The sequence below is a fragment of the Drosophila biarmipes genome, chromosome 2R, assembly GCF_025231255.1.
Source record: "Drosophila biarmipes strain raj3 chromosome 2R, RU_DBia_V1.1, whole genome shotgun sequence".
Lineage (NCBI taxonomy): Eukaryota > Metazoa > Arthropoda > Insecta > Diptera > Drosophilidae > Drosophila > Drosophila biarmipes.
The window spans coordinates 2539414-2776965 of NC_066615.1; the positions used below are offsets into that span (position 1 = coordinate 2539414).

At 37.4% G+C, this 237552-nt stretch overlaps 8 protein-coding genes, 5 long non-coding RNA genes and 16 other non-coding genes across 46 annotated transcripts; 16 read left to right on the plus strand and 13 right to left on the minus strand.

The window, feature by feature from the left end:
- Positions 1–10052: 10052 nt before the first annotated feature.
- On the minus strand, positions 10053–11200 carry LOC127011038 (uncharacterized). Its single transcript, XR_007764055.1, has 3 exons — positions 10855–11200; positions 10329–10488; positions 10053–10246 (listed from the first exon to the last, which is right to left on the minus strand). It is a non-coding gene; the product is annotated as an uncharacterized LOC127011038 (long non-coding RNA).
- Positions 11201–44324: 33124 nt separating this feature from the next.
- Positions 44325–46276, minus strand: LOC108035500 (WD repeat-containing protein 74). Its single transcript, XM_017111158.3, has 3 exons — positions 46089–46276; positions 44987–46037; positions 44325–44923 (listed from the first exon to the last, which is right to left on the minus strand). Exons 1-3 carry the CDS (start codon positions 46174–46176, stop codon positions 44800–44802), a joined length of 1263 nt encoding a protein of 420 aa, XP_016966647.1. The 5' UTR covers positions 46177–46276; the 3' UTR covers positions 44325–44799.
- Positions 46277–48950: 2674 nt separating this feature from the next.
- Positions 48951–51628, plus strand: LOC108035517 (pseudouridylate synthase TRUB2, mitochondrial). Of its 2 annotated transcripts, XM_050887924.1 has the most exons (4): positions 48951–49090; positions 49157–49244; positions 50553–50765; positions 50815–51628. In XM_050887924.1, the coding sequence occupies exons 2-4, from the start codon at positions 49226–49228 to the stop codon at positions 51423–51425; spliced, it is 843 nt and encodes a 280-aa protein (XP_050743881.1). In that variant the 5' UTR covers positions 48951–49090; positions 49157–49225; the 3' UTR covers positions 51426–51628. The 2 variants fall into 2 exon arrangements, with proteins under 2 accessions (XP_050743881.1, XP_016966672.1); XM_017111183.3 differs by lacking the exons at positions 48951–49090; positions 49157–49244 and adding an exon at positions 50341–50488.
- On the minus strand, positions 49056–50310 carry LOC127011034 (E3 SUMO-protein ligase ZBED1-like). Its single transcript, XM_050887927.1, has 4 exons — positions 50213–50310; positions 50086–50150; positions 49348–50025; positions 49056–49292 (listed from the first exon to the last, which is right to left on the minus strand). The coding sequence occupies exons 3-4, from the start codon at positions 49699–49701 to the stop codon at positions 49101–49103; spliced, it is 546 nt and encodes a 181-aa protein (XP_050743884.1). The 5' UTR covers positions 49702–50025; positions 50086–50150; positions 50213–50310; the 3' UTR covers positions 49056–49100.
- Positions 51629–51916: 288 nt separating the features above from the next.
- Positions 51917–52535, plus strand: LOC122818017 (uncharacterized). Of its 2 annotated transcripts, XR_006367539.1 has the most exons (3): positions 52029–52051; positions 52138–52204; positions 52290–52535. It is a non-coding gene; the product is annotated as an uncharacterized LOC122818017 (long non-coding RNA). The 2 variants fall into 2 exon arrangements; XR_006367538.2 differs by having other exon boundaries at positions 51917–52204.
- On the minus strand, positions 52505–55314 carry LOC108035507 (SET domain-containing protein SmydA-8). 2 transcript variants are annotated; one of them, XR_007764049.1, is made up of 3 exons: positions 54795–55314; positions 52747–54740; positions 52505–52667 (listed from the first exon to the last, which is right to left on the minus strand). XR_007764049.1 is itself a non-coding variant. In XM_017111171.3 (2 exons), the coding sequence occupies exons 1-2, from the start codon at positions 55127–55129 to the stop codon at positions 53444–53446; spliced, it is 1632 nt and encodes a 543-aa protein (XP_016966660.1). In that variant the 5' UTR covers positions 55130–55314; the 3' UTR covers positions 52505–53443. The 2 variants fall into 2 exon arrangements, 1 of the variants encoding a protein (XP_016966660.1); XM_017111171.3 differs by having other exon boundaries at positions 52505–54740.
- An 81-nt stretch (positions 55315–55395) lies between these two features.
- On the minus strand, positions 55396–60238 carry LOC108035418 (serrate RNA effector molecule homolog). Of its 6 annotated transcripts, none has more exons than XM_017111093.3 (8): positions 60149–60231; positions 59683–59835; positions 59441–59616; positions 59107–59380; positions 58531–58597; positions 56507–58470; positions 56337–56441; positions 55396–55620 (listed from the first exon to the last, which is right to left on the minus strand). In XM_017111093.3, the coding sequence occupies exons 2-8, from the start codon at positions 59823–59825 to the stop codon at positions 55551–55553; spliced, it is 2799 nt and encodes a 932-aa protein (XP_016966582.1). In that variant the 5' UTR covers positions 59826–59835; positions 60149–60231; the 3' UTR covers positions 55396–55550. The 6 variants fall into 6 exon arrangements, with proteins under 6 accessions (XP_016966582.1, XP_016966575.1, XP_043947399.1 ...); XM_017111086.3 differs by having other exon boundaries at positions 59441–59628; XM_044091464.2 differs by lacking the exon at positions 55396–55620 and adding an exon at positions 55696–56029.
- An 8893-nt stretch (positions 60239–69131) lies between these two features.
- On the plus strand, positions 69132–70595 carry LOC122818177 (uncharacterized). Of its 2 annotated transcripts, none has more exons than XR_006367675.2 (3): positions 69132–69429; positions 70344–70432; positions 70492–70595. It is a non-coding gene; the product is annotated as an uncharacterized LOC122818177 (long non-coding RNA). The 2 variants fall into 2 exon arrangements; XR_006367676.2 differs by lacking the exon at positions 69132–69429 and adding an exon at positions 69766–70262.
- Positions 70596–78445: 7850 nt separating this feature from the next.
- LOC127011039 (uncharacterized) lies at positions 78446–79871 on the plus strand. 4 transcript variants are annotated; one of them, XR_007764056.1, is made up of 3 exons: positions 78446–78705; positions 79620–79708; positions 79768–79871. It is a non-coding gene; the product is annotated as an uncharacterized LOC127011039 (long non-coding RNA). The 4 variants fall into 4 exon arrangements; XR_007764059.1 differs by lacking the exon at positions 78446–78705 and adding an exon at positions 78753–78773; XR_007764058.1 differs by lacking the exon at positions 78446–78705 and adding an exon at positions 78785–78982.
- Positions 79872–87966: 8095 nt separating this feature from the next.
- Positions 87967–89183, plus strand: LOC127011040 (uncharacterized). 4 transcript variants are annotated; one of them, XR_007764060.1, is made up of 3 exons: positions 87967–88020; positions 88932–89020; positions 89080–89183. It is a non-coding gene; the product is annotated as an uncharacterized LOC127011040 (long non-coding RNA). The 4 variants fall into 4 exon arrangements; XR_007764063.1 differs by lacking the exon at positions 87967–88020 and adding an exon at positions 88070–88088; XR_007764062.1 differs by lacking the exon at positions 87967–88020 and adding an exon at positions 88107–88297.
- Positions 89184–110160: 20977 nt separating this feature from the next.
- On the minus strand, positions 110161–198574 carry LOC108029515 (ecdysone receptor). Of its 3 annotated transcripts, XM_017101813.3 has the most exons (8): positions 198305–198574; positions 197603–197826; positions 190582–191074; positions 190351–190517; positions 113381–113892; positions 113102–113245; positions 112885–113037; positions 110161–112820 (listed from the first exon to the last, which is right to left on the minus strand). In XM_017101813.3, exons 3-8 carry the CDS (start codon positions 191019–191021, stop codon positions 111645–111647), a joined length of 2592 nt encoding a protein of 863 aa, XP_016957302.1. In that variant the 5' UTR covers positions 191022–191074; positions 197603–197826; positions 198305–198574; the 3' UTR covers positions 110161–111644. The 3 variants fall into 3 exon arrangements, with proteins under 3 accessions (XP_016957302.1, XP_016957301.1, XP_016957303.1); XM_017101812.3 differs by lacking the exons at positions 190351–190517; positions 190582–191074; positions 197603–197826; positions 198305–198574 and adding exons at positions 145559–146510; positions 153617–154425; XM_017101814.3 differs by lacking the exons at positions 190351–190517; positions 190582–191074; positions 197603–197826; positions 198305–198574 and adding an exon at positions 153617–154421.
- On the plus strand, positions 165135–167179 carry LOC108029517 (uncharacterized). The gene is given in 5 exon segments (XM_050887947.1): positions 165135–165231; positions 165297–166172; positions 166389–166526; positions 166528–166672; positions 166724–167179. Coding segments are annotated over 4 exon segments (666 nt in total). The 5' UTR covers positions 165135–165231; positions 165297–165815; the 3' UTR covers positions 166750–167179.
- Positions 176783–176855, plus strand: Trnar-acg (transfer RNA arginine (anticodon ACG)). Its single transcript has one exon. It is a non-coding gene; the product is annotated as a tRNA-Arg (tRNA).
- On the minus strand, positions 177346–177418 carry Trnak-cuu (transfer RNA lysine (anticodon CUU)). Its single transcript has one exon. It is a non-coding gene; the product is annotated as a tRNA-Lys (tRNA).
- Positions 191118–191191, minus strand: Trnan-guu (transfer RNA asparagine (anticodon GUU)). Its single transcript has one exon. It is a non-coding gene; the product is annotated as a tRNA-Asn (tRNA).
- On the plus strand, positions 191556–191629 carry Trnan-guu (transfer RNA asparagine (anticodon GUU)). The gene has a single exon. It is a non-coding gene; the product is annotated as a tRNA-Asn (tRNA).
- On the minus strand, positions 191904–191977 carry Trnan-guu (transfer RNA asparagine (anticodon GUU)). Its single transcript has one exon. It is a non-coding gene; the product is annotated as a tRNA-Asn (tRNA).
- A 5669-nt stretch (positions 198575–204243) lies between the features above and the next one.
- Trnar-acg (transfer RNA arginine (anticodon ACG)) lies at positions 204244–204316 on the plus strand. Its single transcript has one exon. It is a non-coding gene; the product is annotated as a tRNA-Arg (tRNA).
- Positions 204317–204400: 84 nt separating this feature from the next.
- Trnan-guu (transfer RNA asparagine (anticodon GUU)) lies at positions 204401–204474 on the minus strand. The gene has a single exon. It is a non-coding gene; the product is annotated as a tRNA-Asn (tRNA).
- Positions 204475–206160: 1686 nt separating this feature from the next.
- On the plus strand, positions 206161–206233 carry Trnar-acg (transfer RNA arginine (anticodon ACG)). Its single transcript has one exon. It is a non-coding gene; the product is annotated as a tRNA-Arg (tRNA).
- Positions 206234–206317: 84 nt separating this feature from the next.
- On the minus strand, positions 206318–206391 carry Trnan-guu (transfer RNA asparagine (anticodon GUU)). Its single transcript has one exon. It is a non-coding gene; the product is annotated as a tRNA-Asn (tRNA).
- Positions 206392–206491: 100 nt separating this feature from the next.
- Positions 206492–206565, plus strand: Trnan-guu (transfer RNA asparagine (anticodon GUU)). The gene has a single exon. It is a non-coding gene; the product is annotated as a tRNA-Asn (tRNA).
- Positions 206566–209755: 3190 nt separating this feature from the next.
- On the plus strand, positions 209756–209829 carry Trnan-guu (transfer RNA asparagine (anticodon GUU)). Its single transcript has one exon. It is a non-coding gene; the product is annotated as a tRNA-Asn (tRNA).
- Positions 209830–212043: 2214 nt separating this feature from the next.
- On the plus strand, positions 212044–212116 carry Trnak-cuu (transfer RNA lysine (anticodon CUU)). The gene has a single exon. It is a non-coding gene; the product is annotated as a tRNA-Lys (tRNA).
- Positions 212117–215069: 2953 nt separating this feature from the next.
- On the minus strand, positions 215070–215143 carry Trnai-aau (transfer RNA isoleucine (anticodon AAU)). Its single transcript has one exon. It is a non-coding gene; the product is annotated as a tRNA-Ile (tRNA).
- A 2727-nt stretch (positions 215144–217870) lies between these two features.
- Positions 217871–217943, plus strand: Trnar-acg (transfer RNA arginine (anticodon ACG)). Its single transcript has one exon. It is a non-coding gene; the product is annotated as a tRNA-Arg (tRNA).
- A 488-nt stretch (positions 217944–218431) lies between these two features.
- Trnak-cuu (transfer RNA lysine (anticodon CUU)) lies at positions 218432–218504 on the minus strand. Its single transcript has one exon. It is a non-coding gene; the product is annotated as a tRNA-Lys (tRNA).
- A 99-nt stretch (positions 218505–218603) lies between these two features.
- Positions 218604–218676, plus strand: Trnar-acg (transfer RNA arginine (anticodon ACG)). Its single transcript has one exon. It is a non-coding gene; the product is annotated as a tRNA-Arg (tRNA).
- Positions 218677–220424: 1748 nt separating this feature from the next.
- On the plus strand, positions 220425–222254 carry LOC108029758 (probable cytochrome P450 6w1). The gene is made up of 2 exons (XM_017102258.3): positions 220425–220912; positions 221096–222254. Exons 1-2 carry the CDS (start codon positions 220451–220453, stop codon positions 222161–222163), a joined length of 1530 nt encoding a protein of 509 aa, XP_016957747.1. The 5' UTR covers positions 220425–220450; the 3' UTR covers positions 222164–222254.
- The last annotated feature ends 15298 nt before the right edge of the window (positions 222255–237552 follow it).

A 237552-nucleotide genomic window follows, 5' to 3' on the forward strand; every position in this document is an offset into this window, starting at 1 on the left:
ACCCAAAAAAAGTTTCAGGAAAATCAAAAAGTTATCCAAAAATAAGGGTATTTATTTGTAAAGTAACAAGATAACACTATAGTTGACGGCCTGGACTATCAGATACCCCCTACTCAACCTATCGTCTGTTTATGAGATTTTGTTAATCTGGGTGTATTCCATTATAGTGCATCCAGAGGCAAGCCCAAAGGGAAATTCGGAAACGTATTAAAAACTCGAAACGAAGTTACTTCGGCAAGCCGAAGTTTTTATACCCTTGAGTTATAGGAAATAATCGACTATAGTAGCAGCATGTAAAATATGTAATGATTGTTACTGACTTCAGCGATATTAAAAAAAAATTGTTTCATTATTTTTTTTAGACCATTTTTTTTCAATCTATATGTTAGAATAGTCGGATAGTCTCGCAAGGGCAAATGTGCTTGCTGGGTGCTCTCTTTCGGGTGCCATTTGGTGTATTTCAATACATCCAGGTGTATTTCACTGGGAATGTAAGAAAGCAAAGCATGCAACGGGTGCATTCTTTTGTGTCCCGCACCCGCATCACTTCCGGAAGACCTTCTTTATGCAAAAATAAAAAACCTTAAAGCCAAATGTACATAAGGGAGCAGTAAAAATTACATTATATATATGTATGTATGATTTTACTTATGTACAAATTAATAAAGTTAAATAATAATTAATTTTATGTATATTCTAATTGTGTCAAAAGAAAAATTCGTAATCAATACATGTATATCAATATGTAATATTCATTTTGCTTTATATCTTTCATATTTCATCTTGATCAAAGAACGAATGCTGGAATGCTGTTACTTACGACAGGGTTGGAAAAAAGACGGACGGAAGGACGGACGGATGGACGGGCGGGCAGACGGACATGGCTACATCGACTCGGCTAGTGATCCTGACCAAGAATATATATACTTTATGGGGTCGGAAACGCTTCCTTCTACCAGTTACATACTTTCCGATATGTTAAAAAACACCGAATATATAATTTTTTTATATTATTTTACCACTAATTCTCCGATTGTTTCTATGGCAGCTATATGATATAGTCGTCGGACTTTGATAAAATGTAATTCGAAATTTAAAACCAATTAAAAAATGATATTTCCAAGCGTAGGAGGTATATAATTTTTATACCCTTGCAGAGGGTATAATGTTTTCAGTCAGAAGTTCAGTCAACGCAGTGAAGGAGAGGTTTCCAACCCCATGAAGTATATATATTTTTTATCAGCGTCACTAGACGAGTCGATCTAGCCATGTCCGTCTGTCCTATATAAGTCGAAACCACCCGGATTGGACAACTATTTTAGCTCTCATAGGAATAAACAGAAAAAAATTGGTTTCCTACATAAAAACATATTTTAATTAGTTCTGAATTTCGAATTTAATTTTATAAAAATTAAATTTTATCAAAATCCGTCGACTATATCATATAGCTGTTATAGAAACAATCGGAAAATAGGTCAGAAATTATGAAAATATTGTATCTTCGGTGTTTTTTAACATATAACCTTCTAAGCTTGGAAGTAATATTTTTTAATTAGTTCTGAATTTTGAATTAAATATTATCAAAATCGGACGACTATATCATATAGCTGTCATAGTAGCGATCGGAAAATTAGTGGTAAAATAATATGGTAATATAATATGAAGTTTGCAACTCAGTAAAGGAGACGTTTCCGACCCCATAAAGTATATATATTCTTGATCAGCCTCACTAGACGAGTCGATCTAGCCATATCCGTCTGACCGTCTTTTAATACCGGGATAGAAGTTGAAATGCAAATTAAATTATAAAGTTTAATATAGTTATTATATAGAGCGCAAGGGCTCGTGCAGACAAAAATTTGATGTACAACGTGGCAAATTTAGAGCATAATAATTTCGTGTTAGTCTAACAGGAATATTGAATGTTAGGCGATTTAAAAGATTTGCTGAATCAATGTCACCTCTTATAAGATTTTGTATAAAAATAGTAGCAATTTTGTTCTACGATTTACAAGTGTATGTAAATTAAGCAATTGTAATCTATTCCGGTAGGAAGGTAGCCTTAAGTTTTGATCCCAGATCAAACTGCGCAGGGCAAATGAGAGAAATTTTTTTGTACCGACTCAATACGGTCGATGTGCGGACGATGTGTGGACTCCAAACCAACGAACAATATTCCAAAATAGGTCGGACAAGGGAGGTAAATTATAATTTGGTCGTATAAGAGTCATCAAATTATTTTGTCCAACGCTTTATAAATCCAAAACACCCATGGCTTTGGCAGTCAAATTTAAGTTTAGTGTCCAGAAGAGCACCTAAATCGTTAACTAAATATATATGGTCAAGTGGCGTATTTTTAAGAAAGTAACTGATAAATGTAGGAGTACCCCTATAAAAAGTCATAACGTTGCATTTAAGGCAGTTCAAATTTAAAAGGTTGTACCCCCGCCGTCCATAAAAACAATCAATATCTGACTGTAAGTTAAATCCCGACGCTATATCATTAAATGATAAACAAAACTTATCATCAGCATAGCAGCATTAGTACACGAGAATGTGTTATGATTGAGGGAAGATCGTTAATAAACAAAGTAAACTGCAATTCCTACCATTCAAGTAACATGAAATCCAAGATAATAGATTACCAGGAAACCAAAGCTGGTCAAAGGCCTTACTAAAATCTGTATATACAATGTCAGTCTGCATTTTTTTCTTAAACCCATTTATTTCAATAGATGTCAATTCAAGAAGGTTGGTGGTGGTCGATCTTCGCTTAACAAAACCATGCTGACACGGTGATATAAGCGAGGAACATAAATGTTGCAAATGAGAAGTGATAATACGTTCAAATGCTTTAGGAATCGCCGACAATTTAGAAATACTTCTATATAAAATTTGCTTTGTGAACCTTTAGTTTTCAGCATTTATTTGGAACAGAGATAAGGCAGGAAAGTTATTGCTGGCTTTGCAGGTCGTTGCGTTGCAGACGGGATCGGCTGGAAACCCAAGTTAAGCCTCTTGCGAGGAGAAAGTTTTTCATCGCACGACGCTTTTTGTTTGTCTATTTCATCTTTTACGGTAAGAATGCCTAGGTCCATGTGGATGTGTTGGTTGCGATTAAACCAGGGTGTCCCAGTGTTGGTTCGCAGTATTTTCGTTTAAACGCTTTGTATAATGTCTACGTTGCTGCTGCTGACGTTCCCCCATAGCTGAGAGCCATATGTCCTGATATGCTTCAGAGTGGAGTTGTACAGCAAAAACTTGTAGACCAGACGCAGATGCGAACGAGCGTTAAGAATCCAGTGGAAGCTGCTGGCTTTTAGAATTAGATGTACTTTCTTGCGTTCGATGTGTCTTCTTCGAGTTAGTCGTCTGTCAAGGTGGACGCCGAGATACGTTACGTCGTTGACTTGGGGATCCTGCGTATTATTCAATGAACGTTATGAGTTTACATTTTTGTTCACTTATTTTAATACGCCAGTCAGGTAGACACCACCAGCTGTGTTGTGGCTCGGCCTGGGCCTTCGAGCGACTTAAAATTGTGGTGCCGTCAGCGAACGTAGATGTTGTTGTTCGGGGGAATATTCGGTGTGTATGGAGGAACAGAGTAGGCCTTAGCGTGCAACCTTGCGGAACTCCAGCTTTGATAATGTAGTCGTCGGATGTCGTTGCGTTGCACCTTACTCCGAAGGTTCTGTTTTATAGATACAACAAAAGAAGCTTGTGAGGCCATGTAGCCATACTCGATCGAAGGCTTGAGATACATTGATGAATATTGCGCTGCAGAATTCCCGATGCTCAAGGCCGTGCGAGTTTCTGATGTCATTTTGTTACCTTGTTCGATTGTTCCATGGGTTTGACGATATTATGCGAGTTAGAAGGCATTTTTTTAACAACTTAGACAGACACGATAATAAGCTTCGGTATCATAATGATAATAGATTTTTTCGAATCGTGGCCAAAAGTTTGATCCCATTACCAATAACCTCAATGGCAGAGTTTGGAAGTTCAATTAACATTTTTGGCGTTATTTGGTCACCGCCAGGAACCTTTACCGGTTTCAGTTGCCCAACGAATTTCGCGATCTCCTTTGGCTGAAACAATGGTGATAGGGAAATATATTCAGATTTGATTTGTGATAGAACACTCTCTATCTTCGTCCCTGCGGACCCAGCTGCCAGATGAATTTCTTATTGGAGTGACTGTTTCTATGGGAGAGCTGAGATTTGGGTGAGCCCTCCACAGAGGATATTTGGTACTGGTTGGCGAAAGGTTTCAATTTACCGCAGCGGTGCATTTTCTGTTTCTTGCTTTAGAGTTCGATTAAGTGTGCGACTGGCTTCCTTAAGACGTTGTATTTCTGTTGGTTCTGTCCGCCGTCAGCCTGAGGGGTCTATAGTTTGTGTGCTTTGCAGAAGAGTTATTAGCACTGGCGCTTATTATATTGCGTGAAATGTTTTTCGTCACCGCAAAGTCTATTAGGTCGGGAACTTTCCTGGGGTCTGTTGGCCAGTATGTGGGGTTGCCAGGGGAGATATAGTCAAACTTGTTGTTCGGCTTTATGATTGCATTGTATAATTGTTGTCTGACTGCACTTTGATAGACGTGGCTTGCAAAAAATTATTTGCAAACCTTTGGTGACTTTACCATCTAAATGATTGCGGTAGAAAGTGTAGCCTCTTATTCGTTATGTTTGTATAATAATTAAATAATAATTCAATATAAACATTAGAGGTTTCATCGCAGTGAGCGTCTTTTGACGTTTTTCTAGATTTTTGAACCACTTTTAATAATTTTTTAGATACTTTTTTTCGGAGCACAATTATTGCACGTCTGCATGCGATGAAAGTTGATTGCATATAACTATAAAATAAAAAAAAAAAATTAGTTTGGAAGGAAGCGCGGTGATAGTGCAAAAGTAAAAATTTTTAAAACAGAATCTGTTGGGGCCGGTGCGGATAAATACCCCTGGCTATTAACCTAATTGTAATTTCACGTAAAATACGCGTTGAACGCTATGAAACAAGATTTTGGATGTGTTAAAATGTGAAATATGAAAATACCCTTGCAGGGGGTATAATGATTTTAATCAGAAGTTTGCAACGCAGTGAGGGAGACGTTTCCGTCATGTTCATGTCCGTCCGTTTCTAAGCAAACTAGTCTCTCTTATATCTTTGGTGTTTTTAACATATGTTTTTAGACTCATGATAATTTTGTAATTTGCTTTTTTATTAGCACACAAGTTGGAGGACCAAAGGCATAACCTCCCAACTATATTCCCATCTGGAGTTGAGGTGTTTGCTTAGCATTAGATTAACAACGTCCTTGTACCCAAACCAACATATACATCACCCCGTCGGCCTAATAGTATGTCAACCTGAAGACAATCAAATCAACCCGACCGATGAGCTCGGGTATGTTTGTTTATTTGGACAGCACTTGGTCACGTATTTTTGCATCTCCTTGCCCGGGTTGTCAGCCGTAAAAACGAGCTGCGCATTTATTTGCATACACATCGAATAGTGAAAGCCACCACGAGCCTTATTACGATTGGAACACAGTGAAATGTGTCCATAATCGTAAAAAAGCCAAGCAATTTACTGCTTCTGTTTCTGGCAGTGGCAGAAGATTCTCCGGGTACTGAGCAAAGATTTGTATCATTGGCCAGAAACTTCCGGTCCTCCTCCTCAAATGCTCCGCGAAGGAGACTGGAGTAGTTAGCATATTGGATGCCATTATCCAATACTGCTTTAAACCCTGATGTTAGGGGACTTTTTCTTACCACTTCACAGAGCAGGGATGGGTACGAATAACGACAATTTAAATGCACGCCCCTTTATAAATTGCCAGCAACAAATATTTTCGGATGTGGTCCAACATTGCAAGTTTGCAGTCAATTTAGCCGAATGTAGCCAGCACAAAATGTGTGGTATTAAGTGCTTACCCGTAAGGGAAACTGGATTTTGTTGTACTTTCTGAGAGGTCAGAAATTTATGTGAGTAGCACATGTGTTTTAGCAAGTTAGACTGTCTGCCACTTTGCATTTCTGCCCCAAATGACTTTTAATGGCCTTATGGTCCTGCAAACCAGCTGAAACAACAAACAGCTTTTCGAAAGTTTAAAAAAAGGTAAAAAGGGTTGTAAAATATCGAAATGACTTCTTGGGTGAGATAAAAACGAAATCCTCTCATTCAACCGCCCACTGTTTTGGGCTTTTCCCGGTCAAGGGCCTTTTAACCTAACAGTTGCTTTGAATGCGTGAAGTCTACTTAAAAATCGTACTTTAAGACTTTTGTGCCAAACAAGCAAAGGCTTAGTGTAGAAGAGACACGATTTGACAATTACTCTTCATATGACTTTTGAGGAAGAAAGACACATGTAATTATGGCACAGTTTTGTTAAGATGCTTTACACTATTCATTTGTTTTTGATCAACTTTTTTTGTTTTATTAGAAACTCTTTGGTCAATTTTAACAAGGCTCAAATAATAAAACTTCCGACTTAGCTCATTTAAAAATGACCCAATAAAATTTTTGTATAACTGTACAGTGGTTATACAAAAAAAATATAAAATATAAAAATAAATAAAACAAATTTATAAGTAAAATACAAATTGAGCCTAGTCCAGCAAGGATGAAAGTAGGTTAAAGACTTTCAGAATACACCAAAATATATTTTGAAAATGATCCAAAAAGAAAAATGGTTGTTCCTTGTAGAATTGGATACCTACACCACAAACCAAAAGAAACATCCTTTTGTCTCGGAATTATGTGTTTTTATACCCTTGGGGAGGGTATAATGATTTCAGTCAGAAGTTTGCAACGCTGTGAAAGAGAGGTTATCGACCCCATAAAGTAAATATGTATAATTTCTTGATTAACACACTACACCCTAAAAGAAATCGACTTTAATTGAAGAAAATCGCCATTAAATCATCAAAATCGCCTATGACTTTCACCCAACGGCGACTCGCCTTTACCTTAAGTAAATAATTTTCTTGAATTTATGGTTTACCATTTCTAAAAATAATGACAAGTTTTTCTTAAATGTACAGTAAAAATAAAGGAACATTTTATGAAAATAAGAAAAAAAATGATTTATAATGCAACATTTTTTGTGATTTGAGGAATTTGGTTGGCTTTGTATACCAATTTAGGCTTGTAAATGGATAAAACCGTTTCCAATTTTAATGACAATAATTACATGGGAATATAGTCTATAAATTTGTATAATCAATAAAAGAATTTATTAAAGACTTTTTTTATATAAATACTTTTTATAAACATATCAGAAACATAAAGAAAAATTCTTACCTCAGACAACTCCGGCTTGAATCGAACCCGCAATTGTTCCCACCACAGCCAGACGTCATAACCTTTCGGCCTTGCGTGCTTCTTGTCATGCTATGATTAAAAAGGGATATGGTGTTTTTGATCCAGCTATATGCATACCAATATTGGGTATTCTTATATAAACCATTTTAAGAACGTTTAAAAAATTTGGTAAATAGAAAAGTAAGTCTAATAAGAATACAAATTTAATAAATAAAAAACAAGAAAGGTAGTTAACTTCGGCAAGCCGAAGTCTGTATACCCTTGCAGTTATAAGAAATAATCAACTTTAGTAACACCATGTGAAATTTTTAAGAATTGTTGCTGACTTCAGTGATTCATTATTTTTTTCAGACCATTTTTTGACATCTATATGTTAGAGTAGTCCGATTTTTATTAAATTGAATTCGAAATTCTTAAAAATATAAAAAATTATATTCCTAATACAATAAGATAATATGTCAAAGAGGCCCAAAGCTTTAAATTGTTTCATATTATTTTACCACCATCGAAACATGAAACAATTTATAGCTTTGGTGCTATTTTTCATATAACCTTCAAAACTTGGAAATACAATTTTTAATTAGTTATGATTTAAATTTTATCAAAATCAGACGACTATATCATATAGCTGTCATAGGAACGATTAGAAAACTGGTGGGAAAGTAATATGAAACAAATTATAGCTTTAGTGCTTATTGACACATAACCTTCTAAATTTTATCAAAATCGGACGACTATATCATATAGCTATCATAGGAACGCTCGGAAAATTGGTGGGAAAATATTATGAAAAAATTATAGCTTTGGTGCCTTTTGTCATATATAAATTTCTAAGCTTGGAAAAAACATTTTTTGATTAGTTCTGAATTTTGAATTAAATTTTATCAAAATCGGACGACTATATTAAATAACTGTCATAGGAACGGTCGAAAAATTGGTGGGAAACAAATTATAGCTTTGGGTCTTTTTGACATAATACCTTATAATATTGGGAATATAATTTTTTATAGTTTTAGAAATTTCAAATTCAATTTTATAAAAGTCGGACTACTCTAACATATTGGTTAAAAAAAATAGTCTAAACAATAGATTGAAATTATTTTTTTTTTAATTCCTTAAAAATTTTACAACGTGTTATTAAAGTTGATTATTTTTTATAACTGCAAGGGTATACAAACTTCGGCTTGCCAAAGTAAACTTCCTTTCTTGTTGACAAATTATCTTATAATATTGGGAATATAATTTGTTATTTTTTTAAGAATTTCGAAATCAATTTAATAGAAATCGGATTACTCTACCATATATGTAGATGTCAAAAAAAGAGTAATCCGATTTTAAACTAGATTCGTCGGAAAGTATGTCATAGGTAGAAGGAAGCGTTTCCGAACCCATAAAGTATATATATCTTGATCAGGATCACTAGCCTAGTCGATCTACCCATGTCCATCCGTCCGTATGAACGCTGAGATCTTGGAAACTACATAATTATCTCATCAATACCTATAGACTGAACAAGAAATCTAACGCCCACAAAAAGATTAAACGCTTAAATATGCCTGCAGCCCACATAACATGGTTTAACATGGTTTAACGGTTTAAGAGCCTAAATCTGTCTGCCGCCCACATAACATCTACTGAAATAGCCGATAGGCAGCGCTCTAAAATATCGTTTTATTGCTTTTATCTTATATCTCCATGTCAATTTTGCTCCCTTAAGCTAAGTAAAGCGTATCTGATGCACTCGACTATAGCGTTCTTCCTTGTTTCATATTGTTTTCCTACCAATTTTCCGATCGTTTGCATGAGGGCTATAGTCGTCCGATTTTAAAAAAATTAAATTCCAAATTCATAACTAATTAAAAAATGTTATTTCCAAGCGTAAGAGGTTATTTTTAAGATATAATTTTTTTTTACAATTTTTTCCCTGATAGTAATAAGATTTTTGGGAAAGTTTCATTCCAATAGCTTTATTACCGAAAAACTAGTTTGCGTAGAAACGGACGGACAGACGGACGGAATATGTATACTTTATGGGGTCGGAAACGTCTCCTCTACTGCGTTGCAAACTTCTGACTGTAATTATTATATCCGCTACAAAGTTATAAAAATCAGGAAAAAATCGCAATTGTTTTAAGAAAAAATTGCGGTTATTCCTCTTCAAGAAAATATTTTTTAATTTAATAGCCTCTTAAAATCACGTGCGATTTTCTATACATTTTTTTAATGTACACTGATAAAAAAAACGTTGTAAGTCCAAATTTTTCATATTCAACCCAAATATTTTTCGCTTCGATTTTCATCCATTGCAGTTTTTATTAACTTTAAATATGCGCATATTAACTTTTTTTTCATATTAAATTTAAATATTTTCGGAATAGATTTCAGTACTTTAAATATTTAAGTTAAATATAAAACATATTTAAATTAAATACAATGCATATTTCTATTCAATACAATGACTATTTGATTTCAAATTTAAAAATTTAAAATAAATAGTGCACGTGTTCAATATAAACAGAAACCATATTAAATTCTAACATTTTAATAGTGAAATGAATAAACGAAATGTTAAAGTTCAATATAAGTCATATTAAAATTTAATACTACCCATATTTAATTTTAATATGCCAATTTTAATATTAAATATGATAAGTATTCAAAAATTATTGGTACACCAAAAAAAATTAGTGCACAAATTTTATTTTTATTTTTTGATTTTATTTAAACATTTATTTTTCATAATGGTTTGCTGGAAGATACATATAATACAATTACACTTATAATTATTTTACAGATTTCTGTATACGAGTAGAAAATATTTTTTGTCCTAGTCCTTGATGTTTTTGATGAAACTCAGGTATTCGATGGTAGCACCGACGGTAACAGAATAGTGAAAATAAAATCTGACGAATCTGTGATATAAATAATAAGATAAAAAGGAAAATTAGATATTTCATTTTAAAGAGCAAAAATTCAAGCAAAATATAAAATTACCAATATTCTCCGCTTTGGTTGAAGTTTTAAGCAGTTCCCTGCAGCTAGGGCTATGAATATTTGATTCATAGTAAAAAGATATTTTTTCCTTAAAATTTTCCCATTTACCGGACAATGCGTCCTCTCTACCGGGGAACAAAAGTTTAAAATCTATTTGAATCTGGAAGAAATCAAAAGAGCACATAAAATTAATAAAAATCGGAATGTAGTCTGACTAAAATTATAAATTAGCAAATCCGGCGCCCGCTATTCAGCATATTTTGGCCATGCTTTTAAAAACTCAGCTCTATCCATAGTTTTTACATCCTTACGCCCAGGAAGATGGGTTTTATTCAATTTTTCGCCTCTAAGTTAAAGCTTTTTAGCAAAGTTTCTAACTTTACTTCGACGCTCAACTTTGTTGGCGACCAAGCAACGGTAAACGCACGCTGTGATATATTTATGTATAAGTGTGTAGATGCTCTTCAATGTTTCTAAGAACCGAAAACTTGAAGTCACTTAATAATTAATACAAACTACACTTTACTTAGATTTCCTTTTATCCACTATGTGCATATGTATGGGTGTGACGACGCGCGCTAATTTGTTAAATTCTTCGAAATCTACGTAATAACTTTAGTTTAATAATTTTAATTTAACGTTGTATGTATATTTTTATGTTTAGGCTGTTTTCACTATACTTTTTCTGCAATTATGATATCGCAAGCGATTTATTTAAAGACACTTCACATCGATTTTTCTAGCGCTATCAATTGTCCTTTTTGGCTTTGATAGTTGCTGCCCACACATTGAATATTATATTTTTATGCCGACTTCGCCTTATTAAAGGCCCAACACGTCCAACTTCTTCGCCTGCAACTTTTCAATGGCACGCGTCGTGAAGTGGTTAAGAAGAAGAAGAGTCATTGATCAAAGCAAACACGAAAGAATGAATGTGTGTTGCATAGAACAGAATAAAACTGCCAAAACATATCAAAGCGCCTACGTTTGTTTTCTGTCCATTTACATTCTTATTTACATATGTATGTCAGATTACTTTAATGTATATTAATTTGATTTTGAAAATGTATAATGAGTATATAGTTTATGAGAAAAATATTTTTATAAAAGAAGTCAGCTTAAAATTACAATATTTATTTTAAATATTACCCAACTTTAAAACGGACAGGGCAGAAACTTATATTTAAATATAAAACATATTAAAAAGTGATGATAAAAATAAAATACATTTTAATTAATAAATTTGTATATAAATATAAAAGATATTTTCTTTGAGATGTTTTTATTTGATATAAACATTGAAAAGCACTGACAAATTGACACATTTCATATTATTATTACAAACATATTTATTTTAAATATAAAACAATTCTAAAATAAAATAATTTGAATACTTAAAACTAAAAGAAAACACTTTTAATTTAAATACGTATTTTTTAAATTCTGAAAATATTAACGATAAATACAATATTTTTTATGATAAATATACCCATATTTAAATTTAAAATGCTCTTCATTGATTTTTATATTTTTATAATATTAAACTAAGCAATTTAATATGTTTCGTATTTAATACAATGCTTTTTGTATTCAATTTAAATATGAAATATGAAATTTTGGCTTCAATAGGTGGATATTTAAATTTACTATTCCATTTTTTAACAGTGTACCAGTTCGATCTAGCCATGTCAATGTTATCAAAATCGGACGACTATATCATATAGCTCATAGAAACGATAAAAAAATTATAGATTCGGTGTTTTTAAGTCTTGTAATCTTATACTATTGGGAATATCATTTTTAATATTTGAAAGAATTTCGAATTCAATTTTATAAAAATTGGACGACTCTAACAAAGAAACGGTCAGAGAAATAATAAAATAATTTTTCACGTTTTAAATTATTGTCTGTTTGTATTCATTTTTTTTTTTTAGTTTTTTTTTATTTATTTAGATGCAAGGTCTTTATTGACACTTCTTTTTCAGAATTTTTTTCAATTTAGTATTCTTCTTTCCTGTTTGCTCTGAAATCGAAAAACATAAAAGACTTTAAGAAAATCCCAGAAAAATCTTTGCCTGTGTTCGTGCAGCAGCCGCAGCGAACCAAAATTTAACTAGGAAGAACGCTATAGTCGAGTGCCTCGACTATCAGAAACCCGTTACTCAGTTTAAGGGAGAAAAAGGATAATGTAGATATCTACCGGCTTTTTCAGTAGATGTTATGTGGGCGGCAGACAGATTTAACGTTTTGGCCATTTGTGGGCGTTAGAGTGGGCGCGGCCTTTTTTTTGGGGGGTCGATAGGTATTGATGAGAAAAACACATTTCTGTTAAAATTTTGCTTCTATCATTAAAACTGTAGGCGCTACAGATTTTCACGGATTGTGGGCGTTAGAGCGGGCTTGCCTCTCATAGTTTCCGAGATCTCAGCGTTAATGCGGACGGACGGACAGACGGAAATGGCTAGATCGAATCGGCTAGTGATCCTGATCAAGAATATATATTTATGGGGTCGGATACGTTTCCTTTAACCTGTTACTTACTTTCTGATGAATCTAGTATACCCATTTACTCTATGTGTAACGGGTATGAATATTTCTTGAACCTTCCATTTCTTTTTATTTCTTTGAGGACATGGGACATGTAGGCATATTGGGAATGAGAACTGCACTGACAAGATAAAATTCAATTTTTGTCCCATTTGTCGATTCTTGAATTATGTTGCCCAAAGAAATCGACCTAAAAGGCACTTTGCGCAAATCATTTCAAAAAGGGCTGTGGCGCATTGCGTTAGTTGGTGGGTCGTGGATAATGTGATCGAGGTTCGAGTCCACTCTGAGGCGGAGCAGTATTTTTTTAGCTGTATTTTATTATTTTTTTTAGTTATTTAATTTTTTTTTATTTAATTTTCTAGCTGTATTTTTGTGTTTGTTTTTTAAATTTTGTTGCAGTTTTTTGTTTGTTTTTTTATTTTGTTGTAGTTTTATTGTTTCTTTTAAATTTATTTTTTGTATTTAATTTGTTTGAGTTTTAATTTTTTTTACTTTTATTGTTTGTTTTTTAATTTTTTTTTAGTTGTTTTGTTTGCTTTTGTTTTTTTTAGTTTTTAAAATTTTCTATTTGGTTTTTAATTTTTTTTAGTTGCTTTGTTTGTCTTCTAAATTTTTTTAGTTGTTTCGTATGATTTTTAAATTTTTTTGTAGTTTTTTTGTTTGTTTTTTAATTTTTGTATATTTTTTTTTTTATTTTTATTTATGACTGAGCATATTTAGCTAAGCTACCAATAAGCTTTACATTTATCTGGAGAGTCTTCCCACTTGCAATATTTATACAGCAAAACTCTTATCAATTTATCTAACATGTTTATTTTATGTAAAAAGCACTCATCATGTTCATCAAACCACGATGAAAATTCGTTCTCTCGAGTACACGTTACGCATTGCTTCTCTATACATTTTTTTATATTTTCTTGTTTTTTATTGTACATGTAGTTTACACACATTAAAAAATATATCTGCCGGAGCAATTAAGTTTTCGGAGTCCGAATCGTTGGAAAAAGTTTTTTCTGCAATAAATATTTCGGAAGGTAAACTAAACACTTCTTGCTGTTTTAAAATAATTGAATCACATTTTTTGAAGTTTGATCCCTTAGCAATATATCCTACAAAATAACAGCTTGAATTCAATGGGTATATTCGTGCAAAGAAAATCATCCGCGGAGCTATCGAAGAAGTCATACTTTTCCTTTACGATTTCCGAATATGAAACAGTGCCTTCGTCATTGCTTACAACCTTACTTTCATTGGACTCGTAAATTATCGAGTCCAGCTTGACAGGAAGTATTATATATTATAACTGATGGGTTTCTGCAGTTCCCTACCTTTGCGCGAACGCAAGCAAACAAATTTTCTACTGGATCTTGATTTAATCGGCTTGTACTTCAGAATAAAATCTTCTATATAGCTTTGGCTATTGGTATTGCACTTTTATTTGGAATTGGTATTGCTACAAGGTATTTTGTTAAGTCGCAGATTAAAGTAAGTTCAGACTTAGGCAGTGGACCGATCGTTATTATCCTGTCGAAAGCTGTTTGTGGTGTTTCAGTAGTGGCTAATGGTGTCTTTGTATGCGTTGTTATTTTCGCTTTCTGGCATTTTAGACATTTTTGTCTTTTGACCTTGGCCAAGGTAATGCCAGAATGACCTCCTTGGTTCATCATGGTATGTAGACATAATAGCTTATTTTTCTTTTTCAGAATTTATTAGGGTCACCGGGTTGAGTAGCGCCACTCTCGATGATTTTAATGTTTTATCGCCCATTTTCATGAAATTATCTATTGAAACGTGTTCAAAGATATTGATTTTATGTATACCGGCTTGCGTCTCAAGCCAAGACCTAAGTCAAGGGCTCCATTGGTATATAAATAACTAACATCATATCTTGCAATATTTTTTTGTCCATGTTTAAATAAACATATCATATGTTTTACGTACAAGGGGACTACTTTGCGTACATCATCATCCTCAACAATTCCGAAAACTGCTTCAGTGGTTTGCACCAATCCGTCAATACAATATATTTTATTGCCTTGCGTTTTGACATATGATAAATATATTTGCATTTCCTTCAAATGATTCCAAACCAAATTATTCATTTGTAGAGCACACTTGAATGGGTTTTTATCATACAAAACGCCGCTATAAAGGCAATCAAAATAGTCATTTGTCGAATTGTCTACTTCTAAAGAGCAACTGTCCGTTTTGATAGCACGATCTTATAGCAGCAGCGACCGTGTGACTAAACGTTTGAGTGGCTAAGCAAACTCTCATCTGCTCGAACCGGGATGGGTAAACGTAAGATCTAGTTAGCTTAGTCATTCTTGTGACTGATCCTTTTTCCAAGTCGTAAAGCTCTCGAGTAACATCAAAGTCGACAATGCCATCTAGCTTAGACTTTAAAAGACTATTCCTAACCGACTTAAAGATGTGTGGAATATCAAACAACACGTAATACTTTTTTTCCCTCAAATGGAAGAAAGGGCTTTCATTAGTTACCTCAAGAAGGGAACAGCATTTCCTATTATTTCCTCCTTGATCAAATACTAATCCCCTTACGGAAAACCCGATTTCTTCAGAAACGTCAATATTTTTAAAAATAAGAGATTTGAGGTCATCGCCCTTTATATTTGTACCGGGAACAAAAAAATGTAAAACAAACTTCCAATTTGAAAATATACTTTTTAAAATAATTACGCAAATATGTGTTCCCAAGTTATTCGTGCTCTCTAGTAAATGCTCTAGACCGTCGATTATGTCGAAAGACGAATTATACGTCAACTTTTTTCTTATTGATACTTTGTCACATGCGATTATACACTCTTCTCAGCTTTAGTCATCGTTACAATTGCATCTTTTATAGCTTTATATAAGCATTCATTGTCGCCTGGTTGCAGTTATTTAATGGAGCTCCATTTATGCAACGACGAAGGACTGGAAAGATTAAGCTTGAGACAATTTCGCAAAAATATGTAGGTTGATGACGACCTAAAAAAAATGGATTGCGCAAATAATTTTTCTTTTGTATTCCACCTTACGTTTTTTCCTTTTTTCTCTTTTATGAGCATTTTTACTAAAATGTTTTCATTTTCACTCAAGGCCATGGAATCTATCTCCGCAATAAAATGCTGGCTTGCTTTTTGTTTAAGCCGCTCTACTCGTCTTTTAAGATTGACATTTTCTTTTTCCAGCAATTCTATTCTCTTTTTTCTATATTGTAAATCTTTTTCATTGGAAAAAATCTGTTTTTGAAATGTCTTTAAAGTTTTTACGTGTTTATGGCATTGACGACAAGATTCCGTTGAAGACTCAGATCCAATTCTTTTCCTCTGAGAAGATTGAAGAAGGTTTAACTCAATGTTATTTTTTGTATTGGCAATCTCTTTCATTGGTCTGGACAGATTCAGAAGTGGAATGGACCCTTTTTTTAAATATTTTTGACCGATGTTATCAGGTAAAAAGTGGTCTTCACATAAAAAAACGTTCCGGAGTTCGCCTAAAAATCCTTCGTAAAGCCACATTGCTTTGCACATTCTTTGAAGAGAAATTCATCATTACTGGGAATTTTATGCCCGGAAAGTCCCGCCTGATTTTATACAATGTGCCAGGGAGCATTTATTTCCATTTAAGAGGCGTCTTCCCTTTTCTCGACTGGTATTCATTGCTGAAAGGATGTGCTGAGGAGCTGAGAGATGTGCACTCGTCGACAACCAAATGAAGAATGTGACTTTTATACATCGGTGCATTATAAATGACATAATCGATATCGATTTACCAGAAACTATCGAAATTCGACACAAACAATTGACTGAAAAATTTATTAAGCATTAAATAAATATCGAATAATTGTTGAAGAATTCAATATCGAATATATCGAATAATTGTTGAACAAATCAATAAATTTACTGTTTGTGCCGAATATCAATAATTAATCCTGAAATCAAAATAATTACTGAACACTTACGAAATTATTTCGATAAATGTTTTAAACGTAGTATATATGATCAGCAAAAAAAGTTGAACCAAATTGGTAAAACAAAGTAAAGTTCTAAAAGCAGAAGCATTTTGAGCAAATCTTTTAAATTCATTACTTTTGAATAAAAAGTTAAAAAAAAAAATAACAAAAATTTTATTTTTTAAAACAAAATAGCAACCACACTATCCCTAGAAACAAATAATTTGCATCGAAATCATTTCATCCATTAATGGTCTTAAGCTTTAAAAATTTATATTGAATAAACAATGTTACAAAAAAAAAAGTTGTTTTCAGTCGGAGTTGAACTCGGCCCGGCAAGATGCACAGTTGAGCGACCACACCCCTATCCCACAGCGCCTCGTTACGGAGCGTCAGACAGAAGCGACATCCCTGCAAGCAAAAGTGCGACAATTCTATAGCCTATCGTCCAGAAGTCACTTTTAAGTCACTTCTGGTAGATAGAAAGACGATAGTACACTTTTTACAAAAACAAAATATACATATATCGCGTTGAAGTAACTTCTAAGTCACTTCTGAGCGATAGAAAGGCGATAGCACACATTTCGATCGCAAAGAAGTAACTTCTGAGACACTTCTGGACGATAGTTAGACGATAGCACACATTTTACAAAAACAAAAAGGGTCGCGATCTCGAAGAAGTATCTTCTGCGACACTTCTGGACGATAGATAGATGATACAACAACAAAGTTACTGGGAAAAGGATGACACGATAATTGCCGTTACCCTTTATTTCTGAAAATTCCTCTCACTTTTTACCTACGCTGTTGTTTTTCGACCGAGCGTCAGTTTATTTCGCACTTTGCTTGTGATCAGTCCAGTTTTGTATAAAACTTGTGCGTTGCTTTGTTTTTCGGAATTTTTAAATTGTATAACACATTAAAATGTCCAACTCAACAAAGATTCTCCACATAACTATAAAAGGTAATTCCTCCAAATTTATTTTTATTTTATTTATAAAAAAAATTTTGCTTTTGTTTATTTTAGAAATGGTTATTATTAAATTTCTCATGTGAACGGAGCTGGGCATAGATAATATTATTAAGCAGCATTTCCGATATGCCAAGGACCGTGTCTACAAGTTCATTTTGCATTTATTGCAAAATATTGCCTAACATGTAAAAACAAGTTTTTTTATTCATGATTTCCAATGGGGAAAGGGCCTCCTGGTATCTTCTACAAGCGTCTGTTAAGTCACTTCTAGGTAACTTCCAGAAGTATCGCCGAAGTCACTCCTGGAAGTGTCGCCGAAGACACTTCAAGAAGAGTCGCCGAAGACACTTCAAGAAGAGTCGCCGAAGTGACTTCCTGAAGTGTCGCCGAAGTGACTCCGAAAAGTGCCGCCGAAGTGCACATTTCTTCCCGACGGAAGTGACTTCCGCGATGATTTGAAATCTTTGGTCACACTATAAAGAATACATTTTTTCGACCAGAGAAACATCCAGTTGATCAGAGTACTAAGATTTATACCAAATTCACAACAATATTGGTTTTTAGTTTTCAATCCTTTTAAACACTGATAATAGTTCCTCGTAGAGTTGGACGTATAAGACAACATTTCAAGTAAAATTTTCTTGATACCTCAATTTTTTGGATAATGTTCGGAGTTGAGCCTCACTAATTCAAGTGATTTTTTAATTTAGAATCCACCTTTAATTTTGCCGAATAGTTGAATAGGCAACGTTGAGTATGTTGTAAGTTACAACATTTACTTACAGACAAACAACAAAGAAAAGTTTGCTAATAAACTTAACCCAGGAGGATAGTTCCTATGGCAGCTATATGATATAGTCGTACGGTTTTGATACAATTTAAATCAATATTCAAAACCAATTAAAAAATGTTATTTCCAAGCGTAGGAGGTTATATGTTAAAAAACACCGAATATATAATTTTTTTATATTATTTTACCACTAATTTTCCGATTGTTCCCATAGCAGCTATATGATAAAGTCGTCCGATTTTGATAAAATTTAATTCGAAAATCAAAACCAAAACCAAAAAAATTATATTTAGAAACGTAGGAGGTATATATTTTTTTTAATTTTTTCCCCGATTGTTCCTATGGAAGCTATAAAATATAGTTGTCCGATCCGGATGGTTCCGACTTATATACTACCTGCAATGAAAAGAAGATTTTTGGGAAAGTTTCAGCTTTAAATCTGAGAGATTAGTTTGCGTAGAAACGGACGGACAGACGGGCATGGCTAGATCAACTCGTCTAGTGACGCTGATCAAGAATATATATCTGCAAGGGTATAAAAATGAAATCGAAAGACACTCTTAAAGTGTGCTTTGTTACAAAGTATCTGGCGGAGACACTAAGAATTTCTGTTTCCTCTATTTAGTTTTTTTTTAATATTAAAAGAGTGCTAATTGTTCTGGTAAAAAAAATTGTAACGCTTTGAGGTTTATCACTGTGGACGGACAAAGCGCAACAGGAGAATGTGCGAAGGCGACTTCTATATATATACTGTTGTGTTCCGATTGAAAGGAGACGACAGATCGGGTTGTCCAACTGACTTTCTTCGGTTCTGTATAGCTGTGGTATTTTTGATATGTACATAAAACCAGAAAATATCGGCAAACGGCAAATGGCCAAGATTTCGTGATTAAGATACATCACATCTATCCCCTAAATTTACACTTTGTTAGTAGTTTTACACTTTCTGAAATCTGGGGTTGGAAACGGTTGACTTCTTGGCGCGAACATGTACTGCTGCGGATGGGGATACCAGATCGATGGATGGCTGCTGCTCTTCACGTCTTGGGCTTGGCAAAGTTGTGGGTGGATTTAAAGTGTCGGGCATCCACCAAAACGGAGTGCTGTGATCTTTGGAGCTGCTACAAAGGTCATCGTGATCAGATCTCGGCTTAATCTTATTTATATGATGCTTAATATTCTGCAGAACTTTTCCCTTCTGAGTTCTGGGTGAAACGATACGAACTAACTGTTTTTACTGTAAAACCGTCCTTTATGCTTTTACCGACAGAAGTTTTAAAAGGGTGGCTAATTCCATGTTGTAGGCAAAATTCCTTAAAGGTTTCTGCAGTGAATTGCGGTCCATTATCAGTGCACTGACAATTTTGTCAATTGCAAATATAGCTGTGAGCGCTAATAAAGTATTTTCAGTTGTAGTCGACGACATTTGGGTTTTGAACGGGAACTGAGAATAGGACAAATAAATAAAATAGGAACAAATATAGGACCCGCAAAGTCTATTGGTATCCTTTCCCAGGCACTTGAAGCTTTTGGCCAGCTTTGGAACTCGGGGCTGTCTTGCAAACGCTACAACTCTTAGTTAGTTGCGCTATGTCGTCGTCGATAGCTGGTCATCAAAAATGCTGACGTGCTAGTTGTTTTATGCGAACTATTCCCCAGTGACCGTCGTGAAGAAGTATCAGAATTTTACTTCGAAGCTTGCGAGGAATAATAATTCTGTTGACATCAGAATAGAGACATAGCAGCTTGTTGTTGATCGTCAAGGCAAATCTGCGGCTGAAGTAAGGTTGAATTTCAGAATCATCCCGTTGTTCTGGCCAACCAGTTGATACGAACTTGTGTATTCTCTGTAAATTTTTATCGCTTTTCAGACTTTCATTGATGATATCGGCATTTATTGGACAAGATATATTGACGATGTTATAGCATTCCTCTTCCTTATCGAAAAGGGAATCTGAGCTTATAGGAAGACGTGAGAGCAAGTTTTAATATCAAAATTGTAAGCCATCAATATTATAGCCCAACGCTGAAGTCTGCTTGAAATCATTGTTGACAAATGCTTGCTAGGATTAAAGATTGTGACCAACGTCTTGTGATCAGATATGTGAATAAATTTCCTGCCATATAAATTCTAATGAAATTTCTTTACCCCAAATATGATTGAGAGGGCTTCCTTCTCAATTTGGTGAACGTCAAGGGTTTTTGATGCTAAGGCTATTGGCTTTTCCTTGCCATCTGGATGTATGTGTGACAACACAACACCAATGCCGAAGCGGAAGATTCTCGTTGAAATGTGCTAGCTCAGGAGCGTCGAGAATATGTTCACAAAGCTGAAAAAGCTTTCTGTTGCTCCGATCCAAGCTTGAAGGGTATGTTCTTTCTACGCAGTTGATTTAGGGGTGGAGCTAACTTGGAGTAATTTGGAATGAAATTGCAGTTTTAGTTCACTTCTCCGATAAACGCATCTAGCTGTTGTAGATTAGAGGGCGGCTTTAATTTCTTAACGGCTTCTAGTCCTGACGAATCCGGAAGGATGCCCTTTACACTGACCCTTCTCCCAAAGTACTCAATTCCATCCCTTAAAAAAAACATTTTTCTTTCTTACATTTTATACCATTCGCCTGTAAAATGCATAAAATTTGTTTAAGTCTGGCAAGGTGCTCAACCACTTAACATAGGTGTTGAAATAATTCTGTCGTCGAGATAATTTCCACAACCTTCTATTTCACTTAGAAGTTGCTCAAGGTGATGCTGCTAGGCGGAGCGCTAGAATTCCACACGGCAAACGTTGGTACTGAAAAAGACCCAACGGCGTGTTGCCAACCGTAATCTCTTTCGCTGCATCGTCTATCTTCATTTGTAAGTGAGCATATTTGAGGTCAATTTTGGAAAAATGCGTGCCGTGACGAGTTTTGTGTAACAAAGACTCACGTGTCGACAATGGATATTGCTCGACGTTCAATTGGGAATTGACGCCTTGGTTGAAAGCCGCAGATTCGTAGTGCTCCACCTGTCTTCGGTGCTAGTTCTATTGGCGATGCCCAGTAGTTAAACTTTATGTGTTTCCAAATACCTGCTTCTATGAGACGCTGCGCTTCCTCCTTAAACTTATCCAATTGGGCAAACGGTGCACTCAGTACACGAATCTGTTGTTGGCCAAATGCGTGCAAGATTCGGTCGAATTTTTGCAGTCTCGGGCTGTTTAGCTTTTTGTATGTATTGACAGTCATTACTGACACCGTTGCACCAGAGTCCAATATGAAGGATACGATTGTATTGAATAGCTCCAATACAATCACAGATTTGTTTCCTTCAAACTTGACCAAGCTGGAAACATTGTAAATTGTTTGAAGTGATTCTGCGTTTTTGTTCCAGGTTTTTATACCCTTGCAGAGGGTATAATAATTTCAGTCAGAAGTTTGCAACGCAGTGAAGGAGACGTTTCCGACCCCATAAAGTATATATATTCTATATATTCTATATATAGAAATGTCCGTCTGTCCGTCCCTCTGTCCGTCCGTCTGTCAGTCCGTTTCTACGCAGACTAGTCTCTCAGTTTTAAAGCTATCGACCTGAAACTTTCCCAAAAGTCTTCTTTCTATTGCAGGCAGTATATAAGTCGGAACCAGCCGGATCGGACGACTATATCTTATAGCTCCCATAGGAACTATCGAGGAAAAAATTTTAAAAAAATGATGTCTTTGGTGTTTTTTAACATATACCTTTCTAAGCTTGGATATAACATTTTTGAATCTTTATATCTTCGGTGTGTTTTAACATATAACCTCCTACGCTTGGAAATAACATTTTTTATTGGGTTTTGAATTTCGTATAGTTGCCATAGGAACGATTGGAAAATTAGTCGGAAAACATGAAATGAAAATGATATCTTTGGTGTTTTTTAACATATAACTTTATTAGCTTAAAAATAACATTTTATAATTAGTTTTGAATTTCGAATTCAGTTTTGTTAAAATCGGACGACTATATCATATAGCTGTCATAGGAACGATCAGATAATTGATGGGAAATAATATGAAACAAATTATAGCTTTGGGGCTTTTTGACATATTATCATATAATATTGGGAATTTAAATTTTTATATTTTTAAGAATTTCGAATTCAATTTTATAAAATTATTGATTATTTTTTACAACTGCAAAGGTATATAAACTTCGGCTTGCCGAAGTTAACTTCCTTTCTTGTTAGTTGATCATTTTGATGATGATTTTTTGTCTCTGCACTCCGTCAGAAAAATTAGCTTTTTTGCTGGTTTGCTTTTTTAGTGTATGCTGCGTTTCTATCAAGAGCTCTCTTTTCACTCTCCTTGATTACTGCCACTGTCTTTGTTGTTGCCTCGTAAGTTTTGGCAATTGAGAGAACGTCCTCGAGCGACGGATGCAACTTCTGGATGATGAATGGAGTGGGAAAAATTATTTGATCGCGTATCATTTCATTAACGTAATTAAATGAACACCCATCGGATTGGCAAACAAATTGACACTCTCTAGTAATGCCACGTAGATCGGCGACGCACTCCTTATGTCAGTGTGTCCCGCATCTGAAGTTTAATGAATTCGTACCGCGCAGCAACAACATGACGCTTCTGCTTGAAATGTTCTGTTAGTTTCTTCGTTATTTGTTGATATGGTCCAAGTTTTCGCTACCAATTAGATTTTTTACAACCTCGATAGAAAATACGTTTTTTCCTATCTGCTGGTTGCACCGAGTAGCAGGTACGTTTCCCAATTTAGATTTTCTTTATTAAAGTTTAGAAACGGCGTGCACACGGCTAATGCTGCCGATCTGGCTATGTTCACACCACTGCTTTGAGAAAGTACGGATTCCATCCTTCTTTGTTGTTATTGCATCAACTTCTGCGCAAATGAAAGTACGCGGCACGTTTATTTATTTTTTCACTCGTCGCCAGAAAATATTGTGTTCCGATTGAAAGGAGAGGACAGATAGGGTTAGAGTGTACATAATAACAGAGAATATCTACAAAGTAAAAGGCAAATGGACAAGATTTCGTGATTAAGATACATATCATATACCAACATGATAGTCTGCTGTAATGGTCCGATCGTACCGAGTGGTACACATATCGAAACGTATTGCAAGCTCTAAGAAGATTGCAAACCAACCCTTTGAAATGAGTAAATTTTAGAAAGTGTTTTTATTTGTTCAAATGTAAAATTATTTATCGTCACAAATTGTAATATGTTACGTTCGCATATTAGAGCCCGAGTCCCTCAAATGACTTAGGCCGAGAGTGAGGCGTCCGATGTTCTGGCACCATTTTTGCCGGCATACGCTACATCGTATTCGGTTCGCGGAATTTTGGTAAGCCTCTCTCCTCTCCAACATGAATAACTATTTAAATGTCGACGCGTCGGATTGCTTATAATTATATTTTATTTATATATATATATACATACGTGCACCAAAAAGACTGCTGCTCCTAAGAATACCAATTCACTTAATTCACAAATTCACAAAAAATATATATGCATATGCCTGAGGCATGCGTCGTTCCTAACGGCTGGTAAAAAGACTCGTCTTCTCTAATTGTTCATCAGGATTCGCATTATCGATTCACTTGATTTAATTGTTTTGTAATGCCTTTTTGAATGCTTCCAATGTTTTGGATCTGCACTTTAGCTTAGATTGATTCTATGGTAACATTTACATTGCACCACGAATGTAGTATGTAGTAGTTTGAAGATAATGATAGATGTATGGTCACTAGAACTTTGATCGGATGACTCATACAGCTAAACAATCTTCAGGAGCATGATCACGAGTACTGTGGCCACAAATATCTCACATACGATGTCGTCCTTATGGTTTATCCTCCCCTCCTTCATTAGTTTAATGGCGGCGGTGGGTTTATTTCGAGCTATTTGTGTTTTACGCAAGGGCTTTGGATATTGTGGGTGATCCTGGTGGCATAGAACTCCGTGGACAAGACACCAGAATGGGTTCTCCTCTCGTTTCTAATTGTTTTAGGTCTTTTATACCCTAGTAGAGCTTTTACTTGGCTGCCAGTATGCCTCGGATAAACTAGGTGTTCCCACCTAGGATTACTATTTCTCGGCTATCTTGGCAGTCAACGACAGACTGTTGCACTTTGCCAGCTACCAGGGTATGGTTACCAGTAGGTCGATCGTGGCAGTTGATCTGGCCAAGCGAGTTGCCAAATTGTCAACAAGTCCGACTCAAGATTCATCGTTGTTTCCATATGCGAATCTTTCTATGTGGAGGCGTACGTAACAAATATCAGAACTTTTGTATGTTAATGGTTGGTGTTTAGTGTTTAAAGAGCGTACTTAGTATTCCGAAAAAACCTTTCTAACGACGTAAAGCACAAGCCTGTAGCTTCAGTATTTCACAAGTTATGGGTATACAAAATTTAGCTAGCTAAATTTAAATAAAAGCTGTTTTTTTTTTAGTTTTTACTAGTTTTTTCAAAAGTGATGTAACTTATGGTTCTTATATTGAGCTGTTTAAGATCGTCTAGAATTTTAAGGACTCTTAAATAACGTTTTGGGATAAACTGACAAACGGACAAAATGACAAGCAAAATAAAAGTTTCATTTTGAGAGGACCCCGAAAATCTTGTTTTGCGTATTTCTTTCGAACTGAGCATCCCCACCGGCCCCAACAGATCAAATTTTCCAAATTTTAACTTTTGCACTTTCACCACTTTTTTGCCCACACCATATGATTTTTTTTAAAGTCTTGGTATGCAATTCTTTTAGTTTTTGCAAAACCTTTCGATTAATGTGTCACTCAAAACAATCGGAAGATTACAGTAGATTTTCATTTCTTTAAGTACATATAGTAGTGCGCTTCGTCACTACATGAACTGCCGTCCACAGCGATTATTTATTTATTTTGATTTTAACTCTTCCTAGCGCTAGTACAAGAATACTTATAAATTCAATTTACTTACTTACTGAATTCAATTTACTTCATGAACATAAGAAAAACTTCTTAACTATATGGTTATAATACAAGACATTGACATATGAATCATTGAATTCTAAGTTTTGTTTTAAATTATATACTGTTTTGAAGATGTGTGTGTAAAATCGCTTTGAATTGTGTTGCAAATATAATTGTTTTTAAAGAATGCGGGTCTTTATTCCAACAAATGACAAATTAGATTGTATGTTCCGTTGGAGGCGCTGAATTCATGTTTGCGAAAAATATAATTCGGCTCCTAAGTTGTTGTTACATTGTGCAACAAAACTAGTCTTTTGTAATCGATCCAGACTTTTACCGGCATTTCAATAATTTTGAAAGTTGCATCAGAGATTATATGTGAGCCCTTCTGTTTTTCCGAAAAAAAATTTTTCCGATAAAATATTGTGTGCATCTAAAAAACTCACAATTAGCAATTAACCGCTCGAGAACTTTTGACAAAAAAGGCAGAATGGCTGTAGATCGATATTCTATACCTAATTTGGGAACTGGTACAATTTGTACTATTTTCCAGGTTTTGGGACACGTAGAGGTGGTGATGCAGTTTAAAATGTGTGTTAATTCAGAAAAAAATTTGGGAAATGTGTAAAAAAAAGGTTTTAAAATTTTTTAATTTATCTAATTTAAACCCGTTGCGTTGGATTTAATGCTTAAAATTGATTTAAAGACCTCGCACAGGCTGACACAGTTTAAACTAATAATAATATCACAGTTATTTTTAAGACAAGGTTCAAGCGATGTCAGATAGGTGTCATGAGTGATTTCAGTTGGTTTAGATTTGCCGATCCCCAATTCCTTTAAAATTGACCATGTCTTTTTATTGTTTTTTTAGTGTCGGAATTCATGTATGTAGTAATTTCGTTTCGCATCTGCAATGGTTTTACTAAACAAATTTCTATTTGATTTAAAATCGTTGGAATAATTCTCTGTCTTTTTTATATCATAACTAAACCACGATTTGGCCCTCTGCTTACACATTTTACGCTTCAAAGGAACCGTTCTGTCCTAGAGGACTTTCACTTTCCGTTGTAAAATTTGTACTTCAGTGTTAACCTCAGTGCAATAACACCGTGAACGGAAGTACACGTAGTGGCAAAGCCCGCAAGAGAGCGTGCAAAGACAACTACTAGCCGCAGAATTGAAAATCAAAAATATCAAAAAACCTAGCCTTGCATACCAAGACTTTAGAAATATCAGTTTGTTTGGGAGGAAAGGCGGTGAAAGTGCCAAAGTGAAAATTTAGAAAATTGTATCTTATGGATATTTGCCCCCGGCTTTTAACCTAATTAATTTTAATTCAGTATTAGCTATAATACATAAATCGAATTTACAATATAATAACTAATTTAGAGGAAGGAGTAACTAGCTACTATGGCCATCGACTCGACAATTGATAACAATTTGTTTACATTTGTATTTGAGATTTAACATTTGAAGAAATGGATATTAGATAATTAAAAGGGGAGTTTAAATTAGGTGTGTAATTTTAAAATTCCGTAGGAAAGATAATAATAGTTTGGAGTTGGCAGCTGTGAGGTCAGATAATAGATTTGATGGCGGGGTGAAACCGAATAGGTTTGTTCTTCTGTTTTGGTAGTGTCCACGGGTATACAGTAGATGTTTTACTGATAGTTCTTCTCCGCAACTAGGGCAGTTTAGCCTTTCCCCATTAAGGATGTGCTTATGCGTGAGATTTGTGTGTCCGGTTTTTAATCGTGTGAGAATGGCGCATTCCCTTCCGTTGAGTGAAGTAGGGAACTTTATGTCTTTCTTGTCAGGATAAATTGTTTATACCAATGGTTAAACGACGACCAGTCTTCCAGTATGATGTCTCGCAAAATGTTTTTGATATTTTTCCAGATGTCCTGATGTACTCCAGGTATGATTGTTTGGCACAGAGCCCGACCGGCTAATTTTGCAGCATTGTCGGCCATCTCGTTCCCAAATATTTCTATATGGGCCGGGACCCATAACAGTTTAATTTTGCTACTTTTTTTGATACAGAGGTGACGAATTTCGGATAACAGGTTATTGTTATTGTAGAAGTTTTGTACTCCTTGCAGGGTGGACAGACTATCACTGCAGATAATATAACTTCCTTTAAGTTCGAGAGCAAATTTAATTGCCCTTATTACAGCTACTGCTTCCGCAGCAAAAACTGAGAAGTGGTGAGGTAGTCGAGAAACAATGGAATGTGAGAAACAATTAATCTGTGTTGGTCAACCACTGCAAAGGTGGTTGTGGCATCGGACTTTGAACCATCGCACTATGGTCCAAAAGCCCAAATTTTTGGCATAAATGATTTTTTTTTTGTGAAATAATTTATTTTTGTTTAATTTTTTGGTTTCTATAATACTGAAATGATATAAAAAAATTTTGGAAAGATTTTTTCGGAATGTCAGCTGTTCAGTGTCGTTATGTTTTGGCTAAAAAACGCGGGAAAATTTTCATAACTTGCAGCTAGTGAATCAATTAAAGCGAACATTCAAAGCTAAAAGTGTCTTAATGGAAAATAAAGGTCAAAGTATGTAAATTTATAATTTCTAAACTTTTTACTATATTTATACATGTTTGTGTTGTTTTGTCCAATGTGTTGCAAGTGTGTTGTTCTAGGTTATTCTAACAAAAGTGCCTCCAAGTGCCTTGAAGGTAATATATTAATGTTTTTAACAAATTACTATAAAATCAATTTTAAGTAATGGTTTTTGCACGTTATTGCCCCTTTTCGAAAAAACAATACATGTTGCAGGTGTTTATGAGTTTTCTCATGCAGCGCTTCTCGAAGTTTGGGAGGAGAGCAACCGGAAAAACGACGCTGTTAGAGGTTTTGTTATAAAACGAATAACAGAAAGCGACAGGATTGACCTTTCTAAAGAGCATATGGGGGAAATACCAAATAAAGTTAAGTATTTCATTAACTATGTTAAGAGAAACTTACCGAAATGCAATCGTATGTTAGGGCGTTTTAAATCAGTTCACTCACGATGGCTTGGTTCAAAAATATTTATACGCATTGACAAGCAACCAGTCACTTTGAAAACTGGGAGAAAAAAGTCGAATTATGAAGATGCAGGACCTCGTCTTAAAATAAAATTAGCATCTGAGCTGGCTTCAGAAGAAACTCATTCAACTTCTCTCCTTTTACACGCTGCCTCAGTTTCAGCAAAAAATTATTAAAGAAAGCTAAAAGCAGTGAAGACATAAATGATTTAAAAAAAAAAAAAACTTAATATGAATGAGCCGATTCCAATAAGTCCTGATAGTGCACTGGCATTTTTTATTAAAAATGGATTTACAAAGAAGCAATATTTGAATATAAGAGCACTAAATAAGCAACAAGGATGTGATATTTTCCCTTCATATAATCAAATCGCCGAATCCAAATTGAAATGCAGACCACTGGAAATTAAAATCTGTGAAACGAAAGCGGAAGTCTCATTCCAAAATTTGCTAGATCATACAGCTCACCGCATACTTGAAATGCAACAGGAAGTTTTTGATATTTGGCCAGATGCAACAGAATGCACTTTAATTGTGAGCTATGGGTTCGATGGGTCTACTGGACACAGCACATATAAGCAAAGATTTCAATTGAATGAATCTGTTGGCTTAGATCATTCGCTTTTTGTCACCACTGTTATACCGTTAAAGCTAATAGATCAGCATCATCGGGTTATTTGGATTAATAGGACTCCACAGTCAGTGAGATTTTGTCGACCTTTGAGAATTGAGTTCGTGAAGGAAAGTACTGCACTGATTTTAAAAGAGAAAAAAAATCTGGACGTGGAAATAGAAAACCTAAACGTATTATCTTATAGCTACAAAAGCAAAATAATAACTGTAAAATACCAAACTCATATGACTTTAATCGATGGTAAGGTCTTAAACATTGTAACCGGAACCAATTCGTGCCAATCATGTCCGTTATGTGGAGCAAAGCCAATTGCTTAAAACAACTGATTTTAACTCGCCGATTTTTAATGTGAAATCAGAAAATTTAAAATATGGAGTGAGTCCGCTACATGCATGGATACGGTTTATGGAGTTTGCTCTGCGAATTTCCTATAGAATTGAAGTAAAGATATGGCACGTCAAAGGAGATGAAAAGCTTAAAGTATCCTTGCGTAAAAAAAGTATTCAAGAGAAGTTGTGAATTGAGCTTGGCCTTAATGTAGATACACCAAAACAAAATGGAAGCGGTAATAGCAATGACGGAAATACCGCAAGGCGGGCATTCTCAAATAGTCTAAAATTTTCGGCTATCTTGGATTTGGATTATAAACTCATCTATAATTTTTATATTATTTTAATAGCTATTTCTTCTGAGCATATTATTGACTCCGAAAAATTTAAATATTTGTGTAACAATACTTTTAATTTATATATGAAACTGTATTCTTGGTATCCATAATACATAAAATATTGGTACATGGACACCAAATTATAACCCATTTTATTGTTCCAGTTGGTGTGCTTGGAGAAAATGCATCTGAAGCGCGAAACAAATTATACAAGAGCGATCGAAAGTCTCATGCCAGAAAATGCAGCCGATTAGCAAATATTGAAGACGTCTTTCATCGAGCACTAGACTCTTCCGATCCATTTCTCTCTACAATTTGTTTGAAAGAAAGGGAAAAAAAAAATCCAAAAAGGTCCTTCCCAAAGAAGTCATTGATATACTCGATGTTCCTGATCCGGAGCTATTTATGACCGGAAAGTCGGATGGAGAAACAGTAGAAGAAGATTTTTTTTGTTTAGATAATATTATTTTGGATTCAGAAATTGAAAATGATTATTAGTTTAATAATATAATGATAAAAATATATTTTATAAATGTATTAGCGTTTTCATTTGTGTTGATTTTGGGGTTGTATATAAGACGACTTTACTATTTATACCAATAAATACGACATATGTGTAATTTTGTTTATATCGGTTGTATGGGGGCGGGGGGAAGGCGTGGTCAGAATAACACAACATTTTTTTCGAAATTCTATTTTATCCTCCCTGATATTCGTTCAAATTTTCAGAATCTTACGATCATTTTTAGAGTTTATGACAAAAATTTGGCCCTTTGGACCATAGTGCTTCGGTGAAAAGCCATTTCCTATCGCAGTATTTATGGGTAACTGCTTCGAATAGCTGCTTAAACGTTGTGATTGGGGTCCTTGATTTTTGAAAATCATGAAGTGTAGTGTCAATGGCGGTGGAGCGTATTTTCCACGGAGGGGATGGAATGACTTTGTTCCAACGATAAGGCGATCCTATGTTGTGTCTCTTGGTAAAGGTTATACATCTTCGGTTATAAATCGTAGATTGGACTTTGAATTTCCTACGGTGCTTTAAGGCAACTTCATAGTCCTTTTGGTATTAATTTAAAGGTAGTTTGCGTGACTCTGGTTATAATGTCCGGCAATCCTGCTTCGGCTAGGATGCATTTAGTTGGGGTCGTTGGAAATGCGTTAATGCTACGCCTGATGGCCGCATGGAGGTAAGATTTTTCGATGGCGCGCACCAGCCGTTGATGGGGAGTCCATAATCAATAATGGACAACAATAGAGCTCTTGTCGCTTGTATAAGTGTGGTCCGGTGGATGAGAGATCGCTTGGATGTTAAGAATTTTATAATGTTTAGTCTCTTAATAAGTTTAATCCTAAGTTCGCTACAGTGTTGTTTAAATGTGGGTCGTTTATCAAATGTCTGGCCAAGTAATTTAAGAAAAGAAACGCGTTTTACATCTACGTCATTGTGCGATAATGGTGGGTATGTACAGCGCTGTTACCCCAGATTTGGATTTCATAAAGGACTTCTTTAAACTTATTATTTAGTGCAGTAGTATTCTTACATTTGCTAAAAATTATGGCATCGTCTGCATAAATTGCCAGTTTAATTTGCTTATGTCTTAATATTATGTTGTTTAAGGACTGGAAGGCGATCATGAACAGTACTTATGGTGGAGATGCAGGAGGGAATCAATAGTGCCATGTTGTTGCTTAAAGGCCGTTTGGTGGGGGCTGATAAGTTTATGTTTCGTAATGAACCACATTAACCTTTTGGCTAGCATAGGTCTAAATGATGTTATTTCATGTGTCATGTTCATCTCTAATAGGCGGTATTTGGCCTCGGACAGCAACTGTTTCAGCATTGGGTATGAAATTCGGTCTATACCGGGTGTTTTCCCTTTCGCATGCTGAAGTGCATACTCAAGCTCACTAAGGAAAAAGCTCACTAAGGTCTGTAGAGGGGGTCGACAATTTGGTTGGTGTGTATTTCTGAGAAAGAATTACTTCTTTACGTGTCTTGTATTGGTGGGAGAAATTGCCGTCTTTAGATCTTTAGAGCAGCGGTGCTTTGAGTTTGATTGTATGCGTGCCAAAGAAATTGCTTTTGTTGCCTTAAATCCTGCAGGAACATTTCTCTGATGTAGAGAGGGTTTGGTTTGAGGGATTGCTAAATTGGCTGATGCTTTGATTCCTTTTATTATTTTGGCGGCAAACAGATTTAAGTCGTGTGTTGCAGGGCAATTAAAGTTATCTCTGCATTTGGCACGATACAGATCCCAATTGGCTTTATTTATTTTAGATTTAGGGGATGGCGGTATGTTTAGGGAATTAGTTCGAAATTAAAACTTTCTCTTTAAGGGATAGTGATCGCTTCCGTAAAGAAAGTCTTGTACGGACCACTTACAGAAAGGGAACAACGATGCGGAGGTTAATGTTAGATTAATAGCCGTGAAAGAGTTGTGAGTGGAATGATGGGTAGCGGAGCAGTCATTGAGGAGAGTTAAGGTTGATTTGTTTATGACTTCTTCTATTTGTAACCCTCTAGAGTTATGCGAAGATGATCCCCACAATGGACTCCAGGCATTAAAATCTCCCACATATAAGATTGACTTGATAGAAAGTTCTACTGTTTTAAGAATTTCGTTGGCTGCTACAAATTGAGATAGAGGTATATATGTATTAAAAATACATATTTTGGGATGGGCTAGGTGTTCAATACCTAGAGAACAAGTATTACTGTTAATTGGTATGGGCTTGTGGGGAATGCCTTTACGTACAAGTATGCTAACACCTTGTTTGGCATAGGTATTAGAGCTAAAGTTATGGAAATATCCAATTGCTTGGGGTAAGATATGTTCGTTAGGTTGGTATTAATACTCGTATGTGTTTCCTGAAGGCAAATAACATCAGGGTTGCTATCGTTTATCAAAAGTTGTAGCTCGTGGCAATTGTTAAAGTAACCATTCATGTTCCATTGTACTAGTGTAATGGACATAAGTGGGAAGAGAGAGGGTGTTATTTGGTTTGGATTGATGAAGCTAGTATGAATCACTCATAGCATCGTCAGATTCGTGGGCATTTTAATTAATATTGTGTGTAGTTGGTTTATTTTGATTTGAAGATGTTGCTCGGCTGCTACATTCGTAATCAGCGTGAATTTCTTGTAAGTATGCATGTGATGCAGGAGATAAGTTATACTTGTTATGAGCAAGTGAAGTGGATTGCTTTGGCTGATAAGGGGTTGTGCGGATAGGGGACTGGGGAATCGGGGAGTGGGAAGAGGAGGGGTTTATTTTCGGGGCTACTTCGGTGGAAGCAATTTTAATTTTGTCATTTTTGTTTTGGTTTGCGTTTTCGCTACGTCGATTTGGTGTTTTGGCTACTGAAGAGTATGAAGCGGTATTAACCGAGTTATGTGATGCTGTTTTAAATATTGTTTTGACCTCACGCATAGTGCACTTTCTAACTGTTTTTATTTCGAGTATTTTTCCTTGTTCTTGGTACTTAGGGCATTGTCTGGAAGAGGCCGAATGTTCGCCAGAGCAATTGGCACAACAGATTTTGGTGCATTTACTTGGGGAATGTGGTGGTAGGGCACATTCGGAGCAGAGTGGATGGGTGTTAACGCATTTTTTGGTTGTGTGGCCGAGGAGTTGGCAAGACTTGCATCTCATGGGGTTTGGAATGTATTCGCGGACTTTAACAGAGTGCCAAGAAATATCAATTTTATATGGGAGGATATAGAGCTCGAAGGTTATTAGGATAACTCCGCTGGGCTTGGAAACACCATCGTAGGATTTCATAAATTTATAAACTTTCGTAACCTTTTGTGTTTTAAGTTCATCGACGATTTATTTTTCGGGAATGTCGCTGAGGTACGGGGCATAGACTGTCCCTTTCACAAAATTGAGTGCCTGGTGGATCTTACACTTTACTTTGCATATACCGGTGAGCTCGGTAGTATTAATAAACTTATCAGCGTCGGCTTGAGAGTAAACTAGCATAAGTAGATTTCCGTATCTGAGGTTCGAAATGGTAACTATGTTTCTGGAGATCATTTTAAGGGCGCGGTGGACGGCGAAGCATGAGAATTGAGAAATGGTCTTTTCTGTATTGATTGAGGCGATTGTTATATATCTTGGATTATCAACTGAGGTAGTTGTCTTCTTTTTTTTGATGGTGGGCTGATGGCAAGCGGCGCAAACCGATTGTCGCCCAGGTTTGGTGGCCCTGGGCCCATGATGGGGCTTATTGGTACTTATACGTTAGTTGTTTATTGTAAAGAATGGAATAAATACTATTTAGAAAGCACGATAAAAAGTAAGAAAGATAAGAACCACGTGGGTCCCAAAAAGAACAGTGACCGGTCGAAAAGCTCTGTTTGGAGATAAGAGACGTCCGCTCGCAATGAGAGGTAGTCGAAGACTGTGGCTTTTAACCTAGTTTTATTTATTTATTTCTACACTTTTACCAAAAGTTTAAACTTAAGGATCAGGGGGGAATCGGCCATAGTTGCTAAGACTTCCGGCCGGACTAAATGCTTGTTTTATTATTACTGAGTATATGCGTCGAACGACACCTCATTTGTTGAAATCTGTTGTCCCGTTCAAGAGTAATTCCAAAAACAAGATTTTCTTCTTCTTCCCAAAATAAAAATGTTTGTCCCCTTGTTTGTGGGTTTGTATGCATCCCATCTTACTTTTAGGGTTTTGCAAACCATATGGGTGTATAAAGTACATCGAGATAGAAAACTTTTTTTCTACAACTTTTGCGAAAACCCGCTAGTTTAGCGAAAAATAAAATAAGAAGAGAAGTTAACTTTGGCAAGCCGATGTTTGTATACCCTTGCAGTTATAAGAAATAATCAACTTTAGTAACACCATGTGAAATTTTTTAGGATTGTTGCTGACTTCAGTGATATTAAAAAAAAAGTATTTTACTCCTTTTTTAGACTATTTTTTGACATCTTTAAGTTAGAGTAGTCCGATTTTTATTAAATTAAATTCGAAATTCTTAAAAATATAAAAAATTATATTCCCAATATTATAAGATAATATGTCAAAAAGCCCCAAAGCTATAATTTGCTTCATATTATTTTCCCACCAATTTTCCGATCGTTCCTATGACAGCTATATGATATAGTCGTTCGATATTAATAAAATTGAATTTAAGATTCAGAACTACTGAAAAAATTTGATTTCCAAGCTTAGAAGGTTATATGTCAAAAAGAACCAAAGCTATAATTTTTATACATATTCAGTCGGAAGTTTGCAACGCAGGGAAGGAGACGTTTCCGACCCCATAAAGTATATATATTCTTTCCGATCGTTCCTATGGCAGCTATATGATATAGTAGTCCGATTTTGATAAAATTTAATTCAAAATTCATATCTTATTAAAAAATTTTATTTCAAAGCTAAGAAGGTTATATGTTAAATAACACCGAAGATATAATTTTTTTAGACTTTTTTCCCCGATGGTTCCTATGGGACCTATAAGACATTGGTGTTCAATACGGCTGGTTCCGACTTATATACTACCTGCAATAGTAAACTTTTGGGTAAGTTTCAGCCAGATAGCTTTTAAACTGAGAGACTAGTTTGCGTAGAAACGGCCGTCAGACGGACGGACAGACGGGCATGGCCAGATCGACTCGTCTAGTGACGCTGATCAAGAAATTATTATAACCTCTGCAAGGGTATAAAAAAAAACTAAAATTAAAATGCACATAATTTCTAAACAACTAATGCTACCGAGACGTGCTATAATTTTCTGAAAAGAATTTAATTTTTTGAATACTGTTGTTATATTGTCTAATTAAAACAGATTGAATAGAACGATTTCTTTTGAGATTGCTTAACTTTTGATATATAACACTTTTTGTCATACAATTACGCCTTGAAATATATTAAGCGATAAGAAGGGCAACAGCAAAATGGGATCCCATTTTATAATAGATTTTGAAGAAAAGGAAGGAAACTATCTTCAGCCAGCCAACGTTTCTATATCCTTGCAGGTCGTTTCCGTGAAAGCATGGTCGGTCGAAGGCTTTCCGATTTTTAGAAAACTAACTACAGAAATAGTAAGATTCCGTCTCATTTTAATTTACAATAATTTGCAGAAAACGAAAATTAACGGTATTTTTATTATTTTGACATTATCCGATCCTTCATATTGCAGCTGAACAATATAGTCGTCTGATTTTTTTAAATCTTTTATTTAAAGTTCTGAAATAATAAAATACTGATATTGCTAAAAGAAGAATTTAATATTTAAAACACACCAACATCATAATTTTTTTTTTATTAAAAAAAATATATTCTGGTCGTTCCCAGGTGTGATCGTTCCGACTTATCATATACTACCTGTAATTTAAATACGACTTTGTGGAAGATTCCATCCTGAAAGCTTCAAAACTGAGAAACTAGTTAGCTGAGAAGGTGTATTTATTTAGTCGAATAAACAAGAATTATTCGTTACAAAAGTTGATATAAAATCTTTTCACGTTGATGGTTACCTCGTTAAGAGGTGTTTTGTTTGATAAGGAATTCCAGTCGCAAAAGTCTTAATCAGCACTAAGTAAGGCATAGTCAATGTTGATGAACCAAGTAATTCCATATCGTTGGACAGATGCATTTCAATTAATATTTTACTGTTGAAATCGCCTGCAAGAATTACATCGGAGTATTTCAACTAGAGGGTGGATGACAAATAAATCACCTCAGTTGTCTTTTGTTGAAGATACTTAAACATATATATTCAATCACACTCGTCTCTGGTTGAACACATACTTTCTTAGCGTTAAGTTTCTTGCTCGACCACTACGATTGGAGCGAAAAGGATTAAAACTTTAACACATAATTGACATATTACTAACAGAGGAGACAAACCACGTCTCAGATAGACTACATCAATATAAGAGTTTATAAATAAAAATGTAATTCCTTAATCTTTTTAGATAAGCTTTGTGCGTTCAAGTGTATTATTTTTAAGCCTCACGAAGTTCAAAGTTAAGTACACACACAATTAATTTTGTAAAGAATAGCAATACTAGGAAAGATAAAAAGACAAAAATCTGAGCATAATTTATGTCGAAACGAACTAGACACAGACAGCTGTTCTGGAGACAATTCGAACTGCAGCTGACAAAAAAACAAAACCACGACAGAAAAAAACCACTAATAGGAGCTTTTGTTTTTTACTTTCATTGCATCTTTAAAAATATTATAGTTTTCCGTTGTTAATTGTTCGCTTAAATAAATTGCCGTATTCGAATTTAACCCAAGAGCTCCAAAACCATCGGTTTCTTGTGAGTTGGCCAGTATTCGGCCGCGTGCCGCAACATAGTTATTTTGTCCCTCTAGTTCGAGCGAATTTCAGTTTTATTATTGGTCAATAAAAGTGCTCGTCGCGTTGCCTGTTTTGAACCTAAAAATCTCAAAGAAAATCTCCTCTTTTGGTGCCGGTGTATAGTGTATTAAACAAAGTTATTAGTGATTCGCCCTCTTTGTAGGGTACACCGTGCAATTTGACTTCTCAGCATTTTCCTGAGTCGATATTTTTGCGGATAGCTCACCCACCTGCTTCTCCAAACTTCGCATATGTTCAATTTCGAACTCCAGATGTTGTATGTCTTGACCACGCTAGTGCATCTTCTCTACTTTGGCCTCCAACTTGTCGAAGTTCATATTTAGAGCCTGCCACTCTTTCAATCATCCTTCAGTTGTGTTACCCGACCTGAGAGTTGAACCTCTTGGTCGCATACGTCACGCAGCTTCATTTCCAGTGAAGGAACGCTTTACAGACGTTAGTTTTTCGGTCTGCTGCTCCGCATGGACCTTCAATTTGTCCCCAATAAGCCTATCGAGAAGCTAGATAAGGTGTAGTGAAGGGGCATCTGAGTCCCGACCAGGCTCCAGATCTGTGGTCGTGGCTTCTCGTGGAGGCAGGCATGGCTGACTGTTTTGTTCGTCTGCTTTAACTCATTGTAATTCCATAATTTGTTTGAACCGACGTTATGCCACCTACATATGTCTTAAAATTCTTGTTCGATTTCATATACATATACTATACTAATATACATATACTATTTTAATAAAAGTGTGGAAATAACCAGAAAAATCACTAAAGGATGGTTCGATTCCGAACTCTTTTCAGAAAATGTGGAGCGAGACAAGTTTTCATGTTAGGTTAAGTTAGAGAAGTCAAGTTTGATTAAGTTAGAGAAGTCCGATTTTTATTAAATTAAATTCGAAATTCTTTAAAATATAAAAAATTATATTCCCAATATTATAAGATAATATGTCAAAGAGCATTAAAACTTATAATTAATTAAATAATTTAAACTATAACTTGTTTCATATTATTATCCCACCAATTTTCCGACCGTTCGTATGGCATAATCGTCCGACTTTCTCAAAATTAAAATCGAAATTCAGAACTAATTAAAAATGCTATTTCCAAAAATTGAAGGTTATATGTAAAAAAAAACACCAAAGCTATAATTTGTTTCATATTATTTTTTTTACCAATTTTTTGTCGTCCGATTTTGATCAAATTTAATTTGAAATTAGATCAAGAATATATATACTTTATGGGTTCGGAAACGTCTCCTTCACTGCGTTGCAAACTTCTGACTGATATCATTATACCCTCTGCAAGGGTTCAAACTTCGACTTGCCTCATCAATACCTCAAAAAATCATCAATACTTAAAAAATGTTGTTTTGCGTGCAGAAAACATATTCAAGCTTCAATCCCCGTACTTACATCGACGAAACCGCAAGTTAGCCATAGCAATACGCTAGAGGCAATTACGGGGCTAACGCTTTTCGTCGGGTCTGTTTTTCGGGGCAAAACTCAGGTGGGCTAACGAAATACCAGAAAAATACCATATTTAATATATTTCGATGTAGGCCGTTAGCCGCGGCCCAATGAATAAGAAATTTGATCATTGGCTGTGTTCGTGAAGAAGTCGCCTAAAATCAAAAATTAAAAAATGGAAAGAATAACGCAAAAACCACCGGAAAGACGGCTTTAGGAGTTTGGTTCAGATTGAAAATTACGCTCTGATGTTGCCTTTTATTGTGGGACTTGACCAACAAAAAGCAATACGAAAGCGCGAATATGCATCCACTGAGAAGGAGCATGACTAGTGGCCCTTCTTTTTCTAAATGAATATCCTTGCGTATCCACGCAAAGAAAGTAAATTCTGATCAAAAGAATTTCGTTACGTGCCAATATAAGTATATTTTTAGCGAAACCACTATTAATACGATGCCCGATAAGTTTTTCATTGAAAGGCCACTGGACTCCACCACAACCACATACTTGACACTTAATGCGGAACTAAAGGACGCGCTGGATTCTATAGGGAGTAAGAGGCCGGCCGCTAGGATACGGCTTGAGGAGGCATTAAACATTACCAGGATGCTGGCCGCCCTCCTAAAGTATTAGCAGTAAACCAAGATCTCATCCACTCTCCAACTCCCTTCATGGTCCATGTTGGCATATTGGGAAGCATCCGCGAATCTAGAAGGAAGCCTTAAACTCTGTAGCAAAAATAATAAAAATCCACCAGCACATTCGCTTATTTCAAATTTCTCTAACATTTCGCGTCTTGTCAGTAAGACCACGTTTTATGCATTGCGAGCGAACTTTAAAAATCTTCGTCACACTACAAGGAGTAGCCGCGGAAACCATAGGAGCTACTCTTTAACTCAAATAGTTTCCGAGATATCTGCGTTCATATGGACGATATTTTGAATGTTTTTGTGTGCGTTATAGGCGTGGCCATTTTTTGTCTGTGGGTATTGACTTACTAAAACAAATCAGTTTGTTTTTTAGCGCAACAGCGCTCATATAGACGATTATGTACTGTCAATCCATTTTGACGATTTTTTTGACTTATTGGGCAATATTATTTTTGAGTGAATTTATAACAATGGTTATCGTTAGGAAAAAAACCTTAAATCCCTATCAATCCTGTGACTTTAAGTAGTTCCAAGTAAACAACACCATCTGCCACCATGCTGGCTTTTGCAGGTGGGCTAAAGCCTGTTAATGTTTTTACAAATTTGATACCTCATTGGGTTCACTGTCACTTCTGTTTAGCTAGTTTGTCTACATACATTTTGGTTCGAGACTGAGGTCACGCGCCCTCTTCGCTGGCTCGTCAGCTCTGTATTTTATCTTTACGTGGGCGGGACATCCTCTGGTGTGTTCACGTTAGTTTTTCATTAAATATTCACGACACCCACGTGACCTGGGTTGTCATGTTCCGTGGCTTGCTGTTTTTCCATCCAGAAGAAAACTAAAAGGACGAACCTGCGAACCTGTGCGATATGTACAGCTCAGCCTTTATCTATTTATGCTCGGATCTGGATCATTTTCTTGATTTAAAGGGGAAACTTTATACAAATATATATTTATATTAAAAATGTATTTACTTAAGTAAAGCTAACTAAAGATTATAAGCTGTGCGCGAACTTGTGGGGTTTGAGCACTAGCAACTATGACCTGTCGCTCGTGTAGGTTTAAATGACTTAATACAGTCGTTGTTTTCATTTAAAATTATATTCTGAGAAAAGTATATATTAGGGATAAAGAAGCATTTCCGACTCTATTAAGCAACCATTTTTGATTTGATCCATCCTAGTCCCGCTGTAGCAAACACTTACTTATTTTGTACTTCGCTTGTCGATAGCTATGTACCTGCACGCCGAAAATTGCTAAAATCGAACCATTAATTAAAAGGCACCGTAAATGATATTTTTGAAAATCTTTTTTTAGCTCGGTAAGGAAAAGAAAATAGCCAACGCATAATTGTTGGCATAGTCAAGTCTAGAGTAGATCCCAAAACACAATCGCGATGGGAAGAACAACAGTTACGTTTCCATTCCGTTATGTAAAGATTGCTCATTAGCAAAATCCTGACCTGCCAAAGAACCCAAATTTAAAGGTCACTTCTGCAAGCCATATGAACAGTACAGTAGAAACTCGTTCCAAACTCATCAATTGTCTACGCAGAGGGCATGGAGTCTCAATATGTCAATAACCTCTTTGTCAAGATTTTACAAAACCTCATCATAGTGTTCTACATCGCAAGTATCGTTAAGAAATCTATTGACGCCTTCTGACAATTAAGAACCCCAACAGTCACTGAATGCCTCGCTTAGTCAATCTTTACCTCAAAGGATCGATCACGTCTTACTCGCAACGGCCTTTGTAGAGGTTCGAAGACAGGAGATAAACTGTGCTCTAGAATTTTGTTAGTCTTGGCGTGACAGGTTAATTTTAATAGGGAGAAGTTAGAAAATAATTTGCAATTGAAGAGATACCGACAAGATGGGAAATTTTGAGCTATTGAACTTTGCTAACTTTGCAATCCAGACGACTCTCTCTCTCTCTCAACTGAATTTCTTTGAGGAGGTGTAATTAGTTAGCAGGCCCTAACTTTTTATACCCGTTACTCGCAGAGTAAAACGGTATACTAGATTCGTGGGAAAGTATGTAACAGGTAGAAGGAAGCGTTTTCGACCCCATAAAGTATATATATTCTTGATCAGGATCGCTAGCTGAGCCGATCTATCCATGTCCGTCAGTCCATCTGTCTGTCTGTCTGTCTGTCCGTATGAACGATGAGATCTCGGAAACTTTAAAAGAACATTCAGACTTGAAATGCAGATTTCTGGGCTGCCTGTGCAGCGAAAGTTTGTTTCAGCGGGGTGCCACGCCCACTCTAACGCCCACAATCCGCCAATATCTGTAGCGCCTATAGTTTTTATGATGGAAACAAAATTTTAACTGAAATGTGTTTGTCTCATCACTACCTATCGACTGACCTTAAAAAATGTGAGACGCCCGCTCTAACGCCCACAAACAGTTTAAGCGCTTAAATCTGTCTGCCGCCCACATAGCATCTACTGAAATAGCCGGTAGGTGGCGCCCTAAAATATTGCTTTGCTGCTTATATAGCTTTATTTCCTTTTTTATTTCCTTTTGCTCCTTAAGCTGACTAACGGGTATCCGATAATCGGGGCACTCGACTATAGTGTTCTTCCTTGTTTAATCATAAAACCGTTGACATGCTGGTCGGCGCTGACTTGTTTTTCGACTTGCTCAGGGAAGGACAAATACGTCACAAACACTGAGGTCCAACAGTAAAAAATACTTAAGATGGTTTGCGTTCGATTTGAATCAGACGATAATAAAGCTTAGGAAAATCGATACCTTACCTCAATTAACGAAATAACAATTGAGTACCCCTAACCAAATGTTGAGTGAGAAATCATTTGCAGATAACGTTTCATGGCGTCTCGAAGGCGAGCATTAAAACGGCGCATGAACGTAAAGTCACCAAATAACCCTCAGTTCTGCAAGAAGCTCGCCGTGACATGTCAGACGGCAAAAACTGTAGGCGACAGCGGCCGTTAGCAGAGAAGCTGGAGCATCTTAAAGGAGTGCCGAAAAAAGCGGTCGAGCAACAAGGAGAAGCAGATCTTCGAAGATTCCTCCCTTTCTGTGTCTTATCTGCTGTCCGCGGCTTTTATAGAGACAACCTTCGGTCGGTCCTTTTTTTGCGTTTCTCCGTTATGTTCAGAAAAAAACAAAAAAGAAGACCTGGTGCAGGAAACTAATACTCATTTGTTGTATGGCCTGTCACCTGGAAGCGGAACATCCCAAGTATAATCACTTCGGAGACTATGCATTTTTCCAACTTATGAAATCCCTTGCAAGTGAAACGTTCCAAGTAAAATTACTTCGGAAATTCTGAATTGTTTCATGGAGTTTTCACTTATGAAATCTCCTTCATCCCATGTGAAATTACTGCAGAAGTCGGAATTCAGAATAAATTTATTTATATTTACATTTTACTTTATTTTAAAAATGTTGTGTTATTTATGTTTTCTGTTGAATAGCAATTATTGTTAGCCTAGTTTTTTTGTTAATTTGTTTTTTCTTTCGTCATCGCTTTTCTTTAATTTGTCACAAACCCTTTGCGGTATTTTTATTGGCACAAAACATTTCATCACGCCACCTTTGGGTAACGGAACCAGACTTTTCTAGTTTATGTTGTAAAACCTATAAAAAATCTCGAAAGAGATACTTTAAAGGTATGTGCACACTGGGGAGGTGCGGCGCGGCTCCACGCTGTTATAACCGTGTAGACAAGTTTGCAAGTTTGTAATTATATATGTAAAGGCCTGACACTAGAGCGGCGCGTCTCGGCCCGACGCAAGGCAATACCGCAAGAATGCTCAAAGAAGCTTGTATCTTATATCCTGTATTCTCGGAATCTTCTGGCTGTTATCGACAATTGTCGGGGCACCAGTGTTGGTCTGAAAACAAATAGAATGGAATAGACAATTTACAATTAATGAATTCCAAGAAAAAAGCAAAAAAAAAAGAAGTCGAATGAAATCGAATTCATCGATTACGGTACATTCGCCCCGACGACCTTAAACGCACAACATCTTGCACTTAAGGAAGCACTTATCTTTTTTAAAAAAAATATAACTTTTATTAATAAATCAAAATGTGTCGAAGCGCACAATTTAAACAGTCTTTTGATTCTCTTTTCATAACTCAAACAGAATACACCAGGTTTTCTTTGTCTTTTGGTTTCCTTCTGAACATAACTGAGAGACGCAAAAAAAGGAAACAAGGATCGTCCGAAGGTTGTCGCTCCAAGCGCCGGGGGTAGGCAAATTATAAGACACCGAAATCTCCATACATCTGCCTCTCTAGTATTAAGGCATTTATTAAGGTACTTCATTAATCAAATACTTTATCATAAAACACTTAAAACTAAAACAAACCAAAATTATTGACTTATGATTGTTCTTGGGGTAAGATTAGCCATTTCCTCAATATTTCGCTGGATTTTCTTATTTTTTAAATTTTAGGAGGCTCATTTTGCAAATTTGATGAATTCTGTATTTTCCAGTGTGACCAAACGCCTCGAAATAAAATATAAATTATTTAGGAGTAACAAATTAAATGTTTGCAAAGTAATTGCTCGAAATAAGCTGTTACATTAAATAAGTCAATACTTTACGTTTGTTTTAGTTTTAAGTTTTATCTAATGAAGTGTCTTATTAAATGCCTTAATACTACCTAACATAACTTAATTTAAATATTTTTTTTATATTTTACGATGAATAGAATTTCCCGTTTATCTTTGTATTTCGCAAACCGGCTCATTTGAACTTTTGAAGCCTCATATCTAACTCGTTCTCAGCAGATTTGTTAGACTAAGTGGCCCGCTTAAACAGCTTTATTGCGCAGCCCCCCTGCTGTATCTCCTCATTCCGACGACGATTTTCAACACCTTAAACTTATTCAGCAATAAAACAAAGATTCTGAAGAGATTGGTCTTGTCACTATATCAAAGAACTGCATTAAAGGTTCAAATGAAAAAACCTTGCAAAACCTTCAACGGATACAAGCCATCTTGCAATTTTATAGATTTATTGAAGGTCTGCAGCGCTTCTACCCAGGGAATGTTTGGTTATTTCATTACATATGTATTAATTCTATGTTCGTTGTGATCCGTGACTACCGAAAGCTGTGATAAAGGGCACATCAGAACTCACATTGCTAATAACTTACCCCCAGCAAATTTACTACAATATACTAGATTCTAACAATACTAGGTTCTATAAAATACTAGATTAAGAAAACTCGAACTAATTATGTACTATATTGGAGAAGATCATAAGAATGATAGTTGGTAACATTGTTGGATTGAAAAGCTCTTGGAATAACGCTGAAATTTACAAAGATTCACTTTAACAAATTTAGTGGGTTTGCGAAGTTACATATTCCCTCCTGCTCGGTGACCAAACCATCAGCTCAACTGGACCCATTTTAAATAAAGACGTTAAAATAACCTCAACACGTTATTAATTCTTTTAAAATTAAGTTTTTCAAGTTTGAACATCTTTTCTTTTTTTTGTCCTTTGTGACTGGAAGACGGACTTCCGTTTCAGCTTGTCCTTTGATTGTTTGGTAGGTGCTATTTCTGCTCCTTCCAAGTCATCATCGCTGTCGCTACAGTTGAACATGTGAGATTTTAGTTTATATATGTAATTCAAGGTAAATAGAATAACTTACCCAACAGTGGGCATCTGATTGAACATGGCCTCGTATTCATTGTCTACTGGTGTTGCGCTAATGATCTTCTTTTGCCTCTCGTTAATAACGATATCTAGATCTGAATCAGCATTAGACTGTTCATGAATCTTTCGCTCACTTTCCAGCTGACGAATAACAATTTTGGTGGCCTTCGATTTGACGTAACATTGGTAGAGAAGCACTGTAGATTCGGCGTCATGGATGCGAACATATCGGTCAAGGCTGGCAGAGCTTAGGTACCGCCCGGTGGTATCTAGATGAAGATCACTGATCCCACCAGTGAATCCCTTATAAGTGTGCACATGTGTTTTCATGCGTCGAGTATCGAAGGCTTTTAAAACGCCCATTGTGGTGCCAGTGTAAATAAAATATCCCCGGGCCACTAAAGTTGAAAAACTCATTCCGTGTTCCTCGCTAGCAAAATATGCGACTGGACGACGCTGCTTGCGCGTATCGTAAAGGCGAACGTAGCCGGTTCGCGAGCAGGTAGCCAGCACACTGGGCCCATCCACAAAGCCGATGTCGCTGTCCCAGACGGGTACCTCCAACTGGAGAAAATCGTTGGGCAGGTTTTTGGAGCTGAAGATCTGCTTGCCGTCGGAGCTCAGATCGTACACCTTTAAATTGTTTTGACGCTCCTTTCCGCCAGTGGCAACAATGCTCCTGACCTGCACGCACTGGCGCAGGTGATCCATATGGTTGCCTGTAGCAATAACAACGGCCTCGGACTTCTCCTCCGCCTGCATCTTAAGGATCTGTATCTGTCCATTGCCAATGCCGGCAATTAATTTGTCATTGTACCGTGCCAGTCCAACGATCGGAGCGTCGTTAAAGACAACTGTTTGCCTGGAGTCCCTACCATCGAGAAAATGGTGAAGCTCCACTTCGGTCTTAGCTCGCCCAAGAAGGATTTCCGTCTGGGCTTCGTTGCCAAAGGCCAGTGATGTGACCCGAGAGTCCTTGCCAAGGGTGCCAAGATCGCCCAAATTTCTCTGACCATGTGGCGACTTTTCAGAAGCAGGCACCAGATCTAAAAATGTTAGAACGATTACTGTTATGCTATTCGTCGCGAACAACTTACATTTAAAGGAGCCAGTGTGTGTTCCCACAAACAGTTCGTGCTTTTCAGTGTAGTTTGCGTGCTTGATATTGGCGGTAGTCCACTTCATTGTAACTGAATGCTCTATCCCGAATTTTAGTTTTTAATCAAGTGTGCGAAGCGAATATACAGTGTTAGAAAAAAAACAATTATACACTACACGTGCAGCACGGAGAGTGTGACCAAGTTGACCACTAAAATATTTAAAAAGAGTAATAGTTACTCGATACGGTAAGCAAGCTTATACGCTCTGCACACAGCCACTTAAAATCGCTAATTAGGAACTATTCTAGACTCGGTTGTTTTACTTTATATGTCTTTTAAAATAATTTTGGAAAGCATTAATATGGCTTTTTACATCTAGCCTAGAAGGTGGTTGGTTAATTCTTAAAAACATCCCATTTTATTTTTAAGATTAGATCAACTGTTGGACTCGGTGCCGTTGGGAGGCTTTTCGGTGCTGCACCAGCAACAATTTCTATTTTCAGACCTATTTCAGTTCAAATGCGTTTCCTTCTCAAAACAATAATGCAAAGACAGGTACCAAATTCACCTAAATTAGTAAAAAAACATAATAAAACACAGAAATACTGAATGAATATCGTAGTGACATTTCCGATATCTTTTCCACACATGTATTTTTTTCCCTAAGGCAAGTACTTAACCTAAGAAAAACTGAACGAAACAAAAATATACCATTTCCAGACCATTTTTTCTTGAGGGTCCAGAGTTGATAAATGCGGTAATAAGTGAAAAAATCGAAACCGATTGCGGATTTATAAATTTAGTTTTCCTCAAAATAAATTATGTGACAATAAAATGGACGCAAAACAAAAAAAAAATTTTTAACTGCCTGTGGTTTATTCACTGCTACTAGCTAATGGGCCAGGAATGTTCCGTTCAGTAAAAATGGAAAAGAAACACAATTTTAATTAACTTTTGTTTTCTAGCATAAAAAATTAAAGCGCTACAGTTTTTAGCGAATAATGGGCGTTAATGTAGACGTGACACCCTGCTGACAACAAACTTGCTCTGCGCAGGAAGCGCAGGAATCTTCATGCCAAGTCCCACTTGGTCGGAAACGCTTCATTCAGCTTGTTACATACTTTCCGACGAACCTAGTCTGTCCTTATACTCTACGAGTAACCGGTATAAAAATCTTTGTGCTATGGACAGAAATTACTCAAGGGCCAGTTTTCACTATAGACTCGTAGAGTTCGCACATATGTATATACAGTTTACAGGTTCTTTTTTCTTAGAATTAATTTTTTATATTGCTTTTTCAGAATTGTCAAACATCAATTGGCTTTCACTCATTTCTTAATTGGATAGCATCGTATTTGGATGACCGACGTTATCGAGTTGAAGTAGGTGGTGCATTATACCCTCCGCATAAAGCGACATCTGGACTACCTCAGAGTAGCTCACTTGGCCCTCTACTTTTTATTATTTTTATAAATGACATTTGTACCTGTAGGGAATTTTCTAACTTTCTTATTTTTGCGGAAGATCTAAAGATGTATAAGACTGTCAGTACCGCAAATGATTTGATATTGCGTCAGTCTGACCTAGATAGTATCGGGAGGTGGTGTTCCAAGAATAATCGTACGCTATGCGCAACGTACTATAACCATTCCAACCTCTAATCACATCAATAACCACGTTTTGAATGAAATTGTTGATCTGGGGTATCATTTGATGGAAAATTTGTATATAACGAACAGCTTAATTTCATATTATCAAAAGCAAATGCTATGTTGGGCTTTGTTAAGCGAAACACGTTCTTACTAAAAGATCCGTATTTAAGACTGCGTGATTACTCTGCGTTCTAAGGTTGAATATGCTTCCTTTATTGGATATCCCTTGGGAAGTGTCTAGATCAATAGGATGGAGAGGTTGCAGAAAATGTTTTTAAAGTTTGCTTTGTGATCCTAACATTTTAACGAACCGGCCCCGTCCTATGCTAGTGAGGGTCCCCTTTTTCATACATGTTTCTTGAATGAATTACAATTGCTTGTATTTCCTTCCTGAATGATCTGCTTGTTGGAAATATTGGTTGTCCTTGCCTGCTGGGATTTGAATGTTCCTGCCAGGAATCTCCGTACATTGGTTCTCTCCTGAACCGTGCTGTTAGGGCAAACTATGCACGCAATGAGCCATTAAGAAGGGCTCTGAGAATACTTATTACTTAATTTCCTGCCTTCAACCATATGATTCAGTTTAGGGGACAAGAAAGATACCTTAAGACAAACCCTTAAGAAATATTTTTAACCATTTTGAATAATAGATTGAATCTGATTAGTTGTACCCATATATTTATCCATTCCATTCTACTGTGCAAGCTCTGCATTTGAAAAATGTCCAGCTCTTCAGACGACGAAGTAGATTTTAGCTGTTCTTTGTTATAAAGATTCCGCACCGCCTCACCTTAACTCACCGTTTATCACGTACAAACGGAGAGGAATTTCTACTTTCGGTTTACAGGGCAGCAAAGTCCTTTCGGTATTTTTCAACACCGTTACCAAGCACCTATAAACAAGAATACCAAAAACAGCTGACAAAAGCTATTTTACTTAATATTAATATCTTCACAGCAAATAAAAACATTTTCGATATTAACTGATTTTTTGATTTCAAGGGGAAACTGGATTTTTTAGGGGAAATATCGACTGATTGAGATTTTTTAGGGGGAAAGCAAAATATTCATCTGGCAACACTGTATCTTTTCACTGTGGCAGTTAGAGATGGAGAAACATCGATGTTCGCAAACATCGATGTTTTCGATGTTTTCAAAAAGAACATCGAGTGAAACATCGATGTTTTGAAAAAAAAAAATGTTTTTTTGTTTCTTATTAGTAGAGAATATAGCGCAAATGAAAGGCTAATATTTTTCAAATTATAACAAAGAAACAAAGGCTTTATTCGCAATTAAATAAAAACAAAAGATTATCCGAATTCTAAGAGATCATCATATTCACATTTTGGTACGATTAATTAAGAAAAAATATCTTGATTTTTGTTAATAAACATTATATTGTCCACTACACCAGGCTTGAGCCTTGTGCGCCGATCCGACACTTTCTGTCCAGCTTTGCTGAAGCACCTTTCGGACTCACACGATGTTCCTGGTACACAAAGGTATTTAAGTGCAACCTGTTGCAGCGATTCGTATATATCTGCTCTTGTCTATAACAAAAAAGAATACTTTAAAATTTGTGATACTAACTTCATCAAAAATCACCTTCCAATATTTTAGTGGGTCGCATGTTTCAGGCTCGTTTTGGGTTTCGAGATGTTGTCTTAGTAGGATCACAGCGTCGGCTCGCGGTGAATTTATCTTCGCTTTTAATTTAGAATCAAGGAATGAAAATTCCTTGGAGGGGCCGTGTTCAACTGGTGGTGTAGGCTCCATCGGCGGTGTGGATTTTTCCATTGGAGATTTCTTGATTATACTGTGGTGTTCCCGCTCCAAAGCTTTAGCCGCTTGCTCAGCATTGTAGGGTGATTCAAACCCGTCTTTTTTGAAGCGAGGATCAATAATTATGGCAATGCGGGGCACTGTTCGCGTTTCATAATGTCCGAATCGAGTTCTCATGTTGGCGTTTAAAGTGTTAAAAGCGATTGTGGCTTCAACGGAAACGAGTTCGTTTTTTGGGTCAGTATTCTGACGCTTTCACTACAAATGTATCCAATCGCGTCGGCTGTGAATCTTTTTGGACTACACCAATGTTTTTGTGGATCCTTCTTAAATGGTCCAACAAATTTGTTATGTTGCCACCCGTCCTTAAGATTTTATCGCAATACATGCATATCGCTTTGTTTGTGTCAGCAGTTTTATTAAAATGGTTCCACACATTGGAACATCCACGCTTTCTCTTCGATGGCGGAGACGAGGATTCGCAGTTTTCCTTAGTTGTTCCTGGAATTAGCAAAAGGTATTAGTAGTCAAAAATATGTGTGTTAGTTTATAAATCCTTACGGTTTAGGAAGTTCTACATGGTTTATATCCACCGCCGTTTTCCTCCTACACCACCAGTTGAATATCTAAAAAAATATGTCAATATAGTAGATAATTAAAGTTATAAACACATTTTTCGCTTATATACCTTCCGCACGTTTCTCAAAAATTTGTTATGTGACAAAAACATCGATTGTGGCAAAAAAAACATCGATGTTTTCATCGATGTTTCTCCACCTCTAGTGGCAGTGTTGTTTCAATAAAAAGATAACTGTAAAGTAATTCGAAGCATAAATGGCTCTTATAAAGGTATATGATGCTGCCACAGTCTTTAAGCACTTGGGCGGCATTCTTAATGTGTACAAGCCCGCAGGCATGAAGGTGAAGCACGTGCGCAATGCTATTCTGAACAACATTTGCAAGGGTATTACCAATAAGACGAAAACTAACACTAAATAATAATGAAACTAAATATGGCTCTGTTACAGGACTCAACGAAATGGAGCAGCGGGAGCCACGTAAATCGCGGGAAGACAGACCCCTCCTGGGCACAAGAACAGCCGCTGATCCCGTGCTGCACAATGTTGCTTGCAGGACGGATCTCTCAGATCACGTTCTTTCCGCTGGACCTCGATACCTTCCTAAAGACCTGAGCTGCTCCACAGTGTCCAGCCTGGGGGATTACACCAGCGGAGTCCTTCGTAAGTTAAGTTAAGCCGACCAGAATCAGGAATAACGACCTTTTTGCAGTTTTTGGGATCAATAAGGGAACAGGCCAGTCTAGCAGAATACGGAAAAACAGGCCTGTACGAGTCTACCATATAACCGGCCGCCTTGGCTGCGCTACAGAGAACCACTTACCAGACTCACGGGTCACTATGCGAGCAAACCATCGGCACGTGTCTGCGGACAGGATCAGCGGTCTGGCCGCCTCCATGCAGGCCTCGCACCAGCGCAAAATGTTTGAGCTCTGCGGCGTCGATTTGCAAACACAGGAGGCATACGAAATGGCCTGTAGGGGGCTCCTCCGTCCAGCGAACGAAAACCAGCCCATTGTTTACGGCATAAAGCTAATCCACTTTGACAGGCCTCACTTTACCTTAGAACTGCATTCTATCAATGAGACGCAGGACTATCTAACCGCCCTAGTGCACGACTTAGCCTTGGAACTACGCACTGCCGCGCATTGCTCCCAGCTACGATGCGTCCGGCACGCTCACTTCGATGTTAGGGATAGTTTGCTCAGAAACTCTTGGCACTTGCCAGGCATTATAAAGAACTTACGCCATCAGGGAGACATCCTACGCGCGCACCCACAACTTCTACGACAGCACCGAGTCGTGCTAAAAGCTACGTACTAATTAGATAACAAATAAAATACAAATTTGTAATTGAGAGTTAAGAATTTCCAGTAGAGTTTTGGTGCACAGGGGTTGACAGGAAGGGTATAAGCGTGAGGTTGGTCATTTTATTAGGGAAACAGCAACGGCCGCGTTGTTTTAGTCTAGTGCTGAAATGTCAATTTACATCTTTTCGAATAAATGAATACTACGTTAAGCACAATGTGAACTACAACACCTTAAACTTTTGACAATGTTGAAAGACGCACATTACTTTAAGATTTTAAGCGTCATAACTTTGCATTGTTAAAATTTAAGTATTGACCAACGTAAGGAGGATTAGTAATTCCCCTATACATTTTCCCACAGGGATCCGTCCACCTGGTGGTGGTCCGTGGGGTTTTGCCGTTTTGAAGATTTCCCAGTTAGTTCCCAATCAAAATTTGATAAGTTTTTATGCGATAGTTTGCTGGTGATTTTTGGGTGCAACTCTGAGATCTTCTATTTAACAGTGAAAATTAAAGAATTCACAAACAAAACCTCAACAATGAATTGCGTTTTTATCGGTATAATCGATATTTCCTAAGCATCGATGTTTCTTTGGCCACTATCGTTAGTTTTGAACGTATCTACATTGAAGAAAACGTGTAAGAACAATTGGGCTTTGTATCTCATTTTCATTTATTTTATTAAGTCCTTGATCACATGAAAAAAATTTCAATAATTTAAAAAGGAACGGTGGACTTGGATGTAGGCGTAAATAGCGCTGGGCAAACAAGTGAAAATGTATACACACATGCGTATGTTTTGATTAAAAAAATATTAAGTTTTCGCGAATTAATACAAGTACTCATAACATTTTTGTTGTTTGTTTTACTATTTTAGTAACATCGACTGACGATATGGAGAAAGAAATGGAGATTGAAGTACAGCATACGACAAAACGCAAAAGGAAAACATCGCTGGTTTGGAAGGTCTTAAATAAATGTAAAGAGAGCAATATGTCGATATGCAATCAGATTGCATCCGAAAGAAGATGCGAATCAAAATCAAATTTCTTTGATAAGCTCTTGTTCTTTAAGAAGAATCAAACACATGTCTAAAAAATAAACTTGTTTATTGTTGGTTTTATATTTTAATTGAAAACTTCCCTGTTTCATCAAACATCGATTGTTTATCAGCTCTAATTATTAATTATTATTAATTTTACAGTCGATAATGCGAAGATTTTAAAGTTCACACGCAATGCATGCGTGGTCCTACCTTTAAGAATTGAAAAATTGAATCAATTAAAAGACGAATCTGCTGGTGCGTGAAGAAAAAAAAAATAATCAAACCAAACCTGTAGCTTTTGCGCCTCCCATTTTCAAAAGTAAAACTCTGATTGCCACAGAGCACTTCCACCGTCAGCGTCTTCCGAATTCTAGTACTGAGAACTAGGCTTACGTCTGAGAAGTTCTGGTATAAGCGCATTACTTATTTTATTTTCATAACGCTCGTGACATATGTACCTACACGTAAGTATTCTCAGAAAGGGTTACATAATCTTAGTTTGGAGTTCGTGCGTAATCGAAAAAAAATTGTCTGCCAAAGCGACTTTCTTGAAAACCCACTTTGATCACTGATGGATTTCTTCCATAGTTCTGCTGAACGCATACAATTTCTAATCATGATGTAACAATTCATGCATCATGATCAGTAAAAAATGAACATTTAAATAGCCACTTTTTTGTGATAAATGATACATAGCTGTTTTCGTGTATCGATAAGAATTGATATATTTATAATTAAAAATCACGAAGTATCGTTTTTGCAAACGACATTTTAGCAAAAAAAAAAATTGTTTATAATGTTATTGTCAAAAACAAACGCTGTGACCAATTTAAATGACATTTTAATGCATTGTGGAGTTCTCCCGGGAAAATGTTTTATTTTCGTGAGCGTTCAGCAGAACAAACTTGATCACTAAGTACTGACCCATAAGTAATCAATTATCATGTTGTTGTGCTAAAACTGCTCTAAAAAATGCGATAGTCTCGCTATTGCTTATATGTATTGCTCAGAATTTGTTTTTCACACTGAAAGATTTCGTTTTGAAGCTTGGCGTTAAGCTTCTTGCCTGCCACCGATTCTCGTTCCTTCTCCATGACCACCTGCGCTTCTTTAAGACGTGCCTGCGCCAGTTCAAGAAGAGAGTTTCCCTCTGATGGTGCCCTTCGAGCCTGCTCCTCCAGAGTATGGGCCATCTCAATCAAGATGACTGTCACATATATAGCGAGTTTAATGCTGCAAGGATCCAGACGTTGGCAAACGCTGTATAACTGATGGCAGAGGCTCAGTTTTCGCTCCAGCTGCACGGCGGTAAGCTCACACAATTGCAAGCCAGATTCGTTGCCGTAAAGCTGGATCAATGTGTGCTTAAGGTTGAACGTAAGAAAGTGGTTTGGGTGCAATATTTGAGACAGGCGGGAGAGAAGGAACTCAACCTGATTCGCGGAAGGACATCCGCTCATAAGGCCCTCTACCTGCTCGGTCATGTGTGTCTGCAGTTCAGCCACGTAAGCGGCGTCTACGGTCACTGGGCAGGAATCGCACTTCCACTGTGCCTTCTCGTCAAGAGGATCCTCAGGCAGTTGGGTACCAGTGCACGTTTGGTTTACATCGCCCAGACACACCAGTGCACTGATATAGGTGCCGTATTCCGTTGGATCCAGGCAGCGACTGCACCGGCAGCTGAAATGCTTTGTTAGTCGCAGATGATGCTGGCGTAGTTGTGTGTCCCACAAAATATTAGTATAGCTGATCCGTAGGTGTTCGCCCTTTTGCAGGTCACAGCCAGCTCGGACAGCAATCTGCTTGTTTATGGGGTCGAACACAAAGTCGCAATTCGGCTGACAGGCGTGCTCCATCATGCAGGCCTGACGAAACAGCCCGCTAAGCTCCACACCAGTCGGTTGCTCGATGACCATACAATTTGTTTCGATGATGCCGCACAGTCGATGCAGTAACTCCGGACCGCAATCGTCCAACACTCTTGGCTTTAGTCGGTTTAAAAACCGCTGCTGCAGGTAGCTGACTACACGATTATCTGCCTCCTCGTAAAGCTCGGTACCCCTGCGCTCCTTCTCGTGGGACTGCATCTCTAGCAGGGCAGCCCACTTTGCCGGATTTTGTCGCTGCAGAAGGAGACATTTGAGCACTAGTAGTGCATCTCCCCTAAAGTGGTCGTTCAAAAAACGGGAATCCGAATGAGGTGGGAGCCTTGGCCCCAGGCCAAGCACACTGCATTCCAGAGGTTCGTGCTCACAGCCAGCGCTGCAGACTGGCCATTGGCATCTTAAAAATGAATAGTTCGAAAGGATGCTCTTTATAAGAAAAACGGGCCTTTACCTGCGACATTGGTGCTTGCCTAGACGGCTCGGCATAAAGCAGGCCACACATGTTACGATGGAAGCCTCCTTCTCTGAGTCGGGGAGGTACCATTTGGGACCCACCACCAGCGGCTCCTCGACAAAGACTGTTTGACCGGCTGCGATGTCCTGGGTAACCAGTAGATACCTACCCAGTTGGGCATCCTGCTCTTCCTTGAATGGTCTGCAGCTGCGCTTATGCTGCGGCCAGTGCTGCTTCTGGTGGTCTCGGTTGCAGTACCGCACCATCTTGCACCTTGTGCAAGCCTGCGAAGCAGCCACTTTGCAAACAGGACAGTTTGTGCTCGGTCCCATTTTTGCTCGCGAGTTTTCACTAGCAAACTGCTCTTCAGTGTTACGTTGGCAAAGACAAATTTCATTTTAGCTGGGCTATTTCAGCATGCCGGCGACAGAGGGCTTATTTTTAGCACGCTTTTCCAAATGTATGTATGTCTCTTGGGCCTAGCCAAAAAATAGTGCATGTACATACATACCGCTCATAGTAGTCCTCGCACTGCTCCCCGACTACGATGGGGAAAATAAGATACAACATCTCTGCAAACACCTTAATACCTCTTAAATTAGCTTTTCACTTGCACTTTATTTTCCTTTTAATTCTTGTAATACAAAAGTATACCTTACAAAACAGGCGTCAATTGAGATAACTGAATTTGACTGTAAGCAATTATTGTGATAAATACGATTGATTTAGTTCATGATCTACGCACTAATAGTTCTAGTATGGTTCTTGCGGCGCGTCCAAGTCCCGGTAGTGTGATCTGGGGCGATAATCAAAACCACCGGGTCTGTAAGCAACGGAAATGGATATATTTATTTAAATTATTCACGCTAAGCTAGAGGCAGGGCAGAAACACAAAATATTACAGTGTTTTTTGTTTTAGGCTATGGATTCGCATTTATTTCGGGAAATGAAAGTTTTCAACGCTGTTTGAAATATTCTTGATACAGTTGGCATTATATTGTACAGGAGAACGGATATCAGTAGTCGTATATAAACCATCTTTATATGCAGTAGATACCGTTTTTAGCATTGCTTGAACTGCTTTTAAAACATGAGCACGCCAAACAATAAAAGCAGCATAGAGATGGCCTGTTAGTATTGTGCTAATTATTTAGTCAAACATATCGGAATTGGCAGGCGCATCCAAATCATGGTAACCGATTAGCCGGCGCTGGTGTTCCAAAGGCAATTCTCTGCAAAAAATTTGCGACACAAGAAAGTTGTGACAAATTTTGATTTAAACCAACAAAAAAGGTAACAAAATAAAATATGGGGAGAGAATGGAACGACTAAATGCTATCAGCTTGCGAGAACTAATGTCTGCAGTTTACTAAGAAAAATGTGGAGTGCGGAGATTCTTTATACGACTCTTGGGAAAAAGAAATGGAGCAAGCAAGTTTATCGGATCGATCCATTAATCGCACCTAAGAAATACTTCTATGAATCCTATTGTTGATAGCGCTCCAATATTATAAGTAAAACTTTTGGTGATATACTAACCTGCGAACAGGAGGAAAGTTGCGTCCTCCACGACCTCCACCCATCATGGGTGGCCCAAAGCCGTAGGGCATTGCCGAAAATGGTGGGTACATTGGCGGGCGGTAGCTAAAAGTATTGAAATAAATAAATAAATACTCTCCTATATAAGGGGAGCAAGCTGCTTCACTCACCCGCCCCCTCGTATAGACTCGGATTCCGGGCGCTTAGAGCTGCCTGGGTGCTCGGGCAGCTGAGGACGCTTGGGATCGCGCAGGTAGTTGTTAAAGTACTGCACTTCTTTTCGCACCTCGTCTACTTTTTCCTCGTGCTTGTTGAAGATGTGTTTGCGAATAAACTCCGGCCCTTTAAACTTCTTTCCAGACAGCGGGCATAACCACTTGTCCTTGGCCAGCTCCTGCGTGTTTGCCTGCACAAACTTTTCCACCTCGGTCTCGGCATCCTTGGCGCCAAGGTCCTTAATCTCTTCGTCGCTGAGTAGCACTATCTTGGTGAGAAACTGTTGAAGCTTGCTCTCGTATGTCTTGATATACTCTTGCACGTCGTTGCTGGTCACCCGAGCAGGTGGTGGACCGCGGGCATGAATGATACCGCACCGATTGGGCATCTCGTCCTCGTATGGATACTCGCAGTGATTGTAATAATCTACAGAGTGCACGATGCGCAAATAAAGTATTAGGCGGTCCAGAACGGCTATTAACTGCTCGTCACGGTCAATAGGTTCTCCATCACTGTCCTTGCTTTCGCCAGTTAGGCCCAAAAGCTCTTCCTCCTCAGCGGACGCCTCTTCAATAAGGTAATCGGTAATGTTTTGCAACACCGGATTTTTCGAATTAAAGCCATACGTGGAGGAACTACCATTCGCTGGAAATTCGCTCACACTCTTGGCATTTGCTTCATCTGCTGTCTCAGTCCACAGCTTAAACCTTTCGTCCAGATTTAACGCGATCTTGGCGCACAGTTTTATGTCTGATCGCACCACCTGCTTATGGGCAGTAATACCATTGGCAGGGCGAACCCGCCGACTTAAATCTCGATTGACAATCGCTCCCATTTCGCAATCCCGCAGCCGTTGGTTGTTTAAGCCCCAGCAAATCTCTTTGATGTTGACGTCCCTCGTGAAGGTTATCCAACCGCGGCGATACCAACGGCGCTCTACTAAGGGATCGGCAATTGCCACTCTAAGGTATCCGTTAAAACGGTTACAAACGCTCTCTATCTCGGCCCTTGTAATAGAGGGGGCAAGGTTGCGCAAAAAGATAGAGGAGGTGCGATGCAGGGCTCTTGGTTGACTTTCCTTCACTTTGTCTAGGTCAATGGTCTCGGTTTCGACAGCATTGTTTTCATCAGAAGCCTTTTTTTCTCCGACTTCTGATATGCCGCCTTTTCCATTTTCCGTCTCCATTGCCGCACCTAATGTTGTTTCCAGTGATTTTTTTGCCTCGTCATTCTCATCTGTGTTCCATTCTGGAGCTAGTTCTTCTACCACACAAACTGCCTTTTCCAGGACTGGTTCTGATGAAGGACTTTTCTGTGCCAACTTTACCGTTTCTTGCCTGTCGGATTCTGCATCGGCTTTTTGCTGACTTCTTATGCCGACTTCCACGTCGTACTTCCCTTTTACCTTCTCATCATCTGAGCTAGAGCTGGATTCCGAGTCGGAAGAGGAGCTGTCATCATCGCTGTTATTCCGTTTGCGCTTTTTTGTCTTTTTCTTATTTGCCTGCTTGTCCTCAGAGCTGGAATCGATGACATTTGAGTCCTCTTTTTTGGGAAGAGCATTTTTAGAGTCCTCCTCATCCCAATTCTCCTCGTCAAAATTGACAGGCTTTACAGTTTTCCGCTGAGGCGAAACAACCACCGGCAATGAACCTTCCTCATTCACATTTTCTTCCTTGGGAGTCTTAATTGTTTCTTCTGTCGTCCTAGCAGATTCTAAGACCTCCGCCTTTCGATCATAGACCAACGAATCTTTAGGCTTCTCGTCTAGCACTTTGAGATCCTCGTCAGTGCCGCCTTCTAGTTTTATAACGCAAGTGTCCAACACACGGATCAGGGCATCACCCTGTGACGAATCCACTTTGACCGCTCCAATAGTTCCGTTATCGAGCAACTCCAGGAAAACATCAGTTCGCCTCTGTGATAAATTAGTTTGAGAATGACTGCTGGTATGAGGATTTGGATAAAGTAATTGTACCTGAAGAAATCCTCGCTGTTCTTTGCTGCGCCTTACACTGTCTTCGGGGTGGTATTTATTTTTGAACCTGCAGATGAAAAAGTATTGGGTATATTATTACCGCGGAAAATAAAAAATTTCCCTATGTGGTTTTAATATCTCTATTTTTTACTTATTCGACAGGCTGTTGATAGTCAGATGGTTAATTTTGCAGTTTATATAGGTATTTTTTTGTGGAATTATCACCCAAAGTCTTACCTTTCAGGCATAGCGCTTTCGTTATCTATGGGACTGATTTATAGTTATTTGGGTTTTTGCTCGACAATCGAATTAATAAATCGCGGTTTTAAAGTAAGAACACACCTCGGCATTGCTCGCCGGGTAATTAACTAATTTTGGCAAATATCAGTTAGCAGCTCTGCGAGATGGCGCACAACCTCTCAGAGAAGTCTCTGTCTCACAAAACCAATAAGCTGCAGAGAAAAACTTAATATACAGAATGTTATGAGTGTCGAACAGGACAAATAACGCAAGGGGCTTGCAGAGGCAGAGACATAAACAAAACCGTAGTTGATGAACCGCTGGTCAGCTACTAACCATTCCTCGTCCTTGTGGGCCACAAAGAATTCATTTAGCTGCTGGCGCTTGAAGTCCGTCTTGTATTCGGTGTACTTGCGCATCACTTCAGAATCGGAGATGTTCTCGTCCTGAGTGTCTAGGAATTGCTTCAAGTTTAGCATAGCCGGCTGAGTCAGAGTATCACCGCCACTGCTGACAGACTCCCGAGGTGGAGCATGGCCTGCATGGGAGTATGCAGAATGCATAGACTGGTAGTGGTCGTTCCAGGCTTGCATCAAATACGGATCATAGCCTTTATTGGAAACTTAAGTTTATTAAATAGTTTTTAAAACCCGAGAGCCCTCGAACTCACCCCCGAACCGAGGATTAGCACGCACATCTCCGTCGCCCCAATCTGGGCGCATCCGTTTAGCGGGGGGTAGATCACGGCCAGGCGATCCATAGCGGGACCTGGGCCCGGGGCCACGGTAGTCGCTGTAGTCCGGCCTGTGGCGGGCTCCTCCTCCGCTTCCTGTCGAAGCTCCGCCCCTGAAGGGATTGCTGAAACGTCCAGTAATGGTGTCATGTAATAGACGAATGGTGGCCCCCACTTACCGATCCGACCATTCGTCGCGGGATCCGGCAGATACACCCACCGGTCGACGCTCGTCGCGGCGTTCCGTACGGTAGCTGTCACCGCGCTCCCCACGAAACTTGTCTCGCCGCTTGCGGTCGTATTCGTCGTCCGAATCAGCCATTGCGGGTTGTCTGCAAAGATGAGTTAGAGCTGTGTAAGTGAAAGCGGAACTTAACCTCACTCATAGGACCGCTGCGGCCATTCGTTTTAGACTCTTTTAATTTAATCTGGCAAACGCATGATATGCATAATAAATAATACATAATTTATGTTTTCTGCAAAGCCGCCTCCAGCCGCCATCTTGCAAATTTGTTTACAATAGCTAACGTGTTTTGCGGCAGGGTAATATAACACAACTTGATATACTTTTAACAGAAGAATGTAAGCTCTGAAATTTCCGCATTTGTAAAAAATACTTCCAATTTTAGAACAAGAGAAAATTACCTTTAACTTTACTAAAATAAATTTTCCACAGCGTCTGTCAACTAGTAAGACCGTTTTCGAGTGACGCAATATACCGCTGGAAAAAATATTTTGTAAATAAAAATACCATCCGGGCGCCCGAGCCGTTTGCAGCTATTTAAGAATTTATAACTCTTTCCTAGCATTTCACTTTATACAAATTTTAAGAAACAATTTTGACTATGTTTGATTGATTGATGCGCCTTCAAATGGCTTTTTCTATCTTGTATCTTTAAAACAATTATGTATGGTTTGGTGCAACAGTTAATAGATCTTGCCAGGATGGCCATAAGCTGGAGGTTGGTCACTTCCTTAAAATATTAATATTTGTTTTCAATTATTTTATTTTTTTATTAATGTACAACATTTTTTGAAAAAGAAAAATTAACGTCAATCGCAAGAAAATTGAACAAGATATGAACGAGCGGCGGTCCAGGCCGGTCTTCTAGAGTCTAAAACTTTAAATGGTTCTCCTGAAAAGTGTTTTTTTTATGTCGGTAAGCACTGGTCGTTAGTAATTTGAAATGAGACTGTACTTAGTTTTCTAATAATCGAAAAGTTCTCGTCCTAAAATGCTTTCACGAAAAAGAACTCAAGGGTAAAGAAACTTTTGCTTGCTGAAGTTATTTTCCTTCCTCATTTTAAAAATCAAACATACAATTTTTTGAGCTTTTAATAATTTATTTTTTAAGATTTTTAGTCGATAAAAATCTTATAAATGCTTCCCTTTTAATTAACAAATATTTAATATGACCTTTTCCTAATCATATTACTGTTTAATTTAATTTAGCAATGAAATGCTTTTTATACTGCTAAACTAGCGGGTTTTCTTTTTCAAAAATCGCAGAACAAAAATGTTCTATTTGCTGCTACTTTATACACCCAAAGCAAAGACCATAAACTACCAAGAAGAGGAGTAAGAAAATGTACATAGGCGGCGTAATTTTGGCAAAGCAATACTGACACGTATGGGAATCTATTTTTAGAATGCCGTTGCTTTGCTTCCTTCTCTCTCCCTTTCTCTCGATCACGCCACTCCACGCTGAAAAAAGTCAACATTTAATGTTTGTCGTAATTGTCTATTCTTGAATTATGTTGACGAAAAGAAATCGACCTAAAAGCCGCATTGCTCATGTGGCCCATAAGTTTTTAAGCGGGCAGTGACGCTCTGCTTATATTAGTGGCCCGTAGATAATGGAAGGTTCGAGGCTAGACTCAAAGTAAACCTTTTTCATTTGATTTCTTGACTGCTCTAAAAAAAAATTTTATTCGTTTTTTTTATTTCTTTAACATTTTTTTATTTACTCTTCTTTTTAATGTATTATTTTAAACTATGTTTTTATAGCAGATTATTTTTTATTGTGCCAATTGCGACTTTAGGAAATAAACCAGCAAAATAAACAAAGGTTTTAAAAATATATGTTATAGCAATAAAAACATGAACACAATAAGCTATTCATTTTGCATCAAAGGGTAATATGTACTCGAGAGAATGATATTTCATTATATTTTGATTGTGCTTTCAATATAAAATGCACATGTTTGATAAATAGATTAAAGCTTTCCTGTTCAAAAATCCCAAGATATTTATTTATTTATTAAATAAACACTAATGATGTATTCCATCACCATTTTTCTTTAAAATATCATGAACACCAAGTTTTAAATAATTCCTTAAAACAAGGACAATAGCAAAAAAAAAGTGTTCCCAGTTTGAGTTGAACCTTCAATTGTCGCGTTAAAGCGACTACACCTCTGGCTTACAAGCCATTGACACCGCACGTTAGTCAAATGCGACATTGAGCCCCGATTGCAGCAGATCAACGAGATTATACACCAACAAACCAACCAAAGAGCAGCTTAACACGGACATCGAAATTCGACACAAAAAAGTAAGTGTTTCTTTAAGTTGAAGGTGTTGTGCGTCGATCCACGTTTAAAGAACGTCTCTTTTTGAGATTTTTTTTTTAGATTTTATAATATAACCCAGAAGGTTCTGTTCCCGTCCCTCAACGGGTTTTACACAGTTTGAAAGGGTAAATATACAAGTAAACAAATAAAACACATTTTTTAAAAAAATTGTTTAACAATTTTTAAGAAAATGTTTATGAAAAACATTATAAACAAATTATCTAAAAAACACAGATTTAAATGATACAATTTAAATTAAAATCAGTGAAAAGTAAATAATATGTATGTATTTTAAATTCAATATTTGTAAAGGGTAAAGTCCGTGGAAAAATCTCGAATTTCCGATGGGATTTCCCTGACACGTGTCCCTTGCAGGAGACAGGCCATACAACAAATAAGTATAAGGAACAGGGGGAATCCGAGGGGACTTCAAAAAATTTCTTTTGCCTTTTCCCCTCGGAAAAAACGGCCATCCCATACAATTTTCCTATGGGGCGTCCCAACGAGAACATGTCTCCTCGTAATCCCGGGGGATTCCTCTGGGAACTTTTATTTTGGAACTGAAGGGTTATACTACCTTTGCCCAAAGGGTCCCCAAGACCCTAAATTCAAAAAAAAAAAATTCATAAAACCCACAAATAAAGCTCAAATTTTCTAAATTTTGACTTTCATACTTTCACACCTTTTTCATATAAACAAATTTAAATTTTAAAGGTGTTAAAATGCAATCTTCTTATTTCTTGCGATACCTTTCGATTGGTGTATCACTTGTTACGATCGGGCCATCATAACAGATTTTCAATTTTGTGGCTATATATAGTAGTTCTTCGCACACTCTCTGATGTCTGTTCGTCGATCAGTTCGTCGACCAGAAGATTCATCTGCTTTAAATAGTCCTGCACTAACAAAAAATTTCTTATAACGACTCCAATTAAGCCAAAATCTGCCAAGCGTGCCAAAGGTCCGATTTTCATCGAATTCTTTTGCTTTTCAGTTCACAACATTATAAAATCTTCATTTTAACGGTTTTGCGAAATTTGAAGTATTACAGGAATTATAGGGTTCAGAAAAGTTGCACTCAGTCATTATTCTAGATCTTTGGAATAGTTTAAGATATCTTTATGATGTTTTCACTAATCAACGATGAATTATTATGGCTTTAGGAAAAGAAAATTTTTCAACAAAAATTGTACATAAAATAAATTTAATTATTTTTTTAAGTTTTATTTTTTTTGTGTTCTTTACCAGCATTAGACTTTAAAACCATTTAAAAATAAGGTGTAATCCGTTACGAAAAAATTAAAAAAAGTAGGGGCCGGACAAAGGTTTCTTCCAATATCAATTTTACGGAGTGCATACCGCGATTTTTCATACAAATACTGAAAAGGCCGCCAATATTTTTCGGCCAAGTCCTGATTTACGTTATTATTATTAAGGATAATATGTCAGAAAACACCGAAGCTATAATTTGTATCGTATTATTTTCCCACCAATTTTCAATCTTTCCTGTATTAGATATTCTGCTGTTTGATATAGTCGTCCGATTTTGATAAAATCATATTCAAAATTCAGAACTTATTAAGTACTTTTATTCACAAGCGTAGGAGGTTATATGTTAATAAACACCAAAGATATAATTTTTATACCCTTGCAGAGGGTATAATGATTTCAGTCAGAAGATTGTAACGCAGTGAAGGAGACGTTTCCGACCCCATAAAGTATATATATTCTTGATCAGCGTCACAAGACGAGTCGATCTAGCCATGTCCGTCTGTCCGTCCGTCTGTCTGTCCGTCCGTTTCTACGCAAACTAGTCTCTCAGTTTTAAAGATGTCAGGCTGAAACTTTCCCAAAAGTCTTCTTTCTATTGCAGGTAGTATATAAGTCGGAACCATCCGGATCGGACAACTATATCTTATAGCTTCCATAAGAACTATCGGGGAAAAAATTATATCTTTCGTGTTTTTTAACATATGCCTTTCTTAGCTTGGATATAACATTTTAACCATAGGAACAATCGGAAAATTAGTGGTAAAATAATATTGAAAAATTATATCTTCGGTGTTTTTTAACTTATATCCTCCTACGCTTGGGAATAACATTTTTTATTTGGTTTTGAATTTCGAGTTAAATTTTATCAATGTCGGACGACTATATAAAATAGCTGCGATAGGAACGATCGGAAAATTAGTAGGAAAACATGAAACAAAAGTTATATCTATTGTGTTTTTTAACATATAACCTTATAAGCTTGAAAATAACATTTGTTAATTAGTTTTGAATTTCGCATTAAATTTTATTAAGATCGGACGACTATATCATATAGCTGTCATAGTGAAACAAATTATAGCTTTATAATATTGGGAATATAAACTTTTATATTTTTAAGAATTTCTAATTTAATTTAATGAAATTTGATAAATATTTTTTATAACTGCAAGGGTATACAAACTTCGGCTTGCCGAAGTTAACTTCCTTTCTTGTTTCGTATTATTCTCCCACCAATTTTCCGATCGTTTATATTGAAACTATATGATATAGTCGTTCGGTAATAATAAAATTAAATTAAAAATTCATAACTAATTAAAAAAGATATAATTTGTAAACATTTTTTTCCCCAATTATGCCTATGGGATAGCTTCTTATACCTAGAATATAGTTGTCCGATCCGGCTGGTTCCGACTTATATACTACCTAAAAATAAAGAAGACTTTTTAGAAAGTTTCAGACAAATAAAGCTTTTAAATTGATAGACTAGTTTGCGCAGAAACGGACGGACAGTTGGACATGGCTAGATCGACTCGTCTTGTTACGCTGATGAAGATACACCTCCTGCACTGCGTTGCGAACTTCTGACTGCAAACATTATACCCTCTACAAAGGTATAAAAAAACGTCCCAAAATGTTGAAATGTTTTGGTTGATGTTTTTGGACTGCAGTCTTCATGCTTTAAAAAAAAAAATTCACCTACTGATCAAGAAATAATTAATTTATATTTCTTGACTTATTGAGCTGTTCGGCATCAACGCCGTTAAGCAATTATGACAATTAAGAAATATTTTAATATTATCGGAATTTTCAACCCCAATCTACTCTTAGAAACAAAAGGGCGATACCGAGCAAGGAAAAACTGAAACAATATATTTGTCGTGGATCGATATCAATTAATTATTGTACATAAGGCAGAAAAGAGGCAAGCTCGGTGTTCTCCGACATCAGAAGTGGGATCCGCCTCACTACGAGACTTATCCGATGATCAATGGCGTGCCTTATTGGAAGCACATAACAAAAATTTGCTGGATCTAATTAAATCCATGCAGACAGAAAAAATGGAGACGAAACTCAGCAACAAAGTGACGCTAGCAAAGTTCTGCTCAGACGTTGCGAATGCTGACGCTGCTGCTTGGTGCAAAACCGTCGATATTACAAGGCAGAGAACACTGTTGAAGGTGGCGTCCTTGTTATGGCACTAAGTAACTCCCTGGACGGAGGAGCATACCGGTGGCTGTCACAAATCTGCTAGACTGCAATAAAGTTCCGAGAACTCTTCATTCAACGTTACGAATGTGTTGAGACGCTGGCCGCCATTTTGCTAAACATGTTCAGCAGTGCAGACTGTCGAAGCAGGAGACCTGGAGGCGGAAGTGACGTAAAAACAACTCGATTCGCAGCAACACCGTAAAGAGGATGGACATGTCTGCCGTGACCTCTTGTAAGTGTGGCCAGTAGGGCCAATCACATGTACAATGGCCTTATCATCGTCAAGCAAGGGTAACCCGTATGAGAAAAGAGTGGATGTGTGCACCGTCGTCGATCCAAAGGGAATTCTGTATCAACATGGTGAGCCCATGCGGCTCCATACTTTATTGATTCCGGAGCAGAGTGCTCTCTAATAAAAGAGAAATTATCAGATAAGTTAGTAGGTAAGAGGATCAACAACACAGTGCTTATAAGTGGCATAGGCGATGGCTCTGTTACATGTACAATGCAAATTTTAAATATGTGAACTTTCCATAAAAATGTTGTTTCATGTAGTGATGGATAAATTTTTAAAGTATGACGTGCTGATTGGTCGTGGAATTCTAGGCCAGGTTCTTGGTGTAACTATAGATGCTATCAAATTCATTCTGTACAAAATGAACACTGTCAATACACTGTCCAACATTGCTGAATTTTATTTCATGGATTCCATAAATGGTAATGTGAATCTGAGTCCGTCCGATAAAGTCGAACTGGCAGAAATATTAAAGGTACACGCATCAGCATTCATAAAGGGTATTCCAAGCCGACGAGTTACCACAGACGAACTAGAAATCCGTCTAATAGATGTCAATAAAACGGTAACGAGGCGTCCATATAGGCTCAGCACGGAATAAAAATTGCTAGTGAGGGATAAAATACAGGAACTGCTGACCAAGTTGCTCCCCTTTTGAGAGCCCAATGATATTGGTGAAGAAGAAGGATGAATGTGATGGTTTGTGTATTGATTTTAGGGAGTTGAATGCAAATACTGTCTCAGATAAATACCCACTACCTCTGATTTCAGATCAAATTGGTAGATTGCGTGGCAGCAAGAATTTCACGAGGCTTGAAATGGCCAGTGGCTTTTACCAGATATCCATACACCCAGACTCTATTCAACGCACTGCAATCCTCACGACAGATGGCCAATACGAGTTCATAGCCATGCCGTTTGGTTTAAAAAACGCATCATCAGTGTTTCAGCGAGCCATCATGAGAGCCTTGGGTGAAGTGGCTTATTCATATGCAATTGTTTACATCGACGTTGTCCTTATTGTCGCTAACACAAAGGAGGAAGCTTTATCTAGGCTCAAGGAGGTATTGCAAAGACTATCAAGTGCTGAATTTTTCTACAACATAAACAATTGTTCTTTCTTACAGCCTTGTGTAGAATATCTAGGATATAAAATTGAGATGATTGAAATAAGACCAAGCCCTCCAAAAATTCAGTCATTGGCCGCATTGCCGCCCCTCAGTCAGTTACGCTGCTCAGGCAATTTATTGGCTTTACATCCTATTTTCGACAAGTCGTCCCACGATTTTCCGAATTAATGAAACCTTTATATTTATTAACTTCAAAAAACAGCAAGTTTGAGTGGCGTTAGCGATTCGGTTCTTATCATCTATAATCCACAGTTTCCAGTTGAGCTTCACACTGAGGCTAGTGCACATGGGTGTGGTGCAATATTGATGCACAAGGTAAACGGTAAACCTAGAGTCATTGAGTACTATAGCAAGTGCACAACGGGAGCAGAAACAAGATACCACTCGTACGAGTTGGAAACGTTGGCTGTCTACAATGCAGTCAAACATTTCCTCCATTATCTACATGGCCGCCCATTCGTGGTGTACACGGACTGCAACTCTCTTAAAGCTAGCCGAGGATCCATCGTTGGTGGGCTTACCTTCAATCTTTTGAGTTTAAGGTAGTTTATAGGAAGGGAAGTAGCATGGCACATGTAGATTTCCTCTCACGCAAGCCATTACCAATTGTTAAGCAGACTACAAAAACAACATAAGTGCGAACAGATCTAGCAAATATATCCGAGACTAGCTGCTTGCTGGACAGCATCGAGATTCCGAAATTTTCGAACTAGTATCAAAGATGCAAAACAATGAACTAAAGTTAGAAGATGCGAAAACGGATGAGTTGCGATCTGGAATGTTATACTGGAAATTACAAAGAAATGGAAGAAATCGATGTCTGCCGGTAATCCAATGAGCGTTTAAATGGTCCGTAATCAATCACGTGCATGAGGCACTAGCACTTGGGCTGCGAAAAAACTTTACACAAGGTATACACACAAGGTATTGGTTTCAGAGTATGTCTAAATATTTACGAAAATTTGTAGACAATCACATGCAAGCTTTCCAAATCAACTTCCAAATCCCATACCAAAAGTCAGTGTACCTTGGCATACAGTGCACATGGACATCAGGGGCAAGCTGAGTGGTAAGAATGACGTCAAAGAATATGTGTTAGTGCAAATAGATGCCTTCACTAAATACATTCATTTTCATCACTCCCTTGGCCTTGACACGAACAGCTGCATTGAGGCGTTAAAATCAACTATCTGTACGTTTGGGGTACCAAGTCGTATAATTGCCGACCAGGGCCGCAGTTTTGCCAGTAACGATTTTAGGCAGTTCTGTGCTACACAAAAAATACTTACACCTAATCGCAACCGGCGCTAGCCTTTCCAATGGGCAGGTGAAGCGCGTAATGAGTACCATGACACCGGTAGAGACAAGTGAGCGATCCTGGCAAGAAGCCTTGAAGGAGGTTCAGTTGGCAATGAATTGTACGGCCAGTAGAGTTACGAAGACAAGTCCATTAGAACTTTTAATTGGTAAGAAAGCTAGACCAATGGGCCTGATGCCGTTGGTAGAAGAAATAGAAATAGATATCGACAGTGTAAGATCGAATGCACTACAGAATATTAAAAAGGCTGCCGAATATGATAAGCAACGATTCGATAAAAATAAGGCTAAGATAATAAGATACAAGATACAACGGCACTAAACAAAGAAAGTCTTTATGGTGACCGATATCCTTACGTAAGTAAGAGGACATACATGTATGCCCATGAGCAGTTGCGTGCCATGACTGAGGAGGTGGACGCAAAAGAATACGAGAGATCGCCGGCTGGGGCAGTCATAGATACCATAGACTCAGTGTAAAACATTTACAAGGTTATAGCCGCACCACGCAGTTAGTGTGTGGCGGGGGCTATTTGGGTCCAGTGGCACCATGACGCAGATTGTGCGAGAGAGCGTTGAAGGGTGCGCAACATGAGCATGAGAAAGAGATATTGAGCAAGGCATGGAGCGCTACACTAGTTCGTTAAACTAATTTTTTTTTTGTGAATTCCTATTACATTTATGTTTGGTTTATGACTGTATAGTGAAGAGTAATGTTAAGGTTATACCAACTTAAACCTTAAGAAAGGAAACAATGTTAAGTTGAGACAACAGAAAGTTGAGAATAAAAACAATGCAAGAAATCTGCTGTTGAGTTGTGAATAGAGACTTAACCCGCGAGGTTGCGTGATCGTCAGGACGGCCGTGTCGTGGCTCGATATCATCATTTTGAATTTAACTGAAATTATTGAACAAAGAAGATTTGAATTTGAAATCATGTCAATTTTTCGTTGCATCAAAAGAGAGAGAGATAATTTTGTTATACAAGGAGAGCATCGTTTGATGGCGCCTGTAGTTGTTCTACTCTTAGTACAGTTGTAGCAAAGAATAGGACAAAAGAGGAGAAGAAGAATGAGATCGCGGGCTTGCGAGCCAGTCAGTTCGCGAAGGCGGAGAGCAGAACAACACAGGTGACTTGCAGTGCTACTCTAAACTTGATATGGCAGAAAAGAATGAGACACCTCCATTCCCGACGCAAGTTCGGTCTTTTCCGACATATTTATAATGTAGTCTATTTTTTTTGTTGGCATATACTACATCTGTTGAAATTCGTCATTTCCCAAGACGTTGGGCGAAATACGGACGAACTTAACAATATCTACGTCGCTACTTATTGTGTTCGTCCATGACAACTAATGCTGTAAAAACAATATCAATATCCATTTTATTTATTGTTTACTCTTTTCGGTTTGTATTCAAGCTAGTGTGACCGTTAATTTATACGCAGATATTACCACATTTATCAACCCCCAAAAAATTATGATCTGAAAATAGTATATTTCTTTTGGGCCGGATTTTGTTAGGTTGAGCCGCAGTCCGGTCGCCGGGACATGTCCGAGCCCAAAAAGTTATTTCGTTTTTTTTCTGCCTAAAACTGCCTTTCAGCTCTGCAGTGCCGTCGCCGAGACATGTCCGAGCGCCAAAAGCTGTTTTGTTTTTTTTTTTTTCTGCCCAAAACTGTCTGCTGCTGTCGACGTCAGCAGAGAATTCGGAGCAGCGTAGAAATTACCCTCCCTTTCTGTGTCTTATAATCTGGCTGCCCGCGGCGCTCAGAGAGCAACCTTCGGCTGGTCCTTTTTTTTGCGTCTCTCCGTTATGTTCAGAACGAAACCAAAAGAAAAAGAAGACCTAGTGAATTCTGTTTGATTTATGAAAAGAGAAGCAGCGGCTGTTTAAATTGTGCGCTGCGATACATTTTAATTTATTAATAAAAGTGATATTTTATGAAAAAAAATTAAGTCAGGTTAGTGCTTCCTTAAGTTGAAGATATTGTGTGTCGATCCACGTTTAAAGAACTTCTCTTTTTGACATTTTTTTTTTATAGATTTTAAAACATAACCCAGAAGATTCTAGTTCCGATACCCGAAAGTGGCGTGATGAAATCCCTCAACGGGTTTTACACAGTTTGAAAAGGTAAATATACAAGTAAACAAGTAAAACACATTTTTTTGAACACACATTATTTTTTTCAGGAGCGATATCCAGGGAAAGCTATGAAAAACATTAAAAACAAATTATCTAAAAAAACACATAGATTTAAATGATACAATTTAAATAAAATATAGTGAAAAGTAAATGAATATGTAAAGTCCATGGAAAAATTGAGAATTTCCGAAGGGATTTCCCTGGGACTTGTACCTTGCAGGTGAAAGTCCATGGAAAAATCGAGAATTCTCGAAGGGATTTCCCTGGAAGGTGTCCCTTGCAGGTGAAAGTCCATGGAAAAATAGAGAATTTCCCTGGGACGTGTCTCTTGCAGAGGACAGGCCATACAACAAATGAGTATAAGAACCAGGGGAAATCCGAGGAGACTTCGAAAAAATTTCCTTTTCCTTTGCTCTGGGAAAAAAACGGACATTCCGGACACCATAGGTGATCGCCAAGTTCGTTTTGTACGAAAGTTCTTAAAAATCGCGGTCCTTCGAGGATAATTTTTTTAATTTGCATTTATTATTAATTTTTGTAATTTATGATAAGTTTTTAAATTGACTCTCTACAAAGCGCTCATCACTGAGTACTCATTCAGTACTCAATTTGTTTGAAAATGACAGCAGTGCTCAACAATAAGCACAGATTCAGTGCTTTTTAAAGCATCCTCTTAAGAGCTTTTTTAAACAGAAGATAAAGCACAGGTTCAGCACAGGCTCAGCGCTTATTTAAGAAAAAGGAAAAGCACAAGCTCAGTACAGTGTAAGCGTTTCGCAAAAATATAAATGTAAAATATAATTTTGGTTATATGTCATTTATATTCCCTTTGAGAGGGTATTACGATTTCAGTCAGAAGTTAGGAACGCAGTGTAGGAGACGATTTCGACCCTATAAAGTATACATATCCTTGATCCACTAGACGAGTCGATCTAGCTATGTCCATCTGTCCGTACGTCCGTCTGCCCGTTCGTCTGTTCGTTCGTCTGTCCGTCCGTTTCTACGAAAACTAGTCTCTCTGTTTTAAAGACGAAACTTTTTCAAAAGTCTTTTTTCTTTTGCAGTTTTCCAGCCGAATCGGAAAACTACGTCTTATAGCTGTGCACCGTTTTAAGAAATTCTTAAAACTAAACTTCTTATCCTACACATAAATATTATTGGGTGGCCTTTAGATATAAACCCTGAAAAGTGTTCCCAATAAGAATTAATTTTCTCTGTTCTAAAATAAGAACTGCACATTTTGAACTCACAAAATTCCAATTTCACACCTTCGCGCACAGGCAGCCATGAGCAAGGACTCGAGGGTAGGAGGTGAGATTCGGGTTCGTGGATACGCACGTTCACTTTCTCCTGCTCATTCTCAGAAGATAACGAGGGGTCACAATATTTGAAATGCAATAAAACAGGAGTGATCCGTGGAATACCAAACACACTGATTATGGGATGAGTAAACGCTTGCAATTAAAAACAACTCATACAAAATACATTTAAAACCGCCTAAAAAACCTCCGCAACCGCTTTTAATAGCTACTCTTAGCTTAAGGCTTAGGAAATTCGAATGGTTTCATCGCGACATCTTATGCCAATGCTGGCCCGACCTTAACTGACCATTCATATCTTGCTTACACAGAGATTGCCTTTCCTTAACCTATGTCGAAGTTTCACACCTTCGATATTTACCTACATCCAGACCCCTCCTACACCACGTTCACCCCCGGTAACTTGTTATCAATCCTTGTGTTCGTTTTCCTTCTAATAACCATTCTTCTGGGGTATTGGGCTGCTCCTTATGTTCGAGAACCAATCGGATTGGTTCTAGGAGTACAACATGCCTGTATGCACTCCCTGTAGATGTCAACCTGTTATGTGAACATTCTGGACTATAAAAATGACACCACTCAAATTGCTCAGGATCAGTTCTTCAAATGCCTTAGTACTGCATACCTATGGATTTAACCGTAGAATTTATCGATTCGGAAAACGAGGTTGAGATTGACAACCTGGAATTACCACCCACGCGAGATTCTGATCTTGAAATAATCGAAAACTCGGATCTGGAACTTGTGCAGGTTTCCGAAGCAGAAGATTCGGTTGATCGCCTTCTACAAAGCGTATTTCAAGCGGCTGCATCGTCGACCCAAAATAGGGACCCAGGATTGGAGTCTCTTGAGTGGAGCCAGTTTCCATTAGGGACTACTACGCAGGCTTTCTTGGAATCCCTTATCACACACGAAGAAGGTGAAGATGTATTTCAGTGTGCACAGGAATTTCAATTGGACGAAGATGAGGTTTTTCCTAACGACGACCATATCTTTGAAGAACTTATGGGACCTCAACCGGCACCGACTAACCATTATTTAACTTTGCTGGATGATGGAGATGACGACGCATTACTAGATGTTTTATTTGACCTAGATTCTTAACTTTTTAATTATAAATACACGATGCATGAAGAAAAATAAAGTAAAAACTATTTTAAAACTGAGGGCTTATAATTGTTTTTTATTTATTGAACAATTTTTCTTTGCCTTACAAATACTTGCGTTGTGAACCAATAGACGATGCATATTAAAGTCGTATCGCAACCAAATTTTCCGTACTTTAGGACAGAAATAACAATAATAAAAGGAGGATTTTGATTTCTGATAGGCGAAGTTGTGCGCTTTTAGGCCGCTGCGAGTAGTAAAAAATTTTGTTTCTGAACACATCTCGCAATGGTACTTCACCATTTCGATGTTTTTAAAAATAAACTGACTTTTCTATAAAAAATGTATCTTATATAGCATTTGAGGGACAATTCTTACGTTATATATACTAACTTTTATTACGTTATATATACTAACTTTATATAGCTTAGACATACTGATAAGTATTTCTGACTTTATATTCTCAAGTATTACATAGTTTGAATAAGTATTTTGGTACATATAATGAAGTATTGTTATCTCATTGACTCCACATGAATTAATAGAAATGTATAGTTTTTGACAAGTATAAAAGACCATGTAATTTCTGGTTAAAGAATTAGTATACAACAGTTAGGTACTAGTGCACGACGAATCCAATCTTACTCTGATCGAAAATGGTATGCATATAAATTAAAAGTAAATACTTTATCACCTAATTTTGTTGAATTTGATACTTCTTAGAGACCTTAAATGACGTGAAGCCTGTAATTGGCTACACAAAAATTGAAAATCTATATATTGGATTTGAGTATAAGATCACTGGATGTAAGCTGAAAAAGACACCATATGGAACTAAAATAGCTCTGTATTTAACTGATAAGGACGATAAAGATGTTTGGATATTTCTACCTAAAAGTTATGTGAACAAATTTTCTACAAAGACACCATTTAGGAAATTAAATGAGAATGGAATAACTCATATGGTATATAAAGGAAAAGATCTGAACAGATATAGTTGTGCTCAAATTGAATTTTTATCAGTAAATAAGTAAAGTAAATAAGATTCTTCAATATAAAGAACTGAGTTTTTTAATCCAACAACAGTCTTAAATCAGTCACAAAAAGAAATAGTTTTCCTTAAAAATGTACGCTCAACAGATAGAACTATTCTTGATGCAATTTGAAGGCATGCTTTTCGAGCAACACCTACAAACGATGGAGTTCCTAAAAGCTACTTTGGAGGATTTAGAGGAAAAAGAGTTGATCCATTCGAAGTTTGGATTCCATTATAAACTTTGTCCCTGGAGCGACGATGATGCCTCATCTGGACCAGACACATGTCAGTGTCATATGCTGCCTGCACTGAAAGAGGAAGCCCTTAGTCTAATGATTAAATATTATAAGTTAAACAAACGTATTGCTCCAAAACCATAAATAAAACGAATTAATTTTACATAAATATATATGTTTTTATTTTTTAAAATGGTTTTTAAACATTTTTATTATTAATTTATCATTAAATAAAAAGACGTTTTTCTTGAATTTTCTTAAAAAAAAAGACCGAACAGCATACAATAACGTCCGCAAGTGTTAGAAAAGTATCCCTGCAGTTGTTGCTTATTAAAAAAAATTTATAAGCGTATTTTTTAAAATTTTAAAAATTTTGTTTTCTGGGGTTATTGACCATATGAATTGAAAAATTTTGCTGACCTACGACTATCAAAATAAAATGCAATCCAATGAGTTCCAGGTTGATCTGAAGTGTCGGTATTCGCAATTATTAGTGCGGGATACTTTAAAATAGTTTTTGGTAACCTATCAGAAGGAAAAACTCCTTTAAAAAAAGATTTTGTCTTTGAATGCTTAGAAAGAAAATGTTCAATTTGTAAAGTATTCATTTTAAAAGAGCGTACGAATATTTCTATGCTTATCAATATCAATCATTGAATCGTATTCACAGTATACCAAGCAAGTAACTGCTTCAGCAAGTGGTTCCGAAAATCTTCCTTCGATTCTTATAGTACCTTCAGAGATTAAATTTGAACATATAGTTGAATTTGATTGATCAGCAGTTAAGTCAAGGGCTAATATAAAACTGTTTGAATCGAACATTTCCTTGGTAATTTGTAGTCCACGATCGTAATGTTTAATTCCACATGATCTAAAAAGAATATTATAAACTCTTTAGCTTTGAACCTTTTCAGCGTTCGAGTAATCGAACTCCAGAGCCTGGGAAGGAACTTGAACTCCGTTGACCAATAGGTTAAAGCGTTGAATTATAAAATGTTCAAATTAAAATGGGTCTAAGCCTCGGTTTCCTGAGTATGAGCGGTTCTTAAAAAAATTCAGTACCAGTTTCCATTAAATAAAACGCTGTTTTTCCAATATTGAAATTGATTCTTAAATCAACATTGTTAACAAGCAGTTTTGTTTGATTGAAAATATCTCCATGAACTTTTCTGAATAACTCAACCTTGTTACTATTTTAAAACAAATTTTTAAGGGTTTCATTCGAGTCCGGATAAACATATTTCCCTGCTGTTATTCTTCCAAAATTGGGAAAATAACCTTGGGAGGCCAAGTGACTTTCAGAGGCGTCACTCCCATAGTTTAAAATTGTTTGCAAATACGCTCTATAGTGATAATTATTATCACTTTGCGATACCAGTATATTATTTAAATAAACTGACGAACTTCTAAATATTGAATGTAGAATATTGTTTACAACACCAACAGCATTTCCTTCAATGCTGTTGTTATCATTTTTTTTTAAGTTGCACGACAAGTCGTAAATAAACAAATAAACGAACTAGAAATCCGTCTAATAGATGTCAATAAAACGGTAACGAGGCGTCCATATAGGATCAGCACGGAATAAAAATTGCTAGTGAGGGATAAAATACAGGAACTGCTGACCAAGTTGCTCCCCTTTTGAGAGTCCAATGATATTGGTGAAGAAGAAGGATGAATGTGATGGTTTGTGTATTGATTTTAGGGAGTTGAATGCAAATACTGTCTCAGATAAATACCCACTACCTCTGATTTCAGATCAAATTGGTAGATTGCGTGGCAGCAAGAATTTCACGAGGCTTGAAATGGCCAGTGGCTTTTACCAGATATCCATACACCCAGACTCTATTCAACGCACTGCAATCCTCACGACAGATGGCCAATACGAGTTCATAGCCATGCCGTTTGGTTTAAAAAACGCATCATCAGTGTTTCAGCGAGCCATCATGAGAGCCTTGGGTGAAGTGGCTTATTCATATGAAATTGTTTACATCGACGTTGTCCTTATTGTCGCTAACACAAAGGAGGAAGCTTTATCTAGGCTCAAGGAGGTATTGCAAAGACTATCAAGTGCTGAATTTTTCTACAACAAAAACAATTGTTCTTTCTTACAGCCTTGTGTAGAATATCTAGGATATAAAATTGAGATGATTGAAATAAGACCAAACCCTCCAAAAATTCAGTCATTGGCCGCATTGCCGCCCCTCAGTCAGTTACGCAGCTCAGGCAATTTATTGGCTTTACATCCTATTTTCGACAAGTCGTCCCACGATTTTCCGAATTAATGAAACCTTTATATTTATTAACTTCAAAAAACAGCATGTTTGAGTGGCGTTAGCGATTCGGTTCTTATCATCTATAATCCACAGTTTCCAGTTGAGCTTCACACTGAGGCTAGTGCACATGGGTGTGGTGCAATATTGATGCACAAGGTAAACGGTAAACCTAGAGTCATTGAGTACTATAGCAAGTGCACAACGGGAGCAGAAACAAGATACCACTCGTACGAGTTGGAAACGTTGGCTGTCTACAATGCAGTCAAACATTTCCTCCATTATCTACATGGCCGCCCATTCGTGGTGTACACGGACTGCAACTCTCTTAAAGCTAGCCGAGGATCCATCGTTGGTGGGCTTACCTTCAATCTTTTGAGTTTAAGGTAGTTTATAGGAAGGGAAGTAGCATGGCACATGTAGATTTCCTCTCACGCAAGCCATTACCAATTGTTAAGCAGACTACAAAAACAACATAAGTGCGAACAGATCTAGCAAATATATCCGAGACTAGCTGCTTGCTGGACAGCATCGAGATTCCGAAATTTTCGAACTAGTATCAAAGATGCAAAACAATGAACTAAAGTTAGAAGATGCGAAAACGGATGAGTTGCGATCTGGAATGTTATACTGGAAATTACAAAGAAATGGAAGAAATCGATGTCTGCCGGTAATCCAATGAGCGTTTAAATGGTCCGTAATCAATCACGTGCATGAGGCACTAGCACTTGGGCTGCGAAAAACTTTACACAAGGTATACACACAAGGTATTGGTTTCAGAGTATGTCTAAATATTTACGAAAATTTGTAGACAATCACATGCAAGCTTTCCAAATCAACTTCCAAATCCCATACCAAAAGTCAGTGTACCTTGGCATACAGTGCACATGGACATCAGGGGCAAGCTGAGTGGTAAGAATGACGTCAACGAATATGTGTTAGTGCAAATAGATGCCTTCACTAAATACATTCATTTTCATCACTCCCTTGGCCTTGACACGAACAGCTGCATTGAGGCGTTAAAATCAACTATCTGTACGTTTGGGGTACCAAGTCGTATAATTGCCGACCAGGGCCGCAGTTTTGCCAGTAACGATTTTAGGCAGTTCTGTGCTACACAAAAAATACTTACACCTAATCGCAACCGGCGCTAGCCTTTCCAATGGGCAGGTGAAGCGCGTAATGAGTACCATGACACCGGTAGAGACAAGTGAGCGATCCTGGCAAGAAGCCTTGAAGGAGGTTCAGTTGGCAATGAATTGTACGGCCAGTAGAGTTACGAAGACAAGTCCATTAGAACTTTTAATTGGTAAGAAAGCTAGACCAATGGGCCTGATGCCGTTGGTAGAAGAAATAGAAATAGATATCGACAGTGTAAGATCGAATGCACTACAGAATATTAAAAAGGCTGCCGAATATGATAAGCAACGATTCGATAAAAATAAGGCTAAGATAATAAGATACAAGATACAACGGCACTAAACAAAGAAAGTCTTTATGGTGACCGATATCCTTACGTAAGTAAGAGGACATACATGTATGCCCATGAGCAGTTGCGTGCCATGACTGAGGAGGTGGACGCAAAAGAATACGAGAGATCGCCGGCTGGGGCAGTCATAGATACCATAGACTCAGTGTAAAACATTTACAAGGTTATAGCCGCACCACGCAGTTAGTGTGTGGCGGGGGCTATTTGGGTCCAGTGGCACCATGACGCAGATTGTGCGAGAGAGCGTTGAAGGGTGCGCAACATGAGCATGAGAAAGAGATATTGAGCAAGGCATGGAGCGCTACACTAGTTCGTTAAACTAATTTTTTTTTTGTGAATTCCTATTACATTTATGTTTGGTTTATGACTGTATAGTGAAGAGTAATGTTAAGGTTATACCAACTTAAACCTTAAGAAAGGAAACAATGTTAAGTTGAGACAACAGAAAGTTGAGAATAAAAACAATGCAAGAAATCTGCTGTTGAGTTGTGAATAGAGACTTAACCCGCGAGGTTGCGTGATCGTCAGGACGGCCGTGTCGTGGCTCGATATCATCATTTTGAATTTAACTGAAATTATTGAACAAAGAAGATTTGAATTTGAAATCATGTCAATTTTTCGTTGCATCAAAAGAGAGAGAGATAATTTTGTTATACAAGGAGAGCATCGTTTGATGGCGCCTGTAGTTGTTCTACTCTTAGTACAGTTGTAGCAAAGAATAGGACAAAAGAGGAGAAGAAGAATGAGATCGCGGGCTTGCGAGCCAGTCAGTTCGCGAAGGCGGAGAGCAGAACAACACAGGTGACTTGCAGTGCTACTCTAAACTTGATATGGCAGAAAAGAATGAGACACCTCCATTCCCGACGCAAGTTCGGTCTTTTCCGACATATTTATAATGTAGTCTATTTTTTTTGTTGGCATATACTACATCTGTTGAAATTCGTCATTTCCCAAGACGTTGGGCGAAATACGGACGAACTTAACAATATCTACGTCGCTACTTATTGTGTTCGTCCATGACAACTAATGCTGTAAAAACAATATCAATATCCATTTTATTTATTGTTTACTCTTTTCGGTTTGTATTCAAGCTAGTGTGACCGTTAATTTATACGCAGATATTACCACATTTATCAACCCCCAAAAAATTATGATCTGAAAATAGTATATTTCTTTTGGGCCGGTTTTTGTTAGGTTGAGCCGCAGTCCGGTCGCCGGGACATGTCCGAGCCCAAAAAGTTATTTCGTTTTTTTTCTGCCTAAAACTGCCTTTCAGCTCTGCAGTGCCGTCGCCGAGACATGTCCGAGCGCCAAAAGCTGTTTTGTTTTTTTTTTTTTCTGCCCAAAACTGTCTGCTGCTGTCGACGTCAGCAGAGAATTCGGAGCAGCGTAGAAATTACCCTCCCTTTCTGTGTCTTATAATCTGGCTGCCCGCGGCGCTCAGAGAGCAACCTTCGGCTGGTCCTTTTTTTTGCGTCTCTCCGTTATGTTCAGAACGAAACCAAAAGAAAAAGAAGACCTAGTGAATTCTGTTTGATTTATGAAAAGAGAAGCAGCGGCTGTTTAAATTGTGCGCTGCGATACATTTTAATTTATTAATAAAAGTGATATTTTATGAAAAAAAATTAAGTCAGGTTAGTGCTTCCTTAAGTTGAAGATATTGTGTGTCGATCCACGTTTAAAGAACTTCTCTTTTTGACATTTTTTTTTTATAGATTTTAAAACATAACCCAGAAGATTCTAGTTCCGTTACCCGAAAGTGGCGTGATGAAATCCCTCAACGGGTTTTACACAGTTTGAAAAGGTAAATATACAAGTAAACAAGTAAAACACATTTTTTTAAACACACATTATTTTTTTCAGGAGCGATATCCAGGGAAAGCTATGAAAAACATTAAAAACAAATTATCTAAAAAAACACATAGATTTAAATGATACAATTTAAATAAAATATAGTGAAAAGTAAATGAATATGTAAAGTCCATGGAAAAATTGAGAATTTCCGAAGGGATTTCCCTGGGACTTGTACCTTGCAGGTGAAAGTCCATGGAAAAATCGAGAATTCTCGAAGGGATTTCCCTGGAAGGTGTCCCTTGCAGGTGAAAGTCCATGGAAAAATAGAGAATTTCCCTGGGACGTGTCTCTTGCAGAGGACAGGCCATACAACAAATGAGTATAAGAACCAGGGGAAATCCGAGGAGACTTCGAAAAAATTTCCTTTTCCTTTGCTCTGGGAAAAAAACGGACATTCCGGACACCATAGGTGATCGCCAAGTTCGTTTTGTACGAAAGTTCTTAAAAATCGCGGTCCTTCGAGGATAATTTTTTTAATTTGCATTTATTATTAATTTTTGTAATTTATGATAAGTTTTTAAATTGACTCTCTACAAAGCGCTCATCACTGAGTACTCATTCAGTACTCAATTTGTTTGAAAATGACAGCAGTGCTCAACAATAAGCACAGATTCAGTGCTTTTTAAAGCATCCTCTTAAGAGCTTTTTTAAACAGAAGATAAAGCACAGGTTCAGCACAGGCTCAGCGCTTATTTAAGAAAAAGGAAAAGCACAAGCTCAGTACAGTGTAAGCGTTTCGCAAAAATATAAATGTAAAATATAATTTTGGTTATATGTCATTTATATTCCCTTTGAGAGGGTATTACGATTTCAGTCAGAAGTTAGGAACGCAGTGTAGGAGACGATTTCGACCCTATAAAGTATACATATCCTTGATCCACTAGACGAGTCGATCTAGCTATGTCCATCTGTCCGTACGTCCGTCTGCCCGTTCGTCTGTTCGTTCGTCTGTCCGTCCGTTTCTACGAAAACTAGTCTCTCTGTTTTAAAGACGAAACTTTTTCAAAAGTCTTTTTTCTTTTGCAGTTTTCCAGCCGAATCGGAAAACTACGTCTTATAGCTGTGCACCGTTTTAAGAAATTCTTAAAACTAAACTTCTTATCCTACACATAAATATTATTGGGTGGCCTTTAGATATAAACCCTGAAAAGTGTTCCCAATAAGAATTAATTTTCTCTGTTCTAAAATAAGAACTGCACATTTTGAACTCACAAAATTCCAATTTCACACCTTCGCGCACAGGCAGCCATGAGCAAGGACTCGAGGGTAGGAGGTGAGATTCGGGTTCGTGGATACGCACGTTCACTTTCTCCTGCTCATTCTCAGAAGATAACGAGGGGTCACAATATTTGAAATGCAATAAAACAGGAGTGATCCGTGGAATACCAAACACACTGATTATGGGATGAGTAAACGCTTGCAATTAAAAACAACTCATACAAAATACATTTAAAACCGCCTAAAAAACCTCCGCAACCGCTTTTAATAGCTACTCTTAGCTTAAGGCTTAGGAAATTCGAATGGTTTCATCGCGACATCTTATGCCAATGCTGGCCCGACCTTAACTGACCATTCATATCTTGCTTACACAGAGATTGCCTTTCCTTAACCTATGTCGAAGTTTCACACCTTCGATATTTACCTACATCCAGACCCCTCCTACACCACGTTCACCCCCGGTAACTTGTTATCAATCCTTGTGTTCGTTTTCCTTCTAATAACCATTCTTCTGGGGTATTGGGCTGCTCCTTATGTTCGAGAACCAATCGGATTGGTTCTAGGAGTACAACATGCCTGTATGCACTCCCTGTAGATGTCAACCTGTTATGTGAACATTCTGGACTATAAAAATGACACCACTCAAATTGCTCAGGATCAGTTCTTCAAATGCCTTAGTACTGCATACCTATGGATTTAACCGTAGAATTTATCGATTCGGAAAACGAGGTTGAGATTGACAACCTGGAATTACCACCCACGCGAGATTCTGATCTTGAAATAATCGAAAACTCGGATCTGGAACTTGTGCAGGTTTCCGAAGCAGAAGATTCGGTTGATCGCCTTCTGCAAAGCGTATTTCAAGCGGCTGCATCGTCGACCCAAAATAGGGACCCAGGATTGGAGTCTCTTGAGTGGAGCCAGTTTCCATTAGGGACTACTACGCAGGCTTTCTTGGAATCCCTTATCACACACGAAGAAGGTGAAGATGTATTTCAGTGTGCACAGGAATTTCAATTGGACGAAGATGAGGTTTTTCCTAACGACGACCATATCTTTGAAGAACTTATGGGACCTCAACCGGCACCGACTAACCATTATTTAACTTTGCTGGATGATGGAGATGACGACGCATTACTAGATGTTTTATTTGACCTAGATTCTTAACTTTTTAATTATAAATACACGATGCATGAAGAAAAATAAAGTAAAAACTATTTTAAAACTGAGGGCTTATAATTGTTTTTTATTTATTGAACAATTTTTCTTTGCCTTACAAATACTTGCGTTGTGAACCAATAGACGATGCATATTAAAGTCGTATCGCAACCAAATTTTCCGTACTTTAGGACAGAAATAACAATAATAAAAGGAGGATTTTGATTTCTGATAGGCGAAGTTGTGCGCTTTTAGGCCGCTGCGAGTAGTAAAAAATTTTGTTTCTGAACACATCTCGCAATGGTACTTCACCATTTCGATGTTTTTAAAAATAAACTGGCTTTTCTATAAAAAATGTATCTTATATAGCATTTGAGGGACAATTCTTACGTTATATATACTAACTTTTATTACGTTATATATACTAACTTTATATAGCTTAGACATACTGATAAGTATTTCTGACTTTATATTCTCAAGTATTACATAGTTTGAATAAGTATTTTGGTACATATAATGAAGTATTGTTATCTCATTGACTCCACATGAATTAATAGAAATGTATAGTTTTTGACAAGTATAAAAGACCATGTAATTTCTGGTTAAAGAATTAGTATACAACAGTTAGGTACTAGTGCACGACGAATCCAATCTTACTCTGATCGAAAATGGTATGCATATAAATTAAAAGTAAATACTTTATCACCTAATTTTGTTGAATTTGATACTTCTTAGAGACCTTAAATGACGTGAAGCCTGTAATTGGCTACACAAAAATTGAAAATCTATATATTGGATTTGAGTATAAGATCACTGGATGTAAGCTGAAAAAGACACCATATGGAACTAAAATAGCTCTGTATTTAACTGATAAGGACGATAAAGATGTTTGGATATTTCTACCTAAAAGTTATGTGAACAAATTTTCTACAAAGACACCATTTAGGAAATTAAATGAGAATGGAATAACTTATATGGTATATAAAGGAAAAGATCTGAACAGATATAGTTATGCTCAAATTGAATTTTTATCAGTAAATAAGTAAAGTAAATAAGATTCTTCAATATAAAGAACTGAGTTTTTTAATCCAACAACAGTCTTAAATCAGTCACAAAAAGAAATAGTTTTCCTTAAAAATGTACGCTCAACAGATAGAACTATTCTTGATGCAATTTGAAGGCATGCTTTTCGAGCAACACCTACAAACGATGGAGTTCCTAAAAGCTACTTTGGAGGATTTAGAGGAAAAAGAGTTGATCCATTCGAAGTTTGGATTCCATTATAAACTTTGTCCCTGGAGCGACGATGATGCCTCATCTGGACCAGACACATGTCAGTGTCATATGCTGCCTGCACTGAAAGAGGAAGCCCTTAGTCTAATGATTAAATATTATAAGTTAAACAAACGTATTGCTCCAAAACCATAAATAAAACGAATTAATTTTACATAAATATATATGTTTTTATTTTTTAAAATGGTTTTTAAACATTTTTATTATTAATTTATCATTAAATAAAAAGACGTTTTTCTTGAATTTTCTTAAAAAAAAATAATTTTTTTTTTTTATTTTTAAAAAGACCGAACAGCATACAATAACGTCCGCAAGTGTTAGAAAAGTATCCCTGCAGTTGTTGCTTATTAAAAAAAAATTTATAAGCGTATTTTTTAAAATTTTAAAAATTTTGTTTTCTGGGGATATTGACCATATGAATTGAAAAATTTTGCTGACCTACGACTATCAAAATAAAATGCAATCCAATGAGTTCCAGGTTGATCTGAAGTGTCGGTATTCGCAATTATTAGTGCGGGATACTTTAAAATAGTTTTTGGTAACCTATCAGAAGGAAAAACTCCTTTAAAAAAAGATTTTGTCTTTGAATGCTTAGAAAGAAAATGTTCAATTTGTAAAGTATTCATTTTAAAAGAGCGTACGAATATTTCTATGCTTATCAATATCAATCATTGAATCGTATTCACAGTATACCAAGCAAGTAACTGCTTCAGCAAGTGGTTCCGAAAATCTTCCTTCGATTCTTATAGTACCTTCAGAGATTAAATTTGAACATATAGTTGAATTTGATTGATCAGCAGTTAAGTCAAGGGCTAATATAAAACTGTTTGAATCGAACATTTCCTTGGTAATTTGTAGTCCACGATCGTAATGTTTAATTCCACATGATCTAAAAAGAATATTATAAACTCTTTAGCTTTGAACCTTTTCAGCGTTCGAGTAATCGAACTCCAGAGCCTGGGAAGGAACTTGAACTCCGTTGACCAATAGGTTAAAGCGTTGAATTATAAAATGTTCAAATTAAAATGGGTCTAAGCCTCGGTTTCCTGAGTATGAGCGGTTCTTAAAAAAATTCAGTACCAGTTTCCATTAAATAAAACGCTGTTTTTCCAATATTGAAATTGATTCTTAAATCAACATTGTTAACAAGCAGTTTTGTTTGATTGAAAATATCTCCATGAACTTTTCTGAATAACTCAACCTTGTTACTATTTTAAAACAAATTTTTAAGGGTTTCATTCGAGTCCGGATAAACATATTTCCCTGCTGTTATTCTTCCAAAATTGGGAAAATAACCTTGGGAGGCCAAGTGACTTTCAGAGGCGTCACTCCCATAGTTTAAAATTGTTTGCAAATACGCTCTATAGTGATAATTATTATCACTTTGCGATACCAGTATATTATTTAAATAAACTGACGAACTTCTAAATATTGAATGTAGAATATTGTTTACAACACCAACAGCATTTCCTTCAATGCTGTTGTTATCATTTTTTTTTAAGTTGCACGACAAGTCGTAAATAAACAAATAAACGAACTAGAAATCCGTCTAATAGATGTCAATAAAACGGTAACGAGGCGTCCATATAGGATCAGCACGGAATAAAAATTGCTAGTGAGGGATAAAATACAGGAACTGCTGACCAAGTTGCTCCCCTTTTGAGAGTCCAATGATATTGGTGAAGAAGAAGGATGAATGTGATGGTTTGTGTATTGATTTTAGGGAGTTGAATGCAAATACTGTCTCAGATAAATACCCACTACCTCTGATTTCAGATCAAATTGGTAGATTGCGTGGCAGCAAGAATTTCACGAGGCCTGAAATGGCCAGTGGCTTTTACCAGATATCCATACACCCAGACTCTATTCAACGCACTGCAATCCTCACGACAGATGGCCAATACGAGTTCATAGCCATGCCGTTTGGTTTAAAAAACGCATCATCAGTGTTTCAGCGAGCCATCATGAGAGCCTTGGGTGAAGTGGCTTATTCATATGAAATTGTTTACATCGACGTTGTCCTTATTGTCGCTAACACAAAGGAGGAAGCTTTATCTAGGCTCAAGGAGGTATTGCAAAGACTATCAAGTGCTGAATTTTTCTACAACAAAAACAATTGTTCTTTCTTACAGCCTTGTGTAGAATATCTAGGATATAAAATTGAGATGATTGAAATAAGACCAAACCCTCCAAAAATTCAGTCATTGGCCGCATTGCCGCCCCTCAGTCAGTTACGCAGCTCAGGCAATTTATTGGCTTTACATCCTATTTTCGACAAGTCGTCCCACGATTTTCCGAATTAATGAAACCTTTATATTTATTAACTTCAAAAAACAGCATGTTTGAGTGGCGTTAGCGATTCGGTTCTTATCATCTATAATCCACAGTTTCCAGTTGAGCTTCACACTGAGGCTAGTGCACATGGGTGTGGTGCAATATTGATGCACAAGGTAAACGGTAAACCTAGAGTCATTGAGTACTATAGCAAGTGCACAACGGGAGCAGAAACAAGATACCACTCGTACGAGTTGGAAACGTTGGCTGTCTACAATGCAGTCAAACATTTCCTCCATTATCTACATGGCCGCCCATTCGTGGTGTACACGGACTGCAACTCTCTTAAAGCTAGCCGAGGATCCATCGTTGGTGGGCTTACCTTCAATCTTTTGAGTTTAAGGTAGTTTATAGGAAGGGAAGTAGCATGGCACATGTAGATTTCCTCTCACGCAAGCCATTACCAATTGTTAAGCAGACTACAAAAACAACATAAGTGCGAACAGATCTAGCAAATATATCCGAGACTAGCTGCTTGCTGGACAGCATCGAGATTCCGAAATTTTCGAACTAGTATCAAAGATGCAAAACAATGAACTAAAGTTAGAAGATGCGAAAACGGATGAGTTGCGATCTGGAATGTTATACTGGAAATTACAAAGAAATGGAAGAAATCGATGTCTGCCGGTAATCCAATGAGCGTTTAAATGGTCCGTAATCAATCACGTGCATGAGGCACTAGCACTTGGGCTGCGAAAAACTTTACACAAGGTATACACACAAGGTATTGGTTTCAGAGTATGTCTAAATATTTACGAAAATTTGTAGACAATCACATGCAAGCTTTCCAAATCAACTTCCAAATCCCATACCAAAAGTCAGTGTACCTTGGCATACAGTGCACATGGACATCAGGGGCAAGCTGAGTGGTAAGAATGACGTCAACGAATATGTGTTAGTGCAAATAGATGCCTTCACTAAATACATTCATTTTCATCACTCCCTTGGCCTTGACACGAACAGCTGCATTGAGGCGTTAAAATCAACTATCTGTACGTTTGGGGTACCAAGTCGTATAATTGCCGACCAGGGCCGCAGTTTTGCCAGTAACGATTTTAGGCAGTTCTGTGCTACACAAAAAATACTTACACCTAATCGCAACCGGCGCTAGCCTTTCCAATGGGCAGGTGAAGCGCGTAATGAGTACCATGACACCGGTAGAGACAAGTGAGCGATCCTGGCAAGAAGCCTTGAAGGAGGTTCAGTTGGCAATGAATTGTACGGCCAGTAGAGTTACGAAAACAAGTCCATTAGAACTTTTAATTGGTAAGAAAGCTAGACCAATGGGCCTGATGCCGTTGGTAGAAGAAATAGAAATAGATATCGACAGTGTAAGATCGAATGCACTACAGAATATTAAAAAGGCTGCCGAATATGATAAGCAACGATTCGATAAAAATAAGGCTAAGATAATAAGATACAAGATACAACGGCACTAAACAAAGAAAGTCTTTATGGTGACCGATATCCTTACGTAAGTAAGAGGACATACATGTATGCCCATGAGCAGTTGCGTGCCATGACTGAGGAGGTGGACGCAAAAGAATACGAGAGATCGCCGGCTGGGGCAGTCATAGATACCATAGACTCAGTGTAAAACATTTACAAGGTTATAGCCGCACCACGCAGTTAGCTGCGCAGTAACTGTGTGGCGGGGGCTATTTGGGTCCAGTGGCACCATGACGCAGATTGTGCGAGAGAGCGTTGAAGGGTGCGCAACATGAGCATGAGAAAGAGATATTGAGCAAGGCATGGAGCGCTACACTAGTTCGTTAAACTAATTTTTTTTTTGTGAATTCCTATTACATTTATGTTTGGTTTATGACTGTATAGTGAAGAGTAATGTTAAGGTTATACCAACTTAAACCTTAAGAAAGGAAACAATGTTAAGTTGAGACAACAGAAAGTTGAGAATAAAAACAATGCAAGAAATCTGCTGTTGAGTTGTGAATAGAGACTTAACCCGCGAGGTTGCGTGATCGTCAGGACGGCCGTGTCGTGGCTCGATATCATCATTTTGAATTTAACTGAAATTATTGAACAAAGAAGATTTGAATTTGAAATCATGTCAATTTTTCGTTGCATCAAAAGAGAGAGAGATAATTTTGTTATACAAGGAGAGCATCGTTTGATGGCGCCTGTAGTTGTTCTACTCTTAGTACAGTTGTAGCAAAGAATAGGACAAAAGAGGAGAAGAAGAATGAGATCGCGGGCTTGCGAGCCAGTCAGTTCGCAAAGGCGGAGAGCAGAACAACACAGGTGACTTGCAGTGCTACTCTAAACTTGATATGGCAGAAAAGAATGAGACACCTCCATTCCCGACGCAAGTTCGGTCTTTTCCGACATATTTATAATGTAGTCTATTTTTTTTGTTGGCATATACTACATCTGTTGAAATTCGTCATTTCCCAAGACGTTGGGCGAAATACGGACGAACTTAACAATATCTACGTCGCTACTTATTGTGTTCGTCCATGACAACTAATGCTGTAAAAACAATATCAATATCCATTTTATTTATTGTTTACTCTTTTCGGTTTGTATTCAAGCTAGTGTGACCGTTAATTTATACGCAGATATTACCACATTTATCAACCCCCAAAAAATTATGATCTGAAAATAGTATATTTCTTTTGGGCCCGTTTTTGTTAGGTTGAGCCGCAGTCCGGTCGCCGGGACATGTCCGAGCCCAAAAAGTTATTTCGTTTTTTTTCTGCCTAAAACTGCCTTTCAGCTCTGCAGTGCCGTCGCCGAGACATGTCCGAGCGCCAAAAGCTGTTTTGTTTTTTTTTTCTGCCCAAAACTGTCTGCTGCTGTCGACGTCAGCAGAGAATTCGGAGCAGCGTAGAAATTACCCTCCCTTTCTGTGTCTTATAATCTGGCTGCCCGCGGCGCTCAGAGAGCAACCTTCGGCTGGTCCTTTTTTTTGCGTCTCTCCGTTATGTTCAGAAAGAAACCAAAAGAAAAAGAAGACCTAGTGAATTCTGTTTGATTTATGAAAAGAGAAGCAGCGGCTGTTTAAATTGTGCGCTGCGATACATTTTAATTTATTAATAAAAGTGATATTTTTTGAAAAAAAATTAAGTCAGGTTAGTGCTTCCTTAAGTTGAAGATATTGTGTGTCGATCCACGTTTAAAGAACTTCTCTTTTTGACATTTTTTTTTTATAGATTTTAAAACATAACCCAGAAGATTCTAGTTCCGTTACCCGAAAGTGGCGTGATGAAATCCCTCAACGGGTTTTACACAGTTTGAAAAGGTAAATATACAAGTAAACAAGTAAAACACATTTTTTTAAACACACATTATTTTTTTCAGGAGCGATATCCAGGGAAAGCTATGAAAAACATTAAAAACAAATTATCTAAAAAAACACATAGATTTAAATGATACAATTTAAATAAAATATAGTGAAAAGTAAATGAATATGTAAAGTCCATGGAAAAATTGAGAATTTCCGAAGGGATTTCCCTGGGACTTGTACCTTGCAGGTGAAAGTCCATGGAAAAATCGAGAATTCTCGAAGGGATTTCCCTGGAAGGTGTCCCTTGCAGGTGAAAGTCCATGGAAAAATAGAGAATTTCCCTGGGACGTGTCTCTTGCAGAGGACAGGCCATACAACAAATGAGTATAAGAACCAGGGGAAATCCGAGGAGACTTCGAAAAAATTTCCTTTTCCTTTGCTCTGGGAAAAAAACGGACATTCCGGACACCATAGGTGATCGCCAAGTTCGTTTTGTACGAAAGTTCTTAAAAATCGCGGTCCTTCGAGGATAATTTTTTTAATTTGCATTTATTATTAATTTTTGTAATTTATGATAAGTTTTTAAATTGACTCTCTACAAAGCGCTCATCACTGAGTACTCATTCAGTACTCAATTTGTTTGAAAATGACAGCAGTGCTCAACAATAAGCACAGATTCAGTGCTTTTTAAAGCATCCTCTTAAGAGCTTTTTTAAACAGAAGATAAAGCACAGGTTCAGCACAGGCTCAGCGCTTATTTAAGAAAAAGGAAAAGCACAAGCTCAGTACAGTGTAAGCGTTTCGCAAAAATATAAATGTAAAATATAATTTTGGTTATATGTCATTTATATTCCCTTTGAGAGGGTATTACGATTTCAGTCAGAAGTTAGGAACGCAGTGTAGGAGACGATTTCGACCCTATAAAGTATACATATCCTTGATCCACTAGACGAGTCGATCTAGCTATGTCCATCTGTCCGTACGTCCGTCTGCCCGTTCGTCTGTTCGTTCGTCTGTCCGTCCGTTTCTACGAAAACTAGTCTCTCTGTTTTAAAGACGAAACTTTTTCAAAAGTCTTTTTTCTTTTGCAGTTTTCCAGCCGAATCGGAAAACTACGTCTTATAGCTGTGCACCGTTTTAAGAAATTCTTAAAACTAAACTTCTTATCCTACACATAAATATTATTGGGTGGCCTTTAGATATAAACCCTGAAAAGTGTTCCCAATAAGAATTAATTTTCTCTGTTCTAAAATAAGAACTGCACATTTTGAACTCACAAAATTCCAATTTCACACCTTCGCGCACAGGCAGCCATGAGCAAGGACTCGAGGGTAGGAGGTGAGATTCGGGTTCGTGGATACGCACGTTCACTTTCTCCTGCTCATTCTCAGAAGATAACGAGGGGTCACAATATTTGAAATGCAATAAAACAGGAGTGATCCGTGGAATACCAAACACACTGATTATGGGATGAGTAAACGCTTGCAATTAAAAACAACTCATACAAAATACATTTAAAACCGCCTAAAAAACCTCCGCAACCGCTTTTAATAGCTACTCTTAGCTTAAGGCTTAGGAAATTCGAATGGTTTCATCGCGACATCTTATGCCAATGCTGGCCCGACCTTAACTGACCATTCATATCTTGCTTACACAGAGATTGCCTTTCCTTAACCTATGTCGAAGTTTCACACCTTCGATATTTACCTACATCCAGACCCCTCCTACACCACGTTCACCCCCGGTAACTTGTTATCAATCCTTGTGTTCGTTTTCCTTCTAATAACCATTCTTCTGGGGTATTGGGCTGCTCCTTATGTTCGAGAACCAATCGGATTGGTTCTAGGAGTACAACATGCCTGTATGCACTCCCTGTAGATGTCAACCTGTTATGTGAACATTCTGGACTATAAAAATGACACCACTCAAATTGCTCAGGATCAGTTCTTCAAATGCCTTAGTACTGCATACCTATGGATTTAACCGTAGAATTTATCGATTCGGAAAACGAGGTTGAGATTGACAACCTGGAATTACCACCCACGCGAGATTCTGATCTTGAAATAATCGAAAACTCGGATCTGGAACTTGTGCAGGTTTCCGAAGCAGAAGATTCGGTTGATCGCCTTCTGCAAAGCGTATTTCAAGCGGCTGCATCGTCGACCCAAAATAGGGACCCAGGATTGGAGTCTCTTGAGTGGAGCCAGTTTCCATTAGGGACTACTACGCAGGCTTTCTTGGAATCCCTTATCACACACGAAGAAGGTGAAGATGTATTTCAGTGTGCACAGGAATTTCAATTGGACGAAGATGAGGTTTTTCCTAACGACGACCATATCTTTGAAGAACTTATGGGACCTCAACCGGCACCGACTAACCATTATTTAACTTTGCTGGATGATGGAGATGACGACGCATTACTAGATGTTTTATTTGACCTAGATTCTTAACTTTTTAATTATAAATACACGATGCATGAAGAAAAATAAAGTAAAAACTATTTTAAAACTGAGGGCTTATAATTGTTTTTTATTTATTGAACAATTTTTCTTTGCCTTACAAATACTTGCGTTGTGAACCAATAGACGATGCATATTAAAGTCGTATCGCAACCAAATTTTCCGTACTTTAGGACAGAAATAACAATAATAAAAGGAGGATTTTGATTTCTGATAGGCGAAGTTGTGCGCTTTTAGGCCGCTGCGAGTAGTAAAAAATTTTGTTTCTGAACACATCTCGCAATGGTACTTCACCATTTCGATGTTTTTAAAAATAAACTGACTTTTCTATAAAAAATGTATCTTATATAGCATTTGAGGGACAATTCTTACGTTATATATACTAACTTTTATTACGTTATATATACTAACTTTATATAGCTTAGACATACTGATAAGTATTTCTGACTTTATATTCTCAAGTATTACATAGTTTGAATAAGTATTTTGGTACATATAATGAAGTATTGTTATCTCATTGACTCCACATGAATTAATAGAAATGTATAGTTTTTGACAAGTATAAAAGACCATGTAATTTCTGGTTAAAGAATTAGTATACAACAGTTAGGTACTAGTGCACGACGAATCCAATCTTACTCTGATCGAAAATGGTATGCATATAAATTAAAAGTAAATACTTTATCACCTAATTTTGTTGAATTTGATACTTCTTAGAGACCTTAAATGACGTGAAGCCTGTAATTGGCTACACAAAAATTGAAAATCTATATATTGGATTTGAGTATAAGATCACTGGATGTAAGCTGAAAAAGACACCATATGGAACTAAAATAGCTCTGTATTTAACTGATAAGGACGATAAAGATGTTTGGATATTTCTACCTAAAAGTTATGTGAACAAATTTTCTACAAAGACACCATTTAGGAAATTAAATGAGAATGGAATAACTCATATGGTATATAAAGGAAAAGATCTGAACAGATATAGTTGTGCTCAAATTGAATTTTTATCAGTAAATAAGTAAAGTAAATAAGATTCTTCAATATAAAGAACTGAGTTTTTTAATCCAACAACAGTCTTAAATCAGTCACAAAAAGAAATAGTTTTCCTTAAAAATGTACGCTCAACAGATAGAACTATTCTTGATGCAATTTGAAGGCATGCTTTTCGAGCAACACCTACAAACGATGGAGTTCCTAAAAGCTACTTTGGAGGATTTAGAGGAAAAAGAGTTGATCCATTCGAAGTTTGGATTCCATTATAAACTTTGTCCCTGGAGCGACGATGATGCCTCATCTGGACCAGACACATGTCAGTGTCATATGCTGCCTGCACTGAAAGACGAAGCCCTTAGTCTAATTATTAAATATTATAAGTTAAACAAACGTATTGCTCCAAAACCATAAATAAAACGAATTAATTTTACATAAATATATATGTTTTAATTTTTTAAAATGGTTTTTAAACATTTTTATTATTAATTTATCATTAAATTTATAATTTATCATATCAAAAAAATTTATAAGCGTATTTTTTAAAATTTTAAAAATTTTGTTTTCTGGGGATATTGACCATATGAATTGAAAAATTTTGCTGACCTACGACTATCAAAATAAAATGCAATCCAATGAGTTCCAGGTTGATCTGAAGTGTCGGTATTCGCAATTATTAGTGCGGGATACTTTAAAATAGTTTTTGGTAACCTATCAGAAGGAAAAACTCCTTTAAAAAAAGATTTTGTCTTTGAATGCTTAGAAAGAAAATGTTCAATTTGTAAAGTATTCATTTTAAAAGAGCGTACGAATATTTCTATGCTTATCAATATCAATCATTGAATCGTATTCACAGTATACCAAGCAAGTAACTGCTTCAGCAAGTGGTTCCGAAAATCTTCCTTCGATTCTTATAGTACCTTCAGAGATTAAATTTGAACATATAGTTGAATTTGATTGATCAGCAGTTAAGTCAAGGGCTAATATAAAACTGTTTGAATCAAACATTTCCTTGGTAATTTGTAGTCCGCGATCGTAATGTTTAATTCCACATGATCTAAAAAGAATATTATAAACTCTTTAGCTTTGAACCTTTTCAGCGTTCGAGTAATCGAACTCCAGAGCCTGGGAAGGAACTTGTTACTATTTTAAAACAAATTTTTAAGGGTTTCATTCGAGTCCGGATAAACATATTTCCCTGCTGTTATTTTTCCAAAATTGGGAAAATAACCTTGGGAGGCCAAGTGACTTTCAGAGGCGTCACTCCCATAGTTTAAAATTGTTTGCAAATACGCTCTATAGTGATAATTATTATCACTTTGCGATACCAGTATATTATTTAAATAAACTGACGAACTTCTAAATATTGAATGTAGAATATTGTTTACAACACCAACAGCATTTCCTTCAATGCTGTTGTTATCATTTTTTTCAAGTTGCACGACAAGTCGTAAATAAGCACTTGATAAATCTCGATACGTTTCACAATTTCCCAAGCAAACAAATTCGATTGAAGAGGCACCGTCCAAAGAAGCAATCGGGTTGTATGTGACTTCTTCAGTTCTTCGAATAGAACTTTGCGTTCATACATTCGATATGCGTACTCATTTTGCTTTAGAAAAAATATCTTTAATATTTAATTTTCTTGTTGATATTTTTTTTATGTTGCTTTTGGGTATGTTTACGTGGTCGTTTAGATATATAATGAAGTCATTTTTTCCTATTACCTAGCCTTTTATTTCTTTTTCGACTTCCACTTTGAAAACGGGTAATTTTATCAATTGCTTTATTTGAAAGATTTTGTAAAGCAATTTTATTTGTTCTTGAATTATATTTCTTAAAGGCTTTCTCCCAAATTCATTGATTGCAGCCTTACCAGTCTTAGCAGCCTGATTTTTTATAGCAGTTATGCCCGAAAGAAAAAGTGGTTTTATGTAATTAAAAAGACCGCTAAAAAAATTTCCGATTCCTCGTCCTTGTTGCACTATATGCGGAGATATGTAAAGACTTCCGATGTTGCTTAAGCCCCCACCACACTGATTTACATAATAATCCTGATAAGATTTCACCATGATGACTATTTTGGTTCTAAATAAATAATACTTGGGTATGCATTATTTATAGTCCTGACCTTCTTCTTCTTCTAAAGTGAAGAGTAACGAAAATCGGAACAGCTGAAGTTTCAAATGGTACATTATATACATTGGAATCAGTAAATAGTATTGAGATTTCATTTGGTGACCATATGTCCAAAGGGTAATATTCAATATTTTTAAATTGAATATTTTTTTCCTTTCCATTATAATGCATTACACGAAGACATCGCGGTCTTTTACTACCTACTGACCTTGGTTTTATTATGTCAGTGTAAATAAAAATAAATCCATTTTCAAGAATATTCGTTTGAACGGATACATTTTTATACCTAAATGTTTCAGCATTTACAAGACTAACAAACTCGGTTTCTTCAACGAGATTTTTATCTTGGTTAGGTGTATATTTAATGTAATTATTCAAATATATGTCTGAAATACCGACTTCCCAATCATCGTTCATGTCTTCTGGAATGTTAACAATGTTTGTAATTGCACACTTTACGGTTTCAGGAAATACATTCATTGAGTCATTACTTAACAATGTGATAAAAATCTCATTTAAATAACCCATATTTGATTTTTATGAGGTATCACTCCCTTTTCGTTTATCTGATACAACATTTTCTTTTTTATTTGAACTAAAATCCTCATTATCACTTTCAGGTGGTAAATCGGGAAACTCAAAGTTTTCCGGACGTGAGTGATCGTACTTTGATGTTGATTTTGATGTGTTGGATTTTATATCAATCCAATCAGTGGTTTGGGATTCAATTGTTTTGGTTGTAATAGGATTCGCTTTTTGTTCGTTGGAAAATTCCATGATTTATTACGTTTTTTATTTTGATAGTAACTTAATTCTTGACGAATTTCGATCCATTTATCGAAATCACTTATTTTGTTATTATTCAATATTGGTAAAAATTCATTTCCTCTATCATTGTTTATCAATTTCTGATAGCTGTTCGGATGCATTAAAATTACTTTGCTTAAATTATTATTAGGCTCTTTTTGTAAACCATTTTCATTTGAATAGTACACAGAATATTCTGATTTAAAAATGTCAGATCTAAATCTTAAGAGATCGTTATTGCCCTGCGTGAGATCAATAGATAAATATCCGTTGAGGTTGCTCCGTTACTTCTTTATATATTCTAAATAGCTCCGTGGGGTTTTCTGGGTAAATTTGTCTTGCTTAACAATGAAATTAAGCTTATCACGAGGATTTTTGAAAGCAACAATGTATTTGGTATTTAGTGAAATATCTCTGGTGTGCGAAGATTTATGAAATATGTCCTGAGTTACCACTATTACTGATAAATTCCTATGGTGTGATCCTTTTGTAAACAGCTCACACACATTTTTATTAAAGGCTCCCATCATCAAGTCATCCAATATTAAAATAATTGGTTCCTTCGTTTCATTTTCAACTGTTTCAGGGACTCCTTTAAAATATTCAATCTTTTCGAAATTGGGCTTGGCACTCTCCTCTGCATAACACCAAATAATTCGATCTATTGAAATATTAAAAAGATCATTCTTTTTGGTGATTAGGTTTTTTAAAAAGGTTGTTTTTCCCGATCCTAAGGGGTCCACAAATAAGCATTGTAAAAGGATGTATAAATTTTGTAAACATTTTTTATTAAAAAAATTTATTTTATTCGGAATGAATTTAAATATATTATATTATTACTAATTGCTTATATAATGTTTTTAAGTTATACTAGGTTTTATTAATATTCTCTTGATCGCGTTTCTTGGAGCAGTTCTTCTCGAAATGAGTATCAGATCCGCAATAATTACAATAAATAAGTTGCGTGTATCCATTTTTACGGGGATCATTTCCAAAAAATCTCTTAAAAGAATCCATAATAAGAGACAACCTGATAGGACCATGAATTTCTTTTTACTAAATTTTAAACACATGTGTCACCATTACTATATATTTCATAATTGGTGTTTTCTAAGAATACAAACAGCTTAAATAAATTATTTAATGAACATCGAAGTGGAAGTTTTTTCTTGTGTATTCTACAATTCGTAAAAAAATTCGGTAGTTGAGTTAAACTTCTTCCGATATCTATATCGATAATGTTTGTTGATAAATACTTGATTAAAAAATTCTTTTTAATTTCACCACGAACAAGAACTGTGTGATACTTATTGAGTGGTGTGAGTATTTCTTCAAGACTTGTGTATGGAATATCTCCAGCTGACCAATCCAATCCGTTTATGTTCTGCTGGTTAAGGTGCTGCTGCTTAAGAGCTCCATTATCCAATTCTTTTATGTTATATGGCGGTTTGAAATGGAAAAAATTAGGTATAACAGTTCCAGCAGGCATAAACGCCAGCTCCTTAACGAAAACTTGTTTGTTGTTACCAAGTACATATTGAAAATCTACTATAATGCTTGAATTACGATCGACTGTGTTCATCATTGGTTGAGATTTTTTAATCAACTGAGGGTGTGCTTGCTAGGGCTTTCTCCTTTATATACCGGTAAGACTAGAACATATTTACAGTTTATTTAAAGTAGTCTTACCTGATGGACATGTGTGTAACTAAAAGAAATAAAACTTCTCGAAAGAAACAGGACCACGAAGTCATTTTTGGATTCGAGTATTATGTTGTTCATAACTTAAAATTGAAATGTGGTCTGTCAACTACTCGAAAATTTTTGCAGATGGTTTGGATGCAGCAAAGTAAAAATAATTTCATTGGATTTGACAAAGACGAATGGATGCAACTGCTTACGTATAAGGAATTTATTCAGTTGAAACTGGACCAGTATGACTTCTGGATGCCTGATACAATTATTGATCATCCGTGCTTGCACTCCACAAAATGTAACTTTAGATTTAGGAAATCAGATAATCAGTACATTTTTGTGATTAATCAGTATGGTAACAAAATTGAGTTTGATTCTGAGTCCTGGAGATTATTACTAAGATTAGGCATATTTTTTACTACATTTTTATGTTGGAACTCCATATTAAGACAGCAAGTAATATATCTTTACAATAATCAATAATATTATTCCTAAGTCCAATATTATTCCTAAGTGTGTATCTTTACAAAAATTTGATATTCAACTATCTGATTTAGAAGGTACCTATGATAAGGATGTGCAAATAGATTTAACACGATTATGTTTTGAAATATCAAAAAAGATGCGTTCAGAAATAAAAAGGGATGTTCTTGTATATAAGCAAGCATTATTGATTAAGCAACCATCGTCATCAAATAAAAAATAATACTAATAAATCAACACCTTAAGATGAGCAAACAACAAGTTGTCGATGAAATTCATAAGGCAGCGCGAAAAAATTTTATACGGCGGAAGTTCGTTCAAAAAGAGTCAAATGACACATGGCAAATTGATTTAGTTGAAATGATACCATTTTCGAAAGAAAATAAGGATTTTAGATATTTACTGACCGTTATTGACACGTTCTCAAAGTATGCATACGCCGAGGCAGTTAAGTCAAAGTCTGCCCTGGATGTAGCAGAGGCAATGAAATCTGTTTTTAAAAAGAGTAAAAGTACACCCAAGAATATTCAGTCAGATCAAGGGAAAGAATTTTTTAATTCCACTTTAAGGAAATTAATGGATAAATTTGATATAAATCATTATCATACTTATACGCATCTCATGGCTTCTATATGTGAACGCTTTGATAGAACATTAAAAAATCGTATGTGGAAAATGTTTAGTATGCAGGGTAAATATAAGTGGGTTCATAACATCAATTATCTCGTAAATCAATACAATAATTCATATCACCGAACAATTAAAATGAAGCCTTAGATGTCTGCACGAAAAATGAAGAGTTTATTTTAAAATCGGTGTAAAATATACCAAAAATATTTCCAAAACATAAATTTCTAGTAGGTGATTTTGTTAGAAAAAGTAAGTACAAGGGAGCATTTATGAAGGGATACGAACCTAATTGGACCACAGAAGTTTTTAAAGTTTTAAAAGTCAAGTCTACATACCCCGTAACATATGAAATACCAGATTGTATGAGTACCCCTATTAATGGGTCATTTTAAGAAGAGGAACTTTAAAAAGTGAAAGACAAAAATGCTTCCCTATTAGAGAAAATACTAAAAGGGAAAAATAATCAAGTGCTTGTAAAATGGAGCGGTTTCGATTCCAGCCACAACTTATGGATATCTGTAAATGACCTGCTAAAGTAATAAAACGCAACAATAACAAGTTTAATTTTTTATCTATTTATTTACAAATTTTTATTCTTATAATATAAACATATAAACATTTATTTAATAACGGGTATAATTTTGACTACTACTTAATATATGTTCAATATTATAATAACCATGAGCTAATGTATTACAATTATCTGGTAAAATATATCTTTTATCATCCTTATAATTAAGACTTATTTTATTCATAATTTCAGTATAGAGGATGTGCGACCTACTTCGAATAACTCGCTAGGATCCATAAAATGTTTTTTTATATTTTATACATTCTATATAATCTTCATGATACAGTTTTTTAATAACTGAATTCTTTACTTCTTTAATTTTTTTTTTATACATTATACATTTTATTTTTATACATTTTTTTCTTTATCAACTAAACAAGAGTATGCCTTAGCCTTAAGTCCAGCAAAAGAAGTCATAACCCTACCTGCATGTTCATCCTTCATTTTGCCAGGTTCCCTATTATTAGCTTGAACTATATTAAATTGGTTTTCTAGTTTATAATTTGAGGTATCGAATCGTTCAGGATTTTCTTTTATAGTTTCGTAAAAGACTTCCTTTGAAGATAAAATAAATGAATCTGTATCCATACAAATTATTTTCCAAGAAGGACTTTTAAGTAATAGAAAATTATAATAAAATTCATACATAAACCATTTAGATAATTCTAAAACAGCAACTCCTATGTCTATTGGCTTATCATACATAATTTTTGATGGGGTTGATTCAATCGCTGCAAGATCTGTCCCAAATATCTCAACGCTATGGAAGTCATGTCTAGCTATGCGTTGCCTGAAGCCTGGCGAATTTTGTCTTGATTTATAATGTTTTACTAATACTATATTTCTACGCTTGGCCACATTTTCCATTGTTTTGCCGTATACTGCATTATTCATTAACTTAAAAAAACTTTTTTCTAAATCATTATCTGCTAGTTTTCTTTGACCAGTGTTTAAATCAATATAGGGCTTTAACCAGCATGATTGTGTAAAAGACAAAACCCTATGTATTTTTTTACAATTAAACCATGCTGTATACAAAGTTGAAGCTGTTTTAAGTGGATAATGTATTCGCTTTTATTCGATAAATCAGCTATAAGTTTTTGCTGCTTACCTCCTGGAGGAACTTTGTTTTCTGGACAGAAAGGCAAGTAGTTATGTGAGTCATGCCGATCAGTAGGATATTCTAAATCCACTTTTAATATATATCCTACATTTCCATCAGCAGAAATATTTTTGAAATCGAAAGATTCTAATTGATCATTACTTAAAAATTTAAATCCTGAAAGCGGTAAGGGTTGACTCATTGCCCAACCATATAAATTATTTGCATCAATATAGCTGAGGTAGTTATTTGGTTTACTTGAATCGAAGTTAGTTATATATTTATTATTAGCTATAGAAATTCTTTGGGTACATTGAGTTAACCCACCCCTTATCGCTCTTTTTAAAAAGTTGTACATGTCTCCGTCACTAATAAGTTCTAAATTTACATTAGTATACTTGAGCATAGCATCCCAAGATATTGACGGTGCTGTAACATAGTTAATAGGGTCAGCTTATAAATTTTCTGACAATTTTTCCTAAAATTTTCGAAAACTTCGGTCAAAATTAAAACAACACTTTCTAAATAAAGTTTTATATAATCTTTTATAGTATTACAGTTGAAAGTTTTCCAAACCTTTTGTGCAAAACTGTAATCATCTTTACTACAATTTTCTTCGCTGAGAAAATTGTAAAAATCCTCAAATTTTTCAAAACTATCTAAATAGTCGTAAGCGATAACACCCTTCCTACGCATTTGCTTAAATTTTACTCCCTGAAATTTAGTACTTAGAATTTTAAAATCTTTGTCCTCCATGTAGCTCGATAGTTTTTCTAAGCTAGAATTTAAAAATCTAATTGAATCGATATATCTTATTTTATATCTATTTGATGCATTTATTTTAATTGTCTGCGTTAGCGCTACACAAAGCTCTTTATTACAGGGTATGGGGCTTAAGTCTCCTTCTAATTTAGTAATGAATAAATGTATGTCATATTTAGATACTACAGGAAAGAAGGGATCACTTAATTTGTACTTTGGCTTACAATTTTTATAAATGGGACCCATGTATTTTCCAGAAAATAATCAAAATATTTGTCCAGGTCGTCAGCGTTTATTTCCTTTTCACAGGCACAGCAATTTCCTTCCTGTTCATGGATTGTGCTAGCAATCGGGTTTTTGAGGGTCGACCAGTACATGTAAAACAAGCTAGTTTTTTCCTTTAGTGATTTGCAGAATTTTTGTATGCAGTCAGCGCCTATAAAATTATACAAAATTTGAATTAGTTTTTAAAGTACTAAGAAATTAATTATTTATTGTTTTTTACATACCTTCATATGTCCACAATTCGTTAAGATCCGGATTATATTTATGTGCTAATAAAATGATACGGCACATGCAGTACGCTTGTGCACTTTTGTTGTTGACGACGTTGAAGACGAATTTAGGCATGTTCTATAGTTTTCAAGAACAGCCTCAATATAGGCATATATCACCACCGGAGGAGATAATTTTTTATGAAAGCCCTTGAATGAAGTTGTAGTGTTTAGTTCAGGGTAAAACGAGGCCACTTTTCCGCATTCAAGTTTGTTGTGGGTAGTATTATTAACTGTGAAAAACTGTAGACAGTTATCACAAAAATATCCTCCTGATTTTGCCTTGGAATGCTGTGAGTAGCATAATCTTTTTACACTTGTAATGTAAGCGTAATGCATACTGTCCTGGTTTACGTTATTTATTCCCAATATATTGATGTGGTTGGTTTGAATACATTTGGTTCTAAACGTTGGGCCGATAATTTTATCACCATCAGCGTCGATCTCATAAACATTTATACTGAAGTCTTTATTATTTTTCTCGAAATGGATAATCTCTTTATTCCTTATTGGAAACTCGATTCCTGAAAAATCCAATCTTATTCCGTCATATACAATTATTTCATTATTAATATTAATAGTTGTGGGCTTTGTCATTTTCTCTCGTGAATACTTTTTTTGCTTTGCTGTTATAAAGGTAGCACTCTCATGAGTTTTGTTAGCTATGAATGCCAGTATGCACCATTTGAAACAAAATACGTCAGTATTCTGTACGTTTATAAGTGCATTTCGGGCTCTTATATTCTTCCGGGCCTGAATGTATCCGCTAGCAGGAATGTTTTCTAGCTTTATTATAGTAATTTCAAAATAATTGAAATTTTTTATTACCCAACCAGAGTCTTTTTCTTGAAACTCACTGCTCGATGCTAGTAAGCTATCTACTGCCATATTAAGTTCATCGATAATGCTTTCATTTTGGTATACAGATTTATATGATGTCCCAAAATGTTTTGTTGCTTCAAAAGTAATTCATTCGTCTGTTTGTTTAATATAGGTATCATAAACTCTAAGGTTGAATTTAATGGCTCTATATTCTATCATGCAATGCTTTATAATTTCAATTATATTTTTTTGGCAATGCTGATAAAAATCTTTTAAATCAATAGTGTTTTGGACTGTACTATTGATTCGATATGATTTAACAGGAAAAACAGTTTGAGAGTTAAGAAGAATTATGTTTTCATTATTTTTTACTTCCCTGGCTGATGCATTTTTATGCTTATCGTTCAATATATGTTGACGTTCCCTTGATGCAAGATATTTATCACCACAAGTAGGGCATAAAAGTTCTAATTTTAAATCTATTTTCGCTAATCCTAGCTTTTTTTCCTTGTTTGAGTACTTCCTTACCCTCATCCATTCTAATCCGTTTGAGAGCATTTGATGATGTTGTGGGATGATCGTCCAAATGATTTTGCCTTCGGTTTAGTGGTTGCCGTTTTTCAACATTCATTAAAACATTGAACGCATTTATAGGTCCATTACAATTTTGATAGTGCTCATTAAATTCATAATTATGAACTAAGGTAGAGCATAAGTCACACCTTATTTTTGATTTACACATTAAAACCTCGAAGGCATTCCGAGGCTTTGAGCACTGAGCATAATGGGTTTCAAACTCACTCATCTCGACATTTTTGGTGCACAAATCACAAGCAACGAATGACTCCATTTTTAGGGTTTCGGTTTTAATATTTTTATTAAAAAAATATATTGTTATATGTTGTAATGTTGTTAACAATTTTCACCCACTCGTTATAAAGGTAAAAAGCACGATAATGTTGTTAACAATTTTCACCCACTCGTTTAAAAGGTAAAAAGGCACGATTAGAATTGTTAGGCGCGATTGCAAGGACCGATGTGGATCTTATTATTTTAGAATACAGTACTGAGGCATTTGAAGAACTGATCCTGAGCAATTTGAGTGGTGCCATTTTTATAGTCCAGAATGTTCACTTAACAGGTTGACATCTACAGGTAGTGCATACAGGCATGTTGTACTCCTAGAACCAATCCGATTGGTTCTCGAACATAAGGAGCAGCCCAATACCCCAGTAGAATGGTTATTAGAAGGAAAACGAACACAAGGATTGATAACAAGTTACCGGGGGTGAACGTGGTGTAGGAGGGGTCTGGATGTAGGTAAATATCGAAGGTGTGCAACTTCGACATAGGTTAAGGAAAGGCAATCTCTGTGTAAGCAAGATATGAATAAATGGTCAGTTAAGGTCGGGCCAGCATTGGCATAAGATGTCGCGATACAACCATTCGAATTTCCTAAGCCTTAAGCTAAGAGTAGCTATTAAAAGCGGTTGCGGAGGTTTTTTAGGCGGTTTTAAATGTATTTTGTATGAGTTGTTTTTAATTGCAAGCGTTTACTCATCCCATAATCAGTGTGTTTGGTATTCCACGGATCACTCCTGTTTTATTGCATTTCAAATATTGTAACCCCTCGTTATCTTCTGAGAATGAGCAGGAGAAAGTGAACGTGCGTACCCACCAACCCGAATCTCACACCCTACCCTCGAGTCCTTGCTCATGACTGCTTGTGCGCGAAGGTGTGAAATTTTAATTTTGTGAGTTTTGTTCAAAATGTGCAGTTTTTATTTTTAAACAGAGATTATACCATTGGAAAGGGCTTGAAAAATGCTTTCCAATGATACCAACTTTTTTATTAGGGTATCGGAGGTCATCGTCATTTTTCAGTCGAGTAGAGGGAATATACGGGAGCGGCGGTTTTCGCAGCGGAGGTTTGGACGCTGCGGTCTTAGACTCTAGTTTTTCTTATATGTTATACGATTCCTTTTGAGGAGTGTGTCTAGGAAAAATTATCTGAAGAATCACTTTAATGTTCAAGTTGTATAAGACTTATAGGATCACTTTTCAGGGCTGAGGATATCGAAATTGTTTGTGTCTTCGATAAAGTTAGACAAGTGTGTATAGAAAAATTAGCTAGTGGGATCACTTTAAGGTTTATGTTTTAAATTTCTTTGGGAACACTTTTCAAGGTTTATATTTAAAGGCCACCCAATAATATTTATCTGTAGGATAAGAAGTTTAGTTTTAAGAATTTCTTAAAAGGGTGCACTGAAGCGGAGAATTTTACCAAATTTCAAATTCTGCCTCCTCCCGTATATTCCCACTACTAGACTGAAAAAGGCAAAAAACGACGATGACCTCCGATACCCTAAAAAGTATATATAAAAAAATTTGGTATCATTGGAAAGCATTTTTCAAGCCCTTTCCAATGGTATAATTTTCTCTGTTAATAAATAAAATAAAAACTGCACATTTTGAACAAAACTCACAAAATTAAAATTTCACACCTTCGCGCACAAGCAGTCATGAGCAAGGACTCGAGTTGAGATTCGGGTTCGTGGGTACGCACGTTCACTTTCTCCTGCTCATTCTCAGAAGATAACGAGGGGTCACAAAACTTGAAATGCAATAAAACGGGAGGGATCCGTGGAATACCAAACACACTGATTATGGGATGAGTATACGCTTGCAATTATAAACAACTCATACAAAATACATTTAAAACCGCCTAAAAAACCTCCGCAATCGCTTTTAATAGCTACTCCCATAGGAATGATCAAAAAAAAATTATTTAAAAATTATATCTTTGGTGTTTTTAACCCCTACGCTAGGAAATAAAATTTTTAACAAGTTCTGAATTTCGAATTTATTGTTATTAAAATTGGACGACTATATTATATAGGAACGATCGGAAAATTGATGAGAAAATAATATGGTAAAACTATATCTTTATTGTTGATTATAACCTCCTCCTTGGAAATAACGTTTTTCAATTAGTTCTGAATTTATAATTTAATTTTATCAAAATCGAACGACTATATCATAAAGCTGCCATGGGAACAATCGAAAAATTGGTGGGAAAATATTATGAAAATATTGTATCTGTATTGTTGTTGGAAATAATATTTTTTTATTAGTTCTGAATTTCGAATTTAATTTGATCAAAATGAGGCGATTAATTATAGCTTCGGTGTTTTTTGACATATTATCACTATGGACGGCAGTACGCGTAATGGCGAAGCGCGCAAGAGAGCGCGCTAAGACTACTACTACATACATATGTATAGCCGCAGAATTGAAAATAGCGATGATGATCCAATTGTAACGAGTGATACTCCAATCAAAAGGTATCGTAAAAACTAAATGTAGTATACCAAAACTTTAGAAAAATCAATTTGTTTAGAAGAAAAAGCGGTGAAAGTGTAAAAATGAACATTTAGAAAATTGGAAGTGCTGGATACAAATGGGGATAAATGCCCCAGGCTTTAAACCTATTTTTATTTTTACTTAGAATACGCTTCAAATGACACCGCATTTGTTAAAATCTGATGACGCATTCTTCTTCTTCCCAGAATGAAATGGGTGTATAAAGTCCCTTGAGATAGAAAACTTTTATTGTACGACTTTTGAAAAAAGTCGTTTAGTGAAGAATAACAAAAATATTCTAAACTAATGCTACGGAAACGTGGTGAATTTCTCTGAAAGGATAATTAAATTTGTTAAATACGTTTTTATAAGGAATTTGTCCGAATATAATAGATTTAAAGTTACGACAAAAAGTTTTTTCTTAAACCACTAGTTTCTCAAAATTGAACAGAACGATTTTTTTTTAAATTTTAAATCCAATAGCCCTTGAGATAACTCAACTTTTGATATTACGGTTTGGAAAATATTAAGCGATAAAAAGAGAAACCCATTTCTCTTCAGTATGAAAAGCATTTTATTGCTTACTTGCATGCCCAAAACTATGCAACGGTAAATTGATAAGAACAAATTCTTATTATATATTTATACCCGTTACTCGTAGAGTAAAGGGGTATGCTAGATTCGTCGGAAAGTATGTAACAAATAAAAGGAAGCCCTTCCGACCCCATATTCTGAATCAGGATCACCAGCCGAGTCGATCTTGCCGTGACGGTCTGTCTGTCCGTATGTCCATCTGTCTGCCTGTCCGTATGAACGCTGAGATCTCAACTTGGCGTGCAGATCCCTGGGTTTCCGACGCAGCGCAAGTTTTTCACTTTTTTAAATCTGAAAGACTTGTTAGCGAATAAACGGACGGACAGACGAACGGACAGGCGGACATGGCTAGATCGGCTCGTCTAGTGATGCTGATCAAGAATATGTATACTTTATGGGATCGGTAAAATCTCCATCAATGCGTTGCCAATTTCTGACTGAAATCATAATACCCTTTGCAAGGATATAAAGAGAAAAATATTTTCTTTTCAAGAAAGACTCTTTTAGGTATCTACTACAAGCGTCTGTAGAGTAATATTCTGAATTCCACAATAATAAGTGTAGCCGAAGTTTCACTCTTTTTACCTATGGTAGTCACTCTCGCGATCCGAATATCGCGAACGGTCGCGAGTTCTCTTTTCACCTTCTAGAAGTCCATAAATAGTGCGTTCCGCGAAGCATATGCTTTTATATGCGTTTTTGTATTGGTGTCACGATTTGGTTTTACAAATTAAAACAAAGAGCACGCAGTGGGTTAATGCCCATCTTTAGAACAATGTGATGGAGTCAACCCAGTGTAAAGGTTATAAGCTCACTGGTATCATCGTAGTTCTGGTGCCGGTTCCCAATCCAACTGTTCGCAAAACAGTCGAGGGTTCCTGATTACATCAGATTTATTTGTTTTTGTACATATTTGATGAAATATTGAGTTATCAATATAGTCTATACTTTTTGTTTGCAATGGCAATCAATAAGGACCAATTCCTTCAAAAGCTAAGGCCTTAAAAATACCAAATTGAAAATACGTGTTTTAAATATATAGTTTTAGTTTTATTACGCGTTTCATATATCGTATATATAGACTTTTGTTAGTTTTATGTTTATGTATATATTTACAACTTAGCTATGCAACTATGCAAAATGTATGTGTACCTAGGCCTAAATAAATATGTTTATTATGAAATTAGATTTAAAAGTATAATAATATAATTATTAACGTCTTAACTTGCAGCTTAAGCTGTATACGACGCACCAGAAAATCTCTTATTCCTCTTTTCGTTCTTCAACTTAATATAGTGTTTCGCTCTTCAAAGTATAAAAGTGTTTTCCTTGTTTTATTGTTAGATATAAGCAATTACATATATTAACTTTAATAAAAAAGATATTCAAATAAGATATCAGTTTTATTCCTTTAAATACGTGCACCAGCTAGATCCGAGGTTTTACATATTTATGCACCATGTGAACACACCATGCGAATTTATTTTCCATCTTGGTGTAGCCAATTTCAAGAGCGGGAAAATATACTATAAGAAGAAGGTATGCATGCTCTTGCGTCTGGTAATTCGGTTTTAATGCTAACAATCTCTACTTCTCTCTCGTTGTCAAAGTCGGTATACGGTAACTCAGGAAATATTAGCTATATGGGAAGATATTAGAACGAAATAATATTTGATTCAGCGACCTATCAATTTCGGCGGAAAAGTCTTAAAGGTGAAGTTTAAGTTGGCTGGCAGTGTAGCATATAAACAATAATGTTTAAAATTAAACTATTTCTAGGGGATCCGTCTCTATCTGCTTTTCGGTTGCTAATTTATTTGTTCTTACGTACCAGGAGTGTAATGGGCTTTATTTATGTGAATATCTGATTATACGATTATCGACTTTTTTGTATTTGACGTTACTCTAAAATGCCATCAATTCAGTTTTTTGTGTGCCCCTATTTGTATTTTCCGAAAAAATGTTTTTATTCAATAAGTTCTTTGTCTATGAATCGTATAAATGTATAATCGAAATCGTACCGTGATCTTGCGGTTATAATTGGATATATTCTGTTGATGTTCATTTATTACCATTTAGATTTTTCTTGCTGATTGCTAGACATTGCAAATGAAAGTAAACTTATGGTCTCCCCTGCGTGGGTATTAAATCTCAATTTCAAATTGGCAGTGAGAAAAATCAATCTTTTCACTTTAAGTTAAGTTATGTTTAATTTAACTCAAGAAGCTTTGTGTTGCTTTGGCTTATGTTTTGATTATGAAAAAAAGTGAGTTCCAACATCGCGTGCTATAATTCTTATAACGCCTAAGACTAGGCAAAGATTTTCGGCAAACCAGGTACCTCTAACAAGGCTTGGGGGTTGGTGTTTACTTTAATACGAAGTCGTCATTGGCTGAACGTGCGTCTGAACAAAATTCCATACTAGAAATTATACTTTGGTTAAGGGTATATATTTTGTTCTTTTCCTGCTCATGCTCTGCTGCTAAGGTCTCGCTTGTAGTTAGATTTATTTTTATAATGCTTAAAACCTTTCGATCACCTTACATGTTTTGCCCGTCTGCTCCATCATCATTTGTTTTGCTTGAGGTAGTTTTTCAATTCAGGATCAATATCTACAAGTTAAACACAAAATGCTTTTAATTGTATGTGAGTGTTAATTAATTTCTCTTAGGGTAGTGGGGCTGATTACACCGTCATGGTCATGGGTTCTAAATAGTTAGGACTAGGTATTTGGGCGAAACGAGTTTACGAGTTTACACATAACGGAAAACAGTGCATAAAAATCAAACTTAGTATCAAATTTAAAAAATCTACATAACGATTTTTTTACGTTTCAGCTTTAGCTTTTTGGGTTATTATTGGTTATCATCTTTATATGAATGGATCTGTCAACAAATTTTTCCATCTATTTACCATCTTTACCGTATTTATAAATCATCAGGTTGCATTATTTGTATTTTTGTTATTCGCATTTTTTGTTGTTATGCTTAAAGAGCGAGAGATATAAATATATATTTATTATTTAATGTATATGTACAAGTATTAGGCGTGCTATAATTTAATATTTTTTAAAGATATAGCGAGGGTCTTTTAAGAATATTTATTATAGTTGGCTTATACTAAATTGAATACTCAAATTGGAACTGGAATTGAAAACCGAATAGCTATGATTCACTTCCTCCCGGAAACATTTGGACTTTCCAAATTGTTTTTAGCAAATAAATGTTATTTAATTTCATTTTTTAATGCTATTTTATAGCTTTTTTCTCTTTTATTCAATGAAAAAGAAACGAATTATTAAACCAATGTTTAAAAGGTACAAAACTGCTTTCCTCTTACGTCTTCCTTTCGTTCTTAGCCAATTTCACAGCCATTTGCATCGCATGCAAATTTTGTTCAAATTCTGAATTTTTAGCTCATAAGTCTTTCACTCACTTCCCAATAATTTATATCTCTCCGTAGCCAATGAAAATTAAGCACACGGAATATAACGAACAAATATTTGACAAAATAAAAACACTAAGGTTTGCATTATGTTTTTTTTCATATTTTTTTTTTTTGTGTTCAAAATATTTTTCATATATTGTATATATTTTGCTTGCCGTTATTTCACTTACTTGTGGCAATTATGTAAAAAGTTACAAATATTTTGTATTACGATATAGTTGCTTCTATTACTTTACAAAATGTGTAAAACTACAAAACAAGGTAAGTATAAACGTAACTATAGTATATTTGTATAATAATTAAACGTACTCGAGTGTGCATGCCAGAAAGAATTTAACTTAAGCCGGTTTTAAAAAACAAACTTTAAATGAGTTTGATGAACTGGGGATCATCGATCTGTATCCTCCTGCTGACCAATTACTATTTATAAATAATTAATTCGCTGTTCTCTGTTTGTGTATTTGCAAGCTATATTTAATTTTTAATCTTTAAAATCATTGAGATTGTTTAATAAGAGTTTTGCCTAAACTTTCATGATATAATGCTACTATTACTTCATCTTTACACAAATCCAATTTTACAAATTAAGCTTACGTAAAGGTATACAAGTGTGGCTGTGTGTGTAAAATTATATTTAAATTAGGATTAGTAGTAAAGGTAAAAATTGCACAATTAAAGTAGAAAGCTTATTAATGTGTTCTTTAGTCCTGACACAATAAAAGAATTTCACTTTTACGTATACGTTTTATTTAATTTACTTTTTTACAGTTTTTTTCATCTTCCAACACAAATATCTATTTAAATAAGAATAAATTTGATTTAAGTTAAAATAAAGCCAACAATTTTAAACAATGTTTTTAAAATGTACATCTCAGAGCAAAAAACTAAAAAAACCTAAAAAATTAGTTTATGAATTTGCATTAAATTTTGTTTAACATAAGCATTGCCGAAGTAAATAATTTGCACGTTCTTTTGATGTGGTTTTCATTAAATAAATTTTGATTCTGCCAAAATTTGTTACATTTTTCACTGATACAAATCAAGAATTACCAATGTACATTTTATAAATATATATTAAAGTCTTTTGGTGTGTGTGTGTTAATATGTGTAGTTTTTTATTAAAGTGATTGAAAACTATTTTACACCAAAAAGTGTTTACTGAACTTGAAATCAATCGTAAGTTTCAATCAATTTAGACTTAATACCTTTTGATGCCTTTTCGTTTGTGAGTAAGACTCCTCCAATCACTTCATATTCATTATCTCTTGTTAAAGTTGATATAAAATTGTTGTTAAAAAAATGTCTAAAACGGTGCCAATATTAAAAGTTTTTTTTTTTGGTATTCAATGTTTTTCGGTGAAAATCATTAGAATACTAGAATTTAAATTTTAATTTTAAAGTATAGGGAGGGCGTAATAATTATGTTTTTTGTTTAGTTGCACTTTTTTGTAACATTTTTTTTTGCAGTTTGCCTTTTGTTTTGAATAAAAAAAATGTATAAAATCAGTCCGAGTTTTGCATGGTTTTTTTAGAGTGGTTTGTTTGAATTAATTTAAGTGTATTTAGTTATGGTGGATGTTAATGTTTTTATCATAACTATTATTTCCTTTAACAGATTTCCTCACGTCTCTTACATAAGAATTAAGAGTTATATTTAGATATTATACAGTTGCTTTCATTAAGTTTAGAGTTAGTACTTATGATTTTATATATTTTTAAAATATAAACAATCTTTATTCTCTTCTCTCTGGTCTCGCCCTACTCTCTGTTCTTTTTTCTGATCTGTTTCGTATGCATTTTGGAGCATCAAATTGAATAACAAAATTCGAGAATTGATCGTGAGGAATAGAACATTCGCCCACTAAAGAATGGATAGTAAACTCCAAGTTTTATAATGGTTTTCTTTCAAGTTTTTCTCTCCGTTTCTCAACGCTTTTGTCCATTTATGGTTAAAGCTTTTTAAGTAAGCTTTTTATGTGTTAATAGGTTGTGTTACCTGTTAAATCTTAAGAATAAGGGATAAACTCTAATATTTGCAGGCTTAAGACTAAATAACTGCATTTTACGCTTGCCCATTAATTATTCACTTCTTTTTCTACTAACTCCGCCTTGAATATTCCGGGATGGAACTCCCCTGAACCTGCTCCTAGGTCGCTATGGGCTCTCAATCAAGCAGGACTCCGATGGTCTGTTGGTGACGCTGTGACTGTGACTGCTATGCTGTCGTCGAGTGCTCCGACTTGACTGAAACTCCACCGATCAGTTGCTCCTGGTGCGAGTGCAGGGCCACACCCATAAGGGCCATCGCCGTCTGGGCGTTTGCATACATGCTGACGTTGCCGCCCGTTTCGACAGCGGCTCTAACTCCGTTGCCCACTGCCACAGCAGGTGTGGAGGAGGTCGCTGGAACTACAGCAGCGATACTGTTCGAGGAGGTGGTCGCCGCCGTGATGGATCGCATGGACCCACTTCCGCCAATAAAATCGCTGCTCGTACTGACCGCCAAAACGGAACTAGGGCCGGGAACAGTGGCGGGTCCGGAAACGGGAAGAAGCTGTGGCTGCGGCTGGAGCTGCGTCTGGAGTTGGGGTTGGAGCTGGGGTTGAAGCTGGGGTTGGAGCTGGGGTTGGAGCTGGGGTTGGAGCTGGGCTTGCAGTTGGGGTTCAATTTGAGCTTGCAGTTGCGATTGCTGCTGCGGTTGCTGATGCGCCTGCGAATGATGCTGGGTTTCATTTTGGGGTTGGGGCGGAGGCTGGGGTTGATGGAGTGCCGCGGCTGCCGCCGCCGAAGTGGACGCGGACTCGGAATCGATGCTGGCGGTTATGGCCCCACCAACCGAGGCGCGCATTCGCTCCGCCCGCTCGAGTCGCTCGTTCTCCTCCTGGGTAACCTGGAGGTGCGATTGAACCGAGGGTGGGATGGCGTGTACGTCCCAGATCTCCTCGAGGAACTTGGGCAGCTTGCGGTTTTTAAGCTTAAGCGAAAAGCACATCTCGGCGTTCTGGTTGCCCAGGGTGCGAAGCTCGGTGAGAATTGAGAGCAGCTTAGCGTAGAAAACGAGGCTCATGCGGTCGCCGCAGTGGCGATTGAGTATATAAATGCGTAGCGTGTCGATGTAGTAGCTCTGGATGGCTTCGACTAGTTGGGCCTTCTCAAGGCCCGGCCGGTCGGAGAAGATCACAATGGCAGTGAGTAGCGCGTATTCGACATTGTCCACCTTCATCGAAAACATTTGGCGGCAGAAATGCAGCAGGTCTTCAATATTGTCAGCCATTCCGGCCATTTTGTACGAGTCCCGCGTATAGGATCTGTTATTAGCGAAGAATATGGAGTCCGAGCTGTGGTCGTAGCGGCGGGCCATACGCAGCATCATCACCTCCGACGAGCATGCCTACGAAATAATGAGTTGAGCCTTAGGCTCTTCGTTTTACCACTGTTCTTGCACTCCTACTCACCTTTAGCAGCGTGATCTGGTCCTCCTGGGGTATCTTTGTAAACGCTGGTAGACCTTTAGCAAACTCAACAATTAGCTGGACTGTGAGTATGGTTATCTCTGTGATGTGCCGAAAGCTGACGTCCGTCTGGCTTTCGTTCTCATCGGGTTGACTCTGCAAAGTAAAGAATGCACTTCAGACGTTACATATGTATATGGGAGATTTCTTTAAGACTCACCATTATACGTCTGAGATCCTCCTCGGATGGCTGTTCGTAGCCATCCTGGTACCAAATTAATTTATAAATGACGGCCAACTGATTGTACGTTAATGAAGGTATATTGCGCGCTTGACACTTGGCCAAAATTTCATCAGGTAGTAGCTGAATCAAAAAAAAAACAAAACAGATTAGTGCTAGAAAGGAATCTGATAGTGCGCAATAGATTGCGCGACACATCTCAACAGACGGCTCTTGGTATCAGCTTTGTTTTAAATTAAAAATAAAATATTTCCTTACCGGAATAGTGGCGTGCTGTGGCGCCTCGCATGTCATGAGGTCGAGAATCTCCTTCTTAACGAAGTCGTGGGCATTGCAAGAGCCCACGCTGCCGCCGTTGCCGCCGTGCTGGGAGCTGGGCGACATCTTGTCCTTCTCTTTCTGGGCCTTCTTTTCGCGCCGCTTCATCGCGCACTGGTTCTCCGGAACGACGCACTCCGGCCGCATTCCCACGGCCAAGCACTTTTTAAGGCGGCACTCCTGGCACTTGCGCCTCATGTACATGTCCATTTCGCAGGCGCGCCCGAACTTGCAGCAGTACACGGCGCTCTTCGTCACGCTGCGCCGAAAGAAGCCCTTGCAGCCCTCGCAGGTGAGGGCGTTGTAGTGGTAACCGGAGGCCCGGTCGCCGCACACCAGGCACAGTTCCTCCTGCACCCGCGGCGCAGGACCTTTCTTGCTCTTCTTTGCATCGCAGCTTTCGTTCGCCGAATACCCATTCAGGCTGCTCGAGGGCGACAGATCATCGCGACCTGTTGGCGAAGAGAAGGGGAAACACATCTTGTTAGCATGGGTTCTTTCAGCCGCGATCCATAAAACATTAGACCCAAATAAATAAATTTCCTTTGGAGGAGACCTATGTTCTCCGCCATTTGCATGTTTTGCAAGCTCCAGATTAAATTTAACACGTTTGCCTGGTAATCTGCGTCACTGTATCCGATACCTGGCAAACGAAGTTTAGCGTAGCCCACCTCCGCCTGCCTCTCAAGAAATTTAAAATTCAATTAACGTTGTCGCTCAAAGTCAACGGAACACGGCACAAAGTGATTATATTTAAGAAAACTAAAGGGACTTACTAGTAGGGAGATCTACTACTTTTAATATAATAATGCGATTGGTAACCTTGGGCTCCGCAAGAAGCTCTAGAATCTAAGGTACAAAATTTTGACTCTATCATAAAAACTGTAGGCGTTACAGATTTTCGCGGATTGTAGGCGTTAGAGTGGGCGTTGAAACAAACTTGCGCTGCGCAGGAACCCCAGGAATCTGCATGCCAAGTATGCCTGTCCTACCACTTATAGTTTCTGAGATCTCAGCGTTCATACGGATAGACGGACAGACGGACACGGCTAGATCGACTCGGCTAGTGATCCTGATCAAGAATATACTTCATGGGGTCGGAAACGCTTCCTTCTATCTGGTACATACTTTCCGACGAATCTAGTATACCCTTTTACTCTACGATTAACGGGTATAACAATGGTAAAAATTCAAAAGCGAGCAAAAAGTTTAAAAGGTTGTTTCGCGATAACAAAATGATGCCTGAGTGAAATACAAAACAATTTCTAGATTCCTGCCAGCGAAACCCTTTAAATGAAGAAATAAAGAGATACAAGAACACAGAGTGCAAGTTTTCCCACCAAGACACCAACTATGCCACGAAGGGCCGGGAAGTGGGCGTTGGCAGCGCATAAGATCGTGCTACCGTTACAAAAGCAGCAGAAACAGCCGCGAGAATGACAGTAATATCAGCAGCAATGGCAGAGAAGGCTGGCCCAAGGCACGTCTCGGATCCTTTAGCAACTCACCAGAAGCAGGAGGAATCGATGCCAAAGCGGCTGGGACGTCACTTGGCCACAAGTGCGCCTCCCCCCTGCTGCCCAACCGTCGGGATTGAGCTGCAGCGAGTGCCACGCAGTGCATTGTCGGCCTAACACAGTTTCCAGCTACCGTTTTCCCCGCCTGCTCACAAGTCACATTGCCATAAATATTACCCATGCGCCCCGTTGCCTTGGCCCGCGGCTTCTTCCGTCCCCCTCTGCAGTCGCCGCGTTTCAATTTCACTGCCAGCCAGGGAACGAGCCCGGGAAAGCGCAAAAATGAAATAAACGACGGCGTCATGCAAACTTCGTCTGCTCCAGCGGCTCATGGAAAATGGAAAATGGAGAATGGAGAATGGAGAATGGAAAACGGAGAATGGAAAAGGTGGAGACGCCAACTTGACTGCGTTTTCACTGCACTCGAGAGCTACATAGGTTTGTGTGAGTGCGCCAAAGCAGAAATGAGAAACGTGGCTGCTGCTGTGGCAGGGAAATTGCGTGGCCAAAAGTAAAGTCCGGCGCTGTACCCTGCTCGTCCAAGCAGGTCATGGCGGAAGGGGCTAAGTTCACCCCACGGGATCGCGCTGCTGATCCGATGGAGCAGAGGTAAGCACGACTAGTCCCTCGTTCCCCGGAGAACTGAGCGTGTGTAACGTCAACATAGTGACTACGGGTAATTATTACCCTGTGCTGAAATGCAGCACAGACCCACGGAAGCACACTCCATTTTTCATCCAGAAAATCACATTTCCCATCGCACGCAATGCCAGCCGAAGAGCGAAGCGCCATCGAGTAGCAAACAAAGGCAGAACGGCAATGGACGCAAAAAGTAGACGCCAGAGCGGCTACAGAACAAAAAACACCCCCGAGTCCATCCCACTTCCTCCCATCGCCCCTCTGGAGCTGGCCACGTTTGCAGTTCATTGTGTTATTGTGCTTAGTGGCTCGGTCTCCGTTACACACGCATACAATCCCTGTAAGCGACTCCGCCGACTAAGGGCAAAGGAAGCTCGGTGGACGACCCGGCCAGCAGACTACTGCCTCATATATGTACATACGTGTGAGTTCACATACATACATATATTGTACAAACTAAAGCCAGAGCACCACAACTTGCACTTCAGTGCTGGCGATTCGGATTCTTACGCCAAAGATGCTTTCTTCTTGATCAGAATCAGCCTTGTCCATCTATCCACGTTCGTCTGTCCGTCTAAGAAAAAGCTAGAAATTCGGGATTGGCATGAAGATTCCTGAGCTTCTAGAAAGGTTTCATTGAAACTGTTTCCGGCTCAATTTAGCTTGCTAGCTTTTTTGCAGGCGCACAACAACACTGATGCCTGCAGCCTGCGCTCTCTTGCGCTTCACTCTCTCTCTCGCTGCCACTCTCTGCTCGTGCTGCACGCCCTTGCTGGAAAAAACTGAAAAATGTTGATGTAGGCCTCGAAAGTATGCAGTTTGCTTTTGGCATTGCCACTGTCACTGCGGGCAGCGCAGTCGACGTCATGAACCACCCACCTCCCCACCCCTCCCGTGTGTGTGTGGGAGAGGGAGTGCACGAGAGCGGATTGCACATCGCACAAGTTTCCGTAGTGGTATAGGTAAGTTCTCCATTCTGCATTTTGCATCTCGTTTTGTCCGTTCTTCTCGCCGTTCATTGCTTTTTTACACCGAATTTTTGTTCCGGCTAAAGAAAGGCAACTTTTGTTACAGCGCCAGTTGCTTCCGATGCTCTTGTTTTTTTTGTTCCTCGCTTTGGTTAAAATGTCTCTTTGTGTGCATTTGGCGCCTTAGTGGGCGTGTGCCTTGAATGCAATATTTTTAAGCGCCTTGTTTTCTCTGTATGCAAAAAAGGGGGAAAAATAGTCTCAGCAGCCTGTGCAACTAAACCTGGGTAACTAAGCTCCAGGGCCTCCACTCTAGTGGTCTCTACCAATCTATAAAAAGCAACCTGCCTCCGACGAGGCAGAGGTTGCTAGTACGACTTGCCTCAGCCTCAAATAAATCAGTCAGGGATACTTGAATGCCACGATCGATAATATCGATGGTATCGGTGATATCGACAGTAAGCAACTTGGTTCCGTTTCAGTTTATAGTGGGAAGCTGAGTGCAAACGATGCACCATATTTAGGAAAACATTATAACCGTTTTAGTCACCCAACATCATTTAATTTGAAACAAGAAAGAATGCAGCTAAAGGAGTGCGCCACGCCACCTAGCTTCGATTCCTTTATTTGCTTATAACTTGTGCATGAAATGCCCGATTTTAACTATTTGCAGATGGGTATGGCTAAAGATTTACACATGTATGTAGTTAGATGGAACAATCTTGGGCGTTGATAGGGACAGACGGACGGATAGAGATTCTCATCAAGCTTCTGGGTTTCGTAATTTGAGTGTTCTTTGATACCGTAAATCATTATTGACACATTTTTTGTTATTATCGCACATCGCTCGACTGCTTATTATCCACGGAACTACAAATTTTACTGCAAAGGTATTGCGGGCGATTACATAAGAGAAAGCCGACGACCCTAAATCAAAAAAAGTTGAGCAGGCCGAACTAACCACCTCAACTGCAGAGTTTACCCACAAAGGGGATGATTGCTGCAGGTCGTTGGGGAGACGGGGTGCTCCACCTTGGCTTTGGCCGTAGCTAGTATGATTTGTGATGGCCAGCCGGTCGAGTAGCTAAGGCCAAAATCAACCTAGTCCGCCCAGCAAAGGCCACTTTGAGGGTTGGGGGTTTGCTTGAGCGTGGTAAACGAAGAACCTGAGTTGAAAAACTGTACCACTGATAGCGCATGTCCCTTGCACTGTCTGCAGCTCTCTGTGTCTCTCTTTCACTGGCCCTCACTACCGATTGTTTGGGGTTGCACGTTTTTGTGTTCCAGGGGTTCTCTAGTGCAAGGCTGCAATTTATTTTGCACGAGCTTGTCAGTTGTTAGGCACGTTTCGCCACCCCCAAACCCCGAGCGTCTCCTTTCGCCCCATGAAAGCTTGCATTACATGGTTGAAGAATTGATTTTTTTAGTTCGTTGGCATGTTGCCTCCTGGCCATGTACTTTATTGTGTTGACCAGGGGCAGGGACACGGACAAGGATCCGGGAGAGGGTAGGGGATGCACTGGTGCAATAGGTACATGTGAATGATTTTTAACCTACTTTGGGAACAGGTCGACATTTAGACCGAGGGTCGTCGCATGACCTTTCGTGTATTTCGCAAAGACTTATATCGCTTTTCCGCTTCTCCTCGCCTGCGAATGTTTGTAGTCGTTCAAAAAGCATCAATGACTCCCATTTGGGGAATCGGCAACTACACCGATAGCTAGAAGAAGTTGACGCCTTAATTACTTATTTTGGTAACCGGAATAAAAATCCAACATGAACACCCAACAGGTTAAAAAATATGTAGATGTATTATCTTTACATTACTGTGAGGTCTAAAAGTATTTCGCTTTCGGTCTGTGTAAGGATTTTAAAATTAGTCTGTAAGCGCTGTTTTAAAGGCTTTGAGAACAGCAATGATTACAAGGTTCCACTGTCGATTCCTTGTACTATCCTGAAAAGGTTCCTGCTCTGTCATTTCCCAACACTACGTATATGCCCCACTACAACCCGCCTTTTTTGTGCATTCCTTCGTTAATGCAAATGCACACAACACTTAAACACAAACAGTCTCGTGAAAGTTTTCAATGGCATGTGATTTGTTTACAGTTAACTTTTCATAGCCAACTCATGTTCGACACATTTACATTTTGTAAAAGTGTGACCAGACTAAAATACCAAATTTTACACGTCTGGCATCTCTACTGTAAGCGAATCACGAAATTATGTGTCGTATAAACAGGGGTTATTTCTATTACTTTGTTTATATTCCGAGTGCCGAATTCACGCTATCATTTCACGCTTTCAGCCGATTCGTGTGTGTATAAACGCCATTTCGTGAATTCGGCAACACTCGAAAGTTGACTACGATTTTAGCCTGAAAGCGTGAATTTGTGGTGCGTAACCAACTTAACGCCATGCAGTCTAGGTGGCAACGCTCTTTGGCTCTTGCATTATTGCCCAAAAAGCACTCAGTAACTTTGGAGATTAATATTTCGGTTCTTATTTGCCGATTGTAAATAAAGAATTTTAGTTTATGCAACGCGTTGTTTGGTTTGCTTACATTTTGTAAAAGTGTGACCAGACTAAAATACAAAATTTTACACGTCTACATCTCAGCAAATCACGAAATGTGTGTCGTATAAACAGGGGTTATTTCTATATCGCGCTTTTAAGAAATCGTGATTCCTATCGTATAAACATAGTATATATCGCGCTTTTAAGAAATCGTGATTCCTATCGTATAAGCATAGTAAAAGAGGGGAGAAAGAAGCGAAGACGTTACACTTATAGTTAAAAGAAAAGCGAAGCGAACAATGAAGCTGAAAACAAATGTCAGTAGAGAGAAGCCCTTAGAATAACAATGAAAAGAATGAGCTACAACAAAATAACAAAAACACTTTTGAGAATAAGAGCTTAAATAGATGGACAAAGAAACGAAGAAGCCGGTAAAAGCGTTCAGTAGATAATGCATAACATAATAATGTAACAGCGGCTCAATGCATTCATAGGGATCAAAGTATGATAAACGATAAATAGCTCTAGTATACATAGCCAGGTATATTTTAAGAATAGGTTTTCAATGTTGGGATTCAAACTGGCTTTTCATTCATGAGAGCGTAGTGTACAAGTCATACTATATTTATATGTATGCTCTATCACCCCCAGACTCCACTCACTGCCGCGTGACTTTTGCGAGCAATGGAATGTTCTCCTCAGCTGCTAGCTGCTGTTCAAGTGCAGTTCATGGCGTTGCAAACGCCGATATTGGAGTTTTAATAAAATGTAAAAAATAAAAACGAAATAAAATGAATCGCCAAGCATGGTACAGAACCTTAGACCTCAATTGCGACCTTGTTGGGGTATGTAAAAGTCCGACTTTGCCCCTCTCTGGGATCCCCACCGGCACGGCATTCGTCTGGCATTCCAATTTTATGGTAATTGTTATAACATTATCAACATGCTGTTATGTAGCAGTTAGCCACTCGCCCCACAGCGAGGCGTCGTCTTGGCTTCAGACTTATTAAATATCAGTCAATCTGTTCTTGGCCCGTGATTTTTATTTCGGAACTCGGACAACGACACTCGTTGTCCTGGGTTTCGAGCGATGTACAATAAGAAATACATATATGTATACAAAGAAACCATAAGTTCTTGCTTCTGAATGTGCTTTTTGAAATAATAAATGTCTGACGAGGGTGCACCAGTCCTCGTCCTTGAAGTCATTTAGGTCTCTTGCAGACGAGGTCAGACTGGGTGGCAACGCCACCACATGCTTCTTTCCGCATTGCGAGCGGTGTGTAGCGATGCTGATCAAGAATATATATACTTGATGGTCTCTGAAATCAAAGAAATTATAAAATCTTGAAAGTTGGGCTTAAGCATACAGATTCTAGAGATTCTTGGACAGCGCAAGTGTATTTCAGCACACTGTAATGCCCACAAACGCCCATAACGATACGCTTTTTAAAACTAAATAGGATTCGGTTTTGGTTATAAACAACTACTTAAACAAATTTTTAAATCGGTGCACACATTAATAAGGTATCACCAAATATTGTAATTCGCAAGATGAAATATTGTAAGAAGTCGCTTTGCTGCTTGTATTTCTCTCCCTTGAGCTTTCTTTAGTTGATAGTAGAAGCACTCGAATTCAGCATTCTTTTTTGTGAAAATCTGTGGGCGCTTTTTATCGCAATTTGACTAAATGACATAGTTCAAAAATAGTTTCAATATTTTTTTAACCTAATTTTTAACATTATTTGGTTGATATTTTAAAAGCGGGTCGATTGAGAATTTTCATAGTCAATAGCAAAACTTTTTATGAAGAAAGTTCGATTGTCACTGTGTGATTTAAAAAGACGTCGTAAACCGGTTTTATGTTATTTTACTACAAAGTAAATCCGTGTCCCACGGAATTAAACTGCCTAAAAATGTTTACTAAAAATTACTAAAATAATAGACAATTGCAACAAAGTATTCCGACCGAAAGGTCGTCCATTAAAAAACACACTGAACATCAAAAACATTTTAAAATAAAGTATTGCCGGTGGCCGCTAACTATGCGTACGATCGATTTTATTGCTCTTGACATTGTGGGAAAATCTTTTGTCGAGTGCAGCAAAATCTCATTTTGTTTGAGCGAGAATTTTGGGTACGGCATATTACATTACAACATCGCCTTTGGTTGTAAAATGAACCATAAACCGCTCTTAAATGGAAGAGGGAGCGTTGGAAATGTATGGTACTTGCTCAATATTACAAAACGTACTTCCAAGAATTTTGCATTTTAGCATTAAAAATTTAACTTTTGGTTTGTGCAGAGACATGCAAAATTAAATGAAAATCGAGTGACAAGCTACGTTACTTGAGGCTGGAATGCCGATCAGCTTGACTATAAATAAAAAAACTATAAAAAACTATTAAATTTGGGTACAAATTTCATAATTTAAATAAATATTGGCAAAACAATTTGAACAAATACAAACATTTCAATTATAAAAACTCTCTTTCCGTCTGTGTATACTAAATATTATTATTGATTTTATATTTGTTTATTTGCTTTAATAGTTTTTATCGATAAAACGAAACAAAAGAGAACGCTATAATCGATTGCCTATCAGATACCCGTTACTCAGTTTAAGGGAGCAAAAGGGAAATGGATATATAGCAAAAAAGCGATATTGTAAAGCACCACCTACCAGCTATTTAAGATTTAAGCGACCTACATTTTTTTAGGTCAGTCGATAGCTATTCATAATTTACTCTACGAGTAACGGGTATATAAATTCAGAACATGCCTAAGGCAATAGCAAAAAACCTTCTTACATTAATTTACAATAATTTCGTACAATCGTAACTTGTAAACTACTGAAGTTACAGGCTTGTGCTACACCTCGTTGGAAAGTTGTTTTGAAATACCGTGCTTTCCTTATATGATTCTTCGTTAAAAAATTATGAGTAAAAGTGTGTTTTCATTCCACCTTTTTAGGTTGTTACTCGTAGAGAAAAAGGGTATACTAGATTCGGCGGAAAGTATGCAGCAGATAGAAAGAAGCGTTTCCGAACCCATAGAGTATATATATTCTTGTTCAGGATCACTAGCCGAGTCGATCTAGCCATATCCGTCTGTCCGTCTATCCGTATGAACGCTGAGATCTCGGAAACTATAAGAGGTAGGACACGCATACTTGGCATGTAGATTCCTGGGCTTCCTGCGCAGCGCAAGTTTGTTTCAGCGGGGTGCCACGCCCACTCTAACGCCTATAATCCGAGAAAATCTGTAGCACCTGTGTAGCCCTTGAGATTGCTCAACTTTTGGCATACGACACATTCTTGTAAAAATATCTTTTTTAAAGTTATTAATCAACAAAAATGGACACATTAGGAGTTCAGGGCATCCTACACTGCCTGAGCATGCTAATACAAACTCCATTTGAAGATGATGTTAAACAGCTCAATATAAGAAACACTTTTGGAAAATTAGCTAGTTTGGCGAGAAAAGAGCCATAAGTAGCTACGTTTTGCACACCAGTGACCTATAAACTAATAACTAAACAATAAATAAATAAAGCTAAATGTTGTTAGAAAGGTTAAGGTAACATGATTTGTTTAAATATAAAACAAAAACTTCTGATATCGAAAAGTGACGACCGCACCTTCAACAATCAAAAGTTCTGACATCAACTTCTGTGACGAAAATGTAATATATTTTTAACGATATTTTGATATCAAATTCTGTGATGAAAATGTAATATAAGATTTACTAAACAATACACTTTTTATATTTTTTACATATGGCACGCTGCAATTCAATATGCCATTGCTCAGTTGTTTCATTTTAATTGTAGACAGGTTATTTATTAAATATAGAAAATCTCTGCCGAAACTAGCTTCTTTTCTCGTTTTATGTAAAAATAATTATATATAGGGTATATATACGAATTCCGAATATAAGATTTCTGTAAGTTAGGTGCTTCATAATACTGCTTAACCTGAAAGGGTATATAAGCTTCGGCTTGCGTGGGCTAGCTTCCCTTGTGGTTCGCTGTGAACTAGTCGCAACGGGCGTCATTGTGGGCAGCCAAATTATCTAGTCTAGACCAGCGATTTCATTTTTAAGCCAATTGTCAGGTGTTTTCGTTTGCTGGTGTTTTTTATTGAAAACAATTTATAAATTTTATTTTTGGCGTTGCTATGACAAAATTTGTGTCAAGGGGCAACCTGTCAGTCATAGGATTTCTGCCTGCCAGTCAAATGTTTTTTCACTCGGAAAAATATTGCACAACGGCAGAGTGCGTGTTTCCGAGTGTGGGAGTAGCTTGATTTCCAACGATAAGTTCCTACATAAGTGTACCTAACGTTCGCACAGGCACAGATACAAAACTGGACCACTAATTGGGCCTTACCTCTTCGCAAAAGGAAACATTTTATTTGTTATATTCAGAGCGCCTGCTGTCAAATGTTATTACCTGCAAAGACACGGAAACAGAGATGTAAATGAGAAAAGGTTTAAGACATCATTCGGTTAGGTGGTAGGTACACCTCGTGCATGCAGATCCCATTTCAATTCCGGGGCTAAGCTGCAAAAACAAGCTGAACACAGCTCGGTTTACTTCCGTTGACGACTATAATTACAGGCAAGAGCAGAGCCTGAGTGAATAGTTTTTCTTGCCCGGGTAAAAAACCGAACAAACCGAGCTCGGAAGCACCGAGAACTAATCGAGAGCTCTGAAATGGCTTTCGGCCGAGTATTTCTTGTACTAATTATAAGCATGCGATCATCACTGGCAGAACTGGCATCATCATCATTTTTAATACAAACATGGGCAGCAGCTAAAAGCGAAATTAACTCCAACACTTCGGATTGCCCTGGAAGGCACCTCTATTTTAAGCTTTCAAGTAACCGAAGGATTTGGCAAATAATGACCAGGTTTTCTAATGTTACAGTAAAGCTTAAAGCTTCAAAGTACTAAACTAGTTATTCTAGATGGCCGAATTTAGAGTCATTAATTTGTATTTGCTGGGTTTGGCAAAACAATTCAAAGAATTCTTTGTACAACATAATAATTTGGATAGCTTTGGCATGCTAACAATTCGCAGTCAAACTCGGCATGATCTTTTTGGCCAAAAGTCATTAGAGGCGGCTTGCCCACCGGACGCCGATTTAATAAAATCCAACTAAATCCGTGGATTGAAATAAAAATATAGATGGAAATGCGAGCAGACATATCTTGGAGAAACAAAGCAAACAATTGCAAATATTTTACCATAAAATCCAAGGAAAATGAAAACGGAGAAGGAAAACGGTGAACAGTTGCGAACATAGCACAAGTGGCCGTGGCAGCCATTTTCGCATGGACTGGCTAAAATGGAAACCACTTTCAGACAGCGACAGCAATCCGCAACAAGTTTTAGAGGCTAAGTAGGTTTGGCAAGTGCATTGAGTGCACTGGGCAAGCGGAGCGCGCTACGATCGCAATCTCTATCTCGGCCTGTGCGGATATATCTGTATCTTGCAGATACACAGCCGCTGCAGCTAGGCTGCACTGCCGCTTTCTAAACGCAACTCCAGATCTGGTAGGGGGCATGAGATCTGGTTGGTCTGGTCTTGTTTGCTTTACGTGCTTTCGTTTTGTTTCGTTTCAGTTGGCATCGTATCTCATCAAACGCTCGTTTGTGCCACAACATGGCCTTGAATTTTTAATCAAGTTTCGCTCTAGTCCCGTGCGCGAAGTCTCGGACTTGAAAGAGAGACTGAAGGCATAAGCTCTGTACCTCAGCCCCTTCGCACGAATAGCTTCGTCATGAAGGCTAAGTTCGGCTTAGGCATTGCTCGTTTTCGGGACTAAGATTGAAACAAGTTCTGTTGAACTTGGGTCGACACTGTTCTTCATAACATCAAATCAGAAACAAAAATAAAGAAACTTCCTCGGTTGCTGGTAGATTTTATGATTTTTTTTTTCTCAAAATGATTAATGAAATACATTTTTTCTTTGCTTTTTTTGGCAAGCAATACTGCGTGTGTTTATAATATTTTAAAAGTAAAAATATACGGTTTGTAAAACCAGAAGCAAGAGCTGCCCTTAGCGCGACGAATGAAAAGGAAATCAAGAATGAAAGTTACAATCGAGAGTCTCAACTATCAGATAGCTCTTACTTGGTTTTAAACTTAAATTAAGACAAAATTAAGACAAGAGCGCCACACACAAAAAAAGTGCAGCAGTACCAGTTTAACATAGTTAGGCATAACATTTAAAATAATAGTGGTATTAATTAATAAAAATATTATTATTAATTAATATTATATGAGCGCTTGTTAGAGTTAAACTTCGCTGAAATAAAATTGTGCCCAACTTTCTAGATTTTATAGTTTGTAAGATCTCAATTAAAATTTTTATTCTAGCATTAAAACTGTAAGAGGGGCAGTTTTGGGTAGTTTGTGAAAGCTAGAACGGGCACTCTCTGAAGCAAACTTGTTCAAAGCTGAGGAGCTTTAATAGTTTTCGATATAGCGAAAAATTAAAATATGCTGTGGTAGTGCGACCGTTACGAGTTTTACATAAGTCAAAAGGTATCGCACAAACTAATAAAATTGCATTATTAGACATTTTTGGTAAAAATGTTGAAGTCAGTTTATTAAGAGAAGTTTCTCTGTGATCTTGAATTGAATTTCGTTGTCGGATCAAATTTTTTTCCGTGTCAAAACTTCGCCAAGCATCGAAAATCCCGAAAATCCCGAAAACAAAATGCAGCCTTTTTAAGCGATTATTAAGAAAGAATATACCAGATTTTTGTACGTTTTTATAACCTTTAAATCTATTTACTAGCATTTATAAGGAAATAATTTATTGACAACTAATCTTTAATAAATATTCAAATATTGTAAATTTAAATTGCGTTTTTATACCCTTGCAGAGGGTATATGATTTCAGTCAGAAGTTTGCATCGCAGGGAAGGAGACGTTTCCGACCCCATAAAGTATATATATATTCTTGATCAGCGTCACAAGACGAGTCGATCTAGCCATGTCCCTCTGTCCGTCCGTCTGTCCGTCCGTTTCTACGCAAACTAGTCTCTCAGTTTTAAAGCTATCGGGCTGAAACTTTCCGAAAGTCTTCTTTCTATTGCATGTAGTTTATAAGTTGGAACCAGCCGGATCGGACAACTATATCTTATAGCCCCCATAGGAGCTATCGGTGAAAAAATGTAAAAAAATTATATCTTCGGTGTTTCTTAACATATACCTTTCTAAGCTTGGATATAACATTTTTAAATTAGTTCTGAATTTCGAATTAAATTTTATCAAAATAGGATGACTATATCATATAGCTCCCATAGGAACAATCAGAAAATTAGTGGTAAAATAATAATGAAAAATTATATCATAAATAATAAATAAATAACATTTTTTATTTGGTTTTAACTATATCAAATAGCTGCCATTGGAACTATCGGAAAATTAGTATGAAAACATGAAATTAAAACTATATCTTATGTGTTTTTTAACATATATCCTTATAAGCTTGAAAATAACATATTTTAATTAGTTCTGAATTTCGAATTAAATTTTATTAAAATCGGACGACTATATCATATAGCTCTCATAGGAACAATCAGAAAATTAGTGGTAAAATAATAATGAAAAATTATATCATCGGTGTTTTTTAACTTACAATTCCTACGCTTGGAAATAAAATTTTTTATTTGGTTTTGAATTTTGAATTAAATTGTATTAAGATCGGACGACTATATCATATAGCTGCCACAGGAACGATCGGAAAATTAGTAGGAAAAATGAAATAAAAATTATATCTTTGGTGTTTTTTAACATATAACCTTATAAGCTTGAAAATAACATTTTTTAAACATTATAAACACCAAATAGACAAACGAGATATATCTAAATTACATAAATTTCTTAACCTTACTTACGTCTTGCCGGTCACGCGCATTAACACTGTGCCTTTTTCTACAAGTCTAGAGTATACAAACTAATTTAAAGTGAATCAACAACAGAAAATAAGTTTAAAAGCAACAGTTTTTAGATCTTCTGATAATGTAAAATTTCCTTGCGCATTTATACGCAAAAAATTAAAACAGTTTCAACGGAAGATATCGGGGCAGTTCTATCGATTTCTGTTTGACCATAATAAGTGTGTGAAAATGTGGTTTAGTTTAAACAGACAGAAATTTGACAAGCGACAAGTTTTCTGGGAGCTTGATCTTTTATTCTTCCCTCTGGTGCCCATTTTAATTACTTAAACTTTGCCTTAAAGGTTCAAAGTACGCGGAGTCCCTCCCTGATCACATGACGCGTTTGCATACACAGATTGGACAGATCGGCCTAAGGAGACAGACAAACAGGCGGAGGCTGAGTCAAATAAATGTCAATGAGCCACAGTTTTGATTTATTGGCCACTGCATACTTGTGCATTTGCTTCTGGAATGCTTATAAAGAATCTTTTAACTTTAAATTTTTGCGACATCTTCTTTCCTCCAGATTGGGTTCAAGTTTTCACATCTACCATTTCTACCTAAACGCATAATTTGCATTTATGGCAAATGTCTTGGTGGTGAAACTTTGCCGAATGATTCAATTTCAGCGTTAACCGAAAATGCATTCCAAACTGATATAACCCAACCCATCTCAAAAACGTTTATTTTTTCTTTAAAATGGTTTGCTGTTCTGGGTGTGTGCTCAAATATTTAAATGTAAGCGAATCAGTTTTGTGTGATCGTCTCCCCAGAGGGTGTTCGGTATTAAGAGTAAAATAAATGCAAACTCCACATCCTTTTCGATTATTCTCCTCCAACTTTGCTGGGTGTCACATTTTACATCTGATGTGGACTTTTAGTTCGCCTTGCTGGCCTTCTTTATTCATTTTTCATTGCTTCAAATTGTGATTTTAGGCCGGAAGTTAGTGGTGTTAATAAATTATCTCCCCAGACAATAGAGATTTTAAAATTTGGAAAAGTATTGATTGCACTTTAAAATAGGAACGTGAATAAGAAAGGGGATGACAGAAACGAAATGTTCACAACAAAATGTATGCACTTTTTTGTGTGTGGGTTTGACCAATTTAAATAGAAACAAAAAATTCTTTGGTGTGTTTAGTTCCTGTAAACATATTTACTGATCGATATAAAAGACGACGGATATAAATTTAAATACAACTTAATTTATGCGGGGGCTAATGGGGGAAGACCAAAGATGACAGAAGTATTTTTGTTCTAAAGCATTTTTCTGTCGCGAGAACAAAAAACTTTCGCTTACTTAACAAATACCCGTTACTTGTATACTAAAAGGGTATATTGTAGTCGGGGCAAAATATAAACCATGTAAAACAGGATATATGTATATTCCTATCTATCTATCTATGTCGGTCTGTCTGTGTGAACGCTGTGATCTCGGAAAATATATAAGCAAGAGCGTTGAGCTTTTAGATATAGATTCCCTATCTTCGTACGCACACCACCCAAAACTGTAATAATTTTTTTGCCCGCCCACGGTAACGCCCACAAACTTAAAAATCGTAATTATGAAAGCTGATAACTATGAATCTATTAAATGTAGGGAGTTGGTATTTTAGACTTAAATTCCCTAGCTTCGTAAACAGCAAGTTTGTTGCTCTTATGGCTAACAGTGCGGTGCTTATTGTTTTTATGCCAAAAAAGTGTCGGTTGTCCTTTCTTCTATTCCTGTCGACGACCTGATAAATGATCACTCTTCTTACTCGAAAGCCAATTACTAGTAGGATGCAGATAAGGCAACCCGATAGGCTGCAGAATATTTGCAAGCCATTGGTTTGCATTTGTTCCATCTTGTTACGTTCTCGGCATTTGATGCTACCAATTAAGTGTTCAAATTTGATAAAAATCGCAAGAGTTAAAAAAGGATCAAATATAAATAAATGGCCAAGGGGCACATGGCAGATGCTACAAGGAATACCGCAACAGCTGCCAATGCAAGGCAGACAACACTGTAGGGCCGGAGAAACACAGAAGACGACAGCAATTGGAATCTAATTTAAAATTAGTGCTTAAGGGATTGAAATAAATTTGGCCAGGCGACGGCTGCCGCTTTTGGTCGAAAGCAGAGAGCAACATCAGCAAGCTCATTAAAATGCGTCTTTGAGCTCCAGTGCCGGTCGACGCGATGGCAGGTGGCTTGATCTTTATCGGGAACTGGCCAGAATTGAAATAAAAGTACGAATAGGCAAGCATATGCCACATTGAATTACGTTACGTACAGTTACATTGTTAGGAGTATATATAAGTTACATCTGCGTAAATTAGTATAACATTTTTTGGGATTGTTTTACGGTTTTCAGTTTGGGATTTTTTGTTTACTTTTGCCGATGACCTTCTTCGTTCTTAATGAGTTCAAGTCATGGAATGTGTCAAGTACAGTAAGAGTTTTAAATAGTACGCAGAGCGCTGCCGGTAAGTTGACGAAACAAAAGTTAGGTATACTCATAATTTAAACTTACTTCTTGAAAACTTTGGCGTCAATGGAAATATGTCAAAAAAACACCGAAGCTATAATTTGTTTCATATTATTTTCCCACCAATTTTCCGAGCGTTCCTATGGCGACTATGGCATAAGTATTTTGACAAAACAAAAGTTAAGTATACTCGTAACTTAAACTAGCTTTGTTTAACTTTTGGCATCAATGGAAAGGTCATTTTTTTACCTCGTTTTTTGATGCAAAAAGTTTGTTTAAACAAAAATAATAGAAACTGCAAAAAGAATTTTTCAAAAATCATTTTTCTAATATTTTTTATAATTTTTTAAAAGTGACAATGTCGGAACAAATTTGTTTAAAAAAGGGGATAAAGTGGTTTAAGTGCTTATTACTAAACATTTTCAAAAAATCATAAAAAATATAAGAAAATTTTTGATTTATTTTGCATTTGTTTTCCTTTTATTTTTTAAGTTTATTTGTATTTGAAACATAAGCTTTTAAGTGTTATCATAATACTAAGCAAAATACATATGTATGTGTATTGTAACTTAAACAAGAAAAGAAGTTAACTTCGGCAAGCCTAAGTTTGTATACCCTTGCCGTTACAAGAAATAATCAACTTTAGTAACACCATTTTTTATTTTTAAGGATTGTTGCTGACTTCAGTGATATTAAAAAAAATTATTTGATTCTTATTTTTAAACCATTTTTTACATCTATATGTTAGAGTAGTCCGATTTTTTTTAAGATGAATTCGAAATTCTTAAAAATATAAAAAATGTTATTTCCAAGCGTAGGAGGTTTTATGTTAAAAAACACTGAAGATATAATTTTTTCATATTATTTTACCACTAATTTTCCGATTGTTCCAACAGAGAAAAAAATTGATATGATATGATGGTCAATTAGATGAAATCCATAGCTTTAAAACTGAGAGACTAGTTTGCGTAGAAACGGACGGACAGACAGACGGACATGGCTAGATCGACTCGTCTTGTGACGCTGATCAAGAATATATGTATGTATATACTTTATGGGGTCGGAAACGTCTCCTTCACTGCGTTGCAAACTTCTGACTGAAATTATTATTTTTCAAGCGTATAAAAATTACAAACCTTAAATTAATTTTGCTAAGTGCTTATGCTTGGCTTATTTTGTTCCTTTACTTAAATTGTGTTAAGTCGGTTGATTTTGTTCAATATTTTTCAGAAAAATAATTTTTTTTTCAAGAATAGCTATTAAATTTTAAAATAAAATAAATTAATAAAATCAACGATTTTACGAAACAATGTATGTTCTTTAAGGAGATTGATAGACTTTCATAGTTTTTGGCATTTTCTTTATGTAAATCACAAAATTACAATTTTGTCCAAAATTCATTTTTGCGCTTTCGTAGACATACACCAAGCCCACTTACATTTATTTTCTTAACTTAACTATCTGGCATGAAAAGCACATTGAAAACTGGCCACCACCAAAACAGAATAGATAAAAAATGTATACCAAATTTTATAAATCACTTTTGATTGTGCTATTGTTATTATACTCTAAAAAAATTATAAATTGGTTAGACAAAGGGAGAAAAACAGAAAAGAACAAAAGCTCGGCTCACACATAGCTTAGAATCAACAAACAGGGAAAAGAGTTGGGAGAATCATTCTAAAGTAAACAGAAAATATAATTTTGGTTTGTCGTTGAATGAAAATGATAATAATCAACCTTATAATTATTTCGATAATTTAAGTAATTTCAAGCAACAACAAGAAAATAGGCAAGATTCGGCAAGTCGAAGTAAATATACACTTGCAGCTTAAACATAATTTGGCAGAACTCATTTATTTGGTTTTGTACATAAATATATAAATGTACACAATGTGATATAGTATTTTGATCTGTACAAATACTATACAAAAATCGATATTTTGAAAAATTTGAAAAACTTAAAACTTTTTGGGTAATATAAAATAGGTTGAAAAAACGAAGCTAAATTTTTGTCAGTCAGATAAACAAAGCATGATTAACTTGTCTAGTGATGCTGAAAAAGAATATGTTTATATATGCTTTATATCGCTGGAAACGTCTCCTTTATGACGTTGCTTAAAATCATTATAACCTCTGCGAAGGTATAATAGTTAACTAAACCCGCAAAAGAGGCGAAGGCAATACGAATAGCAAAGAACAGGAAGCAACGAAAACAGCATTAGCAAATAAGAATCGCGTGTGTTTTGACGCAACAAAAAAAAATATCCAAGAGCAAATCCAATGAAAATATCTACTATTACGCACCCACTCCGACCTCACCGCCCCTTACTATTCTGTCAATAATAGAGTACAATTTTTTTTAACAGTAAAAGGGAGAGCGAGATAGATAGCCCGCACAGATATATTATTTTTATACCCCATACTCGTAGAGTGAAAGGGTCTACTAGATTGTCGGGAAGTACGTAACAGGTAGAAAAAAGCGAGTCCGACTCTCCGAATCACTAGCAGAGTCGATCTAGCCATGTCCGTCCGTATGAACGGTGAGGTCTCAAAAACTATTGAAGTTAGAAGTGAAAGTTTGTTTCAACTGGGTGCCACGCCCACTCTGAAGATCACAAACCGCCGAAAGATGTGGAGTCTTCCGTTTTTATGCTAGAGTAAACATTTTAACTGCAATTTTTGGCCCTGTCAATAGGTCTGGCGCCCAATTTAAAGACCACAAACGCCCGTAAGGCGCACACATTACCATCTCTTAAAACCGCGGAAAGGTGGCGCTTTACAATCTCGGGTTGCTGCTTGTACATATATCTCCATCTCCCTTTTGCTTTGATTAGCTGATAGTATCTGATAGACGAGGCACTCGACTATAGCGCTCTTCCTTGTAATTATTTGTACTTCTTTATTAATGTGGCCAGCACACAGGTTTTGAGCCAAAAGTGTGAAACATCTTTTGTTGTTATTGTTGCCACTACGCAACAACATTTAACCTTGAGCGGGACGGGTCAACGGCCGTTTTGGCTAACGAAAATTCTAACGATTTTTGTTAGCAGCCACAACAACCATAACAATCAGAATACAAAAAAAAAAAAAAAAAAAAAATAAGTGGTAAACCTGATGAGAATTCAAAACGCACAACTTGCTTTTGTTATATGGTAGTTCTGGTTAGCCTATTTTATGTCAGTGCGATACAAACTCCAGGCGTATGCGCAATAAATGAAGAACAGAGGTTTGTAGAAACGGAAGTAACAAATTGGTAAGTTACGATCTTTATAGGGGTACGAAGTTAAAAAAGAAATGTTTAATATATTTTAATTAATGCTAAGTTTTCATTAAGTTAATATGGCTTAAGTCACTCTGTAAATTTCAATGAATAGCACTAATTAATATCACTCAGTTTGGTAAACAAAGAAAGTTGAGTTCTGCAAATCTTTCCCTGACGAGTGTCAGTCTAAATTAGTCAGAATAAGACAAACCTAACGAAAATAAAGTTGAATTTAGTTAATTATTAACAGTACAATAGCAGTAACCTTTGGATTGTGTAATGTCTCACAACAAATGTGCGACTTCCGATCTCTTACCATCTCCCATAATCTATCTGTCTTTCCTTCCGACGTGCGACAGTTGAAGTGATCAACACGTGTCTTGATTAATGCTTACTGATTTTTCGCAAAATGTTTTAATGGTTGTTTCCCAACACTACATGCCCTTCACCGTTCCCCTTCGTTCCAATAATGAAGGCGAAACCCAGAAACAAAATTCAAAACACTGGATGTGCTATAGACTAGTCGTTTCTTTTCTCGCCTTTTACTTCACATCGAAAAGAAAAATATATATATATATATATATATATGTATGAATGTGCGACTTATTCAAGTACAATTACAAGCAAGTCTCTTTTCATTTTTAAATATAATAGGCTCGGAAGTTTTTCTAAATAACTGAAATAATGCTTGTTGAGAAAATCTATGGGAGTCTATTCTTCTGGAAACTTTTATTCTTCTATAATGCTTTAAATGTTCTAGATTGTGGTTGTGAAAAAGAATCTTGAAAGTGAAATTCTTTAAAATCTATCATAAATAATAAATCTTACAAGTAAAATTCAAGATTTTGTTCACCCATACCGTGGCTCAATTACAATACGGTGTACTCATTTTTGGAAAGTAAAGACAGAAAAGAAAGTGGTTACCAAGCTGTATTGGCTTGTGTGGGAGGTTGGCCATTGCAATTATGGAGTAATTTTTTAATTGCTTCTCCGCACTTTGGGATGGTGCGTTTATTGTCATAATTATATGAATAAAACAAAAGAAAACACTATAGTTGATTTAATTGACTATAAGATACCCTTGACTCAACTAAGGGAAGTGCTAAAGGGATGGAAATATACTCCCACAAAATTGTTAATGGTTAATACGGCCAAAAAAGGCCTATTTTCAAGAAAATATGTTTGATTAAATGGTATTTTTTTTTATATTTACACTTTTAAGGCAAAAACGTGTATTTAGTCTTAAAAATTCGATATATATTCGATTATAACATTAAAAATATTCATTAAAAAAACTCGACGTCAGTACCTTTGGATTTGGGTACAGAAACAGTGCGCAAGTAAAGAATAGTGTACACAGACTTAAAAAGACACACTTTTAAGTTTTCGTTCGTTAAAATAATATAATATATATACTTTATGGAATCGGAAACGCTCCCTCTGTCTGTTACATTGTTTCCGCCGAATCTCGCATACCCTTTTATTTTGCAAGCAAAGGGCATCATAAACCAAATCATAAATATACACACATCTAACTGAGAGTGCCTAAAAAGTGTGTCAGCTCTAAGTGCAGGCATCAGTTGCCGGCTAAAAGCTGAAGGCTAACGAAGGCGCAGTCCATGTGTGTATGAAAGGTCGCGATTCAATTTACTTTGATTCCATCGATAACTTGTTGTGGGTGTTGATCGCGCTGTTGCTTCATGAAGGTATTTGCAAAAAAAACACTTCAGACCAACCAAAAAAACTAAATCCGCAAAACGTATACACAAAAAATTAAATGTTAAATACGCACGCTTATTTACTTAGAAAAAATATGCAAAAAAATGTTACAAGGCTAAGCCCTGACAACGGCACGAACTTATTGTTTAAATTGAACAAACAAAACTTTTAGCAGAAAAATGAGTAATGAACGTAACAAAAATATGCGAGTAATTGGGCTAATGCTAACCGATTTTTGTTGTGAAAAAATTATAAAGCAAGGAAAATGTTAGTGTTCAGCTAAGAGAAGCAAAGGCGAGAAGGAGATATACAAGCATCAAACGAGATTGTAAAGCGAAATTTAGTCGACATGTAACGGAATTTTCAATCTCACATATTTGTTTGGGTGTATATTCCTCCAATTTTCCTTGTACATAAATTTATATCTCGGGCTGACTAAAAACTAACTAGTGCTTATTTGGAGCTAAGCGATCAACGAAAACTGTTTGGATATATGTATTCACATTTTGTAAAGTTTTATCAAAAGAAAAGTAAAAAAAATACTGAAAAACCTTAAAAAAGCAAAAGAAAAGTAACTTTTTTTGCAAAACTATGAAGGCTACATCACTTAGTGTGTTTTTCCTTCGTTCTTAGTATGCTTTGAAGGTTTGATTCGGCGTTCTGCAGGTTCCCATTAAGCCCGTTCTCTGCCGCCGCACAAACAGTGTTGAACAGCGGTAGGATGATTGATCATATATGTATTTATATGATCAACACATTAAAGTTATTTCTGTGGACTGAGAAAAGCGACAGTTGATTTCTCTTCCATTAATTTGCCCAAAAACTGCATTCCACGGTCTAAAGCAAATCTGCGTGTTAGTCTACGCCGTTTTGCGTATATTTACTACCGACCAGTCGCCTTATCTTATCAGGCAGATAGAGCCGAAGAAAACACGGGGAACTATAAAGACGAGGAGCATACCGAAGGGAGCATGGAATATTGTTTATATTAAGAACAAGAAAAAGAGCACTATTTGTACGGCAAAACAAATAGCACAAATGTGCATTATCAGCTAAGTGCTGGTATCTACAAAGTATGTATGTAACCCATACAGACACAAGCACAGGCACACACACGCTCCGATCCACCAACACGCAAGCAGTAACCCCAATTTGAACTGAACGATTGTGGGGCACTGTGTTATCACCGACGCCCGAAAAAATCCACACACACCGCCGTGCAAGAGAAGCAACACAAAGGGACAGCGAGGGTGCCAGATACTTCCCCACTACCCGTCTCGGCCCTTACTTTCTCATAACCCTCAAAAGCGAACCCGAACCTTATTTGGAGCAATTAAGCAGACTTCTATTGACTCACAGTACACAAATATAGCAGCAGCCTCAATTACGTTTCACCAACCAACCTGGTGCGTACCCTGTACCCAAGTTGAACGAACCGAACTAGAACACCAACTAGAAAATTAAGTTCGCTTATGACATGACACTAATTAAAACAATGACAGCTGGGACTTCCGTACTTGCCAGTCCGCAGTTTCAGTAAGCCTCTACGACCCTGAACTTGAGCCCAACTTTGAGTCTATTAAAAAGTAACCAGCGATCGTTAAACGTGAACACAAAACCCGCGACTGCCAGTTCATGAACTCTTTGGCCAAGTTTGAAGGCTAAACTTGAACAGGTTTGGCTTATAGAAACTTGGAATATGCTTTTCAAAGCCCTGGTATGTTTCCCCTCTCGGCGCTATTTACATATCCAATTATTATTTGGCTTTTCTATAGCTCCTGATGATATAGTCTAACCAATTTTTTATTGTCTTCAAAATTTTGTAATATTAAAAGGAGTTGGAGTTAATGTGTTGAAAAGCTCCGGTTTAAATAAAAAAAAAATTAACACTTGTTTGATTATTTCTATGTGAACTTTAGGAAATAACGGTCCAAAGATATAATTTTTAAACCCCAACAGAGGGTATTATGATTTCAGTCAGAAGTTTGCAACGCAGGGAAGGAGACGTTTCCGACTCCATAAAATATATATATTCTTGATCAGCATCTCTAGACAAGTCGATCTAGCCATGTCCGTCTGTCCGTCAGAGTGTCCGTCTGTCCGTCCGAAAAAAAGTTTAAGAAATGATATATTTGGTGTTTTTTAACAAATAACCTCCTAACATTTTTTAATTAGTTTTGCATATTAATATAATTTTATCAAAATCCGACGACTATATCATATAGATGTCATAGAAACTATCGCAAAATTGGTGGGAAAATAATATAAAACCAATTAAAGCTTTGGTATTTTCAGTATTTTTGATTTTCATATTACTGAAGCTAGCAACAATCCTTAAAAATGTATCATGGTGTAACTAAAATGCATTATTTGTTATAGCTGCAAGGGTATACAAACTTCTGCTTGCCGAAGTAAACTGCTTTCTTCTTTAATATTTTTTGCAAAAGAAATAAGACTTTCGGACAGGTTCTTCAAAACTGAGAGACCTTGCCTTCAATTATTTTCCCTTATAACGAGCGATTCAGAAAAGGTATTGTGTAGAGAAAGAAAAACCCAGCAAAAATAAACAAAAAAGGAAGTTAACTTCGGCAAGCCGAAGTTTGTATACCCTTGCAGTTATAAAAAATAATCAATAATTTTATTAAATTGAAATCCAAATTCTTAAAAATATAAAAATTTATATTCCCAATATTATAAAACAATATGTCAAAAAGCCCCAAACCTATAATTTGTTTCACATTATTTCTCACCAATTATCCGATAGTTCCTATGACAGCTATATGATATAGTCGTCCGATTTTAATAAAATTTAATTCGAAATTCAGAACTAATTAAAATATGTTATTTTCAAGCTTATAAGGTCATATGTTAAAAAACACATAAGATATAATTTTTTTTTAATTTTTTCCGGACGGACATGGCTAGATCGACTCGTCTTGTGACGCTGATCAAGAATATATGTATGTATATACTTTATGGGGTCTGAAACGTCTCCTTCACTGCCTTGCAAACTTCTGACTGAAATCATTATACTCTCTGCAAGGGTATAAAAAGAATATTTTTGATTAGGTAAACGATATTTTTCCATAGTGCGTGCAATTTAGTTGACTTTAGTCACCTTAATCACCTTTTTGGAATTACGAAAGAGTGAAAGATGACGCTCCAACGCAACAATCGTCGGCGATGTTCCTCCCGCTCGCACGCTCTCCTGCCGACCCGCTTCCGCCCACGGCATGTCGTGGCCAACGCGTCAGAAATGCGTGTGCGTCCCCAATTTGGATTATTATTCGTGTGCGCCCCACTTTCCGAGATACAGATATAACCACGCGGGAGTAGTACATGTTGCCCGGCCGGCGATGGATTCCGTTCTACAAGATGTGTTTCGGGCAATAACAACCGATAAGTGACCGATCGGCTTTCCCGACCTATTTCTTACGCTATTTTTTTTTATTTAGGTTAAATAATAGATTCGGGTGAGCGTCTCGCCATTAATAAATGCCAGCACACAAAATGTTGGATACTTTAATGTGAATACATCGATTTGTATGCGGATCAGAATAATAGGTAAGGCACTATATTCCTCAGATAGTGTGTAACAGGTAAAAAAGGAAGCGTTTCCGACCCCATTTTCTTGATCAGCTTCACGGGCCAAGTCGTCCGTCTGTGCTTCGTATGAACGCTAAGAGCTCGGAGACTATGAATGCTAGAAATTTGGGATTTTGCGAGTAGATTCTTAAGCGCCAGTTTGCAGCAGGGTGCGACGCCCACCACTCACAAACCACCATACCAGTAAAATCAGGGTTTATAAACAACAGAATGGGGTAAAAGTAAAAGGAGCAAATTAGATAGTCTTGCGAAAAACGAGATGTTCTGCCCAGTAAGGCGGTTTTCGCCGCGTTCTGAGTAAAAATTCATTGCTAATGGTTGTTGTCGAGCGCGCTGACCTACTTTCCAACACGCACTATCAGACGCACCACCCCTGGCCACCCCCACATTTTTCCCTTTTTATTTGTCTTACTCACTGACGATGAGCGGGCATAATCAGAAAAGCTTTGATAAGGAGCCTGCTTGTGGTTTTCCTTTTAGTTTACACATACCTGTAACGAGAGAACAGAAGCGATCAAATTATTAATGCTGCCTAGAGCGAGGAAAGATTATAGAACTAATTTGATTTATTTAATCAAATACAAGGGTTCCTTTACATATTTCTGGCCTAATAACGAAATGCGGTTTTATTGTTTTTCAATTGGTTAATTCGTCCAAAAAAGGTTTTTTTTTGGATCTTTTAACACGATCCGGTAATGTCACATTAATTATTTTATTAGCATATCAAAACAACATTTAAACTATGTTTTCGTCCTAAGCTGACCAGTTTTACCGAAGAAAGAGGCGACCATTTGGTTCGAAGTGCTTCGCCCACGAACTACTTTCATTGAATTCAGCTTGTCCTCCATGTTCCACACGGTGACTCATGTTTTAATTCGGGCTCATAAGCATAGATAATGATTCGTCTGTATTGTATCCTTTTTTAATTCTTTTTCACAAATCTTCGTGAGCGACCAAATATGTGATGAAGATATTAATTAAATTGAAACGAATTGTCAAGAAAACAAGCCAAAAAAACATGAAAGCTAATGCTTATATCGACAAATGCAGTTTTAATAAGAATGAGGAAACAATAATAAAGTATGTTGTAATAGGCCATGTGTCGTTAAAAAATTAAGAACGTCACAGAACAAAGCAGGCCCCAAAGTTGAAAAGTCCCTTTGAAATAATCGCTGAAAGTTACTAGATGGAGATCGGTATCTTTTAAAATCATTAACAAGTAAAATAAAGTATAAGTATGCGCATGACTTTTACAGGACATTGCCAAATAGACAAATAAGTCTACTCCAACCTGTCGCAATGAAGTATCCCTTGACGGAAGCGCAAAAAATTCACAGAATCCTGAGCGTGCAAGTTACGGCCCAAAGACTTAACTTCCTCAATAGAACTTTAAGTGTCAATTTTTAAAGTATGATGAAAATAAACAATGTTTGTGAACTCATCTATCAGAAAAATAACGTACTCCTAAAGTCGTTTCTTACGCCAGGTGTTTATGCTAAATCAAATTTGTGCTGGTAAAAGAAATTCCCAAGAATGCCTCAACTCAAAAAATAATTAATCTGCCGATTTTTAATTTCGAAAGTGGTCACACATGAAAAAGTTGTATGGAGCTTTGATTGATAAAAATTCAATGTTTTTTTTTGGGAAAAGGCCAGGGTTGTAATAAGACCCGAAGTGCCCAGAGGAGAATAAAATACAAATTAGGAAGAACTAGTTTCCCTGGTTATACCCTTGCAGAGGGTATAATGATTTCAGTCAGAAGTTTGCAACGCAGTGAAGGAGACGTTTCCGTCCCCATAAAGTATATATATATTCTTGATCAGCGTCACAAGACGAGTCGAGTCGGTCTGTCCGTCTGTCCGTCCGTCCGTTTCTACGCAAACTAGTCTCTCAGTTTTAAAGCTATCGGGCTGAAACTTTCCAAAAGTCTTATTTCTATTGCAGGTAGTATATAAGTCGGAACCAGCCGGATCGGACAACTATATCTTATAGCTCCCATAGAAAATATCGGGGAAAAAATTAAAAAAAAAAATTATATCTTTCGTGTTTTTTAACATATACCTTTCTAAGCTTGGATATAACATTTTTAAATTAGTTCTGAATTTCGAATTAAATTTTATCAAAATCGGACGACTATATCATATAGTTCCCATAGGATCAATCGGAAAATTATTGGTAAAATAATATTCAGAAATTATATCTTTGGTGTTTTTTAAATTACAACCTCCTACGTTTGGAAATAACATTTTTTATTTGGTTTTGGATTTCGAATTAAATTTTATCAAAATCGGACGACTATATCATATAGCTGCCATAGGAACTATCGGAAAATTAGTCGGAAAACATGAAATAAAAATTATATCTTTGGTGTTTTTTAACATATAACTATATAAGCTTGAAAATAACATTTTTTAATTAGTTCTGAATTTCGAATTAAATTTTATTAAAATCGGACGACTATATCATATAGCTGTCATAGGAACGATCGGATAATTGGTGGGAAATAATGTGAAACAAATTATAGCTTTGGGGCTTTTTGACATTTTACCTTATAATATTGGAAATATAAATTTTTATATTTTTAAGATTTTCGAATTCAATTTAATAAAATTATTGATTATTTTTTATAACTGCGAGGGTATACAAACTTCGGCTTGCCAAAGGCCGCTTCCTTTTTTTATTTTTATTTTCAGTTGTCAACCCTTGCGTGATAACTTGTAAATAATATCATATACGGGGCAGGGCTCACGTAACACTCATTTTTGCCGGACATGGCATTATTATTTTAATGAGGTCATTTTTGTGATACACAAAAATCACACTAAATAGCTTATATATTTTTCGATGATTAATCATTTGTTTAGACCCGGGTTAATTGGCCACCAAATTTGAAGCGAAAGTTAAAATAATTGTATAATAAAAATGTATAAATATTGTGTTTCGAATTTTTTTTTTTAGCGCAGGAAAATATTGGCATCAATAAAGAGTTTGGCTGTTTGTACTGCTCAATCCTTGAAACCTATATGACTGGCATTTAGCAGCAAAGATGAAATTTTAGGAGGCATAAGATCTCATTTAAAAAACCGAAAATTACTTATTACTGTATGTATGTAAGAGCTATTTGGCGATTTTCCGATTAAAAAATCCCCGATTCAACAGTGCCGACGGGAAAGTTCCTTTTGCCGTCAGTACTATCAGTAGAAATCATTATCTTACTTCGACTTTACCTGCAAAAGCGGAGATCGCAAAATTGATGTTCACATTTCGGATCAGTTAACACAGAATCTGCACTTTAGATCATGATCCCAAGAGCAATTTGCACATTCTTCCCTAAGCTGCCCGCCAGCTGATTTCTAGTTTACAATCGACAGTCGCTCGGCATCCTATGGCAAGTTTATGCAAAAATGGCAATGCTTTTGGGGGAGTAGGGAGAATAATTGCCAGCAATCAACGGCGCATAAATCTAAAATATTGTTTTCATGAGGCCTTCTGAGGCCTCTATCTGTGTGGCCATCTCTTTCTGCCGCTATGCAGCTGAACATGAAAATGAAAAAAGGGGGAAAGAAAAAGTGGAAAATCACGGCTCAGCGGCGAGCAACAACAACTTTCACCCGGCCAAAGAGAGCGAGATGGGGCAGAAAGAAAGTGAGACGATAACTTTATTGCTTTTATAGAAGCCCGAAGTGAAGAAGAAAGTTAAGAAGCAGAATTCCCATTTGAGCCGGGGTCTCAGTCTGTGTTGGTGTTGGTGCGTGGCTGAAACTCGTTTGGGGAGTGGAAGAAAGTGGCTTCGGCCGCTCGAGAATGCTGCACAAAGTGGTCGGCGGCGAGAAAGAGTTGGCGACTGACCTGGGCTGACCAGTGTGTTAGTTGGTCGGCACTCGAACCTCTGGGTGCGGGAAATGTACATGGATACTCATGCGCATATTTATCTCTTAGACCACTTATGCGCCTAGTCTATCCATTCCTTTAGCTATTGCTTAATGCGAAGTATTCTTGGAATATTGGACATGCTTTATTTGGCTCTTTGTTATTTCCGTTTAGTTGCCTGCGCCCTCTCCCTTTCTCTCTTTTCACTTTTTCTTTTTCTGCGGCTAATCAAGAACAGAAGAACACACTCGCATTCGCTTTGGCGTGCGAGTGTATTTTATAACCAAGTATTTCAGCATTTGTTTTCGCTTTTATTTTGGACAACATTTGTGCATACACACTACTGACATACTTCGGTCTTTTCTCTATAATTATTTATAATATTTGTAGGCGCACAGTGGAGCAAGAGCAACGTCGCGGCAAACATTTTTAACAAACACCTTTTTTATATATATATAGAAAACCCAAGCCAAATTTAGATCGCTTTTAGCTTTTCATAACTTTAAACTTTCGAAAAAATGCAGAGGCGTCGGTGTTAAAATACCTTAAATGGTAATTAAATAATGATATGCGGAATATTGTTTGCCATTCTGAACGAGGGTTTTTAAATATAGGGAAACAATTGGAGGGAATAAGCTTGTTGATTCTATTTAAAATATTAAATAAATCACATTCAAGCCTGAATCCTCCCTCATATTTAAAGAGATGCAATATATGAAATTCGTAAACTTCCCTTCTGGCTTCCGCCAACTACCTGGCCTAAACCTTTAAGTTCACAACACCTCCGATTGAATCTTAAAATGCAGATGTTTAGTTGTGTCATTAACCTAGAACAAGGAAGAACGGTATAGTCGAGTGCCTTGACTATCAGATACCCGTTATTCAGCTTAAGGGAGAACATTTATTTTAGGGCGCTACATCTGCATGCCAAGGTTTCCGAGATCTCGGCGTTCATACGGACGGACGGCTAGATCGACTTGGCTAGTGATCATGATCAAGAATATACATATATTCTTTATGGGGTCGGAAACGCTTCCTTCTACCTGTGACATACTTTCCGACGACTAGGATACTCTTTTACTCTACGAGTAACGGGTATACAAACTATTTATGATTTTATTTGTGTGCACCCGAGAGTCGGTTCTTGGTTCCCGCTTTGTTTAAGTCGATTTACTTAACTTGCAGCGCACAAATGCATCATGACGTCACGTTCGACTCTGAGTTGCGGGCAAAAGGCCGTTGAGATGTACAAATATTTGTGAAACATGAATCACTGAATGATTTAGCAAGTAAAAACAAGCTTCATATTAAATGGTATTGTTGGCATACAAAGATGATGATGCTTCCAAAAAACCCACATATGAGCATCTGGTCATGAGCATCCCGGTAGCTGGTCAATAATAGATGAGCGCTACCGCCTAGGTTTCGGGTGCCCTCCTGCACAGGATGTGTTCAGGAGGTAACTCATTGGAATTTCGGATGCCAACTATTTGGCAGTGTGCTCGAATCAGACGCACCTGTCAGTGTGAGCGACATTCTCGCTCAGCTACCACAAACAAACCAAACAGCCAGCCGCCAAAGCACCGAATATCTCGTACTGCGCTGGGCACCCAAGGTACCCGACTTTGGGCGGCCGTTGTGGGTGGATGGGTGGGGGCGAACGCAGTGCAACCGAAAGAGAGCGAGAGCGGGAGAGAGGCGAGAGAGATCGCCTCACTCGTTGGCGCTCGGGTTCTTGGCGCTCCGGTTCGCTGCTACACGAACTGCTTCGTGCTCGCCTGATCGCGGCTGTCGATTGCTGACAGCAGCGGCAGCAGCAGCAGCAGCAGCAACAACAACACCGCGAAATGGCGGCACAAAATCATTGACCTCAATTTTTTCGTCATGCGAGCAGGCACACTCATGCGCCGTTCGTGTGCGTGCACGGTACTCGCGGGCAATGCATCGGTGTGAGCGGTGCAGCTAAAAAAGAGCTAAGAAATATAAATAAAAAACTTGTCAACTGGCCATCGTTCGCCAGTACTGGTACTAAGGTTTCCTGCCATCGTACACAGCGTCAACTGCGAGGGCCGTCCTTGGGCTTCGGGACTCGCTTGGAGCTAGTTACGTCATAGAAAAGCCGGGTATCGAGAGGAGCCAGCGAGCTAGCCAAAGGATATGCAAACGCCGGCCCGAGAGGGAGAGAAATAGCAAAATGAGCTGAGTTGGGCGGGCAGATGTGCACAGCCACGCACTCGAGCTGCTGTGCCCGAAATAACGCCTCGTCCAGGGGTGAGGTCGTGCACTTGAGCCCTCGCTGCTGCAGTACGTTCGTGGGAGCGGGACGGCGGGCTGGAGAGAAGGGCGAGTTCCGACAAGAACGTCCTTGTGGCTCGCTTGGCCCAGATACAGGTTCGGTTCAGTTGTGACCCACTTGGAAATTTCGGGCGAGTCAGCCCCGGCAACAACAAAGCAGAGGGGACGATGAAAACGGAGCCGGCAGTGCTTGATGCCTCTTATGCAATGGTTTGAATGAGCCTTTGCCCTGCTGGAGTGCAAGTTCCAGGATTGCATCGGATATGGATAGTACCACACAAACCGCTCGGGCATGATTATTATTAATAACACTAACAGGCTGATCTCGTCTCCCTCAGAATGCGTTTTCCAACCGCTGATCGGCGATGAAAACAGCATTTCACACTCCTACCAATCCCGGACCGCCCTTGACCTGCCCTGCACACCCTGGCAATCACACAGGCAACACCACACAAGGCCGTGACCCAGACGACAACGAAGACGCAATCGATTGCAGATACTGGCCTTGAACTCCCGCCCTCGACCCGATTCGATCTGGGTCAAATGCAAATGCTGTCCTGCTGCCGATGTGTTTCTTTCTGCTTCTGCTTCTGCTTCTGCTTCTGTTCCTGCTCCTGACCTGACCTCGGTTCCATTTGGCACGAGGTCAGTGGCACAGCCACGAGCAGCGGCGAGCAAGGGCCGCCCGAAGCGACGTCACCATGCCCAGCTCAGCAGTTGCAGTTGCAGCGCAGGCAGGAAGCCAAGTCGCGGAGCCGAGGAAGCGGCAAGGGGGGAAGCAGCATTCCCTAGTACCCCCCTCCGGCACGCTGCGAGCCGTAAATATAGAACGGCTTGAGGTAGGTTCGAGCTCGACGAGCTGCGCTGCATAAGCAACCGCCCTCATGCTGTCCGTGCTCTGCGCAGCGCCTTCATGAAAGGCACTCTTCCATGACGCTGCTGGTTCCGCCGAGCAACAATGCTGGCTGCCATTGTGCGGGGCGATTGCACTCCCCAGTAAGCGAGCTCCTAGGACCCACAAGAGCCGGAGGAAAGACCATGAGAAGTGCTTCATTAGGGCGGTTGTGCGATGAAGCACAATTAGCAAGCCTTGCAGCCCAGATACACAGCAAACCATCCCCCTCACCAAAACTGTCTATCTTCCATTTTCTGATAAGTTAAATATGGAAGTGGAATAGCGACTGTTACCTTATAGAAGCTAATGTCAGGGTTTCGAGTATTTGTTTAGGTAGGTTTCAAAGTGGGTTTGATTAACTAAACTGTGATGCGTTCTCTGTGAGCTACTGCCTTACCTGATGAAATGGAATTCGCTGACTCGCTTCGCGGCGTGTGCTGCATTCCCAGGCCTGCCACTCCGCCCACTCCGGCTCCTCCGCCGCCTCCCGCGACGCCGATGAGGCCATTGGAGTTCCCATTCGTGTGGTGGAGAAGACCCATGCCCCCGATACCGCCTCCGCCACCCAGGTTCTGTTGCAGGTGGAGCGGGGTGGTGGGCGTCGAGGAGGTTGTGGAGTTGATGAGCCCATGGCCGTTCTGCATCTGCTGCTGCATTCCGTTGAGCCCCCCATTGAGCATCCCGTGGCCATTGGCCAACGCACCCAGGTTGGTGGCACCCGGCACATAGTGGCCGTTGGTGGAGTTTCCATTCCCGCTTCCATTAATTGGGATGATAGTCGTCTGGGCGGGAAGGGTGCTGGAGCAGCCTTGCATGGCCAGCGTGATGACGCTTTGCTGCTGCTGCTGATTCAGGCCGTTGCCGCTGGAGCTGCCGTACAGGCCGGTCTCGTTGCCGCAGGGCCAGAGCTCCTGGTCGCAGTAGTCGTGTGAGTCCAGCGACGAGGGCGACATGTTCACCCCCGAGGGCAGGACGAGCCCGTTCGAGGAGGATGTGACCTCGGAGGAGGACTCCTCCGGGAGGCGCATGAAGCCGCCGTTGTTTGACCAGCGCCGCTTCATCCTCTGGTAGCCGATGGTCGCCGTTTTGGGGCCGTTTCTCTGATCAGTACGCCTCGGCTGGGGACAAGGAGCTTGTCCCTGGCAGTTTGTCGGTATGTGGAGACTGGCTTTCTCCAGCTAAGATCGTCTGTGCTGTGCTAGCCTCGGTACTGTGGCCCGAGAGTTTCCTTACTTCTGGCGGTGTTTTCTGAAGTTTGTGGCTGATCTAGTATTTTTTGCGCACTTGCTTGCGTTCAAAATACATTTTCGAACGAATTCCTGATCATTTAGGACTCGGAATAGTCAGTGCTGTAATAAAGAGCGGGTACAACCCATAAAGATGAGGCGAAAGTGTCCCAGGGAAACGCGTTTCCCGCTTAATTCGAGGGGTTCCTTCAACATTTTGTGGTCAGACTGGAAGTCGAAACGGTTCAACGCACCTGGGTGGGGGCAAGCTCATGAAATTTTCATTTAATTTAATTGCAAATTTTCGCTCTACCTTGAATGCGGCGCTGAGCTAAAGCACAGCGCGCAGAGAGCTTACCCAGCCGAAAGGAATACCTAATTCTTGAATAGATCAACCCCAGGCCGGCCCGACACATGTTGCGTATCTTGCGCGGAAATCTCCAGCCCGTTTAGCGGTAACTCTTCTGCAGCGATTTCAAGCATTTGATTGAACATATCCACCTTAATTTATTGTCATTTGTGTATGAGAGGACCGAGAGCAGAATAGACATCTTTACTTCATCAAGCAATGAATTTGTTTTTGCTTTTACTTTGAGTTGCGATTTATTGTCTGCAAGTGTCGCACAATGAATTGCCGCCAAAATTAATGGTCTATCTGTACCTAGTTCTCGAATTTCTACTTACAGATTGCAGTCAAAGTATTTACATTTGAAATGGATTTCCGTTTGAGTCCAAGATATTCAAAAAAACCTCCATTGTTCAGTAGGCTTTCTATTTATTATCGAGCGATCGTTCATTACAGTCGTCTTACTCTTCTCATTTTAAAACCGGGCCATTTCTGATATTTAATAAGTGAAAGCCGCTTGATAAGCGAGTCAATTGCCTTTAATATTAAGTGCATTCGGCTCAAACTACGTTAAATCGGTTTAGCGAATAGGTCAGTGGGAGAAGTGTTTTCGCCACTCTATTTGCCTTGCAATGCGACCGGTCAGTCGGATTGACTCATTCTGCGACTCACAGGTGAATCATTTTTGCGTACCGAGTATCGACATCGACATCAAAGATTCAGCCAAGCCTCTCCTTCCTTTATGGGCTGCCCACCATTAGGAGGCCGGGAGAGAACACCGAGGGGGAAAGAGCCAAATGGTAATAAAGCAAAAGTCTGTAACTTTTCGCCTCTGTGTGCCAAAGGCACCGAAAACTGGTTTGGTGCCACCTCTTCTCGCCCGGCGAGGGATTGAGACGGGGCGAGGGCTTAGAACAAAACCGAAAAGAGTCGCGATCGCGCAAGAAGAATAGTCGCCCAGAAACCGGCAGAAGAAAAGGGAAGACTGCCCGAGCTGGCGTGGGGGAGGGAACGGGGAGGTGGCCGTGGGATTTTGGCCCGCATCAAGGAAAAAACCTGTCGCCCTCGCTGCCGACGTCGCCGCCGGCTGAATTCGTCGGGCAGCAACGCAAAAACAATACAAACAGGTTGTTCTCTGGCGTTTTGCTTTGTTGTCTACAAAAATATTTCTGAAAACACCAGAAAGAGCAGCCAGCGGAGCGCGTATTTGTCGCACACAACATTATATACATACGGGCTCCACATGAGCGGGATGCGCTGCGATACTACTTATGTACACGTGTAAGCGACATTTATGGCATTCTGGTCTTCTTGCTGGTTGCTGCTGACGTTCTCAGTAGCGTCGCCTGTTCATTTTGCTCAGTCTACACTCCCAGCGTCTGTCCTCCCTGCTATCCTGCCCCGCGGGTTCGGGTTGGAGTACAAAAGCCGTGGAAAGGGGCAGCAGCCAAACGCGCAGACTCAGATGACTATTCTTCCCTTCCGCAGTCCGGGAGAAGGCAAAACAACCCGGAAAATTCTGGTCCCAGCTGAAAACTTTGTTACGCCTCGAGAGATGGGTAAACGACTTGGGGACGGGTGATCGCCGGGGAGGCAGCATACGCCAATATTTGGAATCGTAGAACACACAGTGGGAATTTCGTCAGTCAACAGGTCGGTAGTCGTAAAGCCAACTTCCATCGCACGAGAGCTGAGCCTCTAGCACCGAGGTCTGATACTATCTGGATGGGAGCTGTATAGCTATTGTAAAAATCCGAAAGCGTTAGAACCTGATTCAAATCAGTAAGATCAGCACCTACATACATACAAAGCTTCAAGGGATACATCCTAGCCACTTATTAGGCTCGCAAAAGTAGTGCGCATTTACTTGGAAACTTGAGGTAAAGTACTCAATCGCAGGAATTGCCTTGGGGACAAACAATTCTAGTATTCCCTTCACTTCCTAATGACTGAAGCTTTAAGCCAATTGACCCCGAAAACCGGACTGACCCCCGGTAAAACTTCGGATACCCTACTGGAACGTTTCCACTGCTGAAGTATGTCATTGACTGGCACGCGACGGCCGGCTGCCAGGAGGGCTGCCCCTTTCCTTCCCCATCCCAAGACCTGCTCCTGGCCACCAACTGCCCCAAAAAGCGTCCTCAATGGCAATAAACGTTATTAACAGTGCGACGCCAACAATTGTTGTGCACGCTTCTGAAATCGATGGGGCTTTTTGGCCAGTGGTTATTCCTTCTGCTCGTGTAGGGTGAAAACAATTAAATATCCGCTACCGCCTCGTCCAGAAGGCATAATAGGCCCACAAATACGAATCCTATCCCACATCGCACAGAGTTCGAATACTTCTGTGAGCGGATCCTTTTAATTTACTGCTGTTACTTTCCTGCAAAGCCAGCGCCGCGTGATTTCCATTTTCCGACGACGTAGAATGCAGGAGGGAGGGAAACCTAGTGGGCGAAGGGGCACATGTGCGACCCACTCCCACAAACTATTTCCGAGAAAAAGAGAACCAAATTTGAAGAGCCCCAGAGCATCTAACTACTTTAAATTAATTCTTTAGGAAATCTTTTGTCAAAGAATAGTGCAAGGCATTCACAGGAAAGAAAACGAGAGCTAGGTAAAATGTATGGTTTTTTCCGGGGGATCCCGAGAGGTTTTTGCAGATTTCTTAATGTGTTTCTAATTGAACAATGGTTAGAGGCCTGTGCTCATATGTCAGACTGATGAGAGACTAAAATCAATCTAAGTATACATAATTATTGCGCATATGTAAACTCGTGCGCTTCTCAAGAAACGGTTAAACGGTTGATTCCCTCCGTATCCGCACCTATCTTTCTCCCACTACCAAACAACACCATTCAAAGCAAAACAGGTCGAGCTTTGTTTTCCACGAAAATAGTTGGCTGGCTTTATTTTGTTGGTGGTCTTCCCTTGAATTTTGCTGATTTGCTTAAAAATTAAAAATTATGCCACTCAATTGACACATATCCAATATTTGGCTGAAGACAAAGGCCAAAAAGCCGGTGGAGCGCTCTTCAGTCGGTGCAAGTGAATCAGCGAAGCGAAAATACTTGTTGGAGGCGGTTACTTTTTAAAACGTTGCGACTTTAATTAACGCATTAGCCATAATTCATATGTAACATGGAGCCATGTTTTTTCAAAGATCCTCTTCGTATTCAGCTGTTCTGATTCCCAGCTAGAGCTGCCGGACCTCTCAGAGTCCCTTAAAACAATTAAGATGTTCTATTCGGTTCCATAGACAAAGCCTTTGCACACAAAATCAATTAGCACGAAAGCCAAAAAGCGATAGAAACTTTTTAACGCTATGACCCGAAAAAGATTTATAGCATTTGGCAATGGCCCGTTTTCGGCTCTTCAGAGCACTTCAACCGAACATATGTTTCAGGGCACGAAGTTCAGTTAATAATCTGGCAAATTAATAATTGAAAGACTGAATAAAATTCAGAGCCGTGGGCACTTTATAAACACATTCCAGCTAACCAGCCTTGAAGCGTCGGCAAACTATCAACAAATATAAAATAAATATTAGCAGGCAAGAGGAAAAACCCCGAGCGACGCGTCACAGTTGGTTCTCAGTTTAGGACAACTGGTTCAGGTTGATTGGCCCGGCTCAAAAAATGCGCTTCTATCATTTCCTTTTCCGGTTAAGCGGCGTTTCCATCTTTCAGCTCCGCGCCGTCTACGTCTGCGATTTGCATTTATAATCGATAATAACATTTGCATTTTTGGATCTGACTGATTGCCTGACCTTTTCGGCAACGAAGAAGACACATTGAGCCAGGCACTGTGACAAACAAATGCCATCAGAAAAGATCGAAGCTGACTTAAGAATGCACTCAAAAACTCCTCTTCTCACCTCTCTGCGGACCTTAGCAGAGCTATTTTTGAGAAATCGGTTACGAAACACAAAACGGCATTTTATGGCATTTTTTGACATTACTCATTAGTAGTATATATTATGCGGAAAAAGTCAGGTTTTCCAATATTTTTATTTACGTATGTACCATTACAACTATATCTTCGCGAAGCATCTACGTATGTACCTATTACAACTATATCTTCGCGAAGCATCTGCTGAACAAATTGTGAGAAGTCGTGGAAAATCTTCGTCATCGACAGTTGTTTGCGAAAGTGTTGCCATCTTTTTTTTGCTGGCCTGTGAAAGTCCACAAGAGCGGTGGGGAGAAATCAACTCTTTCCATGCTGAAGTGCCTGGTACGTGAGTATGCACATATACAGACATTTGGTCCCAGAATCGAGCGGACATGGAAAGCACCCAGAAAAAGCCTGCCGATAAAAATAGTCATGCAAATGCAACAGGAGCATATATAAAGGCACCTGTTTGTCGTCCCCATTCCCGAAGAAAACTATCGGGGTTGCGAAAATGGGGGTAGTGCGCTGTATCATGACCCATCGGCGCACCGGCCGACACTACATTGAACCTTGTTGAATGGAAGTTATGTGGTTGCATGTTACACTTTGAAAAGTTATGACGTGCCGGGAGCAGAGTAATTGGGGTGGGTTATGGTTGTTAGTAATATGAAATAAGATGGACACGTTTTCCAGGGCCATTTGAGTTTGTGCGTTTTCAATCCTAGCAAAGCTAAGCTGGGATTTCCAAAAATTATTTTCGTTGTAAAACTAATTTTTTGACATGGCTCTAAAGTGTTGGTTCTCATGCAGCACTTGCCAAAAAACTTCCGACTGTCATATACTGATATATACTTGCCTCTTTTGCCCAGAACCTCGAACAGAGAGTGCAGCGAGCACCCAAACAAAACACATTGGGATCGTGGAAAGCTCAACGTGGTAGTCGACATGGCTCGCGAAACACTAGATCCCGTGTAGACATACATGTGTCCATACATTTGCATAAAATCGCATTAAAACTTGCCATTTTGCCAACTTTAATGTACCATAAAGCACAATCAACAGCGGCGAAGACGATGACGACGTCGACGCCATAAGTAACAAGTAACTTTTTGTGTCGTTGGCTTAGTGTCCAGAAAGTGTAGCAAAGGAGAAATAGCGAATAATTTAATGTGCAAAAGGCGGAGAAAAAGGGGCGAGCAAAGGAAGAACAAAAATAAGATCCAAGAAGTAGAAACTTTAACCACTCCCGCCCAGGAAACAAAGGCCAACGGGTGGCAGGGTGTCGGCAGCGACGGGGGGCTGGGCACTTTTCTAGAGCTGATGCCACGAAGTAACCTTATGCCCCATTAGGCGCCTAAAATTAGTAAACCCCAAACACATTAGAAGACTTACTTATTTTAGGACTAAATCGCGTTGGGAATACCAAAGAGAATTCAAAACTATCGCAATATTCACAAATGTTGCTTTGTTATAAATGTGATTTCGAATGTATTTCCGAATGGTAACACTAACAAGAATATATCGTCAATTATCAATTTGTAGGAATTAGAGCATTCTACAAAGAAAACAAGAAAGGAAGTTAACTACGGCAAGCCGAAGTTTGTATACCCTTGCAGTTATGTATAAGAGTTACAAATTAATAAACACTACGAATAATAATTGCGAAAAAATAAAATGAAAAGACTAGGAAATAATACAATTTTAATGTTTCACAAGCTAGAGTAATTTCTTTTTGAAGCTTAAATAAAAGTTAAGGAAAACTAAATTACCGATATTGGAAAGAAAAGAACCTAGCTTCGCCAAGCCGTAGTTTGTATACCCTTGCAGTTATGAGAAATAATCAACTTTAGTAACACCATGTGATATTTTTAAGGATTGTTGCTGACTTCAGTGATATTAAAAAAAATTATTTTTGACATCTAAATCTATTTTTGACATCTAAATCTTAGAGTAGTCACATTTTTATTTAATTGAATACGAAATTCTTAAAAATATAAAAAATTATATTCCCAATATTATATTATTATATGACAGCTATATGATATAGTCGTCCGATTTTGATAAAATTTAGTTCAAAATTCAGAAATAATTAAAAAATGTTATTTCCAAGCTAAGAAGGTCGTGTTTCTATGGAGGCTATATGATATTATGTTAAAAAACACCAAAGATATAATTTTCCGTATTTGCCGACTAATTTTGATCGTTTCTATGGCAGCTATATTATAAATTGTCCGATTTTGATAAAATTTAATTTAAAATTCAGAACTAACGAATAGGTCTTCCACTCACTGCTTAAATGAGAAATAAATCAAGTTGGCGAGTCGAAGAGGTTTTTAAATTTACCCCAGCTCAAATTCAATAAAGTTGTTCTTGAATAAAAGTCCGCCACTCAACGAATCAAATCTGTTTTATACTAAATTAAACCTCATCAACAAAATATTTGCGTACACCAGAGTAATTCGACTGCTTCAGCTCAATCAATGCTCACTTGAATACCAATATAAGAGTAAATCCACGGATATCCATGCCAACTACAACGCCAAGTGCTTGCCCAGACCCTTATAGATTCCCCTACAAAAATCGAACTATAGTGCCCCGAAAGAGTCATATTTATTAATGTTAACGCAGTCGAAATGTTCATCCTTTTTCACCCTTTAATTAGCCGTCCGTCACTTTTCATCTCAACATTAATGTCTTTCCAATCGGACGGGCCGAACATGTGGGACAACAAATGATTCAATCTTCTAAATGTATCTTCCTTGCTATGCTCTGTACATCTACATAGGTAATGTAGTTTTCATTTCCACTGGAATTGACTTTTCTCAAACGAGGTGACAAGTGATCCAAAACAAACACATTAGGGGCGAACGAATTTTCTGTTTTGAGAACTTGTTGCCCATTTCACATCTATTCCTAGCAGTTGACCACAAAATGTTGTTATGAAAAACGAGTAAGTGGGTTCTAATGGATTTAGGTTCCCAGAACTCACCATATGCATCAAAATAGTGCGCTAGTTCTGCTACTAATCCACAAGTATCCATGGAGTCACTGTGTTCTTCAATGGAAGATATTCCTGTTGGCAAAGCACTATTTTTTGATTTTGGTAAATATCTTTTCACTATTATTCTCACTCGCGCACTATTTTTCGAATAATATTGGGATGCGGACAATGTGTACTACACTCCACAGACGACGACTAGACTAATGTCTAAATGTCTATGCGCCGATTGTTGATGTTTGGTTTCGAGTTCTGCTTTTGTTTGTTCTTGCTTTCACCGTTGGATTGTTAGGGAATCTCTCCTGTTTACATTTCGGTCTCGTCGAATTCGTTCATCCGCGTTTTGCACTATGCAGAAGCTATATAATATCTATACAAATATGAATATATGCTCTTTTTTTGCGTTATTTAAAGAACTATTCTCCCCCTCTTCAATATATATGTATTTTCCTATTCTATTAGCTTCAGATACAATGCATTTGCACGTTATTTTATATCTGCCGATGAATTGCACTTTTTGTTTTTGTTGGTGATGGGGAGAGCTGGTATTATTAGTTACTTATTTAATAATTTTTCATAGATAGAAGTACATAGGAAATTTGAACTTCAAATTTATTTGGTTGCACCATCTTGGTATTTTGTTTTAAAACATTTGGTGTTTTGGGGAAACCGTAGGCAGGTATTATGTTTTGAAGTGTGTTTTCTATCTTGTATTTGGGCGAACGCGATCGAACGTCGAGCGTGCGAGAAAGCAAACCGTTAACAACAAAGTCCAAAAAAATACTAAATCAATGGGCGAAACGAACAGAATGTTAAACGTAAACTCTCCCAGTGGCAAACCACCTCCAAGTCGTCGGCGTCGCTGAGTCGCGAACGAACTCACCACACACTCTCACTCGCACCGCACGTATATTAGCGAGCGGGAAGAGGGCAAGCCGCGAAAGAGCGAGAGTCAAAAGCGTAATAGGCGCTAAAGATGAATGTGAAGCGAAGGCAGCACTCACTCATAAAGGCACGGGTACTCTGAGCGAGCGGCTTGAATGAAAATACCGATGCAATCCTCAGATACTCTTTGTTCTCTCTCCGCCACATGTCTGTGTCCGTGAGTATTTATATCTGTGAGTTGTGTGCAAACGTGTATGCGTGACCAGCCACATTGCTCGAGTGTGTGAGTGCCATCATCGCTTTCCTTTCGCCATGCCTTTATTTTCGATTTTGTACTCTTATTTACTGTTTTTTCTTTCGTTGATTTTTGTTCGTCACTACTTTCGGGTGCACAAGTGCAAATTCACACGTACATTCGAAATGTACTCGCACAGTGGGACAAAAGGGCTTTAATATGAATTGGAAAAATGTCCAACCGGAAAACATTCTGCATGCAAACCACTAATATTAGATGGGAAAATTGCAATAAGAAAGTTTCTCGATCAAGGAAAAAGGATAAATCTTATAGCAAATAACCTAATAAAGAAATAAATCTATTTGAAAATCTATTCTTAGAGTTCCTCGCCGACTGTTTGTTTAACATTTTTGGAGTACCCCAAGTGCCATTTTCAAGAAAGTTTCAGCTTTCAACGTGTTATATAGTAGTATTTGCTGTTTCATGTTTGGAAAATTATCATACTTTTTTATTTAATGTTATGTACACTGAACAAAAAGTACCTTGAACCTGACCAGTTGTTGATCCTTGTAGATCTAAAGAGATGAAGAGAAAAGAAAGACAGTCTCGCATCAGAAGAATGGGTAATAGACCCAGGTGTGTCAGAAAACCTTACAAAGTTTTTTGATGGTCTTAACAAATGGTCATTGCAAATGGTCATTGCAGTTAAAATCCAACCGAAGCCGGGTATAAAAAATAGACACAGACAAGAACGAGAATATTGACACTGCTAAGACGTAATTAATGAAAAAGAAAAGATCACCAACGGAGATCAATCTAATGCAAACCAAGCATGAGGTACAAAAGTATATAGGAGTACGTACACACGTTATACCCCCGCCTGTTGGGCGGCGTATACTCGAAAATTGCACAGTTCGAATACAATGTGGTTAAAAAGTAAGCGCCAAGCGAACCGAGATACTCAGATACAGATACGCACACATCGCTGCAAATAATTGTTTGCCTCTTCCCTCCCCACCTGCCCTCTGTCTCCACCGTCCCATCGGTACGTGTTATTGTACATAGGTGCCTGTGTGCGTTGAGTCGACGCTGGGCAAGTTCAAGTGTAGAATGCAATTGAGAATTGCACTGGACAGAGCGAGAGAGGAAACCCCGAAAGAGAGCTAGAGTCTCTCTCGCTCTCTACGCATACGCATAGAAGAACCGGCAAAATGCTAGGGAAATAGTGCAGGGGTATGGGTTTGTGGGGGTGGTGAAGGTGAGGGTGGTGGTGTGGTGAATTTCGCTCTGTTTGGGGTTGGCTAGACACATTGAACCACAAAAGTTCAAGATGAAAACACAAAATATCAACAATGACAGCTGAGTAGTGGAAACGACATGGTTGAAGGTGTGGGGCTCGGGAGCTGCAGAAGGGGTCTCTCTCCGCGGGTCTCTCTATTTGTTTGGGCGCGGGAGCCACCATACAAACACAGCTGCCACCTATTACTGCGTCTACGATGCCTTTTCTGCTCTTTCGCTTTCCTCCCAGATTCTTCTTCGCCACCCCTCCAATTCTTTCCTTCGCTCTCGTCCACCCCCTCCCTTCTTGCCAGACTGCCAAACGGCTCTCAGTTCAGTAGTACACTGGAGCAATTATTTAAAGTATGAGTGCAACGTGTATCTGTGTTTCGCTGTGCATATGTGTATGTATGTATGTATCGGAGTATCTGATTGTGTGCGGCAGAGAGTTTGTCTAGCTGCGGGGGTGATGGAAGAGCCGACGGATATCTTGTGAATGCCGTTTGTTGGGGTAGTTCGCCGGCAAATAGAAGAAATAGAAAGAAAGCAGAGCCAAATGATATGCAAGGGTCGCAAGGAACAGACTACTGCCTTAACTGAATGAAACATTTTCGTTGAATTAAAGTTCAAGTCAATAATAATAAGCTAATATTTACATGATATATATATACTAGGGTCCTACTTTGAGTTGTGTTTTTCCTTTGATCACTAGGGAGAACAAAATTTTATACAGAGTCCAACTGTAAGATCCTTTCATACATCCAATCCCAATTAGTCAGCCCTTGTCGGAGCTAGTTCATTCTAATCCCATGGGATATCACTATTTAAGGCAAAACCAACAGTTGTTGCAGCGCACAGATACATAATGTATCTGGGCTGTGTGTATGTGTGCGTGGTTATCTGTGCGCAATTGGCGAGCGAGATAGCTGGCTAGAAACAGAAACAACAAAGGAGAAAAACTTGTCTACATGCCTGTCGCACAAGCTGCAAAATTTATGCGAAGACACACAAATCCACTGAACGAGAGACCGACAACGCTGTCGATGATTGTTGTTGTCGGTGCCTGGGTGTTTTTGATTTCTTGCCCATAGACAGGCTGCACCAATCTGCTCGACAACACCCCGCCTCCCCACCACAAGGCTGAACTTTTTAGATGCATAAACGCCGACATAGAGGTACAGAGAAAAATACTTTCAGACGCAATCAATCAACAAAAAACCGGTCAGCGAGCTGAAAACCCTTAACGAACGTTCAAAAAATGTGAATTTGGTTACCAATAATGGGTATATCAACAAACAAAACTTGGCAGTTCTATGTAAATCGTAGTCCAGCAGCATTCAACAATAATAAGTTTCGTTGTTTAGCTTCGAACTGGATGTTTTTCACCGTGCACAGGTTTATTTGTGGGATTTTCTTTGCCAGTCTGGTTTGCCTTGCTTGGCATGGCTTGGTTTGCTTCGGATCGGATCGGATCGGTTCGGTTTGCCTTTTGGTATGATTTTGACTTTGAATCGGTTGCCACAAGGGGAGGGATGGCGGGCGAAGGTAAGAGGCAAAGTCAGTTTTAATGTCGTTTGTGACGCGGCGACGTTTTGCAGTTGAGGTAGTCAAGCCGCGAGACAAGGATAGGGGACAGCCAGCAGCGAGTAGGTGACTCGGGCTGGCGGGAGTTGGGCAACCGACGACATTAAAAGTGGGCTGAGTCTACTCTTGGGCTAAAAAGGAACACAAGACACCGCGCGACTGTGTGCAAATATTCAAGTGCTGGTGGTGCTTATCGGTAATACCATCTATGAATGGGTGATGGGAGTAGTTGGTGGACTGTAGGAAGGCTATAGTTGTCCGGTCGGAGCGCATGTACTGCTGTATACATAGTACGTAGCTATGTAAACGGAACTACTCCAACTGGGTGATGAGAAGGTCGTGTCCAGGCACAGTGGGCCAAGTTGAAAATCGTGCTTTAGCTTGCGGTGCCCACCCTTACTTTGCAAAAAAATATTATAAAGTATATCTACGATTTGCTATAACAATACATATACAGGTGCTCATTCTTTCATTTTACTTTTGCGGTTTACGTTTCAAAAAAAAGTTTTGTTTTCGTTTTAACGGGCTCTAGTTTTTGAAAAGATTTTGATTTCGAAAAGTTCATTTTCTTACCAATTCTTCTTTCCCGTATGCTGGTCGTATAAGTATACTGGTGGGCATAAGAATTTTGACGAAATAAAAGTTAAATTGTCTCATAATTTAAACATACTTCCTGAAAACTTTTGGCATCAATGGAAAGGTAATTTAAATGCCGTTGAAATGCTGCAATATGTCAATATGTCTTGGAAAATTTAAAAAGTTACTCCAAACAAAAATATTAGTACCTGCAAAATTTTTCAAAAATAATTTTGCTTATTATTTTTATGATTCTTACCAACTTGTCTATCGCACAACATTTCCTGCAGATGCTAAGCTCAAATGCCATAAAATCCCGTACTTAAGCACAGTTGGAAAATCAAACAATCGAGAAATGTCAAAATGAAACTTTTTAAACGGAACTTTAAACGGCAAGCCGTAGTTAGTGTATTCCCTTGCAGGTTTAAGAAATAATCAACTTTAGTAACACCATGTGATACTTTTAAGGATTGTTGCTGACTTCAGTGATATTAAGAAAAATGATTTCACTCCTTTTTTTAGACCCTTTTTTTGACATCTAAATCTTAGAGTAGTCACATTTTTATTTAATTTAATTCGAAATTGTTTAAAATATAAAAAATTGTATTCTGACTTATATACTACTTGCAATAGAAAGAAGACTTTTGGGAATGTTTTAGCCCGATAGCTTAAAAACTGAGAGACTAGTTTGCGTAGAAACGGACGGACAGACGACCAGACGGACGGACAGGCGGACATGGCTAGATCGACTCGTCTAGTGACGCTAATCAAGAATATATATACTTTACTCCTTCACTGCGTTGCAAACTTCTGACTGAAATCATTATACCCTCTGCAAGGGTATAAAAATGCATATTACTTTATTACCAATTAGGTTTTGTTTTATAGCTTCTAATTTGGATGAGTTTTATTTTGACAGGAATAAAATAAAAACCACATGATAAAAGATTTTTTATTGGTTGACTAGATGTGAAAATAATTGTGGAGATAGTTTTGATAACCACTTACATAAACGATAAAAAAGATTGGAGAAAAGTCTTACACGAGAGACGCGAGGCTCTGAAGAGCTCATAGGTAAAAGTGAAAAGTAAAATGTAAAGTAGATAAAATGTATTTATTTTAAAGTTGGATATCTAAATAAGGGGTATCTGGTAGTCGAGGCAATCGACTAAAGAGTTTTTTAATGTCAAAGCCGAAGTGTTAAAATATTGTATTTAGATATTAGTAGTGCCTGTTTGTTTCGGTCTAGTGCCACGCCTATTCCATAAACGCTAAGCTCCACTGCGCTACAAATACAGCAGCCCGACTTTGACAATTTCTGAAAAGTAATATTTCAGTGCCACAAATTATGAAAAAAAATTTTTTTTTAAATGGTTCAGTTTTTTGTGGTTAGACACTTTCGTATCCAAAAACCACAATTTGTAAAAAAGATTTCCATTTTGTAGGATAAGATCCTGTTTCGAATAGAGTAATCCTTTTTTGAAAATCTGAAAAAATTAAGTAAAACGCTAAAAGGAAATTAAAAAAATTATTTTATTATTTCTCTCACCGTTTCTTTGACAGCAATATATTTAAGTCATCCGATTGATTAAATTTAATTCGAAATTCTTATAGGTATAAAAAATGCTATTTCCAATATATATAAGATAAAATGTAAAAGAAACACCAATTCCTTCCGATCCTTCCTATGACAGCTATATGATATAGTCGTCCGTTTTTCATAAAATTCAATTTAAGATAATTCAATTCAAAACTAGATAAAAATGTTATTTCCAAGCGTAGGATGTTATACGAGTTTGTCAAAAAACACCAAAGATATAATTTTATAAAATGACTATTAGACAGACGAACATGGCTAGATCGATTCGTCTAGTGATGCTGATCACGAATATACAATATCTCACAGCTTATTTCGTGCAGAGATAAGCTTGAAATTCAAACGCGTGTAACTTGCCAACTATACGGAATATGAAAAAGATTTAAATGCAGTTATGTTAGGTAGTTTTTGGACATTTAATAAGGCGATTCATTAATTCAAAACTCCATTAAAAAACACTTAAAACTAAAAAAAACTAAAAGTAATGACTTGTTTCATGTCAACTTTTTTAACACCATGTGAAATTTTTAAAGATTTTTGTCGACTTCGGTGGTATTAAAAAAAATTATTTCATTCCTATTTTGAGACCATTTTTTGACATCTATAAGTTAGAGTAGTCCGATTTTTATTAAATTGAATTCGAAATTCTTTAAAATATAAAAAATTATATTGCCAATATTCTAAGATATGTCAAAAAAACCCAAAACTATAATTTGTTTCATAGTTTTTCCCACCAATTTTTCAATCGTTCATGTGACAGCTATATGATATAGTCGTCCGATTTTGATAAAATTAAATTCAAAATTCAGAACTAACGAAAAATGTTTATTTCTAAGCTTAATGTGTTTCATATTATTTTCCCACCAATTTTCCGATCGTTCCTTTGTGATATAGTCTTCCGATTTTGATAAATTTTTTTTTCCAAATTCAGAACTAACTAAAAAATGTTATTTCCAAGCTTAAAAGGTTATGTGCTAAAATGCACCAAAGATTTAATTTTATCATATTTTCCGACTAATTTAGTTCCTATAGTTCCTATGGGAGCTATAAGATATACTTTTCCGATCCGGCTGGTTCCGACTTATATAGTACCTGCAATAGAAAGAAGACTTTTAGGAAAGTTTCAGCCCGATAGCTATAAAACTGAGAGACTAGTTTGCGTAGAAACGGACGGACATGGATAAATCGACTCGGCTAGTGACGCTGATCTAGAATATATATACTTTATGGGATCGGAAACGTCTCCTTCACTGCGTTGCAAACTTCTGACTGAAATCATTATACTTTATGGGTTCGGAAACGTCTCCTTCACTGGGTTGCAAACTTCTAACTGAAATCATTATGCCCTCTGCAAGGGTATACAAAAAAAGACTTGCTCATTTCAAGATACACACACATTTGAAATTTTTTCTAAATTTATTAATTATTTGTGCTGTTTATTGAAATATGTTCTTGAATCAACCACATTTTGGCATGATTTTGGGCTTTAAAATAGTTTATTCTTCTTTCAAGGACGCGCTTCATTTTTTTTTAACAATCCGAAATTATGCATAAATCGCGCAGTCTCTCGTAATGCCAACAGTCAGCTAGTCCTCTGTATTAAATGCGAAGCATGAGGGCAGCATCCAAGCCAAGCGTATCCTGGTTTCGTCAGTTATCATTAACAATAAACGAAGTACGGCCAGAACAAAATCTCATCAGCATTCAGATGGGCTGAGAGAACTAAACACTTGTTGCCGCCGCACGTTCCAGCTCTTTTTAGTCTTCTTTCTGGCTTAGCTGTTGATGCTATAGGGTGGTGTAAGTGCAACACGCTCTACAGAAGTCTTTCCGGGCGTTAGGCAATAATGCATTGTTAAACGGATGACAACGTTGGCCGATGAAACGGTTCTGGTTACAGAAATAGCCACGCACTTGCTATATTTCCGTCCGCGTTGCATTGTATCCTTCGATCTTAGGCAAACTTGTGGAAATTATTTTCTAATTAAACGTATTTAATGAAGTGCGAAGTCTGCTGTTTTACTCCCGCAGAATTTGTATACATGTCAAACAATTCGTTAGTAAAGTGATTATACACGAATAATGTTTGTTTATTCGACTAAATAAAAATATTTTGTAAAATGTTCTCAATCTGCCCGCTTCAGCCAAATACTTTAGGTTCTCGCAATAAAGAAATATGTTATTGAAGCGTGCCGAATAAAAACAATTTAGAAAGTGTTGTAATTTAGTCGGATAAACAAGCACAAAAGGCGATATCAAAACTTTTGTACGTTGATAGTGCGCGATCGCACGGGCACGACCTGCAATGGTATAGAAACTTTGGCTGGCTGAAGATAGTTTCCTTCCTTTTCTTTATTATCTATTATAAAATGGGATCGCAATTTTCTGTAATAATATCTAATAGCAATACATAACACTTTTCGGGATTTTAATAATTTATTTTTAAAAAGTTTTAGTCGATAAAAAACTTATAAATACTTCCCTTTTAATTAATTTTTAATTGTTGAAAAATGTATAAATGCTCCCCTTTTAACTAAAAACAAATTCAATTAGTTGTGAATTTCAAATTAAATTTTATCAAAATCGGACGACTATATCATATAGCTGTCATAGGAACGATCGGAAAATTGTTGGTAAAATAATATACATATTGTCATATAATATTGGGAGTATTTAATTTAATAAAAATCGGACTACTGTAAAAGATAGATGTCAAAAAAATGGTCTAAAATAAGGAAATGAAATAATTATTTTTTTTAATATCACTGAAGTCAGCAAGAATCCTTAAAAATTTCACATGGTGTTACTAAAGTTGATTATTTTTTATAACTGCAAGGGTATACAAACTTCGGCTTGCCGAAGTTAACTTCCTTTCTTGTTTAATATTATTTTACCACTAATTTTCAGTTTGTTCCAATGGCAGTTATATGATATAGTCATCCAATTTTACCACTAATTTTCGGATCTTTACTATGCCAGATATCACATAGTATAGTCGTCCGATTTTTATAAAATTTAATTCGAACTTCAGGATTAATTAAAAATTTTATTTCCAAGCTTAGAAGGTTATATGTTGAAAAACACGATAATTCCTATAGTAGGTTATAGTTGTCCGATCCGGCTGGTTCCGACTTATATTCTACCTGTAATAGAAAGAAGACTTTGGGAAAGTTTCAGCCCGATAGCTTCAAAACTGAGAGACTAGTTTGCTTAGAAACGGACAGACAGACGGACAGACGATGGCTAGATCGACTCGCCTAGTGACGCTGATCAAAAATTTATTCTTTATGGCGTCGGAAAAGTTTCCTTCCTCTGCAAGGGTATAAAGATAACTTTTTGTCATAACTCAAAATCTATTACATCTAGAAAATTGGTATATAGAAAGAGTATTTAGCAAATCAAATAATCTTTTCTTGCTTTTTACTTATCTTACAAACCCACAAACAAAGGGACAATTATTTTCATTTTGGGAAAAAGAAGAAAATCTTGTTTTTGGAATTACTTTTGAACGGATCATCGGATTTTAACAAATGAGGTAAGAATAAAAATAATTTATCCCCACCGTATCCAGCATATCCAATTTTCTAAATTTTCACTTTTATACTTTCACCGCTTTTTCTCAAAACAAATTCATATTTCTAAAGTCTTGGTATGCAATCTTCTTAGTTTTCGAAATACCTTTCGATTGGTGTTACTCGTTAGGATATGACCATCATAGCAGATTTTCAATTCTGCGGTTATATATAGTAGTTGTATTCGCACGCGCTCTTGGGCGCTTCGCTACTACGTATACTGCCGTCCACAGTGATAATTTCCAACTCTTTATTCTGAAAGTTACACAGTGGTAAGCTAGTAAGCGGTAAGTCGTAAGTAAACCTAAAATATTAATTTTATTTCAGTATATTTTATATTTTGTGATCGCAAGGTGATCCTTGTTCTGGGGTTCTGTATTTTCCATGCTTCGTGAAGATTTTACACCAAAAATACTTGATTCTTAGTGAATGTAACAGGTTAAAGTATATATATTCTTGAGCATTTCATTGTTAATTCATTGTCTTCGATCTTAATTTTTTTGAAAAGGGTTGTCTGAAGTAGATCATTTTGTTGTTAAATACAAACTAATACTGAGTTATAAGTTTCATTATTTCCATCTGAAATTCAAATTTAATTAATTTTTTCCATCTTTAAGAATATATATTTATACATGGCTTACGATTGATTTTTTGATATTAGCTTTGCAACATCAGTTTTTCCAATGCTTGAGCAATGAACTTAATTTTTCTTAAAATCCAGATTTGTCCCCAGCAACTAATTTGGGAATTCACATGTCGCTATAGCACTATCGACCAATGAAATGCATATACACATGCACATATAGGTCTTTTATCACCCATCGAAAGTTCATTGGACGAGTCACAACGCAATTGCTGCGGTGCTTACTCATTTTGGCCTCTCGCTTAGCGCCGAGTTTTACTTAATTAAGTCAACAAAGTGGGAAACCCCAGACAGGCGCACAAACGCAATACAATGAAAATAACGCTAAAATTATAAGCTTTGAAAGAGTAAGTTGGTAAAAAAGCAATGCCCTGGCGAATTAATTTAGTAAACGTATTTTCTAATGATTTACGAATTACAGAAAGTAGGCCTAGTCTTTCGTTTATAAACCATTAATCTAGATCGACTCGACTACTAAGGCCCAGCACTGATAAAAAAAAATGGTTTTCGTTTTAATAAAATAACGTATAAATTTTAGATCGACTCGTTTAGTGCCGCTGATCAAGAATATTTATACTTTATTGGGTCGGAAACGTCTGCTTAACTGCGTTGCAAACTTCTGACTGAAATCATTATACAAAAATCATCGTCAATATGGTCCTATAAGGTGTAAACGTGACCCTATTGAATGTACAAAATAGGAAAATATTGAAATTGAGCCCGAAAGTTTTTTACAAAAAAAGATTCTTGTCACAAAAATGCGATGTGCTGCATGATAAAGAAAAGAGACATCGCCTAAATCGAGTGTGTCGACTGTTAGATACCTGTTCGTCAGCTTTTAAATAACAAACTTGCCTTCTAATGCTTTTCAGGACTGCGTACACGATCTTCTCTCGTTCTTTTCCATGTGATTGGACTGCAGGTAAGATAAGAGAACGGTAATGCAAAGAGCGTACTCTACATTGACGCGTAATTAAACCGGGACCATTCGCATTAGATACAGACTCCTTACCAAATGTTTTATCTCACAACGGTCCCTACAGGTGTTAAATTCCAATGCCCAGTTCGACACTCACACAATTGAAAAAACATTTATTGATATCGAAGTAACAATGTTGGTTGTCAAAATGACAATATTTGGGGCTAAATAATTTATCAAGTAGTATAATTTTACCCTTTTTTAGGATTAAATTGATTCCAAAAATTTGGGTCTACGATTCTGAGCAATTTATAAAGGTATTTATCCATAATATAAAATTCAGTTAACACTGAAATAAAATCTTACAAATTGTCGACGCCAGACAGCGTTTAGAGTTATTGGCACACCCTTCCATTTGTGCTGCGCAAAAATCTGTAAAATCTGCATTCCCAAATCTCTAGACTGTAACGTTTCCAAGACCTCGGCGTTCATACGGACAGACAGTCAGACGGGCATGACTTCTCCCACTGTGCAAGTGGTCCTATTCATGAGTATAAATACTATATAAGATCGCAAACGTAACCTATTAGATACTTTCCGACAAGCAAACCCTTATAGTCTAAAAGTAAGAAGCGTACAAAAACATTATTGCTCTTTATTTTTTGTTAGACTGTCGTGTTTTTAAAGATGACTGCTGGCAGCATTGCTATACATTAAGCTTTGTGATTTATCAAAGTTTTAAAAAGCTGCTGATCGACGTTGGCGTAAGGAAATTAAAAATGTTTACATTTGAGCAGGCTTGCCGAATAAATTCATGGAGAGACCTCAAATTTCAAAATTCATACATCATCCCACCATTATCACAACAAGCTAACTAAACATAAACACGAGAATTCCAAGGATGGAAAACCTCACGTTAGCGGAAGTAGAAAACCACACGCTGCAAAGATACGACGGAAAAACGGGCTTCCTGTGGATATTCGCTTGCATCTATGTCCTTTCCAAACTGACCCAACTTTTGGAACGGGTCCTCGAGCAGCGGTTACTCGGCCAAAGGCAATGGTTTGACGTGCGCTCAATCAAAACTGAATGGGAGCTTACCGTCCAACTGTATGAGGATGACAAGCGCGAGCTGGACGCACAGGTACGGGAGCTGCGTGAAAAGAACCTTAATATGGAGCGCATCATGGTCGACCTGCGCGATTGCAACATCCACTTAATAAGCGAGAACTTTATACGGTCCGTGATGCATAATCAGGTTAGCGCAAAACATTCAGTAGACAATGAAATAGTTACTCTTACAACAACAAAATACAAAAAACCTATTACCATATTGTAGTTCTACTAACAAATAGTAGATGAAGAGTTTTCCCCTTTTTTATTGTTACTGTCATGTAGGGTTTAAACCTATCAAGCGAATAAAAAACTTGGTTTAGATTTTGTTTATTTTGTTTATTTTTATATTTTTTATTGTAGGATTCGCCCACCACAGTCGAACCTCTGCTTCAGCCACACCCATTTTCACCTTACACGCCAGGTGTTCGCAAACGAGAGTTATATCGATCTTTACGATAATTACGCCGGCGGAAAGGATACCGACTTTAAGGGCTCTAAGGGGGGGATCTGAATGTCTGCTCTACCTCAAGATGCGCAAACGCTATCTAGGCCCGATCGCCGATCCAAATTTAACAACTCCGTGCAGTTCTGAGCATATGCTTCCCATTGTTATGTCTACCGAGAAGTTGGCCAATTTGCAGGGTAGGCTAAATTCATTTAAAAGTGTGCTAATCACTATTTCAATTTTTTCAGGTATGATCTATATATATGGACGTTGATGCACTTCGAACAGTACAAACAAGTGGCCCTACGACACCAAGCATGTGCTTGTTACGCGCGGGGCCCTTTTATGAATTTGGGCAAAAAATGAGAGTTCGCGAGGAAGATACATAAGACAAATAGAGACTAAGAATTAAGCAAATGAGTTAAAATATTAGTTTTTAATACCGGGATAGATGTTGAAATGCAAATTAAATGATAAAGTTTTTTATAGTTATTACATAGAACGCGAAAGAGCTCGTGCAGACAACAATTTGATGTACATCGTGGCAAATTAAGAGGATAATAATTTTGTGTTAGTCTAACAGGAACGTTGAATGTTAGGCGGTTTAACAGATCTGCAGAATCAATGTCACCTCTTATAAGATTTTGTATAAAAATAGTACCAAGCATTTTTCTACGATTTACTAGTGTAGGTAAATTAAGCAATTGTAATCTACTCTCGTAGGAAGGTAGCCTTACGCTTTGATCCCAGTTCAGACTATGCAGGTCAAATAACAGAAATTTTTTTTGTACCGATTCAATACGGTCGATGTGCACTTGATATTGTGGACTCCAAACCAACGAACAATATTCCAAAATAGGACGGACAAGGGAGGTAAATAATAATTTGGTCGTATAAGGGTCATCAAATTCTTTTGACCAACGCTTAATAAATCCAAGAACACTCATGGCTTTGTTAACAGTGGACATAATGTGGCAGTCAAATTTAAGTTTAGGGTCAAGAAGAACAACTAAATCGTTAACTGAATATATACGGTCAAGTGACATATTTTTAAGAAAGGAGTACCCCTATAAAAAGTCATAACGTTGCATTTAAGGCAGTTCAAATTTAAAAGGTTGTACCCCCACCATCCATGAAAACAATCAATATCCGACTGTAAGTTAAATCCCGACGCTATATCATTATATGATAAACAAAGCTTAACATCATCAGCATACATTAGTACACGAGAATGTGTTATGATTGAGGGAAGATCGTTAATAAACAAAGTAAATAGCAAAGGGCCCAAATGACTATCCTGAGGCACTCCAGATGTCACGTAGATCAATCTGAGTCCTACCATTCAAGTAACATGAAATCCAAGATAATAGATTACAAGAAGTGAGTGGTTAACGGAGTCAAAGGCCTTACTAAAATCTGTATATACAATGTCAGTCTGCATTTTTTTCTTAAACCCATTTATTACAATAGATGACAACTCAAGAAGGTTGCTGGTGGTCGATCTTCACTTAACAAAACCATGCCGGCACGGTGATATAAGCGAGGAACATAAATGTTGCAAATGAGAAATGATAATACGTTAAAATGCTTTAGGAATTGCCGACAATTTAGAAATACCTATAATTTTGGGCATCTGCTTCGCACCTTTTTTATGGAGTGGAATAATAAAAGAGTCCTTCCAAATAGAAGGAAAAACTGATGATGAAATAGACAAATTAAAAAGTTTAAGAATCGGTTTACAAATGGTTGACGCACAAAACTTAAGCACACATCCAGGAAGTCCATTGTTGTTGCTAAATCTCTTACGAGAGAGCTTTCGGTGATTACAGGGGAAAAAATACAATTTGCCCTATTTAAGGGATTAGGGTAGTTAGAATATGACCAAGCTGTCAAACTATAAGTAGTTTGGACATACTCAGCAAATAAATCAGCAATTTCAGAATCCGTCGATGCCTCCATGGAGTTTAGACGTACCGATGAAGGCAATGCCGATGACTTACGCTTGGCATTAACAAAGTTGTAAAACTGTTTCGGATCGTTTGAAAATTCATTTACATTGACTTAGATAAATAGAATAGCAATGGCTGTTAAGAACATTAAAAACTGTTCGAGCCACCACATATTTCGAAAAATCTGCTGGTCTACCCGATTTTTAATACTTTTTATAAGTGTTAGAATTAAGGTTTTTAAGTCTTTGAAGCGCATTGGTAAACCAAGGAGGCCTGTTTAGGTTTGAAAGAAACCCATCAGGTACGCATTCTTTAAAAAACGTTTTTAAGACTGTATAGAATAGTTTAGTGGCATTTTCAATGTCTGTAAAATTGTACAAGTCTGTCCAATTATAATGAGAAATCATATCGTTAAGTCTAGTTGATTTTATAATTGCTGCATTCCAAATTGTTATTGTAATGTATCGAAAAAATAAAATAAAAAAAAATGAACTCTTAAAAGACTTTTATTTATTTAAAAACCGTAAAGGAAGCAGAGTACCCCATATCATGTAATTAAAACATTTGTAGATATTTATAACAAAGATTTTGTATGCAATCACAGAAAAAATCGGCTGTTAAAATTTACCAATTCAAACATCAGTAACTATAAAAAAAATGGTACCATAGTATTAAACATTTATGTATTTGTTTCATTTACTATTTAATGTCTTAGCCACTATCGACACATTAACGTTCACGTAATGCGTGTATAACCGTTATTGCAATATTAAATAGCTAATCACGTACTTAACGTTATTCCAGTGTAAATCCTTCCACTTAAAAGTGATTACTATCTCTTGAAAATCACGGGTGACTCCCCCGTGCAAGAGAAAAATACTGCTCATACCCGTTACCTGAGGAGAAACTAGAAACTATTCTCGGTATAGCGTAAACACAGCAAAGTGATATTTTAGGGCGCCACCTACCGGATTTTGATGTAGATGTTATGTGGCTGGCAGACAGATTGAAGCGTTTTGGCCAGTTGTGGGTGTTAGAGTGGGCGTGGCACCTGTTTTATTCATGATCAGCATCACTATCCGAGTCGATCTAGCCATGTCTATCTGTCCGTCTTTCCGTCTGTCCGTATGAACGCTGACATCTCTGAAACTATTGGAGCTAAAATAGTTAGTCTCCAACGCGCACAAAAAATTTGACACGCTCAGTCTAACGCTCACAGACCCACATAACATCGCTTTGCTTCTTATATATCTCCATTCCCGTTTTGCTCCTTTATGCTGAGTAACGGGTATCTGATAGTCGAGGCACTCTACTATAGCGTTCTTCCTTCTTTCCTTTACTTTTTATTTTTGGGAAAACTGGTAACCATTACATTTACATATCATATAATCAGCCATGACCTATTGATTGCGTCCATATCATAGAATCTAATTTAAGGCTACTGAGATGTTATTAAAAATGTATTTTATTTATATTTAAATTCAATTTTCGTTAAGTGACTAGTGCCACGAAAAATTTTATTTGCCTAACCACCAGTCCCTGCCTCTTTTTGATGGTCATCATGTCAACATCTGGCGGAAACAAATCAAAATAAATGCAAAAAATTCCTGTCTGCTGTTGGTCGTCTGTTTGCTTCAACTGTAACTGCTAAGACGATGACTTATCAACACAGAATGAAGCGATTGCTTTCTTCAGCCCTCCTTGCCAATTCTCCCTTTCTCTCTGCACTCTCCATTTTATTTTCTTTGCCATGGGGTCAGTGGCAGTTATCGTTGCAATTTTGTAATCAGTGGCCCACTCAAGGTTAAATGCTCGCAGGCACAGTGGTACAAAGTCAGTTTTCCTCCTCCTGGTTGCTTTCTCGGTTTCTAAAATTATTTGCGTGTACCGAGAGTTGCCATATTTGATTAACGTTTTTTCGAGTGCACAGCTTTTTTTTGTTGTGCAGCTACTTTGTGGGTCATTTGCCTGTCTGGTTCATGAATACATGGAACTGGAATTGGGTTTATTTCGTTTTTTATTTGTGATTGTCACATTGCAGATTTAGATTTATTGCCATTTAAATGCAATTTCATTGTGTTTTATGGATCGGTGTTGTACACAGAATTGGGCCTTTCCTCTTTCCCTCTGCATTCACATTTTCTGTTTTTACTGTCAGCTTTGACAATGATGACGCTTTTAAAGCCTAAGGCGACTAGTGTTGAGTGCTTTATAAATAACTGAACAAATGAAGTCACTGAACTAATTCAAAAACTCGTCCATGATAAAATAAATGTATTATCTGACAAAGTACAGTTGAAAATTTGTATTATCCGTCGTTTGTGAATAACGGCTACAACTAAAGACCTAAGTATCAATTCCACGGTATCTCACGGGGTTTTAATCATTATTGCTATACTACAGTTTTCGGGGTGCGTGTAACTTGTAGACCCCATACAGTATATATAGCGGTCCTTAAACTTTTAAAGTTTCTTTAACTATTCGGTAAAGTGAACACGTCTATTAGCATTTTAAGGGAAAAAAGCATTTTTTCTTGAATAATTTCTTTTAAATTTACAAAAAAAAAAACATTTTTTAAAAAGTGGCACTGTTTTAAAAACATAACTGCATTGAGATCATTTTTTTTCAAACCTCTTTATTTGAAATACATTTTTTGATGGCACATTAACTTTAAATATAAAAAAAATTTCAGATCTTGCCGCCACAAAAAAATGATTTTATTGTTCTTCGGTTTGGAGTCCACAATATCAAGTGCAGATCGACCGTATTGAGTCGGTACAAAAAAAATTTTCTCTTATATTTTCTCTGCGTAGTTTGTACTGGGAAACGTAAGGCTACCTTCCTACCAGAGTAAATTACAATTTCTTAATTTACCTACACCCGGAATTCGTAGTATAATGCTTGGTACTATTTTTATACAAAATCTTATAAGAGGTGACATTGATTCTGCAGATCTTTTAAATAGCCTAACACGAAATTATTATCCTCTAAATTTGCCACGATGTACATTAAATATTTGTTTGCTCGATCCCTTTTGCATTCTATGTAATAACTATAATAATCTTTATCATTTAATTTGCATTTCAACTTCTAATGTCTTCAAAACTAATATTTTAACTCATTTGCTTCATTTTTCTTTTTTTGTGTCCCGTCTCTATTTGTTTTATGTATCTTCTTCGCGAACTCGCAAGCACATCTTGGTGTCGTCGTGCGACTTCTTTGTATTGTTCAAAGTGCATCAACGTCCAAATAATTATAATTATAATTTTAAAATATGCAAATATACTTAAAAATAAGAGGTTTAAAAGGATTTTATACAAAAGAAATGAAATCAATCGAATAACTACAGGTGTGGATAAAAAATTTCAATCATAGTAACGTGTTGAAAAATTTTTTTTTTTTTTAAACTCCAAATATTATTATTAAAACAAATATTTACGGCAAACTGCTGACACACGTGTTCAATTATTTACCATCAATTGCGAAATTTATTCGTTTTGTAAAAGAACGGCCGGTTTCTCGAATGCCGGCTAACATTTCTCGAACAGAAAAAGGCCCTGGAATTTTGACTTTCCCAACTTTGACAGGGACTCAAGGAGTCTCAGTTAAGTCTTTTTCGGCTAGATAAAATGACGGGCAGAAAGCCATCGGGGACTTTGTCAGGGACTTGAAAATGCAGCCCTAACTACTTTGATCTATGGCCATTTGACCGCCTGTCCGTGTGAACGCTGTTATTTCGGGAAACTATTCAAGCTACAATATTGGGATTAGGCATACAGATTGTTTGGATGCCACGCCCACAAACCGCGCAAAACGAATATATAATATGTAGATTAATTGTTAAAAGTATTTTTATTTTAAAGTTTGTTACCTGAGTAGTTTTAGACTACTTTATTCATGTTTCAGTTAACATAAACATAGATCTAAATTCCCCTGATTAATATTTAACGTTTTGTCCTACATTTATTTATTGCTGTTAGCCTTGGCAACTTGGTATCTTGGTGGGGTACAGTAACACAACCAACTTCATTGGAGCACCCGCATCTGTTATTCTGTTAAATTTCTAGTAGCTAAATCTAGTATTGTTATGCAGTTGATACTAATCCAAGCCAAGCCGAAAGGACTCGCCCTTAAACGCATGGTGCAACATGGATGACGCATTCCCTTTGTTATTCGAAATGGATAACGTCTTATGCCAACCACCTACGCAAATGGAAGTCCTTAGACGGTAAACTATAAGTTATTTATAGATCACCTACTATGCGAGACCCTACTCACTTGACCAGCATCGCCTGGCATTTGCATAGATAATTTGTTTACCACTAAGGCAAAAAATTAGAATCCGCTGACTGCAAATATTTTCGCACATTAACCCACAACAAGGGCGTGGAAGCAGGAGGGAGCGCCGGAATAATCTAATCGTTAATTGGCACACTAACCCCAAACAAAAATTGCGTTGCCATTGGCCCCATTTCACTCTCACTGATAAAAATAGTTAACGTTTTATCAAGGTTATTTGCCGAAAAAAAAAACGCAAACACAACAAATCAAACAAAAGCAAAAATGAAAGTGGGAGCTAAAGCAAAATAACAAGTGCGAGGGTGTGTGAATAGATAGACCGCGCCGAAAACAATTGGAAACGACCTTGAGAGAAGGCCCCAATTTATGCACTAGCGTTGAATGTTTATTTACATTTGAATGTTTCGAAGTTCAAAGAATAAAAATACATTCCGTATGTTTAGCAATTAAATTGAGCTATCTATTAATGTAAACTCATAAGCGCGAATTACTTTTTAAAACTCCTAAAAAAAGTTTAAATTGTCATTGTAGATGTCCACATAGAGACGAAGCGAAAATAAAGTACTGGTTAAGTAGATCGTATCAAACATATTTGTCACTAAAGTAAATATCAAAGGTGAATACTTCTGTTGAAAATGCAATCGGCACAATATTTTTACCTCTTTCAGAGCTTTTATTAGTTGATATCAATAATTTAACTTAAAATATTGAAATTGTCATCGCAATATTGGGACTCTTAGCGTGAAAGCATGATTGTATTTTGAAAGTTTTTTTTTATTATTAAATATAAGATCATTCCTATAGGAGTTATAAAATATAGTTGCCCGATCCGGCGATCCCGCTAGTTTTAAAACTGAGAGACTATTTGGCGTAGAAACCGACGGACATAGAGACGGACAGACGGACATGGCTAGATCGACTGGTCTAGTGATGATGATCAAGAATATATATACTTTATGGGGTCGGAAACGTCTCCTTCACTGCGTTGCAAACTTCTGACTGAAATCATTATACCCTATAGAATTGGATATATAAATTAAAATATGGTTGTCGGATTGGGTTCCTGGCAGAAGTCTCCACGAGGGATCAAGGTCGAGACTCTACAATAATTATAATATAATAACTTATATAATATATATATAAGTTTTGATAATTATATTATTTTCCTCAGATAATTTATTTGAATTAATTACCTTTTTATATCGCATTAACCTCTTTACCCATAAAAGTATGTTTATGTTTACTTCTCAAACTATCGATGGTGGCTAAAGTTAAGTTCAGCTAGTTTGGAAGTATGTTATACAGTTATATATATAGTTATATACGAGGTGTGTTCAAAAAGTAAGGTGACTTTGTATTTTCAAGAAAATCTATTAATTTATTTATCAATATTAATGTTGTCCCTTTCAAAGTAATCCCCCTCAGATACAATACACTTATGCCAACGGGTTTTCCAATCCTCAAAGCACTTCCTATAAGCACTTTTCGGTATAGCCTTGAGCTCTTCCAGCGATGCAGTCGTCCGTCCTTTCATAGGTCTCTTTAGTTTTGGGAACAAGAAAAAGTCACATGGCACCAAATCCGGTGAATATGGTGGCTGAGGCATTATTGTGATGTTGTTTTTGGCCAAAAAATCTCTCACAAGCAAAGATGAGTGAGCAGGGGCGTTATCGTGATGCAAAAGCCATGAATTGTTTTTCCACAATTCTGAACGTTTCTTTCGTATTGCTTCTCGCAAACGGCGCATAACTTCCAGATAATACTGTTTATTGACCGTACGACCATATGGTAAGAACTCCTGATGCACCACGCCATGGTAATCGAAGAATACAGTGATCAAAACTTTGACATTTGATCGAACTTGGCGTGCTTTTTTCGGTCTTGGCTCATCTGGGCTCTTCCATTGTGACGATTGGGCTTTGGTTTCGATATCATAACCATATACCCATGGTCGTCGTTGACGTCATCCAACAGCTCTTGAGCGATGCTCATGCGACTGTTCTTTTGGTCAAAATTCAGCAATTTTGGAACAAACTTCGCTGACACACGACTCATGCCCAAAACGTTTGAAAAAATTTCATGGCACGAGCCAAGCGATATACCGACATCTTCAGCAACTTCACTGATAATGATTCGACGATTTTCCAAAACAATTTTCTTCACTGCTTGAACGTTTTCATCAGTTGTTGACGTGCTTGGGCGTCCAGAGCGAGGCTCGTCATTGGCATCTTCCCGGACATCTTGAAAGAGTTTGTACCACTTGTAAACATTTTTTTTACTCAGAACAGTTTCTCCATATGCCACTGTCAACACTTAATTTTATTTTTTACACAAAATTTGATGCAAATCCTTTGATCCATATTTTTCGATAGAAAAAAATTGCAGAGCACGCAAAACAACTTGTTACCTTTACGCCTCTCACAACTAAACAAAAAAGGGGATTCAATTGAAACTTGGTACAGATGTTAGGGAAGAGTGTACCAACATAACAAAACAAAAAAATCGATAATCGAAAATATGTTGCCCGCGAAATTTAAAAAGTCACCTTACTTTTTCAACACACCTCGTATGTATATAGTTATATACATATATATGTTATGTATAGACTTTTCAGTCTTTGAAGTGGCAGTACGCATTTTTTTGCATTCTTTGTGTGAAAGATTTTACGTTTATATAACCATTTTTGATGGTTAATCAACTATTACTTTTACAATAGCAAAAAAAAACAACCATTTTTAATAGTAAAGTAACGTTTGTACAGTTACTATACTATTCTTAACGGTAAATTTTACTAACCTAATTTTTTCGTGTGTAAAGGAACGAAATATGTATTTTCACAAAAATTAGGGTCAGGGCTGGAGACTTTGTTTGACGCTGCTGCCCCACTATCAAGTGTCGTCTACGGTGTGTTCTCTGCTTGCTAACGTGTATCTGTGTCACGCGAAAGCGAAGAGAAACGCACTCACACACTGTAGCAGACGGGCAGTCTCGTGAAGGAGGAGGCAGGGCGTAAGTGTAAGTGTTCATGACTCCCATTCTAATTTTATTTAAATGCCCTGTACATTCAGACGAGCTGCCTCCTCGCTCTTGGCCCCCGTTTGACCCCATCCTCCCAATGGCGAGACGAACTTTTCTATATACAAAATTGCAGCCGACGTCGGCCATTTTGTTTTTACTTTTGTTTCGTCTGTTTTTTGGCTAAATTTCGTGTTGCCTTTGTATTGCCGAATCGTTGTTGTGGATGGTGTGACTGTCTGCCCTGCGCCTGCCACCCCCTCCTGCGCTGCCAGTCTCTACGTGAGTGTTGGATACAACGGGGACCCGCCAACGCGCCCCTACTCACACCCGCCTGTATCACATCACATTCATTGTCTTTGTATCGTGTTTTGTGAAGCGCAAAAACGTGTTGCCATCACTTTATTTATTTGCTTTTGGTTTATATATTTTACTAACTTTTTAGTCGATGATCTTCGGCGAATATTTCCAATTCTCTTAGTTTACCTGTCAATGCCAGAAAGTTTCGTTACTTAATATAATTTTCCTAAAGGAAAATATATTTTGTGATTTTAATTTGAATTGACACGAAAAATCAAGAAATACACCTGGAACATACTCATTTCGATAAGAATTTAAATCAAGAGTCAACGCTTTATTTGATGGATTCCGATTTTGAGAACTGGATCCACCAAATGCTCAAAACAATTAAACGAATCTGATTTAATATTTTGTTTGCTTGCAGGGCTACTTATAAAGAATGCATAGAATCATCTTGTTTAATCACAACTTTATCTCTTATATGGTTTCAGCTCTAAAGGTTTAATAATATTGTTGTTGGCTTTGTTCGTCCTTATCTAAAGAGGGCAGCGACAGTAGAAGGAAAGGGAGTGTGACTAGAAGGCCTAAAAAAATATCTAAACACTCTATAAGTAATGGGATATAAAAATACAATAGCGCGCAGTCGCGTGGAAATGAGACGCTTTTATAGATAACCGGTAAATAATACAGCATAGGTAAAGAGTAGAATAATATAAACGACATAAAAAGCACTGATTGCTAACCGGTCCTGTGGCGCAATGGATAACGCGTCTGACTACGGATCAGAAGATTCCAGGTTCGACTCCTGGCAGGATCGACTAAAAATTTTTTTTTTTTAAGTACTAAATTAAGTTATTATAAAAATTACAAACGAAAAATCTTGAACTATTTTTCTGTTTCCGAATTTTGCCTTATTTCGTTTAAATGAAGGAATTGTTGTTCTTTTAAATCATACAAATCGACCTTTTCTATATAAAATACAAATCAAATACCGGTTATAATTTTTAATTTCAAATCATGCGTTTTAAAACATCTTTAAAAAAAAATGTTGTTGGTTGTTTTTTTAAAAGTCTGAGATAAAAATTAGTTTTTTTATTGATTTTTATTAAACGTAAAAAAATAGACATTTGGCTTTAATTTATAAAAATAACTGAATTTACTATATACATATTAAATACACCAAATTTGTTATGCAGGTCTTTGTTTGGGCGGCCTTTGCTTAAGGAGGCTATAGCAAATACCATAGAATAGTTTATATTATCTTTGGTTATAGGATTTAAGCGAAAGCAAGAAAAAATGGAAGAATTCGCCCAACGTGGGGCTCGAACCCACGACCCTGAGATTAAGAGTCTCATGCTCTACCGACTGAGCTAGCCGGGCACTTGCCAACGCAGCGGACAATAAGATCTAAACGCAAGATTGTTCTGTTAAGCAGCGACAATATAGAATTTTGCTCACAGATACAAATGTGTTGAGTATCCACATGTCTAAATCGAGCTCTTTAGCGAGAGTGATTCAGGTTAAACTAATTATCGTAACCAAGCAAATTTAATCAACGACTTTGATGAGTTGGCAATGGCAAAGATAGTAAAATTAAATGTGATCAGTGAACGTACTATTGCATGGCCCGTCGCCATTGCACGGTTATTCGGGCTCTTTTTGCTTAATCAGCTGAGACAGCGGGGGAAATTCCATTCCATTCATTGTCACGGCTCGCGCTCTCCGATTCTCTCTCCTGTTTGCTCACAACTATTCATAGATTTCTATTTCATTTCACGTTCACCCTGACCCACCGCAATAGTTTTTATATTGCGGCGTCTACCCCTTTTCTCAGTCGACGGCGGCTGCAGCAATAAATACAATGCGAACTAATTATGGCAAAATTCATTCGCGTTGTTGCTAGCTTTCTATCAGAGTTTTTGCCATTGCTCTTGATTTAGTTTATTATTGTTGTTTGCTCCGCTTTTTGGCTCCTGGTTTGCTTTTTCTCTCTACGGTTTATTGAGTTCCCAAGCGATAAGAGTCTGAAACCATCGTCACACGCACAATTTTCTAGGAACACAACGCAAAGCCGAAACACAACAAGCAAAGTGCGAAATGCTTTGCTGCAGACGGTGCGTAAATATAGTGGATAGGCGTGTATACGCGGCGTATGAATCATATTACGCATACGCCACTCTGTCTAGGGCGTACTGAACGATTTCATGCTTGACTTAAATGTGTTTGCGAATGGTTTAAAGATTTTATTGTTCAAGGCGAATCGCTCAGAGACAGGCTATTACTGTGTTCATACGATGCCGAATTCACGATATCATTTTGCGTGAATATGGGGTGCGCAACCAACTTAACGCTATGCACACCATGTGGCAACGCTCTTTGGCTCTTGCATGAGTGCCCAAAAAGCACTCAGTAACTTTGGAAATTAATTTTCCGGTTCTTATTTGCCGATTGTAAATGAAGAATTTTAGTTTATCCATCGCGTTGTTTGGTTTGTTTACATTTTGTAAAAGTGTGACCAGACTAAAATACCAAATTTTACACGTCTAGCATCTCTACTGAAAGCATATCACGAAACGATATATGTCGTATAAACAGGTGTTATTTCTATATCGCGCTTTTAAGAAATCGTGATTCCTATCGTATGAACATAGCACTTCTACTTATATATGCTTAAATAGAGTTTACACAAAAATTAAAATATTTATCAAAAATGTATTTACATTAAGCTGCCCATTAGGGTTGTCCACATTTCTTTGAATATGTTTAGGGTCCTACTCTCACTCGCATATCGTCCGATTTTAGATATTCAATGAAGAAATAAAAATTTTCTGAAATAAACGCGTTTTAGGGTCTGCAAATCGGTTTCAAAGTTTATAACTCATACGCACTGTTGCCTTTGATCAAATTTGCATATTCGTTTGTCACCTTTCGGAACTTTCCAAAAACCAAACTTTACATGTCACATGATTGGAATGTCTTTCATGTTTGAAATTTTTAACAATAAGGTATTAAAATCCTCAAGTTGCACGTTAAATCAATAAAAACATTTCGAAGATACTAATTAGCATACGCATAAGTATTGCAGCATTTACTTTTCTTTTTTGGCGCTTTGTAACAAAATTTTTCATGTAGTCCTGTAGAGGACAGAAGATAACACGGATTTCATAGATGGAAAATCCGTTGTTTTAAAATCGGATTTTAGATGTCCAACCAAAAACCATTTCGGAATTGTCGTAAATTTTTTAATAATGTCGACAGAGATTCAAATTTTGACAAAGTTGGGGTTTGAAATCGATAAATCTACAAAAATTCTGGCTGAAGCACATGTAGTATGAGTAATTTTTAAGCAAACTCTGGGAACAATTCGTATGGTTTAATTCTCCAAATTTTTAAACGGACATGGCTAGATCGACTCGTCTTGTGACGCTGATCAAAAATATATATACTTTATGGGGTCAGGGAAACGTCTCCTTCACAGAGTTGCAAACTTCTGACTGAAATCATTATACCCTCTGCAAGGGTATAATTATATCTTCGGTGATTATACCTTTACATATATACATATACTTTTCTAAGCTTGTATAAAACATTTTTAAATTAGTTCTGAATTTCGAATTAAAATGTATCAAAATCGGACGAACAAATTATAAAAAAAAAATTATATTTTCGGTGTTTTTTAACATATAACTTTCTAAGCTTAGAAATAATATTTTTTAAATTAGTTTTGAATTTCGAATTAAATTTCATCAAAAGCTGACGACTATATCATATAGCTCCCATAGGAACAATCGGAAAATTAGTGGTAAAATAATATTCAGAAATTATATCTTTGGTGTTTTTTAACATATAACCTCCTACGCTTGGAAAAAACATTTGTTATTTGGTTTTGAATTTTGAATTAAATTTTACCAAAATCGGACGACTGTATCATATAGCTGTCATAGGAAGGATCCGAAAATTGGTGGGGCTTTTTGACATATTATCTCATAATATTGGGAATATATATTTTTATATTTTTAAGAATTTCGAATTCAATTTAATAAAATTATTGATTTTTTTTATAACTGCAAGGGTATACAAACTTCGGCTTGCCGAAGTTAAAAATTAAAATTATTGATTATTTTTTATAACTGCAAAGGTATACAAACTTCGGCTTGCCAAAATAAATTTTTTACAAAATTTAATCAATTTTGTAATATAGTGAGAACAAGATTTCATTTTTGGACCACCCTACTGTTCATATTTTTATGGAAATATTACAGGTGCCACTCTCAATGGCATACACGGCTGAGAGTATTGAAAAAAGAGGCGTTCTAGGACTGCGGACCGGCTTCACCCGGTTAACCCTTAAGGCAAAGGAGCCCCTTTGATCAAATAGTTTATTTTCTTACAGGTGTCCCCTACTTTATTAAAAAGTACCTTCGAACTTAAGTTCTACAACAAAGCATCGTGGTATGTAAACTGGAAGGAGGAAAGATCTAAAAACATACACTTTAAGTTATTATACCCGTTATTCATAGAGTAAAAGAGTATACAAGATTCGTCAGAAAGTATGTAACAGGGGAAAGGAAGCGTTTCAGACCCCAAAAAGAATATTTATTCTTGATCAGGATCATGCGTGCCCATATAGTATATGTCTTAAGCCGAGTCGATCCAGCTGTTATCTGGAACATTATAAGATCCAAAGAGTTAAAATTTTAGATTCCTTGTTTTCAAACGAACACAAGCCGCCCAAAACAGTAGCTTTCACACTTTAAGAGCTAGAAAAAAAGTTGTAGCCGATAAATATTAATATAAACCGCCCAAAACTATGGTGACACAAGTTTCATTCCTTAAAAAATTGTTTATTTATACGCTCTACTTTGACGGTTTGGTCACACTGGTTTGCACACATTAAAAGTACGTTTATTACATGCAAATGGAAGAAAATAATAAATTTAATATTGGGTCACACCTTTTTCCACCGGTCCGTCATCTCTCACAGCTGGGATTGAATGAATTCAGCGGTGTCGCATAAAAAGTAAAATTTTATATCACGCTTATAAAAAATCATGAAATGCATCGCTTAAAGATTTCTTAAAAGCGTATAATAAAATTTGCCCCTGTTTATGCCACACGACAGAAATTATGGTTTTATTTAATCTTAACTGACAGAGATGACGGACCGATAAAAAAAATGTGTGACCGATTACTACACTGATTATTTTATTCAATTCGCATGTAATAAACTGGCTTTTATAAAATAAAAGAGTGTGATGTAAATTAATTTCTTTGCCACTGAATTAAAAAACAACTTGTTAAGAGTAAGACGTTTTCATGTTCTTCTATCGATCTGCCAACTCCGATAATTACATAGAGTTGGGGTCGAAGTCATAGTCAAAGTTCGTATGCTTTCAAAATCACGAAATGGTGTTTATGCACGCAATAAGCGGCCCAAATGCTAAAAATGGAAAAATTATAAGTAATGACCCCCGGTTTTGCTCTATTTAGTTGAGTAACGGGTATCTCATAGTCGAGGCACTCCAATTCAGCATTCTTTTTGTTTTTCTTCATGTTAAATATTTTATGTCATTAGGAACGGCAGTATTTTATTGTTATTTTTTCAACTTTCTCTTTTTCGGCATTTGATTTGTATAATTGTTTTCGTTTTGTTTTCTTTTAATGGCTTTTGTTTTTCAATATTTTGTTTTTGTTTCAGCTGCATTGATTTGAAATTCTTTGTTCTCATTTCTCTTTTACCTATTTACACACACAGCTTTTATGTATGTATTTTTGATGTTTTTCGGCAGTCTTGTTCAGGTATGCATTATCAGAACTTATTGCGCGTTAGGTTCATTGTTTCCCAATTGAGCATTTGTTCTTCCCAGTAAATACAGGCGAATTTGCTTACACACATATTTATACCTGTTAGTTGTAGAGAAAAGGGGTATATTGTATTCGTCGGTCTCGACCCTAAAAAGTATATACATTTTGTCAAGTATTTCTGTGCAAAATGGAAACTTGGAAATGTAAAGGCAATATTTATTTCGCTTGTTTAGAAAGAATTTTTATAGAAAAAAAAACCAATAAATAAAAAATAAAAACCATACCAATAGATTTTTACTTGAGGTTGAAGTCGGAACTCGGGACAGGACTGTTAGTAACTTTTTAAAGGGTTTTTTTTTTTTTTCCTACGCTTGGAAATAACATTTTTTTTAGTTTTGAATTTCGAATTAAATTTTATCAAAAATCGGACGACTATATCATATAGCTGTCATTGGAACGATCCGAAAATTGCCGGGAAATAATATGAAACAAATTATAGCTTTGAGGCTTTTTGACATATTATCTTATAATATTGGGAATATAAACTTTTATATTTTTAAGAATTTTGAATTCAATTTAATAAAATTATTGATTATTTTTTATAACTGCAAGGGTATACAAACTTCGGCTTGCCGAAGTTAACTTCCTTTCTTGTAATTTGAGTCTTTGGCCTGAAATAGAGATTAATGCAGTTTTTATCGTTTTGAGCGGTAAAATCGTGAATAGTATCTGCATGGTCCCCGAAGCTAGCATTATACCCCCTATGTTATTATCAGTTTTGTAAACTTAACTATCATTTTTAATAAATAAAAAATAAAAATAAATCGTAAGGTGCTAAATCAAGGATGTACGGCGGATTAGTCATAAATTTGATGTTTTCGACGGAAAAAGGCGCTGGTTTAAGCTGCTGTACGAAAGCTCACAATGTCATGGTGCAAAATTATCCGTTTTCTCTGGTTTGTTTTTCGTGAAAACATTTTGGAGTAAGAAACCATTTTCTTTGAAGTGGTTCTTTCACGAACAATTTTGGTTGAATTTGGCTTGTATGCTAATCTTCAATCTTATAAAACTTTTTTAAAACACTTGGATTGTATTTTTTTAAACTTTCTTTACGCCTTTTTTTGAGCTATTGACACAAATATTTACAGTTTTTATCGATAAGAGTACACACATTTGTATGGAAAATTGGTCTAATGCTTCTAATGGGACAAAAACATAATTAGGGGTCTTGTTTCAGCGCCTGCCCAATCTAAAGCTCTCAATTTTAACTTAAAATAAATAAACAGACAGGAAGGGCTTTTGTTATAATCGCCCTACATATATTGTCACGCCGTACAGTCACTAAATTATTATAATATATCAAATTTTTTAAGTTTTCTTTCACTTGGAAAATTAAAGGGTGACATCTTAGTAGTAATCTTAAAGATATATCACCTAAATTAGGCCCAGCCGAGATACAATTATAAAATCGGAATACAACAAAAAATAATAAAAACTGCTCCATTTTAAAAATAATTTTTCTTCTTTTTTGTAAAAAAAAGTATTCTCAAAACAGAGAAACACGCAAGTGAAACAAATAGAACAGAAGCCTGCCTACGTGTATAATAAGGTGATATATTTTTAGCTCCCTGGCACTTCGACTTGTTTTGCTTCGCGGCCATTTTGATGACGTTGGGCTTAATAAAGGACGGAGTGACGAACAGACTGACCCCACAAAAAACGTACTCAAACAATTGTCTCACCAATACATCCTCATGTAGCGAAAAGGGGGGAGAAATTCATCTGAATGTGGCGACTGACGAAATACACGAATAAACGATATACCCAGGCCCCCCTTGGCCCCCTCGGTTATTCATTGTGTATGTGTGTTAATGGGTCTCTGACCTGATTTAATAATAATAAATAAGCTGTCACGAGTAAAAAGAACATGAGACGGGGAAGGCGGCGTCCGAGGTCCAAGGTATAAGCTATACGAATAAGGTACGTACGTACAAATACAAATTGAATGAAAGTAAATAAGTAACTAATTAATATTTATTCAGAGAAGAAATAAATTTACGAAAATGATTATACCAAATTTTTGGTTTGTTTCTTTAACATTATTATTTATAAAACAGCTCCATATTTCGTTAAATACTATAATATATAAAACTTTTTAATATTATTAAGGTTTTTGCATAAGTTAATAGGTAGTCGGTCTGTTTTACAACTCTGAAAAGCGGGTACTTTTCTTTATTTTACCCTAAACTATTTTCTAGCATATTGATTTATAGTTTATAGTGGTCAAGTATGATTGGAAGCATAAATTAATTCACATATTAATAGGTTACGCTGTGCAATGAATTGAATCAATAATAAATCACTTTAAAAAACATTATTTTCTGTACCCGTTGTGTTTGTTGCACAACCAGTGCTCAATGACCAAACATACATACATACAATATAATTCGAATTGCGGAGTATGGCGAAACAATCTCGTACAGCATTGGAACGACCTGTACAAAAAACGCGCAAAATAATAACGCTATTATCGCCACCGTCTGTTTATTGTATACCCTTCCAGAGGGTACAAAGACTTCAGACAGAAGTTAGCAGCGCTCTGAAGGGACGTTCAGAGAAGACAGCTTCAGCCTATAGCTCCCATAAGACTGATCAAAGGAATAGTAAAAAAAAGTTTTTTAATTTTTACTTTGGTGCTTTTGGGCATATTATCTTCTACCCTAGTGGATATAATTTTATAATATTTGAGAATTTAGAGCTTCGTTTTTTTTATCAAACTCAAGTTTTTGTCCTTATTTCACAACTACGAAACAAATTTGAAAAAACTTGAACTACCCCATCATATAGCTTACAAAAAATATCATTTTCTTAAAACCGGCGAGCTCTTTATATTCGGGTTGTTGTTGTTCTCCCACAGGAACGGCCTGCCAGGGTACAAAAACTTCGATTTGCCGAAGCTTCACTGCTTCTTTTTTTAATTTTTGGCAAATTGGACTTCTCGTCTGTGTGAGTGTTTGAGTGACTGGGCGTGGAAGTGTGCGCGTGACCTTGAAATGGGTTGCGCTTTGTTGCTGGCGCATTTTGGAAATTATCGCGCGTGTTTCTGTGTCCGTGTATACTGCCACCCCTCCCCTCACGCGAAACGAAAGTCCCCCAGTGCTTTCATTTTGGTCGGGTACGAGCTTCGGTTGACAAAATGCAAGCAGCTAAAGTATGTACATATGTATATACACTGAGCAAATCCGAGTGTGTGCGTGCGAGCCAAAAAGGGGAAAAGAGAAATTAAATGCGCTCGGCAATTATCAGAGCCATTGCCATGAAATTAATTATCTCTTTACAGAGATGTACGATAAACTTGCGCGACTCGCCAAAAGCCAAAGTTCGCTGTATTATTTCAAGGCCAAGTGCGATTCGCGAAAAGTGCAAACAGCAGCGCAGCCACAACAACAGCGTCTACAGAAGCAGCAATAGCAATGAGTGTTCATGTGTGCACAGGCGATATATATTTTATATACACGAACAGACTTCCATGCGAACGAAAATATATCCGCGAAATCAGCACCGAGAATCACCAGCAAATGTGTTGCGCAAATGTGTTCGCTTTTCTTTTTGCACTGCACTGCTAAAAAGAGAGCTTGATTCTTCAGGAACAGTGAACACTTTTGAAACGTGTAAGGGGGACTTTCGCTTGTTTGTTAATATCCAACATCCAACATCCACATCCACGTCTTCATGTTGTTCACTGCGGATAGCAATTATAGGTGCCTGTCACCTGTCCTGGCCCAAACGCAAATCGAACTGTCTTCCGACCTGTCACCTTCCGCTCCTGGAAGGGAGCAAGACCCAGGCCAACGAGACAACGAGAGGGCTTATTAAGTAAAGCCGGCCACTGATCTAAGCAATCGTCCAGACAGCAACGTCAGCACTACCTCTGCATTGATCGTCGTCATAAAAGTGAAAACTTCACATGGTTCTCAAGGTCAAACTTAAAGAATACATATGTACAATGTATGTGCGCGTGTTTGTATCGGGGGAATTTGTTATTTTAGTCGGTTCTTCCTCTGCCCGCTCGCGTTGGCTGGTTTTTTGCAGGAATTAATTGTGCGAAAGACCGAAACGCTGAAGGCAAACAGAACCCGCCGTCTGGAATCGAAGCGTCGCACGGGTCCGTGCTAATGGCATTTGGCCTATTTACGGCAGAGACATACACACAAGTTGTATGCGATCGCGGGCACAGCACCAATGCCAGCGCGGTCGCAGTATTAGGTAACGCCGCTCCAGGGTTTAGGTTCGTTCTCAACCCTTGCTAGGTAGCTGTTGGTGCTGCAAGTAATTGGGTTAGAAGCTGGGCTGGGCTAGCGCAGGGTGCGGAGAAAGTCCTGTAAGAGAGCGAGCACCAGACCTCACGGACCTCACAGACTTTAAAGTGACCTTGGCCGAATTATAATGGATGATTTCCATTGAAGTAGTTTTATTTTAGGGAAGTGCCAAGTTTACTGGTTTGGGAAACACAGCCGGTACCCGGTACACATTTGAAGGGAGCAAGAGATGAGATGCTCAAGCAGGCATGCGAGATGGTGAAGAATATGGTACTGTGCGCATTCGGGTATTAAAATCAGTTTTTCTGACTGAGATCTCCGACTCCTTTGACCAAAATGTCCAAATGACTTTGGTTAAAATACATTTGGGAAGACCCCGGAACTTGCCGATCAAATTAGTGATATAGTTATGAAGAGCCTTTGTCATCGGGCACTCGCCGCTCCCTCTCCCGCCGCTGTTGCACTTAGCCAAATCCGGTCTTCCTACCCACGAGGAAGAAACGCACATACCTTTATATATGTGCTGAAGATCAAGGTCAACCTATGCATAGAGGCTTATGTACAGCAACACCAGCCAGAAGGAAGAGGCGAGTGGAAGAGAGAATCGCATGTGCCGACCCAAACACAATAGCAGGGCCTTTGGTCTCGGTCCGATTCCAAAGCCCGCCACACCGTCCCCTGCCGTCCGCTGCGGTTTAGCAACCCCTGCAGACCGTTTGACACACTAAGCCAAGACTCGTGTGTTGCCTTGCACTCCCTGGCTTTCTGAAGAGGGGCATGCAAGTACCTGCTGGCCGACGAAAAGCATCTGCTACCCCTCCGCCCGGGGCCCAGCGCAGACGAGAAGTCCTTGGATGGCCACTGCCATGGCCAACCAGCCGCAGCGACAAATTTGAGGAGCCGGGAGGGCACTTCGCCAAGCTGCTTACGGGAGCGACCAAACCAGTTCTCCTTCCTCGGTATCTGCCAGCTTTTCGGAGTCCAGACAGCGATCCAGACTGGCAACGGTTATCATGTTTCAGGCGCATGATTGAAAATCATTGTCGGAAGCATTCCTCGACATTGCGTGTCCTGTGCAGATTAAACTGAGCCTGGGCCAGTTCTTGGGCTGGGCCGTCTAGACGTTGGCTCAGGCGAGCCTAATTGCACACTCTGCCCAATCGACGCGATCGATTCGGTTTGGTGTGGCCGTGGCCTAAAGGGCTTCTCCAGAAAGTGGCTACAGCCGCGTGTCTTCTATGACTGAGATTCCAGTAGTTCGGAAGGTTTTCAAACTGAACTTGCTCTCAATAAAAGCACACCGTGGCAAATATTAACACCTTGTCCCAGGCTACGACAAACGGAACAATTTAAAAAAGGAAGAAATTGTAAAAAATGTTGGAAAATAGTTCGGTTTTCACGAACCATCACAAGCAAGGAGAGAAAGCCAATCGTGAGTGAAATTGCTATGAAAAATAACGAGCCCCGCAATCAGAGCTATCGAGGGGCTGGGACTAGGGCCTCGTCTGCTTGGTTCGTCCTTTCACGGACGGCCACAGCCTTGGCATGATTTCATTACGCACACCCCCTCGCATCAGACCCACTGGCTGATTTTTGGGTCGGCGCAGCCCGCGCCCCGCCAGACATATCACCGAGTTGGGGCGAGCTGGGGGAAAGCGGGGAGGATCGGGCTGCGGGGGCGTAGGATCGATTATTTTCGCCCCGACAGTGGCCATTTTATTTTAGAAGTCGTAAAATTCACCCAAAGGAACCGCCAGGACCCAGCACAGAGGCTGGAGGGCATTGGCTTGTGCGTGCGTCTGGCGGAGGGTGATGTGGGTCTTCGTCCCTCTTACCCACTTTCTACCAGAAAAGTTTACGATGTCGAGCATTTAGTGCCAAAAAACGACGCCGACGTCGCAGCGCAGTGTGCGTGCGTAGTCATCGTCTGGTGACCTTCAACTTTCAACTTTATTGCCATTGTCAGTTAGCCGTCTGCCGCCTACCGCAGAACCTCCCCCGACGAATCGTCTGTCTCTCTGCTCGAAGCGAGTGCGGCGCGTTTTGATAATTTCGGGGCTTACATTGGCTCCATGTCTGGATGCGAATCGAGCTTTTGCGGCAGGTGGTGGGAGCCTGGCTGACCCGGGGGTTTTGGCCTCTTATTTGCCTTGTCTGAAGCGCCTATGACCTTGGAGCCGGCCACGTTTTCACGTGAAAGGTGAAAGGCACGTTCTGGGCTTACGTCTGTGTGGCCCTATGTGTGTGTTCGCACTTATCTCGGAGTCCGGGGGCGTGTACTTCATTCTGTTAGGAATGCCGTTCGTGCCTAATTCTCTTTTTGGCTTCCCTTTGTCCTGCACCATGCAAACCATCGGGTTGAAATCGAGATGTATACATTGAAATTATGGGATTGCGTTTTTAAGAAACATTTAAAAAACTATTTTACAGGAAAAGTTATCAAAATAATAAGTAATTAATGACGGCCTGATTTCAGGAACGACACACTCCAAATCTGATGACTGCGGAGATTGGAGAGCTTGACTAAACAGAAAGGTTTACCAATTACGCTTTATTAAAATAGTATACAGTCCGTAGGGAATACAAAACTTTAGTTTGTCCTACATTACAGGGTCGAAAATGCTGCTTTTCTCCTGTTTCATACAGGCTTTTCACCACCACCGCTTTTACCGGGTCAAAAAGGAAGTTGCCGTTTTTGATTCACCTCGAGTTCGCTCAGTGTTCTTCGAATTCAACATTGTAATTCGCCCTTAGGTAAGCTTGCATCAAAGTACAAATTTATACACAGCACCATCTATTGTTCGGCGCCATTCATAACAAACGTTCAATAAGAGGCCGGTACGTGGCGCCAGCCAAAAAATGTATAAAATTTACATGTAGAGCTGGGTAGATTGTCTCGTTCAGATATCTAGCTTCGACTCAAACCAACATTTTGTCTTCTTAATTTAAAGTCTACAGCGTTGCCACTAGCAAATTAAAAGTATCCGTGCTGCCAGACCGAATCTTAATGTGAGACGATGAGCAGCGCAGAGACAGGTGAACGGAATGGTAGGAGTAGTGAAAAGAGGGGGATGGGCTGTTATGCAGAATGGGAGCCAGAGAAAGAAGTTGATGTTACCAGATAGGGTAAAGTATATCTCATATCCATGAAAGAGGAAGAACACATGGCGCCTTATTCAAATTTATTTAACTTTTTTTAACTTTGTAAAATGGTCAGGCCACAAAACCAAACATTAATGCAAAAAATATAACATACAAATTGGGTTTTAATTAAGATAATTATACCCGTTCCTCGCAGAATAAAAGGGTATACTAGATTCGTCGGAATGTGTGTAACAGGTAGAAGGAAGCGTTTCCTATAAAATATATATATTCTTGATCAGGATCACTAGCCGAGTCGATCTAGCCATGTCTAGCCACGATCTAGTCTGTCCGTATGTCTGTCTGTCCGTATGAGCGCTGAGATCTCGGAAACTATAAGAGCTAGAACCGGCAGACTTTGCATGCAGATTCTTGGGCTTCCTGTGCAGCGCAAGTTTATTCAGCAAGTTTATTTCTGTATCGTTATTATGATAGGATCAATTTTAACTGAATTGTGTTTGTTTCATCAATACCTATCGACTGACTTAAAAACGAGTGTCACGCCCACTCTAACTCCCACAAACGGCTTAAACGCCTAAATTTGTCTGCCGCCCACATAGCATCTACTGAAATAGCCGTTAGGTGGCGCCCTAAAATATCACTGTGCAGGTTATATATCTACATTTCCCATTTGCTCCCTTAAGCTGAGTAACGGGTATCTAGTAGTCGAGGCTATGGCGTTCTTCCTTCCTCTCTTTCCTAAAGTGTCAATGTAATCCTATTTAGTGTCAAACATAGGGTCTGATACGCTTTCTTCTACCTGCTACATACTTTTAACGAATCATTTACTTTAAAAGTAACGGGAGTGTATAATTACAATACCCTATGCATGGGTTCGATTCTATAAATGTTTTGTTTGCATATTTTATAAATATCGGAAAAACCTCTTGGGGTTAACATTTATTTTTAAAAATGGTTAGTTAAGCAACCAAATGATAGTAATCGCTTAAATAATATTTTGTATGCAGTCTAGCGGTAAGATAATACTTCTTTTTCAGACACTATATTATTGTACATCAGCGTTGCTTACTTCGTCTTACAACTCACCTGTTTTACCAGTGGGACTGTATGGATCATAGCTTCCGGCGGACATGGGCGAAGCATAGCCGTTAGACATATTGTAGCTGTGATTCTGCGATCCGGGTGATGGTGAAAGCGGCGGCGCAGAACTGGGCGCACTACCTGGACTAGGAGTTGACATCCAGTCCTCGGGGCTGGAGATGAGATGGAATTTAGGTGTGTGATTTCTGGCAGAGCCATTTTAATGAGCGCTCTTACACATCTAATCGGGGCTTTTTGTTGGGCGCAAGCACCAAGTGCCCGTTGGCTGCCGCAGCCGACGTCGAAGCGGCTGCTGTCGAACTTGGATTGTTGGAAGAAGGGGATGCTGCTGCAGGAGCTGCAACGGTGGCGACGCTGGATCCTCCGGCTGCCGTGCTCGCGAAAATGATGTCCGGCATGGGCTCGACTTTGATCGGGGTGGAGGTTGACTTCAATGTGTCCTCGACTGCGGTGGAAGATATTGTTGCTGATGCGCCGCCATTCGCACTGGCCTCATGCAAGGTCAAGGCGGCAGGGCTTCTGTTGGCGAGCGAAGAACATGTGGATACTGTGGTAGGCGAAGATGCGCCTGCGGTGGCAGATAACTTTTGTTGCAACAAAATATGGCTGGGTATCGTAGAGCGCTTTTGTTTTGATTGTCCACTCGTTGTCAACATGGCCACGCCTTCATGGTGTCGATTAGCGTAGAATCACATCCCTCGTGACTATGCTGCAAAAAAAATGTCTTCAAAATTACATAAAAAAAAGAAAGCCGCCCCCGGGTGGACTCGAACCACCAACCTTTCGGTTAACAGCCGAACGCGCTAACCAATTGCGCCACGGAGGCTCACGTCAACAGACGGTTAAATATCGAGTCTAAGCCAACACAAAAGCATTTACCGGGGGTGCCTTTGTTATCGCAGGGTGCCCATTTAGAGTTTGACTTTTTGTGCGCTGAAGTGAATTCTGTGGCACCCTATATGTTTAATATTCAATATACACTATTAATCGCTTTGAAATTTAACATTAACTAACACTAAAGCTAAAACACGAAAGAAAGAGAATTATTAATATTGCACAGTTTATTGTACCTACAAATTTAACAAAATTAACCTAGATTATTTAGTGAACAAAATGCAAATCCCTCATTTTAATAATAAAATATGTATGCTAATATGGAAATAGAGAAAATATACCGCTTCGACACTATGGCCTCCGTGGCGCAATTGGTTAGCGCGTTCGGCTGTTAACCGAAAGGTTGGTGGTTCGAGTCCACCCGGGGGCGGATCCATATTTTTTAAGTTCAGATTATTTAACTCTGGTCGATTTAACTAATAATATTCAACTCAAATTCTTTATTATTATTTATAAGATTTCTGTAGCATCCCTAATAAAAAATCAGATCAGGTTGTGGAGTTTAAAGCGCGCCCTTTTTACTTGAATTCCTCACTATAAAAATCTTGCGTCAATTTTAAAATAGTTCCGGTACAAAATACTTTGTGTATTCTTTTGTTGTTGTCTAAAATAAAAAAGTATAATATACCTCGAAAGAAAAAAGACGCCCCCGGGTGGACTCGAACCACCAACCTTTCGGTTAACAGCCGAACGCGCTAACCAATTGCGCCACGGAGGCCGGTGCTCTCGGGGCGTCAAGTGGCGCTTTTAAAAACAACACTGTTATAACATCTTAGCGAATGAATCCGGTCTATCGAGTTAGCTCACCTCAAAAGTATTGATTAATCTTTGGTTTACTCGATTCACTATTTAATCATTTAGCTTATTAGGAAAGTTTTTCAAGCGCCCTTTGCCATTCAGTTTTACTATTTCTAAAAATGTGCCCGGGTATTAAATTGCTTCACCAGATGTCAATTACCTGAAGTCGAACGAGGTCAATGCAGTAGTTTAATGCACTATGACTATAGTTACATACGTGGGACATGCAACTCTGGAACCTAAAGCAAAGCAACGCAACCGCCCGTACTCTAAAGACGTTCCTTTGTTTTTGAGCAGAACTGACTTCTCAAGTGCACCACCCCCCACAAAGCGGTACGCCCTGGGCACAGGCCCTTTACACAGAAAAAAAATAGATAATATGAAGGTCAATTTGATGAAACCCAGTAGCAATTCGGCCCTAAAATGTCACATATCAATTTGATATGATCGAAATGTTAAAAACGATATTTCGGTAATATCATTTTTACATTAGCGATATCACTTTTTTCTAGAAAAAAGCTTTGACAAAGCTTTTTTGTCACAATCAAGCGTTGGCTCAGAGGGCTAGCGCTTCGTTTTTGATACACAGGCCTGAGGGTTAGTGGTTCGAGTCCTCCCCGCGACAAATTTATTATTATTTTTTTGATTGAAATCGGAAATCATTTAAATGCAGCTTTGTTATAACAATTGTAAGGCATTTCAGATATTATTCTTAAACACTTAAAGCATACTCCGCCTTGGGGCGTATTTGAACCTGGTACCTTCAGCATCAGAGACAGACACCTTAGCGGCTGGTCTATCGCACAACGTTTTCCGCGAGCGTTAAGTTCAAAAGCCATGAAAACCATGTAAGTGCAAGCGAGACAACATGTTAGAAGTAAGCCAAGTCGAATTTCGGATGGGTCTATTTCGCTTCCACTCACTTAATTAACGCCGCCATATTGCTCTATCCTCTCTTTTTCGATGTCAAGAAATTACATTTTTTGGTTTAAATTTGACATTATTTCATGGTAAAATTGATATTTGTCGAAAAAACACAAACTTATCATGGGGATATCAAATTAATCATGACGCATTTTTTTCTGTGTAATAATCCGCACTCGGAACGCACCAAAGCGGAGCGCCGACAAAATGGCGTAAGCATATTGACCCAGAATCCTTGATAAGGTCGTTTCACGTTGGCCAGCAGCACATACGAAAGGCCCAGCCACACGCCGACTGGGTCCGAACGCTGTGACCCAATTTCGATGGATGCTTATATAACCCATCTGACGCCCGCCCTCTGCCTCAGTAAAACTCTCAAATTTTAATTAACCCACCAGGCCAAGAAAAATCAACGATAAATGTGCGGTGCATAACAGGATTAAGCTCACAGATCTGCGAATGCAAAATGTTGGCGTCAGTTGTGCAGATTGAAATCTATTTGTAGCACATGAAAAAGAGCAAACTTGTGTTCGGCCCCTTCTGCAACTCTCCCTAACTCTCCGCGCGTTCGACACAGTTTATTAGCCTTTTTGTTCGTTTCGCTTTACATCTGGCATGTTGCACTTGCACTAATTTCGCGAACCGGCGTGTTTTTCACTCGCTGTTGTGTTGTGTTCCTTATGTGAGTGTGGGTAATCAATCGGACTGACAAGAACCACGGTTGACGACCGGCTGACCGCCGGAGGAAAGGGGCGATTGAGGGAACCAACTGCAAATGATGCATTTCCGCTGCATAAAAAACAGGAGAATTTCATTTGGGTTGTATTTTTCTAAAATCTTAGGAAAAACTTTGTAAGGCGACCACATCTCATCTGCATTCCCAATTGTAGTCGAGCAGTTGAAGCAGCTGCAATTTATGTACATAACAACTAGCAGAAGGAAATCCATTTAAAGTTTTGGTCTTCCCGCGGAATTTTGTAAAACATTGTCATTTCGGCCCGTAAGCACAAAAGTCCTTGGAGATACCGTTACGATACAAGGATATTCAAATCGATGTTAACAAGAAAACTGAAGTCGAAACAATGAAATGAAATTTATAATCAGCTTACGGATACCCATTACTCTGTAACTGTCTCTAACTTTAACATAATGGCATATCCATTAGTGCCAATAACGATTTAAAATATATTTTAAGCGCTGATCGGTGAATATGAATCAAAATAAAAATGAATGGGCCAGTTTGCCATTTCTAAGCTCTACTTTACAGGAAGTCCAATTATTATTTGTTGTATGGTGCAAATTTATAAAGTGAAAAATACTATTTTCTTTCTGTCTTCCTGTTCAAGTTTAGGGAGTTGCCCTATTTAATGAATTTTAACAAGAAAAAAGTTATGTTCGGCAAGCCGAAATTTGTATACCCATTCAGTAATAAGATATAATTAATGTTAGTAACAAAATGTCAACTTCTTAAGGACTGTTGCTAGCTTCAGTGATATTAAAAAAAATAATTGTAAATTATCTTTATACCTTGGCAGAGGGTATAATGGTTTCAGTCAGAAGTTTGCAACGCAGTGAAGGAGACGTTTCCGACCCCATAAAGTATATATATTCTTGATCAGCGTCACAAGACGAGTCGATCTAAGCATGTCCGCCTGTCCGTCTGTCCGTCCGTTTCTACGCAAACTAGTCTCTCAGTTTTAACGCTATCGGGCTGAAACTTTCCCAAAAGTCTTCTTTCTATTGCAGGTAGTATATAAGTCGGAACCAGCCGGATCGGACAACTATATCTTATAGCTCCCATAGAAACAATCGGGGAAAAAATTAAAAAAAAAGTATATCTTTGGTGTTTTTTAACATATAAATTTCTAAGCTTCGATTTAACATTCTTAAATTAGTTCTGAATTTCGAATTAAATTTTATCAAAATCGGACGACTATATCATATAGCTCCCATAGGAACAATCGGAAAATTAGTGGTAGAATAATATTGAAAAATTATATCTTTGGTGTTTTTTAACATATATCCTCCTACGCTTGGAAATAGCATTTTTTATTTGGTTATGAATTTCGAATTAAATTTTATGAAAATCGGACTACTATATCATATAGCTGCCTTAGGAACGATCGGAAAATTAGTCGGAAAACATAAAAAAAATTATATCTTTGGTGTTTTTAAACATATAACTTTATAAGCTTGAAAAGAACATATTTTAATTAGTTCTGAATTTCGAATTAAATTTTAGTTTACTTCCTTTCTTGTTTTTATTACTTTTCGGATCGTTTCTTAGACAGCTATATATAGAGTCGTCCGATTTTTATTAAATTTTGTTCGAAATTCTTAAAAATACAAAAATGATATTACCAATAGTATAAGATAATATGTGAAAAAACGCCGAAGCTATTATTTGTTTCTCATTATTTTCCCATCAATTTTCCGATCGTTTCTATGGCAGCTGTACAATATAGTCGTCCGATTTTGATAATGTTAAATTCAAAAGACAGAACTAATTAAAAAATTTTATTTTCGAGCGTAGCAGTTGTATCACTTGGTTCTATGGGTGCTATAAGATACTTACAACCTACGAGTATATACTACCTGCAATATAACTTTTGGAACGCTTCAGCCCGTTTAGCTTTTAAACTGAGAGACTAGTCTGAGTAGAAACGGACGGACAGATAGACATGGCTAGATCGATGCTGATCAAGAGTATATATACTCTATAGGGTCGGAAAAAGGAAGCGACCAAATTAATTCATTCATAAATAATTTACGGTTAAATAACGCCAAATTTTAATTAAGAAAAATGTTTTGAAACCAAAATTTGTTGGCTAACTTGATGCAAAATTCATATAAATATCATAAACCGTCGGGTTATAATTAAGCGAGTACATAAGCCACCTTACACAGCTGAATTACTATGTCCATGCTATCTTGACGATGACCCTCCCTGTTAAAATTTTATTGATCGAAGATTCATTTGAAACTCATTTTGCTTTAATAAGAAAAAACAAGCCCATGCCAATAAATTAGATTAGTTAAACGATAATAAATTGAGTGTCTGAAGATCAGTAAATGTTATTTTTAGTTAAATCTAAAGCGGATTTACCTATCAATAAATAGCAAAGAGTCAACGTTTTTTTAAATATAACAAGAGTGGTGCTATAATTTTTATAGGTTGTTTAAACTTTTTCTTAAATTGGAAACAATTTTATAAAAACATGAAATAGTAATCAATATAATAAGGGATAATTTTTATTAAATCATTTTTATGAACCTAAGGCATAGCGGTGCTATTATTTTTTTCGCAACTGAACCAATCACTCAACCTGTCAAAATTTAGGGACAACATTCTTACTTTTAAAAACAGGAATAAACGCTTTTAAATTAAGAGTTTGTTGCTTTTTATCCTAAAGTAACTTCTGGCCTCGTGGCTTGAGAGGTCGCGACTTTGATTTAATTTATTTACTGAGTTCGAGACCCCGAACTAAAATTCCTTTCCCAATGATGTCCCTTATTTATTAGAAGGCTGGCTGACGTAGCGATTTCCTTGTAAGCTTACGGGCAAAAAAGATTGGATTTGCTTGCAATTGTTTCTAAACCATATAAAACAAGAAAGGAAGTTAGCTTACCCTTGCAGTTATAAGAAATAATCAACTTTAGTAACAACATGTACAAAGTTTAAGGATTGTTGCTCACTTCAGTGATATTCAAAATAAATTATTTCATTCTTTTTTTTAGATCATTTTTTGACATCTATATGTTAGAGGTGTCCGATTTTTATTTATTGAATTCAAAATTCTTAAAAACTTAAAAAATGTTATTTCCAAGTTTTGAAGGTTATATGTTAAAAAGCACCAAAGATATAATTTTTTAATATTTTTCAACTAATTTTCCGATCGTTTCTATGGCAGCTATATGATATTTTGATACAAATTTAATTCAAAATTCAAAACCAATAAAAAAATGTTAGTTCCAAGCTTAGGAGGTTATATGCTAAAAAAAACACCGAAGATAAAATTTTTTCATCTTATTTTACCACTAATTTTCCGATCGTTTATATGGCAGCTATATGATATAGTCCTCCGATTTTTATAAAATTTTATTTAAAATTCAGAACTAATTAAAAAACGTTATTTCGAAGCTTAAAGGGTTATATGTTAAAAAACACCAAAGATATAATTTTTTAAAAATTTTTTTCCCCGATAGTTCCTATGTGAGCTATAAGATATAGTTGTCTGATCCGGCTGGTTCCGACTTATAGACTACCTGCAATGGAAAGACTTTTATGAAAGTTTCAGCCCCATAGCTTTAAAACTGAGAGACTAGTTTGCGTAGAAACGGACGGACAGACGGACAGGCGGACATGGCTAGATCGACTCGTCTTGTGACGCTGATCAAGAATATATATACTTTATGGGGTCGGAAACGCCTCCTTCACTGAGTTGCAAACTTCTGACTGAAATCATTATAGCCTCTGCAAGGGTATAAAAATGTTTATAAGGAAAAACGATTAAAAATTAAATCTAAAATCGAAAGCTGAGAGCCACTGTATATCATAACTACCCCTTGTGCACATCGATGCATATGTATAGTAAGGATAGCTCTGTCTCTAAAGACTTACCCAGTTTTTCATGCAATTTATATATTTATTTATTATGGTAATGGGTTAAACTTTTTTCTTCGCTTTATTTATTTAGTTTTGTTTGTTGCTTATGATACACGATAATTTCAATCAAAATCTTCAATTCTTAGCAAGTAGGAAAACAAAATTCAATTGCTTGTTTAACACAGTTCAACAATATTTGAAAGTTAGTTCCGGCCCACAGTACATTGCAAATGCATTTTCTACAGGAGCAGAGAGGCAGAGGGTGAGAGCGAGTTAAAGAGAGCGGGGGTGAGAGAAAGCTGCAGAGAGTTCGAGAGACAGAGAGTAGGAAGTGCATGTGTAGCTCCTAGGCACGTGCATTTATCGACGATTTCTTGGTGGCGCAATTCAATCGAAAAACGCAAGGCTTAGCGAAAAATTAAATAAACTTATGCTAGGCCCATTTATTGGCTGAAATCGCTGTAATGAGTTTGAGCACAAGCTGTTTTACGTTTCGTTTGCTAAACATCGTCCAAAGAACCGCGGCAGCTCTGTTATTAGCACTCTCCGTGGAATCTCTCTCTCTCTCTCCTTCGCTGAGCGAATAAACAAGCGCCCCAACTGCATGGAATGTTTGTCATGGGACGGGGGAAGACGAGGGACGTGTCACTCGCCACAGCAACAACAACACTGAGTATCCAGCTCGGCACACTTTTTGAGGCTAAAATAACGTCTCACCGATACAAACTCAATGTGCATCAAGTAAAGATTTGCCGTAAAAAACCGTTGGGATTTGTTTTGTTTTGATTTCCAGAAAAAACGATAATTATTCGAAGAACTTCGTTTAGGCACTAAAACGGGAGTAGCGCGTTGGTTAACCCGAAATCGGATGGACTCCTCGCATAGTTCAGTCACGGTTTTCGGGTTTGTTTTAGATTTGTCTGCATTTTTCAACGTCAACTACGCGCGGTGTAATTTGTATTACTCGAGAAACTCTGAAACTGAAACGTCAATGCCGCCGCCTCTGCCCGCAGCGCTGCTCGGCCTCTGCCTTCGCTGTCAGGTGAAGCTCTCTCTCCCTCTCTCAGTTGTAGCGAGGCCAGAATGTAATTGTTGCTTTTGCTGCGCAGGCGCTCTTCATCGAATTTTTCGGCCTGGCAATGCCGCCCTTTTGCTTACGAGCCCGACTTTTGGTTTCTGTGAATTTCTCAGACTCTATTTTGTTGTGTTTTGGCGCTTGGTTGTTTTGACTCTCGAGCTGCGCCCGCCGAACTTTCGCGTCAGTTCACAGCAGAGCGAGCAACAACACTACGGTGCAGTAGCCTAACGACGCACAGTGGATGAGAATGCTGTTCTATTGAATTTTTTCCCTAAATAATTACAAAGTTAGAGCATTGGGAGGGCAATAAAATTAAAGCCATTTTTAACAATTAGAAATGGTTATCGGTTTTTTAGTCTACAAATAAGAATCTGGAACTTGAAGTCCGCTTCTCTCCCTCTCCCAACTGTATTGTAGAATAACAAGAATAACTTATCTGGTATCCTTGGAATAAATTAGTGGCACACTTTCTATTGCTTTCAAACTTAAACGACGTGGTTGCTTTTTATTTCTAAATAAGGTTTGGGTTATATCCTAAATGGTGTAATGTTGAGTAAGGATCGCAACATTGTTTAAGTACTTTAAATAGACCATAAATGGCTATGTTTGAAAACATCAAAAGGTTGCTTAATTTGCAGGAATTTGGAGAATCGTATACTAACATTAGGAAATGGCTATTAAGCGCCAGTTTAACTATCTTCCTTGCAAGTGTGCATACAGTTTTATTGACGAAATGGCTTACAGTTGTTCATATATCGTGTTCCGCCCAAAGGACATATAACGCCTTTTGCCCCTAAGAGTGCATCAAATTTAACGGTACGGAGAAGATTTTCTTTTTTGCTGATTTTGCACAACTCGACCCAGAAAAATTACGACAGGGATATAATACTTGAAGAACCTATGTATTTAATTTTGTGCAAACGGTTAAATACTTAAATAATTGTTTGACTTGGCGACCGCGTTGCTGATTGGCCCCACTGTGCGCGCACTTGGCCAAACACACGCGTTCTTGTTATTACTCTGCTGGCTTTGGGCCAGAGTGCGGAACTTTTGAGAAATTATAAACTGGTTTCTGTGCTTGGCTCACTGGCAGAGTTCGACTTGTGGACGGCTATTCCGTGTTTCTTTTCGCGGTGGCTTTTAAGCTCTACTTGCTGGCGACTGCGCTGCTGATTTATTGTTGCTTCGGTTCTGGCTGCTTGCAATGCCTGTGACTTTGTAACACACTTTTCATACCCGATACTCGGTGACCAAGAGGGAATACTAGATTCGTCGAAAAGTATGTTACAGGCAGAAGGAAGCGTTTCCGACCCTACAACGTACATATGTACACATGTATGTACATATAGATGAACTCTATCGTCCGCGATATCGCATACGCATTTGGAGGCACTTTGTCGACACTTCCAGAAGTTACTTGGCGGCACTTCTGGAAGTGACTTCGGCGACACTTCCAGGAGTGACACTTTCAGAAGTAACGCAGAAGTCACCGAATTCACGACATAAAAACATTAAAGTTTATATTTTTTAGCGTGAAAACTTTTGGCAAACTTTTTAGGCCCCTCGATAGCTATTGATGAGACAAATACATTTCTGTCGGGACAATCGGACGGACGGACAGATGGACATGGATGTATACACTTAATGAGGTCGAACACGCTTCCTTCTAAAATAAACTGATCAAACTCTTTAAAAAAAAAAACAAATTTTCTCTTGTGTAATAGGTTTTCTTACGCAGCGCAGCCCTATAACTTTTAAAAGTTATAACTATCCAAGTAGAACAGGCTCCGCAGCGTCAGTGGTACCGCTATTTCGTATGTGTACATATAGGCAGGGAAGATCTAGGGCCAAGGGCATTTGATCTGCATAACCTCAAACTATTTACCTAAGCTAATTTACTATAATCGACTATTGAACCTATTAGCCAGGGGAATCCAATAAAGCGCACACATGGTCGTCGGCGTCACCCCTTCCACTATGCCCATCCTGCCACCGTAGCCAACAAAAGCGAGCATAAACGGGGTGGGTGGTATGACCAGGGGGCGCATCCACACCCGCCAATTGAATGACACGACATGCGAGCGCTAGCGCGCTAGAGACAACACAAAATGCTAGCGCAGCTATGACGAAAAAGCTGAAAGCAACAACTACATATATCTAAAGCCAACTACAAGTGCCGACAGCAAGTTGAATGACATAAAGCATCAACTGACCTTCAACTCTGGGACTGAACCTTAGAAAAATGAATAATTGTACATTCGCGGCGCACACTCAGCCACATGCAAACGCAAGTGTGAGAGCGTCGGATGCAACTTTATAGCTTTTCGACGAGGGAGAGAGGCAGCGGAAGCATGAGCAAATCGGCAAAAGCACAAGCACCCAGCCATGGCGAAAATGGATGTTGCAACCCACTCTCTCGTTCACACACACAGCACAACAAAAAAAAAGTGCACCTCTCCAATGAGCCCTCCGTAAGAGACGTTTGCTAGGGAAGAGAGCGAACAATTGCGCTCGATACGCTCGACATTCTAGAGATGCGGAAGTTTCTAGCGCTGAATCAGCGCTGGGGAGCCGACGCCGATCGGGAGTTAATCCATTGTGGACATGATACCCTCTTTGCAGGGTCCATCCGCTGGACGTATAGGGACGACACAAAATTATGTCGTACGGCGTGTTCTATAGGTGGAACGCGCAGCTTAACAGTGAAACCCGCAATGCTCGATTCCAGTTGGAATATAGTCTGCTTGCTTGTCATTTGGCCTAGATTATTTCACATCTGACTCGTCTGTTTTAGAGATTGCCTTTATATCTTTGGCTATAACATTTCAATAAATGGCTTGAATTGACATTGACACAATGTTAAACATTGTGTAATTTGCACGAGCCATTTCCAGTTCTCCAACATATTTGGCTACTCCTAAATAAATGTCCCATACAGAAAAATTAGTGTTTTTTTAATCAGATATTTTTTCAAATTCCACATTTTGAGAACAACTCAGTCGGACTGTCAGGTTTGTGGTGCCTAATTCCACTTAGGAAAAAATAAGGGGGTGGCACCACGTGAATTTTTATACCCTTGCAGAGGGTATAATGACTTCAGTCAGAAGTTTGCAACGCAGTGAAGGACCCCATAAAGTATATATATTCTTGATCAGCGTCACAAGACGAGTCGAGCATGTCCGCCTGTCCGTCTGTCCGTCCGTTTCTACGCAAACTAGTCTCTCAGTTTTAACGCTATCGGGCTGAAACTTTCCCAAAAGTCTTCTTTCTATTGCAAGTAGTATATAAGTCGGAACCAGCCGGATCGGACAACTATATCTTATAGCTCCCATAGAAACAATCGGGGAAAAAATTTAAAAAAAATTATATTTTTGATGTTTTTTAATATATACTTTTCTAACCTTGGATGTAACATTTTTAAATTAGTTCTGAACTTCGAATTGAATTTTATCAAAATCGGACGACTATATCATATAGCTCCCATAGGAACAATCGGAAAATGAGTGGTAAAATAATATTAAAAAATTATATCTTCGGTGTTTTTTAACGTGTATCCTCCTACGCTTGGAAATAACATTTTTTATTTTGTTTTGAATTTGGAATTAAATTTTATCAAAGTCGGACAACTATATAATAAGCTGCGATAGAAACGATCGGAAAATTAGTAGGAAAACATGAAATAAAAATGATATCCTTAGTGTTTTTTACCATATAACCTTATAAGCTTAAAAATAACATTTTTTAATTAGTTCTGAATTTCGAATTAAATTTTATTAAAATCGGACGACTATCTCATATAGCTGTCATAGGAACGATCGGATAATTGGTGGGAAATAATGTGAAACAAATTATAGCTTTGGGGCTTTTTGACATATTATCTTATAATGTTGCGAATATAAATTTTTGTATTTTTAAGACTTTCGGAATCAATTTAATAAAATCATCAATTATTTTTTATTACTGCAAGGGTATACAAACTTCGGCTTGCCAAAGTTAACGTCCTTTCTTGTTTCATGTGGTTTTAGCGGAAATTTTTTCGACGACGACGACTTTTACAAGCATATAAATAAATATATTCTCATAAAAAAAATAATTGAAAGAAAAAAATTGTAAAAATATTGATATCTAAGATATATATTGAATTCGAAATTTAAAAAAAATGTTTTACTGTGTACTGTGTTAATTTAATGGAAGGTATATTGAAAAATTGGTAGAGATTTAGTTGTAGGTTTCAGAAAAGTCATTCTAAACAAATTAAAGTTTTGAAAAATTAAAAGGAAAACAATAAGTTCCAAGATGCAGCAATGCTATTAAATGCACTTTCCATTCTTCTCCACACCTTGAATTTGGCGTTTTGTACGGTGGCGGATCAAAAAGTTTTTAACTGTTTTTTATTTATTTTTATAACAAAAGTATTCTTTACTGTTATTTCTCTAACATAGTGACACTATAATAACATATACTCGTATATGCATATATGTATATAGCTTTGAACGTATAATTGTGTTACCGGCGGACCCTGCCACAGTAGCGAGTGTGGCCGTTGTTTTTGTATATGTACATATGTGAAACAACAACAAACAAACATTTTGGTTTGGCATCTATTTAGTTTAATACAAAATAAGAATGGTTAATGTAACAATGAGTATTAAAACTAGTTCACCATGCGGCATATTTTTACTACATTTTGTATTTATTATATTTACAGCAGCCACAAGTTCAGACATGTCACGTCCACTCTAACGCCCACAATCCTCTGACATCTGTAGCGCATACAGGTTTTATAATAGAAAACAATTTTAACTGAAATTTATTTGTCTCTTCAATACCTATCGATTGACCTAAAAAAGACGGTTTAAACGCTTAAATCTATCTCCCGCCCTCACAACATATAATGAAAAAGCGGGTAGGTGGTGCTTTGCAATATCGCTTTGATGCTTATATATCTCCATTTCCCTTTTGCTTCCTTAAGCTGAGTAAAGGGTATCTGATAGTCAAGGCACTCGACTATATCGTTCTTCGTTGTTTATTTTGGAAAAGTAATCCGCTAGAAACTCTAGTTGCCGTGGCACTGCCACTAAAAATGTTCTGCAATTAATATATACTTGCAGACGGTAAAAGGATTTTTTTAGAAGTTGCATATTATTTTCCCACCATTTTTCCGATCGTCCCAATAACAGCTATATGATTATGTCGTCCGATTTTAATAAAATTAAATTCGAAATTCCGAACTAATTAAAATATGTCATTTCCAAGCGTAGGATGTTACATATTAAAAAATTCTTTAAAATTGCACATGGTGTTACTAAAGTTGATTATTTTTTATGACTGCAAGGGTATACAAACTTCGGCTTGCCGAACTTATTGCCTAGCAAGTTGCGAAATTGATTATTTCGGTACGACAAATCATGGAAAAAACAAAATAGGAGTCATTGTTTTTAGAACTTTTCATATTTTTGGGGAAACGAATTTTCAGAAAAGTTGATTGAAAAACAATTTAATTTTTTCATTAGCCTTTCTACTGACCGCAAAGAAACTTTTACATCTATACCTGGGGCTAGCTATTTTATTATTTATAGGTCCTGTGGCGCAATGGATAACGCGTCTGACTACGGATCAGAAGATTCCAGGTTCGACTCCTGGCAGGATCGTGTGAACTTTAAATTTTATTAATAAAATTATTTTAAAATTATACGAATTGGACAATATAATGAAATTCTATGCTAAAAATGCTTCGCCCCCGGGTGGACTCGAACCACCAACCTTTCGGTTAACAGCCGAACGCGCTAACCAATTGCGCCACGGAGGCCTTTAGCGAATTGCTGCGAAAAATTAAGCGATTTCTTATTTTACACATAAAAATTAGGGATAGTATCGGATGTAAGCTACGACATAACCTACCTTCCAAAGCCTCCGTGGCGCAATTGGTTAGCGCGTTCGGCTGTTAACCGAAAGGTTGGTGGTTATAATTAATTGTGTATATTACTATTAATGTGTTCTTTGTGTTTATATGCAGCTAACCTTAAATTTAAAATATCTCATTGGTTCAAAAATATATTTTTATACCCTTGCAGAGGGTATTATGATTTCAGTCAGAAGTTTACAACGCAGTGAAGGAAACGTTTCCGACCCCATAAAGTATATATTTTCTTGATCAGCGTCAATAAACGAGTCGATCTAGCCATGTCCGTCTGTTTGTCCATTTCTACGCAAACTAGTTTTGAAGCTATCGGGCTAAAGCTTCCCAAAAGTTTTCTTTCTATTGCAGGTAGTATATAATTCGGAACCAGCCGGATCGGACAACTATTTCTTATAGCTCCCATAGGAACTATCGGGGAAAAAATTTAAAAAAAATTATATCTACGGTGTTTTTATACCCTTGCAGAGGGTATAATGATTTCAGTCAGAAGTTTGCAACGCAGTGAAGGAGACGTTTCCGACACCATAAAGTACATATATTTTTGATCAGCGTCACAAGACGAGTCGAACTAGCCATGTCCGTCTGTCCGTCCGTCTGTCCGTCCGTCCGTCTGTCCGTCTGTCCGTTCGTCTGTCCGTCCGTTTCTATGCAAACTAATCTCTCAGTTTTAAAGCTTTCGGGCTGAAACTTTCCCAAAAGTCTTCTTTCTATTGCAGATAGTATATAATTCGGAACCAGCCGGATCGGACAACTATATCTTATAGCTCCCATAGGAACTATTGGGGAAAAAATTAAAAAAAAAAGATATTTTTGGTGTTTTTTAACATATACTTTTCTAAGCTTGGATATAACATTTTTAAATTAGTTCTGAATTTCGAATTAAATTTTATCAAAATCGGACGACTATATCATATAGCCCCCATAGGAACTGTCGGAAAATTTCCCTTTTGCTTCCTTAAGTTGAGTAAAGGGTATCAGATAGTCAAGGCACTCGACTATAGCGTTCTTCCTTGTTTATTTTGGAAAAGTGATCCGCTAGAAACTCTAGTTGCCGTGGCACAGGCACTAAAAATGTTCTGCAATTAACCACTTTTCCGATCGTTCCAATAACAGCTATATGATTTTGTCTTCCGATTTACATAAAATTAAATTCGAAATTTCAGAACTAAATAAAATATGTCATTTCCAAGCGTATATGTATCCTATAGGATGTTACAAATTAAAAAACCTTTAAAATTGCACATGGTGTTACTAAAGTTGATTATTTCTTATAACTGCAACGGTATACAAACTTCGGCTTGCCAAAGCTAACTTCCTTTCTTGTTACCAATCAGCAGTCTGCGCTACGGTTGCATAATTTATTGCCTAGCAAGTTGCGAAATTGATTATTTCGGTACGACAAATCATGGAAAAAACAAAATAGGAGTCATTGTTTTTAGAACTTTTCATATTTTTGGGGAAACGAATTTTCAGAAAAGTTGATTGAAAAACAATTTAATTTTTTCATTAGCCCTTCTACTGACCGCAAAGAAACTTTTACATCTGTACCTGGGGCTAGCTATTTTATTATTTATAGGTCCTGTGGCGCAATGGATAACGCGTCTGACTACGGATCAGAAGATTCCAGGTTCGACTCCTGGCAGGATCGTGTGAACTTTAATTTTTATTAATAAAATTATTTTAAAATTATACGAATTGGACAATGTAATGAAATTCTATGCTAAAAATGCTTCGCCCCCGGGTGGACTCGAACCACCAACCTTTCGGTTAACAGCCGAACGCGCTAACCAATTGCGCCACGGAGGCCTTTAGCGAATTGCTGCGAAAAATTAAGCGATTTCTTATTTTACACATAAAAATTAGGGATAGTATCGGATGTAAGCTACGACATAACCTACCTTCCAAAGCCTCCGTGGCGCAATTGGTTAGCGCGTTCGGCTGTTAACCGAAAGGTTGGTGGTTCGAGTCCACCCGGGGGCGAAATTGTTTATTTTATAATTAATTGTGTATATTACTATTAATGTGTTCTTTGTGTTTATATGCAGCTAACTTTAAATTTAAAATATCTCATTGGTTCAAAAATATATTTTTATACCCTTGCAGAGGGTATTATGATTTCAGTCAGAAGTTTACAACGCAGTGAAGGAAACGTTTCCGACCCCATAAAGTATATATTTTCTTGATCAGCGTCAATAAACGAGTCGATCTAGCCATGTCCGTCTGTTTGTCCATTTCTACGCAAACTAGTCTCTCAGTTTTGAAGCTATCGGTAGTATACGATGTGTGTTAAAAAAGTAAGGTGACTTTGTATTTTCAAAAAAAAAACTATTAATTTATTTATTAATATTCATGTTGTCCCCTTTAAAGTAATCCCCCTCAGATACAATACACTTATGCCAACGGTTTTTCCAATCCTCAAAGCACTTCTCATAAGCACTTTTCGGTATAGCCTTGAGCTCTTCCAGCGATGCAGTCTTTATCTCTTCAATCGTTGCAAATCTCCATCCTTATATAGGTCTCTTTAGTTTTGGAAACAAGAAAAAGTCACATGGGGCCAAATCCGGTGAATATGGTGGCTGAGGCATTATTGTGGTGTTGTTTTTGGCCAAAAAATCTCTCACAAGCAAAGATGAGTGAGCAGGGGCATTATCGTGATGAAAGCCATATTGCTTCTCGCAAACGGCGCATAACTTCCCGATAATACTGTTTATTGACCGTACGACCATATGGTAAGAACTCCTGATGCACCACGCCATGGTAATCGAAGAATACAGTGATCAAAACTTTGACATTTGATCGAACTTGGCGTGCTTTTTTCGGTCTTGGCTCACCTGGCCTCTTCCATTGTGACGATTGGGCTTTGGTTTCGATATCATAACCATATACCCATGATGTTGCCTGCGAAATTTGAAAAGTCACCTTACTTTTTGAACACACCTCGTATAAGTCGGAACCAGCCGGGTCGGACAACTATATCTTATAGCTCCCATAGAAACTATCAGGGAAAAAAATTTAAAAAATATATATCTTTGGTGTTTTTTAACATATATGTTTCTTAGCTTGAATATAACATTTTTAAATTAGTTCTGAATTTCGAATTAAATTTTATCAAAATCGGACGACTATATCATATAGCCCCCATAGAAACAGTCGGAAAATTAGTGGTAAAATAATATTGAAAAATTATATCTTCGGTGTTTTTTAACTTATAACCTCCTACGCTCGGAAATAACATTTTTTATTTGCTTTTGAATTTCGAATTAAATTTTATCAAAATCGGACGACTATATCATATAGCTGCCATAGGAACGATCTGAAAATTAGTCGGAAAATATGAAATAACATATAAACTTATAAGCTTGAAAATAACATTTTTTAATTAGTTCTGAATTTCGAATTCAATTTTATTAAAATCGGACGACTATATCATATAGCTGCCATAGGAACGATCGGATAATTGGTCGGAAATAATTTGAAACAAATTATAGTTTTGGGGCTTTTTGACATATTATCTTATAATATTGGGAATTTAAATTTTTATATTTTTAAGAATTTCGAATTCAATTTAATAAAATTATTGATTATTTTTTATAACTGCAAGAGTATACAAACTTCGGCTTGCCGAAGTTAACTTCCTTTCTTGTATAACTTGTAACCGCTTACGGTTGGAACTAACATTTTTTATTTGGTTTTGAATTTCGAATTAAATTTTATCAAAATCGGACGACTATATCATATAGCTGCCATAAGAACGATCTGAAAATTAAGCTTGAAAATAACATTTTTTAATTAGTTCTGAATTTCGAACTCAATTTTATTAAAATCGGACGACTATATCATATAGCTGCCATAGGAACGATCGGATAATTGGTCGGAAATAATTTGAAACAAATTATAGTTTTGGGGCTTTTTGACATATTATCTTATAATATTGGGAATTTAAATTTTTATATTTTTTAAGAATTTCGAATTCAATTTAATAAAATTATTGATTATTTTTTATAACTGCAAGAGTATACAAACTTCGGCTTGCCGAAGTTAACTTCCTTTCTTGTATAACTTATAACCGCCTACTGTTGGAAGTAACATTTTTTATTTGGTTTTGAATTTCGAATTAAATTTTATCAAAGTAGGACGACTATATCATTTGGTATATACGAGTATGTATAGTATAGATGGTACCATATCATAAAAAAACCCATGCAGGATCAGCATGTTCACTTTTGTGGCTCAAAAATAACGATACAATGTTTTGAGTAATATAAAATAAATTCATTTTGGAAGCTTTACCACGATGTTAACCCAAAAAAAACAAATAGACAGTCGTGAAATGTTCCAATGTCTTTAAGGCTATGGTACTACAGTCCGTAAAACTAAAAAAATTCCGGGTTTTTGTTCGCTGAATTATTAAAAAACAACGTTTCTGATTCAACCTTCTACGCTTGGAAATAACATTTTATAATTAGTTCTGAATTTCGAATTTAATTTAACAAAATCTGACTGCTATTTCGCGATTTCACCCAATTCTTGTGTGCATAAACGCCATTTCGTAAATACGGCAACACACGAAAGTGTACAATGATTTCGACGTCAAGAGTGATTTTGTGACAATTAAATGAAATCTATATAATCGAAGTTGCCAGTTCGATAAAAGTACACGAAAAAAGTCGTACTTTTAAGAACTTATTTTTATATTTAGTTGCAAGGTAAGTAATTTACATTTTTTTTGCCGCGCGTATCTGATAGTCGAGTACCTCGCCTAAAGCGTTCTTCCTTGTTTCTTTTACTCTGGGATAACTTTTCAGAATTACAAATATATTATTTTATAATATAATATTCTTTTATAATATTTTTGAAGCTAGTAACAATCCTTAATAATTTAACATAATGTTACCAACATTAAATTTTTTTGTATAACTGCAAGGGTAAACAAACTTCGGCTTGCCGAAATTAACTTCCTTTCTTGTTATTGGTGTGGCGCTTAACAAACTCATTACTGCTTTATATTGGCAGAGCTAACTACGCAGAGCCGATACACCATTCAATTATTCGATTTTTCAATATGTCGATTTTTCTTTTCAATATAAAATGTATGAAAGGGCGTTGAAAATTTTAAACAGTTTTATTCGCAGATAATATCAAGCGAATATATGACACATAACTGCCATCTGCCTCCGTGGCGCAATTGGTTAGCGCGTTCGGCTGTTAACCGAAAGGTTGGTGGTTCGAGTCCACCCGGGGGCGCGCTCAGCATTTTTATTATATTTGGATTCTTCCAAGGAATTTTTTTCACTTGTAGTGATTGATATAAAACTGTTTAAGTTTTATATATAATGAAAGTCAAACGACAGGTTAAAAAATTAAGAAGTCCCAATCGTCAGACTTATTTTAAGAAATTTCCTTTTATAAATTATATAATTTTAATTAATTAATTTTAACGTAACGGAATTAAAAAAATTTTTGTTGTGTTTTCTAATATTTTGACGTTTTAAGACAAGTTTGTGGTGACAAAGTTGTTTTAAAATGTTTCCTGACACTGTTAAAAACAGCATGGGGAGGAAAACGTGAAAACATGTAAATAAGAAATTTAACTATAGTTAGGAAAGCTATGTTGAAGTTCCTGATATTCTAAATTCTAAGGGAATTCTGTATCGCCATAACTATTATGGCTCCCGAGAATTTTTCTCCAAACTTTCTGAACAAATGAAAAATTTAAGAATGTTTGGAAGAATTTTAGATATTAGGATTCCCACAATGTTTTGGAACATTGCCATTCCATTTTCTTCCGTACAAATACAACAACAATAAGGTTGTATCTCCTGACCAAGTCATTTTCCTATTTTATAAGTTAAACAAGAAAGGAAGTTAACTTCGGCAAGCCGCAGTTTGTATACCCTTGCAGTTATAAGAAATAATTAACTTAGTAAATAATTTGTATATCCTTTCAGAGGGTGTAATGATCAGTCAGAAGTTTGCACCGCACGGGCTGAAACTTTCCTAAAAGTCTTTTTTCTACTGCAGGTAGTATATAAGTCGGAACCAGCCGGATCGGACAACTATATCTTATAGCTCCTATAGGAACTATCGGGGAAAAAGTTAAAAAAATAGAAATCTTCGGTGTTTTTCAACATATAACCTTCTAAGCTTGGAAAATACATTTTTTAATTAGTACTGAATTTCGCGTTAAATTTTTTCAAAATCGGACGACTATGTCATATAGCTGCCATAGGAACTCTCGGATACATATAACCTCCTGCGCTTTGAAATAACATTTTTTAATTAATATAGAATTTCGAATTAAATCGGACGACTATATTATATAGCTGCCATAGACACAATCGGAAAATTAGTCGAAAATTATGAAAAAATTGTATCCTTGATTTTTTATCATATAACCTTCTAAGCTTGGAAATAATATTTTTTAATTAGTTCTGAATTTCGAATCAAATTCTATCATGTCATAGGATCAATCGGAAAAAATTAATAATATGAAAAAAAAATTATAGCTTTGGGGCTTTTTGTCATATTATCTTATAATATTGAATATATAATTTGTTATATTTTTAAGAATTTCGAATTCAATTTAATAAAAATTACTCTAACATATAGATGTCAAAAAAATCACTGAAGTTAGCAACAATCCTTAAAAATTATACATGTGTTACTAAAGTTGATTATTTCTTATAGCTGCAAGGGTATAGGAACTTCGGCTTGCCGAAGTTATGTTCCTTTCTTGTTTCATATTAATTTCCCACTAATTTCCCGTTTGTTCCTATGACAGCTTCATGACATAGTCGTCCGATTTTGATAAAATTTAATTCAAAATTCAGAAATAATTTAAAAATGTAATTTCCAAGCTAAAAAACACCGAAGATATAATTTTTGCACATTATTTTACCACTAATTTTTCGATCGTTACTATGGCAGCTATATGATATAGTCGTCCGATTCTGATAAAATTTAATTCGAAAGTCAGAACTAATTAAAAAATGTAATTTCCAAGCTTTGAAGGTTTTATGTTAAAAAACACCGAAGATATAATTTTTTAATTGGTCCCCGATAGTTCCTATGGGAGCTATAAGATATACTACCTGCAATAGAAAGAAGACTTTTAGGAAAGTTTTAGCCCGATAGTTTAAAAACTGAGAGACTAGTTTTCGTAGAAACGGACAGACCGACGGACATGGCTAAATCGACCTGTCTAGTTACGCTGATCAATAATATATATACTTTATGGGATGGGAAACGTTTCCTTCACTGCGTTGCAAACTTCTGACTGAAATCATTATACCCTCTGCAAGGGCATACGAAAGTGATACAATTGATCCTAATATATACCCTCTGCGGGTGTATAATAATGAGGCGAAGCTATAATAAAATCTGTTGTGGCTGCCACGTTTATAAAAATTCCGGTATGCTTAAGATAAATTTCATTTTTTCGGCGGAATCGTCTACATTGCCCGGCTAGCTCAGTCGGTAGAGCATGAGACTCTTAATCTCAGGGTCGTGGGTTCGAGCCCCACGTTGGGCGAAAATTTAATTTTTTTTACAAAATTTGCCTACACGTACACTAGTTGGCCGTATTTTGACGAATCAAAAGTTAAATATATTAATAATTTGAACTTACTTTACATATAAATGCCTTTTGAATGATACAATACTTTTCTTAACCCTGTCAGTACTTCCTGAAAACGACAAATTTGTGTGAAAATATATTTTTTTTACTTTTTTCCTCGTCTTAAAAAAACAATATTAGTAACTGCCAAAAAAATATTTCAAAAATATTGCTTATGATTTTATACCCATTACTCGTAGAGTAAAAGGAAAGTACGCAACAGGTAGAAGGAAGCGTTTCCGACCCCATAATGTATATATATTCTTGATCAGGATCAATAGCCGAGTCGATCTAGCCAAGTCCGTCTGTCTGTCTGTCCGTATGAACGCTGGGATCTCGCAAACTATAAGAGCTAGGACATGCAGACTTGACATGCATTTTCCTGGGCTTCCTGCGCAGAATGGTGCCACGCCCACTCTAACGCCCACAATCCGCGAAAATCTGTAGCGCCTACAGGTAATATTATAGGATAAAAATTTTAACTGAATTGTGTTTCACGCCCACTCTAACGCCCACAAACAAGTTAAAAGCTTAAGTCTGTCTGCCTCCCACATAGCATCTACTGAAAAAGCCGGTAGGTGGCGCCCTAAAATATAGCTTTGCTGGATATAATCTCTATTTCCCATTTGCTCCCTTAAGCTGAGTAACGGGCTTCTGATAGTCGAGGCACTTGACTATAGCGTTCTTCCATGTTTTAGGGTGACAATGTCGGAAAAAATTTTTATGAAAAAAAGAAAAATATGCATCAAATGCGCATTTTCAAAAAATCATAAAAAATTTAAGCAAATTTCATCTAAAGGGTGCTAAGGAATGTACACACTTTTAATTACCTAATACCTCTGTGGTACAAAAGTGGACCATTATTTATGGCTTCGATGGCATGAAAACCATATTTACTTAAAATACCCAATTTTAAATCTGTTAAAAAAAAGAGTCCTTTACGCAAAATCCTCTAAGGACCCTAAAATTAAAAAACTTTGTTTTTTCACTTTTTATACCCAGAGGGTATAATGATTTCAGTCAGAAGTTTGCAACGCAGTGAAGGAAATGTTTCCGACCCCATAAAGCATATATATTCTTGATCAGCGTCACTAGACGAGTCGATCTAGCCATGTCCGTCTGTCCGCCCGTCTGTCCGTTTCTACGCAAACTAGTCTCTCAGTTTTGAAGCTATCGGACTGAAACTTTCCTAAAAGTCTCCTTTCTATTGCAGTTAGTATATAAGTCGGGACCCGCCGTATCAGACACCTATATCTTATAGCTCTTATAGAAACTATCGGGAAAAAAATTTAAAAACAAGAAAGCCGAAGTTTGTATACCTTTGCAGTTATAAGAAATATTCAACTTCAGTAAAACCATGTAAAATTTATAAGGATTGTTGCTGACTTCAGTGATATTAAAAATAAATTATTTCATTATTGTTATTAGACCATTTTTTGACATCTATATGTTAGAGTAGTCCGATTTTTATTTAATTGAATTCGAAATTCTTAAAAATGTTTAATGTATAACATTTTTTAATTAGTTCTGAATTTCGAATTACATTTTATCAAAATCGGACGACTATATCATATAGCTGCCATATGAACGATCGGAAAATGAGTGTTAAAATTATATGAATAAATTATATATTCGGTTCTTTTTAACATAAAACCTTCTAAGCTTGGAAATAGCATTTTTTAATTAGGTCTGAATTTCGAATTAAATTTTATCAAAATTGGACGACTATATCATATAGCTGTCATAGGAACGATCGGAAAATTAGTGGGAAAATAATATATAAGAAATTATAGCTTTGCTCCTTTTTGACATATAACCTTCTTAGCTTGGAAATAACATTTTTTAATTAGTTCTGTATTTTGAATTAAATTTTATTAAAATTGGACGACTATATCACATAGCCGTCATAGGAACAATCGGGAAATAACTGGGAAAGTAATATGAAAAAATTATTTACTAAAGTTGCTTATTTTTTATAACTGCAAGGGTATACAAACTTTGGCTTGCCGAAGTTAACTTCCTTTCTTGTTTTTTTTAGAAAACAAACTTTTTTTCAAGAACACTTTTTTTTAAATAAAAATAAAAAAAATAAATTTAAAATTATTGCTCCTTTGTTTGTGGGCTTGTATGAATACTTTTTTGCCTTTAACGGGCTTATAATTTGAAGCTTGAGATAGAAAACTCTTGTTTTAAGACCTTTAAAAAAAAACCAGCAAGAAAAATTTTTTTTTTTTAATTTTTTAGTTCCTTAATAACTAACAATTTAATTTGCTATTCTCGCTTCCCATGCTAAAACTTACTTATATAACAAATCCACACCGAAAGTCAAATGGTGCAAAGTTTTTTTCGGAAATCGAACTATCACTTGCATAAATGTGAAACTTTTTAATCTCTCTCTGTCTCATAATTAAGCTGTTACAGTGTTGTCTTGAATTTTTCAAAAGCAAAAATAGTTTAGTAAGCTGTGTTACTTACAATTGTTGATTTTAAAGCTAAAACGCTATAATTCTATTTTATTGATTTTTTTATCTAAAACAATAAAGATTACACGTTGCGAAAAGAATCGATGTGAAAAATGTGAAGTTTACATCGGAATTCTATCCCCTACATCTAAGATGAGTACTAAGATCCTAGGAACCACTGCCCAAAATGGACATTACTGAAGGTTCCTCGGCTAACTAAAGATTAGAAAATGTTATCTACATTTTCTTTCGTTAAGCTGTCTCAACACGTTTTTCTGTTTATACATATTTACTCTTTGCCACAATGGAGCGAGCAGATTTTAAAGGCTCTGTAAGAAATAAATAATAACAAATAAGAAATAATAATAAAATAAAATAAATTAAAAAATAAAAGAAAAATAAACTGCTGGCCCATGAGGGGATCGAACCCGCGACCTTCGCGTTATTAGCACGACGCTCTAACCAGCTGAGCTAATGGGCCTTTTGTCAAATTCCCTAGAAAATGTTTAATTCTGGGAGGCTCACGGTAGATTTATTAGTTTAGTGCACTTTGATTCGATCCCCTACTTCTGGAGTTATCGCTAAACTTAAGGGAACAAGAGCCATCGTTAAGAACGGAAGCTTTTTCAAAGCCGAAAAACGCATCAATGAAACGCCTACGAAAAGTCCGAGAGCCAATAAGGTGAGAAAGTAAGGCAGAGGGAAATATAGAGAAGAATGTGTGCCGCACAGATACAAAATAAAGCGATATAAGGGCTCTGTTATGAAACGAGCAGACGCAATAAGTTCTCTGTGGTGTAGGTTAGGGTGAGCAGCTCCCCCACTCGCGCACACAGGGAACAGGCAGCGGGGCAGGGGGCAGCTTCAATAGGCCTTCCCGTCGGGCAACTTGCAATTGTCGAAGAATGAGCGTAGAAACAGGCAGACGGCGCAAAAGGCTGCACGAGATGGCAAGCTAAATTCGTTGCAGAACTGCAACGCAGAAGCAGAGGCTGAGGAGGCCTGGCGAGGTGGAGGACGGACAGGCATTCAGTCTGATGTCAGGGGCATGAAGTTGTAATGAAAATGAAATTGCAGGCGGCCCACAGACAGACGGGATATTTATATAGACTGCATCGGTGTGAGCGCCGTGGCGTACACATATTTAGGTTCTGGTGTCTTGTGCAACTGCATTCTAGTTGGCTGTTCTAAGATATGTATCTGCGAGATGCATTTCAGGCAGGCGAAGCGTGCGTCGAAAACTCTGCCTCAGTACCTGAACCATTTTCGCTTTCAACGAATGTCCGTTGAAGAGTCTTATGGCGAAGCTGCAACCTGAAATGGACGGCGATGCCTCTGAGCCTGCCAGACTTGTTTTTCATATCTCACTTTGCTGCTTAATGTGGCCAAATAGTCTAAACAATAACTATATCAGAAAAGCATAAACGCGCAAAGTAATCTAAGGACAAATTTAAAGCATATTGCCAACGAAACTATTTATTGAAAACCACGTTTGACCCGCTACTTGTCATCAACGGAATCATCTTATTTTTAGTCGATCACAACTTTGCATGTGGTGAACAGGCGTTAAATAACATGAGAAAATCAGGGCTAAACGCCTCGACTATCATATACCCGTTACTTAGCCAAAGAGATTAGAAGGATCAGAGAGCCATATACCACAGATTTCAATATATAGTTTTAGGCGTAATGGGAATGTGTGGGCGTCAGAGTGGGCGTAGCAAACGTTGCTTAGGTCAAACGATTTGTATTGACAAGAGAAGTACACTCAAGTTAATATTGTTCAAGAATGAAAACTGTGGGCGCCTCTTTTTTGGCGGTTTGTGGGCTTGTGGGCGTGGTGCTGCGCTGCTTACGAAGTAAGGAATCTCAACCTGAGACCTGAACCCTCTAGCTCTAGCACTAGCGCGGAGAGACGTGGCTAGGTCGACTCGACTAGTGACGCATATAGAGGCTTTGCCGCCGTTGCGGTCGGCTATGCCGGTCGTCGACTGCATGAAGACTTGTGCCAGTGCCGAATTGTGCAACTGCAGGGCACACAGGTCTGGCACGGACTTGGTGCTCATCCTGTTTCCACGAAAGGCTTCGATGCTAACCTGCATTAACAGAAACGCTGAGCTCCACAAACAGAAACACCGATTTGGAGGGGAGAGAGTAAAATATATGGAAAGAGCCCCGCAAGCGAACTCAAGACACACACAGGCGAGTGTAAGTGGCTACGGGGAATGGCAGCTAGGCAAACCGTAACAACAACAACGCAGCGGGCAATTATAGCCGAAGCAGACGATGAAAACAGAAAGATGCAAAATGCAAAAAGAGTAGCGCCCCAGAGCGAGAACATCGGAAACGCCAGAGATGCAAAACATCGGACTTTTTGTTGATTCACGGCCTTTAACCTGACTTACCCGAGCTGAACACAAAGTCTCTTCACTTCTGCCACCCTGCGTTTGCGACTTTTCATTGCACACTCACAGAACACACCCACGCACCAGTACGCTGGTCCGCGATTTTAGCGCTATTGCAGTAGCAGTCTTTTGTCAAGGTTTTGGACAGCCCCACGACTGGCCTCAAACACCTTCCCGAACTCCAAAACTCGCACTCTGCGCCTGCAGACTGTCTTCAACTGATTGCCATCAATAGCGATTTCCGCACTCGGGGACTGCACACTCCGAAAGTCAGCGACGGACTGAGACCCACTGATTTTCTCCCCCACTGTATTCGCTTGGCTCGCTGCTGACGCTGCGCTGGCTCGCTGCACGCTTCCGTTTCGCAGAGGGGCGGAGTTGCATTCTTTTGGATGCGTTTCGCTCCGAGTGCGAAAGCTAGCCAACTGCTCTACAGAGTGGATATGTGTAAACATTCAATTTTAGGGTAAACCATTTTCGGATGGAAAACAATAATTTAAGCTTACTTTTTTAAATTGCTGGGAAATACTTTTTCTGAATACATACAAGTGGCTATGGTAAGATTTCAATACAATAAAAAAAAAACATACAATATACGTCTAGCGATATAGAAACACAAACAAGTAGTACTGAAAAAACCCTTTGTGTAGAGAAATATTATTGCGGTCTTCAAAAAACTGTTTAAATCAGAAGGAACAAGCAAAGCGATTCACTGCTTGCGACGAAATGTCGGTAAAGTAGTGAAGGAGTGCTTGAAAGCTTCTCACTTTCTTCTTTGAAACTTTGATGCTAGGTTGGCATGCGGTCCTGTGGCGCAATGGATAACGCGTCTGACTACGGATCAGAAGATTCCAGGTTCGACTCCTGGCAGGATCGATTGTTTTTTTCTTATCTCAGCTAGATTTTAATTAACAAGCGTACAAACTTCATCGTAACGATTCTTAATAAAGGTGGGTTAGGCAAACAATAAAGACACGACAATTTGGACCATTTTTTTGAAGTGGCTATGTAGCGCAATGGAGAACGCCACTGATCAAAAGATTGTAGAGCCAGAATCAACTGTAGTTGTCCTATCGGGCTCGTTTTGACATGAAGTTTCTTCTTGATAGCTTTAAAGCCTATTTTGCGTAGAAGCAGACAGACAGACTAGACTGAAAGCACAGTTCGACTCCTCTACGAATGCTGATCAGAACATTTATACTGAAGGAGGACGGTAACAAATTCTTTACTATGTTGCAAACTTCTTACTGAAGCTATAATTCCTTTTGCACAACAAACGCATGAAAATTTTCGAAAATAGTAAATCTCAACTTACTTGCTCTATTCGTTGATGCTATTTAATTAAAATAAAAAAAACTTGGTGCCGCCCAACGTGGGGCTCGAACCCACGACCCTGAGATTAAGAGTCTCATGCTCTACCGACTGAGCTAGCCGGGCTGTTAACAAGCGTTCGACATTTTCCTATTTCAGCTAGTGGCTTTCCTCAGTAGGTTATTGCGATGATATTAAAGGCTTTTTAGTCACGGTCTTAACAAGGGTCCTGTGGCGCAATGGATAACGCGTCTGACTACGGATCAGAAGATTCCAGGTTCGACTCCTGGCAGGATCGAAACTGTATCACTTTTTATTTGCATTTTTTGTCGCCTTGTCCCCTTTTACACGGTATTATAATTTTGGTCAGAAGTTTGTAATGCTCAAACAGGGTTTTCTGTCGATTAAAAGGTATTTTGTTTATTGGGTAAACGAGTAAAGAGTTTTTTATACCCGTTACTCGTAGAGTAAAAGGGTATACTAGATTCGTCGGAAAGTATGTAACAGGTAGAAGGAAGCGTTTCCGACCCCATAAAGTATATATATTCTTGATCAGGATTACTAGTCTAGTCGATCTAGCCATGTCCGTCTGTCCGTTCGTTTCTACGCAAACTAGTCTCTCAGTTCTAAAGCTATCGGGCTGAAACTTTCCCAAAAATCTTCTTTCTGTTGCAGGAAGTATATAGGTCGGAACCAGCCGGATCGGACAACTATATTTTATAGCTCCCATCGGAACTATCGGGGAAAAAATTAAAAAACATGAAAGGAAGTTAGCTTCGGCAAGCCGAAGTTTGTAAAGAAAATCAATAATTTTATTAAATTGAATTCGCAATTCTTAAAAATATAAAAATGTATATTCCCAATATTATAAGATTATATGTCAAAAAGCCCCAAATCTATAATTTGTTTCATATTATTTCCCACCAATTTTCGGATCGTTCCTATGACAGCTTTATAATATAGTCGACCGATTTTGAAAAAATGTCAATCGAAATTCTAAACATATGATATAGTCGACCGATTTTTAAAAAATTTAATCTAAACCGGGTTTTAGGGCTATGATCGTAAGTGGGCGGTAGACTGGGCTGAAAAAACTTGCGCTGCTCAAGAATTTCTAGAATCTCTAAGTATACGGACGGACAGACAGTCGGTCATGGCTAGATCCACTCATCTAGTGATGCAAATAATATATATATATCAAGAATATATATACTTTATGAAGTCAAAGACGCTTCCATCAATCTGATACATACTTTTCCTCAAAAACAATATACCCTTTTACTCGAGGAGTAACAAGTATAAAAAGTATATTTTTGATAACACAGACTAGCAAAAACATTCAAGTCAGTTCGTTCGGATTCCGGTAGAACTAGTCAGGGGTTTCCTGAACATGTGTCGTAGTCTAACAGCACACGCTGACTCGTTCAAACAAAATCTTTATTCGCATTCACTGTTCATTCAACTTTTTGCATTGTCATGAAACCTAAGCGAAATAGAGTCTGCTATTTTCGCCTAGTCAAACATTGAATGGCGTTTTAAATACCCTTATCATGGGTTGGGAGTGTATACACTTAAAAAAGATGGAGTTATCTATTAGGAAAAAAAATTAGAAAATATTCCAGAAAATTTTTTTTTTTGAAATTTGTGGTGTTTTGAATGAAGTTTACGATCCTATTTAACAAGGTAACAATGTGTTTAAACTAAAATTAATTTAGAGAAAATGTGGATACTCCGAAAGGTTGGCGAAGCCTTTTCTGAAGTGAATCTCACATTTAAGGGTGTTATTCAAACTTTTCTTAAATTATTGGAACAATGTTGTTGAGCTATGACTTACAATAAGTTATTGAAAAGCCCGTTTAAACAAAATTTTTGTGTTTGTATAATTTTCGCATTTTTTTTTAAGTGTTAGGGATTTGGAGCGCTTTTGCGATAGGCATTAACAAGCATCTACGCTCTGCCTTTAGCCTATAATATAGACCAGCTGTTCCCGGCGGAAAAGCTTTGGCGATCGTTAAAAGCACTCCACATAGAGGCGAGTTCAATAGTGGCTCCCTGGATTCGAAGCTTCCAACATGTCAATTGAGCTACTGCTCCTTCTCGCCACACTGACGATCGTTTTTTACATCTGGCAGAGACGGGTCTTTTCCTTTTGGAAGCGTCATGGGGTTAAATACATTAGTCCACTGCCTCTTCTGGGCTGCACCCGAGAATTTCTTACCGCACGAGTTCCGTTTTTCGAGCAGATCCAAAAGTTCCACGAAGCCCCTGGCTTTGAAACTGAACCTTTCGTAGGCGTGTACATGGCCTACCGGCCGGCTCTAGTTATTCGCGATCTAGACCTAATCAAAACTGTGATGATTAAGAAGTTTCAATACTTCAACAATCGCGTGCTGCAGACAGACCCGCACAACGACGCCCTTGGCTTTAACAACCTCTTTTTTGCTCGCAGTCCTGCGTGGAGAGAGCTGCGCACTAGGATCTCTCCTGTGTTTACCACGGGCAAGATTAAGCAAATGTATCCTCTGATGGTGAAGGTGAGTGTCAAAAGCAAATATATTTAATCAAGCCAGTAATATTACGATTTCTATAAAACACGAGTAATACCAGGATTTTTAAAAGGCCTCGGCCAAGAATTGGTTTTCTTTTAAAATTAAAACCTGTATTTAAAAGTGCACACTGGCAACTATTTCCGAAATAAAACAGTATTCTTCTAATAGATTGGAAAGAATCTGGAAGACAGTGTGGAACGCCTGGGTAGCGGCTCCAAAGTTCAGGTGAAGGACCTGTGCGCGCGCTTCACCACCGACCTAATAGCCACCATAGCCTTCGGCCTGGAGGCCAACGCTCTGCAGAACGCAGAGAGCGAGTTCTTCTACCACAACAAGGCTATCTTTACGATGACGTTAGCTAGGGCCATCGATTTTGCCATAATATTCATGCTGCCAGCCTTGGCGTCTCTGGCGCGCGTGAAACTCTTTTCCAAGGAAACCACGAAGTTTATCCGTAGCAGCATCAGCTACGTACTGGCGGAACGCGAGAGGACCGGTCAAAAGCGAAATGATCTTGTCGATATCCTCTTGGCTCTAAAGAGGGAGGCTGCCGCGAATCCGGAGATGTCACAAACGGCAATCGATCTAGATTACCTGGTGGCCCAGGCGGCCATTTTTCAAACAGCCGGCTTTGAAACTAGCTCCTCCACAATGACGCTAACACTTTTCGAGCTGGCCAGGAACGTGGCTTTGCAGGAGCGCCTCCGGCAGGAAATCGCCGACTTTTTCGGAGACGAGGATCATGTCAGCTACGAGCGCATTCAGGAGATGCCCTACCTCTCTCAGGTCGTCAACGAAACACTGCGCAAGTATCCGATCGTGGGCTACATTGAACGAGAATGCTCCCAGCCTGCGGAAGGCGAACGGTTCACACTTGAACCTTTTCACAACATGGAGCTGCCGCACGGAATGTCTATCTACATGTCGACTCTTGCCCTCCATCGGGATCCCCAATACTGGCCAGAGCCGGATACGTTCGATCCGGAGCGCTTTAATCCGGCGAACCGCGATAACCTTAACATGGACGCCTACATGCCCTTCGGCATAGGTCCGCGCAACTGCATCGGTATGCGATTGGGTTTGCTGCAGTCAAAACTGGGGCTTGTCCACCTATTGCGTAACCACCAGGTCCACACGTGCGACCAGACCGTTAAGAAGATTGAGTGGGCTGCTACTAGCCCGGTAATAGCCTCCAAGCTCGACATTGTCCTTCAACTGGAAAAGGTTGTGGATTAGTTGGCCCTTAGACAAAATTGAAAAACTACGGAGGTCAATTGTAAATATTTTATTGTAATTAAAGAAACTGCAAAATAATGAGGAATCACTATACAGTCTTGTCTTAAAACTCTTTAGGAAGAGAACTTAGGATACCACTCATAAAAATTGTACTTTAAAATTGACCTAAAAACAACAAAACAAGCGTATTTGTATGTCAGAAGTTTGCAACGCAGTGAAGGAGGCGTTTCCCATAATATATACTCTTGATCAGTATTACTAGAGGAGTCGATCTAGCCATGTTGGTCTGTCCGACCTTCTGGCTGTCCGTTTCTACGCAAACTTGTCTCTCACTTTTAAAGGTATCGGGGTGAAACTTTCCCAAAACTTTTCTTGCAGGTGGTAAAGAAGTCAGAACCAGCCGGATTAGACAACTACATCTTATAGCACCCATAGGAATGATCGGAAAGAAAAATGTTTAAAGATGATATCTTTTGTGTTTTTTAACACTCTTGGTAATACAATTATTTAATTGGTTTTGTATTTTGAATTAAATTACAATCGGACGACTAAATCATATAGCTGCCATAGGAACGATCGGAAAATGGGTGAAGAAATAATATACAAAATTTTATCTTTGGTGTTTTTTAACATATAACCTCCTACGCATGGAAATAACATTTTTTAATTAGTTAATATTTCCGGGCATATTCTATATTTTGGGGCAAATCACACTTCATTTTTAAAGCTTTTCAAATTACCAAGAAAATAAGAAAGTGTCATTCAGTTTAAGAAATATCGCAATAATAAATATTTAATTTTCCACACTTTTAAAATATTAATTTTATCAAAACCAGACGACTATAGACCAGACTATCATATAGCTGTAATAGGAACGATCGGAAAATTGGTGGGAAAATAATATGAAACAAATTTCGAATTAAATTTAATAACAATTGGACGACTCTAACATTTAGTTATCAAAGAAACGGTCAGATCAATACTGAGATAAGTTTTTTTAATATTACTGAAGCTAGCAACAATCCTTAAAAATGTAAAATGGTGTTACAAACGTTGATTAATTCTTACAACTGAAAGGGTATACAAACTTCGGCTTGCAAAAGTTAACTTCCTCTCTCGTTCTGTTTATAAATATGAAAAAGTGTTAAAAACAACTGCGGTATTTCTTTAAATTCATTTTGGAAAAATTAACGATACAAAATATTTTTAATGGCGACCGATTTTTCTGTTAGGGCGATTTATCTATTATTTAAACAAATTGCATGTAGATCTCTATATTGCATTGCAACATGCGGAATGAACAAAAATTATTACGATTATTTACTTAATGTATCGCAAAAAAGGTTTATTGTCAAAAACGTTTTTATTTTTATTTACAAACCTACAGCGATAAAAAAAAGTTTATGGTAAAACCCGTCTAGAGCCCACATTTTTGGCATCGCTCAAATACCCCAAAATCGGGGTTTAATGGCGATTGGCTTGCAGAATAAGGGCAACGTTTCCAAAAATTAAACAGTCATTGCATTTTCCATTTTTTCTATTTTCAAACGTAAACTACCCTTTAAACATAAAAAAGTGGTAATTTGATAGGGTTTAAAAATTAAGTGCAATATTCGCATTGCCTTTCTTGAAATAGTAACATTTTTTGTTTACTTTAGGGCGACTATTCTAGTATTTATATATCGGCTGTACTGCATTCCCTTGTCTTGTTGGAAGTTAAATTAATGAAGACGTCTGTGTCAATATTAAGGGCGCTTTGTGTACTTATTGTAGAATATATTGATTAACATTGCAACCAAATTTGAAACTACGTAAATAAATAAGCACGTCACGTATAACTTTCACACGCGGCATCAAAAAACTAAGGGCGGTGCAACGTGAAATAAAGGACATAAAATTAATGATAAACTGCTGCTAAGCCAATTTACAGCTGACTTCTTCTTAGGGTGCTGCCACTGCCACTGACAAGGGCACTGCAAATGCGTGGCACGCAACTCAATGACTTTGTGCTGACCTTCTTGTTTGGATTTGCAAGCGGTTTCTCCCTCCGGCACATCGCGAGCGACTTTTTATGCGAGTACTGGGTAACTTTTGCCACCTTTCGCGGGAGTGGCTTTCCTTCCGATTGAATTGCAGTTCATCCAGGGCGAATCAAACTGGGAAAGCCACTCAGCTGGGGGAGATCCACCTGAACTCGCTTGTAGCTGCCAGTAGGTCGTTACTAGCTTGGCTTGGCCATTAGTTTTAATTAGTCAGTGGCAGTTGTCGCACAAATGTCTTTCTGCCAGATTACGCATGCATTTGTATCAAAGCCGAACGAAAGCTAAGATAATGTTTCGCCTTGAGACAGAAATGGCATGCAAATCGTCATTATTTTAATAAACTCGCCAATGGCGTAGCTTCCCTCTTCGTTGCTGGTGTTCTAATTAGCTGAAAACTTTTTCCCCCTGCTATGTATAACAAAAATGGTTTGATTAAGAAACTGGGCGATAACTTGCGTCGATGTCTTTAGCTTTGATGAAGCCATTTGACGGAATCTTGATTACTAAGTTGGCAGCCAATTTTTATCCAGACACAAGGTTGTTTTTTTTTTACCCGTTGGTCGATTATATTGTAAACTACACACAAAATAAAGTTTAACCTACAGTGGTGCTCATAGACTTAAGCCACTGCCATACCATAAACTGTTTTCTTAATAACTTTTTTAAACATTTTTATTTCGGCCTGACATTTTACATTTTAAAATACTGTTATGTAAGCAGCTGACCACAGTAACCACAGTAACCACAGTACCACAAGTAGGAATTCGGTGGTTCCCAAAAAATTTACCAAATGTCAAAAAGGAGAATTGCGCTCTGTTCATATATTTAAGTCACCTTGAGCTGAAATCGTCAAACTTGTGTTTTTTACGGAAAGTTGTGCTAGTTATTTTCTAAACTAAAATATAGAATACTAAATACGTTTCTCAAAACAATTTGACCGATAGGCTACAAATAATAATACAAATCCGGCCGAAAGAAAGCTAATATGGGAATATTACCAAAAAAACACAAGTATTCTTCAAATTTTTAAGACTTTTTTGCGTGGCATAGTAAGAAATGCCATTGCATTTTATAAGAGACATGAAACCTGGGAAAATATTCCACGTGTAAAGCTCAAAATAACCACTTTAAACGACGAAAAACAGATTGCCAAAATCTGTAAAGCCGATCCGTTCTTGACTTCGACGCATACCAGAGGTCAAATGGTGGCAGATTATGGCGTGAATTTGTCAGCTCAGACCATAAGAAGACGTCTAAATGAATTCGGGTTATATGGACGCATTGCCCAAAAAACACAATTTCTGTCCTTTAAAAGTGTTGAAAAACGCCTTCAATTCGCCAGAGAGCAAATTCAAAAAGGTTTCAATTTTTGGAACATGATTGTTTGGAGCGACGAATTCAAGTTTAATGTCTTTGGGAGTGATGGTAAAACATATGTGGACACCTAATACACGACGAAGACTGTAAAACATGGTAGCGCTTCGATTATGGTCTGGGGCTGTTTCACCGCATCGGGCGTAGGTGCCCTATTGAAGATAGAAGGCATTATAAACGGCGAAATGTACAGGAACATCCTTATTAACAATTTATATGGAGAATAAGCCGGTAATTTGTCACTTGCCAGGATGTTTCAACAGGACAACGACCCGAAAGACACCAGCAAGATAGTCAAGTCGTGGTTTAGCCAAGAGCCCCGACTTGAACCCTATAGAGAACTTGTGGCTAATTCTTAAACAAGTCATTCGCCCAAAAAAAAAACAGCAAATTAAAACGATTTCTGTCGAATTTTGAAAGAAGGGTGAAGAAAACCACACATCAACAGTGCGCACGTCTGGTGGAGTCAATGCCAAAGCAATGCTCTGTTGCTCCTAAGCAGAAAGGTCATTCCACTCAATATTAAAGAAAAAGTATTAAAAGTTGAGTAAGTAAGTATTAAAGTTGAATGTGGCGCAAATTTTAACTTTTTTTTTACCATTTTTTCCAGGTGGCTTAAGTATGTGAGCAGGACATTTTACAGATGGTCTCAGAATTTTTAAAGTTTTTCGTTAAATATATATTTGTATAACTTGGTTATTCTTCTATTAGAACACTGATATGTAGAACTTATGTGACAAAAAAAATTGGAGCTGTTAAATAAAAACTTTTTTAATTTTCGTTAAAATTCCTGGTTGAAGTCTTGTGGCTTAAGTCGATAAGCACCACTGTATATTTTTAGAAAATTGCGAAAAAACTTTCTTTGAATCCGAATCCAAAAAAAACTTTCTAAAGTCAATAAACTGTTCCTTAAATCATAGTGATGTATGTATAGTATGGTAAATAAACTAGAATTGCTCTAACAACAAGGAAAATCGAACTTGTATATAGAAAATGTCTGCTAGAAAATAGATTGTCTAACTCCAAAAAAATTGTTTTTCTTTTTGTTCAATTTCTCAACTTGTCAGCGTTTGGGCTGCTGTATCCGTACTAAGACGCTGAAGGCGTTTGGTTAGAAACTCTGGGACGCGGCTTTAAGCCCATGTGCCACCCTTTTACTTTTTTTGTAGATGTTTTTATACCCGTTAGACGTAGAGTAAAAGTGTATACTATATTCGTCGAAAAGTATGTAACAGTAAGACCTCATAAGCAATATACATTTTTGATCAGGATCACTAGCCGAGTCGATATAGCCATGCCCGTCTGTCCGTATGAAGATCTCGGAAACTATAAGAACTTAACACTCTCATCAATTCATAACGCCCACAAAATGTTAACTGAAATGTACTTGTCTTATCAATACATATCAATTGCCACAAAAAATGTTTGCCACCCCTCGCAATGACATCGAAGCCAGGCAATGAAAAGGCATTTGTGCATGTGTGTGTTAATAGTTGAGGCACTAAGTAATTAAAAATTGAAGGAAGTGCGCAGCGCAGGATTGTGTCAGCAGGTCCCACAAAACAAAATTGTAACTGAATTTTATTAGTCTTGCCGATACCTATCTATCGTTTGAACCGAAAAGCATTTTGCCACGCCCGCAAACAGCCCAAAACGGCGGCGGCCACAGTTTTCATGCTTATAAATACCTATCGATTGACCTAAAAAAAAGTTTAAATTGAATAGCAAGATATGTATGAATATTTTGCCCTTTTTCCATTTTTTTTGGACAGAAAAACAGCTTTTTTTCTACAATTGTCCCACCGTGTCTTTTGACGCGCGTGTCTACGCACATAAGAAGCACTGATTGTTCGATTTGCGCCATGCTCTCCATTGGGGAACACTGGACTCCATCACCACCAGCTACGTAGACCTTGGCACCTAATGCGGAGCAGAAGGACTGGCTGGGTTCTTTAAGGAGGAGGAAATAAGGCCGCCCACTAAGAGTCAGCTGCGGGAGCCACTACCACCCATTGCCAGGATGGGCGCCCTCCTTCAGTACTAGCGGTACAACTCCGTTGCCAACCCAGGTCAAACTCCTTCAAGGCCCATGTCGGCATATTGGAAATCGGAACTGCACTGCAGACGGCACGGAGAAGATGGCAAAGCACCCGCGACACAAGAAGAAAAACAAAATTTCACGTACTGGGGGCTCCCACATCACGTTAAGGCCACAATCCACGGGGGGACACTTTTTATACCCTTGTAGAGGTATAATGATTTCAGTCAGAAGTTTGCAACGTTTCCGACCCCATAAAGTATATATATTCTTGATCAGCGTCACTAGACGAGTTGATCTAGTCATGTCCGTCCGTTTCTACGCAAACTAGTCTCTCAGTTTTGAAGCTATCGGCCTAAACCTTTCCCAAAAGTCTTCTTTATACTGCAGGTAGTATACAAGTCGGAACCTGCCGGATCGGACAACTATATCTTATAGCTCCCATAAAAACTATAGGGGAAAACATTTAGAAAAAATTATATCTTCGGTGTTTTTAAACATATAACCTTCTAAGCTAGTTCTGAATTTCGAATTATATTTTATCAAAATCGGACGACTATATCATATAGCTGCCATAGTAACGATCGAAAATTAATGGTAAAATAATATAAAAAAAATTATATCTTTGGTTTTTTTATCATATAACCTTCTAAGTTTGGAAATAACATTTTTTATTTAGTTCTGAATTTCAAATTAAATTTGATCAATTTTTGTCCGCCAGTAGATTTGTCTTCTTAAAATTGCTTCAATTTTTTGAGGCTTTGAATAATAATAAAAAGAATAAGACTGACTAGTGACTAGTGACTAGTGACTAGTAAAACACTTAGCCGATCTGAGTACTAGGCTCAAACCCCACAAAAGGTTTGCCACCGCCGAATTTGTGCTATATAGAATTTTTAGCTGAATTATATTTGTCTCGTCAATACTTATTGATCGATTTTGCCAGGCCCACCTTAACGCTGATAACGCTTAAATCTGCCTGCCGCCCGTAGTGTCACACATTTAAACTGCGCGTAGGTGGTAACTGTCCGAAACACAAAGATAAACAGCTACCAACATTTAAGTACGGCAAAATTAACCCACCGTCTTGTGGGCTTCGATTTTAGGCCCCAAGCCCCAGCGCTCCCTTCCATCCTCAGCAACCGATGATGCTGCCGACTTCTCCTTAAAATGGCCACCGCAGGATTTTATAGGCCGGGCTCCATCCCTTCCGACAGATTAGCGTGCTTCATATTCGTGGTTTTACAGTTTATTTTATCTATTAGCAGGTTGCCCCAACTCCCTAGAGAGAAACCCATAAGCCTCACAAAGATGTTAATGAAATAAAAGAATGTGAGCTTTCGGGTATCACAGACGCCACCGTTTGGTAGGATTCAACGAGGGATTTACAAGTGTCGTAATACAATTGAGTTTGTGTTATTATTTTGCTTTTGTTTCGTTCAGTGATCTTTTCATGATCTGTGTCTCATGTGTCTGTGTGATAATGAGTATTCAAAATAAAATAAGGTTGGGAAAACGCTTGTGGTGAATTAATTTATGTGTTAATTAATAAATAATAAAATGCGGTAAGTTATGTGCAATAAATTTAATATTGAAGTCCCACGACAACTAAAATACAAAATTAAATAAATAAATAGAACGTAAAAAATATATATTAATAAAACAGAGTTTTGCTCTAAGCGGCCAATCTCTTCCAGCTCCCTGAGTCGGAGACGCAACTGCCCGCGCAATACCATTTTAGTCGCGTGATCACTCCTTTTTAAATTAACACCGCTTCCGAATTCCAGAGCTCAAGTATACTGGCGACTATGGCCACTTGAATCTCGCGTCTAGTAAAGGATATTTTCATCTTTCGAGCCCGTGTGACGCTGGCCGCCGACACGAAGTCTAAACTAATAATTCATCCACAATGAGAATTGCGCCCTCCTTTCTCCGACAATCCGGGTCAAAGACCCTTTCACCGGAACCGACTCCCAAAGGGACGTTTCCCAACACTCCTCGCTAAACAAACCTTGCGTCCCCGTTTACTCGGTTATCGAAGGATGGGACATAAAAAACTATTTGGAAAAAAAGGCGCAAAATGTTTTATTTTGAATACCTGTTACTCGTAGAGTAAAGGGGTATACTAGATTCGTTGGAAAGTATGTAACAGGTAGAAGGAAGCGTTTCCGACCCCTTAAAGTATATAATTCTTGATCAGGATCACTAGCCGAGTCGATCTATGTCCGTCTGTCCGTATGAACGCTTAGATCTCGGAAACTGTACAAGCTAGCACAGTCAGACTTGGCATGTAGATTCCTGGGCTCCCTGCGCAGCGCAAGTTTGTTTAGGGTGCCACGTCCACTCTAATGCCCACAATCCGTGTATATTTGTATGGCCTACCCTTTTTTGTGAAAGAAACAAAATATTAACTGAAATGTGTTTGTCTCATCAATACCTATCGACTGACCTTAAAAACATGTGCCCACAACAACGCCCACAAACGGTTTAAACGCTTAAATCTGTCTGCCGCCCGCATAACATCTACCGAAATAGGCCGGAAGGCGGCGCTTTAAGATATCACTTTGCTACTTATATGTCTTTATTTCCCTTTTGGTCCCTTAAGCTGAGTAACGGGTATCTGATAGTCGAGGCATTCGGCTTTAGTGTTCTTCCTTGTTTATCTTATAATTTCCGATAATAAGCGATTTTTTAGGACCGATCAAATAATTAAATACAAAATACAATTCATTTGAATTTGGTTCGTTTAGCTCTGAATTGTTTTTTTACATTCCTAGCAAATTGTTAGAAAAGTATTACATTTTTGTTTCTTATGTGGTTTTTTTTGGTTTGTTTTACTTTTTCATATTGCTGGAATTTGAGCTGTTCTTGGTCTTCTTATGTTGAATTCGCAATTAAATTGTAAGACTAGTTGACTAGACAAGATGACATGATCTATTAGCTTTAGTTATTTGTCTTTAGTCGGGTGGAAGGAAAATTGTAATTAAATCGGATAGCTAGTGCGGCTCCGAAGCGGATGCTGAGAGCAAAGGACGTCGACAAGATGGAAAGCACCCTCCTGACAGCGCAAAGTCACTCAGGGCAACCGCACGAAAGGTTCCCCGTCTAAGGCCAATGCGTCTAAGTTCCTACTGGGACATCTTCAAATAAATTAAAATTCGAACAGAAGAAGGTAACTGGGGGATGAGCTTGACATATTGGCATATGATATATTTCGCAGCACGTAAAGCGAAGGTCGTTAAAGACATCGTAGAACCCTCCCTGAAAGCCCGGCCGCCCACAATTTAACTTTGATGCTACAAATAAAAAAAGCAGGTGATTTAATTGCGTCGCATGTAGGTAAGTTAAAATTATTAAACTGTTATTATTTTATTATACCCCTTATATTCTAGCGTATAGCGATTTTATTATTTTTTCTTACTATTTTCTTTACGTTTTAATGCTCTTTCAATTCCGTACAAAATTAAAATGAACAGCACTCATATTTTGCTTTGAATACCCCATTGATATTGATCGGATTAGAAATTATGATAAGCAAAAAAGGAAGTTAATTTTGGCAAGCCGTAGTTTGTACACCCTTGCAGTTATAGAAATAAACAACTTTAGTAAATAATTTTTATACCCTTGCAGAGGGTATTATGATTTCAGTCAGAAGTTTGCAACGCAGTAATGGAGACGTTTCCCACCCCATAAAGCTTATATATTCTTGATCAGCATCACTAAACAGTGCTTATCAGCAAAACTTGCAACAACAAACAAGAGAACGAAAGAGACACCCAAAAAACCAAACAAAAAAAACAACAAATAGTCACGTGATCATACCAACCACAAGCAGATGGTTCGCCCCACAGAAGCGTTACCACCGGTCAAAAACAAACCTTTTTTCTGAAAACTCAATAATTGAACATAAATTTATTGTTATTAAAAGAAAAGACAATGTATCACTGGAAAACACAAACCCATTCATTATAAAAAATCAATCGACTACATTTGCGGAGGTGAAGTGGAAAAATGTAAAGTAACAAGAGCAGGTACAATTCTAACTTAAACTAAAAACACCCAACGTGGTGAAGTTGACGTAGAAGCATACGAACACAAAAGCCTTAACGAGACCAAGGGAGTTTTTTACTGCAATCTACTTAGAAATGTCTCAGAAGAGAAAATTCTAGCCGAACTGAAGTCCCAAAAGTTTCTCAGGTCTTACTTTCAGCTCTATAAATCTCCCTGAAAAAGTGTTTATAGGCTACGAAATAGTGTTCACACGCCCGTACATACCACTCCCCATGCAGTGTAAAAAATGCCTTCGGTTCAACCACCCCCAAGCTGGCTGCAAGACAACCCCACATGAAAAAACTGCTCAGGAACCACTCACAACAACGACAATAACGATTGTAAGCAGCAACAAAAATACTTTAACTGCAAGGGCAACAACACGTCCATGGACAAAAAATGCCAATTTTTCTCAAAGAACAGGTGCTCATAGCTATTAGAATAACCGAAAAAGTAGACCACAAACCTGCCCGATCCATATACTTTACACGTCACAATCATACCCAAGAAACTTCATACTCCCAAACCCTAAAAAATCTATCACCAACAGAAACCCCCACTAGACCCTCTGAAACACAAATACATAATAAAAACGACATCCATAAAAAACAAAACTCACTAGACGATTTTCTTAAAGAGCTGGACAAGAAATATGCAGAAATAAATAAGATAGCTCAAACCCCTGCAGCCTACGACACATTCGATGAAGAAATGCGCTCACTTACCAATGACGACTCTCAAAAACCCTCAACATCAACAAACTCACCGTGTACTTAGAAGCCAAACTAAAGAAAAATCCTCCCTATCTAAAAATCTAAAAGGTAAAAATCAAAGATCAAACCTTTTCAGCACAAACGTTATAAAACAAACACACAAGCTTCAATAATTATGTCTTTAAAAATATTACAATCGAATATAACGGGATATTTGAACAACTACAACCATCTACTAATACTCATCAAGACACTCTCCACATATAATTTCACTCCAAGAAACACACATTCAATACTTCCACAGCCTACCGACACCTAAAAACTACAATATTCTAACAAACATTGCATCTAACAGATTTGGAGGAGTAGCCCTGCTAATCCACAAATTAATCCAACACACTCAAAGTAACATTAATGAAGACGTAGAAGCAATATCAGCAGAAATAAAATCAAAAGATAACTTTAAAATATACTCCATTTATATCTCACCCAACATATCCTTTTCGCGTAATAACCTGAACAACGTAGTTAACATAAGCAACAAAACTGTAATGATAACAGGTGATTTCAACAGCTGGCAGCAAAACTGGGGATCCACACACACTCCAACTCAAGAGGTAAAACAGTAGCCAAATTCATTGAATAATCACAACTCACCTTATTAAATGACAAATCACCAACACACTTTACTACACACAACACCTCTACACATCGACCTCAGCTTTTGTTCTCCCTTACTGACACCTGGAATGTAATAGATGACCTTTTCGGAAGTGATCACTTCCCAATCATCCTCACCCTTTTTCCAACCGACACCATCATCAACAAGACACCCATTTTTAAATTAAGCGAAGCAAACTGGGATACCTTTGCAACACACACACAAAACAACAACAACATATACCCTCCCTCAACCAACATAAACAAAGAATCGGCACTAATTAACAAAATAATTATAAAAAGCGCACACCTGCGTGATGCGATACGACTCTCACGCACAGTTCCTTGGTGGAACAAAAACCTAGCAGACCTAAACAGAAAAACAAGAAAGGAAGTTAACTTCGGCAAGCCGAAGTTTGTATACCGTTGCAGCTATAAAATATAATCAATAAAAAAAAAATTAAATTGAATTCGAAATTCTTAAAAATATAAAAATTTATATTCCCAATATTATAAAATAATATGTCAAAAAGCCCCAAAGCTATAATTAGTTTCACATTATTTCCCACCAATTATCCGATCGTTCCTATGACAGCTATATGATACGGTCGTCTGATTTTAATAAAATTTAATTCGAAATTCAGAGCTAATTAAAAAATATTATTTTCAAGCTTATATGGTTATATGTTAAAAAACAACAAAGATATAATTATTATTTCATGTTTTCCGACTAATTTTCCGATCGTTCCTATGGGGGCTATATGATATAGTCGTCCGATTTTGATAAAATTTAATTCGAAATTCAAAACCAAATAAAAAATGTTATTTCCAAGCGTAGGAGGTCATAAGTTAGAAAACACCGAAGATATATTTTTTTGTTATATGTTATTGTTCCTATGGGAGCTATAAGATATAGTCGTCCGATTTTGATAAAATTTAATTCGAAATTCAGAACTAATTTAAAAAGAAAGAAAGAAAGCTTAGAAAGGTATAAGTTAAAAAACACCAAAGATATAATTTTTTTAAAATTTTTTCCCCGATATTTCCTATGGGAGCTATAAGATGTAGTTGTCCGATCCGGCTGGTTCCGACCTATATACTCCCTGAAATAGAAAGAAGACGTATGGGAAAGTTTCAGCCCGATAGCTTTAAAACTGAGAGACTAGTTTGCGTAGAAACGGACGGACAGACGGACATGGCTAGATCGACTCGTCTTGTGACGCTGATCAAGAATATATATACTTTATCGGAAACGTCTCCTTCACTGCGTTGCAAACTTCTGACTGAAATCATTATCAAGGTATTTCAAGGGTATAAACAAACATGGAAAGCTCTGAAAAGAAAAACACCCTTAGGTTACGATCATTGCTTACAGAAAAGCAAACGTCAAACAAACACACCAACAACAAAAATATGGCACAACATTCGCCGATTTTGCGGTCTTAGCTGAGTAAAACAAATACACTGCATAACAACCAACAATAACATAACCACCAACAACAAAAACGAAATCGCTAATCTGCTCGCACAACACTGGTCCGATCTATCAAAAGACGCAAGCTTCAGTCAGGAATTCAACTCCCATAAATATAATACAACAACTCTTAATCACATCCCAACCAAATCTGCTATACAAATTGAAAAGCCAATAACCAAAATCGAATTAACCATTTCTCTCCAATCACTTAAAGGCGCAACACCAGGAATCAACAGAATCTCATATCCCATGATAAAAAACAGTTCACCATCAATCAAAAATATAATACTTTCTCACTTCAACCACATTTTCAACCACTTCATACCTCAGTCATAGAAAACCAGCCTGATTATACCAATACTAAAACCTCAAAAAGCATCTCATGCTACCGACCCATCTCACTTAACTGCCGCTTGAACAAAAAAAATATTAGCGAACAGCCTTTGGTGGTTCCTTAACAATGGCAAACTACTACACCCACACCAATTTGGCTTCAAAAAAGGCAAATCGTGTTCGGATAATCTGCTCTATGCAGATCACATCATCACGAAGTCTCTTAATACTAGGGAACATACCTCACTCATCTCCCTTGTCTTTGCAAGAGCTTTCGATTGAGTAGGTACACACGCAATAATTGACCAATAAATAAAATGGAAATGTGGCCACAAAATAAAAAAGTATATCCTAAACTTCACCAAAAACAGAAAGATTACAGTCCGAATAGGGACACACAATTCAAGTATACACCCGTTGGAGAATGGAATCCCACAAGGATCCCCCATATCCGTAGTATTCTTCTTAATAGCCTTCAACAAACTAGCCAACATCCTGAAGATACAAACAGATTAAATTTAGCGCATATGCAGACGATTTCCTTTTATTACTACATTTAAAAAACAAAAAGAACATTAACATAAACCAAACCACCTCTTTAGAAAAATATAAGATAACTTCCCCAATCTTCTATTTTTCTAAAGAGATGGTTTAGGTTGATGTTAATGTTCTTTTAGTTTTTCAGGCGCATCCCTGTCTCAAACAAAATGAACATCTACACATATGTAGAAAGCATAAATGCAACTGCACCATTACAACTCAGAATTCTAGAATAGAAAACGTAGAATCACTCAAAATACTCGGACTAACCATAAGAAACAAAAAATACAACTGGAACTCACATATTGACACTCTCATACCATCACTCTCCAACAAACTTAACATCATAAAATGCCTAGCCAGTCCCAAGTTTACCATCACTCTCCAACAAACTTAACATCATAAAATGCCTAGCCAGTTCCAAGTTTAACTGCAACACAAACACTATACTAAACATCACAAAAGCTATACTTATATCTTAAATTGACTAAGCACTTCATACTTATGGATACGCCCCAAAAATCTACCACACAATTTAAACACCACACTGAACGCAGCTGTCAGAGCCGCCCTAGGTGCATTTCGCACAAAATCAAAATACAACCTATTTTACGAATCCAACATTCCAACCATCGAGCAACGACGAGACCGCCTTACAACTAAGCTCTTCAAAAACCTTATCCGTTCCAAAGATACACAAATTTATCAAACCAATAACCAGAAGATAAAAATGGACCTCAACATTAGAACAAGCTATAGGAAATTGTCAACTTCTCAACATATCCTTCCAACCAACAAAACTGTACAAAACAAAACCGCCATGGCAACCACATTAAAACATAATCAACACCTAATTGCACAACTACAAATAAAACAACACCTCATCCAAAACATTCCAAAAACTTTTCAATGAAACAAAACAAAACTACAAAAACCATACATTTATACTCGGATACACGGACGGATCTCAACAAAATTCAACGACATCTTTTGCTTTTACCACCGACACAGAAATATTGCACTACTGAAACCTACCACTTTACTCGTCAACCCTAACAGCAGAGATAATTGAAATCCTCGAAGCCATCAAAATTGCAACCAGAAAAAAAGGAAAGTTCGTAATCTGTTCTGACTCCTTAGGAGCGATCGAAGCAATCCGCACTCCACAAAACCGCAAAAAATACCCAGCACGCATAAGATCACAAATACAATTAAAACAACCTAAAATAAAAATTTTATGGACCCCAGGACACTCCAACATTATAGGAAATGAACTGGCAGACATAAACAAACTTCTAAAAAATCACCTGAGGCAAGAAAATAAAACTCCTATAAACAAATGCAACACATGGTACAAAAACATCAACACAAACAACATCCACATATCAGCACTTTATAACATAACTCAAGAACAAATCACCAGAATTGGCCAAATAAAATTTATAAGGCTCCGTCTTTGACATTCAAACATAACACACAAACACCTTCTCGATCCAAACACCTCTCGCAATCACCCTCTCTGCCAATCAACTCCAGTTAACATGGAACACATCCTAGACTCATGCCCAGCAAAAACCCAGGACAAGCAGCTACTTTTTAAAAATCTCAATGCCACTGACTACCAAGCACCCATCAGCAGAAAATATAGCAACTATCATAAACTTCCTTAAAAAAAACAAATTTGTAAAATCTAGAATCAAAATGTAAAATATCACTAAATTAAGTCCAAAAATACGTAGTCGAAGGCACCGCAGCTAGAGCTACAACCACCTAGTTAGTTTTAGTTTTAAAAACTTTGGAAATAACTTTTTTTTAATTAGTTTGGAATTTCGAATTAAATAATATCAAAATCGGACGACTATATCATATAGCTTCCATAGGAACGATCGGAAAACATGAAATAAAAATTATATCTTTCGTGTTTTTTAACATATAACCTTATGAGCTTGAAAATAACATTTTTTAATTAGTTCTGAATTTCAAATTAAATTTTATTAAAACCGGACGACTATATCATATAGGGAAATAATATGAAACAAATTATAGTATTGAGGCCTTTTGACATATTATCTTATAGAATTGGGAATATAAATTTCGAATTCAATTTAATAAAATTATTGATTATTTTTTACAACTGCAAGGGTATACAAACTTCGGCTTGC

Coding starts and splice junctions, on each gene's coding strand:
- LOC108035507 (XM_017111171.3), bottom strand. CDS start 55,129: ATGGGACCGAGCACAAACTGTCCTGTTTGCAAAGTGGCTGCTTCGCAG. Junction 54,741..54,794: donor GGCAAGCACCAATGTCGCAG/GTAAAGGCCCGT, acceptor TTCATTTTTAAG/ATGCCAATGGCCAGTCTGCA.
- LOC108035500 (XM_017111158.3), bottom strand. CDS start 46,176: ATGAAGTGGACTACCGCCAATATCAAGCACGCAAACTACACTGAAAAG. Junction 46,038..46,088: donor ACACACTGGCTCCTTTAAAT/GTAAGTTGTTCG, acceptor TAACATTTTTAG/ATCTGGTGCCTGCTTCTGAA. Junction 44,924..44,986: donor AATCAGATGCCCACTGTTGG/GTAAGTTATTCT, acceptor GTTCAACTGTAG/CGACAGCGATGATGACTTGG.
- LOC127011034 (XM_050887927.1), bottom strand. CDS start 49,701: ATGAGAACTCGATTCGGACATTATGAAACGCGAACAGTGCCCCGCATT. Junction 49,293..49,347: donor ACCCACTAAAATATTGGAAG/GTGATTTTTGAT, acceptor TTTTTGTTATAG/ACAAGAGCAGATATATACGA.
- LOC108029515 (XM_017101812.3), bottom strand. CDS start 146,222: ATGAAGCGGCGCTGGTCAAACAACGGCGGCTTCATGCGCCTCCCGGAG. Junction 113,246..113,380: donor CACAGCACGCCACTATTCCG/GTAAGGAAATAT, acceptor TTTTTGATTCAG/CTACTACCTGATGAAATTTT. Junction 113,038..113,101: donor AGGATCTCAGACGTATAATG/GTGAGTCTTAAA, acceptor TTTACTTTGCAG/AGTCAACCCGATGAGAACGA.
- LOC108029758 (XM_017102258.3), top strand. CDS start 220,451: ATGTCAATTGAGCTACTGCTCCTTCTCGCCACACTGACGATCGTTTTT. Junction 220,913..221,095: donor TGTATCCTCTGATGGTGAAG/GTGAGTGTCAAA, acceptor TTCTTCTAATAG/ATTGGAAAGAATCTGGAAGA.
- LOC108035418 (XM_017111062.3), bottom strand. CDS start 59,825: ATGGCTGATTCGGACGACGAATACGACCGCAAGCGGCGAGACAAGTTT. Junction 58,598..59,106: donor GCCCACAAGGACGAGGAATG/GTTAGTAGCTGA, acceptor TTTCATCTGCAG/GTTCAAAAATAAATACCACC. Junction 56,442..56,506: donor GAGTCTATACGAGGGGGCGG/GTGAGTGAAGCA, acceptor CAATACTTTTAG/CTACCGCCCGCCAATGTACC.
- LOC108035517 (XM_017111183.3), top strand. CDS start 50,359: ATGGCTCTTATAAAGGTATATGATGCTGCCACAGTCTTTAAGCACTTG. Junction 50,489..50,552: donor TCTGAACAACATTTGCAAGG/GTATTACCAATA, acceptor GCTCTGTTACAG/GACTCAACGAAATGGAGCAG. Junction 50,766..50,814: donor TTACACCAGCGGAGTCCTTC/GTAAGTTAAGTT, acceptor ACCTTTTTGCAG/TTTTTGGGATCAATAAGGGA.